A 288,358-nucleotide genomic window follows, 5' to 3' on the forward strand; every position below is an offset into this window, starting at 1 on the left:
TAGCAAAAATATCTGGAGGTAAAAACTCATGAGCCTTATAAAGCATCAATATCTAGTTCATCTTTGGATAAGCCTTATTTGCTGAAGAGTTTAAATCTCTCAAATAACTATGAACACTTATTTCATGCAGCTTCTGTACTCCACGTATTTTCTGATCGTTGCACCATTTAACATTTCTGTAAGTGCAATAACTTTGCAAAGCCAAAAGCCAGAAGAAACACTTGCATGGTAAAACTACATTTCCACTCAGTTACTGATAGCAATAAAATACAGAAAATAGAGCATCTCAGAATGCAGTGTAGTAATTATCTATGTAATCACTTGTATTTTGTACTACATAACATCATACTGCCAGACGAGAATTCAAACAACTTTTTAAAAAGCCACAGGGGACTTGGTACTCTAAAGAGGGCATTAAAGGTATTGTATCCTGAAACAAGGCATTAAAGAAACCAGGATGAAACTAAACATTAAGACGTTAGTCCCATAAAATGGATTTTAAAACCTGAAAATTCTATTCCTGTTCCAATTTAAGCAACAGTTTAAAAAAAGAGCCTTTAAGGATACTGGAACAGTAACTGACCTGTTCAGATTATGGCAAAATGTGACAGCAGTTTATGGTTTTGAAGTGGAAGTGGTCAACGCACACCACGGCTGGTATTCTTGTCATTCATGAATGAATGCAGAACCTGGTGAAATCCCTCCCTCTCTTCATTCCCATGAAAAATAATTAATACTGGTTAAAATCATTACAAAAAACATCATTTTATTTTCATGCATCTAAGGTAAAACACAGAGTATTTGTATAAAGAGGTAGATTAAAAAAAAGAAAACAGATTCTCCATTCTTTGTCACTTTTATTCAGTAGTTTGTTTGTTTTTTTCCTTATTTTCTCTTTTTTGGTGCCAGACATGGCAAGGAGTGATTACAGTCAACTGTTTATTAAAACATTTGTTGCAACACAGACCCCCTTTACCACTGACCCCAAACGGACCCATTTCATGTGCTTTATTTTGTTGGTTTTTTTGTTTGTTTTTTTTTTTTTTTCTATACACCACCACCAAGGCTAGGTGGAGGGGGATGAAAGGGAAAGGGGGAGTCCAGGAGGCCAGGAGGAGGAGGAATGCTACAAGCCACAGCAAGAATGAGCTGTATTTAATAAAAAAAGGGGGCCACGAATGATACAGTAATGAGGTTACACAATTAAATCCCATAGCATGATTGAAGGCTTTCCCTGTGTTTGACGTCATCACAATGGAAGGCATAAAAAGTGGAGTAAACCGATGTTGATACAGTCCAATCTAGTCCATTAGGCAAGATGGTGCAAGTAGTCATTTAAATTAAAAAGTGCCCTATCCTCACCTAAATGGCTAGCAGACATGGAGAAGAACGCAGTGACGGATCAACAGAGCTTTCTCCATGTAGCTATAAAAGTGTGTTGTCATATGGCACATTTTTAAACACTGGAAAGGGGTGCCATAATGGACCTCTCATTCTCTTTCGTTTACAGGTACAAATGCTAGATTCAACTATTTCAACTATGCAGGAAGTGGACTCTTCAGTTAGGAATGCCAACCCTAATTCATTTTGTCTTGAAATATATACAAGTTGTTTGTAGTAGCTACGGCAATGATGTTCTCCTTAGGATGCCAGGCTGTGTGTAGAATCTTCTTGTTGAAGTCTAGGCTGTCAACACTGATTTCATCCTTCTTTCGCTTACCACTTGCACATACTTTACGTGGCTTCAAAACGGTGCGGGGTTTATTGTTTTCCCGGGATGCCTCTAAGGTGATGTCTCGCTTTGTGTTTCTGTCAAACATTCTGAAGAAGTTATTGTAAGATCCCGTCATGACAATGCTGCAGAGAGGGGGAAGGAAGAAGTAACGGTTCAGTTGAAAATAACTTCTCCTTTTATGAAACCTCAGGGTCCCGACTAAGATCATGCCTTAGGATATAAGCGGAAAGCAGGCATCCTTGCCCATACCTTCTACAATCTAAAGTGAAACTAAGGCATTTGAACATTTTCTAGGTTTTTTTTAAAAAGGTATCTTTTTCCTTAACTGGACCTTTTACAGGTACACACTTTGTTATCTAAGCACTTCAAGTGTCATCATTCAATTTGCTTCTCATGGACACATGGGGAAGTGATCTCAGGGACATGGTTTGGTGGTGGACTTGGCAGTGCTAGGTTAACGGTTGGACTCGATGATCTTAAAGGTCTTTTCCAACCTTAAACAATTCTAGGATCTAATGAAAGCCAAATACATTGGATTTTTAGCCACGTAATTTTAGTTACACACAAGTCGCATGAATTTAGGTACTAACAGATCTCGTTTGTGATACCTTACAGAAGATCCTTCTTCTGTATCAGCTTTTCAGCAAGACAAATACACTTGCAAGTTTCCCTGTCCTTCCTTTGCCTCAAAAAAATATTTGAACAGACAGATACTGAGTTAAAAACAAAACTATATCTGACAATACCGATAGGGATACAATTAGCTGATTTAGATCTAGCAAATAAGAAGTTAATGACAGGATTAACACAAAAGCAATAGCTGTCTTAAATGGTATTATTGGCTAGTCAACCATGCCCGAGCGAGGCAAACTTGACAACTCATTGTGAGAAACAAAATTCCTAGAAGGTTTTTCCCAAGTGTTCTACCTTTTGACAAGGCAGCTTAAATAAAAAACACACAGACGCAGGTTCCCCAGCAGCCCTGATGTGGATTCTTACAGTTACAGCATCAGTCACACATCAGGGTTTGAGTACATAGGCCTTATTCCCATACAAATCTTTCCAAAGTTGGGATCATAACAGATGACACAGAAAAAAATCAAAACGAAACAAAACACCCAAAAGATAAACACTAGCGATAATAAACCTAGCGGATTAAGGTATTCATAGTGTTTCACCAGCTCAGGTTTGCAGCAAACCATCTCTAACCTTACTGCTCTGCCCATCTCTCCGGTTTAAAGCGGCTGGAACATTTGATTAATATTTCATTCTGGCGAAGTGACAAAACTCAATTTCTGGTCAAATTCTACATCTCTTTAGTACACTAAGGCAATTCTCTATAATCCTATGCTACAACATCAAGGGTTAAGAGCTAGTAGACATATGTTAAAGTCTACTGAAGTACAAAAATATTATCCAAGCCAGTCCATGAATAAAACCAGACATAACTGAGGCCATCCTTCAAGTTGCCCATTTTAAGAATAACTTGGAAGGGTATTAAGTGCATATAGAGGATTAAACTTGCCTGTCTGATCCATTCCAACAGCATTCAAATTTGTCAAAAATGCAATCGTTCTCATACAGTGAACAAAGTTTACTTCTGAGGTATTCATGCACCTGGAAAAAAATTAGTGAGATAAATTGAATGAAAACTGAACTTGCGTGCCTGTAAAATAACCTTCATAAATTCTGTTCCAAAGGTAATGAAGTATCTGACAGTGCTTACACCCTATTCACGGGAGCACACACCGCTCCCTCCTCGGACTTTATGGATAAAGAGCAAAATGAAGAGATACGTGACTTAACATATTCTGCTCTACAGAGATTTCAAATGAACTCAAATAGTAGCAAGTCACTCGGGGTGGGGAAAGAGACATCTCCCAAAACTTGGCAGTTCTTCAGAATGCTTTCCCTATCTGAGCAGTTGTCATATGCTCACTACCCTTTTAGATATCTGCAAGGATTTAGACTTCGCTTCTTTCTAAAATTCTTGCTTTGGTGACTGATCTTCCTCCTATGTATGATGAAGATCCCTTCACAAATTTTCTTATAAAGACCACCCCACGGCAATCCTCAGTGTCAGCTAAAAACTTTTTCTGCAAAGGAAATACGTTTTACCTCCTATTTTCTCCAGGAAAGAACAGGAGAATGTAAAGTCAACTGAAGACTCTAAGAGAGATGTGCTATCTCATGGCTGAAGATTACCTTTCCACATTTCCATTGTGTAAGAGGGAGGCTTTTTCATACCCAAACATGGTTTTGGGTTCTGCAATCAGCCTGCAAATAGCAAGATCCTTTAGCACGTGTGTGGAACCCACAAATCTCATTGATGCTTTGCCTGGACATAGTGATCTACAGACAAAAATTTAACTGCCACATCAAGACTATTAGTAAGACTCAGCATCCTTCAAGGTTTTAATTTCTAGCCTACGTCATCTTCACTGAATACCTGGTATGTTTCCACAGGTCTATTTTCCATATTTAAATCCCAGATCTTCACTGACAGGTAATCTCTAGTCATCATATATCGACCACTATGGCTAAATTTGACATCAGATATGGAAGAGATGATTTCAGAGAAAAATGATCTGTTGCTAGGATCTTCTGGTTCTTCAAACACTGTATAAAAATAAGATAGGCATTTCAAGAGGTAAGTTTATGTCTCTTCCACTACAAGACACACCCAAATTAGGTTAACATTTTCTCAATAAGCTTGCCACATTGGGCTAGTCTGCCTGCATTATATAGAATAACTTTCAATGAGAAAGCCTTATAAATACAATTGCCATACTCTGAAATATTTCATTTTCGTAGCAAGTCAAGGTCAGCTTCTAAGTAAGTGAACTACTCGCTAATATTCAGAGTCTTCATTCACATGTAAGATATCAAGCACCAATTACAGGCTAAACTCAACTGGTGTTTGACTTCCTGAAGTCTGCAGAAAGCCATTCCTAGTTCTATTGTCTAGGCAGACTCCCCAGCTTAAGCTGCTAATAATTTTATTCGCTACTTTTACTCTGGCAAAATATGAATCTGATTTTAAGATTTTTTTTCAGATTTTAGGTTTTAAATCTATTCAATATACTACAGAAATCCAGTACAAATATACACACACACACACACTTCAGTGTTTAATAGATTCTTATTGAGTGCTTACTTTCATCTAACAGCAAGATATCATATTCCACAAAAAGACAATAAAGAATGCAGGACAAAACTTACACTTTGAGTGTCTGTCACAGAGTGCTGATGCTCTCATATCACAGAGACGAATCGTTCCTTTACTGCTGCTGTATACAAATGTATTACAGCTGTTGGGGTGGAACTCTGCAGCTGTTATCACCTCTGTGAGCTCTTCCATGTTGGCAGGCTTAATATCTACAATATCTACAGCATTTTGTTAAGAGATTTTCTCCAGTTTTCGTAACATTTTTTGGCTTTAAATGTATTCAGCAATGCTTCTTCAGTTCACTACAGTACACAGAAATAGCCAAACAGAATTAAAACAAGCCAATAAAAGCAAAATAACGCTTGAAATTTGGAAGCGGGACAAGACTTCCGTGCCAAAGACTGTGGGTCCCAGTCACAAACTGGCTAAGAGTTAAAATCAAGTCCCACAATTTGTCTAGAAAGCAAGACCGTTAACATTGCATTCTATATCAGTTTGAAGTTAATTCTTATAACAGTTAATTGAACGAATGAAGTTAATTCTGCTTAATTTTTTGCTCCACTTCAGCAGTAATTAATTCTATACTACAGGTATGTCACCCAAGTTTTTTCACATAGAACTTTATTTTGCTTAAATTCTAATTACACTACTACATTATAAAGAAGGCATGTGTGATTTCTGCAGAGGATCCTGCTGATTTGTCCACAAATCTCTGCTCCAGCAACGGGACTGAATATACACTCCTGTGATCTTACTGCCTGCAACATTTGTAGGTGCACATGTGGCTGATGGTTAGGTTAGAGGGTAAAAAAGAATAAACATTGTTGAGATAAGGATGGTACTCCTCTGACTTGCTTCCTACTGCAAGTCAAGAAAATTTTCACAAGAGAGTTTACTGTAATGCTGCCTTCCAGAACTGCCCATCTAACTTGAAACCTTAAGCTTTTTCCTCCTTTAAAGGAGTCTGGTTTTCACCATGCAAATGACTAGTTCTCCTTACACTGCTCATGCTGAGCTACCTCTCCAGAAGTAACAGTCCTTACAACTACTAGGGAGAAATAACCAGGAAATGGAGAAACAGACTATATAAACAGCTTTTCATGAAAGGAAATAAAATCCAACAGTTTTTTTGTAGCCGAGCTGTTGCCATCATACAAAACAATGCAAAAAGGATACTAAAACTTCTGTCTGTAATTTCTAGGTGCCACAGGTTAATCCGCAAGTCATCTGCGGATAAGTACGTTTCATAATCGCTATTAATGGAGATGGAATTGATGTGATACGTGTGAGCGTTGGCAAATATTCTTCGTGGACTAGCTTCAACCATGAGGTCCATGGGCCTGAATACTGGCACCTGCAAAATACAAAGCAATTCAAGTTTGAAACGCAAATGTACTACAAACACACTGGCACTCATAATCACAGTCCTTCAGTACACCAAGCCGATTAAAATATCTCAAAATCATCTCAGAAGTAAATGTGTCTGCCAGCTGCCATCACAGAAAATGTAAAGGTAATGATGGGGCAGTTACTCAGTGAGCCACAGGTTAATCTGTGTGCCGGGGGGGAGGGAAAGGAGAAATCACTTGAATGTGGCTAATTCACAGAAAGAGAACTACTCACCCGTAGTGTTGTAACTGTAGTAGGATCCCTATACCGTCCATCTTCTTCCTTTAAATTATAACCCTCTGGTCTTTTGTCCCTTTCACTGATTTTCCATAACTTTATTGTTTTATCTGAAATGAAACAGCCACAGTTTCAAACCAAAGCTCTAGCAAAGACACTAGTCTTCACAGTTGATGCACTTTAACATGAAGCCTTCAAACAAGACATGACCACCTACATGTACTAAAAAAGACAAAAATACTCCTTGGAGAAAATAAGACAAGATAAAAAGCATTAAAAAGACCTCCTCCACAGTTTGTTCTTTTTATAAAAGTTACAGCAAGTTTCAGTTAGAATCAGGATTGTTATGAATGACTAATATAAGCTCTCACACAGTTATACACATACAAAGCTTCTGAATGACAGCTTAGCTAAGCTCCTTTGCTACAAAGCAACCAAATCAGAAATGACTAATAACAAAAACTAATAATAAAAAACTAATAACACCCCATGCTGTGGTGACTCTGTATCCCGTTAAGCCAGAACAGCACTATAGTTACACAGCGGAACTCTCGTGTAGCCACATCCTTAGATACTTGCATTTAAAACCAACTTGCTTCCAGCCTTTTGAAAGTGGAGAGGATTAGACAAAATCCTAATAGTGAACCTATGTAGCAACAGGTTACCATGCAAAATTAACTATTAAGTCGTAACTTACCATTTGTAGACAATAAAAACTGAGCAGCATTTTTCTGGGGTAACCACCTAATTTTGTTGATCTTCTCTTCAATTTCTAAACTTTTCAAGTAGTCAAACTCTGGTTCATGGCTTTGAAAGGTACTGTAAACATTGTATTCTCCCCTACTGTGAGACGGGGTTTTGTTCTAAAAAGAGAATTAAATGATCAAGATATGTATGCAATACACAGGATGCTTTTCAAGGCTGCAGGCAGAAGCCAGAGCTAGGTATTTATGCAGCAAGATATATAGGCAGACTGCTAATTAGCATAAGAATAGGTAAAGACGTCTACACTCTGTTGTTGCCTATGCCAGATTTGCTGCGAGTATCCTTTGGTGTACAACTTCCCTTATTTTAATAAGCCTGTAGAACAGACGAAATGTAATCTTTTGCAAGAATTTGATTAGAGTTTCTACTGTTTTGGCTAAGAAAGCATTAGAGAAGAGACAGATATTCCAGCAGCTTTTGATTCCTAAGGTTTCCAGAAACTTCCCTCAGTCACGTGAATAGTATCTCCAGCAAGTTGTTACATTAATTCTGAGCAGCTGAACTTACAAACTAACATTTCACCTAAACATTCTAGGCGTGATAAGTTGGGTTTTTTTTAAAAAACTCAAAAATCTTCATCATTCTCATCTTTAATTTTTTCACCTTTGTTTTTTAAGGAGAATATTCTCCAAGAGTACTACACAACTACACATATGGCAAATCTACTCTGTGGGTAAGTTCAGCTTGCTAGGCACACTATGGAAATCCCACGTCACCTCTAAATTTATACAAGCAGCTCCACTAGTCTGGTTTGTAATCTCCATACTCCCTGAGACCTTCTAAACTGCTTAAGAAGCTTTTTCTTCCTCATTCTGGAGATGAGCAGAAAAAAGGCTTAGCACCTCTGCTGAATACTTCTTTGACATTAAAAGTCACACCTGTAGTTAGCCTGTTCAGGATGGAAATGTTTGGAAAACTGAAAAACCTCCAAACTTGCATAATTCCTCTTTCAAAAAGCTACATTTTAGGCAGTGGCTTCCTAGCAGTAATATTGCACTGCATGGACCGAACCTTAAATTCCCTCCAATGGGTAAGGTGACAGAAAACTGGAACCATTTCTGAAATAGTGCTCACTAGATGTACCTGGAATTAATTCAAGCTTAATTTTGTGATTCCTGTTCCACCCATTTCAAGAGGTTGCACCATCAGATGCCTTTCCTGTGATATATTTTTGACTAGGGACTTTGCTCCTTCCTTCTCTTGTGTGTCTCATGTCCATCCATTCATCTCATCCCTTAATACCTCACTAAAACATACTTCTTGATATGATCCTTGCTAACCCACATTTGTCACATTCCTTTCATCGTTTTCTCTTGCTTCATAGGCTTACATTAATAGCTGGCAGGAATTCTTACATTTTACAATAAACTGTGGGGGAAGGAAAAGTGGACAAAATGCTTAGAAATAAAATTTGGCACTAGAATACTGCACCACACCTATCAATTACACTGGCTTTCCCACCCTAGAGAACGGAAGGAACTTTGTTCTAAGTTTCAGTTAGACCTAACAAGTTAAGCAGGGTCACTGCATAGAACAGGCGACTTCAAAAGTAAATCTATTCTGCTTTAGGAAATGCTGGCCATGAATCAGGGAACTTTCCTTCAATTCCATATTTACCATAACGACTGAGTCTTAAATCTACTTCTTGTGTACTCTAGTAAAACTCTACAGGACTAGAACAATATATAAAACTGATAATATATGAAATCCCTCCTTGGGATAAAAGCAAAACTTAAACCATCTGACTGTCTCATGGCACTCAAAAAAAAAAAAAAATCGAAACAAGAAGAGGTGTTAGCCCAGGTGCCTTATGTTAAATCCCAATTTAGGTAATTACAGGCTGCCTATGCAAATTCCTCCTTCAGTTTCAATTAGATACAGTATTCACTTCCTGCCTGATACTTAGGTAAGGTCACTTGCTTCCCATTGCAGAAGGGCTGCCACGTTCCAACCCAGAGGTGGCAGCATTTTGGCAGTGGGTAAAGTTACACAAGCTTGTAGAACTCTATAGAGTGCTTGTGTCTTAGTGTTTTTCCTCCTGTATGCATGGTCTGTAAAGCACTCTGGAATTCAGTGTGATAGAAGGTGGTTCATAAATCCAACCAAAATAGTCAAACGATTGTCTTTTAGATACTCTTACACATAAAACTTGCTCTAGACAGTTGTGCATATGGCGTAACTAACTACTACCGCATTCGGGAATCCAGTCCCCACTCTTCATTCCCTTAACACCGAGGAGCCAAATTATGCCAAAACCAGTTCTGTGCAACTTAATCTGATAACCCAGGTGGTTCTTACTACACCTAGATTCACAGATCATAAGGATATGAGCCATGGGTTATGCATCAAAAACAAAAGCAGTCATTTGAAGACAACTCGCTTGAGAATAGGCAATTAGCTATTTAAGCTTTAAGCTACATTAAAGGATGCAAGCTAAACCTCAGTGTTTAAAAAAGAAAGAAAAAAACCTAAACAAACAAACAAAAAAACCCCACAAAAGTCTGTGCCCAAAACTACAGGAAGATTACAGTAAGGATACTCTACATACTATGTTCATCTCAGACTCTGGCCAAAGAAACTCAGGAAGAGTCCAGTCAGTCAGGAATATCCCACTAGATGGCACCAACTGACCGAAGTGATTTATTTGTAAAGAGAAGGTACTGCACTCCAATTGCCTGTGTACCAGCAGAAAGCAACTTGTTCTGGTGAACTGTGGAATTCTTACGATTTAGGACTTTTAGAATTGAAATTGCATGAAATGCTAAGGAAAGAAGTACCCTCTCTACAACTACCTGAAAGGAGGTTGTAGCAAGGTGAGCGTGGGTCTCTTTTCCCAAGTAACAAGCAATAGGACAAGAGGAAATGGCCTCAAGTTGTGCCAGAGGAGGTTTAGGTTCGATATTAGGAATTGAAAGCGTTATTAAGCACTGGAACAGGCTGCCCAGGGCAGTGGTTGAGCCTCCATCCCTGGAGGTATTTAAAAGATGGGTAGACGTGGTGCTTAGGGACATGGTTGAGTGGTGGACTTGGCAAGGCTAGGTTAGCGGTTGGACTCAGTGATCTTAAAGGTCTTTTCCAACCTAAATGATTCTATGATTCTATTCTAAGTAACAGCATGACTTTTCTAGGCAGTGAGATGACAGAAGTGCCTTTTTATCCTCTCCCTGAAATAAATTCTAACCACGTCAACTTCTAACTTTGGCCTTAGTTAAAAATCAAGCACTCCACCTCAGCTTTCCCACCTTTAACATGGGAGTAGAGGCCCTTTCCTGGCATTAGAAGATTTGTCTGTAGAATTCTGTGAAGACCAAAACAACAAGTATAAAATGAAAAGATACCTTTACTACTATAATCTAATAGGTATTGGGGAAGGGAGTTTCATTGTGATGATAGTTTGGGGTGGTGGTTTTTTTCTGGGTTTTTGTTGTTGGTGGTTTTAAAATCCTTTGGTGGCTTAATTTATATCAGTTTTCATAACAGGAGGCTATCCTCCTAATTCACTTCAGCACTGCAGTTATCCCGTTATGTTCTGAGCCCAATATGAAACTTTGAACAGCCTTCACAAGACCAAACCCTTAATTCTCCTTGAATTTGTGTCTTTTGTTCACACGCAAGATAACTAAGTGGATTCAGTTCTTATCTCTGATTTTAGTATTAGCTAAGGTACTCACTGCATACAACAGCTTACAAAACTAGAAAATCTAACTTAAAGCTTCCATTGCGAAGTGTCACACCAAAACAAAAGTAATAGGAAATATTTAGTTATCTCTATTGATAAAAACAGATTGCTTTGGTTGTCAGGTAGATTAATAACAAGCCGTGCTATTGCTCATATGCAAATGCTAATATTGACTGCTTATTTTTATATAGATACACTAACTTCCAGTATTAGAAGTATCTAAAGAGACCAGCATAGACAGTGACCTGTTTCATCCTCTGAAGACCAAACAAGAGATAATAAAGCAATAGATTTTGTATCATTTTGCTAAGAAATAGAAATAAACCTATTGTACTGGACACCCTTTTCGAACTCAGGTTTTAGGCAAATACAGTGCTTGCGTAAATGGGTAAACGTCTGAAAGCTAGCTAAGCACACGTGTAAAGAAACAAGCTTACACTCTAAAAGAAGAGATGGAGGAATTCTGTACCTGATGCAGAGATGGGATGCATCAGAGAAAGCAGATCTCATGGGGGACAAAAAGCTGTAATCAGTATATTTACAGCATAAAATTAAAAGTAAATACATTGAGAGCAGCAATTCAAACTTTCTTTATATTCAGAAACAGTGATGCAGACCCACGCACAAACATACTCTCTGTGGGGAAAAACAATTTGTCAAGGCATTGATGTTTACACACTTTGCCTTCACTACACTGGAATTTACTTTCCTTCAATGTTTTCCACTCCCATACTTTAAATTATATATTAAATACTACTACCAGCAAATACTGTTCTGTATAAAAGACACAGCAGCTAGTCAGTCTGAACACTAACTCCAAATGCAAGCAAAATTACTGCAGACATGAAGAAAAACCACAGCTCCAGTTCAAAAGCAGCATGGGGGATATAGTCCTATAGTTTGAAAAGGAGAATTCCCTCTAGCACTGAGACTTTCACGTGATACATTTTAACCAGCAGAAAACCCTGGATCCTTGTAAGGAATTAATGTTGACAGAACCTTAAACTATTTTACCTGATTGATATCAAAATGGAAAAGGACATCTTAGGTCACAGTTACATACTCACTCAAAGGCAACTTTTATTTCCCCAGCTACAGTGAAATCTGAAATAATCATCACAGCCAAAGAGCATTTGTAAAATGACCAACTTCAGCTTCCCCAAGGCCTTTTTGTGTCCTACCCCCCCTTTTTTGTTTTCACTTTAAACACTCTTTAGACCACAGCTGAAGCCCAGAATGGTTTAAATTAATTTCTAACAGTGTCGCAAAGTTCTCAATAATTTCTTCACTCTAAAATTTCATTATTTTAATCACTTATTACACAGGCATGCACTTTGTGTAAAGTTTCTTATAAAAGTATGCTCCTTTTCTGTAAAAAGAAAATGAATGGGAACAGAGGAGAATACTAAATATACTTTAAGTAGTCAGCACTCACCTCCTGCTCCTGTTGGAAGATGACAACTCTACCTCCTTTGTCTCCTGTTGCTAACAACTCTCCAGAATGGTTAAATTCTACTGTAGAAATGATATCCGCTGCATAGGAACAAAAATAAACCCCACAAGTTAGTAATTCTTCTAAATACTAAGTGGCCAAGAAAGCTACAATTATAAGCAAGAAAGAAAATGCATACTTCAATTCAGTTTAAGTATACTTATGTTATAAAATACAAGTAGGGATTTCTTCAAAAATATAGAAGTAATTTTTTAAAGCTCTACATTTGAAAACCCATTACTAGTTCACTATGCCAGAGTTACAAGTTCAGTGTTGTGCACTAAATTGTTTTTAAAGGTTTTATATCGTCACTTCTTAGAACAGTTTTTCTGTTACGACTGCTACCCTAGTACGGTATAGAAATGGATTTTCAGTATGTGCTGTAACAGCAGAGAGACTGTATATACACATTCACACCTTTATTTTCTCCATTCTTTCTGATAGAAGAATTGGATACAATCATTATCCCTATGATCTCAAAGCTTTTTGCCCCCCCCCTTTTTTTTTTTAAGGACTCTGCACACATTTGACAACTTAAGGGCAAAACGTATTAGGGTGGAGATGTTCAGACATCAGTGCCTAAGGAATGCAAGGATGTGGAACAAAAACAGCTACAGAAAATTAAGAAATAAATTCAACAGACTGTCTCTAAGAAACATGAGCACCTTTCCTGGGTGAGGAAGGTCTACATTACCACAAGTTTTTTTATATGGAGTACTAAAATTAAATTGTGAATGTAGATAGACAAAAAACCTGTCATGCCTAGTATCAAATTGATCTGTTTATATAGGGGGAAAAAAAAAAAAAAAAGGACAAATTACAACTGAAGCTTAAGCATACCAATTCACGTTTTCAAACGCACACATGCCCCTTATACCTTCAAACAGTAGAATCAGAAGCCAAACCATTCCTTGAACGCAAACTCCAAATTGCAATACAACTATATAAATCTATTTTTCTGCAGAAGAAAGTACCTAAGATTTTTACATATGCAAGTCTTCAGGCTATTTTGCTTTCACATCAGTCTAACACAGGTAAACAATGTATTCTATTGGACAGTTTCTTCGTTCTCTGTTTTAGAGTTAAAAAAGGTCTGGTACCTGCTCTACAGACTGAAAGCTACTGCTAAACAAAAGATACAGCCTGGATTTAAACAGACACTATTGTGCAGCCTATCACGGAAGCTATCTTATCGTAGACAGCAACAGAGTTCTTTCATTTTGAAGAAGTGAAACATGCAGGATTTTCCTCTTATTCATTTTATACTAAAATGAAACTTACATCATTCTCGGGTTGTCCCAAACGCATGGGCGGTGGCCTCTGAGGACATTAGCAAGCTGTTCTTTAATAACTGCATTACACAGCAGCTACAAGCATGCAGCGTATCTGTCTGAAAACTGCACAATGCAAAGACAGCCTAGACAAGCAGGCCAAACTCAGCTGCAAAATCCTCAAACAGAGGCAAAAGATGCCGAGTCAGATTCTTGGCACGAACAGGTATATACAGCTCAGTTGTGTCTTCAATATACAGCATAAACTGCCGTATAACAAAAGGATAAACACAAGATTATCCTATCTCCATCGACCTCCCTTGCTATGATTATCTGGCACTGCTGAAACACAAACAGACTGCAATTTCTCAAGAACACTGTGTTAAGGACATATATATGATGTAAGCTTGTATGTAGATAAACCAGGATCCAGATCACACACAGGAAAACCTTGATTTGAGTGCACATAATTTTTTTTTCCCCCTGAAGAAGATATGGCATTCAATATGTACCTTTCACAGGTGAACAGGGCATAGAGATAATATACAATTAATTAAATCCAGTATGCAGAAAGAGTGAAGTGCAAACCAAGCAATCTGATTTTGACTATTCCATACAAAGCAAACCACATTGTTGTAATCCTCTGATAGGAGAAGAAGAGCTTAAGAAGTTACCAGTTAGTTGAAGAAAACCAAAGTAACTCAGCTCTCAATAATGAGAAGTATACAGAATGATTACTATTTTGAAAAACAGAGATTTAACACTGCAAGCTAAGCCAGTCTTAAAACAGAGAAGATGATACAGCACATTATCAATCTAAATGTGTGCGTGCATATGGAAGTAGAACAGCAAAGAAAAATTTGCCTTAAAAATCTTATACATGCATCTAAGAATAGATGGATAAATTCATCATAGTACTTACTCGGTGCAAGTCACTGAAAAGTTTTACAAGGTCAAAAGCCTTAGGCTTGAAGCTTTATCGTTAGAATAGGCAGCAACAACAGCCAGAAAAGCCTTAAATTAAGGGATAAAACCTCCATTTTCTTAGGTCTGCTGATGTAATACATATTGTATTTAATTATACAGGTCTCATATATAGCAGAAAGCTAACCGCTTTTCTGTAACAATTCTAGACATTCTCACTTTTTGCATTTATTTTAACTTCCAATATCATCCAAGCTTGGTATCAGTCATCTTCAAGCCGATACAAGTCCTGCTTTGTCTACAGGCTCAACGGCATGAACCAACTTTCAGTGCTAACATCCCCACACCTCCAAGAAGTCCAGCAGGCTCAGTCAGTGGTGACAAGGTACTCCAAACTCTCCAGTGCCTCATCGACACTATGCAAAAGATATTTTCAAGTACTTGGATCAATTTTAAATTAGAAACAAAATACATTCCGTAGCAGCAATCACAACAGAAAATTATTAATTAGTTTCTAAACTCAAGCTACATCTATAGAATCTGACGTGCCTTCTACACTGTAATCTTGGACTGTTCCCTTCCCAAGGACAAAACAAACATGCTAAAAAAGTAGGCAGAAAAATGATTTCTGCTTAACTAGTCCCAAAACAGGGCTGAGATGCATATTTTATACAAAAATCAGTACTGAAGAGCAAAGCAACCAATCAGACATTTTAAATCCGATAACTCACCATTAAGAATATTGTATTCCCATACCTTGGTCAAAGAAAGAGACAGACATCAAGGCACTGGTGTTGAACTGGGCGGATTTAATAGTGTTTGAGAATTGACAGGGGAAGCATTTCATCTTCCGCAGTGCACTGATTCGCTTGTGTATTTTCATCTGTATTAACACCCTCGTTGCCAAATAAAATCAATGTTATCCTTTCTTTTCAAATGGTAACTGTAATTCCTGTGATAGTTACATGTAGGGTTATTTTAGTCCTCCAGCGCTGCAACGGGGAAAAGAGCATCTATAGAACACGCTGCCTTCTCTCTGCCTCCTCCCTTTTGTGCATGCTATTTTTGCTACAGTCTCTAGGTGGGAGTCTTGCAAACACAGAGGGCTGCTCTCACTGTCCAGAAGGTTGTAAATGATCCCTTCTGCACGCCAAGAGGGCTAGGGAGGAATATCTGAGGGGGGAGCAGATGCATAGGTGCTCCATTGTCACCAACACCAATGGCTTTTGGAAATAGGATGCGTTCTATTGTTTACTGCCGAATTCATTTCAATGCCCTCCTCTGCAAGCACCAGTGTCAGAGATAAATAACCACCAAAACCTTATCTGATAACCATACCCCACACAGGATACAGTTAAGATAGCATTATCTGTTAATAGACTTCCACAGTTACCCATGCCTTGAGAGATCAGATTTGTCTCTCTCCTCCCCCCAAGCATCTTGAGACATCTTTGACACCAAGATGAAGCGTGACATTTAAAATACTCCAGGGCAACATCAAACACGAGATGAAGGCAACATTGTGACAAAAGCAAAAAAACAGGACAGAAACGTATATCTACATTCCTGTAGCATACCTGCAGTACCTGCACTAGGTTTCTCCCTCTTGCATAATTTGGGATGGACAGCTCAGGGGTCACTATAGTGTTTAAAAGTACTTCTTGGCACGGATGTATACGGTTGTCCTTTAGTTCCACTTAAATATCCCTTCATAGACACTTGTTAATACCATAGAAACACTTCCGAGACTACTAAATATTTCCAAACAATGGTTTTCAGTGATCTACAAGCAAAGGGCAGGGGGAATCACCTACACAACCCGAAGCCCATTTACTGCTGTTGCGCGTGTACATCACCATGGGAAAGCGTTTTGCAGCAGGTTGAGTGAAACTCTATAATCAAACATGGAACTACTGTACAGTTGTATCCCTGTATCAAAGAAACAAAACACGCTCAGCCAAACCAAGCCAGAGATATTAAAAATCCCACTGAACTGTAAAGAGAGGCTTCTGGCCCCTGACCTACCAGCACGCGCCAACAGGGCGGTCTGCTTTCCCAGGAGTCCTCAACACCTCCGAACAGCGCTCCCAGATGTAGCAGCTACCATCTAGTTTCTTGCAACTGCTGTCAAGGTTGCTTTTTCTTCTGCACATGATCTTTATTTTCACAACCTGCTCTAAGCTTTTTATGTATTGCTTCAATGATACATCTTCACTTTAAGTGCTCCAACAGAAATCAAAACCACCGCAAGGCCTGGACACTTATCTTCCCTAGATTCAAGTAAGACTAGCTTTTCCCATGGTAGACATGGAGACAGGAACCTGAAGAACCAAAGGAATCAAAACAAGGTGTCTAGCTTTGACAGAGAATGGGACGGGGCAGGGAAAGACATTTATCTCGAAGTTTTAGTAATGCTTCAAGTAACATGTTCACCATTCACCATGTGAAAGGGAGACATACCAGAAGCTCCCAAGCAATTCTTAACCAGTGGGAGACACACACTTCTGCTAATTAATCATCTCACAAGAGAACAGCCACTCAAAACAAACCTAACTTGTTTCCTAGTGGGCTTCTGAAGATAACAATCACCATTTCAGAATGTTTAGTCAATATTTATTACACCAACTTTTGCTATTTTGAGTAATTCACCTGTCATGTCAGGCAGGATACAGATGGTTTGAAAAACTGAGGCGCTGGGCCAGTGCACTTATGAAAGATGACCAGTTCAAATAAAAATAGGCAGATTACACTGTTCAAAGATAGAAGAATAAAGGAATCCGACAGATCTCAAATGCCTTTTCCCCCTTTAAAGGAAAGCAATGTTTGCAATAAGAAAAACTGAGTGATAGACATTAAAAAACATTTTTACACTTTGGGGGCCTGCCACGCTTGTCAGTGAATGCTGAACAAGAACCACACGTGCACTATCACGAGCAAGTTTTCTGAAATATTAGAGAAAGGGCAGTGCTGAAGTTTTACCACTGTTAACAAGTCTACGGAATAAGGGAATAGAACAGCTTTATCAATCCAAACAAGCAAAACCATACTGTAATCCAATGACTTAGTTCCAGAAGGCCCATTGTGAACCTGAAAAGCAATTCTCTATTAAATTTGTTTCCAATAATAGAATAAAAGGTATTTTATTAGTACAGAAGAGGCTATCTGTTTTAATGTACCATGAACTTTATATAAACTCTGCTTATAAAACATGCTTGGTAGGCAAAACATGTCACCTACTCTACAGCAGCGAGTCAATCATGGCAGTGAACAAAGAGCGTCTTTATTTCACCAGACCTAAAAGGTTTCTGTGCAAGTTTTTGGAATCACGTTGATCTGCTGCCTAGGCCGAGAGCAAGTAAATCAGTATGTTTACACAAGTGGAGCAATCTCCTGATGTTTCCAAGGACTGAACAAAGAATTGTAGTATTTAAAAAGCATTTTGGTACTTCTTCATTGTTTATACACCTTCCCAGTGGCTCAAAATACCATTTCTGGAATTTTCCAAAGGAGCAACTCAAACCTTGTGCATAATGTAGAGCAGATTACTTATAGGTTGGTAATTCTGTCCTAAAGAGTAAAAAGACAATTCACTGACCAAACGTGGAGCCCACTTCCTCAGTTTGCCAGCCTTAAGTATGGAAGAAGCTATTTTGATCAAACTAAACATCAATTGATCATTCCAAGGATACTTCAGAAACTGTCTGGAATGGGAAACGTTAAGAAATCAACTTGTAGGATTATTATTAAAATCCAAGGAAGCTCAAAAATCCTCAAATTGAGGAAGCAGCACAGGAATGGATAAACATCATGGGGGATAAAGACAGTGAAATATCTGAATTCAACGCACAATTACTGAGCATACCTGAGCCATTCTTCCTAGATTATCTCTAAAGATAGTCAACACGCTCAAAACTGAGCAAGAGTATCTATCTGTCCAGGAGAACCTGAAGACCTTAAGAGTCTGGAAATCACTTGTGAATTGTTCGGTCCTTTCTAATCCAGGGTAAAGCAAAACTTTCTTGCTTCAGGTTACTAAACAGATGCAACTTCCAAAAACTCAAGCTCAAGTCACAGCTAATGACAGAAAATTGTGAGGTTTTATTGGACTTTCTTGTTTCCAGTAATGATTCTAGTTTGGAGTTATGTACTCCATTGTTGGGGGGAAAAAACAACACCAGAGAGAAGACGAAAGCTCCTCCAAAGCTTCAAATATTTTAAGAAGCTACACAATACAATCTGAATGTCTGAGTCATCCCAACATCACCCCATTGTTTGCAAGATTTTGATTTACCACACTTATCAAGAGTCCTAATATATTGTGTATTAAGTCCCTGAAGCTAGATAGTAAAGTGTTAATCTCAAAGTGAACAGGAAGGCTGTTTAAATAAGATTAAGAAAGAGTGACTATACATGTGTGTTTGCAGAGAAGAGAGCTCCCAACACAGGATACCACAACTATACGCACCAGGGAAAGAATAAGAAAGCAAAATGGCAAGCACTATTTAGACTGATGGTATAAAAGGAAACACCCTTTGCATTCCAGCCTCATCCCTAATTTATATATGTAGAGAGGGGGAAGGGAACACAAGGATTGCATACTTTAAAGTTACCATGACCGGTTTTACTATTGACTTCATTTCCCTTTTCTTCATTCACTTTCAAGAGTGATTCTCTGCATTCATTCCGTCTCTCAGAAGTGACTAGGCAACAAAACCAAAGGCAGCTGGGAGAAGGCATTCCTACTGTTCAATTTATTTCTCAAGAGTCATTCCAGAAGTCCTTTAAATAGACCTCTTCTTTACTAGGAGAGGGCATTAAAAACATATTAATTCCTCAGAAATATGAGGATGGGATGAAATACATGCAACACAGAAGTAAAGAAAGGGGTTACCCTTGTGGCAAAAATTTTCACGTCTGTGCCATGAAGCATTGCAAGAGCCAGCTGGTTACTTGTTCTCTCCTAAGTACCAGTCCTGCAATACCGCTGCACACAAAGAGCACACAAAGCACCTTAACAGCTGAGGGGAGTGGAATCTGTATGATAGCCAGCTAGCTTCACACTGCTGCTGGCCCTAGCAGTATTAGAACACAAACACGCCGGAGCCGAAGATGCAGTTCAAGCAGCAGACAGTAATTAAGCTGGTTTTGTTGGCTTGTGCAAACCTGGGAAATCTACACACAGGGAGAAAGATTTACAGAGTGTTCTCTAGCATTCACGTTCATTCCAAGTGCTCCAGGCCCTGTGATGCTGAAAATAAAAAACATGCCATCATCATGAACTCATCATTTTCCTCATTGATTCTGAAAGCATTCTAGTCCTGTTTGGTAAAGATGTATTTAAATGTTGAGACACTCCCAGTCCTATTTACATATGTATCTATGCATAATATATATGCACAAGATACCGGTCTCCAAATAGTGAATACATGTAGTACTTCACATCTGAAGTTCACTGCATAAACTACTCACCCTAAGTAAAATAACCAAATATAAACGTTGTCAAGCAGTCCTAAAAACCATACTTTCCCTCCATTTCTTGGACTTTCCTTTATTCCCATTTCTTTTACCCACTCTTTCTTCTCCCCTTCTTTGCCAGTCTTTGAGGAAAAGTATCTGGAACAGGCAAGTCCTAGTTCAACTAGGAGTTCAACTTTGGATTCGAAAGCCTGGGTGATTTACTCATTATTATTATTACACACCCTATTTTTAACTTTCTATTCAGTTTCCTAAAATAAAGGTTGGACCCCTCCTGATAAAGCTTTTTCCTGCAGCTTCCTAAGTTACATTAACATGACCAATACCTACCTTGCAACTCTGATTCAGTTCACAGTGGGCCAATACATAAGCAGGGCTCTACTCTCCAATGGCAAAGCATGGCTCACATAGTATCCTTAAGTACGCCGCATCCTTCTGAGATTACTCTTTATGCTGCCAAATCTACATACTAGCAACGACAGTAAGAACTCTTATCACCAGCCTTCAGAAGTAGGAGCTTGAATTCAGTCACTTTTTTTAATGGAAGCAGGAACAGTACCTCCTAAGGGAAGGAACCAGTACTGTAAGACAACTATTTCAGAGGATACACGTGTATTAGGACGGCTTTGAATTGACAGATGCATTTATAACATGTTCTTAGATAGTCTAGAGATAATGCAACTTAAGTACTAAGCTCAAAACAATGTTATTGTGTGGTTTTGTAACTTTATGCAAACAACTACTTTTGTTAAGCCTTCTTAGAAAACACAACAGTTACTGAGCCGCAAACTTCCATTCCCTCCCACCGAAATAATACAGTGATACCAGCCTTAATCTTGTTGCCATTGGTTTTATGTAAGGCTAGTAATTCTCCTAAATAGCTTTACTAGGCTCAATGCTTAGAGAAGAATACAGCTCCAAACCCATCTGTCCTACGCAACAGAAGCTGCTCCTGTCTGCAATGCAACAGTGAGAAGATGGCATTAGAACTGCAGAGAACAGAACTGGAATAGAAGTGACTCTCAAAAACCTTTACAAGTCAGAATAATAATGAACATGCAGATGAAGTATTTTATCAAGATAATAGTAAAGTAGGGAACAGAATCACCATCTACCAAAATACAGTACCTCTCATCTGGAAAAGCAGCTCCTTACACATTCGGAAATCTTTAAGTGATCTTAAGTTAACCGTGATATCAAAGCAACTTCCTCACTTAAACACAATTCATGGAAAGCACACTATGTTCAATATTTCAGTCTAAGTTGTATAAGGAGCACCATACTAAATATTTTAATTCTTGTGTTTGGTAAACAATTGCTGTGCCTCACTGGGCAACTGCTGTTTGTGGGCCAACATGAGTAAGCTTCAACATCTCCATTCAGCTCAAGTTTCCACCATCATATTTATCACCGGTTTCCCCTGCGGTCCATATTCAGACCAAGGCAAGAGGCCAACGAATGAGCGTGCTAAAACAGCAGCAACTTTCAGAAGTAGCAGAAATCACTGCAGGGAACACTATAATCACCACCTCTGACAGACACTACCACCACCTCAAACTTTTGTGAATGATCCCTAACAGATTTCAGTTACATTAAGCAGTTTGGTTTTTTTGCTAAGCTAACAGAGTTCATTAAGACTGAACTGAAGGCATTAGATGAACAAATTTGCTGGGGGGGGCAGGCAAGGAACACGCTCAGGAGCAACCACATCTCCAGACGGCACCGCTGTATTTGCAAAAGGCCATCGAGCCCACAACCAAAATGCCAATTAAGTGCATTTCTGTCTATATGTACAGTCTCCACGAGCTTACACTTACAACAGCTTCCTAAACAAGGTTAGAATTTGGCATTGCTAGAAGAGAAAGGAAATTGATTTAAACCTCAGACCACAGGCTTCCTGTCTCCATCTATAGTAGGAAATTCAAAGTCTCCAGTATACATGACTCCAAGACACCTGTGGTGGCATTAGAGAAAACAGAGATGACAAACAGTAGCAACTCAAAGCACTCTGAAAACAGATGTGTCACACAGTAATGTGAACTGATTGGTCCATGCTTCCTACCACTTACGATGACCTAAAACCACTTTAAAGTTTCATTTTTGTGAAAGGAGTTAAAGCATTCACATGAAAAATTAGTATGAGCTGTGGGAAAGAACTTTTACACTTTAAATTGATTTAAAACTGTGATCCACCATGGAACTGGTGAAGGAACACCTCTACCACAACTGCTGTAACCACTGGGCTATACACTTGACTGTAGAGGTTTTATTTCTGCTCACCACATCTGGCACTGCATTCTATAATTCCTTTTATGCAAACTTCATTGTAAACCTAAAGAATAAAAAAAAAAACCCTATAGGTCTAGTGTATGTTAGCTGAAAACAATTTTGAACTGGTTCCTTGAAACCATTTCATCTGAGGAGAACTAAATAGTTTTGGTTTTGGTTTTTTTAACCCTAAATTAGTTATTAATAAAGCGCTTCAAAAATTACTACAAAAAATCCTGTCATATTACACTCATAACAACAGCAGATAGAAGAATGTTCTCTCTATATAAACAAATGCAAAGCTGTTTGGTTTCTGGATAGAAATCATTAACCCTCATCACCTTGATTAATTACTTTCTATTTTTAAACCTTAAGACATTACTGCAGTTCCTTTCAGAACACATGAATAAGAAACCAATAGGCACATCCCCTTCTTCCACGAGGTGAAAGAGAGTAAGTTGACCACAGCAGTATCTCTAGTTCACAAGAAGCTGCAAACCATCAGAGTTCCCAGCATGTTGTCTTGCCCCTAAGCTAGACGTCATCTACCTGGGAGAACAGAGTAAGGAGCACTCAGTCTACTCGCATTCAGAGAAGGGGGAAACTAAATACATTTACAACAGATCACTTCAGATGCAAACACCACAAAAAACTACTGCTGACTTGGCTGCCAACACTTAGGCACTGCTTGTTTAACTAAGAAGGTTAACCTAGCTCCAACACTAGTTCATGTAAAAAATGTCCACACCGTGGAACTAGTGAAACATTAGTGGTAGCTGTATCGGTACAGTTTCCGAGGCCTCCGGGAGCTACCTTCACCCACGTATTACTAGGACCTCTGAGGGTGTATTTTATGCATACACCTAAGCGGATCTATCCTATGATCCTTCCCATCCTGGAACTGAATCATAGAATCACAGAATCGTTAAGGTTGGAAAAGACCCTTAAGATCATCAAGTCCAACCATTAACCTAGCACTGCCAAGTCCACCACTAAACCATGTCCTCAAGCACTGTGTGTACCCTTCTTTTAAATACCTCCAGGGATGGAGACTCGACCACTGCCCTGGGCAGCCTGTGCCAGGGCCTGACTACCCTTTCGGTGAAGAATTTTTTCCTAATATCCAACCTAAACTTCCCCTGGCGCAGCTTGAGGCAGTTTCCTCTCATCCTATCACTTGTTACTTGGGAGAAGAGACCGACCCCCACCTCGCTACAGCCTCCTTTCAGGGAGTTGTAGAGAGCAATAAGGTCTCCCCTCAGCCTCCTCTTCTCCAGACTAAACAACCCCAGCTCCCTCAGCCACTCCTCACCAGACTTGTGCTCCACACCCTTCACCAGCTTTGTTGCCCTTCTCTGGACATGCTCCAGCACCTTGATGTCCTTCTTGTAGTGAGGGGCCCAAAACTGAACACAGTACTCAAGGTGCGGCCTCACCAGTGCCGAGTACAGGGGCACTGTCACCTCCCTGGTCCTGCTGGCCACACTATTCCTGATGCAAGCCAGGATGCCACTGGCCTTCTTTGCCACCTGGGCACACTGCTGGCTCACGTTCAGGCAGCTGTCAACCAACACCCCCAGGTCCTCTTCAGCCAGGCAGCTCTCCAGCCACTCCTCCCCAAGCCTGTAGCGTTGCCTGGGGTTGTTGTGACCCAAGTGCAGGACCCAGCACTCAGCCTTGTTGAATCCCGGCCCAATGATCCAGCCTGTCCAGGGCCTTCCTACTCTCCAGCAGATCGACACTTCCACCCAGCTTGGTGTCATCTGCAAACTTAGTGAGGGTGCACTCAATCCCCTCATCCAGATCATCAATGAAGATACTGAACAGGACCAGCCCCAACACTGAGCCCTGGGGAACACCACTCGTGACCAGCCGCCAACTGGATTTGACTCCATTCACCACCACTCTCTGGGCTCAGCCGTCCAGCCAGTTCTTAACCCGGCACAGAGCGCACTTATCCAAGCCGTGAGCAGCCAGCTTCTCCAGGAGAATGCTGTGGGAGGGAGGGTGTGTCTGCGCATGAAGCTTCTTACAATCGTCTGCAACTCTGGAAGACTACCACTAGCCAAAAAATTCAATCTGCAAGTTACTGCAAAGTGGAGACATTACCAGTCAAGACAGAGCCACTTTTCAATTCAACACAAGATAGATCAGCCGGAAAATACCTCAAACTCAATAATAAGGGGTTATTTAATACCTGACAAGAATTCCCTTGAGTCTCTAAAGGCATCCTCTGCCTTGAAACCACAAATAGCATTGTTCTGGACTTTTACAATACCCTATGAAAGGCAACTGAACCTCAAGGTGGTCTGAAGCACCACCCAGATATTTTTAATTCAAATAGTTTTTAGTCTTTGCAAGAGGCCTCCATATTTTATCTGGAGGAACAAACCTGGTTAGGAAAGCAACAACTAGGACAATTTTCCGTCTTTAGATGTTCAATATATAGGTTTAGAGTTTTTCTCCTGAAAAATACCCTAAAGAATCTATTCAAACAAATGGGATTATACCTTACTTTATTAGTACTGCAAGCGTATTTAGAAAGACTAATAGATGTGCATACATACACAGGGAACGTTTTACTAGGGGGAAAAAAAGCAGATGATGAGCATTTAGTTTAAATCTCTTAATACACATGCTTCCCCAAACTCAAGTATTCCTTAAAATATGACAGGAAGTGCCTATTTGCTTTTCCTATTCACACTAATTCAGGTCTATTGTTGGCTGAAACAAAGCTCTTTCAACCTGCATCACCCGTTCCCAGGACATTTGACACCAGTTTATTAATATCATAAACATAAGAGGCATAAGTGGCAGAAATCCAGAGCCACTCCTGGTACCCGTCTTAAATAACCTTAGAAAGGCGGGTGAATAATCTCACAGGTTGTGGAACTACAACATTTATTCACAACTAGGAACAAGCAGTTAAAGGTCACAGCTTCTCCTTGAGCCTGTTCTTTGCAGCCACTGCAATACTATACAATAAAAAAAAAAAAAGCTCAAGTCTGTCCACAAGCTTTCCTCTCTCCAACCAGCAGAACTGTTCTGCTTTTAAACAAAAAGGTAACCAACAGCAAATCCAACATTTCAGCATTTTTAAATACCAGCCAGCTGTTAAATGTGAAAGCTATCATGGGGTTCAGTTTTCTGAACATCACAAAATTCAACTGCTGAGAGCTTCCAACCTGTGAAGCTTAAATCTATTTTCAGGTGGGGAAAAGGGAAGAGTGGCCCACCTACTGAGGATGTGTCACACCTAGTTTTGCTCAATCCCCTTTCGATTGCAATGAAAACTCTATCACTCTGTCCGAAAGGATGTTTTTGATGTGAAATATAAACAAAAACAACAGAAACATGAAGTAGAGAAAAGGCACTACCTAAGCAACATCTGTGTTTAAAAATCTAAATGCATTATAATTCTTAACTTACTCCTTTTGAAAACATCATCTAACTAAATAAAAAGTCATCTGACATTTTAGATACCTGGCCTAGGCGTGTTTGTGCCCCACTCTTGACACGGCATGCATCAGTTATACTTAACCTGGAAAATTTAAGTGTCCCTGTTTAGATGCAAATAGAGAAGCCCAAATCTTAGGCTTCAATCAAGTGCCACAGAATTCTGGCAATCAACAAAGTTTGTAACAGCCCAGAACAGTCATACAACCTAGCCTTTATAGGAGTGGTTTAAATACACTAAAAAAAAATGAAAACAAACAAGTGTTCTTTGGTGCTGCAGCAATAAAACTATCTAAAAGCAACTTTTTTTAACCCCCAGGTGAAATCTTAGCTAAAATGTAAGCCCAGTAGAATATGAAGTCTATGGTTTGCTTGAAGAGGGAAACTGGCAGTGTCAGGGTTCTCTGCTTCTACATTTGATACTATAGAAGAAGAGTTTTAAGCACTAATGCAGGCATAGTGATAATTGACTAAATGACACAAAAAAAGAAAGAGAGCTTCCTTCCCTTTGAATTTTCCTGTTTCAAACATCTACTGCTACAGGGATTGTGCCTTTCAACCATACATTATCCCTTTAAACAAAGTAATTGTACTAAGCAGTAGAATATACAATCCACATTAGTTATATTTCCATTACAGAAACACTGTTCAGCCAGAAAAACCTACGCTGATTTATGAGAGGTCTTCCTGGACAAAGATGACAGAAGGGTTAAGTTGTATTTGTATTGTGTAGAATTTAGTTGGGGAGCTACACATAATTTTTGTCCTTTGAACACTCAGATCACACATACCTAATTATAGGGGAACAAAATTAACTCTAGAAGGAACTAACTTCATGCCCACAATTACTTCATATAAGATCCCCTTAGGTGCCTGAATGTACTGTCCCTATCACTCACAAAACTGAGAGACTTACTGAGCAATATAAGGAGAATTGAGACATAAAGGCTTACAAATAACAGATTTGATTATTTCTACTCTAATACAGCATTCGTCTAGCCTTAGTCCTCTGGTACATGACCTGTTCCAACATATTTTCTGCCTGCAGAGCTTTGCTTTACAACGTATCATTAATAAAGCTACAGCAAAACTGTTCCTGCATACCTAATTTCCAAGAAAGTAACATCTCGATTTTAGCGCTGCCGAGGACAAAAATTCAGGTTTAGCAATTTTCCAGAATAAATGTTATGCTGGAACAGAGAAATTAAATAGCCTCTATTCAGAGGAGAACAGTGCTGCCATTTCTGACCTCTCTGAAAATGTACCTGCTGACCTGCAGATAAAGATGATCCTATTAACAATATGCAGAGCAAAGACTCAGGAGACCAGAACTCCATCTCAAGTTACTGCTCTCTGGAAAACCTATATTCTTAGAGCTTAAGTCGCAGTACTACATACTTACTAAGCTCCTTCAGGATTTACACATAGTGCTTACAGAAGTGCTCCATAATTCTCATAAGACAGGCTATGAAATGCAAGCTGTACAGAGTATGAGGATTCCCCAAAATGCATTAAAAGAATTGGACTAAGTTTTATTCAAACTTTCATTCTTCTCACTGTGATAAACATGTTAGCAATGTATCTATTCTCCAAAAACAGGGTAATTACCCCTTGTAGCATAAGTGCTTTGCTGTATTGCCTGTTTTATTTATACTTCCATTTTCTTAGGAAACTGTTCAAAAAAGAAGTGTCAACAGTTAAGCTGCTCTTGCCACGAAGTTATATCCAGTTAATAGCACAAAGTCACTGCCTTGGCATGGGTATCAGGCCTAGTTTCCATTCGAGACCAGCATGCAATCCCCCCACAGACATTTGAGGTGTTCCTTCACCACAAGTGATTTTAGACATTACGAAAAAAGTCAATCAAGACTGTAGGTAGCTAAGTTCTCAAATATATGCTTCTGAGACCATAGAATCTCCACAGATTAAGGTTTTTTAATAAATGACCAACAGGAGTAATAGCTATAGTTGAAAGACTTGCATTTAGAGAACATACGAACAAGCTCCTAAGGTCCTGTCAGCCCTATTCTCTGTGATACCATCCTCGTTCTGTTGTGACAGCTGATAAACACATTTGTTTGATAACCAGCGGCCGAGAAGGACACTGAAGAGCCTACCACTCAGAGCATGGATTTCACAAATGTCAAAGTTATTTTCATGCTCTTTGATTCCCTTTAAAAGGGGATTTCTGCTTTGTTAAAAAAAATATTTAGTAGCAACAGGACTAGCAGAAAATCAGCCCTGTGAACTACGCAACTCACAGAAGTATTTAATCACCTCTTCTTCTAATTCACAGAATGTTTACAAGCTTCTCCTCAAGACTACAAATTACCTTACTCAAGATAGCTTACACCAATTATAACTGAACATATCTACACGAAAGTCACCCCTGTATTACTTATTCAAGATGATGTTCACCTACATAGCGCTGAAAAACCTGCACTACAAAATTAGCTGTGCATTACTTCACATAACCAAGCATCCAATCAGTAAAGATTTTACAAGGATGCTTTAATTTGGATGTCTGTTCGTTGAAAGAATAAATCATTTCTATTTCAAGTTGTATTTACTTGAACCATTACCTAATACCTAAAGTCATTAACTAATGGCTTTTATTTAAAAAAAAAAAACACAAACCAACTTCAATACTAAAAGGAAAACATACCTGCTTCTGCTTACATTTGTTCATTTTTATTATCCTTTTTTCCTTATGCTCAAGTCAGGTGATTCATGAGTCCCTGACACTAATTTGAATCAGTAACTATTTACTTCTCAATTCCTGCTGACAGCCCCCCCACCTCAACCTATAGAAACATTCCTCGCATCCACTATGTACCTACGCCGAAGTACACACTAATAACACAGGCTAAATAGTTCCTTCAGAAGACCTTACTTTAGATCTTTTCAGGGGCTTGTTTGTGTTCCGAAGTAGTACAGAGCTATTTATGGAAAAATCTCTGCTGGAATCACAGCCAGAATTTCAATAGGCTGCACAGCGTAGAGAAGCCAATGGTTAGTCTTCTGTTTGCAAATAACAATATATTTGGAAATAACATACTGTGCTATTGTTTTGCATGTACATAACAGAAGCCTTCAGGCAATGCCTTTCTTGATTTGTCACCGAGAATGCTACAGACTAAGAGCACTGGAAGATCTTGATTTTCTCTTTTTGCTGAAGCCATTCCAAAACATTAACTGCAAGTTAAATATTAGTAGCAGTATTTTAGAAAAATACCATAGTTTGGCAATGCCTTTCAAAATCAGCTACTCAAATTCTGTGAGTTGGTGTGCATTCCTGTTGTAGATATAAAAACAACTCTTAGAAACTATCATGCTGTTTCAGACTTTTCTCATACACTCTTTGACCAAAGCTTTTATTTCAGGTGCAGAAGCTAAGGCCAAAAATTTCTAAGGCTTTTAATCTTCACATGTAGAATGCAAGAGATCATTGAACCTCAGACAACGTGTAAAGTGCCTCCTTCTAAAGGAGGAAAATGAAAGCAAAAAAATCACTCTTACCTACCATAACGGAAGGGAGGGAGGGAAGGAGGGAGGGAGGCACACTCACTAGATGAATTTCAGGCAGCTTGCCGGAAAGCACAGCGCCTGTGAAGGTCACAAGTACAACTGAAGTTTCCAGCAGAGATGAATACACAGTTCTGACTATTAAGTGACTGTGGAATAAAAATTTCTGATTACTTCACTCGCTATGGGCAGTCACTCCTTTATCAGTTCATTTTAATACTTAATGCATTTTTTAGTGGCACTTGGAACCTGAAAAAATAGTCTTCCCTTTACCAGTTGCCTCTTCTTTTTTTTTTTTTTTTTTTTGCCCCACTTGGCAAGTATTTTCCTGTGTTTCTATTCTGGCCCAAGCATACATGCCTCAGCTTCTTAAAAATTTTTTTTTTAAACAGAGGCCATTGCTAGTTTCTGGCGTGGACTGTCAGAGATTCTTAACACTCACTTCTCTAAATGATGCAAAATGGAATCCACAAGTCTTGACAACTCTGTAAGGCAGACGCTTATATTTATAAGACATCTTAAAAATATATATAGTCACTAATCTGAGCAAAATACTGACCTTTACTTTTAAGTTAATTATTTTACATCTCTCACCTTCTCTATCTACAGATTAGGACCTTTTTTTTTTTGGATTTTGGAAGAGTTCTGTAACAGCTGAAAACAAGACAGAGAGTATGTAGTAGTATTACTGTCCTGCAAGGATCTCAAAGTTCATTGCAGTAACTTTTAAAAGTTTTGGAACTTTATTTTGGGGAACAGGCACACTAGTTTTACAGATAAGGAAAACAAAGCATGGAGGGGTTGAAATGATTTAATGACCTTCCAGATGAAACAGCTCTGGATGATTACTTTCAGTTATCTCCATTTCCAGTCTTCCTTTCTGTCAATCCTGCCCCCCGCCCCCAATTAAATTTAAATCTAAACTTTAAACCTGGTAAAAAGTAAAAGAATAATAACAGCTCTGTAAAGAAACTTGAGCCTCAGTCAAAAGACACTGGTTAGAGAGAAGATGAACTGGAAGGTGCCGAACAACTTGCAGTTGAATGTTACATAATTGTAAAACTTCTGGAAAAAGAATTGCAACATATACATAAACAAGCTTACAAGACCAAAGAAGGCTGCGTACAAGATCTTCTCTTGATGACTTCTTCAAAATGAGAGCAATCAGCAAGAGGGAAAGGTTAAGCCAGAAGTGCTCCTACATAGGATGCAATCACTCGGTCATGCCATTTTTTCTAACAACATGCATGCTTAACAACCCTTGTGCAGGAACACGGAGCAACAGAACAGAGAGATGACCTAGTAGCACAGATGTAGATGGCAATTTAGAACAGACTTCCCTGCTTTTCAGAAACAGCAGAAAGACGAGAATGCTACAGAAACAAGTAGATGTCCGTTATTCCCAGGTTTGATATGAGCTTCTTCAGGTCAAATCAAGGAAAAGAATCCACAAGCTCCAGTGAGCCAACCACCTGATGTGCAGAATCTCCAAGTGGTTTGTTTTGTTTCGTTTTAAGTGCTGTCTTCCCACTGCACTTTCCTCCGAGGCATCTAAATATTGTCAGAGACAAAATTGCTGGGTTAAGCACAGCATGTGTTCTGCTGCAGTAACAGAACTGGTATGTTACCAGCCCCCACCACTTTCAAGAGTGGGTTATGACTTCAAAAAGGGTCTGGAGTAAAATGAAAGATCCTGGATATTTCTTGAAAATAAGAAAGAGGAAGGAAAAAAAAGTAAGATTCAGCTAAAAAAAAAAACAACAACCCCAAAAAAAACCAAAACAAAAACATTAAGTTATGATAAGAACAGACTGAGAAAAGGCAGAAGGACTATATAGAAAGTTTTACAATTTTGGTCAAAAAGCCATTCCTACCAGTTCCACATTCCACTAAAATATCTCATGAATGCTTCGCTACTACCTCTATAAAGCAGTGCCATTTTCTCACTGCTAGACTATATAATGAAAAGGTTTGCAGACTTCAACTTCAATTGCTGTTTGTTCACATTGATCTTTTAGAAGAGGTGTCCTCAAACATGAATCTCAATTCACTGAAAGCAGAGTTTTTCCATATGAAAGGCAGTCTATGAACAAGCACATATCAACTGTAATCACGAAAAGGCTGAGGAAGAGGCTGAGCAAGTTGTTCACAATGCCATAGTTTCACATGTTGCCTTAAAACCTATCTCCAAGAGAAGCAATCCATCCATTCACCTCTCGCATCTCTTGCCCCATTCCTGTAGCACCACTACCTGTTCCAACACAAACATTTGTTACAGTTTGACAAATCCATCCGCGGAAGCCAACGCAGGACAAAATTAATCTGATAGCAAGTAATCCAAGACATGCAATTTTCATTCAGGTCCCTTTCCCAAAGTGATCACACTGCAGCTAAGCGACCATCTGTGTCAGCTCAAAGGAGTAACTGGTAAAGCTACAAGGAAGGACCACCTCTTTCCTGAAAAGCAGCAGCTACTTGAAGTGACGATGAACCTACAGGCAAGTCAGGATGCAATTTGAATTCTAATTCCTCTTTCCATACCAAGGCCACACTTCACTCCAAAACAAGATGAACACTGCAATCATTAAAAGATAATCCAAGATTTTTTTTTTTTTTAATTATCCCCAATATTTCTATAAGTGAATCCTTACACAATGCATCATGAACAGTACCCGAGGAGTAAGGGTTTTGTTATGTAATTCCATTGGAAAAAAGTCCAGGAACTTTCAAACAAGTGTCTTTGAGAATCATTATATATTTACGAGGGTTGAAGCTAAAGATTTATGTCTGTATGTAGCTCTTGTCTGCTGGACCAATTTACTTCAAAATTTTAAGTTACTTGAAAAAAATATGTCCTTCAGACTATGTTTATCAGCACTATACACAAACACACATAGGTCATAATTTCCACAAATCATCTTCTAACCTTCTACTACGAGGAGAAAAGCCAGCTGACATCACTACTTTTAAGAATCAAAGAATGATCCCTGAATACTTTTTATATTCATCAAGGAAAAAGGAAAATAGAGCCAATAGCATTTAAGAGACAAGAATATATTAGAAATTATTCCAAATTTTAAATAAGCAGCTATAGTCTGAAGTCTCAATTACCTTAACCGTTCCTGAATATATGCAATTATCTTTTCTCAACTTCTCAAAAACATAGAGCGCCAACTGTGTGTGTTTGGAGATCACATTATTCCCAGAGCATTAATTTAAGAACTGCAATTGAAAATGCAAAGAGAAACATTTCCACACAAAATGCGTTCTACGTACCTGGGAAATCACTCTTTCTTACAATGCAACTCTTTTAAACCCTCTTTTCCTGACCCTAAAATTTTCTTCCAAAATTAGATGCAAGCATAACTGCCTAAAGGGTTTAACATGTGACCTAAATACACTGGTTTTTCTTAATGGTGCTATCACTTGTGGATTGCTAAGAGGAAAATACATTTCTATAAAAGAATGGCTGACCAAATTAATAATTTCTCCTCCAGTGCTTAAAAGAAGCATGGTAAGTTAGAAGAGAGAAGCTCGCAGCCACTTCTGTTTCTGTAACCAAATTGCAGTCATGCACAGAAGCCTCAACTAATTATTTTCAGTAATATTATCAACTGACGGTAGCAACACCCTACCTGATGTCTTGTTAGCCAGCATCTTCATTTTAAAAGCAAATGTAACAAACCAAAACCTTCCTGTCACAGAAAAGAACAAGGCAAGACCACCATCGTGCAACACTACCTGCCGCCCAGAGCAATGTCCTAAAGCAGTCCCATTTGGGGAGCCAGAAAATGAGCAACAGTATATTCAATAAAGGGAAGTCCTGCTATACAAAATCATTAACAAGTGCACACACACACAAAGTATCAGTACTTTACCTCTTAAGAGAAGACACCTTTTTAGGCTTTCCCTATTTTCAGCAAAGCTCACGTAACAGCATACAAGAATGACAATGTCCTTTCTATTTCCAGCTTACTTGCATACTAACCCTACAAAAGTAGCATTTAGCTAGTGCATGCTTTAAGAGCATAACTGAGCTATAAAGCAATGTAACAAAGCTATAATTACATATATTCCACTCAAGTTTAAAATCTAGAAAACTGTCCAAATGTAGGTATTTTGACCATAAGACCCACCGCTGCTTCTTGAAAGCAATTATCCTAAACGGGTTTGGATCAAGTATCATACTTCCCGTATTTCTCTCCTTTTATTTGCACAGAAACATGGTAACTGTTGTCTCTATTCACATTCACAACACAAGTGCCTACCTATGCCAGGAGTTTTCATTCATTTCAATCATTTTCATTTCAATCATTTTTTTTAAGAAGGGTAAACCTCAGTTTCACACAATTACTGAACACCGACATTCTGCAAAACTTTTCACTCCATACTAAAAATACTGTAGACGTAGTTATTGTACTGCATATCAGAGAGCACTGAAAATATGAAAAAAAGGTCTGGAAAATACCCTTAAGGCAGTTATAAAAGCATCTTATACTAATGAAATTGCCTTGGGAGCACAGTGTTTCCCGAAGAGGAAAGAACAAACAGTAGCCTTAATTTGGTACCATCGGTAATTGATGGTTTTACTACAGGAGGTACAGTACATAGCAGATTTAATTGTATGCACACTTAAACAGCATCTAAAACAACGAAGGCCTAGTTCTACAGCATCTCAATGCGAGACAATACATTAGTTTACGTGAAGTCAAAACCTCAAACAAGGGATCAATTTTTCAAATCATATTAAGAGTGATAAGACATGATAAAAGAAGATTATAATTTGTCAGATTATCTTTTTAAAGTGCTTTACAGTAAAGCAATCAGTAAGTAATCCATCTTCCAATTAAGTGGTATTCTTTTCTAGAACAACTTGGAAGAAAATAAACTGTACTGATATTAACACAGCTCTTTTTACTAACATTGCTGGTAACAATGCTAAACAAACGTCATTTCCACATACTGCTTGTGTGGACACTGAAGGAAGAAAATCTATTCCACATGTACTAGTTTTGCTGCAAAAATTGTCAAAAATATTATTTACAACACAGTGATTAATGACTCTGTGTGTGTGTGTCCCTGTGTGTGTGTTTGCACAACATGTACATGATGTCTAATTTCAAAAAAATCCACAACTTCCACGCTGCCCAGCAGTTTGACAACTGGCTTATACCTACCTAGACCCGTGCTGCTGCCAAATGAGGCAGTTCTGCATTCTCCACCTGCCCTCAGGCACATGTTTTCATCACCCCTTCTTTACACCTCTAGTGTTTGCACATCCACACAAGCCTTAAATTCAGGGATCTGATTCAACTGCAATGTAACCCAGTAAAAATCTACAGGTCCATTTGTTTTCAACAGCAGCGCAGACTTGGACCAACTTCAGTCTTTACATCTAAAGGATGACGATCACAAGTGATGCAGGGTCTCTGTCAAGCATTAGTGCACCATAGCAAAGCTTCAACTATTTTATTTGGCCAGTATTTTAGTTCAGTCCCTTAAGATTACTGTTACAGTATTGGTGGTAGATATATTCTATTGCTGACCTTCGGATAGCACATGTTCAAAGTATGTATCTTGAACAGCAAAGGTTTAAAGTCCCTTTTATCAGTTGATTTTACCATTTGTAGTAGCATAGCACTTAAGAGACCAGGGTCTTGTGTTGACTGTACATAAAGTCCTATAAAGAGACCAACCCTCTTCCAGAGTTCCTTGTGCTCCTTTGAGCCACTTGATCACTCTCTACGCTATGCTGGCACCAGGACACACAGAGCACTGAGAACCAGATCAGAGTTCAATTCAGCTGAAAAAAAAATCCAGTCAAACCACAATTTTAAGTATTTTTCAGCTGGATCAGCTTCCCAAACAAGTTCATTGTGCAGTTACACGAACACTTGTGCCAGCAAAGTGGGAAGGAGTGCCTCTTTAAGCAGAAATGCTGCCAAACATGTAGCCATGGCCTAAATAGGCAAGTCAGAAGAGAACAGAAAGAAGAAAGGAGGGGAAGGAAAAAAAAAAAAAGAGGCAGACAGTACAGCTAGGAACACCCAGCTCTTAACTCTTACTTCAACACTGCACCCACTAGGAGTTTTATTCTTCATTTTAGTTCTCCCAAAACACATTCTATGAAGCTACAGCTACCACAGAAACCCATTTCTAGGGTAGAAATACCCAAACCAGGACCATTTATGTACCACCTTTAAAATTAAAAGCTATGAAGTTTCACAGGGTTGATCAAGAGTTGTAATCCACCAGGATTGCCACCGATAGCCAAGCTGCATTCATTTGTACTGCTGGAGTCTCACGGCTTGATCACTATAACCACCATATTTACGACAGATAAACACCACTCCTTTTTCCAACTAATTTTTAATTTAAGGAAAAAAGTCCAAGAAGAGCAAAGCATCGCAGAAGTAACAGAAGAATACTGGTCAGCATGACTGACAAGCTGAAGTGCCCTAGCTACCAAACCCATGTCAAGAGAGCGTACTGAATAACTTCTAGGGAGCTAAACAGCCACTTACTATTTAGCTGTTTGCTAAATGCTCTTTGTTTTGTGGGACTTCACACTTTAAATGCACACTTTAGTCAATCTAGACCAGCAGCTCCTAGAACACAGCAGCCTATTTCTCTCTCTCGATACAGACAGTCATTCTACAAATGGCTGAAGATAAAAGAGCTAAAATACAGAAGCGGACTTAGGAATACAGAATAGGACTATAACCATGGGTCTCTTTATTTACCCACAGCATATTTCAAACTACCCTTTAAAAACGAACCCATTACTAGTCGTTGCTCCTTCTAACTGATGTTACCTTATAAGCATACAGAACACAACCACAGCTCTCAAAAACCCAAATTAAGCTCCCTCCCACAACTATACCCCAATCTTTCTTCAGCATCTTTACTGCAACCTCTCACGCCTTTGCTACTTTTCTCTAAGAATTTTTCCTCCTCTCCTATTCCACCAATTCCCATTAAAAAAGCCCATCACTGACTTCTATAATAATGCCATTGTTTCTCTTCTGTGACTCCTGCCCACAAATACAGATTGGCAGAAGCCCTTCTTCCCAACTGATCCCAGCAACGTCCCTCCATCTCCAAGGTATAGGCCCCTATTAGTTAATTGTTGGTAAGCCTACAGAACCAGATGTGCCACCAGGAGTAACAGTCTGGTAGGACAGAGCTAACCAACTTAGGCTCAGCAGCTCTAACCCACTATTACAGATACGTGTTACTTGACAAAGAGAAAGCTTTCTGGTAAGGCAAGAGAAGACAGTGAACTCCAGATGGTGGTAAACTGCTTTTTACAGCAGTCCTCATTCCTGGCTTCAATTTTGCTTACTCGGAGATAACTATTTTTGTGCATTGAAGACAAACTACCATTACTGAAGCAACAACAGTTCTCATAACTGCTCTGCAATTTTGAAGTCTGCCAAAAATAAACATGAAACTACTCTTGAAAGATATAACATACCTAGACTCAAATATAGAAAGCATTCCTGAACAAGAGAGAAGTCAAATCTCATTTATATCTCTGACCACACACACATGAGCTGGCTAGGGATAGAAACGTAAGAGACTTCATCTGTTCATCATCTGAACAAACTGAAATACACTACAGCAATGTTATGGCTATAGAAGAGGAAACATGAAACAAGTCATAGATTATTAACAAAGCAGCACAGAATGGTTAAGCATCAGACTTCAAAATTAAGTCAGTAATCAGCACCCACAGCAGATATTCCAGTACTTCTTTCAGAGACAATTCGGGCATGAAATAGTTAAACAGCTTGTCAAAGATGAGTGGTAATTACTCAGGGTTAAAGCTTAGGACTTAAGTTCCTGGCTCCTAGCCTTGGACCCAGACTATCAGACTTTTACATATCTTTGGATTACACTTGAAAGAACATTTAGATACAGCAGCTTGACTCTTTTCCTTCTGCCAAGTAATTAAACAAATTTGACTTAATTTGTTCTGAAGTACGAACTCATTCCATTAAGCAAGTGTCTAGTTTTCAGAGACAGTTTAAACTCACAATTCTCAGTTGTTTCCAACTGGAGCTGCCATTATGCCACATCTTGGAGAACATAACAGCAGAAGAGTAAAAACAAGCCCCAGATCAGTGAAACTGCTGCAGAAAATCTTTGTAATCCTTTTCTATAATCATGCCTATAAAGGAAACTTCCACTAAGAAAACATGGTAATGTCTGCTCTCAAGTATTTCTGGACAGTTAAGTCTTACTTGCACTGAAACGGTGACGGCACAAAAGAAAAAAAAAATTATGCATTACAGATGCTTTTGATAACCCAATCACCGAACCTATCAAGGACTCGGTGTTCTCCACTGGAGAAGTCCTGTCTAATCTAATCTCCTGGCTCTGGATTCTCCAGAGCACACAGAACAAGTTGAGCACAGATATGTTGTAGGATTGGGCACAAGCAAGACAAACATAAAATTAAGACGGGAGGAAAACTTCCATTGAGCAAAGAATCAGCTAGTTGAGAAACAGAGGCAGCACAACTTACAACACCCTTGCCCTTATGCAACGGACTGCTAAAATCACAAAAAGGCAAAATTTTGCCATCAGTTAAAATTAAGGACCCCAATTATAATGAAGCTGACACGCAGATTTCAATCCATAACCTAATTTCTATGCTTAACTTTGAGATCTGATAGGGCCAGGCCACAGCTTACAACCATACATACCAAGAGGAGAGAGGCTAGTTCTCTGCTCCTCACACATCCATATTCCCCAAGTTAAAAGCTTTGCCACTACAGGATGATACAGGCAGGCCTAGATACAAACTCATCACTATCTTCTTTCCTCAAGCTTTAGTAATAGCTTTCCCCCTTCTTTCCCTTCCACCCTCATTAGCTCCAAAAGAAACACTGTCACATCCATCTATCACGCAATGCACAGAAAGCCAGAAAATTAAAAACTGTATGCATCAGAGTTCATGTTTCAGCCATCAAAGCCACCAAATACCGACTTTGTAACAGACAGCTATTCTTGCCGAAGTATCTAAGTGAAGGTTACGAGGTCAGATCTGACCTCAAATCTACTGGAAGCTACATACTAGCATCCTTAGCAAGCTTTTCAAAGCTGCTGCCACTATTACTGTATTCAAAGGGTTACTCTCCATTGGCCTGTTTTACAGGCAACATTGTAGAGAGACCACTGGGTTTGCATTCTACTGATTAATGCAATGAAATGGATGCAGTTTTCTTGGTTAACACTTCTATTCGTTTAGTTTAAGCTAGCTTTCCAACATAAGAGTTGCAGTATTGTATTACGAAAAGGAAGAAAACAGAAAGTGAAACCTCCCATTTCTTTCAGGTTTGTTTTCTTCACTTTCTTTTTAGTGAAGTTTCAACATTCCACAACAGAAGATAGTTTTTAAAATTTGAGCTCTAAAGGCATTCAAAAAACCAAAAATCCACACCCTAGGTACTACTATACACAATTTGGCACTGTCCTCGGTCACAGACATGACTAGAATCCACATTTGTTAGCTTGCAGACCACAGTGGTTAAACAATGATTTAAGTTTCAGACAGCAGGATTTTCTTCAGCTTTCACCATGGTGCCTGCCACAAGAAAGCAGACAGAAAGGCAGGGAGGGAAAAAAGGTCCTCAGACTAGACTCAGAGCCACCCTCAGCTTGTCCTTGGGTATTCTGGAGGACCAGAAGCATGCAAAGCTGCTGTTCCAAGAACCACACAAGGCTCCGTTTCATTAAAGTGAACCTTAAAGCCAGAAATATAGCTAATAAAAGGAAAAATGTGACCAGCTTGATACCTTATTAACCCTTCCAACAGCATCACGGGGAGACATTACAAAGCATAACAAGAACTCAAAGGATCTCATAGAAGCTAAACTTGCACTTGGATTAGACAGCTGGCTTTCACAAATTTCCAACATGAATGGTGGGAGACGAATATGCAGGAAGAGGAGAGAACTTCAGCTCAACAAATTCATTACAACCAAGTATAATACCAACCTTGGGACCTCAGTCGGGGCATTTCAATTTCAGGATGTCCTGCAGTATATCGAGGCTCTGGGGTCTGTACCTTAAGACTAATCCTAAGTCAGTTATAGCTAAAAATGAAACCAAACTTCTCTTTGCTCTTTGGGTCACAAAATCAGAAGGCTACATCTTCCATAAAATCAAAAATGGACTTTCTCACAATTTTTTGGAAACCATCCTGACTGGCTTGCTGAAACTGAAGCTAGTTAATTCACTTACAGTGAAGGCTTCCCTGAACTCCACCCACTATGACTCCAGCAATACACAGTACAGCCGCGAACCTGTCAGGAAGCATAAGGCTAGCAAGTTATCTTTCGTAACATGAATACTTCAGAACAGCGAAGGAAGTTAAGGACAGACTATTTCCCGATTTCTGCATTTCCAGATCCCTGTAAAAGCCTATAAGATATATATATATTTATATATATATATAACTCATTACTATTATATACATGTCAACATGTCTATTTTAATGAAGAATTATTTCAAGCTCTTACCACACAACCACAACTTCTTCAATATTTGTACTTAATTAAGGATTTAGTTTGGTATGTAATTAAAATAAATGCTACAAAATGTAAAGTCTGCCAAGAAAAAAAAATTATACTACATCTAACAGTAGTTTTGAGTTCAAGCTTTAAAAACTTATTTCCTGAAGAATTTAAAATTCAACTTTAAAAAAATTGTTACAGCTTTCTTGTTTCCAAAAGACATCTTTCAGCTTGTAAATGACAGGAGTCTTTGAAAGTGCATCATTTGCCACATGCTACAGCTAATAAATAAAAACAAGTCACTTACATTGATAATGATTTTTTTTTTGGCCTTTGGAAGTTAATTTGAACCACACGTCAAATGGGAAAATTATGGAAACTGTAGTTACCGCTTTTCTAAATACAACATTAATCTTACTTGTAAGCCAGAGTATTCAAGGTATGTAAAAAAAGAAAAAACCCTAAGAATTACCTAAGTGACAAGGCCAACTACTTGCAAAAGAAGAATTTTAACTCATGATCTTACAGGCTGTGTTGTGCAAACAGGACTTTATGGCCAAAGAAATGTAGAAGTCAGTGGGACTTTCTCCAAAAAAGATGGCAGATGAAATTTTGCTCTCTGGCACAGCGACTGAGCAGCACAGAGAAAGCGTGATTCCTCTAAAGATCCCCAATCCAAGTAAAAGAAAATAACAAGTACATTTTTTGCAGTCACAATCAGAGGCAGCCATCTTAGTATAAGATGACATTTGTCACTGCCAGCTTAGAAAAGTTTTAGGCAATTTCCAGTATTATTTCAAACACAAAACTCCTCTTTACTTAATAAGTAAGCATGCACAAATATTCAGGTTTCTTCTTCTTCTGGTTAATAGAAGCTGGAAAGATTGGGAAAATTACTTGATCTTTATCTAGTACTTAGATCTTCAAAGAGTACAAACATTAATTAATTCTCACAACACCTCCCTGTGGAACGCAAGTATCACATTCCCCATTTTGCAGATTAGGAAAAAACACAAATCAAAAGCTGAGTGACAGGAAAAATCTATGAATCTTGGAAAACAATTCCAGTAAAATATTTAAGAAGCCTGAATCCAACCCTTCTTAAAAGCGTGCAGAAGAGTACTCTCAAACCATAGTTTACTCCTGAATCTGGGTATCTGAATGCACATTAAATGTCTATTTGCTTTGCTCAAGTTGCATAAAGGAACACTGAGATATTTTAGTAAGAATGCATTCATATCTCCCTACCTAAGGAGTAGTTAAAAAGTCAGAAAACATTCAGTAAAAAATATTGCTCTTACCTTCTGCTACATCATCATCTACAGCGCCTTTCACCTGAGAAAAACACCACTGAATGTCATTTCCTCCTCCAGCTCCTAAAAAACACAATCAAAAAAATGAGACCCCCCACAGCAACAGAAAGAGCACACAATAGTTACCAACTGAAAATTTCAGACAACATTGTACACGCCTACTTCCTCAGCAATGCTGTCGGCACAATTACAAATTGCCCCTCCCCACCTTTTTCCTTTACAGATATTGTTTTTGTCATTAGTGGTTTGCCAGCGTTCAATGCAACGTTTGTCAAAAACAGTGCGAGCATAAGCAGCAACAGTGATAAAAGCCTCTATCACCGAAAGCTCGCTGGACTAAGTAACATTGCTAGTGCTAACTTTAACTGCGCATTTAAAATGAGAGTGCATGAAGGTCTTACTTCACACAGAGCTTCTTCCTACTTTAGAAATCAGAACCCTCTACAAACATACATACACAAACAACTTCAACAGTAACTGTCAGAAAAAGCTGCACATTTTTGGAAAATTTCCATCTTTCGTTCAATATAAACCAAGCATGCAATTCATTTCCTTCTTTTACAAAAACATTGAACTGAACCTACATACTAAAGGCTTAAGAAAAAAAATTTTACCACAATTTTAGAGTCTCTTCGCAGAAGTAACGAAAGCAATTATCAGCCTTAAAAAAGCAGCAAATCCGAGCAGAAAAGCAAACAAGCAATCTGATGTTAACAAGTTCTACTACCATAGAAAACGGATCGAAGAGAAAACTTCAGGAACATTACTGCCTCGGCGGAAGGCAGTGATTCATTTGAACCCTGCCACCAAAACACACCAAAAAATCACCACCCATTTCTTTTGCATTTCATTCTGAGCAAATCACTGCAGGGCTGAGTACATACAGGAAGAGACTGAAATGGGCTTGCCTCTTTTTTTTTTTTTTTGAAAGCCACTGTCAAAATGGAACTTTTCCTCAGCACAATTCAAACAGGCTGAGCAACAGATGGCATTTACACATTAATCCAGAGGTCTGTTATAGCTTTTGGAATAACAAAGAATACAGAAGGGACTTCTTCCCTCTTCTACACTAAGTTAAGGGGAGGAAAAAAGTCAAAGACGTGGAAATCAGAAGGCCCAAAATAATCCTTCCAAAGAAGACCAAGCGTCTCAGAATGTTAAGAGAAGTGCTGGAATACAATCAGAGTCCAGTTTGCATTTTTTGCTTGCCTTAATTTCTTTTCTGAAGTATTACAGACATGCAAGCTACATAACCTGACAAGGTGAAGGCAAACACAAGCATCCATCTATGCAAGAGGTGTCAAAATGCTTTTTGCAGATACATTGGAAAGGTTTGCCACATACATCTCTCTCCCATTCCCCAAAACCCATACAACCCATTTTCTTTCCTCTCTCCAACCTCTTCATTTGTCATTTAGCAGCTGGCACCACAGAATCCTTTAAAGGGGACAGCTTGTAAGAAAAATCACTGCTCTTTCTACTTAAGGCTAAAATTGTATTTTTCGTACAATTTACTTGAACCAAGTTGGCATATTCCCCCCCCCCCACTACAACAAAAAGAGGAGGGTGGAGCATGGGCGTACGGTGTAGGGGAAAAAAGCAAAGCACAAACCTAATACAGCCTCTCATGCTTGCTCCTCCAAATGCAAAGCGCTGAAAAGACAATTCGTTTGCGGAGGAGGGGGATGAATGTATTCCCAAATTAAGAAATCACAAGGAAAAGTAAGAAGGAAGAGATACCTTATGCATACACACTTCTAGCCTACCAAGAGCACTTTAGGATGCAAAATGGGGAGCAAGAACAGGAAGGAATGAAAAAGAAAACACAGAAAGACCTGTATTATTTAATTACATCCTGTACCCAATTTTACTCTCATTTGCAGATGCTTAAGAGCTGCACCCTACAGAAGGGTGCAATTGTACTCTTGACACAAGCACGTCTGCACCCTAAAACACCTCTCCGTGCACAGCAGCACTTCTCTGCATAGTCCTCACTAACTCCACCTGAGAAATAAATGCAACATACAAGCACATTTAGAAATCCAAAAAGCCTGTAGGGGGAAAAAAAGAAAAAAGGCAAAAGACCCACCCTGTCTGCAAGCCTCCTGCACACTGAACTTCAAAATACACCACTTCCCCCACCGAAGCCCCTCCACCTTGCTTCTTCCATGCCTTTTTTTTTTTTTTTTTTTTTTTTTGCGATAAGGGAGAGAAAGGAATAAGGGGTGGGTGGGAGGAAAGCACCATTTCCCGGGGGGGGGGGTGGGGGGGGGGAATCAGGAACGCGCAGGCGAGGCGGAATGGGAAAGCAGGGACGGGGGAGCGAGGCAGGGGCAGCCGGCACGCCGGCAGCCGCGGCTGGGGAAAGGCAGAGGCAGGCTGCGAGGCATTCCGCAAGCGGGGGAGAAAACCCCAGCCAGCCAGGGCGGGCGGGGGACGGAGGCGGCGCTGTCCGCTCCCCCGGCCGGCAGCCCCGCCGCCCGGCCGCAGGCCGCTGCCGCAGCCTCACCTGCGCCCCCCGCCCGGCGGCGGCGGCAGGGGCCGGTGCCCCGCGGGGGCAGCCTGCCCTTACCTGCCATGTTGGGCTCGCGATAGCGGCCGCGGCGGGTCGGGCGGTCTCGGCGCTGCGCGGCGGGGCCGCCGGTGCCGGGCGGGGGGCGGCGGCGGGGGGCGGATGGCGGCGGATGGCGGCGGGGGTGCGGCCGGCTCCGCTCCTGGGGCTGCCCCCGCTCCGCGCCTCGCTCCGGCCCCCCCCCAAACGCTCCACTTTCAAAATGGCGCCGGTCGAGCTGGGGGTGACGTCACCCGGCGGGGGGGCGGGCGGGGCGGGGCTCCGGGGAGGGCGGGGCGGCGCGGCGGGTCCCTCGCCGCCCTCCCGTAGGGCCGGGCCGGGCCGACCGGGCGGCGGCGCGGGCTGCCGGCGGCCCGGGGCCCAACGCCGGGCCTCGCCCGGCGGCCGGGGCGCGGCGGCCGTCCTCTGCGCGCTGGGGCTGGCGGCAGCCGCAGCGCCGGGCCTTTTCCGGGGCCTCGTCCCCTGCAGGGCCCCCATGACCTCCGTCCCTGCCTGCTCGGCCGGATGCTTCGCAGGCTCACCCTTCATTGTACTCCTTCACTGAATCTCCCCCTTGCTCGTCCTCCGCGTTTGGGTTTGGTGTTTTTTCTTTCCTCCACTCCCTCGCTTCCTTCTGCCATTTCCTCACCGGAGCCACATAACCTGTTCGATGCGCATTTTCCACCCTCTTGGATGCTTTCCACAGCGTCTGCAGACTCGGTCTCTTCTTTCACTGGGGAACCCGAGCGCGCCGTTGCCATTCTCATTGCTATTCCCTGCATACACCCAGCCATGCTTCTGAGCCATTTTTAGCCTTCCTCCACCTTTCACGCTGACAGCCAGCGAGATGTACAAAGACAGACTTCCAGCCGAGCCCAGCTTGGCATAACTCCTGCTGGCTCAGAAAGGATGAAGGCTCCTTTTTCGCTCACTAGGTCCCAGTTAAAGTCTCAGCTGTAGTTAATGTACAGGACTTGGAGAATTGATTCGGTACAATCTATTTAAGATCTTGTGAAAGTCATCAGTTTCCCTTCACAGATGTTTGTGCAAACGTTTTCTTTCAGGCTGGGTAGAGCTCGCTAATCCAGATTTCACTTTGAGATTCATGAGCTCAGCCTGCAAACCCAGCACTACCATCACCTCACAACGTGCCTTGAAACAAGTCTCCTAAGTCATCACGTACGCTAATTTTGCATTTCCAGCTCAAAACACCTAAGCGGCTGCTGTTCTTAAACAGAAGACCATTCAGCTCCTAGTCAACTACAGCACAAAACACCGAACTGTGGGAACTGAACACCTCCAAACAAACACACAAACGCAGTCAGGCTCCCAGTGTTTGAGAGTAACCACCAGAAACCCACAACTGGCCCGGGTTAGAGGCTACTTTGGACAAATGCAGCTTTATCTCTGTGTCTCTGATAAAGACTGCACATGCAAATAAAATTATTCTTGGAAACAACAATAAAGTAATGTTTGAAAGAGCACTCAACACAGACAGGGCATTCTAAAGAACTGCAACTCACCTAAGTTTGGGAATATCTGGAACGCAGTATTTTGCTTAGTCTGTTTTGAGAGCAATCCAAAAATCTAAAAAACAAACACACTGCAAGTTTGAAAACATCCACAATCAAGGCAGGCTCTTTTTGGATCGCTACAGCATTAACGCCCTTCTCTTAACATCCAGGTCCACGTTTCCCAGAGCTCAAGAACAAATTCACTGAATTCTACAAATTTGTGGCCATGTTTAATCGATACCAAATTCAGAATGAAAGCTGGCATTCTTCTTTTTCCAAGATTCCTTAAAAACATCCTTTTCAACCTTAAACAGAATCGTCCTGCAACCATTTATCAGGAAAATTTGCAAATAAAGTCCAATTCATCCATTGCCTTCTGTAGAATTACTGCAGAATTTGGCCTTCATAGTAGAATGAGCACTGTTTCAAGACCTTCTGTTGCTTAAAAAAAAAAAAAAAAAAGCAGAGACCTGCAAATAGCTCTGTAATATAAATTAATGAAGCTTTAGTACATACCTTATAATTAAAACAAAATGCCTGTTAGAAAAGATTTAATATCATGGTGCCAGAAAGATGGATCATAATTCCAAAATTTAAGGTTTTGTTTTGAACTGAGCTACAGAATATAATGAAGTATAATAAATAATTAACATTAAATCACAGCCAGGGTAATTAGTAAGACATCTTGGGAATCACAATCTTTGCTTGGGTGTTCACTTGCTTGTTAATTCAGACAACACAAGCGTTCACGCTACTATTAATGGTTCGTGCAAATTAGCCAGCGTGCATTTTGCAGCTCCGATTCAAAGTTTGTAAGCACATACTTGTGCCCCTTTGATTTCACTGGAGTTTAAGCATTTGTTCAGCTGCTCTGGGGAGATAGTAACTGTATTATGTTAAATTTATACACAACCACCAACAGCACAAAGCTTTAATGAACATTTACCTATTCCAATCATGCTTTAGATACTAATTCTTACTCTACAGACAAACCCCTTCAGCTCAGGCTAAAGAACATCTCCAGGAAATGGGAGGGACGTACAGGGACAAGGATCCACAGAAAAGCATTTCTAGTTGTATTTGTTAAAGGCCAGTGAACTACACACAGAGTGGTCGGTTCACAGCAGCAGAAATAAGCTGTAGAAGTTAGAGCAACGGAAAATTCAAAATGTAAAATGCAGCTGGCAACCAATAAAAAAAAAAATATATATATTAATGTCAAATCACTGATCAAATAACTAAGGCCCCAAAGAGCAACTCTACCCGCAACCCATTTTGTATCTGCTTTAGTTTCCCAGTAATTTGACCCGTTAGACAAGACTGTAATGAATTACAACAGTTCAGTTTAGAAATAAACGGAGTAATTATCACCAAAATTATCACTGGAATTTAGTAATAGCTGAGCCATGTGAGGTCACATGCAGGTTAACATCAGGGCAATGTAATTCCCTACAGCGTACTCTTCTGTGCTTCATTCTGTCTAGCTTGAAGTGGCTCAGCAAGAGGTTTCCATTGCTTTTTGGGAGAGCGTTTCGCAACCTAACACCATTTGCTCCTAGAAAATGTTTGCTAATATTCACCCCATGTTTCCCCATTCTTAATTTCACATAATTGTATCTACGCATGTAGCCACTTAATTAACAGCCATTATCAAAACAGTGCTGAGTCACATCTTACTACTGCCACATGGAAGTTCACGCTTAACAAAAGGTCAGGCAGACCCTGGTTCTGCAAGGAGTTTCAGGCAAACTCACAGGGTAAGCTGCATGCGGTGCAAGTCCCAACCCATCTAACGTCTTCGCATTACATCAACACCAACCTCGCTCAAGCAGGTAGGCCCTTAATGCTATTTGCAGCGTGCCAGCTGCCGTACCAGGAAGCCTTCTGTGGGCATGCAGAACTTTCATTTGCTTTTTCTGACAGTCAGGCTTTACTCAGCCCAAGTTCAGTTTAACCAGGTCCCAGCTGTAAAGCCCCAACTGCCAGCGGCCAGAGATTTTCAGCTAAAACCAAGGTTTAAACAAAGGTTTAAGCATTTCCAGTTCCTGCCTCACTGTCCTAAACTCGAACACTACAAAGACATATACTGAGCCCTACTTCACTCGAGCAGTTCCACCAAAGTCACTGGGTTTTATTTTTGGAAAGGGAAACAATGAAATTAAAGTTTTTAGCAGTTCTGAGCATCTGTACTGCTGGTGAAATACTCAGAAGTGGCATAAAATGTCATCCTCCCCGGTCAGTCATTGGGCAGTTTAGCTTAAGTATTAACAATGATAAAAAGCAGAAGGGGATGGTACATAACTTTCAGTTCACTTCGCAACTGCCAGTAATTTTCTAGAGAGCCATTTCCCAAACAAAACAATGTAACACTACTGTCTGCTGGGTCTGTAACTGAGTGCCCCAAACTACTCATCACTGAGCAAACTTATGCAATGAAAGCTCGCTAACTCTGGTAAACAAGCAGCTTGTGTCATCTCAAAGGTGTAGAGTTCATCAGACTAAAGCTCTGCTATTACAAGGGGAAGCCTCAGCATTTTCTTTCAGAAATTACCAAGGCTTTTTTTCTTAACTTTAGCTTGGTACAAGTAAACAGAAAAGCTAATTAGGCTTGGAAAGAATTTCATATATTCATTACAGTAGTAGTTTGCAAGACAGGTTTGAAACCAGCTCCAAAGTTGATCTGTTTAGAGCAGGTCTAAATTACAATGATTGAAACCACAATTTGCAAAACATTAGTTTAATGAATTATTTAAGCACAGTTTGTACAGGATTCATGCACCTGAATTTTGGCTGGAGTTTTGTTTTAAAGCAAGTGCAAAAATACATGCAAGGATACAGGGAAAACAAGGCTTCTGGAAAAGAAGAAAAAAAGTCTTAGAGGTAGACAGGAAACACCTGTTTGGAGGGAGAAAAACAAGTATTTTTCAACTAGGAGGGCTTGTTTGTGAGGGTAGGAGGTATCCCAGTATTTTGGGGTTAAAAATTAGAGAAAAGAGGGATAACTTGAGATGCATACAAAAATGATGTTATTATTTTTATGTCTCTTACTACTTTTTTTTTTTTTTTTTTTTTTTTTTTTTACAAACTGTAGTTAGTTCTACGGGAGGATGATTCCCCCCAAAAAATAAGAGAACTGTTATGGGAAGCTAACAATCCTATTGAGACTAAAAGTGCAGCCATGGGAGAAGATAGGAGATTCACAAGACTTAGATTTAGCCCTTCCTGTAAGTTAGTAGCTGCAATTAACAAAGCATATAGTTCAGGATAACCTGGCACTTTGAATCTTCCACCTCAGAATTATTTGGACATAACTTGGAACTTCGAAACCTACTACCAGTAGGAAAAATGAAACAAAATGAGAACAGTCATCCAAAACTAAACACCATGAACACAAGGCAAGGCGCTCAGAAAGTGTTTTTATTCTAACAAGAATGATTAAACACTGAACTACATTGCTAAAGAAATCTGCAGCACATCCACTACCACGCACTTTTAAAAGCAGATTAGGTAACCACCTACTGGGAATAGCCTAAGTAGAGCTGCTCCCTGCCTAAGGGTAAGAGATGCTTTAGTCCTTTCCAGCCCCAGATTTCACCATTCTACAAAGAAACCACATTCTTCAGCTTGAAAACACAGGTTCCTTGTACCAGTGACAAAATCAAGACACACCAAAACCAATAAAACCATACTCAGAGAATACTTTAAAAAGTATTAAGACTTCCTTCTCCTATTAGTCTTTAGAAAGGGGATAATTAACATTCCTCAGTGTCTTTGAATATATTGAGATCAATGAAAGGAACATAACAGCAGTACCAACAATTATAACAGGATATTATCTTGGGGGGGGGGGGGGAACAACGCCTCATGCATAGACTTAACTGATAACATGCTGCATCTCTAAGAAGCACAGAGTAACTCACAGGTGAAAAGAGCCTTAGTCTTCACCACCTTTATGAGGCACATTGCAGGAAAGGGAGGAGCTAAGGCAGAACTGCAGAGGGCCTTGAATAGTTTTCCTTTGGGTTTGGTGGTTTTTTGCTTTTTTTTTTCAACCTCCAAATTCTCATGGCCTATACACAGAACTGTTTCTTTTTAGAAAAGGGTTGCAGTGTTATTGAGGGAAGAGAAGTGTTCATTTTTCCTTTCTAATAAACCTACATAGGTGATCTAAATAAGTGAAAGAGAAGCCTCAGAGACTTTTAGGAAATGATTTTGCTTAACAAAAGCAGGAAGTTGAAAGCAAGTGTGTTAAAAACAGTGCCGTCTATAGGATTTCCCTGTTATTTTTAATAGTGGATTTAGCATCTTCTGTTTTAGATACTTACCAAGGCAAAGTACTTTTATGCATTAATTAACAAGCTATTACCCTTCATTATGAACTGGAAGAATTACACCTGTGCAGGTTTATTTCAAAAGGGATACATAAATATAAGTCTTAGCTCAAGCCCTGTAGTTATCTTGTGTGCATCGCTGAAGCCATTGTTACTACGTACATAAAAAGCCAACTGATCTAAAACGAGCACGATCAGCTCTTTGGAATCATGTTTTTGTACTTTGAAGAAGCCTGTAATTTTAATAGCATTTTGCAGTAAGAAGTTAATTGCTAGCTCTGTGTGGTGCTAGCAGGGTGTATGAACTTATCACATCAATGATCCGACTTTGCCAGGAGAAACGTTCCTTAAAAACCATGGATTGTGGGAAGCGATGATTAAATATATAATTTGGAATAAAATGCCACTGTAGTCTTTGAACTCAAGCATTCTTGCTCTCGATCCTAGGCTCTAGTCAAGTCTTGTACTTTCAATCAGCTTGGTGTTGCTAACTTTTCATGGTATTTAAAGGATGTGCACAGATTGATGTCCTAAGCCCTGGAATCATAGAAAGACATAAGAAATTCAGCTGATATGTTTCAAGGAGTATTTAGCTTTTGTGATTTCAGAGGGAAATGTGAAAATGTGACTTCTAAAACAAACAAAAAAGGAAAACACATGCAAAGACCCTAAAGATATTACCTCTTTAAAACTCTCCTGATTCTTAAGCCATACCATAAATGGAAATATTAGTAGTAACTTATGCTGAGTAGTAACACTATCGCTCTAGTATTTCTCAAGTCATGCGTGCAAAAAATGACATGTGCAGTTAACTAGCATGATTGGCTTTAGTCATTCATTAACTTACTCTTCAATGTATGAGTTCATTTACCTTTCGGTTTCATTTTTCAGTAACAAGAGCACAATATTTCGAGGGTATTTTTTAAGTGTTTCAAACTTTAATTTAGCAAACATTATTCAAGTATTTGCAGCTGAAACTGTTCTGAAACATTCCTTGTTTGCTTTGCCACACAGTTCTTCTGGTAACAGGTTTGTAAAGATCTGAAGGTAATGCCAGGAATGAACTGAGAAGGGAAGGAAGGGAGGCCAAAGCAGCAGAATGAATTGTTCCATTCACATGGCTTTTCTGCTAGGGAATAAGTTAACATTGTAAACAAGAGAGAGGTGTGGTTTGCAGATCGGACAGGAAATCCTTAGTTGTTCTAATCCTTGCTGTGTTGTTGATTCCCTTGGAGACCTCGAGCAAATGCTTTCTGCTCCTATTTTTTAATTGGAAATAAACTGGGGATGATAGCACTCAACTAGCTCATAGGAGCAGGCTTTCAGTTAAAACATTTATAACATGCTTTAAAAGCAGCTCATGGCACACAGGCTTGAAATCAACTTGGCTGCTTGTCTGAGGTTATTTCCTTACCCTGCTCTGAGGACCAGGGACCTTTGGGGGCCCAAGTCACCAGTGCGCACGTATAGCCTTTGTTTTTCTCATTTGTAACAATGCAAAGCAGATGCTTTACCAGGGACATAAGGAAATGTAGCCTCACAACCAATAGCCGTTGTCTGGTGTGATTTGTGGTCAGGCAGTCTGCTCTGCCATCCTTAGTACACACTGTGGCTGCATTTAGCCCTGTTGTAAACAGGTTTCTTAACCTTTTTCCCTTGGGTTGCAGGGAGCACACCTGGGAGTGAAGATGCGTAAGAAGAGGTTAGGGCTGAGGAGAGTATGTTCTTTAGGAGGACTCTTCTGTGTGTCAGGCCCTGATTAGAAGCCACACGCTCTGGTTTTTGAGCAGTGTGGCAGTCTCTTGTGCCCTGAAACCCCACGTACCAGATGCAGCTGTCTGGCAAGCCGTTCAGCTGTGTCTGATGTGAAGGGTCCTAGAACCAGCAAATGATGGTGTTGGGCTGGGAAGAAGCACAAAGACTTGAGGTGTGACAGCCCTGTGTGGAGTCAGGGCAGAGATTCTGATTTTTTTAGTGCGGATTCTCTGTATTGATGTACATGACCGTGTAAGTGATGAATCAGACTTACAATCTTATCATCCTACTTTAATCCGGGAGAACCTGCAGTAACATGGTCTGCTAACAGCAGCATAGAAAGGCGAAAGTCCAGACTCCTAAAAAGCATGCCTTCACCTCAGGTTTCTCACTTTTTCTGTAACTAGTGCTTACAGCTAGAGTTTCAGAGTTACTGACCACACACAACTCATGCTAGTCCAGAGGAGCCCATGGAAATGTTTCTAGAATTGAGAGACAATTTTCTTCTGTCTCATAATCAGAGAAGGAAAAGTCATTCAACGGTTGTCTGTTACCAAACCTTGTTGGCTTTTTCACTTAGCTGCAAGCATTTTGAGTTGTCAAAACTGCTGATGACTGTTGCTGAAATTTACAGAAGAACTTTCTCAGGATTCTTATTTGTAACTACTTTTATTTAAAAACCCATTTAATCCTTGCCCTGAAAAGCTTTGTAAACTAGGCTTAGTTTGAAAGACATCTCGCTTTGAGAACCTAAAGAAACTTGGTCCTGGTTTGCATATCATTTGTCCTGAGCTTGATAAGCTATCCTGAATTTAGCCATGAAGTTTTACGTGTGTAGAACTCTATTCTTTTCTGTTGCTTAGTTATAAGAATCCACTTGACCAGTGGGAATCTCCCTAGTTAGTCCAAAGACATCTTCCAATGTTTGCAGGATCTGTTTTTCCCATGCTTCTCCGTTCCTTTTTATGTATTTTCCACATATTCCCTGACTTCACTTCTTCCCCTTCCTCCCACTTTTTCCTTCATCTCTTCCCTTCCCCTTCAAAATCCAAATCTTCTCTTTGATCCTCAGAGAAGTAAAACCAGAAAAAAAGTTGCAGCAGGTCCAGCCATTTTCATTTATCTCCACTGTTCAAGCTACTCTGCATGGAAGTGCCAGTGTATGCAGATGACCGAGTAACTCTCATGTGGTTTTTAAGATCAGAACTCTGATCACTAAATTACACGCTCATGCTTTAGAGAAAGACATTCTCAGCTTGGCAAATGGGAAGCTAATTACAAGATACCAATGAAAGAGACAGTTTATTTGGAATTAAGCCTGCCAATATGTCTCAGTATTACTGCCACAGACAACTGCTGCCATCCAGGAGGAAAATGTATCACTTTCTTCAAAGACCCCAGAACTGCAATGCATTCAAGGTCTGCAGTAGAAGATATGGCTTAAAGTAGCTGCGTAGATAGAACCCCTGAGAAATAGGAAAAGGGCAAGTTGTTTAACAGTGATACTTAATTGGCCTACCCTAGAGACTATTTAAAAATCCTAGACAACAGTAAGCCCTGAATCACTCTGCTTATTGACCTTCCTCCCTTTCCCTTTCAGTGCCTTTATCTTCTTTGCACTTACTTCACCACCTGGAATAGAACAAATTTTCCTTTGAGGTTCCCTGTACATACTGTTTTTGACATGACCCTGTTTCTTACTTTCTCTGCCAGTAAACAGAGAGATCTGGGTACTTCTATCCCAGGAAAAAAAAAAAAAAAAGCATTTATTTTTTAAACCAGTAGCTACTCTGTAAAAGCCTCCAAGAGGGATGGAGAAATAGAAAAGTAAACAATTCCTTTACTGATACTTGATTATCAATTCATTTAAACTACATGAATCCTGTTCTTGGGCAAACACAAGTATGCAGAAGAATACTAGAACTTCCTGTTTCTAAATCATTAGATTAAATTGTCCATTTTTATTATTGTTATTCTATTTCTGTTCTCTGTTGTTTGATTAAAACCAATATACTCTCAAAAGGGTATAATAAACATGATGTAGAAATGCTCATAGTTTTGGCTAGTAGCTAACTCTTGCAAAAAACACATCAGTTCTAACACTCGGGTTAAACTTAAAGCTGATCTTCCCTGGCATGCAAGCAGCTTAAAGAGTAAGCAGGAGAAAAAAGTGGAAATGTAGATTTCTACCCCCCTCCCATAAGGCACTGGTATTTTCTCTAGTTCCATCAAAATCTCTTTGCTTGTGTTTCACTACTCCTTGTTCAGCTGTTTGTTACCCCAGCTGCACAAACACGAGAGACGTGCTCCATTCCCTCCTGGAGGTCAAGTCGCAGAGACTGAACATGCACAATCCCAAGACCTTTTGGCACTGGAGCACCTCAGCCATTTATGATCTATAAATAGACTCCCACCTTCTCATCAGTCTATCTTCAAACACTGATTTCAGAGTCCTTGGAGGGTGGAGTTGGTGCCTTCTCTGACACAAGCAAAGACTGGGTGCACAAACCTGAAATTTTCTTGATATAATCACTGCTGCAGTGTTCATTTAAATGTGAATATGCAATAAATTTAATTTCAGAACTAGAAATGTTATCACTAACCTAGCACAAAAAGTAATAACGATTTGAGTATGTTTTGCCTTTTGCCCACTCTCACAGAAGTCAATATAGACAGATCTTCATTAATTTCAGTGACATTTAGATTAAGCTTTAGGTACAGACCCTGCAGACAACTTTAAAATCAGGTGTTGACAGGTGAGCAGGATGTTTTGCTGAAGTACAAAGAGGGAAATCTTGGTCATGATTCATATATATTTATCTATATATAGGTGTAGGTATTGCCATTTGTTTCAAGTAAGAACTATAGAGGTTTTAATACTTGCATGGCATATCTATGTAACAATGAGAAGCATAGTAAACAGGGACAGACAGATCCAAAAGGCGTCCAGGTATCTTTGAAGAGAGCCATCTGTATAAACTGTGTGGAATTTAGAGCATGGTCACACGAGGACACAAGATCCAGCTGATACGTCTAACAAGTCACTGCACTGAGGCGCAATAATTAGTCACATAACATTTGCCTGGTGTGTTGCATGCAAAGTGAAATGAGTTCATCTGAGCCACTAGTGCAAGGTTTAATTATTAAAAAGTGGTTCGAGTTGACTCCTTTTACTTTGCTTAACAGTAGATTGAGAGGTTGCATGGAGCTAGAAGTATTATTCTTAGCATTAAGCCAGGCTACGGGGTAAAGCTACATTTCTGCAATTTCATTGTTTTTCCTTTATGGTAACTGAAGTAGAAAGTAATCTTCTCCCATCCCCATTCCCTTAACCAAAATGAAGCTTACATATTCATGCTCTATGTCTGTCCACTTCCCCACAGTAGCTTTTGACTTAATGACCAATTCCAATTAGGTTTTGAAGTAACAGATGCTTCAAGGATATTCAACTGCTTACAACTTCAAGAAAATGTGATAGAGCTTGAATTTTTACCTGCTCTGACAGAGGCTGCACAGTGAGTTTGGGCCTTATTAAACTCCAGAGAATCCACACTGGAAAAGTAGTGTTAAAATGTTTCATCTATGGGAAACGCCTTAAAGTTTGCATCCTACTAGACAGCGGAGAACCCAACTATGAGGCATATATGCCTTGGAGACCAGACTTTCCAGGTTCTCCTGCTTACAAAGCTGCTTGTTTCTGCTTTTGCTGTGTGTAGAGCCTCCTCTGTGAGGCAAGAAGAGGAGGTGACATTGAATCAGAGGTGATATTGTATCCAAGGCTGAATAGCCCTGAGGCAGAGAACCACAAAGTTAGAGTAAGTCTGTCACATTCCATGTTTTATCATAATTGCAGAAAGTGTTAAGAAAGTGGAAGGCAAATGAGAGAGAACTCTTTGAAAATACAGAGCTGTTCTCCAGGCAAATCTGAGCTACAAGAGTGCACATAAATAATCAGTGCTAGAAAATTACCCTCCAACCAAAAAGAAAAGAGTTTTCTGGTTTGAGAGAAACTTCATCTTTCCAAAACTTGGTTACAGTTCAAATTGGACAGCAACTAGAAATATTTCCCACAAACTGGAAGCTCCATGGGCTCTGCAGGGGCTCTGCAAAATCAACAAGCTTATCAGTCATGTTTCCAATAGCAGGCAGGAAATTACCAAGAACATCAATTCACTGAGCAACTACAGGGGGTTCCCGTTATATTTGACTTCCCGCAAAACTGCCAGGATAACTATCTTGCTGTTAAACACCATAAGCCTTTTTGATCCCTGTCTCTAAATCAAACTAAGCACGGTACTGGCTTCCATTCCAAAGGGTTCGAGACACTTCTTCCTCCACAGACCCTGCAGAAACACAACTCTGGTTCTTCTGACCAGTCCTGGGCAGTCCAGATTCAGCAGAAGTGAGGCTGTGATGGCACGGATGTTTCTGACAGTAGCGAAGTTCAGTGCTCTGGTTCACAAAACAGTTCTGTAGTTACATGGGCACACAAGAAGGAAGGGTGCAGGAGCAATAAATCAGTTACAGGCAAAGCGTGAAAGTTTATGGAGCTGCAGCCTGCAATGCTTCAAATGGAATATTTGAGTCTCAGCAAAATAGTGTTTGGTTTCTCAGAGTATGTTTGAGCTGTTCTTATGAATATTGTGAACACAAGAGTGAGTTTATTCAAACTCATTGATGGCAATTGTATTGTACCATACCTAGAGACAAAGCTAATTATAACATTTTATTTTAAAAAAGGATGTAATCTCCATGAAATTATCTAAGACAAGAAGATAAAGTACAATGTTTTGATTTTTTTCCCCAGTAAATGTTTCCTACAAGAGAGTCAATTTAAGTTCTTGTTCTGCTTGATTCTGTCCAAGATCTTGAACTTGGTCTGTCACACTGCAAACCAGTACCCTAATTAAACTCGTTACTGGCCATCATCAGCAAAGGCTGAGTCTCTCTCCTTTTTTTCCTCTGTGCTTTGCCAGACAACAACAAAAAGGTTTTGAAAGGCCTTAGTTTTTCACTACACTGTAAAAAAGTACATTTCGAAGCCTGGAAAACTTTTCTTTCCCCACAGCGTAAGAATAAAATGTAAAACTCAATTCTTCCCTGCCTACTGTCACCCAGCACTATGGAGACAGACAGATTCTTCAGGGATCCTCAGCAGAATGATGACACAACAAAATTATTGTTACCATCAAAGTTTGTTTTACCTGGGCCCTCTACAGATCAGGTTATTTTAAAAAGCTAGCATCCAAGACTATCTACATACCAGGGTATTTTAACATACTAACTATAACTCCAGTTCAAAGTACACATAGAAACTCACTCTAGCCTCAGAGGAAGCAGCCAACAGTGAATGATCACAGCCCTACCACCCACTTACAACTCCAAACACAGCCTCACCTGGAATTTGCAGTTTTTATAGGCAGTGTGCACGTGATGTTACGCTTCCCTGTTCTGCCACATCATTCATTCTGATTGACCCGGGTGCCCAGAACCCCTTGAAAGGAGGAGTGGGAAGGTGACTCGCTCCCCTACAGTTAATGGTTGCCTGCCCCACAAGATAGCGCACCCCGGGGTCAGTAACAGGACTACAGCCACAGGCCATCCATGAGGCTGAAGCAGAAACACCGCTCATGGCTCGGCAACGGTCATTTAGCAGATCAGTGACAGTGCTAGAAAGTGAAGTCTTCTGAGCTCCCCGTCTGGTGGTCCTACCTACAGAGCAGGAGATGGAGTTTTGCAGATATTCCGGGTGGGTTAATAGCCAGGAGATCAGACTGAGGTCAGCTGAGCTACAAGGTGCTGTGTATTTTGTGAAATCTATCTTTGATCTGACTTCAGCTGCAGGTTTTGAGCACTTGAAAATCTGTCTGTGGTCACTCAAATCCCTTTGGTAATTTATGGAAGAGGCAAGAAGAGATCACAAATTGTGTATTGCTTTCCCCTTTCCTTTGTGCCCTTGTCTCTCTGCTCTCTTGCTCAGAAAGATCCTTTTATTTCTTAAGTCATCTATTTACTCACTTTAATTTTCCTTTTTTTCTCATTTTGTGGCCACGTTTTTGCTCAGTATTCCTCTCCTTGTATTAGATGGAACATTGCATAAGGAGGCAATTGTTTGCTTAAAGCACTATCTCTCTATTGTTCTTTTAGAACAGTAATGAGTATGAGACAACTGGACTTTGGCTCTACCACAAAAAATTAGAACAGCCATCACAGAAAATGAAGCTGCAGTGTTAATTTGCAGAGGTGTTTTCTGCAGCAGCTTGGAATAGACTCTGTCTCTGCTTGCTGTTTCTTCTTCTGACTTCTCTGTGTAGTGCCAGCATCAGCATAACTGTTGCAAGCAGCCTGGGCGTAGTACTAGTTTCATCTGATGTAGCCAAATTTGCAGTTCCGTGGAGCCTGGCCGCTCCTTCCCTCCCAAGTTGCAGGAAGCCACTGATTTCAGTGTCACGTTTGCCATCCCCACAGCATGGATTACGTGATGCAGAGTACTCTCAATAAAATGGGACCCCTGTGGAATATGTACCTTGCTTTTGTTGTGACTGCGATGGGTGTTTTTATTTACCAGAAAAGCCCTGTCACCATGAGTGAGTTCTGAAATGTATTAATTCCGGATGCATCACCAAATTCCTCTGTAACTGGTGCAATGTTGCTCTTGAGGGGGAGGCTGGGGAAGCAATAAACAGTGGATTGGAAAATACCATCCACAGGGCCTACCTGACAGCCATAAGTTTGCATGAACTAGAATGGTGTTTATCCAGTGTTACTCCCTGCATTTAGAAATGTGGTTTTGGCCATGAGACAACTCAAACCAAGATCTCCATGAGGAGCATTCCAGCCTGCCTAGGACTTCTGTTGACAGCAGTAATAAACCATCAAACCTTTGTTTTCCCAGCATCTGATGTTTCTAGGACTCCTAAAGAGGGTACAGCTACAGGCACTGTTAAATATTGTTGTTGTCCCTCACTTTGTTCTGATACATATCAACAGAACAAAATAATCCAGGCTAATGTTTCCACTTGCATCTTCTCAAAAATCATTCCAGAGTCGAATGTGAAGGTAAAAAAAGTTAACTGATCTTGGAAACAAGCTTTATGCCCTGGTGATCTGCAATCCCAATGATCATATAACGGTTTTTAAGCTGAAACTGCCTTTTTTGCTTTACAAGTTGTATCGATTGCAGGATCTGCTTCACGTAGCACTGAAAGGCAGCCATTTCTGGGGTAGATTTTGAAATCTGTTTAGTGAAAAAGATTACAGCACAGATGGAAAAGGGACTGATCGTATAGTTTTTCTTCATAAAAATCAAGGGTAAGTTCGTAATTAGAAGACTGACAAGGAACTTAAGAGATCTGGAGTTTGTTCTCTGTTCTGTTTCACATTTGCGTGAGCTAAGCAAATAATCTAATTTCTTCCTTCCTTTTTTCTAAAAGCAGGAACAATAATGGCTCCTTTAGCTAGGTTCATGCATTTGGGTTATCTTACTGCACCTAACATTAAGTCAGCGTTAACCTGACTTCTTTTTGCTACATTAATGACTCTATAATTGCTATTTACTAAGTAAGACCTGAAATTTTTTTGGATCTATGTGTAAAATGTATTCTGGATAAGATTTTATGTGATATCAGAGAAATTGTAAAAGAAAACAAAATGGAAACATCAGATAAAACTGTCTGGGAAATTCAAGGTAGGGGGTAATTACCCTTGGTGGAGTTTGGCCAAGAACAAAGAAAATAACTCTCTGAACAATTGTTGCTAAGATATGCAGGTATCATAAGCTCTTTAGAAATACTTAACAGTGAAGGAAAACAAAGTCATTGTCCCTTTAAATGTATACAAGTAGCCAGGATCTTGTTTTTTAGTTCCTATCTGAGAAGGTGTAGAATTTCGAGGGATGTGCCAAGCGGGAGGACATAATGCTACATGGCTCCAAACAGAATGGACACTTGCTTGGTTATTTTTGGACATGAGTACTTTAGTCAATGCCGCTAGTGTTGCAGCTGTAACAAAGAGAGGCTTCTGTTTTGTTGTGGAGATAAAACTTGAGTGGATACATGGAGGAGGGGAGGAAAAGAAGAGGAAGACTGGATGGCATGACCCATATCATGTTTTGCTAACAGCGTTAATTCATTGTTTAATTAAATAGTTAATTAAGTTCAGTGTGTGGACTAGGTAGAACAATTAATTGTGGGCTCATTGCATTTCTCAATTTGTTTTAAGAAAACAAAAATCAATTCATCGTCATTCCCTGAATTTTGCTTACCTCACAGAGCACTGATCTAATCAATGTGACAGATACTAGCTGCCCTTTATAGTATTAATGGGTCACGGTAGAAGAGATTCCTGTGCTTTAGGGGAGAGTATTAGAAAAGACTGGGAAAATGTACTAAAACAGGAATGGCAATTTGTTTCAGGTCAGCTTTTAAAAGAGGGAATTTCAGTGTAATAGTTGAAGTGGGGAGGAGACTAGGGAGAAGTGCTTGATTGGAAGGAAGATGTTGGAGAATCATGAAAACAAAACAAAAAAAATTCAATATTTAGTTTTTAGGAATATCTAAAGGAAAAATGCAAATGTCTCCTTATTTTTAGTGGGAATGTGGGCTGTTTGTTACAATGCTGCGAAACAGGAGGGAAGCCTAGAGAAGTTATAACTAACTTTCAGACCTGTATAGTAAAAATATAAAATATTCATTGTCAAAATGAGAATTTATGTGAGGTTTCCAGTTAATGCTAAATTTTTGTTAAGTTGTGATTTTTTTGAGATAGGGGTTTGACAAAATTCTCAAAACGTTCCAAATGAAAACTTCAGTGCAAAAAAAACACCACTCTTTCCCCTTTGTTGAAATTTGTTTTGGGTCCCCCCAAAAATAAATCCTAGACAGGCTTGGTCAGGTCTCTCCCATTTATATGTTCGCAAAGGTATGTGGCATTTCAGTTAATACTATCATCCAGGAATACTTCCAAGTTCTTCAGAGCAACTCAGGGTATTTGTCCTTGATGTACCTAAGGTTAACATTTGGTGTGTGGACAGAGTGTTAGCTGTATCAGGATGGCAAGGAAGTTTGAGATGGGAGTTTACAAGTTCTGGATAATTTCTATTCTAAGTCTCAGTTGTCAAATGATGTGCCAACATGGCTTGTAGAACACGGAATGTCTTCTCTTTAGCTTTTTCTAAAAGTATTGGTTTCTGCTTCACAATTTTCTCCTTATTTTTTTAGGATGAAATCAGCCAGGAGAGGGAAGCAAAAGCATAACCAGATGAGGCAGATGTGAAACAGCAGCGGTGAGATAATAGGCAGTTTCCTTTGGGACATTTTTTACCAGTATCCTAAAAACAAGATGTGAAAGGGTAAGCAGGAATTCTGAATCACATGCACATATGAAGCTGATTAAGCAGAGGCCTGGGTAGCTGAGGAAAATCAGCTTGTAGAGTCTTCTGTTACTGCTGTGTGGATTGCAGTGGGACACTGGCTTTGTCTACAGTTAAAAGTTATGTTGTAAGTGTGCCTCTGTTGGGGGGTAACCCCCTTAGTTCTCCTCTCAATCTATAGTCAGCCATAGCACTGAAGATGCGTGAGTGCCAGTACAACCCATTCAAGTCTCACAATGAAAGCTAAATTTTACCAGCTTAAAGTGTGTTTTGTGATACTTTAATTGCATTGGTATTGGAGCTTTTGCTCACCTAATGAGTGGTGAAAGAGAAAACACCATGCCAAAAAGCAGAAAAGTTTGATTAAGGGTGCCTGGTGAGAGCAGCTATACAGGTAATACAGTAAAAAGACAGCCCTACCCTTGGGGGGGGGCAGAATTCATTATTGGCAGGATGTTTTCTGAGTCAGCTTTATAACCCCAGAACCTCTCCCTAATTTACTCACTAACTTGAAAAAGGTACATATTTGCAAGATTTTCAAAGAAGACAGAGTATGCATTTCCAAAGCTGCTACTCAGTTTTTAAATATAGGTGACTCCTGTTTAATGCTTACCAGTGAAACTGTGCAGCGATGATAAAATTCAGAGCAATATAATGCCTATTCTGTGGATGTTAAGGGCATGTAGCAGCTGCTTGGAATGCTGAAACTTAAAATTACTATTTAACTGGTTTAAAAATACGGCAAATAGTGGTCTTGATTCCAGTGAGGTTTGCACCTTTCAGTACTCTTCTCCAGTGCTGTGAAAAGATTGACTTCAGAAATTCTTATATTTCAGGTAGGTTTCTGTGTTATCATATATAATGGGAAGTGAATTTGGCTGGAAAAGGTGAGCTGAAGAGTAGAAAAAGCGTTTTCTAATTTTTGCTCGTCTTTACAGAAGTCTTCAACAAAATTGTTGGTTTAACTTCTAAATCAAAGCTAGATTCATGAATCATTGCTGTTTTATTACTACCCCTTCAATTTTGGGTGGGAAATGTTGTATATAACTGTGCTGTGTCACGTTTTCAACTGAGAAAAGACACATTACTCTGCTTCCCCATTGTCCCGAGAGATCCTCTGACCCATAAAAATGATAATGTTACATTATACTCTCGTATTAAACATGCAGTGAAATATATCCACTGATTGTTTATCTTCCAAGCAGCTGAAAGATGATGATTGAAATTATATGCTCCTTCCCTTCCTCATCACCTCTATCTGTCCCATATATATCCCTTTATTCATGGGGACATCAGAAAAGCTAAAGAATGAGCCCTGGAAATCTTTTCTGGGTGATGACCCCCAAAAAGGGCTGCTCATAAGTCAAATCCAACCCATTATACAGGGTTTTTTGGCTCTAAGAATACCTACTCGTTGTTGGACCAATATTTTGAGAGTATTGGTGTACTGTTGTGAAATGTTGATCTTTTTGGTTCAGGCAAGGCTTATTTACATGTGAAACAGGTCTGTAAAAAAAAAAAAAAGTGGCTGTGTTGATCTCTTCCTTTCCCGCAACATCTGCGAATAAGTGATTCCCAAGTATACGGAAGATACTATCTTTTCTTTAGAGCATGGTGTGGGATATGCTAGCAGTGCAATCTGAGGAAGCTTGCTCTCTTGTTACATGCACCGTAGATATAAGCATGGAGCTTCAGGCTGTGGTTAAGCCAGTGCTTTACATGAACCCTAATTTGGTGGTGGTTGCTAATAGCTTCTCACAGGGATTACACCAGTTGTTAAACAGCCCATAGAATACAATACAGGCATATAATGAAGGGATGTGAGAATTACCAAATTCTTTCCAACCTGTGAGCCATTTCATACAACACATTTCATATAACATAGCTATCCTTTAAAAGAATTTAATTCTTCCAAAGGCAAAGATGACGCTTATGGCAAAAATATGCCTTTCACTCTCATAATAACTCTTAATCTTAACAAATCTCTTAAAGTAAAGGCTGGCTTTATTGGTAATAACAGGCCTGTTAAAAGCCATAAATTAGCAATACACATATCCAGTTCATTATTAAGCCTCGTTCGGACACAATTACAGCCTTTCTACTGGATTTTTTTTTTAATTCATCCTCTAGGTTTGTATGGCTGCCTGTACTGGGTGACAGCAATGTAGAAAAGTAATTAATTCCTAGAAGGTTTTTCCCATAAGGGAGGTTTCTATTGATGCTGAAGCGACCATACTGCTCATCTGTATTTCTCACTGAAACTCTGCAGTAATGCTGCCACCTATGGAAAATTTCACAGACCTGACCTTTGCAATCTGGCTAATACATTTGCAGCTGTGAAAACAGGATTTGAACATGCACCTCTGATCTGCTGATAAAACGCCGTATTTTTTACTGCATCTTTGTTAATCTAGACATGAGGTGGCTCAAATTCTCTTCCTTCCAAATAAATTAGTTTTGAAATTGAAATTGGTTCCGGAAATTGGTCCTTAAGACAATATTTTTGCTTGACCGTAGCACCTCAAGGCCCCAATGTAAAATATCACTGCCCCATTATGCTAAGTGCTGTAAAAACATAAGAAAGAGCTGGGCAGCACTTCCAGCCCCCATCTTTCCTGACACAGCTGAGGAAGGTGTCAGGAAAAATTCCTTCGTCAGGGATATACCAGACTTGCTGCATGTATTTAATGTGTTTGCTTTGCATGTAGGTGATGGGGCAGTTCACATGGCACTGTAGACTGCGATGGGGCCTTGCCCTGTAACTTGGTGCCATTTTGCATGGCAAAGTAGAAACCTGACAGGGATGTTGCTTATTAGGTACGGGAAGAGGCCACATTTTAGGAGTGAGGAGTAAGGGTGATGTGCTAGGCCGTCGCTGTAGGCTCTGCAGTCAAAAAGCACGTTTTGACATTACTGCCTGTTTCCCACCCTGGGACCTGCAACGCACAAGACAAGATGCTGAAAATATGCAAGAAACGTGCTGAAAATGTGCCTTTCTGTGTTGAGGGGAGTGCAGTGGGAACCAACCCCAAAGACCTGAGGTAGGGCTATGCCTGCAAGTGCCTTTTCCTCAGAGGAAAGAACAGCTTGCCCCCCCAACCCCCCGCACCCCCCCCCCCCCCCCCAGCAGTGTATATGGCCTTGGAACCGAGAATTTTGAGGAAAAAGTAAGTGATATATTCACGTTACTCTTTTTGTGTTGTGTAGGGGGAAAAAAGTAGCTTTAAAGGCTGTGAGAGGAGGAAGGGAAAAGTTACCTCAGGTGTGAGTTGCTTCAGGTGCCTCCAGTGAGCTGCAGATGGCTGAGGGGAGCCCTGAGGGGCTGTGGAACCTTCCAGAACTGGGCAGAGCAGCCCCTGGCTGCCAAGGTTAAGTGGCCTCCTGGCCTGGACTGCAGCCCTGTTTTGTCAAAAGAACAACCATATGCGGACATTTTCCAGGTAGGAGACTATTAAGTTTGCTGTGGCAGGGTAGTGGGATGGTGTTCTCCTTTTATGGTGCTTGAATTTTTTTTTGTTTTTTTTTCCTCTGGCTGTGGCTGACCCTTGCTGGTTTGCAGTCTGTGATGCTGCCTAAACGGTGGTGTTTTCTGTTGGCTTTTGTGATGGTTCAGGAAGGGCTGTGCTAGGGGCTGGGCTGCCACTTCTTTTTTGTAATAATAGCTCTTTTGCCCTTTTTGTGGTATTCTGCATAGTAGGATTGCCAATTCAGTTGGGTTTGCTGTAATCGGTATAATGGTGAAATAATCAGTAGAGAAAGCTTCTTCAGAGTGTTGGTATAGATATCTTGAGGTAAGGCACCAAAGGCCTGCAGAAAAAGAGGAGTTTATTCATAAATATTCACAAGTCTTCTGGTTCTCTGGTTTAGCTTGACATTTTCTTAGTAAATATGACAAATATAAGCTGCTTTTATTACAGAAAAAGTGTCTACATGTAGGGCTGTAGCCACTGTACTTTGTATTCTTATCTATCTGAAGACAAACTAATATTACATTGTGCATAAACCATCACTTCTACAAATTTTTCTTGTTTTTTTCCCCCCGTTGTTTCTAGCTAACGGGATAGTGCTAGAAAGGATGTTGTGCTACAGTAGTTTTGAGACTTAGACTAGCATGGGTGGGTCACGTCTCTTGCTCTGTCCATGCCAAACAGAAAGAAGGGTGTTATTAAACAGAGAGTTAAAGCATAAAGGCAGCACAGTTGTAGTATGGTTTTCTCTGACAGTAGGTACAGGAGTTCAGCTGCTCTGTGGAGATGTAGTAGACACATGGACTCCAGAGTGTGAAGTTCTGTGTTTTGTTTTAACCCAATTCTCACTTTTTCAAAGCAAATCCGGTCTACCTGTGTTTCCTCAGGGAGGGATTTCTAGGTTTGTGGTTTTTTGGTTTTTGTTGTTTTTTTTTTTTCTGTGAGCAATAATATTCCAGTTCTTGCCTTCCCATCTGAGCATGCGTAGGTGATGGGGAGGAAAAAGAAAATGGAGGTATAAAATGATTACTTTGCATATGTAATGATACCTCTTTTGGAGACCCTCTTGTAGGAGGAATATTTATTTGGGGCCTTAATCCTGCAAACTGTTTCATGTTTCCTGAATGAGATACTCAACAGCTTGTGCTTTGGCAGCTGTTTGGCTCATCTGTGAGTGCTGTTACTTTAAGCACAGGAGGCAATGTGAAGAGGAACACAGAAAAGTCCAATCTGGCGTAAATGAGGGCATTGCATTTGCACTGTCTAGTAGCAAGGAGCAAAGGTTCAAATACTCAGGTGGTGCTTGTAAGAAAAGGTTCGGCAATCACCATCATGGACTTTTGTGTCAGCTTAAAATCTGGCACTCAGTTGCTTCAGATAAGTTTGGGCTTGCAACACTTGGTTTGTATTCTTGCTCTTATTAGATGACTTGCACAAATCTTTTCGAACTTCTTTCCTTTCCTCTCTCTATCCCTTAGGGTGGGGCAAGAGACTGAGGTACTTCCAATCTTTGTAGACACTTAAAAAATGCTGGATGAAAACTATAGAGACTGAACTGAATATGCTGTAGTATGGCTGTGACCTAATTATGTCCGATTCTTAAGTGTATTTCAAGGAGGGTATTTGTCCCATATATTTCACTTCTGCACATTGAAGTATTTTAAGCAAGTTGTTTATTGAAGCAAATATCTAAAACTCCAATATGTTATACAGAAATGTTACAATAATTGATGTATCCTCCTTATAATAAGGCATAGCAAGTTGGTTTGCAAAGAGATTACTCTTTTTCTTAGCCTTTCATTGGAAGGCATTAAAGGCTTATGCAGACTGAGTAGTTTCTGGTTAACAACATAATGATCTAAGCTACCCTATATTAATGCATGATCTGAGACTCTCAAACAAGATTCGGGGCCCTGCTGAGCCGTTTTCAGTGTAGCATCAAGCTGAATGCAAGAAGTGTCCAAATAAAAAGTAATAAAGTGGTAATAGTTGTTTGTTGCTGGCAATGTTTCCCTGTGTTATGTGTGTACAGCACCAGGCACGAGAGGTTTCCAGTTCTGGCGCTATGGTGTAACGATTCTAGATTTGAAAAAATCAGAATGAGCTGTTATACTGATGTAATTTGGGGCTGCTGTGAATTACAGACACTTTCTTCTGCATTAAGCTCTTAAGTTCTGACTAGCATACTTGAAGATGAATGCAGGTGTCAGCCCTTCTCTGAAGCCCCCTAAAAGCAAGGGTGCAATGAGCATTGGTGTCTTCCTACCTTGATGAGTCTTAGCCTTATTGTTGAGGTAAGAAAATGTTTATTTCATGCTTGCTGCAAGGACTGCATGAGGGATGAGTGTGATATTTCCAAGCGTTGTCAGGTAGCCTGTCTAGTCTCGGGGGAGGTCTGTGCTGTGCAGGCGTTGGAGGCTGGCTAAGGGTCTTTTGGCTTTGAATGGGATGTATATCTTTCTCTTTGGAATGGAGCAAGGTGTATTTCTGGAGAGGAGGCATTATGGGTCTGAAAGTTTTGAACACTGAGTGATGCCCTCTGATTACAGGGTCTGTTTTTTTAACCTCAGTAAGAAGCAGTGGCATGTGCCACCCTACATTGAACATAAGTGATAGACTTGGACCATGGGCTGAGCGCATCTCATTGACCATAAATTGCATACAGCTGCATGCTGAGGCCTGGACTTGATTCTGTAGTGTCCAAAATTTATGATCCTACTGCTTGTCACAGAATTCTGCGCTGATCCCCAGAGCATCTGCTTCTGACCTGATATCTGGGGTGTTGGCAAGGCTTAAAACCAACATATTCTCTCGAGTGTCTTCACTTTTAACTCTGGTTCAGGTGCAGGTCCAAGGCAAGCAAGTCATATGCCGTGGATCTCTAGGGAGACCACTGCTTCTCTCCCCAACAAAATAGAAGCACCAGTCTGAAAGGCTTGGTGGGGTACTTCATGATCTTCCTCTGGGACAAATGATGTGTCTGTAATGGTCCACAATAACACTGGGAATGAAGTCTGGCTGATTGCAACAAGAATTATTTCACCAAAAAGACTTGATCCATCTCATGGATTATCATGTAGCAAGTCAAGTAGTTAGTGAATGTGAAGACACACTAGCAAGTCAATGTCTTTTCAGCCCAAGGACTGTACACTTTGTTTAGCTGCAGTGTGTGGTAAAGTAGTAGAGCAGGACTTTTCAGAGGCTGTCATCTGAATTCACGCACGGGTTTTGCATCTAATGGGGTCTGAGGCCAGTGCTTCTGTTCTCTTAATTTTGCATGAATTGGACACCTCTTTGGTGAATTCCAGACTACTAGAGATGTGGGCTTTTTTATTATTATTACCACCAAGTCCTCAAACACATAATCCAAGATGTGGTCTTTTTTTTTTTTTTTTTTTTTTCCCCCTGAGAGTTTTGAATACATCTAGAAATATTAAAAATGTAAGCATATAGCAAAAGTCAGACATACTGTTATCTGTGTTGCGTTTGATAAAACATTTCCTTCTGTCTACTTGTTCTGTCAGATATTTACAATGTTTGCAAATGAAATTCAAGCCCTATACCTTAAGGTTAATTTTTTTCCCCGTAAATGTTTTTTATGCTAATAACTGCACAAATGCATGTTGGGGATGAGGATCCTATTGTGTTAAGTGTACTATGAATGCTATAAAGAAGCTGTAGTGTTTGTAATTTAGATTGAGATTTAAATATAGTGTGTTAATGTAGCAAACACTACTGGGCTTTGGGGGAAAGACTTTATGGGCTAAAACTTTCAAAAGGAACTCAAGGGAATAGGGTGCTCAAATGCCTATAGAAATTGGACCCTAGAGCTTATTTGAGTGAGAAAAGTGACAGGAATGACTCCATAACTGTTCTTAATCACTCCCAAGGCAGAAATTTCCAGTCCAGAAATCCTGGTTTGTCTCGATCTGCTTTGGAGCAAATGAGAACAGTTGTTGTAAAATGGCCGATGCTGTAATAAAACATTACAGTCATCCTTCCCCATAGAGTGTAGCCTCTGTTATTTCACTAGTGGAGTTCTGAAGCTGCTGCACATAGACCTGAAAGAAGCGGCAAGGTAAAAGAAGAGGAAAGGTAGTAGCTTTTGATATTTTTTGAATGAATTTGACCACGATGTAAAATTCTGAGGTCCATGACTATTTGGCAACTGTAAGCTAGACTGAGTAGTGCAAAATTAACTGGTAAAACAAGTATAAAACCAGCAAGGTGGCATGTGTTGCATCAAAGAGTTGTAGTCCAAATGGAGAATATAATTCTGCCTCTGAGAAGGATACTGCAGGCTGTCAATGTCCATTTCTTGGAAGCTGTGTTCTTGGCTCTGATGTTACCTTGAACCAGTTCTGTGTTGGTCACTGCAGGAAAAATTGCTGTAAATGCTTGTGTGCGCTAGTATCCTGGAAAGCAGCCTAGGTTTACATCATGCAGGATGTCTTGATTATATCAGTAGCAGATATCCAAAGTATTTTTATGTCTTTATGGCAGTTTCAGATATGCTTTTTCTAGTTAGAGTAGAACTGAATTTTGCAATAAATAGTTGTGTGGCCAAACATGATAACTTTGATATGTACTTTTTTTTTTTTGTCTGTCACCTGGGGATCTTTAGTCACACTGCAAAGGCATGATACACTGATTTAAAAGGCAGGGGAAAGGAAATGGACATAGACTCATAGAATCGTTAAGGTTGGAAAAGACCCGTAAGATCATGCTTCAGGTTGTGGAATGCCTCATTAGCAAAGCCTGGGATTGTTGATCCTTCATTTTTTGCTTCAACTTGTTATTGATGTGGTCTGTATAGGCACTGAAAGCTGGGTCTAATCCAGAAGGTAATTCCACTTTATGCAGAACCGCTCTGGGGTGGCGGAAGATAGTACTTTCTCTTGCTTCTGTACATAGCATAACTTCAAGTCTACACTGCCATTTGTGCTTGGAGGGGCAAAGAGCCTTGTTGTGGAGGAAGGCTTCTTATGCACCAGACTCAATGGAACTTGGTTTTGATTGAGGTCATTATGTCTCAAACAAATTTTCCTGAGTAGAGCTGTAAAATTGGCCTCCTGCTCTAGTGCCTGGCAGAGTTGCCCCCACTGACCTACAGCACTGTTGCTGTGATAAAAGCAGTCCATCCAACCTGCTGAATTTACATGCATGTTATACAGAGCATGGTACTGTCTTAGAAAGACTGCTTCTTGTAGATAATCTCATACTTGAAACAGGTAGCATGTCCATAATCTTACAGCCAAAAGAGTGCCTTAAATTCATCAGAGAAGTTGCCACTAGAACTCCCAAGACGGACAGTAATTTGTGTGTGGTTTTTGTTGGTTTGTGGTGTTTTGTTTTGTTTTTTTCCCCAAGGCCAGCAGCTAACGAAGTGCTTCCTATCCGCAGGTAGTGACTGACTAACAGGTGGTGGCACCAGTGTTCTGTGACAGGTAGGAAACAGGCTGGAAGCTGCAATATCGTTTGTGGACGATTAACTTTTCTGGTGCTATTTATTGGACTGTGCCACTAGTGCTAAAGTAATTCCACAGTCTACGTGCGTGGAGATGCTCTCCTGTGTGTGTCCACGCTATATGGCAAGAAATGTTCTGCCCTTTTGGGTAGCAGACAGCACTGTTCATCAGTAATGTCAGGCAAGAAAATACTGGCAGAATACCGAGTCTCTGCTCTGAACATAAAGACTGAGCAAACATTTCTATGAAGTGTTACTTGGGAAGCAAAGTGTGTATTTACCTACTAAAAAGTGGGGAGTGGCAAGACTTTATAGGAATCAGTTTGACCTTAAGATGCTTTAAGGAAAAAGAAAAGTTTAGACGGGAAAGCCTGTTGGAGTACAGTATGGTTCAGAAGACAGAAAAGACATCTATGCCAGAATAACAGTACTAGGAAGGCCTTTTTTCAGGGTTACATGAGTAGCAGGTGTTATGCTCATTCAGCGAGTGTAACTTTCTCTGTGTTGAGAACGGGTATCAACTTTGTAATAACAATGACTAAATAATTGTACGTCATTGAATTCCATCAGTGCATACGAGACAGCTATTAAGGTGGTTCATGAGTGAAGTCTAAACAAAGTTCTCTCAAAAGAGAACAGCAAGACAGCATTAGGTTTATTTACTGTTGAAGACATCAAGATTCTAGTGGTGGTGTGGCTGTACAGACCACAAGGTGGTGGCATTGCCCAGGTAAACGGTATGCGCAATACTGCGATTTTAAGTTTTGGGTTTTTTTTTTTTCATTTGAGCTGCAGGTTTGTCTTTTGTGCTAGCTTTGTTTGGGGAAAGGAAATAACATGTTTAATATTTTAATCTGTTGCATAATTAATCAGGAATGTAAAATACACTTCTTGATGGAAGGGACTTTTATTTCCTCTTTTAGAACACGTTTCCTCTCCTGCTTCCCTCAGCCCTGGTTATTAAGCAATTTGAATAACATTTACCTGTCCTACAAAAGGACTGGAATCAGTTGTGCTCTGGAAAACAGCTCTGGGAACTGGGAGAGTAAGGTTGAGTTCCTGGCTTCCTGTGTGATTTCAGGCAAGTGGCTTAACTTCCGTGGACCTCTGTTTCTGATGCATAAATTGGGATTATACCATTCCGCCTTCTGTTCTCCTCTTATTTACTGTGCAGCCTCTTCAGGCATGGCATGTGCATATAGTGCCTAACTCAGTAGCATCCTGTCTCTTCTTGAATATTTAAAGTACTCTTGCAGTCTTTGCAAAATTAAGAGGTACAGCACCAAAACATCTTTCATTTAATTGTTGTTAATAAACTTGTACAAATGAGTTGAGTGACAGGGGCTCAGTGGAGATGTGCACCAGTGGGCAGTCCATATTGAGATGGTGCTGAGCACTACTCCTTGACCTGTGGACTTGAACCATGAATGAGCCTCCGTACTCCCACCTTAATAGTATTTTAAAGATCTGGTTGTCTTTCTACCTGAACTATCAAGGCTTCTGCTCTAGGACTGGGATCTCCTGCCTCTGTGGGCATGCTGACAGCTGCTGTCCTCCCCAGGCTTCCTCCCAGCTTGTTGAAAGTGCTAATAGTGGGATCAATTTAGGTCATCGGTTCAACTACACTGCCTCCTTCTTCTGTTCCTTCATTGGTCGTCCTTTTCCAAGATCTTTCCGTGGTCTCTTTAAGGGCCTTTCTCTAGTGCTATCAGAACTGCTGTCTTATCAGCCTGTTAACTATCACCTTTACCCCGACAGTGGTGTAGGCTTAGTTCAACTCTCCCCCTCCCTGCACATACCCTTCCTTCTAGATCATCTATCAGTGTCTGAGGAGAAAGTTGCCTGCCAAACTCTTCAGACTTTGGAAAGTTTAAAACAAGTTTGGTAATCTTTTCCCTTTCCTTTTCTAGGAATTCTCTTGATCAGAAGTTGAGCTTCATAGGAGGTGGGGGGCAGGGGGCGGAATGCCGGTCAGAATTCATCTGCTTTGTTTTGAAGAGCTTTAAACCGTGTTATATGGATTAAATAATGGAATCGTGATTTGAAATCTTTTGTTTGGCATCTGTCAACTGAATGGTCAATAAAGACTTCTGCTTTTCTACTAGCTGCTGCTTTTACATTTAACCTACAGGTATATGCCTTTGTATTTCCTCTAACCTGTATTTCTTGACTTGCACACAGATTCTGAACTATGGGATACATGGACTTTCTTTCTGGACCTGACTGCACAGCACAAGAGAAATTTGGTCTTATGCTTGGGGTTCTAGTATGACAAAGTACAAGGCTGGTGTGTGTTGCGAAGTCAGCGATCAGATGTCCAAGTGCGGCTTCGCTATTGCTGAAACTGATGGCAAAACTTTCACAGCTCGTCCAGTTCCCTAATTCTCTATCTGTTGTACTTATGAGCAACAAATGTACCTAAGATACTGGGGGACAGGAAATCAGTGCAGGTGTTAACACATGTCAGATGATCAAATATTCAGTTCCTATCTTACAAAATAATAAGGCCAGCTGTAAAACAGCAGTTCTGTTAACTATTAAGACTTGTAAACTATATTTCCCATTTTACAAAAAGTGTGGAAGTGGAAGTTTTCCAACTGTTGAGTAGAGCTCTAATATTCTATCAATATCTGAAATTTTACCTCTAGTGGCAAGCTAAATGCATATAATTTCATGTGTTATAAATGTACATATGTTCATGCATACTGTATACATGTATACAAGTTTTTAGATAATGCTGTAAATACAAGTGAATGTACTTGGCTCATTTAACCAATACTTGGTGGAAAGGCAAAGGTTGTCTTGTTCCCAGCCCACAGCATGTTGCTTAAAACAGATGTTTGTGTCTTGGCTTACTACTTAAGTGTTATTATTTTGCAGGGTATGTGGCAAATGTGCCAATAAATGAACCTTAGGGAAATATTTTCACATATTCATGGATAGCATTGTCCCAGAATCCAGGAGCTCCTGAGATCCAACCCCATCTCTGCAGCTGACCTGCTGCAACTTTGACTTCCATGTGCTCCCATTCCCCTCTTACTGAATAGGAACGATACAACAGCATTTACCTAATGCAGGTGCTGAGAAACTTGCCTTGGTGCTTGTATTAAAAAGGGGAAAAGAAACAATGAAAAGCACATCAAACAACCCACTTTGTAAGGCTGCTTGATGCTTTCTGAGTGAAGGCATTCAATGCAGTCATGCTCACCTGACTCTAAGAAAAACTTGTGGGGTTGTTGGATAAGCGCGCGTTATGCTTGGGTATTCACTGAAATGGGTTTTGTCAACTTGTGTATGAATAATGAAGAGACAACCCATTTGACTATTACTGAATTGTACTTTTATGGAAACTAGCTCACAGTAGTCAACAAAAAGAGGAAAAAAAATAAAAAAATGAAAACTTAAGGGAAAACATGAAGAAATTAACTGGGTCAGTTCTTCAAAAAGCACACTTCCAAACTGGACTAATCGCTGAAGAAAATATGATTCTTGCTTTTAGGATTTGGAGATGTGAAATGAGAAGTGTTTATTAAGATGACTTATTAGTTTATACATAGTATTTTGCCTAATTGGTGGTGTCGTATGCTGATTACCCTGCCTGATAAAAAAAAAAAAACCACCATATGAAGAGCAGTGGAAACAGTGCAATGTGTTTTTTTTGCTTTGAATGTAGGTCCTTACCACTTGGCCAAATCTGCTTAAGCTGCATGCTATGCAAGTCTAATAATGCAAAAAAAAATGCTTGTTTCTTTCTTATTTCATCTTGTAGTCTTGTTTCTTGCCACACTCAAGCTCTCCTTGGAACTCCTTTACAAATTGCTATGAACAGCATAGCACAGGGGAGCCCTGGACTCTTGGTTTGAGCCTTCACATACTGTTTGAACAAGGGATGATAATAAAAGTAGAGATTTTTCATTGTCTGGCTTCCCAACCTGTGTTCTTGTTTTGAGCCTCGGCAGCTGAATATGAGAATAATAGGAATTTCCTTATCCATTAGAAATACATATTTAGAACAGTGGCAGGTGTGCATGAAACGCAAATTTCTTCCTTTCTGGTTTTCACATGATTTTTAAAAATCAAAATATAACAGGTTTTCTATGTGTTTTCTCACTGGAAACCAGTAAGGCAGTGTAATTACTTAATGGATGCTGGTCCTAGCCTTAAGTAGGAAGTGCTGGCTGACTGTAGCAGCTGGCAGAGAGCCAAAGCAAAGTTTGAAGCTGTTTGATACCTGCAAAGGCCTTTTATTGCCTGTAGGCTCTGTCACCATTAACATTATTCATATTCTACGTGGGGAAAAATAAGATGCCATAAACCATCTTGTAAAATGGGTTTCCCCTCTGGAGGCTGTACACGCTGTGCTGCTTTGCAGTTTGGTCTTCCACACAGTGCGTGTTCTAGTTACCCGGCCCCCTGCCCAGCACCCTCGGTGCAGTCAAGTTAAGGTCAGCATAGCAAATCCTGGGTGTAAGGGTGCCTGCACAGAGCTCAGAGCAAAAGCTAGTGTTAGGTCCCCACTGGAAGATTTTATCTTAAGTGACAACCCGGACCACCATATGTCAGAGATTCAAGAGAGTCTCAAATCTTGTAGCTGTTGGGGCACAAGCCTGTAGGGCATCAGGTGCTTTCTACGTTCTTGGCTAAGTGTAAGGCAGGGTCCATGTTCAAGGACGTTGTCGCTCCTGTAGGTTGATGCTCTTCTCTTTCCCTCTGTCCTATGGGTACTTGGAGAATGCTTTGACCAAATAGGGACTGTAGTGAAGGGGAAAGTAAATAGCAAGTCTCTGAAAGCAAGTGGCTGTCCTTCAGTTATTTAATAGTTACACTGTGTGGTCTTAGGTGTTCTGAGCTGAAATTACGTTTTCTCCTCCCGCCTTCCCTATCTGTGCCTCTGCTTTACCCTCTTTCCCCTCGTTGTTTCTTCTAATGTTTGGATCGTGAGCAGTGGTAGCTTTATTTCATCTGGATTAGACCCTAGTTACTAGGATGGTATACAAGCACAAAGTAAGTTGATAGCACCATCATATGGTGTTTGTACTTCCAACGTGAGATATCAGTGGAGGTAGCAAGCAGATGGAAAGTCTTAAAGATATATGGCATGTACTTGCTGTAAGCAAATTGCTTAGCCCATCCATAGCAATGGTAACTGACTACTTTTCTGATACTCACTTGCTTCAAGATGATCCCAGAATAGGCTTGCTAGAAGTACGTGGCTATGGAAATATTTTCAAAAGAAAGCTGGAGCTTGTTCTTACTGGAACTCATCTTGCTGCAGATTATGAATGGAAGAAAGGAAATCATGTGCCATATGCTTCAACATATTCTGGTCTTCAGATGCTCTGAACACATGCTCTTGAAAACAACAGAGGGTGTTTTCCTTCCCTAAAGCCAAAGACTGCATGTGGACCACAAAGCTGTGTCTGCTCAGAGTGGTGTTCTGAAACCCTCTGAACCTGCTCATCTGTTTTGTTGTCATTGATGTCCTGTGGACTCAGAATCAGCAAAGGCTTATTTTTTGTCTTTAGGGAGTAGCTAAATGGGAGGGTGAACATGGGAAACTGTTTTTCTTCCACTCCCCTTCACTCCCCACCCCATATTAGACAACTGGTACACAATGAACCTGTAAAGCTAGTGCTGCCTGTCATGAAAGGACCATCCTGAATAGAGGCATCTTCTGATGAATCACAGCTAATGTGGCAATTCTTCCATCTACAGGGGAAACACAAAGTAAAGAGAAATATATCTGAGCTGATGTAATGGTTTACTGTTGCTCTTGCTATGATTTAAAATATCTCATGGTTTTTAATGAAGTTTACATTGGGCATATCTACCCACTGCACAGCCTGGCTCTGGCTGGGCATCATAAAGGTGCCTTTTTGTGTTGTGTTAAACAGTTCTTCACCCGGGTAAGTCTAACCTGACTTCTGTATGTGTCTGTTATCAGCTAATTCTAATTTGATGTCCCAGCTTGATTTCTTATATTAAACTGACTTGAATCCTAAGCTTGTAGAAAGAGATCTACTTCTCGTGCTGCATATTAATGGAGTTTGGATTTTTCTCCTGAACTCTATTAGAAGAGACTTAACTGCTTGCCCAGGCATAATACCGCCAGTCAGTCTTGGGCCCATCGTCTTCTACAGGTGTGTACAGGTCTCTTTCTCCATCCTCAGGTTCCAGCTTTGCTGCTCCTTATCTCTGGTTATGGAAAACGTGCTTGAGAAGCCACATCTAAGATTTTTATATACATATCTACTGTAAAACCTACTAAATATACAAATTTACGCTATGTCTATCAGAGGCACACAGCTAGCAAACTGGTTTTTTTCTTTATCTTTCTGTTGTAGTAGCTTAGCTGGATTGGGGGGCACATGGTACAACTTTTTTATTAAAAAAAATAGTAGCAATGCTCTTGAAATACTTTAATAGTATCAGGTTATTTAGTAAAATGTATTACTTTTCCCTACCTAACTGATACTGCTGATGGAAATGTGATGCCATACAACCAAAGTGATCAAATCCTTTTAAGTAGCAGAACCATTTAGGTGTGTGTAAATTTCAAAGCATTGATGTTTAGCCTGCCTATGAATACTTAAAATCAGTGATGAAAGAAACAGTTCAAATGGTAAGCTATAATTATATAGCACCGAAGGCATAAAACTCTGGGTAGATTTCTCACCTCCTAGAAGATAATGTTTAGACTAAACTAGATCCTAATGACTTAAACTCTCAAAAGCAAAAGCTCAGAATTTTACTAGTTATGGAACCCTAACCTTGGAAAGATCTGTTGAGAGCAGTTGGTGTTACATACCATCAGCTTCACTGCTTGTAATACAAGTGCAAATGTTTGCAGGATCAGAATCTGGTTGTGTAATTTGGCAGCTTTTGAAATGCCATTTACAGAGGTAGAAGTCCAGTTGGCTTTATGAAATTAGGTGTGTTAATTTGTTCTGTTCCACCAAATAAAAAAAAAAACACACAAAAAAACCCACAAAACAAAAAAACCCCAAAACAACAACAAAAAAACACAACAAAAAAAACCCCTTCCTCAGGTTATTTAATATACTTTAGAGAAGACCAGAACTATCTCTTCAAGGTCGTAAAGCTCTAATTATGATATACTGAGCTTTTAACTACCTCTTTCTTGGCTTTGGAAAGAACATAGGAATAGTTAGATTAGATTAGGCTTCTTGTGTGTTATATCTTAGCTTACAATACCAGATGCTTTAAAAGAAGGCACAGGAAACTTTGCAGGAGGCAGATGTTTTGGTTATTGACCATCCCCAAGAGATGTTTTCCTAATCCTAATAATTTGTATTATGGTGGCACCAATAAACTCCAGTCAGGGATTCAGAATCTTGATAAGTGAGCTATGTTACACAAAATGGTTAAAGCTAGTTCCTCCTTGAAGAAGCCTGCAATTGCAGCCCCTAATAATATAACCTGTTTTTATTTTTGAACGACAGAGCTCAATGCCACTTTCAGAATTGGTTTGCACTAATTTGTGTAACTCTAGGTTGAAAATAGCCTGCATCAGCAATATATCCACGTCCTTGAGCAGCATAAAGTAGGCTGCCTCCATAGTCTTCCCTGAGCCCACACTAACCAAGGTTCTTAGTGCATGTGTGTTACATGACCCGGGTTCTCTTCTAGTTGTTATGGACTCCTGTGTATTGGAAAAATGGTCCCGTAAGAGAAAGATGGTCTTGTAGGTGATGAGCGTTTTGGACCCTTATTCTTGTGTACTGTGACTTTTTTGATGCCTCAGCTTCTCAGCCTATCAAACAATAATACTGCATGGATTAGGTGAGTTTGTCTCTGCAAGTACCTTGAAAGCTTTATGAACACTGAAATTTAGCTAGAAAAAAAAGTCTTAAAATAAGAAAATCAAATGCTGTAATCAAGCTTAGAATGATCCCACAGTAACATAAAATTGGTCTGATCCAAACCCTGCTGAAGTCACAATGTTTCCAACAACGTACTAGGCTTTGAACCAAACCCTGTAACTTTCTGTATTTTTCTATGTGGTGAAGTTCTGGATTTATCCTGATAGTGAAAGGTTAGTGGAAAGCCTGAGGTGGGTCTAACTCACTCACCTGAGTTATGTGAGGATGAAAATCAGTATACTTTCTTTATTGAAAACAAATATTTCTTTGAGAAGACTCTGGTGTGTGTGTGTATATATGCATATATATGTACGTATATGCCTGGAAAATGACAGAACTTTGGAAGCTGAAGCTTTTTTAGGTAGCTAGCCCTAGCTGGAGGCTGTTCTTTCAGCCAATCAAAACAGTGCAACAAGATACACATTGGATATGTGCCCCCCCCCCCTTCTATTAATCAGAGGCAAAACTGGCAAATTTGGAATTAAATGCAATTTGCATATTCCTGCTACAATAATGGTTTGCGTCAGTTTTGTATTACTGTAACTCGAGAGGGTCCATATTTAAATGTTAGGCTGTGCTGCACGAAAGAACTAAAGAAACTTACAGATATTCACAATTCTTCTATTTTTAAACACTTTAAAAATCCATTTTTTATCTAGCAAGATGCTTAAGGTTTGCTGACTTTTAAGCAGACAAAGTGTCCCTGGGGCATCACTTCAGAGTGACTATTCATGTAATTAAAGTTAGACACCTGTTTAAGACAGAGCTGCATTGAGTTGAGTCAAGAAATAAAAATTAGGCCCTCACTGTACAGATGTTTAAGCATGAGGTTAAGCATGTGTATATTGTCAAGTAATTCTTGTAAGATCACTTGAGTGGCTAATATAGGTTAAATGCCAGTATAAGAATGTTTGTAATACTGGGGACCACTTTTTATTTGGTTCATATGTTAATGAATGAATTTAATTCTGCTCTCTAGTATGTCTGCATTTATCCAGTTGCTTGTGGAGACTCTGTTTGACAGCTCGAGTTGGGTCCTAAGTATGTACCTGGAACTAGAAAGGCTGTGATAACCTAAACTTCTCTTCTTCCTGGTGAATATTTTAGATAGTTTATATACAAAGACATATTGAAAAGCTGACCTTGATTGCTTTCCATAAACTGCAAAATGAGAGAGAGGATCCCAGCACAAATATACACCCACTTAAAGTATTTTTCCTGAATGTGCTTGTTGCTTCAAACCTCCATGTGGTTAGAAAAACAAACTTCAGCACTAAGACTTCTCAAATCTGCATTATAAAATAAAATGGAACATACACTCCCGATGGTAAAATATTATTTGCTAACGTGTTCCAAAAACCATGCTAGGCAAAAGGCAGTAAAAGTATCTTTAAAAAAAAAAAAAAAAAGAAGTTGGATATAAAACCTAGCAGATGTGTTTTTCTGTTCTAGTGAAAAAAAAGCACCTACTTACTGGAATGAACGGGAGACTCAAAAGAGGATCTGATGGATACAGTATTTTCTCTCATTTGGGAAAGATGAGGTGGAGAAGAAGTTATTAAATGTTTACTTATGCATTTGTAAGTTTGAAAGCATTCCTTTGTTCACTGCTTATAAATGTGATCAGTGGAATCTCTGAAACTTGCACATTTTGTAAGCACTGATCAGTGTGGAGAGTTGCCTCCAGTAAATAGTGCCTTTATGATGCAGGAGGGAAGGGGGAGAGAAAGAGGGAGAGACCAGGTATAGCTCATGATTTTACAGCCATAAATCCCTGCTTCTGGTTATTTGCTAATGGCATGGGAGAGGCGGGGGGTGTGCGTGGAGAGGATCAATTATTTTATACTTGGGGGTTAAACTTTTTCCAGCAGTCAAATGGTGGGGGAGTTCTCTTCTGAGAGAACCTGTATGTCGATTATAGAAAACCGGACTTACAATAAATATAACCAAAAGCACTTCAGTGCTTAAGTCCTTGGTTTGCATTTTCTATTCACAGTTAAGAGCTTGATTTGCTTTCATGATTTAGTTGCATGCACCTGAACTGCTTTAAACCTCTCGTATTAAAAACGTTTTAAGAAGCTTTTTTTCCTTAAGCCAGGTACGCTCTTATTTCAGTTAAATCGAGGGTCTTGTAAATCAAGAGTAGTCTTGCGTCAGTCGGAGTAGACTTCTAGTCCAGCTCAGTGCGTAGTGCTCTGACTACCCTCCATACCCTGCTCATGACAGGAGTTCAGGACACAGCCTGTTCCTGCTTCTTGTAGCCACGTTTCTGTTGCAGGGTATCCCGTGCGAGTAAATATTTTGTTTATGCTTATGTTAGGCTCTTGAGAGTTATTTTCGGGGACATCTTTGTTTGTCAAATACCGTTATATTGCCAAAAAATGTGATTGATGTGGTTGAACGCGAGTCACTTGCCTTGCGAATGACTTAAAACTTTAAGCTGTTAACAGCTTAAAGGAACACTTACAACAGGCACGTTTATTTTTCTGGTACACCTGTACCAGAAAAACGAACCTCCCGGTGAGGTTGTTGGCTAAAGAGGGAAAGATTGGTTATCCTTCTCCATTCTGACATTGATAATTTTAACCTGCGATTCGTTCCCTTGAGAAACCCGAAGGATGGTGAATTTTCACAAATTAATAGGAACAAGAATGAAATGCTTCCTTCTAAATGTCGTCTTTAGGCGTAGTTTAACTTTCTCATTGACATTTTCTCCTTAAACGTGAGAGGAAACAATAGTAGTTTTAAGGTTAGGCTTTTAAAGGACTTAAGTATTATCTTCAAGAGATGTGGTTCTTCCTGCTGGGAGTTACTAAGACGTGTCGAGTCGTGAAAGTTGACTCTGGTGTATAAAACGACGTTGTTAAAAACCTTCTAACAAAGACGAGCATCTCTCCTTACCACGTCAAAACTGCCTCACCTGTCATTTTGACCCCGGCATGTGGAAACGAGCGTGGCAGTCTTGAGGGGAATAGCTCTTCCTCCAGAAGGAAATGATCAGCGCTCACCGAACCAGTTGCTTTTTTTTTTCTTCTTTTTAGTACGAGGAAGAAAATCGCTTCAGGCGATTCAGGAGAATGAAAGCCGCGCATCGCGGCGCCTGTGAAAGTTGCGGGGGCGCAGAGCGGCGCTGGTGCGGGCGGGCGCCCCGAGCCTCGGTCTCGGCCCCGGCCCGGCGGGTGCGGGGGGTGCGGGGCCCGGCGCCCTTCCCCGCCCCGGGGCGGCTCCGCGCCGCGCTCGGCTCCTGCGCGGCAGCCGCCCCGCCACCGTTCCCCGCTGCTGGTTGAGAGTCGTTTTCACTCTCAGCGCCGCTCGGCTCCGAGAAACCTTTTCCCCGAGCCTTTGGCGTGCTCTTAGTTATGCCTCTAAATGGGAATTAGAACTGGGAGCGAGTACGGTGTGGAAGATGCGCTGCTGGAGGCTTCCTTCTCTTCGCCGAGGTGTCCTCGTCAGGTCTTGCAGGGCTCCTTCCCAGGGCAACGCGCTCCTCTCTCCCGGAGTTGCGTGGTGCCATTTACCTGCCGGTGGAACCGGCTCTCTGAGCCGAACCGCAGAAACCTCTAAAGTGCAAATCCAAATTACGCAGCGGTCGCGCTAGTATAAATGCTGATTTACTCAGTGAATTTACATCAGCAGAGTCTGAGAGATGGGCTTTTCCCAAACCAAGTGCTTGAAATGGGGGATCTAGATCAGGAGTTTATGATTTCAGAAGTCTTTAAGAACTCCTTTTAAGACACACTGCAAAGGAGAGAAACTTCGTTGGGGGGAGAAAATTCTCCTCCGGCAGCGCTTCCCCTCCCCGGGGCCGCGGAGCGGAGCAGGCGCGGGCTGTGCCGCGGCGTGGGGAGGGCGCCCCGCGGCGAGCAGCCCCCGCCGGGGCGAGGCGGGAAGGCTCCCTTCATTTGTCCCCGAAGTGCCAAATTCTGGTGGCAGCTGTTCGGGGCGAAGAGAGTGCATCTCCTCTGACCTGCGCCGCTGCCCTCTGACCCGCTATGAATCCCTAAAAGCGAGGCTCCCCGGGGGCCACGGCACACGAGTCCCCATTGTTCCTAACGCCGGCACGGTCCCGCCGGGCGCGCCCGGCCCGGCACCGGCGTTTCTTAAGCCCTTGACTGGGCTGGAACTGAATAAGCATCTGGGTTGGATCCGACCGGGCTCCCTTGAACGCGTTACGGGGACAGACCCGGCTTTATCACTAGGAGCGAGGGACTTCGGTTATTAGGAAACGTTTTCTCCTTACGAATGCATCGGCCAAGGTTAGACCAAGTGGGAATTCCGCCCCCTCCCCTTCCGTCCCTGCCCCAGGTTTAAGAATAAATGCAGAAAAGGTCAGACTGGCATTGCCAAAAATGATCTTAGTGCAAAGAGAGGGCTTTTATTCGAGGAAATGTACCCACGCCTCTTGCGAAATGGTCCAAAAAAAAAAAAAAACACCATAATATGCCTTACCATCGCCTGTACCTTTACATCGTATGTTCTTGTTTTCTCACTTTTTTTTTTCTTTTTAATTTGAATATTTTACCCTGTTTGGTTGGATCGGGCTTTTTTTAGATTGAGAAATTGCATCTCAAAGATGCGAAGATCTTATCTTGAAAGGCTGGCCTCCACTCTGTAACGCCATCAAACTGCTGTTGCTTTTCTTTAACGTTAAAATAACGCTAGCCTCGCCTTTCGCGAACCTGACAAAATCACTTACTGCATATTTATCAATTTGGGGAGGTGGGCTAGCATGATAAATTTCCTTGAACAAAGATTGTGTGAGATGTATTAGTTCATCTAATACCATGTCTGTCACTTATGTAGACAGAATAATTCGGAGTCCCGGCTTTGCCCTCGATCGTGCCTGAATTAAGGATACATTTTTATGAAAGTTTTATGTGAAGATTTTAATTTGCGATTTTTTTTGAGAGAGGACTGTGTGAAACTCCATGAAAATAATCTAGCGTTTAATAGAAAGGTGGCTTTGTGAAATGTATCCGAACGTGGACGGAAGGAGTTAGGATTTATTCTGAAATGGAAACTATATTTCTATCCCGTTAAAAAAAAAAAAATAAAGCAGGTTAAAGAGAGGAGCTGCACATAATGAGTCAAGGAAATCCTTGCGCTGTCCCTTTAACTACCGAACATCTGATTCCCTCATCTGGCAGATGGTCTCTGAGCACAGATTTGCATTCATTGTCTTGAAATCTGTTTTCGCGTTGGTGTTATATAGATTTCAGAGGCAGATCTATACACAGATCAGAATACAAAAGGGCCAGGAGGAAAATATCACCAAGGCAGAGTGGCTTTAAAAAATTTAAAATAAACGCAGAGGCAGGTATCGTCCTGGCTCCCAGCGGGCTGGGGAGAGCTCCAGCTCCCTTTAATGGCAAATTTTGCCTGCACAGAGTGTTACAAAAAGTTTTAAGGCTAGACCTGACAGCTCGCCCGCAGCGAGAACTTCAGGGTCTTCTGGGTGCCCTGCAGCCCCCCTCGCTCGCCCCTGCTCCCGCAGGCGGCCTCTGCACCCACCGCATTGCGACCGCCACCCAGTTCGTTCCCTCCGAGCACTTTTTTTGTTTTTCTTTTAAATAACCGCGCCTGCAAGCCCACCAGCCAACTACCTGTGCGATGGCTTTATTACCGCAGCGCGGAACGCGTTTCGAGAGACCGCCGCTCTCAGCGCAGTTTAATTGTTACGGGGCAGGACCGTTGGGCGTGGGGCTGGCAGGCTGTGGCGCTACATTAGAAGTTAGCCCGCCCGGGCTCCTGCCGCCGCGGGGCGAGCGGCCGGCCCCTACCTGCTCGCCGCCAGCAGCGGGCCACCGCCGGCCCGGCCGCCCCCGCCCCGGGCTGAGCGCGCGGAGCCGGCAGCCCAGGCGAGGGCACGGCGGCGCGGGGTTGCCCGCAGCCCTCCAATCGGGTGAGGCTATGCAAATGTACGCCCTTATTTGGGCACAGGCTCCTCCCCCTCGCCGCTATGTTCGCTGCCGTTGCTGTAACCCATTCATGGTGACCGGCTCGGGAAGGATCGCCTCTTCCCGGCGTAGCGTGTCCTCAGGCTCTCCTTAGCCCCACTTCTTCCCTGCTTTTACAATTTATCCCGCTTCTTCTTTTTTTTTTTTTTTTTTTTTTTCCTCTGGATTAGGCAGCAATCAATCCTTCTCCCTGTCTCTGTTGAGAAACAGGTGATCCTTGTTACCAGCGACCAGTTTCTGGATGCAGTTTCCTCTCCTGCGGTTGAAGGATGATGATACCAGGCAAGACTGAATCAGCGTAACTTTTGCTTTGCAAGAGGAAAAACTTTTCTTCCCTGTTTGAAGGCACTAAAAACACGTAGCATTTAAAAGCAGAAGAAGTTGGTTTTAAAGCTGAACTTCTCCACTTTCCTGGGATTTGTGTGTGTCCATTTCAAAGGCTGCGTCTTTTTTTTTTTTTTCCTTTTTTTTTTCTTTTCTCCTCCCTTATCCCCCAAAAGGAAACTGTTGCTAGTTGGAATAGACTTTTTAAATGTTTGGGATTCAAGATACTTTAGGAAGAGGACCAATTCTGAAAGATAAATCTCTAGGTTCTGAAATGGATTCCGTCAGGTCCTGGGTCAGAAACGTTGGGGTTGTGGATGCAAACGTAGCAGCACAAAGGTAACCGTGACTATTTCTCCCCCGCTCTTCCCCCGCTTTTTTTTTTTCCTTTTTTTTTTTTTTTAGGCAAGCCTTTTCTTTACTCCCTGTTGTTTTTTGCATTTGATATTAAATTTATTTTCTCCCTTTCTGTCCCCCTCCCACCTCCCGGTCTCCTCTAGTCAGTGAAAATTCAAGGTAGTACAGCTAGGGCTAGGCAGAAGCACTCCAAAATCGGAGAGCATCAAGAGTCCTAAAATCTAGTGCGGGGATCAGATGACAGCGAGCGCGGATCATTCTCTTCCTGCACACGGGAGAGGTGTGGGGGTGGATCGGTTGTACCTAGCGATACAGCCTACTCCTTCCCGCTCTCTGGGCCAGGCAGCCGAATAGGAGTGGACCAAGTCAGAATTAACTTCAATGTAGATCTCCCCCACCGCCCCCCCCCCCCCCCGGCCCATCTTGTTTTACTTAATTCAAGTGGCTCTGTAGCTACCGTAGGCATTGGCGAAATCTTAACCCGTGGATTCAAGGCTGCGAGCAGGGAAGCGGCGAGCAAAGCACGGTTTCGAGGCGGCGGGGGAGGCTGCGGCCAGGGCCGGCGGCGGGCCCCCCCCCCCCCGCCCGGCCCTGCCTGGCCTCTGGCACCTGCCCGCCGGGGCGGGAGGTCCCTGCTGCTCTGAACCGCCAGCAAACCCACCGAGCCGGGGGCTTGGCTGTTCGGTTTGTACTTGTTTGGGCGGGTTAGCTCCCCCCACACCCCCCTTTTATTTCTCTTCCCCGCCAAGTCGGCGCAGGACCGTTATTCCAGTCTCTTCCCGTTCGGGGTAAGACGATGAAAACCCCTTTTAAGTAAAATACTTTTTTTTTTCCCTCCTCGCTCTCTGGATAGCTCTAAAAAAAACCCAACAACAAAAAAGTAGTAGCGTCAGGGAAGGGGAATGCTAGATTGGTCCCAGGAATAAGTCGGGTTTTATTTAATACAGCGACAAGGTGAAGGGCATGTACCAGCAGATGGGACTTCAAATGAAACAGGGACGTTGTAGAAATAAGTACATCCGTGCCCCCACCCACGGCCTGATCCGTGAGCAAGGTTTTCCAAGCACTATGGGAGGAGTTATCAGAGTTTTATGAATGTCGATAGACGGTTTAATAAATACGGGGGGGGGGGGGGGGGGGGAGAAGAGATTTATTCCTGGGGAAACCGAAAGTAAAAGGAAACTTCTCCTAAGAAGCCTCTAATTCGCGGGAGCGGTGGAGATGCAGTCGCGTTGTGCTAGGGGCTGGCATCGCCAGTTTTTTTTCAGAGGTCCGTAACAAACCGAGGAACCCGAGGTCTTGCAGGCAGAGTGAGAGGAAGCCCCAGACTAGGTGCAGTTGTGGCGGATGCGGTGAGTTCACGCGGTACCTATTTGGCAATGGAAAACGCAGGGAAACATCTGTAGTTCTCCGAAAGAGTCAAATACTTTGGCCAACGCAGCGGAGCTATTTTGGGGACTGAAAACCGAAGCTGTTCCGACTCCTAACTTGTCTGGCAGATAGTCTTAATCTGCCTACTAACTAATATGGAGGTGCTCATGTGCACCTATTTTCTCTGCAGTAGGTAGAAATCGGCATTAGGGAGAGGGAGCTACCACTAATTTCCCTAAGAAATGTAGCTGCCGTTCTGTGGATACGCAAAAGCGCTCGAATGATTCCAAGCCGGGAAATGTGTGGGAAAAGTCACTGCATTTTCTGCAGCTAGAGACAAGATTTGGGCAAGAGCTAATTAACCTGAGTCTAAATTCTTTCAATTTAAATGAGAAATGGAAGATGCAGGCAGCGGTTCAAATAGGTCAGTGACTAAAGACTGCGTGACAAACTTCGCAGCTTAGGAAGGTGGGTGCTCTGCTTGAAACTAGTCGTCTTTTACCTAAAACGTAGGTGCCCTCAAGTTGACAGCCCGCTTGTAGGAAATGCTTTAAGGTCACTTGTCTTCTCCTACCGGAAAAGTGAGCGGTGCTGGGATGTACAGATAGCACTTCCATACGTTACATCTACTTCCCACCCTGCGTGTTGCATTCCAGAAACGAGCCCGACAGGCACGAAGGAACTAGGTGGAGGAGGAGGTAAAACGCTTGCTGCATTTAGCAATAACCCACCTCTCCACATTCGGGGTCTGTAAATTACTCTTGTCCTCAGAGCACAACTATAAAGATGCCGGGGCCAAGCTGAAAGGAGCGTTACGATGACAGCTTCAAACTTGGGCATCGCCCCTTCGGCCGCCGCCGGCCCTCCCGGCCGTCCCGCCGCCGGAGCGGAGCCGCCGAGCGCGCCCGGGCGGCGGGGAAGCGCCAGGCTCGGCGGCGGGGATGGCAAGCGGCTGTTCCTAACCTCGTGTGGCACTCGCACGAGGTGGACGACTCCCCGGCTTTTCTCTGAACGTGTTCTGCCTTTTCTGTTGTTGTTTTGCTGTGTTACTGCCGCACAACCTGGTAATGTCTTTGTCTCTCCCCCCCACACCCTATCCCGTATGTTTCCTCCACAGCGGCGTAGCTTTGTCCAGAGCTCACTTTGAAAAGCAGCCACCCTCCAACTTGAGGAAATCCAATTTCTTTCACTTTGTTCTGGCTCTCTACGACAGACAGGGGCAGCCCGTGGAAATAGAAAGGACAGCTTTTGTGGACTTTGTAGAAAATGATAAAGTAAGGCTTGTTATCTTTCTTCTTCTTCTTTTCCTCTCCAAATTTGATCTTTTCTTCTCCCCCGTTGAGCTGCTAACTTTAATACCTGTTGTCCCTAACAAAATACAACCAGCTCTTGGTCAAGGGTTCAGGTGCTTTGGTAGAGCTGTTGCCCTCTGTGTGCTGCTGTAGTTAAGAAGGCTTGCAAGCCTCTGCTGTATCGGGAATATAATGGGAATTTGATACACCCACTAAAAATAGAATAAAAAATTTCATGGGGGACAAATGCGTTTGTTTTGTTTTGTTTTGGGGGGGTACCTACCAGATCTGCCAAGTTTTATTAGTACCCTAGCAGACGTGGAATCCGACCTGTAATATGTCATATTATCTGTTGAGTTTGATTATATGTATTTCTTTCCAAAGTCAATGGCAGGACCTGAAAAGCATTTGCTTTTCGATTTTAAATCCATGTGTTGACCACTTGACTTTGTTTTTACAATTATTTTCTTAGTCATGGGCAAGATTTTTTTAATTATGAAGGATGCTCATAAATAATTATCTTCTAGGAAATTACAGTAAAAAACCACGCAAGAAACATCCCTGTAACACAACCTTCAGGAAATAAATATCAATAATGACTCAAAATAACACTAGTGCAAAGTAATGAACACATTAAAACCAAAACCCACTGAGCTTTCCCACTATCAATCTGCTTTATATTAACTGACTTGAAATGTGCAAATTCGTCTCAGTGACAAACTTGAAAAAGTTAAGAGCATAATAGCAAATAAGAGAGGAAAAGAAGTTCTTGAACTCCTTCAGGAAAAGATGTCAGCAGTATTTTGTAGTTTGTCCTGGGTCACTCGGAAGGTTAATATATCCCAATCAGTGGATTCACCTCTCAGAATTTTAATGAACTTTGTTGTCACTTCCATCATGATTATCAGCTTTTGCATTTTAAATGTGCCAAGTGTAAGTTCTGGAAGAAATTTTTTTTAATTCTCTCTTTCAGGAGCAAGGCAATGAAAAGACGAACAATGGCACGCATTACAAACTCCAACTCCTTTATAGCAATGGTGAGTCCCCTTTCCGGTCACCTTCTGTAGGTTGTACAGTGAGGCAAGGTTTGGAGGTGCTGTCACTATGATTTCTAAAATACACAGAAATTCCCTTGCATGATGCCCCTTCAGTGTAGGGATAAGCTCTGAAGTTTACCTGGTGTGGATGGGCTTGGGAAAACACACTAGAGGAAATAAAACTAAGTGGTCTTTCTGAGGATGTTTAATAAGGCACTAGATGAAACGAAATGGTTTTGTTCTGATGTTTAGGGAAAGATGCATATAACAGCATTATTTATCACTCTTCTCTCTCGCTCTAGGTGTCAGGACTGAACAGGATCTGTATGTTAGACTCATCGATTCAGTCACTAAGCAGGTGAGCATAGCTAATATGTGCCGTGCTATCCTGTCCCACCTCAACCTTCCTTTTTTCTTAACGTTGCCCTGCATGTTTTTTCTTCTCTGGTTTATTTTTGTCTCTTGTTCATCTGTATTGCAGACCTTATTTTTGAGGGCAATTGAAAAGTAATGCTCTTAAGTCTCTTTTTTTTTTTCCTCTACGGATTGTAGGTTCTTGTCCACTTTTTATCAGTATTTATGAGCAGGGAAAGCAGCTTATACATAAAGGCTTTGGGGGAAGGTATTTATTTGCAAGTGATGGTGAGCAACGGTAAAAAGCCTTCACCTCAGATCTGAATATTATGACAAATAAGTAACCCCCTGACGTTACTGGCTTACCCCTTTTCTTAATTTTTGCAGCCCATAACTTATGAAGGCCAGAACAAGAATCCCGAAATGTGCAGAGTTTTGCTTACCCATGAAGTCATGTGCAGGTAAGATGACTTTATTAATGGCATATCATTTGTTAAGTTTGTTTCCATAGATGCCAAAATGGCCTTTCTGATGAAGTTGTAGGTAGGAAGAGTTTGATTTTTTTGTTTGTTTGTTTGTTTTTGAGTCAGAAAGATTCTTTGTGTAGGAAGACTTTCTTTTTACATGTGGATAATATTTGATTTGGGTTCAATACAGATATTTGGGTGTGGGGTTTTTTGGGGGGTTGTTTTTTTGTTTGGTTGGTTTTTTTACTGCAAGAGGTTTAGCAACTCCAGGTCCACAGTCTGAGCTGCACTATTTTTGTTTAAACTAGGCCTTTGTATGTGTTGTTTAAATCGAGGCGTTTCATATGCTTATTTCTTACAAAATTCCTGCTCACCTTCTGAGAATGAGCAGTTTAACTTATAGATTTTTACCTGGAAACTAAACACCATTCTCCATGTAATTTTCTCCGGTGAAATATTTTCATTTTCTTAATTAAATTATCATCATTAATGTTCTTTAATTTTGGTTAGTTCTACCCCAACCAAAAAAGAAACCCCTCAAACCAAACCACAAATCCTTCTTTTCTATACCATGTAAGCAATATTTAGGGGACTTCCACCTTTTAATTAAAAAAGACACTATTTTTAGCATGTAAAGTTATAAATTAGAGGGTAAAATGAGTTGAGAATGCTTTTAATAACATTTGTATAAGTCTGAAGTTACATGTACCTTAGGTATGTACATCGTGCTTCCATGGTAACTTATTACTTTTCCTGTTCTCATGTAATTAAATTTTTTTCAATACATATAACAATGCAAACAGTCAATGTTCTTATATTAAAATGTGTTAAATTGTGCATAGAATGTCCTTTCGTAAAATGAAAGGCAAAACCAATCTTTTGGTTATTAAACACAGTTTGTGATTTATTGTATTAGTAGGAGGGGATTAAGCTGTTGGACTGAACGTTGCTTCTTTTAATGTTGCAGTTTGCCACTTGATTTTTTGTTTTTAAAGTAGCCTTTTAAGTTAATATAGTAGTAAGAGCAGCTTATTTGGACAGACTTCTTGTCAAGGGGAGGTCTCAGTTTCGGTGCTTAACAATTATGTCAACTGTTCCATTACTTTTAAAATATAATAGGAATCAAATGTATAGCGTTTATCTATTGTGCTTTTCTCTCATTAATTAAGAAAATGAGCGTTGTTGCTTTTGACCAACATTCACATATGTATGCACAAACACAGCGTATATCGTGTATGAGAGACGCATACGGTGCGCTTTATGAGGACCTGTAGATGTAGTAGCAAAGATGAAAGGTATATATGTTACTTTCTGGCACATCTAGAACTTGTGTACATATTTAAATATATATGCTATCCGTACTGTTGAAAGTCTTCACTATAACTAGGTGAACGTTAGAGAAGGGAAATCTTTGAATTGCTATGCAGTTGGGTTCTGGTTTGTGGTAACAAAACAACAGTTAGCATACTTCATCTTCCTCCACTCTTCCTGTATAGAGTGCAGTTCTATTTTAGAAGTTAAAATATTTCAGCAGCAAACACCAGCACCTTCCCATCCAAAGGTACTTCTTTAAAATAAAATTAATTTGGCTTTTTCCCTTGCTTCCTCTCCATGCCTTTATAGTATCAAACGCTCTGCTCAGCTTTTAGATACCTCGCCTCCACTGATGCCTATAAACATATTCCGTGCTTGATTTAAGGTAGTGTTCTACAAATGTAAACCATTATTCTGATTATACTGAACTCTCCTGCTTGACAGATTAGCCAAGGAAGAATTAAAACTCGGGGACGTCCTTTCCATGTAAAACACAGATTAGTGAATGAAGTCAAAAGCGCTCTGTAACCTAATCAAGACATTTGATTTTTAAATGTCGTGTTTTTCTAAAGTATCTCTGAACAGGATGCTGTGTATTCTGAAGAGGCATTACACTTATCACTTTGAATAATGCCAAGGGAATGGATCCAACTCTAGTTAAACTTGACATTTTATTTTATTTCTTTTAAGTACAATAATCAAATCTTCCTCATTGTGTGCTGCTTAAGTGGCAGCATCAATTTTTAAAGCCCCTAGTTTAGTTTGCATTAGTAACAGTATATAAAAATTTAATGCACTGTACCCACTCTGCTGTCCAAATTGATGCCTACTGTTTTTAAAAAGAAGGGTCTGCCTGTCTTTCTGCTCCTCTTCTTCCAATCCCTGCTAGCTGAATGTAGGCTTTTTTTTTTTTGTACTTTTTTTGTATGCAATCACACTCGCAGATATTCTTGCTGTATAGAGACAAGTGCATCCGAAACTCCCCATCTTCCACTCAGACAGTGACAGATGCATGCTTAGCAGGAAAGTTGTCTAAATATTGATACGGCTACAACAATCTGTCATACCAATTGAAAGTTAAACTCTCAACTCTCAATAATTAGTGCTTTCAGTGAGAGGCTCTATTTATTTATTTGCAGATTTGAAATTTTTCATTTGGGTTATTACGGCCTAATGGGAACTGTTCCTGTTAGGTGGGTCTGTCATAAATACACAGTCTTTTCCCCCCGACGGCTGGAAATCAAGGTAAACAGTCTCCTCTCCTGGAATAACTTTTTTCTCTTCTTCTTTTTCTTCCAATTATCGACTAAGAGGAAACTAGTTGTTATGCTGCTGCCAGCAACCCCCTATGCCCTCAATGCTCAGAGGGTTAAAAGGTGGTATAATTTGAACAGAAGTAGTCTCAGGGCCTACAGCTGGCTAATAACAGAGTTGTATTGAGTGCAAGCAAACCCCACAGCTGTGACTTTCGCCACAAGGCTCAGACTAGACAGGAGCTCTAATCAGCTGGGCCAGGCGGCCACTGGGGCCTGTGTCTTTATCGGCCAGATGGTGTGAATTTAGACACTTTTGTTATGCAATTGCAGGGAGGAGTTGGGGAGAAGAAAACAAAACAAAGGCCACCATGCTGTGAGCTTATTTGAGTTTGAAATTAGAGACAGATTTTTTTTTTTTTTTTTTTTTTTGGAGGGGGAGTGAGGGGGAGGGAAGTTGAGGGCTGAATTTTAAAACCATTTTAGTCAAGTGTGAGGAGGGAAAGGATGCAAGTTTGCCTTTGACGTGAGCCTTCTGGAGTATTCAGTTTGTAGATCTGGTGTTGTCTGTGGTAGCTTTTTGGTTGCTGTGTGTGTTATTAGTTTTTTTCAGGACTGTTCGTAATTTAAACCATTATTTTTCCCATGTAGATCTAATTAGAGGGGAAAGTATAATAAGAAAAGGTGTAGAAAATAGAAGTACTAGGGGCCTTGATATTCTTGTTTTCAGCAAATGAGCATCTCTAAAGGGATGTTCCTAGCAAGACGTTGTAGCAGAAATGTAAATATTGGTGAAGTCATGCCAGTAATTTGCTTAAAGAGAACATTGTAGGCTTGATCCTGGACGACCAGAGTTTGGGATTTTTGCTATTGACTTAAATTGGAACAAGTCAATTCTGTTACAGACAGCATTTGTAAAACAAACTAATTGGAAATGTTACTGCTTGGATACTTGGCAATACTTGGAAACAGGGATTTAAAGATTTGAGAGGTACTTGTGCTAAAATGCTGGGCCTCAGTCTTTAAAAGCACTCTGATTTACGTGTGAACTAGTCATTCACTGGAAGTGAGTGACTGTTTTCCCTGATCAAGGTATTTTTTCATATATGTTTGGGCTCAAAAAGTATTACGGTCAAAGGGAAAAAACTCTAGCACTCTAACAAAAAAATTTGTTGGCCGAGTGTGATAAGAATGTAGACATTTGTAAAACATTTCGAGAACTCTAGCTGTAAGCCACAGTTTTAGAAGGAAAATTTTTACGTATTACAAACAAAGTTCCTAACTGCGACAATTGTGAAAACTAAAATAAAACAAGACGCACTTATTTCAGAACCCAGCCATGTTGTACTCCAATCTCGCATAATTCATTCTAAAACACTTACTATGCCAAGAAATGGCAACCTCTCTGGGAAGAGTATATGAGCTGATGTGATGTGGCGGAGGTACTGCTAGTGTATTCTGCTTGAACCTTACTGTGGTGTAGTGCAAGCAGAAATATTTTTTTATGACCATCTGCATAAGTTACCTGACTAAAGGAGATCTCATTCAGTATTATTGCAAAGCGAGGAAATGACTGCTGTTTCAGCTAGATGTAAAAAAACCTCAATGCTAACACTACAAAACTATTTTAAGAATTGGGTTCCTTTTGTTTTTTTATTATAGTGGCATGTAAACCAGCAAGGCATTTATTCCCGGTGTTATTTCCAGTACATCATTGTATTGGACATGTCAGAAGTACATGCCAAATTTATATTCTTCTGAGCGAGGGTTTTCTGCTTTTTTGGAGTTATTTTTTTTTTCTTCAGAAAATATCTCACATCTTGGCTTTTAGTACAAAAATATGCAATTCTTTATAAACAATCATTAGTCAGTGAAATGCATAAAAGATGCACTTAAAACAAAGTTGGGAGAAGGAGGGAGTGGGGATATTCTTAGCTAGTGTGAATTACCATAGCTTCACTGCAGTCGATGGAGCTATGACAATTTACAGCAGCTAGAGGGTCTGCCCCAGGGATTTTTAAATATTTAGTGTATCCTTTTATTTTAAAAGGACTAGCATCGATGAATAAGTGCAGGTTTGAGGCAAAGGGAATGTAGAAATGTTGAAACAGTTAGAGCTGCTATTCAAATAGATCTGCTAGTTGTATCTCATCTTGCAGGGCAATTTCAACTTGCAAACGGGAAGTTCTTGGCAGACACTGTAACTTCAGGAGAAAGTGTATGCATTTGAAATTTTTCATATCTGAAAGAGTTTTTTTGTGTAAATGCTTATTTTAGGTATTTATAATTGAATATTAGGCATTTCAAGAAAAAAAGCTACTCTCATATTTTGTACAGCCTTCAGTGAATTCAAGCATTTTATTTATTTATTTATTTATTTATTTATTTTTAATTCTTCTGCTTGGAATTGCTCCTCAGTTGGAAAACTGTGGGATTCAGACTGACTTGAGAATTTTGCAAATGTGTTCAGCACCTATTATACCACTGTACAAAAACCTAAACAGTTTTTTGATTCCATGCGTGTAAATTTGAAGAACCTCAGCAGAATGTGAAAAACATAATTTAGAAAGGTATTTGTGTAACTTAAGGCAGAATCTGATCTGGTGACTTCTGAGGCCCATGGGACTTCTGATATAGTCTACTTAAAGTTTTGGATGCCTGCATCCTCCCTCTCCCGTTAGCTTTGGTTGGAACAAACTATCTGAGCATCAAGACAGCTTAAATCTTCTAACAGACTTCTGTGTTGCTACAAATTTTTAAGATTGAGAATTTCAGAGCAAGGACTGGTTTTAAAGTCTATTAAACTTTTGGTACTCAGCTGTTGTATATGCAAGGAGCATCAACCATGTCAATGAATATATCAGGGAAAATCAGACAACGACCTGCCTCTTTTTTTTTCCTTTTTTAAAATTTTTTATTATTATTAAAAATGGGAAAAGGAAATGCAGTGGTTCTGTTCTTTCCTGAAGAAAGTTTAATTCACTGGGAGTGAAGAACATCAAATAGTTCCTAAGCGGAGGTTGTATTCTTCCATACCCTCTCCTGATATATCTGTGTATGTATGTACACATCCGTGCATGTGCATGCACACACACACATATACACACACACACACACACAGTTCTCTTTGCCTATGTGTGCATGCACACACGCATAGATGTGGGCATAACACAGCTGTCATTCTGCAATACGAACCTTACAGCAGGGCAACAGCATTATCTTGCGTTTTCTTACCAAGTCAGATAAATATATTTATTTTATGTTGTGAGCTCATCAGAGAGAGTTCTAATTTCTGTACAATCATGTTGGTGGCTACACAGTATAAAATGTGTATAAATACATGCTTAATCTTAAGGGCTTAGCATCACTGAAACAATTGCAAAGGGATTTACAGATGAAATGCCAGCCTGAAAAAATCTCTCTTCAGATCCTTAGTAGGATCTAAGTGTGTTCAGTTTCTGTTTTTTCATTGGTGCTACTATAGTGTTGAAGGTTTCTGTGGGTGTATGAAACTTAGGGGTCACTAGATATTTAATAATCAACAATCAGTTATTAGAATATAACAAATCAGTAGGTTGCTTATAGTCAGTTCTAACACCTTCTTTTGATGGACTTCTAACCATACATAACACATGATACTCATGCCTGTAATGTCGTTATGACATATGTTCATCATTTCTTAAGCCCTTACAAATAGTGCCTTAGTCTAAAGTGTGACCATATTGCTGTTCATTTTTGGCTGGGAATTTAAAAAAAAGACTACAGGGAGCCAAGTGCCAAACTCCAGCTGGAATGAACCAGGATTTGGGCACCCAACTCCCTTAGTTCTTCTCCCTTCCGGAAACCCTAGCCAGAATTTTCTCAGTCACTCTTCCAGGCATATATTGAGTCTTGAAGGTTTGCAGACAAGGTTTTTAGCTGGTTGCTTTGCTATCAACTATCCCAGTAATTCTTTAATTTTGGTTTTCTTTCTTTAGTCGGTGCTGTGAGAAGAAAAGTTGTGGCAACAGAAATGAGACTCCGTCTGACCCCGTGATCATTGACAGGTAGGAAACGAATCCTCATTTTCCCACAAAAGCAACGCCAAATTGTGTGTGCTTTGAGGTGGCTGAGGATGTTTCTTGATGGTTATCTGTCAGTGTCTGTATTCGACGATGTCTGTGCTTTGTGATTGTTCAGAAAAATGCCAGCCTAAGAGTTGGTTAGCTTAGTCCATCTGGGCTTACCTGGACAAAATTGTTGATGCTTATTTTTTAAATTAAGTTCTCTGTGTATCATTTTCATTGTGACCAAATATTCCATGTATGTATCTGGAATATTTTCTGTTCACCAGGGATGTGACCCAGCTGGATTACTGGGACGGATAAAGCTGGCAGCTTCAATAATATTCTTGAACAAAATAACAATATTTTTGTAGAAATGTGGGGAGGAAGGAAGAGGTAAAGGCAGAAGTGCAACATATTAGGCGGGATTAAAACTGATGGTTTGGGGATTGTGAGCAATTTTATGTAGAACAGCAGCTTCATATATTAGTCAGTTCCATATCCAGGTCTAGGTTCTGCTTGCCAGTTTCTGGGTAAATAACATAAATGGGGAGAGCAGCAGTTTGTTAAATCATGAAGTGGCACATTTAAAATTGTATTTTTGGAGGCTTAGAAAACTAGCCTGTGGAACTCACTGACTCAAAGTGGTGTTTGAGGTCTGGAGTTCAGCAAGATTCAAAAAGGAAAAATAAGACGACAGAGCTGTTTCAAAAAGAAGTAGGCAACCAAGATCTCCAGAAGGAGAACAGCAAATAAGGAAAAGTCAGGAACAAACCTTTGCCCCCCAGATTACTCTCTTGTAACTCTTTAAAAGAGTTTCTTTCCCTGAAGCAGCTGGTACAAGGGGCTGGTGGAGAGTTGATGCTGAAGTGGATTGATTGTGGGTTCAGTTTTTATGTCTGTGTGTGTCTGGCACATTCCGTTTACATTCTAATAAGCGTTATTTGACCTTGTATTTCTTGTGAATTTTGTTTTGGAATTCAGAATGGTCAAGCTGGTTTGAATAACAATCTACAATTATTTCCTTCCTTTTTTTCATCACAGAGTCAATCTAAATAATTTTGGAACTTTGATGATGTGGTGGGGTTCTTCCACTCCCTTTACCCCATGATTTTTCCTTTTAACTTTGTACTGACAGGTTGTGATTGGGACCAAAGTTGGAAATTCCAGCAAACTGGGCTGTTTGTGTGGGTGTGAGGGACAGTTTCCTGACTAGAAGCAGAAGTCCTAGATATGCCATCTTGACCTTTTCTATGAAATTTCTAGCTTATTTTTTGCTGTGTTGATGTTTGGTATGAATCTGCATTTGGGGACTTTCCAATCTGAAGTCTGAATTTTCTGAAACTTGTCTGGCTGCTGGAGAGGCAGCATGACGTAAGGCTATGAGTTAAGACCGTGAAGGGGGTAGTTCTTACCACTAACTGTATTTGCCATCTTGAGCAAGCTGTCCATTTTTATGCAAAATGAAGATTCTGATGCTTTCTGTGGGGATTTGAGATCTGTTGATGTAAAATGCAATGGAAGTGAAACTATTAGAAAGAACAGGACTATTCTTTTTAACAACTTTGTGTAAAATGTGCATCACAAGTCATCTGTGTGGTCGATGAGTCCTAAGCTTTCCTAACTTGCTCTAAGCCTGGAACTGTTATTCATAACTCCCCTGCTAATAGCAATAGGCATTCTGCCTATAGGCATCCTGTTCGCATGGAAGCATCCTCGAGGTTCAGTCTGGCAGTTTTTTGTTGAGTGTCAGTTCTTCCCTTTCATCTCTGCGTGTGCGTGTCTCAAAATTGCAAGTGAAATCTGGAGTTCGATAGGGATAATAATAAGGTACGTGAGGGAAATAAGGGGTACAGCCCGATAAAGCTGTTTTCACTTGTTTTTAAAGGCAGTCACTAAATCAGGTTTAGGCCACAGAGGAAAGAAACGATTACAAATCTGCACTGCTGTCTGGAGGTGGCATGGTTTAGTGAACAGTGTGGTGAATAGAAGCTAAACTTGAAGCTAGATCTTTTTTTCTTGTTCTACCACCAATCAGTAGCGCAGCATCTAGCAGATGACTCCCTCTTCTGTACAGTTATTTCTATTCCACCATTTTACCCAGTTAAACAAGGTTTGAGGAGTGAGGGATAATCCTGTGTAGTACATCTTAATCAACACATGTAATGCACATATAATAACAAAGTTATGCTGCATGTATCTGTGCACAGAGGAATTCATCATCTAGTCTGTCATCCTCAGACATTTCCACAGCAGTAAGTACAACTACTTAGGAGTTTAACTAAACAGTCTGCTCTCCCAAGCTACATTCGATGGGGTTAATCTTTCTGTCTTTCAAACAAGCAGAAAACCCTGCTGGAGAGTCATGTGTGTTCTGAACTAGCTTGAGAATCTGGGCGGCGGTGTTCTTATTTATTTAGGGGGTCTTTATACGGCTTCTTTAGAAGAAAACATCTATGCTTAAGAACTTGGTAGCAAGTGGAATGTAATTTCTGAAATGCAGCTTGCAACTGTCTGCAATCATGCAGGCTAATAAAGATATTCTGTTCGGTGTTGGCTTCATGGTGGGTTTTTTCTTAGTTTAAAATGAACTACAGGATTTCTTTAAAAATAAAAAATAATTGGAATGAAGCTGTTTTGTCATTGTTTGAAATGATAAGTAAATGTAAAAATTTGCATGTAACAATGCGGCTGTTACATTCTAGCATGTCTCTAGAGAAGTAGGGGGGAAAAAAAAGTAAAACTGAGAGAAGGGATTACAAAAATACATTTGTGTTATGCAGACTCATGTCTAAACAGTGCGTGCGAAGTGAAACAGGACTAGAGCTTTCCATTTAGAATAGAAGGAAAATGCAGGCCAGAGAACTTTGTCTGAAGGTGCTAGGTTCTCCCTTTGAGCCTAGGTTAATTCATATGCATTGCTCCTGCTGCAAGAGCGTGTGAGAGAATTGTGGCTGGCACTCGGGAGTCGCCATCTGCATTGTAAGTCCAGCTGTGAGTGGGGACCTACATGGTGAAAATGTGGTTTGATTGTACAGCATAGAAGAGACCAACATCTTCAAAGCTGTAGTAGGTGACTATCGCAAGGTGCGAGAGCAGAGATGGAACCCAGTTTTAGGTTGAGCTGTGTGTAGCTTAGATCTAGCAAGTTCTGTGTTTGATTTGCAACTCCCTCAAAGGCAGTGGCCTACTCAAATATAAAGGATTTGGGAGGGCACCACATTACTAATCTCTAAGCTGCCTTACTGTACAAGCAGCCCGTGCGTGGCAAGCAGGTTCCCTCAACAGCAAAGGAGCTGCAAGGTAGAGGGGTTTAGAGTCCAAGATGAAGCGAGCTCTGTATGGTACTCAGAGGTATACTCCTATCATGAGTGGGCACAAGTTAAAATAGCTGCTTTGGGTACCTCTGAGGGTGGTGAAGAAGCAAGGAGAGGCATTTCTACTGGGTAGAGATATACACCGATGTCTGTGCTGCTGCAACTCTATTGTTTTTCTTTTTTGCCTGAGCCAGCTAAGTGGCTGCATCTGGTGTGCCTGTCTGTGCTATGATTGCACACTTCTGACCACGCTATAGATGCATCCTACAAACCTCACGAGACTAATGAAGCATTCAAATCTGTTGAGGTCATAATCTGCCATCCAGTGTTGCACTGAACTAAGTGTACACCAAATTTAGCTGAGTTTAGGGACTACGTTATAAGTTGCTGCAAAAGAACATAACTCCATTAGCAGTACAGTGTTTTCCCCTTTATTTGTTTCTCTCCACGGTTCCTTGCTCTTTATGCTTCCAGAGACTGATGCTTAGACTGTTGTGTTGGTTTACCTGTTTATTGCTGTAGGGAGGCACAATTCACTGGTGTTTGCCAAATCATGGAAACTTGTATCCCTGTTTAAAAAGGAAGAAATAGTTCAGTGGGAAAAAAATGCCAGCCATGTTGTTGTTGTTGGTTTTTTTTTTCTTCTCCTTGAATGAATTCCAAAAGTTCTTACGCTGAATAAAACATTTCTGCTGTGACCTTTGCTCTGGGGACTAGATTTAGATCCTAAGGACCTTGCAGTTATTTTTCCGTTCCCTCTTGGAAACCAGCACTTTTTTATATGAAAGGGAGCTGCTTCACTGAAATTTACTGTGTGCCCTCTCCCACTGATAAAGATCTGTAGGATACATTAGAATATTTAGGTTCCTGCAACGTTCTGAGTCAGAATTCCAGTGTAACTTGGATCAGAATCTGACTTCAGAATGCTGCCTCTGTTTTAACAGCAATGATACAGCTCAAATCCTGCAATGCTGCTATTCCAGGCATCAAAAAGCAGAAACAGACATAACTCCACTGGCGCACAGGACTGAAAGGACCACCTGAACATATGGGAGATTACATGGTAAATGTTTAGTCCAGAAGCATTTGCAAAATATGCACTCCAAGTTTTTTAGACAACACAGGCCATGGTCACTTCTCAAAATGTTAGAGCAAGCTTTAACTTTGCCTACAGGATCAAAATCCATCAGAGCTAAATTGGTTCTAGTGTGTTCCTGTGGTGGATCAGAGCACTGGTGGATTCCCAGTGGTCTTCATTTCTATTTATCCTGTCTTCCTGCTTAGTTTTTGAAGTTAGTACCTGTGGAATTGGTAGGTTTATGAGGCTTCAGAAATGTACATGTAAATGTTTTTGTTTCTTTTTCTCATGGCTGAAGTGGTGGTTCTTAATGTTCCTTGTAGTTCCTGGAAATCAGAGGGTGAACTTTGCATACTAACATTTCCTTCTTGGTTGAAGACAGGGATATGAAGTGGATGGGTTGGGGTGGCTTTCAGGAAGAAGGGTGGAAGTTTTACTCTTTTGAAGATGATACTTCCCAAATGAAAGCTGTATTTTAATGCAATGAAAGCTATATTATAATTACTTAGTCTGCTACCTTTCCCACTCCAGTTACGCAAATAAAAAGAAACGTGGTCTTATGGTTAAGAGGTTGTGGATACCGCAGATTAATTTAATTCCTCATTTTACTGCAGATTTTCTCTCTCTTTTTAGGTGAGTTGTATAGTTTTGGATATAAATTCCCCATTCATCAAGCGTGAATGATATTTTTGATTTGTGTTTCTTGAAGATTTAAGCTCGCTAGAGCAGTTATTTTGTGCGTGTGTTACTCTTAGTGCTTTACCTAGTTTACTAAAGCTGTGATCTAATTGAAGCCTTCAGGGTACTGCAGAGAACCGGGTGACTTTTTTGGTTGAACAGTTTATTTGCTTATTATTATTTCTTCTTCTTCTAATAAGAGATAAATAGTCAAAAGAAATTTCTGTGTAATTCAAATGAAACATCTTAAATCAATTAAAGAATGTGATGCAACTGGGATGGGACAGACTTTTTCGTTACTACAGGGGAAATTTCTTGGAACACCGCTGCAAAATGTGAGCATAAGCTCTGCGTTGTCTGTAGCTGGCTGTCTTTATGGTTTTACTGTGTAGAGGCTCTTGAGTCCTCGGCTGTCTTTGAGCTGATGGAATGAGGTCATTTAGCTCAGATGCTTTCAGAATCTGAGATCCTGGGTTCAAGTCCTCCTACTGTTAACCTAAACTCTTCCTAATTGTCCTGTAAAGAATCTAATGTGTTTTGTTACCACCTTTTATTTATTGCGATTGTTACTGGGGCAGCGGCTGTAGTGATGAATGGGATTTGAGTGAACTGCTGGGTTTTGTGGAATATTACCTTGGGTCGAGACATGCACTAACCAGTGGGTGGAGGCATGGGGCCAGATCTGCAGCTGGGTCAGCAGTGCTACATTGACTTGCACCAGCTGAGCACTTGGCACAGTGGTTTCTGTAGATGGTGAACTATGGTATTGGTTAGCTGAAAACATTTAGGCTTTTATTATTATTATTTTTAAAGAAAAACCCCAAAGCATGAACACAGCTTGCACACTTGTTAGCATCTCTATAAAGAAGCAGAAGAGACTGGATTACATTCTTGTGCCATAGGGGTCCATCCCTTCAATGTGGAAATGGGGCGGCATGGATAGAGATTTTCTTCCCTGCTGATACTCATGCCCTACCTGCTGTATAGATAAACAGGACTGAACTCTCCCAGGCTGGCTGGCTGGCACATTTCGCAAGCACTAAAACTCGCTTTAGGAAAGAGCTGTTGCCAGGCTTAAACATTCTGACTATGCCCCTATAGTGTCCATGCTGTTGTCTTAAAGTGCTCTGTGTGAGATGTCCACATTAATAGGACTGGGCTTTATGTCTTCTTGTGTTCTGCCCCCCCCCCCCCCCGCCCCCTTCCCTCTCCCTAAAAAAGGCAAAAGGGCATATAGATTATCTTTCATTTTGAAGCATCTGGCTTGAAATAAGTGCAGACTTCTGGGTATCCTGTGTGGGGTTTTTGGGTTTTTTTTTGTTTGGTTGGTTTGGTTTTTTTTTTCCCCTCTTCTTTTAATCTCAGCCATCTAAAACTGACTTTATCCCTCCCATCTCCCTTTCAGGCTGATCCCAAAACCCATTGGGTAACACAAGGATATTTCCTAATGCTTAGAGGCAGAACAGAATGAATGCAGAGGCCTGGATCAAATTCCTACTGACACTGAGTTACCCTGTCACTTTAAACAAGTCACATAACACCATGCCTCAGTTTCTCCCTTAACGCAAAGTGTTAGCAATTACCTAGCTGTGGAAAGAGGTTTCAGATCTTTGAAGAGTTTTTGGTTTTATTTTTCATGTTTCTACTGCAAGGAGGATTTCATCTACATGGCACAGTTGGATTGTTCTTCTACTCTATTCTCCGTGCTCCTTGTAAGCCGGCCAAGGTAGAATAAATGTCTCAAATCTATTGCTTCTGTGGGGTGAAACTAGGAGCCACAGATCGACGCAGCCCTCCTCTGCTCCCCTCGTGCTCCAATCCCCCCTTCCAAGCCTCCAAAACCCACAATGATCTCTTCTCTTGTCCTAGGGAGTCAAAGTCCTTTGTTCACTGCTAAACCCTGCTCTCCTGCAAAGAGCTGCTGTTGTGCCATCTGTCTCTTTATGAATTTTTTAGTAGACTGGATGTTTGTGGGGAGTCAGTAACTTAAAGTGCACTATCCTCGCCATTTGACAAGTGGCTCTCTTCATGTGTAATTTGTTTGTTTGTTTCTTTTTTTCCCCCCTCTTTTAGGTAAAAAGAAAATTTCTTTACTAGTTTGCTGTCCAAAGCATCTTGAAATCTTTGATTCGTACGATCACTTAAAGCTTGTAAATGGAGTAAACTGGAGACTAATTTGTGTCACTTAATCTTTTTTTTTTTTTTAATGTTGACAGACAACAGATTTTCCAGCAAGCTACTGAGTCAAACGAAGCTTAAAGATCTTTTTGAGTGTGCTAGAAAAATGAAGAATGGACTTGTGGTTAAGGAACTAGTTTGAATTGTGGAAGTCCTGGGTTCTGCTCCTTTCTCTCCATTCCAGACTCCCTGTATTTTTCTAGCCATTCATGTAGTCTCTGTTTAACAGTAAACCAAGTAGAAGTGTGTGCTTTTCTAGCTTTCACTGATAACACAAAGATACATATGCTGAAAATTGATGTGTGGAAATACGATGGCGATGTGGAAAACTGTTGCCATTAAGGTGGAGATTGTTTTGGAGTGATTTTAAAAAGTTATTCTCCCCCCAGACTGTTAGTTGCTGTTGCTGGGGCTGAAGGTGTTACTGCTTCTGAAACTAAGCAAAAAAATAAATGAGTGCAAATCGCTGCTGATTTCAAGCGCAGATTTATTAGGAAGCTGACAGAACTGGAACCTCGTTTCCACTAGCTTTTTGTACATGTGTGCTCCTAGCCATGTGCTGTCACTGTGCAACTGCAGCCATTTTGTCCTGAGCACCTCACCTGAGCCCTCTGAATGGAGCGCTTGCCTTTTTGGATATGTTAGAGGGGGAAAATGTAATGGGCGGGAGTGTTAACCAGTATTGATTACTTTAGTTCCACTAAGCCTGTACCTGGCATAGGTAGCACATAGTTCCGGTTTCAGAACTGCAAGGGGAGCATGGTTAAGTCTGAGCAAGGACATATTATATAATTTAAAGAAATAAAATCGGACTATTGCTACTGTGGCCTGGAAGCCTTAAGAAACTAAGTCCAATGAAGACAAGACCCAAAGGATTTTAGCAATTCTGCATAAATCAGATAAGCTTCCATGATGCTTTAGTGCAGTTTGGACAGCAAGCATGGATGAATTCCGATCTTGTTAGATTAGTTGTGCTTTAGCTGAGATAAAAAACATTGGTGCTGGCTGGCTGAATCCTGACTGAGCAATGCAAAGTTTTGAGCAAAGTTCAAGCATAGTGTGGAAAAATCCGTGTCCCCTTTTAAATTGAAGCTTTGTCCCTGCAATAAGGAGAATTTGATCCAGTTTGTGTTGTGTTCTCGTAAACGGCAAGTGAGGAGGTTAAATGGTTGCACAGCCAGCTGATAACAAGGGGTCTCAGAAGGACAGATGAGATAGCAGTGTAAGGAGCCATTAGAATCAATGAGTTTGGTAGTAGTGGACAGGGGAATGGAATAAAAGTTTCCCATGAACTAAAGCGCCTCTGGGAATAGAAGCTGAGGATAAATTCACTATGCAAACAGCACAAAAGAAACTGTGGGCATGTAGAGCAATAGTGTGTGACATGGGATCTCCACAACTCAACTTGTTGAAAATGGGTCTGCGTTTTCCTGGATCCATCTGCACTCATCATTGAAAATGCCAATATTTCAGAGTATTTGCATCCTAATGAAAGCATCCCCTGTGTATTTATGACCTAAAATACTCTTCCTTACCACGTTTGCACTCCTCTCGGCCTCTGTCTAGACCTGGTTTTATGGACTTGTCACTTCATCTGCCCTAACCTTTTTTGTTATGGCCTCTTGCTTTCCTTTTGAACCTTTTATTTCTGTCCGTCCTTTCCTTGTGTGTTTCTTTCACCATCTGTTTCTGGTGGGATCTCATATATTTTCTACCCTGTAAACATCCCAGGATTTCAGCCTCTCTGAAACGAGTGCTTCGCATCTGAAGAAGGCCTCCCAATTCGTGTGTAGTGTTTCCTGCTTTTCAGATAGGGTATGAAATAATTTGTCCCGCTCAGAACATCACCTGAAGTCCTCGTAAAAGGAAGACAAGGTTGAGATCGAAAGTATATAATGTATATCTGAAACTTAAGTCAGTTGAAGATGGGCTCATAATTTTAAAGATATTAAGAGCTTACATGACTCGCTCAGGATCACGTAGGAGACGTGGTTTGTGACACAGTGAGGAGTGGTATCCAAGTCTTACGTGTCCCAGGCTGGATCATGTAAGCGTGTCCTGGAACAGCATTTCCTTTCTGCAAGTGTAATTCATATTCCCATCTTTCTCTCTGATTTGGATCACTAAAGCGCTGCTGTCATCCAACCTATCTTTTTTTTCCCCCTTCCTTTTTTTCCTTTCCTCTCCGTCTCCTCTTCTCTGCTAATTTCCTTCACAAATAAATGCTTATTTCTCCATGGGCGTTCCATTTATAACTCCATGTTTGGTGGCTTTTCCTTCAAGTGGAGTCCATTGAGCTTGTAAATTGTATTGGATCAGTGAGCCTATAATGAGGCTTCTAAGTCCAAACAGTGCAAGTCTGCTGGGATTTTATTGTTCATAAAGCTTCTTCCCTGGGGAGTGATAGAGCCATTAGGTGTGTGCTGTGTTTAATATTTGGTCATGACAGGAAGCAATAATTTTCTATCTTTTACTGTGGCTCCCGAGTTGTTTTTAAGCAGTCAGCTTATTTGAGTCTTGGTGACTGTGAGCTCATTAGGCAAAACGAGTTGCTCTTTCCTACATGGGTTTGTATCTTTCCTACAAAGGCTATTTCAAGAAAACAAAATAAAATGAAGTGGCAACCGATTGCCCTGTGGTGGCTTTTAATCACCTGCCCCTCTCATGAACTCCCAAGCGCTGTCACACCTGACAGGAGATGGCATAAAGCTGATTTCACCAGATGATGGCATTTCATATGCTGAAGGGATTTTTTTATTTATTCCAGCAGAGAACAACCACCAGGGCTCCTATTTGTATGGTATGTTATGGGTTTGGGGATTTGTCCTGTGCAAATCCACATCAAAACTTCCTTTAATTTCAGTGGAAGCAGGAGCAAGGTTGTATTCAAGTATTCTGGAAGTGGTTATATATATTTCAGCAGAAAAAAACTTAAAAGCAACTAAAAATTTTGAGTGCCTCCACATTTTTTCTGAGGTCCAACTATGAGCTGTTTTCAAAAGGTTCCATTTCCAGATGGCACTACATGTAGTAAAAACATTTTCATTGGGATAATTAAAAAAATGAAAATCAGATTTTTAATCTGCAGTTAAAATGTATTTTCGGAGGGGGACGGGTGGACACGGGACACGACGATGACCAACATACCAGAAAAGAAGGACTGTAAAACAGTCTGCTTTTCCAGAAAAGACTTGCAATTTAGGAAAGAAAACTTTACATTTTTCTACCAGTTTTTTTGCAGCCCTTACCCTTGCTCTCGGAAGATCAAGCTCTATATTATTATTTTAAATTGGGTGTCTAAAGCCACTTGATAATTCTCCAAGTACACATGCACTTTTATTCCTTCAGTATTTAAACCTGAGCTTTGTCCCACATTTAACCAGTGTACTGTTTTTGAACCAAGTGTTGTCCAACAGCGTTGTGTTTTTTCTTGGTACCTTTCAGGAGATGTGTGGGGTAGAAACACCATCTAGGACTGTCAGTCCAGCATCAGCCTGACAGACACCCTGTTTTTCTTATTTTTTCCAGTGGGAAGCTTTCTGTGGGCTGTAGGAAATAGCAGTGCAGTAGTTTACACAGATTCTCCTTCCACTGTTGCACTGCACCCAAGGTACCAACACAGGGTAGCCTGCAGCTGGGAAGAGGAGTAAAGCTGTTGGTGACCATACACATGTGCCCATCAGGTTAGGCTCTGTTACAATCATGTATGAAAGTCGTTCCACTGTCCATGAGCAGCTGTTCTCAGGGAAATTAATGCAGTTTGGAGAGAGTTTTATATAGGGCATAGCGTCTTACCAATCAGTAAGCAGAACTCCAAGGTAAGGTTTTTGGTAAGATGAATATTTCTCCAAGGAGAAGAGAAATAGAATAGGATGAGAAATTTTAACTGACTTTAGAAAATCAGCAGTCCAATGTCCTCTTTTTGACCTGTGTTATTTAAGCTTTTTTTTCCTCTGTTTATTGAAGATCCTTTAGCAAACTCTAGGAATTGCCCCAACCCATTCCTATCCTAGATTTCCCACTGAAGCAAGAGGGAACGAAAAGACTGAGTTAGAGGAAGTCCAGTGAAATCAGAAGATCAGTGAAATCAGCACATACAACTCCTCCATTTCAGCTCTTCCCCTAAGCCTGCATCAATTCAAAAAGAGGTCATGTAGAGGAAAGCGTAAATTTGGGGCAACAGGCTATATAAAATCAGGCTCTGAATGCTACAGCTTTATAAATTCAGTGTTCATGGATCAGACTGGGGAGCTGGCCTTCTGTGGTCCTACCTCAGAGGCATACAGCTGTTATAAACCCAGCACTTTGTGTTAACAAAATATACTCTAGTGGAAGGGATGGAAATTAGGATGTTTGAAGTCCATTTCTAGCCTTCCCCTTCCTGTGGCCTGCAGAGGAACTTGGACAAGTCACTTCTCACTTAACCTACCTTGATGTGCCTCGTTAAATTGCAAGACCTTTGAAATGGGGACTGTTTGGCAAGCAATATGGGATACGGGAGGAGGAGAGTGAGCGCTAGGTGATTCTGTAGTACTAATCATGATGGCCATTTAAGCAATATTGATGGTGTCTGTCAGCAATGGAAGATGTTTTGAGTATGCTGACAGCTAGTTGAGGCGGAGCAGAGTCAGTCCACACAGGCTGACCTCTTTCTGAAAAGAACATTCTTGCTCACATGTTTAGACACTGTGATGTCAGTTTAATACACACAGTTAAGTACCAATTAATTTATTTTTGAAAAAGTAGCCCGGTGATTGAGCTGGAAGAGTCTGGGTTATAGAAGCTTTGCAGCTCAAAGTGTGGTAACTTCATACCCACATGCCCTGGGGCAATTAAGTGAGCAAAGTGGCTCCAGCTCTGCAGCCCGTGGAGTGTTGAGGCCTTTTGCCTCTGCTCAGTTTTTGGCATGAAGGCAGAAAATTCTGCTCCGTGGATTTTTCATCCCTCTAAAGAAAAAAAGAGTAGAGTAACTTCTCACTGGAAATGTGAATCCCAAGCAAACTAAAATGATATCATCAATTACCACAAATCCTTTCAGGATTCAGGCTCTGTAGCCTGATAGGAATTTGTTCCTCTGGTAGTCTTTCCCTTTTATTCTCAGTGCTTCCCTCAAAGAACTAGTCAACTTTCTCCACAGGATGTGCCATCCAGTTCTGCCTGCTTCTTAGGCTTTCCATTGTGGCTGCTGACTGCACCACCAAGCTGTTTTTTTGTTTTTTGTTTTTTTTTTCCTGATTATTGTAGGTGTTCAGTTGCTCTAGTTAGGTCTGTTCCTTTGCTCCAGGGGAAAAGTTTTCCACTACCATATTTTCCCGCTGGGTCCTTGTCTTGATCTTTGCAGCTCTGTGCAAGAGGCTTGTATCAGAAAGGAAAGAAATAATTGCCTCGCTCTTATGGCTCTGTACCCAAGAGCTATGTTGCAAAAGCATGACCGCACAAGGTACGTTTGCATTAGCCAGATACACACGAGTTCTTTTTCAAAATGCCAAAACTTAGAGGGAGATCATTGAGTGTTTGAAAAGAGGTGGCATAGGGAGGGTAATTACAGAGGCGTTTAAAGCAGTTGAAAGCCAGTACGCAGCAAACAGATGAAATTAGCTGATGGCATAAAGAAATTAGACTTGAAGCCGAGAGTGTTGATGCCAATACAAATTGGATTTAATTATTTTTGAAGAGATGCGGTTAGGTTTTCTTATGCAACATTGATAAAAAGCTATTTCAGCAAATGGGTCCCGATTCAGCAAAGCAATTAGCACTTGATATTATTTAGCATCAACATCAAGAAGCATGTACATAAATACCTTGTTGAAACTAGGTCCTAAAAAGAAAAATGAAACGGCTAAGATTCCCGCATGGGCTTCTGATTTGTTTCACATCTGCAAACTTTCCATAAGAAACTACAGTTCTTGAAATTCCCTTTTTTGAAAAGGTGAAACTTAGGATTCTCATGTTCACATGAATCTAAAACAAAAAGTGCTGGTTTGGACGAGAGGTAAAGCTGAAGAGGTCTGCCTCCTTCATACATACTGTTTATCTTGTGGATCTATCTTAAGTTTTTATTCTGGACAGCTTTAAATGATTCTTGAATTTAGAGCTACTAGAAATTTCACTGGGTCTTCAACCCAGATTGTGCTAGATACTAATTTGGAGTACGAGTGAATACTTGAATAATGATGTTTTTCCAAATCTCTACTCTCATTAGGAACATGGGTGCTCAGTACCTTGAAGAAAAATAATGATGACTTTTAAGGTTGAATCTATGCCAGTATAAATCATCTACTTGATGTTGACAAAATATCTGGTCAGTCAAAATTCCTCTGCTAAAGAGGGGAGAAAAAGTATACAGTGTTGTGTCAGTGTCACTTGTTGACATAGAACCTCAAAAAAAATACCCTCTGGGACGTTTTGGTTAAAGGGGTTGGTTTTCTGGTTTTTGTTTTTGTGTTTTTTTTTTTTTTCTTTTCCTTCCCCTTTATCTCAAGCATTTCCCAGCATTCCTTCAGGGACATCTGGTTCTCTCATTTTCTAGCTTTCTTCGGTGCCTTCAAAAAGTATCACTGTCAGTTTCTTTATATTTAGCCAAACAACACAAGCCGGACAGTAGCCCTGCCTGATAACTTGCCTGAAATATAGTTGCCCTTCAGATGTAGTGACCTTAACCGTTTCTGTGATGGGCAATGTGACTGTGTTCCCCTTTATTTTCTTCTGTAGCTTCGGGGGCTTTTTGCAGGCAAAATTTATCATTGTGTTATATATGAAGATACGTGAAGTTCTGTCTTTTTCTGCACTCGTACATTGGATGGCTATTTTGCTCCGCTTGAGAGCAGTGCTTTAGCAAGAGAAAAAGCAGACAACATATAAACGCTCTCTATTTGCACAGATCAAAGCTGATTTTAGAGCAGCATGGATTCTGATTCCTTGGCCTAATGTGAATTGTCATGCAGCTAAGAGAGTTCATGTCAGCTAAGGCTTGCCTGTAACACTTGTGGATATATATTGGGCATAGATTGGGAGCATCCTCTTGATGGTTTACTTGCAATGTGGGGAAATGGTACTTCTGGTCAAGAGAACTAGGCTTTAAGGTTTGGTAAGGAATTCTGTACTGGACTAGGAGTCTTGACGGGAAGATTAGGACCTGATAATAGGTCAGGCTCAGCTGGAGGCTGGGGAAGAGGCAAGAAGCAGCTTGAATGAGCAGGTAAAAATGGGGATGGGGCAAGGTACACGCTGACACGTTGGGGAGGAATTATAATTAAGGATTGTACTATATATGTCAAAAAGGATTTAAAGTAGAGTTATTTCTTTAATCTTAATTCTAGCGTTTTCTAGCTTCTGAATGAGTTTTTATGAGCTCCGTAATATTCCTGTACTTCAGATCTCTGGCATGTGAAAGACTTCCCATTAACATTACTGTAAGCTGCAGGTGTGGGTGAAGTTTTATCTTCCTGCAAGCTTTAATATGAGTGTTTAATAAAAAAAAAAATCCCCTGTATCTTTCATGTATATTATTTTTCTATGTATAAGAAATCTAGAGGTGTTTCATGAGCTGTTCTGGGACAGCGTCAATATTGGCGAAGAGCAGTACAGGATAGTTGTTAACATACTAGTTCTACACAGCTGTACAAAATAGCCTGCAGCACAGCCGTGATCATACCCATGTATAATACCTATAGGATTTTAACAGACTACCAAGATTTTGCTCAGCTTAACCCTACACGAATTGAGGCTCTCTGTTGTCGTCTTCTCCTCCCCCCCCCCCCCGATACATCATCTCAGGTACACCCTGCATATCTGTAGCAGCCCTGAACAGCAAAGTTAAAGCTGAAGTCATTGGAGAGACAACTTGATTTGAGTTGCAGCCCTTCCCCTCTAAGACATAGATCTGAACTTGAAAAATTAACTCAGTCTGTTTCTCCCTGCAGCTGCTTCTAGCCCACACTGCAAGCACTAAATATAAGTCTGCAGAATGGAACATGATTGGCAGCTACCTCTTCTAGCAGTGGAGGCCCCAAGAAGGATGGTGTGCAGATAATGAATTGGTGTCTTTATCCCAGGAGACTGAGCATTGCAATGCAGTACCCACTCTATTCTACTGTCACCCGTGGTGTATCATATCCCCTAGATACAAAGGGAACTTCAGGTCTTAGTGTCATAAATCTAAGTTTTCAGTCTTAAGCATGCTTCTCCCCTTGCCCCCGAAGATCTGTGTAAAATGTTTCATCTTCCTCTGAAATGGTATCGGTTCCTTTCCGACTGCAGTGTGTTAGCAGCACATCCTTTATCTGTGTGCAGACCCACCGTAGAGCACTGTGAGCATTGTCCCTTTCTTGCATTTCTTAGAGCAGAAACATGCCTTTCTTATGACTTGGCACGGCTGCAGATATCTTTATTGAATTTTCTATCATTTGGGTGAGGAAAAGGGAGCTGGCTCTCTTATGCTCAGTGTCTCTTTTTGTCACTGACTTAGGCTGTCGTCTTGTGCAAGTTAGTTTTCCTCTTGAGGAATTTTCAAAAGCACAGGTGGTCATATTCTCACCGCTGCCTTGACACCATCCGTTACCTGGTGCCAGAATGATATTGGAAACAATGTCGTCTTGTCTGTGTGAACTCTGCGCTTAATTCTGTCTTCTGCAAAAAGGGCCCAATGTGTAGAAACTTATTTAATGGAGAATTAGTCTAGAGACAACTGCAGTGCGCTGTGTTGCAGGAACATTTGGGAATGCACTACTTAAAAGGAGAGAGAGCGTAGTTAGTATGTGGCAAAAAAATTAAGATCCAGCTCTTATGTTGCGAGTCCTTTGCAGTTCATTGGCAGTATTAAAAGCCTTAAACTGGGCTCTTGCTTATGTTAATTTTAAGATCTCTTTTAGGCTCCTGATATGTTAAGCCTGTCCAGGACAACTGACCTGTTTTCTTGTGTTTCAGTCATTCCTTCTCTATCCTTTCTGTTTAGATTGGAAGCTCTGCAACGCAGGGGTTTTTGTACTATGACTTTGTACAGTGCCTAATGGATTGGAGTCCTGCTCTAGACTGAGTCTCTAGCCACTCCTAAAACTAATGCGATCATTTCAGCTAGCACCTAATAGAGATTGCTACCATCCATTGCGATGTGTTTGTTTATTAAGTGAACTTAATGGAAAAGGTCTCCTTTCTCTCCGTGCCACAGTTGTTTGAACCAATGTGATATATCATAAAGTAATTCATAAACTAACTGAATAACCATTTAAATCTTCTCAGTAATTCTTTTAAAAATGGGTTTCCAGAATTCTTCATAACTTTTCTCCTAATTGGCAGAACATTTTGGTATGTTCTGTCACTTGTTGAAACTGTCTTTAAAAATGAGAAGGTTTTCTTTATAAAACCTTGTTCTACCCCCAGCACGCTCTTGCAAAATTCTGATTTTTTCACCAAGAAAAAGTAGTCTCAGATTCAAAATTAGGGATAACTGAAGCTGCATTAAATCCTTCATGAAAATTATTCTACTCGTATGCCCCAAATAATAACTGCTAGTGATAGGGTCTCTTATTTCTAGACTGCTGGTTCTAATTGATGTTATTTGATCTAATCTGTTTGCTGGTCATTCAGTGGCAAATGAAACATGAGATGGCTTTCTGAGGGCCTGTGTGAAAAATAATTTACTACCATCACAGTGTCACTGAAGAACTACTGGTTGTGGATGAAAATCCTGTTAAGTTCTATGCAAATACAAAAACTGGCTTTTAGTCAATTTTTGTTTGGACCAAGGTTCGTATCCCACAATATTTGCTGTAAATGGCAGTAAACTTGTTTCCGTGCTCTCAAGGTCAGAAGAGGACCAGGTGGTATACCTGTATGGTCTCCTGCAGTCAGGGACTCCCCTCACGTTAGGACTAGTGGCTCTGTATTACTGCAACGATCCGTATGGAAAACTTTCGACTAGCATATTATCCACCTAGAAGTCCAGCAATTATAAAAAGCTCCTCCCTTATCCCGTTGAAAATTTTGTATGTTGTATAGTCTCATCTCTCTCCTAAGCCATGTTTTCTCCTGGAGTTTACTATTGTTTTGTCAGCCCACCCATCACAAAGCAGAGGTCACCTCAACATGACCTTTTGCTGGTACAAGGAGGCTGCTAAATAATTCACGTGGCCAACTTGATTTCGGGGTCCACATTTGTTTTTTCCACTCTCCTAATCAAGATGCTCATTTAATTCTATTCCAGCACCTGTTCAGCAATTAACACCCTACAATTTGCATCTTACCCTGACATTTGCTATCTTTCCAATTAGTTTTTATATCAGTATAATTAGGTAGGGTTATTACAGTGCATCAAGCAGGGTCGAGGATATTCCCAAGCCTTTAAGCTCTTTCCCAGATTTGTTTAGGGAAGCCACTAAGGGTAAACGGTTGATTAGGATCACTGTTTTTCTTCTTCATTCAGATCAGGCGAAAACTGTTTCCCCATGTGGCTCATGAAAGATCAGGGAAATATGTCAGTCTGTAAGAACCAATATTATGTAGTTCATGACTTTTGGGGTGAATTTACAGGGGATTATAAGTAAGGGTCAGGCTATGTAGCCACTTGCAGTAGCATTCATGAGGGGACATTATGCTCTTGCTTTATATTAAGCTAAGCAAATTGCAACAATGATTTTAATTCCTAAAATAAATTTTTGGAGTTAACGTGGGTGGAGGACAAATCAAAATTAGAGGGCAACCTGACCATATTGAACACTTAGCTTAATTGGTAAAGACTATGGGAGTGAAATGACTATTCTTAACACCTTTTAATTTAAATTTCACAGAAGGAAGGTCTTGCTGTTCAGCTGTGATTGGTTTGGATTGTAGGGTCTCTGAGTCAAAAATTGTCTTGCAGCCAATGTATATAGAGTGTCTAGCACAGTGGACCTTCCTAATCCTACTGTACTGCCAATAGTAAAAGAGATGGTCCCTTGCTGATACTGTTGATTTTTATTTTTTTATATATATATATATTTTTTTCCCCCCATCAATATACAGTGCTGACATAAGGGAGGCTTATGTGTATGCAGGGGAAGTGGGACACTAGGAGGTGCGATCTATAGTATGGATTGGAGGGGAGAAGATTTTTCTGATCTCGCACCACTTGGCTCTGCATGGTACCTCTTTCTTGCCTTTGGTTTGAAATTATCTCCCTCCAACCCCCCAGTTCCCCTGCATCTCTCCTAATTCTGTAGGTGCATACAAAGACTGTATTGTCAAGAGGCGATATTGCCCTCGGCGAGACTGCAGTAAGGACAAGTACACGATTGTAGGAAGATCACATCTTGCTGGGTAAAGTGAAGAGGTGGATGAAAAAAACCAAAAACAAACACCAAAACCCAACCCCCTACACTTCATGTCTGGTGTATTGCTCCTGAATCTGGTTGTTATTCTGAGCCTTTCTGCAATACATCTTAATGATACTCTCTAGACCTTGGCGGGGACGGATACTGGGAGCCCAAAGGAGGAATCAGCCCACTCAAATTCCCCAGCCTGGAAAAGCTGGGGAGAAGCACAGATCTCATGTGCTGTATTGGTACAGGCAGAGCTACAAGCAGTTCTAATGTTTTCAAGTACACAATAGATTTACCCTTGCTCAGTTTAATATTATATATTGTAATGAGCTTCATCTCTCCCCACTGTGTCTTTTTTTTTTTTTTTTTTAATCTCCAATTGCTTTATGTGGGGATAGCTGAACAGGCTTAGAAAAATATAGGGTGGATATGTCTTGGGAAATTGAGGCAACAAGGAAGAAGTGGAATGGGAAAGGAGGCTGGGGATGGAAAAGAAACCTGGGGAGATGAGGTTGATTAATGGGAATGATCAGATCCAGAATAAGAAAACAAGACCAGTGATCAGACAAGCAAGAGTTTTGAATGTAAAATCTCTTTTGTGTGTGTGGGATCTCAGTCTTAGCTGTTTTCTCCAACTAATCTTTAAAGTTATATTTCTGGCGGCTTTTCATGATATCAAATCCTTAGGAATGAGTTTCCATGACCGATCGGTAAGAAATTAAATTCCGAAGTCTCTAAGAGGGTTTCCATAGGGCTGCAAAAACCCCGCAAAATTCTGTGGAAGTGCTATTTTTTTTAACCCCCCTCCTCCCCAAAGAATTAAGAGTGTCTGCTTTCCTTGGATGTTGTGCACATGTGTGTGTGCAAAATACACAATTAAATCAAACCCCCATACTAGAAATTTTAAAATCTGGTAATATTTGATTTGGGCTGAAAAACCAAGACTTTCAGCCTTTGGTTTTTACTGTGGTGGCTTCCTGGTGTTTCTAAAACAGAAAAGTGGAAAAATGAGGCTGAAGAAGTCAATAAGGAGTTGGAATAATTGCACTAAGGATTTCCCTTTTGAAATTCTTTCTTAAACCATAGATAAGAAGGAAAGGCCTGAAGTACAGGTGGAATGAGTAAATATACCAATCAAATAAAGGCTCTCAGATTGGAGTATCCTGACTCTGGGGAAAGGACTGGGTAGAGATCTAAACCATGCAGGAGTCAAAAAGCAGTGGTGCTTTTTTGTCATTTTGGTGACACGAGACAACACGAAGGGGGAAAGCTGAACCGCTGGCTTGTGAACCTTTCCCCTTTTCTGAAGCCTGTGTGGGGCTTCAGTTACATTTCCAGGTTTGTCTGTGTTAGGATTTGCTGCGGGGTGGAGGGAAGGGGGGAAATCTCGAGAGGTTGTGTGATGGAGTGGGAGGAAAGGGTTAGGTTTAAAGAAGGCAAAGCAGAACACCGAGATACTGTAATTCACTCCCTCTGCTGGTGCAACGGAACCAGCCTCTGCTAATTGCCTCAGTTCATTGCTCTTCTCGGTCTATATCTGAGAGCAGAACCTGATCTAAAAATCAAGGTCGCAAAGCATTCCCTTTTATTTCTGTGAACATGGTACGAGGCTGTACTCGTAGAATTTACCTCCTAAAAATACTAGAGCTACAAAGGAGGAGAGCAGAAAAGAGAAGGAACAGAGTTTTGTGAGGGTCAAAACTCAACTTGGGGAGAAGAACAGAATCCACAGAAGCTGCCTTGGTGAAGTGCTCTGCCCAGCAGACTTGACTGCCTTCTGCTGTGAGCAGGCAAAGCAAATGCTTACCTGTGGTGGCAGGAACTATGGTGTGTCTTATTTTCAAGCTTTTGTCTTGGCCAGTAACCTGGTTCTTCAACTGAGCTCCCTCAATGCGAATAAGCCTCTTCCTAAATTAAGTGCTATACCTAATGGCTGTTAATGTGCTTAGAGAAATGTGAAAGGACAATTCGTATAAGCCCGATTAAAAAGGGGGAAGAGTCTATATCAAGGAGATTTCCTGTCCGATTTTTCAAACTCACAGGCTTCAGCTGGATGCTTATCTAAGCTAAACCCTGAGCAGTGTGAAGCTTTACCCCTGATGCTCACCTCTGTATCTCGTGTTAAAATCTGGAGTCTCATGTACTTGGTAGGTGGGTGGGGGAGAGAGTAAACAAATAGTTCAGTTCAAAATGGTAACCATATCCTGTATTGTGTAGGATAATGTCATTATCTGATCACCTTGTCTGCACTGAAATATCACACTTCATCTTTTCCGCTTAATAGATTTCACCTTGGAATGCAAATACACTTTGTCAATCTGGTTAATATAGTGCCTGGTTACTCTGGGCCGGGAAGAGAGTTTCTTAACATGCATCAGAAATCACTTAGAGTGCTAAAAGGCTAGCAGCTTCTAATTGAATGGCAAGGAGATCATCTCAAGCTGTTTATAGTGGCATCAGGAAAGGTTTTGATTTGTATGCGTTTGACAGCATTGCGAAGGGCTGAATCTTACTGTTGCGGGTTGCACGCTGTTTCTTAACCAGCACATGAAAACTTTCTCTGCTTATGGATCAAGGTCTTGAACGTTAAAAAGTTAAGCTTTAGCTCCCTATCACTGTTGAGACTGAGATCTTCTGTGTTGCCTAAGAGTTTATAATGGAAATTATAATCCAAATCTAATAGTGGTCTTGGAAAAATTTGCCTAAGGACAGCAGTTGATCTTACGGAAATTGCTGACTCTTAAGAACTTTTGAAAATGAAGCCATTTCTAGCCTGTTGCTTTTGAATTTTGAGAAATCTGCTCTAAATTATCATCCTTTATCTAATGGTACATAACACTAGTGACCTCTTTTCAGGGGAGAGAATGAAGTCAGTCTGAAGAATCTTTTGTCAGTGTCCAAAGAGAAAATTTAACCTATAGTGTTTAGAATGTGCTTACGGTGTATTTCTCTTTGAATCCTCAGTTTTGGGGCTGCTTTGTCAATGGAATCAGACTGACAAAGGTTAGGTCTTTTCCATCTCGATTAGGTCATCCAGTCCTCTCCCTAGTGTGGCCCTGCTAAGGAATCTCTTGCTGTATTTTATTAATATATTCCCCTGCTGTAACTTGGTGCGTTGCTTCCCCGAAGGCAGGTGTCCAACATTAATGGGAGTTACATTCACTAGCAGAGGGACGTATTAGAACCTGGGTGTGCTGTCTGTAGGAATGGAAGAAGAAGATAGAAATGAATTAAGTAAATGAATAATAATATTAATGATGTTTGCTAAATCTCTCATCTAGTGCACTAGCCAGTGTAATTGCTTTAGTGCTTTGTGTGAAAGCCAGCAGGCTGATTGAGAAATAGAAACAAAATTATTCCCCTCCCTTTTTCCCAAACAAGAAGATAGCCATTAATAAGGGCTCTTTGTTTCCTAAAAATCTAAAAATAGGAGCATGATGTGTGAGCAGGCAAGATTTGTATATCTAATCAGTACTAGCAACACTGCCAACTGTATCAAATTTCCTCTAGTTTTGAGGGATCTCTCTGAGCTTTTGCAGTTGTGCTAACAGAAAGGAAGTTTCTCTGTATATATGTATAAATATTTGTGTGTGTGAGAACCTGCAGTGATCAGTTTGACCTGTTTTTTCAACCCCCAATTTATCAACACGTTATTAAATTGAAATGATGTGAAACTCTGCAAATCCTTTTTTAATCTTTAAAAGCAAATTTGGGGGGGGGGGAATAAAGGCTTACATTTTAAAAGCTGAAACCAAAGTTTAAAAAAAACAAGACCGAAATCCTTCAGGTTAGGTAATGTCAGCAGGGTTCTCAATTTATCAGGGTTCTCAATCAAGGGTTCTCAGCAGAGTTCTCAATTTCTCCTCCTTTATATCTTTTTGGATGAGTTCAGTGATTGCAAGCTGTCACGTAAAAAGGAGTTGGCTGCTGTTTGGAACTAAATTAATTTGTAAGATGAAAGGTCATGCAAAATATTTGGGAATTTTGGAGGCACTGAAGCTGAACTTGGTTGGCACTGGGAGCAGCTGTTTGGCTTGTTGGATTTCCTCCACTCGGTGGCTGCTGTGTAATTTTTTGGGGTGGGGGGGACTGGGATGGAAAAGGAGGAACCTGGTGAGTGTTTTGCTGCCTGGAGCAGGTGACCAAATTGATTAGTTGCTACTGTGTTCTGTTCAAGGAGGGGTCAGGGAAGAAAATGTGTGTGGGGAGGGGGGCCAGGCTCTGCCTGGTTGCATTTTAACACCTTCTCTGCTAAGCAGGAGGCCAGCTTGGGGTGCTAAATTCCTGTCTGTGGCTGTCTGTGAAATAAATCTGTGTGTTGTGTAGTCCCAAGCTGTCAGCAATGGTTTGCACTGATGGACTCTGAAAGAGGTTTCCTCTCCGTTCGTGGAGTAGTCAGCAGCCGCTAGGGAGCTGTCTTTAGCTCATATTTCAGAGTTAGCTCATTAGACCAATAACAGCAGACACTCACTTTTTTTTCCTTCAAGAATTCGTCAAGTCGGACTATATTTATAGAGCTATGGCTAGACAATAATAATATTACATCTCCTTTTACCTGTTGTAATGGCCTGGTGAGCTGGATGGTACGTGGTTTTTTCACAGAGACTAGCTTTCCCATTTGGTTATTATTCCTGCATGCTGTGCCCCCCCTTTTCCCCATGGTGCTCTCTCTGTCTTACAGGGAGTTTGTGCAGGATTGCCAGATTCTTTGTGTCTTCTCAGGGTCTGGGCTTGGCCTTCTATTTTGAACACTCGCTCATAAGGGGGTCCTGTCTGACTTTTTTTCTTCTTCCCCTTTGCACTGATAACTGACTATGTTGAACGGGTTGTCTCATTTGTATTTCTCCTTCTGAACCTTTCTCTACGCCCCACTCCCACCTAGTTGTGTAGTGCCAGTAACATACCGTGTTGGTTCCCAGCAGCCTTCTTGTGATTCATGAAACAGTGCCAGTAAGAACTGCTGAGCTGAGCTCTTTTTTAGTTCCCCCTGTGAAGCTGCTGTTTGGCCTCTTTTTGCACAAGTTTTCTTGACCAGTTGTTCTGCTTTAAAATGCTTCTAGTGTCAGCTTCTGTCTTTTGCTCTCAGCGCTAAGGTGGCTGCAAGCACAGAGGTACTTTATAGGAATCATTATGCAGAAACATTAAACTATCACTCTGGCCATTAGTAAAATCCATTCTGTGGGATGTGGCCATGTTCTCTGAAGAGATGAGACAGTCCTGGTAACTTCAGTGCAGAAGACAGAATAACTGAAGGAGTATAAGCCAGAAACTCTGGAGTTGTAATCTTAATATCCGATACAATTTCCCTTTCTGGCCACAACCAAGTCATTTAATGTCTTTGCTTCAATTTCAGTAGTCAGTTTTGACTATTTTCAGTTGGAAGCCTTCAGTTAGCTTCCATAACTAACTAAGAGGAAGAAAATTGTGGAAGAAAACTGTGAAAGAAAAATAATGCCAAAGTTCATCTTTTTCAATTACAACTTTAATTTATGGAAAATGACTTGCAGCTTTTCAGCCTGATTTAGGTATTAATAAATAGACCCTTCTTAGCCTGTCTTGTTATCATATGATATTTCAGATTGTTAAACCAGAACAGTAATATCAGGCCTTAAAGTTGGAGCGAGCAGTAAAGAAAGTCTGTGGAAATGTGTTGTTTGATGGTATTTTGGACTTGCAAGCTACTTTGGTGAGCAGGTAGGATTGCTGTAGCCCATCTGTTGTGACAGGGAAGGCAGGATATGATTTTAGAAGGAAGGATGTGAATGCACTGTGACCTCCCACTGTAAAATGTCATCACCCAATACAAGGCTGTGGCTGGGAAGCAGGGGGATGTATATCAGGGCTGGTTCAGACCACGTACTTCAGCAGTGTCTGCTGTCAGACCTTGGTGCTCTGTAGTTCCATTCCAAAGGACAAATGACTCAATCTGCCCATTGTTCCCAGATAGTGACATCTGATGTGTTTAGGCCTGGAATAGAGAGAGGAAAGTTGGAAATAACAGGGTCCCGTAGGAAGGAGTGTCCTGCGGGTGAGTCACAAGTCTGGAGCTTGGGAGACCTCATTCAGGTCCCTGTCACTACGGTGGTATTCAAAAAGGCTGACTCCTGGTAGGTAAGAATCTTTCAGCGGGTGAGTCAATGCAGCTATTTTAGTTAGCTCCGGGCTGCTGCATCACCTCTCCCAGAAGCCTGTCTGTCTCTGCTGCCTGCAGCACAGGATGCCTGTACCCTTTCTTTCTGTTTTAGGTGGTTTATGTCTCATTGGTGAAATGGAGGACAGTTATACTCACCTAGCTTACTAACTATACGTATTCTTGACTGGAAGATGTTTAGATACAGAAGTATTAAATAGATCTGGGGGCGGGGGGAACTAGAGGTAAATATCTGTTTAGATAGAAGGCTATAGTGTTGGAAATTCTGTGGTGCCTTTGTCCCTTTTGAGCATGGAGGAAAATCCTGCATGGAGAAAACCCCTGAACTGAGCTAATAAGAGTTTTAATTTTTCTTGATCAAAGTACTCTCCCAGCTTTGGATCTCAGCCTAAAATTTGTATTTCCTCTATACAGGAAGTATTCCCAATAGGACTTAAGGACAACTGATGTCTAAATTTCTTTTACGAGAGTAACGTAACTGTAAATAAGCTTAAAAAAATTTTAATGCAATGTCAAGTCGGTCAGGAGAATAAGGTAGTGGTGGCTATTCCTTACCAAACAGAAGATATGGCTTCCCTTGCTGTCCCTGTGTCTCCTTACTTGCTCTTGCTTAGGTCCTAAAGGGAAGTGGGTTTGTATCCGATGCTGTAGCTGTGACTCCTGGAACACTGTAAAACTGACACCAGAACTCATTCACATCATTCACCTATCACGATAGCTCCTCAGTTTTGTGTCCTCCTTTGCTCTTCCATGAGGGGCATCTTGGCTACTGGCAAAAATGTGAGTTAGTGTGTACTTCAGTGGAGGCACCAGTGGTGAGTTGGCATTTTGAGCTCATTCCCTGTAGCAGCAGTTGAATGAACAAGTCCAACACAGTGATATCTGGCAAAAAGCACTGGCAAACTGAGTATTAATTAAACAGCTGATAAAGTTTCATTTGGTTAATTTTCCCTGCAATAAAACACTAATTATATCAAAATGAGAACATTTCTGAGCGTTGCAGCAGAATGGGATTGAAATGACCGTGATTGCACTTAGTGCAAAACCACCCAGTCCTGCCACATGCTGCCACACCGAACAGAACAGAGGGACGATGTTTTCAGAGCCAAAGTATGAAGGCCAATTCAACAGAAAGACGAAGTGGTGTTTCTTGATGGTTAAATCTTTCATTGAATCTTTTTGTTTTCAGTAAACAGCTTAGCATCTCTATACTTAGGCTGAGATAAGGAAACTTCCACTCAAATGCGTGATAATGGGGGTAATTAGAAATGGTTGGAAGTTGGTTGGTACTTTGCGTTTGTAACTATTAATTTTCAGACTTTTTGTGCAGTTTGCCTCTCTTAGCAAGAAGCTCTTGAAATTTGGAAGTGTATTTTCAATTATTGGAAGGAAAAAACCCAACATTTTTTCCTGCCAATAAATGCCTAGAAGAAGATGAGCAATTGCACTGCAATACTTCTTGAGGTCAAAATACTCCCTGGAAGGAGCATAACTAATAATGGAGATAACTGTATTATGATTGTTTCAGATTTTTTTTTTTTTTTTGGTAGAAAATTTGAAAAGGGTTTGGGGATCCGGAGACAAAAGCAAAGATAAATTTGCAGGACATGAAGAAGTAGGATTGATTAGCAGTATTTCTCCAATGAATTTAATTAGTATCTTTTGTAGTATTAAAAATACTTTTCAGTTAATTTTTTCATTACCAGCTTACCATTTTGATGGTTGTGTGCTAATTTCAGGACATCTTTCTTAATTAAGAACCACTTTTTTTTACAACTTTTGAATTGGGTTAATGGATTTTGCTTTTGAAAGTGTAAAATGGCCAGCTTCACAGTGTCAAAATTAATCTGTGATTAGGACTTTGATCTGTGTGTTTGGAATGTATGTCTGTAGAATATGAGACCATATGCTAAAGCTGACATTCAAGGAAAGGTCACTAATCTAATCTTGAAGGGTTACATAATTCTTTATGATAGGAAGTTTGGGTTTAACCCTGGTTCTTCACGGCTGTGTTACAGTTTGCGTTGCTTTTCTAGACTGACCATCTCTTCATCTTGACAGAAAATGTGTGTAGCCCAGGGACTGAAACAGGTCAACAAAGCAAATGCCTGCACGTTCACTCAGAGAAAAATCTACATTTCTTATAACAATTAGACTGCTTATTTGCTCGCTCCATTTGTCTGTTCTGCATTGTCAGCAGAAAGCTGTAGTTCTTGCTCTAGATTTTGTTTTACACAGATGCTAGCCAGCCTATGAGTTTGGTATCTTGCTCCCTTTGCTGTTGCTTCGGTTCTGTATGGACTAGTACATCTTCTCAAATGTTATCATTCTCTGAGCATGGGCCTGAAGGCAGGAGAATGAACTGATGTCATTTCAAGGTCTCTTTCAGTGTTATTTTTTTAATGACCAAGTGCAGCGTAGCCTAATTTCCTTCAAATAACAACAATGGCGATGCAGCGTTGAGTGTTACTGCCCTAGTAGGGGCATTCCTGGAAATGAAGCTTTCTGGGATCCATCTGGCAGTCTCTGTTACAGGCAAGGTCTTCCCAGATGCTACCAGGGTGCTCGTTTCATGCATGATTTTCTTTAAAGGAAACCATGTTTTTTGGTTGTCTGTCTCATCCTTTCTCCTCCCCCATCTCCCCCAGCCTGGTGTGGTGGTGGTTTCTCCTCTGAGGTTAAGCTACAGTTAGAGAGAATAAAATAATGAATGCAATAAGGAAAGGAAACTGGAGTTTCTTTTTAGCATTTCAATTTTATTTCTGTCAAATGACACTTCAGGAGCTGGAGCCTGTTAATGCTCTCTCCAAGGAGTAAGGTTTCTTTTGAGAGAAGAACTACAGGGAAATGCAGCAGCAACAACAAAAGTGCACCAGAATCTTTCAGACCTGGGCATTCTCTAAAGAGCTCTGGCTGTCATAATTTACACACCTTGCCTAATTCAGAGCACATGTCTCAGCTACAACAGGCATTCAGTAGACACGCTGCTGTCTTCCTCTCAGTGGGCCTGCTGTGAATTTGTCAGCAATGCTGTTAACAATGACAAAGTAGTTCATCAATATATATATATATTTTTTTTTTTAACACCAATATCCTAGAAGCAGCAAAAATCTTGTGCGCTATTCCTATGCACTCGAGATCTCTCCTGTAGCCTTAGGGAGAAAGGCAGTCGGTAATAGAGCTTCTGCTGCTGGATACTGAAACCCCGTTCTCCTTTAATCAAGAAATTGGCAGTTTGTCTTTTAACATAGCACTGTCTGTAGTTCGTTCTTCTATGTGTGAGTGAGATTATCTGGATTGCTAGTAAGCTATTCCATTAGCACAGAGCTCAGAAGTCCTGCTGGGCCAAGGACTGCGCTGATCTGGAAGCAGTATTAAATACACTGCATATATGTCTACACGGGTTCCAGGCAGAGCCACTTGTACTTGTGCATCATACTTTCCAGCACTTCTAGATTTGGAAGGACATACTGCCTTGGACGCAGGGCTGCGTGGACATGACAGTCCAGCTTTCAGGCCTAAGCCTGTTCTGTGTCTTCTGTGCAGTAAGCGACTAGGTTAGTAAGTCCTCCCAGATCCAGAAGCACTTGCAAATATGATGCAGAGATATTTGAGCTGGCTCTGCAGGAAATCCATCTGGATGGTTTCTATTTCCTGTGGATTTTCCTACCACTGCAATACCTAATGCCAACTGAATTGCGCTTTATAATCCAAAAATCATCACTTGCATTTATCCATGGACCTTTAAGCTGCCCATTTGCCTCAGTGGGACTGATGGGAATGGGTTAGAAATTTGTTTAAATTGAAGACTGATGACTTAGAAACAGCAACAACAAAAATCAAATGTAACTGAAAAATGTTTTTGGAAGCTGGAACAGTTTGAGATAGGGAGAAATAGAAAAGTGTGGGATAAAAATTGTGTCTAGCCCGAAACTTCTGATGAGACTCTTACGGCACAATGAGCTGCACGTTTCATCCTAGAGGAACGCTGTGAAAGTGGAAATGGATAGAAAGGTAACGTGAAGGAATATAAAATAGTATGCGGCAGAGAACAGGGACATAGTTTATTGCACGTTAAGCAAAGAGACTATTGAATGAAATGGAAAGACCACAGACAAAGAAAGAAATAGTATTATTTTCAGGTATAGTTGGCCTCTGGCATTTGTTCCCAGTCAATATTACAGAATTCAATATTCAAAATTCAGTCAATATTCTGTATGGATGTGATATTGAGAATAGAGAATTTTATTTTAGGAAGGATGTAGCTAACTGTTTGGTGAGTTCTGATACTAATCAATAACTCTGTAATCATGCATTGCGGGATTTTGTAGAAGGGCTCATCATATGATTTGAAGGGCCACATGTTGTGTCCGATGTGGCAACATCCATGATCAAAGCCTGTGTGTTTGGCAGAGCTGCTGAAAAAGTCCTCTTAGCAACAGACTGCAAGACGAAGTTGAGCAAATAAAACATGAATGCAATGGGAGAGAATAGATAAGCCAATCCATAGCTGTGAGCCGTAGATTTCACCTTGTTTCAATATGGAAGTGTGATGTAGTTAATAAGGTTTATTTCATCGTCAGTCTCCATTTATGGCACTGATCTGAGAGCAGCCAGGAACCTGTGCACCTAACCCTGTCAGCTGATTGTCATTTGGGACATGCTGGCCCACTGGAAATTTACTGGCCAATAAAAGAATGAATTCCACAATTTTCATTCTGCTTTTATGAATTTCTCGTTGGTCTTCAATTTTCAGCCTCTCAGCAGGACTGTTTTTAACGGGTGTATCTGTGTTGCTGCCAGCCTCTGGTGCTGTGCGAGGTAGCACTGGAGTGCGGAATGGGCGGTCTGGGAAATAGCCCCTCTCTTAGCTGATAAAGGAACCCTCCGCTCTGCTTACCTCCTCCCTCCCCCTCCCTACTGCTTATGGAGCTTGGTCTGACTCATGTCTGGCCTTTACAACATGTGGTAAGAGTTAGGAGGAGGGGAAAAAAAGCAAGAAAAGGTGGGGGAAGGGTAGGATGGGAAGGTTCCACAGAATTTAATAAGACTGCTTAGAATTTATGCTAAAATCCTACAGGGAAAGTATACTCCCCTCCACTCCCCGCCCCTGATGTTTTTGCAAGTTTAGAGCCAAGAAATGTAAAATTTGGGTGGAGGTGTCAGGAAAGATATGGAGGTAGGGCTTGCAGGTAGAAAAAAAATGAAGAAAGGAGTGTTAAAAAGAATACAGAGTTAGACCCTGGGCTTGGTGGAAATAGTCTTAAAGCTGTTGAAGTCACATTCCATTTTATACCAGCTGGAGGTCTCTCCCAAACAGCGGTTGGGGTGACTGATTGAACTAGCACTTGGCTGCAAGGTAGGTAAGTGTTTAAGGAAATAAAATGGATGTTGTTCGAGCCAAAGTTGCGGAATCCATGTTTTTTCAATCCCATCCATATTTTTCAGCCCCATGGAAGATTGTTTGGAATTGTTTCTAAATACAAGGATTTGTTCAAAAATATAGCTCAGGTTTCAGGCCTGCCGAGGTTTCAGGCCTGGGTTTACTTTGTACCCAGCCTTTCCACTGCCTTGATCCAAAGTCTATGTGAATTGGTCTCGAGTGCCTTGCTAAGTAGGGTCTTAGTGGTATGCTTGCTAGTGTAGATCCTACAGGGAGAGTTTGTGTTTTCCCTTGAATGTCTTAAGGACACATTTGCTTGTGTTACCTCTGTGTGGGCTTTTTGGCTGCTCATGTACTAATTTGTTGACATAAGAATATAACCATCTTTTCAAGCAGCATCTGCTTGTCTTTCTTCCATGAATTCTGCATATTTTCTACTCTGTTTTTCCAAAAGCCATTGGGCCTACATCCAATAACCTCTCCCCAACTCTTCCAAAAAGTGTTTCCGGCAATTGCCCAACAGCCTGAATAAGGATGAGAAAAAAGGGACTTATCTGCATGAGAACGATTGTAACAGTGCAACGAATTTGAATAAAATAAGCTCCCCTGCCTGCCCCCAATCCCCACCCCCAGCAAAACCTGTGATTAGTGGAGTCCACAGCAATGAAGTTTAAAAGCAAGGCCTTGGGGTACGGTTGCAGCAGTACTATAAAATCGGTTTGAAATCTTCTCACTTAGGGCTTTGATTTGTGTTTATTTACAGTACATTAGTTTCAGATGGTGCCTCTTTTTCACTGCAGAGCTGGTGGAGCGAAGTGTGCCTGCATCTTATTCAAGTTATGGACAAAGATATAGCTCAATGTGCCACTGAAGGTGTGTTTAAGCTAAGCTTAGCTGGCTTTTACAGGCAGGCAGCCCCAGGTAAATGCTGCTTATTGCATTCTGCCAACTCTGCTCTGAGGGAGGTAACCCCCAGAAAAGGAGCAGCATGAACTGCTAAGGGCAGAAACTTCTTTCAAACCTCACAGGTAGATTTGTGAGAGGTTGTCTGTCAGCATGTTACTCATGCAAGTTTCTTGATGAAAACCAGCTCAACAAAGTATGTAAAGGATGAACTTGCAAGCTACCCCTGCGCTTCGTGGGTTGTGAATGCGGATCATCAAGCTCCTTTTGAAATGAGATCAATCTTTTCGTGCGGTGCCAGATATAGCTCTTAATTGCCCTGTTGTAATGCGTTATTCCTTTGCTAATAGTTTGAGTTATTTCTTTGTTAACCTTTACACAGCCAATAACAAATTAAACATCATTATCTGAGTTTAAAATAGGCTGTAAATCTTGAAGCCCTGGTTAATACTCAGGTACTTAGAACGAGGGAGCAATAAAAGGGCATTTAATGACACTCTGAAATGCAATGTGGGAAGTGTTATAAGCAAAAGAGAAGAAAACAGGGCAGTTACGAATTGTCCATGGAAAGATGAGTTTACATAAATGATAGTGTTCTTAAAATGCGTCTCTGATCAAAGTGGAGAGCTTTTCTTGTTAAATTGTGGGCAAATAACATGGTTCCAATGCTCTAAATTGCCTTCAATTTTGTCAAGTCAAAGCATGTAGTAAAATTTTCAACAAAATCACTCGGTGTTCCGCAAATAACATTGGCGTGAGAGAAACAGCATTGACATGAGAGACTTGAAATTTTGGTCTATTCTCTATTAGGAATATTTATTTCTCTCTGCTACCTGCACCTTTGGTTCGATACAGCCAGCTTCTGTTTTCCAAGGATGATGCTTTGGTTCCGAAGCTGCCTGTTACACACAGCATTTTGGCAACCCCTGCTTTTAGCATTGTGGGGGGAGAAAATTAAGAATTATAGATGAAAGGATATCAGAAAAATTATTTCTATTGCAAGTAGAAATACCCACACAGTTTGAGGTATTTGTTATACAGCCTTTGCTTACTTGATCAGAGTATGATACAGCATTCATATGAGGAGAGACTAAATAAAGACTCTAACTTGGAAATTACAAAGCTGTTGAAGGATTGAGTAGAGGTATATGAAATTATGAATGACCCAGAGAAAGCGAGCGGGGAATTGTTGTTAATTGCTTCTAATTTCCCCACTGGGTCACCCTAGCGAATTCTCATGTATGGCCTTCAAACAAATGAAAGGGAGGACTTTGGGGTCTTGAATGTGGTCTCCCATACTAATCCTAACTAGCAGACAAGCTTCTTCAGTTCTCTAACTATAGATCTTCGGAGGTTCATATCTAACTTTGTGTACCTCCCTTTGCTCATGTGTATAATGAGGCCTATATTTGGTAAACCTGTTCTATTGTTGAGAATGTTAAATGAATTATCTGTGAGCTGATTTATTGGTGAATGCAGGAGACTGCAAATATTTATGATTAATCAACTGATTTGTAAAGGATCCTTTCTGTGTACTTCATTTCTATCCAGGCGTGAACCGTTTGGGGCTATAATTAAAAGGAGGGCTTAAGCCCTCAGGTTGGGCTATAATGTTCTTCTTTGTTCTAGATACTCAGACTCAGAATTCTGGTTGATATCTGTCTCATTGCTCCACTTCTGCTTCTCTCTATGGTAGATGTCTTGTGAGAAGTGCTAATTTAGGTGGCACCTTTCCATTACGTATGGGAAGAACTCAGAAGCTGAGAAGACTGTTTAGAGGCCCAAATCGCATCTTGTCACAATTAGAAGATATAAAGATAGGAAACACTTATTTGGGGGACTGATTTTGTTTAGCTCGGTTCTGTAAAGCAAGATTTGCTAAATTTTTCCTGAGAATGGCTGACTAGATTTATTCCTGATACCTTTCATAAATAGCTTGTGTCCTGTCAACCTGCTTTCCTTTTTCTTCTGAGAACTGATAAATCTTTGTTAATACATCTTTGTTAATTATATATGGTATTCTTTGTTTTCCAGCTCACTGTACATGTATAACCAAACCAGCATGCAGTCAAATAATTTGCCACAGGCCTTGAATTTCTTAGACAAAACTCACATTGTGTGTTTCTTGTTGTTTTTAATAAAAATGTGATGTGCTTGTGTATCCTTAACCTAGCAATGTGTGACCTAAGTGCACGTTACCTGTGAGAGAGAAGAAGGTTCGAAGCAGACAGGGGTATAGCCAAGAACTGCGGTTCTGACCGGACACAGGGGCTATGGATTTGTGGTGGCTGGAAGTCACAGAGGAGAAGGGAGGAAGCTGGGGCTTTGTGCCAAAGTATCTCATTAGAGTTCTGATCTGGGATGTTAAAACATTTCTTTAAATATAATCTTTAGACAACTGTTACCTAGATAAACATGAAAAAGACCTTATCTGCAGATAAATTTTCTCCTGCGTATGGCACACATCACATCATAATCTTGTAAGGATTAGAAGGTGTAGAGGCAGGAGACCTTGCTGTATCCACAACTACTCTGCATTGTTGACAACTGGTGAGTCTACTTCCCTTTTTCTGTTCGTGTTCTTTCACCAACATACGGGCAGAAAATTATCTCCTTTTTAGGTGACTGTGAAATCTTTATACATTTTAAAGCATGGCTGTCTACTCTCCTGCATCTAGCAGTAACTATACCAGTTTTCTGCATTTCTGCAAAGATGTCTAGAAGTTTGGAATAAGCAGGCATGGGGTGCGTGGTTTCATGTTGCAAGCAGAGTGAGTCAAGGCATCCAAAATGCACCTTCCTCCCTGCGTATGCGATGTGCAGGCTGATGCATGTGGGACACATCTGATTTGGATCACATCTGCATGCGTAGCCGCTCCAATGCAGGTGAACGCAAGGGGGCTGCTTTTGACCTGTGAACGTTGACAGGTGCGATAAAGTGCTCTTCTCTGTTTGGGTGGAAGGTTGTGTGCACAGGTGTAGTGTTACATGGGACTTGGATGTCAATGTTGGATGTGGGCTAAAAATTTCAGTGCTTTTAGATTGCAAGATGGCAGGAGAAATGATGGTGATGAGTTTGGAGGGCATTTCCCCTCTGGTGTTGAGAGAACAATTCCTTCTCAGGTGTGCTAATAATTTGGTGCTTGCAGCTGCACACATTCCCCTTCTTCTCTCCCCTGCTACCCTGCAAAGAAGAACTGCAAGAGACCACAGAAATTACATCTAAAACATTAATTGGTATGCGTAAATGCAGTAACGGTTGCATTAGAACTAAGTAACATATTGCTGGTAGTCTCAGCATGACAAGAGGTCAACAGAGGTAGCCTTGATGTGAGACAATGTATTTGTCTGGCTGCGGCCTCTCTTGTACCCGACTTGGGAATAAACAAGAACCAATGATCATCCGATTTTCTTCAGCATTAAATTTGCTTCACTAAGGTTGGGAGCAAGAGGGTTAACAGACATTTAGCTCTATATCCATGGGATTGCAGAGTGAGTGTGTGTATATGTACACGCACTAAATTTTTTGCTTGTTTGGAGCATGATCCCTTAAAAATCTGGCCAGTCAGCAAAGTCTTTTGGTCTTCTCTTCGTTGTGCCTCAGGGGTGGGGACCTGGACCATGGCCTTTTCTGTGCTGGGAGGCTCACAGTTCCCATCATCTCTAACCCTGATTATCCAAAGGAACCTGGTTTCCCCTGAGATGGTGGATAAGTGGGATTTATACTTTTATATGAGCTGGCCTGGCAGGGAGTTTTCAATGGAATATAATGAGCGAGTCAGTCCAAGTTGGGGATGGAGGGCCGTGTGAGGAAGAAACCCTTTCTAGCTCAGTATATTTCTTAAAAAAAATGATTTTTACCTTTACAATTGTAATTTGTCTTTCCTGGGGAGTCAAGTCTGTCCTCCTGGAATGCAGCATAACCCCAATCTAAAGGCGAGTTTCCTTCCTGCAGCACAGAAGTACTTTGGTCGGGGGCTCAGAAATTTTCTTGCATAAGGAACAAACCGATTCATATGAGGAGATCTGGACTGCCGAAGATGTTAAAGAAAAGCAAGCACAGACTTTCATTCATTTTTAAAAAATACATATGCATATATTTATATATTACAACAACAACATGTTGTTGCTTGTTGATCTTGATTACTTGTGTTACATTAGCATTGAGAAAGCCAGCTGTGATTAGGATTAGGCTTCTGAGGATCTGAAGCAGAGTTATGGGTTTGATTCGCTTGGCCGTGCTAGGACTCTGTAGCAGAGCTGCAAATGGAACCCAGCGTTTCTGAGTTGTAATATTTTTGTCTTAACCATCTCACTGTGGCATCTTTTCCCTTGTAATTCATCCTAATGATAGCAGCTGTAAATTAAAATGATGTTGTGTAAGCCTATTTCCTACAGTAGAACTGTGTTTCTGGTGAACTGTGAGCCAAATTATTAGCGGTGTCTGTACACAGCCCTAGAAGCTGAATCTTACATCTTTTCTGCAGTAAATTCCAGGATCAGAGATCAGAAGCAATTATGCCCGAGACATTTCCAGGGTTTGCATGCATCACTTGCCTGTTGAATTTGTGCTGCGGAAGGAAAAAACCAAAGCACCAGCTCACATCCCAGTGTCTAATGGGGTGGTGGTGTCTGGCTTGGTGGAAGACAGGTTTCAAGTAGATTGGTTTTTTTCATATGTTTCCAGGGAACCACAGTGTGTTAAGCCCTATTTTATTTTTATTTTATGCTGAAAATTTATTGCGGTATTACAATACCGTGATGGTTTGTTTTGGAAGAGAAATTGTTGGCCCTGATGTCCTAGCCAGATCCCAGTTTAGGAAGTGGGTCATTGCATTTTCCTACCTATGATTCCTTATGAGGTTATTGAATAACATCTGTCCTCTGTGCTATGACCTAACTGGGTTTGAATACATTCCACCCCAAATGCATTTCTATAGGAGGCAAGTAACTCCTCCTTCTGCTTGCACCTACTTGAAGATATTTCTTCACCCATATTTTCTTTGAAGATGAAATATACTGCAAGCTATTAGGCACAGAGGTTGGCTTGTGTAGAGGAGTATGTTTTTTTTTCTTTCTGTTTTCTGCTGTTGGAGATGGGTGGCTTCTGCTACCACCAGCCTAAGCCAGAGATGAGAAAAATGTGGGGAGAGGCCAGATCCTGGAGATGCATATTGCTGAGCTGTAGGCAACTCTTCTGACCTCCTGCATCTCAATAGTAAACATTTGCTGGCTTGTGCCTACAGACAGCATTTTTATTGATTTTTTTTTTTTTTTTTAAGGTGCTTGTTTAGCTTTTTAACTGTTTAACACCTGATATCTTTTATTGCAACTTGAATTGGAAATAGTTTTAAAAGAAAGAAAGATGAGCTGCTTGTTTTTGAGTCTTGTACAGTCTGATAATGTGGAGTTTACATTTTACCTAGAACAAAACCTACACAGAGGACTTGACAATAAAAGCATGGTTGCTCTTAATTCCACTGTATTGCAACGGTATAGAGTTAAGCGAAGGCGGCCTGAAAATCTGAGCACTATACTTACCTTAATGGGCCAGAAATGCCTGTGAAGTAGCCCTTAGCAGAGCTGCTCAATGCTGCTTGGCTCAGTTATTTATTTCTTACTTGAAGAGACTTTGGAAAGTTTGTGGTGCGCAGGGGGCAGCAGGCCGTCAAGGAGGTGGACTCCGGGCATCATTACAGGTGTCAAAGGTCGGCGATCTCAAAATTGACACACTTGACCCATTTCCTTGCCATGCTGGACCTTCAGTCTGCAGTGAGTTCCCCTGGGGATGGTGCAGTGGGTTTGAAGCTGAATCTTCAACCCTTTCTTCCCATGAGGTGTATAATTCGATATTTATAGCCTTTCTCTCCAACAAGGTCTATGGCACCTCAGGGACCCATTCGGTAAAGAATGCTGATTCCCTTTATGAATTTTTGATGGGGGAGGAGGAGCAAGGGATGCCACAAGGGGAACTTGTGAAATGTTAATATTTTTTTCTTTTTAGCAATGTTATGAAGAGCCACGCTGATTGCATTTGCTAGGATAAAGTTGTCTGAATTTTCCTTCTCCTCCCTTGCCCCATTCTTGCCTGCAAAGCAAGAAAACAGAAACAAACATCTCCCGCTCCACAACTTCTCAGTAATACACAGATTTTTCAGCTGCTGTCCTCCAAAAATCAAGATGATCAGTAAACAAGATATTTTCCTTGAATATGGTCTGAATGAGCCTCCTTTGTTCTGCGTTATTTTGGTGGTCCATGGGGGTGGCACTCCTGGGACTGGGAGTGTCTGACTGTCTTTCAGTGCAGAGGAGGAAATGAGGGGGTTGCTTTTATTTAGCGTGTATGAGCGCACATTACTCATAGTTGTAATTTTTCTTCTTCCCATTGTACACACAAACAGCTGTACACCCCTGCCTGCCTTTTGCAGGTGAAATGTTCACCAGTGTGACTTTAACCACAGTTTTCATCACAGAGGGTGTTTTGAGGTTTTTTTTGTGGTTCTTTTTGGTGTGTTTCTTTTTTTTTTTTTTAAAGTAATTTAAACAAAGCTTTGCATAAGTAAATCTGATTTTGTGCCCTTTGCTGGTGGTTTTGGTTTCGGATTTAATTATAGTTTTCCTTTGCTTTGGGTGATAGATGGTCCATCTTGTAATAAAGAGGAACCAGTGATATTTAATTTTTGTAAGAGAACATCACTCAAGGGTCAAACAGGGCAAATGTACCCAAGCTTTCATCAGTAAGAAAAGCCAGGGTTAGATCTGGTGCAAGAAGGGAAATGGTAATACAGGTGCTCAGGTGGTGATTTTGGGGGGGAAGAATATCTTTGATTTTTAGAAGAGAAGACATGATGAAAAGCATGTGTATCGGAGAGATGGTTGGATATGATTTTTCATAGGTGGCACATTCTTGTTGAGGCGGGGAGGTGATGAAATAAATGTTGTATTCCTGACTTTGTGACCAGCCTGCTAGACTGACTGGCCAGGGCACCTTTCACCCTTTCATCTCTCTCTCTCACCTATTGAGATTTTCAGAGTGTCTGTGGTTAAGTGCCCAGTCCAGTAAGCTTCCTGGCTTTGACTGGGACCTCCTGCTGCTTATGCATTACAAACAGTAATAATATAGCCACAGGGTGTCCTGTGGTTAGGTGAAGTCAGTGGGCTTTGGACTATAACCTTCAGGCCAAATATTGATGCACTCCTTTTACTACTGTGAAAATAAGTACCCATGATATATGGCAACGCGAGATACAGGGCCAGGCCCAAGTTTTAGTAACCTCCTGCAGACACACCAGCATCTCCTTTGCTCTCCGTGTGAGGCTGCGTGAACACCAGACACGCTATGCCTCTGTCACATCCTCCCTCAGTCATTTGAGCTTGGGCTATAAGGCCTGGGTTTGCTCCGCATTCGGAAGTCAGTTTTTTCCAGCTCTGAGGGCAGTTTGTGCTCTGTAAGTAATGTTTTCCCCTGCTCCCCGCATGTTCTGAGGAGAGGGTGTCAGGGCAGTCTGTATGATGCTTTTTGGATGCAGCACGTTGGTAGGTAGACCTGTTCGCTTAGCTGAACAACACAGTTAACCTGTGAAGCTCATTGCTATGTGATTTTACTGGGGCTAAGCACTTTGTATTACACAGAACAAAATTCTTCTCTTCATGGCAGAATTCAAACGTTAGATCAAATAAAAAGAAAAAATAAACCCTCACCTACCTCTTTGTACAGGTCTACTGATATAGCTGGCTGGTCATTTGGATTTAGTGTTCTGCTTTCACTCATGTTCTGCCTCTTCCTACCTTTAGGTAGGGTTTTGTGCTTGCTTTAAAGTCCTATTTGAATGTTCTCATCTGGATCTGTCCCCAGAAACCTTATCCGCTTGCTTCCTCCTTTAATGAGAATAAGACTTGCTCTCTCTGAGCCGTGAAGCCTCTAAGATGATGTAAAATGATGTTGCAAAGCCCTCTGTCAAAAGCTTTGCGTAGTATGAGTTGAGCTTCCTTTTCAGAGCAAGGTGATGCAGCCATTGCTATGATTAGTCAGATAACTCCAAATGCCAGTAGGGGATTGGGATTTTGAGACTATTAAGGGCTTTTTACTTTGGATGGAAGAAGTAATAAATCTAACATCTGTATTGCATTGTGCTTTTCCTATTGATTGACTTGTAAAACAATATTTGTGAAAACAGAGGCAATTACTAACTTAGCCTTGATCGTGGAGATGCTTAACTTTGCTTTCATGAGTAGTCCTGGGAAGTAAGCCAGTGCCTGTAGTTTTGACGTCTTACTGCTGAACTGGTAGATCAGGACACTGGAAGCCAGGACTCTTGGTATTCTGCATTGCTCTGAGGGGTGTGTATTGTCTAGTAGTGAGAAGAAGAAAAGGACATCAGGGAATAGATGAGGTATGCTCTGTTTGTGACTTGGGGCGGGGGGGGGGGGGCGGTGGGAAGAGGTCTGGATCTTTGTCTTACATTTTCCCATCTGTTCAGTGGATTAAGATACTTTCTCTGCCTCCCATCGGGGTGTAAAACCTAATGGATTAGATTAGATGCTTTTGGATTCCACCTGTTAGGCGCTCTATTATCAAGCTTGTTAGATGCTATGTTCTCCAACAACTCCTTTCTGTATAATCTTTATCCTCATTGCTTTTTGCAAAGTCAATCAAACTTTTTTTTTTTTTAGTTTGCTTTCTCAGACTGGTTTTCCAGAATTTGACTTTGTTCCAACATTTGCCTTCTCTTACCCAGTCCTCAAATATTCCTCCTTTGTCCTCTCTCTTACATATGCTCATGGTTTCCCTGCATGGTCAACACTTACTGTCGTAGCTTTGTACGCCTAGAGCAATAGCCTTGCAAGGTAAATTTGACTGTCTGACTTTTATTCTGATGACGATGTCAGATTCTTTTCCAAGAAGTTTTAGTGCTCCATTACCTTAAAGAATCACAGGCTCAAGTTCAGTCTTAATTTCTTGTTTCTTGATAACTCTGGGCAGCATCCTTCACCTGGTAATTTGTGTCCATGCCCTTGATAGCAGCTTCAGCTTTCCTCCTTTCATTTCTCTTTTTTTTTTGTTCGGCCTTTTCCTGCTACTGTCTCACTGTCTTTATAGATCCCTCTTTAAAGCAGACCTCCTTCTTCTCCAGTTTGAGACTTTGGTCATTTCGTACATGGGTTACTACAACTTCCTGCCCTCCCCAATCAAGTGAAAACCATTCCCATCATTAGAACTTTACTCTGCATCCCTCTGGGTTTGAAAACTGTTCCTGGTTTTGTGTGACCCTTGTGCAGTTCCTTTTCCATTCCATCATGCCCTTTTGCTGCACCAAGACCTATTTCTTACCTCTTCACTGTTGTCCATTCCAGCAGTCTTCATGAGTTTTTTCCTTGTTTCCCGTTCCCAGCTTGTTAAACACCTTTGGGAACTTAGAAAAGATTTCTCAGTCTTTTCTATCAAAATAACCTTTAACACAGTAACTTTTGCTATGCGCCACCTTGCCATCTTGATAGTGTATTGGTTGACTTCGTCTTCCTTCTTTCTTCTTTAGTATGTTAGCTTATAAGTTTGCATAGTAAACCCTACGGACGACTGGTGTTTGTGCAGTTTATTGCCAAGCATGCTTAAATTTCTACCAGTGCTTTGCAAATATTTGCCAAGGGTTGCTTTACATTGAAATCTTGTTGGGACAGTCTATGGATGTAGAAAGCTTTTAGTATTAGCAAAGATAGGGACAACAACTTTCCTACCTAATAGAAACAGCTGAATGTAAAAGCCTTCACACAAATGTGTTAAAAGGAGGCTGTTAGGACCTCTTAAATAAAGCATCCAATATAATTAAAGTAAAGTAGGCTATTAAAAACATACATTCCTGTCATGATGAAAGTAGGCTAATATAAACATTGATAAAAGCCACACCATGACAAAAGTAGACACGGTTCCACAAACACCTATATAAACCTCCCCATCATAATAAACATGAAGTAGACAGCAAACATTTAACAGAAGCCTTGTTCACCATAATAAAAGCAAATTAGCCAGGCAAATACCACAGACATCTGTCAGTAGAATCCCTGATCTATTTTGAGTAACCTGGAGCATCTTGGTTCCCACCAGCCATCTTGACATGCGGCCGCACTGTAAATTGCTTAGGGAAAAAGTCAGGCATTTAGCAGTCGTAAAAGGAAAGGCTGCCTGCTGCTGCTGCTTGAAAGGATTGCTGCTTTGTACGTTTTATTTCAATGCTCCTGCAGCAGGCCTGCAGACCTGACTCTTCTTTAGCTTCAGGCAAACGTGTCTCAGTTTCTTTCTGGCACGTCTGTCTGTCTCTCTGTCGAATGTTCCCTTCATAGAGAGAGAGAGAGAGAAGATTTGTGCACGTGTAACCATTCACTCTGGTTTCCACGGTGTGACAAGAGTTCAGTGGCAGACACTTCGGATGACTCTGGGGCTGAGGCTGACCTGCCCGCTAGCCTGTGACGACTGACTTTTCTGCTGGATGGGGTTTGTGGTGCTTTACCTGCTACTTCAAAGTGACGATGGATCAAAGTCATTTTTCCAAAGTGACTAGGAAAAGAACAAGTAAATGGGGATGAGAGGAGAGAGGCAGATTAACTCCTGGTTCTTCTCTTCCGGTCATTATATCAGTATTGCTTTCTCCTTAACCGATTCATGGAGCTCGTGGGGGTAAAGTGTCGCAAGTGTTTCTCAGGCAGAGATGCTCGCAGAGGCTAGGTCCTTGACAGGTCCCAACTGGATGTGACGTTCCGTTTCCAAAGCAAGATGTGAACTAAAATTTCCCACTCCTATCCTGGCACTTAGGAGACCCTTCGTATTCTTAACAAAGCCGATAGCAAAGTACTCATCAAATTCAGCAGCAAGACAGCTAATCTTTACGGTTTTGATGCCAAGCTCTGCTCCTTGCTACCCAGCTATAGCTGCCATTTGATTTAGTGGCAAGGAGGCACGATGTGTGTGTTACTGCAGCAAAGCCAGACACCTGCCCCTGATTCCCTAGCCGTTGACACAGGATTTGTGTAGCATCTACAGCCTTTTGTTCTATATGAATAATAACCTACTCTATCTGCTTAAGTTAATAAGCTCTTTGTTGTTAAAACTGCTGGTGGGAAGACAGGAAAGCACCCCCTGCATACTGTTATACCAGTGTCTATGTATTGTATTAATTCATCGTAGAAAGGCGTTGGAATCTAGTGTTTGTCAGAGGCCAATGCTTGTTCTAGTGGGACTGACAATTGTATCTGGTATGGAAAACAAGAGTGATCATCTGAAGTTAAAATTTAATGCTTAAGTGGCCTGCTTTCAATTTTGTACTTTGTCATAAGCTTCCTCAGTGACTTGGGGTTACTGAGAGCACTTCCACAAGCCTTAGTTTCCCTGTCTATGAAATGATTACGGTACTTTTCTTATAACTAGTAAATGTCTGGGTTGCTGAGATTCAGTGCTGATAGTGTTTCATGTATGGATTGGCAAGAAAGATCTTAAATGGACTGAAAGTTGATTGTTTAATATGTACAAATATTTTCTATCGTTTGTTTTGAAGATGGTTATGTGGCTGAAATGCTGATCCTGCTCTGTTGGGCAATTATTTCTGAGGAGCTATTACTGGTTTCGATCTAATCTCTTTCCAGTTTACCTTTTTGTTAGTAAACGCAAAGTACCAACTGCTGATGGTGGTTATCAGTGAGTTACTGCTCTGGGTTATTTTGTTCAACTCCAGCTTTGGAAATGCCTCTTTTCTCTATTCCCTAATTGGATATCAGTCAGAAAACAACCCAGTCCTGGGAACATGAGATTTTAATGTGCAATGAATAAGTACCTTGAGACTGAAGCCTGTCACTAGAACTCATCTGGAATTGCTTACCACAGGGTAAATTTACTAGAAGCTCTGGCTTAATACTGGAGTTTAAAAGGTGGCACCCAAAGAAATCCTCTTAATGTTTCAACAAGCTGATGCTGACAAGTTCTTTGCATTAAGGACTTATGGCAAAGTCCAAATCCTTACTCAGTATGTTAGACAAATAATTATAGAGAATTTTTATCTTGATACTTTGCTCTGAGGTATCCATTCATAAAATATTTACAGTAGCTGCGGAGAATGCAACAACCATTTTTGGGTTTTTTGTTCCTTTCTTTTTATTCTCTCTTCTTAGAGCCATGATTCTTATTACTGTAGAATTATACGAATAAAATCAGGCTTTACATTTTTAGCAAAGACACCTCCAAGGTGAATTATTTTTTTTTTTTTCCCCTGTAAACTTGTATCTTTTTTTTCCCGTTTTTTTTTTTTCCCCTCTTTTATTTTTAAATATACAAAGCCTGGAAATTTCAAGCACTGGAAACTATATAAGAATAACTAATAAATGCAAGAAAATGCGGGGAATCATACCCAAATAATAGCCATGTTCAGCTGAAGCAGACTGTATATTTTTGCAGCTAACTCCCACTTTATGTCATTTTCCTAAGTCTCTTGCCCAGAATATTATGAGTGCTTCTAAAGATGTCAAATAGCCATTCAGCATCTATTGGGGCCTACAAACCTTTATGGAAGTCAGAAAGCTTAGCACTTGAATAGTGTTTAATAGCAGTCTATGATGGGAGATTGCCAAATTGGCTAAATTATACTGGTTTTCATTCTGAAGTGGGGAAATAACATGGAAAAACTGCATGTGGTTTTTGAGAACTATATTCAATAATGATTTAACAATTTTTAACCACATCCTATTTAAAAAATTAATTTATTTTTATGAAACACATGCTGCAATGTGATTTATCTTGAGGACTTTATTCATTAGAATCAGAAAGAACAAGTCAGAACTGACTCATAATACCTATTATTTAGATATGTGTGCATGGTTGTCTATTTTTTAATTGGATATTGGCTTAAATATTATTTAAGAATCTTGTAAAGATTTAAGCCAGAAGCATCAATTCATTTTTTGGATTTAAATTTTTACTTTTCATTGGTGGCTACGTAAACTCTGAAAAAAAATTTATGCGAAACCATTATTATTTAAATACAAATCCACGGCTTGCTGGTATTTTAAAAATACACATATCTTTTTGTATTGCGCCTAATTTTTTATTTTGAAAAATAACATTGATGTAAGGTAGTTAGCAAATGCTTGGGGTTCTTTTTAATTCTTTTGGAAATTATTTTGGAACAAAACTAGCAACATATTCTGAAAATTACTATTTAGGTAAATATAAAAACATGCACGTGCATTGGGTGCCTCTTCTCAGTTATTTTGCATAAAAGGTTTAAAGTTCTTTCAGACAGAGATGGGTTGGATGGAATATTTAAAATGCACTGTTTAATTAGTCAGAACATATTGAAGGAACACACAAATACATGTGTTAGAGAATGGAAACAGTGATTCTAATATGGATTCTTAGTTAAGGTATGCAAACAATTCCTTGTGGAAAAAAAGGAGGAAAGATTGCTCTTCTACCTGTTTGCTTAAATCTTTATTTCTTTGGAGCAAATAATTTTCCTGCCTAATTTATCAAGCAAACACTGTTAGTTTTTAGCTGGAAATAAGAGACTCAACACGAATAATAATGTTGGTTTTGGTGGTATGTATTTTTCATAGAATCATAGACTAATTTAGCTATTGCTGACTTTTCAAAACATTAGCTTCTTTGTTCTAGGTGCTTTCTGAATGGTCCAGAAAAAAGGGCAGTTCCTGTCCCAAAGTACTTACAAGAGTTTCTAATTTTACATGATATAAGGCTATAAGAAATTTAGAAATTCTTCCCATACTCAGCTTTCATAGGTGCTAAGGAGAGGTTTGGGATGGAGTTACTTTCAGCTGGAGACTGGTAGAAACTTTTATTTGTATTTTTTTGGGTAGATGTGGGCTATGACTTAAAAGAATTAAACCACTAAAATCTAAAAGAAGCACACTATCTCAAATTAATCTTTTGCCTCTGGATTCCTCGTTCCTAGTGGCAGTGGTAGTGGCTATTTCTCTACCCCAGTGTCAGCTTGGTAACGAGGGGGGAGGCACAGCCAGTAGCTTGATTGTTCTGGATGAACTATCAGCGATCCACTGGGAATACTGGTACCTTGACCTCTCTGACCCTCAAAGTGCTGAGTGTGGAAAATGTGAAGTCTCCATGGACCTCAATATGTGCAAGATGTCAGAAAAATGCAGTTCTTGGAAAACTGTACCTTTTTTTTTTAAGGTTGCATCATTGTGCTAACATTACAAGTTTTCCTTCTTTTTGCTTTGTTTTGTCCCCAAATGCATGTTTTCCTCTTTTTCCCCCCTTCAGTAATGTTCACATTCTTATTGTGTTTAGGGTGTTTGCCATTGTCCCAAGAGAAGAAAAATGTAATAGAGAATTTTAAACACAGTTACATTGCAAAATTGTATTCTGTTTCTTCTTCTGCCTCCACCACGGAGCTGGGATCTCTTTTAATAATGTCTTCCCCACATTTAGCCAAAATCTCTGCTGAACTTGAGTAAACTTCCTACAGCTCCTTTTGGACTCATTAAGGGCCAAGCTATATTTCAATTTTGATACTTGGGTGTTTCCTTGGCAACAGTTTTTTCATTTGGACACATATAAGGTTATGGATCATACACTTGCTTCTCTGAATTCCCAAGTATTGTTCAGTGTAGTAGAGCACAGCCTGAGACTGTATAATAACAAATCTGATTGCAGACTAGCTGTTTGTGACTGATGTTGCAATTTAGGATTTATAAGCATTTCCAGATTTTTTGCCAATATCCAGAAATGTGTATGATGAGCATACAACTTGCAGAAAGTTTAGTCAACAGTTTAAGATTTCAGTTAGTGAGCCAAGATTTATTTTTTTTTCCTCCTCTTTTGAGGACAGAAGGGTGTATTCGATTTAAAGTTTATACAGTGTGCCTCTTCAGTGTTTTTGGTTTTGTTTTTTGTTTTTTTTTTTCTCCTCTCTAATAGCCATTCATACTCTCAACACACCTGCACTTTCTCTTAGTGCACTGCACATGTATCCTCTCCTGTTTTCAAACATGATGTGTAATTCTGTGTACGGACTTAGGAGAATAAAAGTTCATCTTAGGCTGGCTTGAATAAATTATTTTTTTGTTGCATATGCTTTGGTTGCTGTATCTTGAAGGAAAAAAACCAGACTTTTAAGAGGAACTGAGGCTGGATTTTTAAGGAGCCCAACTGATTTGCTGTTGCAAAGAACGACTTTTATCTTAGCATAGATGCTGAGATAGCAGCACAGTCTACTCATTGTACTGTATTTGCTGAACTATTATTAACATTCCCTAGTTCTCGATGCGATTTCATTAGTGGATCTCAGGGCATCTTATAGAGGAGGTACAGTAGTTTTTTAGTTGGAATGATTTTGAAGTGGATGATAGCTTTTTTTGTTTTTTCTAAGATGCTATTCTTAATGAGGTGTAATCATTGAGACATGACAAAAAAAATCTTAATTAACTGAAGAAACTGACAGACATAATTAATATAGTAAAAAAATATATATGTACTGTATACACAAGATCCTGTTCTTTTACTCTTGAAACAGGAACAATTCTTACTATGTAAAGTCTGCTACTTGAAAAGAAAAATAGTAGAAGGATGCCAAAGGAGTAACACCTTTAAGGTACACGGGAAAGGCGAAAAGCTTCTCTCTCTGCTGTAGTCACTTTAGACCATTCTGAAAGTTTAAATTAGAAGTCCTTCCATTTTTCAGCCACTTCAGTATCATCAAAAGAGTGTAATGAGGCCCTAACATAAAGAAAAAATTGGGCTTACCATGCTCCATTATAAAAATAACATCATATATATTCAGTATTTTATCGAAGGAGTCTTAAAAAAGGTATGTGAATTCTTCATTCCTGCAGACTAAATCCTTATTTACCTGAGAGACCAAACATCTCCATCGGTGGTTTTCTGGTCTTCTAGGTAAATAATGAACCCTTTACAGAACTGCTTAGTTAACATGCTTACCCTAGATACAGCGTTGGTCCCTGGCGTAAATTATGTGTTTTATGAAGCTGGTAAGAATTAAGTACACAAACCAACATTTAAATAATGTAAGTAGGGTTATGTGTGTGTACTTGCACTTCCATCTGTGTACAAGTGGGCTTGATCCTAAAGATGAAAAGTTCTGGCAGGCATTATTTATAGCTCATACCGTTTTGTCTTTGCCTTTTATTTTTCATAAGAGCCAGAATTTGTTAGTATCAGCCTTAACTTTCAATTTCCTGGGTTTTGTCAGCTTAAGTCAGACGCTTAACCTTATTCAAAAACGTTTTTCTTTATTTAACTTTTTTTCAGGTTTTGTTGAGGCATAAATGTTATGAAAAATTGAAAAAAAAAAAAGACTTGGCTCAAACAATATTGAAGACCAAAGTTATTTTTCAGTTTCTTGAAACAAAGGGAAGTTGAAAAATGCTGAATTTTTACCACTACTCCCCAAGAGAAAAAGGGGAGGTTAGGGAAGGAAAATTACTTGTCTCTGTTTATGACTTTGCAAATAGAATTCTAAAATCCAGGTGTATAATTAAAGTCAGTGACTCAGAAAACTGTAAATATTACAGCAGACTTCACCAGCATGAAGCGTGTGTATCTGTTGGCTTAGAGGTAGTAACAAATAGAAGATGAGGGGTTTTTTGGTTCATGAACCTTCTGCAAGTGTGACGTACATTAACTTATCAATTTTAGTGAGTGATTTAAAATGCCAACTACCATTTGCCTGCAATAATTTTTCTTGTAAACTACTCCTTCTGGACTTTCCTACAATATCATTCAGGGTTCATAAATCAATACCCAGAACCACTAGTGTGTTGCTTGCATCTTACCCCTGGATGTTCCTAGACTTTTTCTGTTGGGAACCCATTCATTGTGTGTACGTGAGTGAGGTTTTTTTTTTTTTCCCCCCCCCCATTCCCTTCCTGCCTTACAAACACCCCAAGTGGATGCAACCGATAAGTCACTGGTTCTAAACCTTTATAGATCAACATTACGAGTACTGTTTAGCTGAAGTATTTGAGGAGAGCTTCCTATGAGCTTTCAACAAATATTGTTAAAGCTGCAGAGATCGTTAGCCCTCAGAGATGCTGTAAGTTGAATCAGTTTTGGGCATGGAGCAGCTTTTTTTATACCACTAGAGCTTGCTCTTGCTGCTGAGGGCCAGTATGTGTTGGTGAAGCAGAATGCCTAATTATATGGCTAGTGCAACCGTTAGCAGCTCTCTGAATTAAGAAAGGGAAGGCCAGCCATTAGGACAACGTGAGATAAGGAAACAGTTGGGGGTTCAATTGCGTTTTGTCATAGGCTTTTTTTGTAACCATGGATATCTGTGATATCTGAGAATGCATGGAGAGTCTAGAAAGTTTTTTAAAAACAACCAAATAAGCTGAGTTAGAAAAGCCAAGCCTTTGCCTTTCTGCACCTCAGTTTCCCACATAGGGGTAAGAGTAATAGCACTTCTGTACTTACAGTGGAGAAACTCAAAGTTTGCTGCAGTTAAATACTGAAGAGTATAATTATATAATAATAAGTATAATAACAAGAGTAAGTACTGAATTTGTCCATTGACAAATTATTTTTGTTTTTGAAAGGATTAATGGTATTCTTTCCACTGCAGCACTAACAATGCTCCATTCTGGTTGGAAGGGTTGTGTCAGCGGGGACCGTTTTCTCCTGAGTTTGCAGGATGCATGGCACATTGGGATCCTGGCCTGTGATGAGGGGTCTTGGGAATTTTCATGCTACAAACTCTGATGGGCCAAAAACATTCCCCCCACAAGCTTTACCAAGAATAGAAGTGCTTCAAAAGCACTCCTTATTTAAGCACTGCGTCCTTTCTACCAGAGGTGTGAAACTGTGGGAGAACTGGCCCATGAGCAGCTCTGTTTGTTGTGGGCTATTCTATTAAGGAAAGAAAAGCAACTCTCCCAGTTTGCAAGCCTGAGGAGAGCTTAATTAAACTGATTTTCTGTTACTTAAAATACGCCTACACCTGCTTCTGTGGTGCTTTGAGAGGCTCCTGTTCCCAGAAGGCCAGGGCAGATGGGGGGGAAATGAGAGGAGAGTCAAATTGCAATTTGTGTTTTTTTTTTTTTTTTTTTCATCCAGGCTTGTGAGTCTTGGGCTTGTATGTTTGGACTCAAATGTACGCATGGTGGAAAGAAAAATGGAATTTAGGTGACTTTCACGGGGGAAAATTCCCAAATAGCAGCAAATTCTGCATATGCTTAAAAAAAATAATTTTTTCTTCAAAAAAACTTTAGAGATTTTCAAAATATAGTGTTTATAATTTGGTTATTTACAGCTTTTTAAAATAGTCCTTAATTCTTTTTGCTTCCTATTTTTCCTATTCTGGAATTTTTATTTAGAAAATTGAGGTTAGGGAAGAAGACAGGACAAGGAATAAAAAAAGAACAAAATACTGTCTTTCTCACTCTTGCCCAAACATGGGAAAAATTTGGGAGAGAAAGCACTCTTAATGAAAAGTTTCATCACAAGTATTCTTTATCTAAGCAAGCAGTTTAAAAAAAATTTTTCATCAGCTCTGATTTTACAAGAAGTTATTCCTTTTACAGCCCAATCTTCTGGCCGAATTTCACTGTCGTGTTGCAACATACTAAGCATTGAATAACAAGTAAATGGTGTACTACGTATGATTATATGTTATGTTTACATTTCACCTGTAATAAAATTAATATAATGACCAATGAATGAAATTAAATGAGAAAACCGGAATGTTGAAATAGTGCCCTTAAAATTAATCGTTGTCTGTGAAACACTGCAGTTTTGATTAAACAGGGTTTTCTGTAGAATTCTTGTTCCTGTTCAACTTTACGTACAAGCCAGCTGAAGAGGCAGAGGGTTTAGCACTCAGCTTCCCCTTGCTGTACGTGTCTTGCAAGCGCTCCAGGTAGCGAGAACCAGTACTCTCCTGCTTTATGAGCATTTGCACACTCTTCAGATAGAAGCTAAAACTGAAAGAAGGCACGAAACAGCGTTTGATCGGGTCTAGTGAGTATGTGGAGCAGATTATTGAAGCCACCTGGTGCGATGCTGAGGTATTGCACTGATGTGATCCTACTTGTTAGCATCCAGGTGACCATCAGGAAAACGTGCTTTTTCAGCTGAAGTGCTATGTGAGGGCTCGAGGAAAGGACTGCTGTTGGTCTGCTCTTCCCATTCCTCGTTTGTGTAGTTAGTCAGGTGGGATGAGGAATAAAGTTTTGGTTTCACTCCCCAGGGTCTTGGTTGACACCAGGAAGGAAAAAGGTTGTGTCAGGAAAAGGATTAGAACCGCCTGGTTTCCCAGAGGACCTGCAGGTGAGGAGAAACTCGTTTGGGACCTATTTGGAGGCATGGTTCAATCACGCTGGGCACAGACCCTTAAGCAAGGGGGTTGGTCGTCTGCCATACCAGTGCCCAGGGAGCAGCTGCACTGACTTTGATGAAGTCCCCTTATCTGTAGCAAGTGGTTGCATTAGCATGCCCTACAATAAACATTTAATTACTATAAAAGCTTATTAACATGAGTAGTTCCATTTAAAATTGGTGGGGACATACCAAATGCTGGCTTTGTGCAAAATATTTGCGAGACAGTGTCCTAATATTAAATTGTATAGCTGATTCCTGTACTGTCTCTTTAAGGCAAATGTTGCTATTTCTTGGGGGTGGGTGAAAATTTGGGGGGATCTCTTTCTTTTTCTTTTTTTTTAAATGACTTTCCTGTAGCACATACACTGTGGTCTCTCTTTTGTCTTCTCACCAGCTGAGCCTCAGCTGCAGTTTCCCAGGCTCCTCTTTTCCCCTCTGTTCTCAGCAGTGATTTAATAAATATATTTAAAAATCACTTTTTCCTTTCTCCTCCGCCCAGCTGCCAACTCCCGCCCCCATAATGTGCGTGTGCACATGCATGCATGTGAACTGAATTCACATCCGCAGTCAATGATAGGTCTGATTTCACCAGAACTTAATACAATCATGACTTTTTTTTTTTAACCAGTTCCTTTTTTTTTTTTTTTTTTTTTTTCTTCTTCCCCTTCTCCCACTGCCTATGTCCTTTTTGATCCTGGGGTAAAAGTCCATCTCGCAGTGAGAATGTGAACTAAATATATACTGTAGAGACAGTCCATCAGCTGAGAAAGGCAAGATCAGAATGCCCAGGTCACAGTTACCACCAGATAGTGTGCTGAAGCTTTTGACAAAGCCCGTCGGTACCAAATAGAATTCCCTAACCACATTTGCTCAGTACTACAGTAAATATTTTAGTTCTTGTTGCTTAACATTCAAAAGCATCATGTTTGAATGTGGTGTGTAATGGGATTGCCTAATGTGTATGTGTAGCTCTGCTTTCCACTGCTTGGATATTTATGGGAATTTTCTGCTTCCGAGATCTCAAATTCAGTTTTCATTGGCACTGATCTATCACGATTCTCATGGACTTCAGTGGCACTTATAACACACAATCTCTGACTGCTTAACTTGGGCATTAGAGGGCAGGGATTTATGCTCTGCATTAGGCCATGCTCGTGTGCTATTAGCCACAATGCTGGCTCTTCCATCTAGCAATGCCTGTGCTTCTTGGTGCTGGTGGTAGCACCATCAGCTCCGTGGTAAAACTCGTGCTGAGGCCATCCACACATGCACAGTGCAAGAGCCGCACACGGAGATGCTTTAGTACAAATGGGCCAAATGGATAAAAGGGGAGAATAGGGAAAGAGATGCTCGGAGGAGTGAACTGACTTGCCACACCATTAGGCTACAATCCTCAACCCTTCCAAGTGCTGTCCTTGGACTATTTTGTCTGGCGTTGTCTTGTCTTTAAACTTCCTGTAGCTTCTCAGATGCAATCAATTTAGATCAAATTAACGTGTAACAAGGAATTAAATAGCAAAGTTCTTGTCTTCTGTTCATTCATCCCGATGGCTATAATGACTGTAATAAAAATTCATGCAAAGTAAGGAGCAGTTGGCTATGAATAAACTTGAGACAGAATACGGCCCCAAGATTCTTGCATTTCATGTACTTTTGAAACATGCATATCTAAGCTAGTCCTGATGCCTTATTGGTGCAATGGTGTATAGCAAAAGGATCTGAACGTAAGTGAAGTAATGTAAGACAAGATCTGTCAGCACAGGCTTTAATGTTGCTTAACAAAATATGTTACAGTAAATCTTTATAGACTGTATAAGTACGTTGAGTTCCAACAAAGTAAACCAAAGTAAACATTTCTCTTATGGGAAATTAAATTCCATGTGGTTAGGGCAGAGCTATGATTAATTCAATGGCAATGAGAATATAGCAAAGTTATTGACTGTGTCTGAGAAACAATTTAATGTCAGAAAAAAAGAAAAAAAGTTTAAACACCAGATAGCAGGAGTGGAAAAATAGAACTGGAGTTTCTGATCTTTAATTATAAATTAAAGCATTGGTGCTGTAGGTATTAAAGTCGCATCAATTATTGATAACGAGCTCGCTACAGTATTAGTAAGGAACCTTCATCAGCACTGAAACATTGCAGCTACGAAGGGGTGGGTGTGTGCGTGCACGCGCGTATGTGTGTGTGTGCGATATCGTTTGCTCCCTTAACCAATATCAACAGGAACAGTGAGCGCTCGGAGGGCTGTTGGACCAAAGCCTCAACTGGAGTGCATGGTTTCATAATGTTCGTTTTAACTTTAAATGATTTTTAATATTCTGCATATGGTTTCATGGTTTTAAGCCTCCTCACTGGGAATGAACAAGGCTGTGGTATTATGATGAATAGTGGATCAAGTCCAGGAACACCCACTTGCTTCCCTACATATCAAACATGTGGCGCTCCCATTAAATATGGGAATCTCTCTGGGGATTAGAGTTGTCCTATCTAATCCAGTCCTATTTTGTTCCCCCGACCCGGATTGAGTAGGATGCATTGTTCCCATACATTCTTCTTTTAATTAAATACAGTAGATATGTCATGTCAATGAAATATTCCAGGTCTGTTTTTACATCTGTAGCCATTTTCTCCTCCTTTACTTCCATTTGCCTTCTTGGAAAGAAATTCTACATTAAATACAGTCTTGGATTAGTTGATTGGCTGCGTGTATGCTGCCAAAACAGTTCAAATAAAAATCTTAATGTTGTTTTCTATCTTTTTGCCTATGTAAAACTAGACTATAATGTCATAGAGACACCGTTCCTCTGAGAAGTTTCAGACCCACCAGAAAACTCAGTCTCCAAATTACCTGCCTTCTTTTGTTTGTTTTGTTAAGTGGATGGCTTTTGCAGCAATCAGACCAAACATTTTTCTCCTTGTTACTTCTGTAATCCCTACAGGTATTAGCATGATGGGCACTGGACTGGGTTGTTTTTTACATTTGCTGGAATAATTTGGTAACTGATCCAATTGATACAAAGCTTCAACGTTATTTAAAATAAAAATTCTCTCTGAATATATGCCAGGCAGCTTATCCAGGTTCAAAAACTGATCTCCTTTTAAAAATGCCGTGTTCAATTATTATTTTTAAAATGCTGGATTACAGCTATGAATTCTCTAGAGGTTAAACTGGAGCCTTATTATAAGGGGAACTACAAGTAAACATTATTAATTATAAAAAAAAAATTGCTTAAATTAGGTTTTTTTCACACCTGCTTCTTTCTTAATTAGCTAGTAGTCCACATATTTCAGTCAGTTGAACTCTTTAGTATTTATTCAAGCATACTTGACATTAACATACTGTTTGATGTTTGATATCCTGAGTTTTTAATTTAACCACATGACAACAAATGGTATTTATGAAATATCAGTGAGCTGGAAAAATATCCTGTGTTGCAGTTGTGTGCTGTAGTGAGCTGAAAGCTGTTTCCTTTCGGAGGTTTAAGAAGGGCTTAAAGGCACAGGGGGGAATACGTGCCTCGTACTGATACCCCTATTTTTTATCCTTAGCAAGATTTACGGGCCACCAGGGGTGCAAAGCTACCAAGAGAGTAGCAGGCCTGCCGTAGGATCTGGGAGGGAAAGAAACACAAAAATACTTTTTAAATGATGTCATAAGTTAGAGGGTTCTTACAAAATGGAATTTGTACTGACACACAAGTCATCAGCAAAATATGTGACATCTATTTGTCTGGGTTTATTACTGTTATTACACTTAGTATTTGGATGGTACCTTCTCCTCCCCCCCCTTATGATCCACAGTAATTTACAAATTTTCCATCACCGTTGACAAACCTTCTGTTGTTTCTGTTACAACAGTGCTGAGAGGCTAAGCGGGGATCAGGTCTGTCTGTGTTAGGTACTGCTCACCAGCATCAGAAGACAGTTCCTGCCAAAGAGAACTTGCATTCAAAACAGATTGTATAAACACAGGGTGTTGAGCACAGAAACCACATAGGCATGTGAAACAACTTCCTTAGGATTTCACAGCGGGGTAGTGGCAGAGCTAGGATTAGACCATATTCCCTAAATCCCAGTCTCGGTTATGATAGCATTACTCCATGGATTTTTTTATTTTTTTTATTTTTTTTTTAGTGAGGAAACTGAGGTATGAAGTAGTCAGCTGGCTTTTTCGAAGCAGCTCTGTGTTGAGGACAAAAACCAGTCCCTCAGCTTGTATTTGGGTTCAGTGTTAACTTCAGGATGTATCAGCTATCTGTCTCCAAGTGAATAATCTTACATTTGTAATTGCAAAGCTTCGTAGCCAACAATGACGGTTTCTAGAACTGGCTAGCATTAAACTTGCAGAATCTTTGCCAGAATCTTGATACCTGCTGTTTTGGTCTTCATATGTCATCCTGTACAAGGTTTACAGGGAATGGCTGGTTTTGTGGGTAAAGGTTCTCAACTAAAGGGTGTGGAAGATCTGAGTCATTTGTTAAATCTGCTACAGATTCTCTTGTGCAAGTCTCGTCCTTCTCACTCTGTTTCCTATCTGACAGCAGTGTCTTCTGATTTTGGTGTACGGGTGCTACATTAAGCAGAACTTAAGTGTTTTGAATAGAGCTATGTTGTTAATTGACTTTTCAGTTTATTGGTGAAAATATTTGAGAGATCCATAATGAAAAATTTTCAACAGAATGGAATACTAAAAATAGGAAATTTCAAGTTGATTTAGACTAGTTTTGAGTTTCAAAACTGAAATTTGTTTTAAAGTCTAAGCCCTTCTTTTAAAAAGAAGTTACAATAAAATATTTTTGTACTTTTGATACGTCTGCCCAGTAAGAAAAATGTAACAAATTGTAAATACCTGTAGCCTGCCTACATTTTTGCTTTTTCTTTTGTTTTTCACATTAAAGCTTCATATATGTTTCCGTATTTGTTAAAATGCTATTAATCATTATGATGGCTTTTTTTTTCCCTAAGCCATTTGGACCATAACAAAGGTTAGAACTACAAAATATTTGAGAATAAATATGTATCACCTCTGTGATCCCTACTTCTGGGTCAGGTAGAATTCTCTGATGAGGAAGAACTGGTAGAATGCCCTGATTCAGGCTAATAACTTTTTTTTTTTAAGGTTGCTGTTTTTTGTAGTAGACACCAATTTACATATGATCTTGATCACCAGTAGATTGTTTTAGCTTCAGTTATGTGGATGTGTGTACACACTTCTGTTATCACTGTCTTGCTGCTGTTGTAGTTTGACGGCAGTCATTAGCTCTACCTGCTTTCTGTGCTGTTAACATGTTGGCAGTCAGTGAAAGAAGGCAATAAAAGACTATTTGTGTTTGCACCCTGCATCTCCAAAGAGCGTGCATGCTCCGCACCAGCGAAATGAATCTGCTTCTGGGGTGGGGTTCGGTCAGAATCAGGCCATGCTGTGTAACAAATGAAGCATGTGTAAAGAAATATTAAGCATGGATTTAGAGAAAATCCCTCATGTTAGTGGAATGTTCTAAACTGAGAAGAATATCTTCATAAAAATAAATGGGAGACAGATGCATGAATTTCAAGTGGCAGGATAAATTCTGAGTGAAGAGAAAGCTTGTTTTTAATGTTCACACGTGTTAGCAGGTCAGGATAACATTAGAGAAGACAGAGCTCTATTTAGACTTGCTAAAACTCATTCATAGTGAAACCGCATTGTCTTTGCTAGGATCTTTACTTTTGATAGCTATCCGTGTCTTAATTAACATGGGGTAAGAATGCACTTAGCTGGTTTTGTTACTTCTCCCAAAAAGAAAGCTAAACTCCCATTGTGTTCAGGAGAAGGAATGGCTTAATCTGAGCCCATCAAAAGCTGGGACATCAGAGCATGCTCCATTAGTGCCTTGGCATTTTGAGTGGGCAATTTTTCTTTTTCTAATGTGACATTCTTCAGATGGTCAGGGCTGAAAGACGATGAAATCTTGAGGTATCATTTCCACTTTGTTGACTGCTTAGCATTGGTTTATTGTGACCCTGTAGTATTTGATTCCTAAGTATGCCACTTCACAGCTGTTTCGAAAGATGCAGTCCAAAGGCCACTGATGTCAGTGGAAGCCTTTCACTGATCTCGGCTGAGTTTGTCTGGAATGTAGAGTTTGAAGCACAAAGTTGTGGTGTCTTTGACACACTAATAAGGATAAATAATGCCATTTTTTAGGAACTTAGGAGAAGGCAGTACTTCCTATGATGAGCTCCTAGTCCAAATAGAGACAAACACCTATTGACCTGGAAGAGAAAGTGCCAGGATTACAGGATAGATCAACTGAAAACAGTCCTGTAGCGTTACTCTGATTTCATCACACATTGCCCTTGATGTCTTATTTGACTGTCTTGTTCAGAGCTACATCCAGAAAAGAGTTTTCCCAAATTTTAACCTTACCCCTTACCAGGCTGTGTTACTCCCTGTCTAGAAGTTGAAACTTCACTTTGTTTTCCTCATAATTAGATCTTGACTCTGGCAGGTGGGCTTGGACAGACGATTATTGCCTTTGGGTAGAGCATGTGAAAGAGCTGCGAGATGCAGTATGGTAGCCCACCACGCTGCTAGCAAATGTGGAAACAGGACCAAAACTGTGAAGAAGCATGTTGCTTTTAAAACTTACTATTATTACTTTGAATAGAACAAATAAATAAAAAGAGCATGTAGCTCAGCAAAGTGTGCAACACATCTGTGTCGTAAAACCTTACAAGGAGGCAAACTCCCTTTGAAAGTCTGAGATACAACACCAGAGCTACACCAGCCGGGGACAGGAGAATGTGTTGGAGCACATTTCAGCTCCTCTTGCACTCTGTGGGCCTGAAATTTCCGTCTGTGTGTGGATGTGTTTTTAACATAGGTTTTGCTTGAGTTCTGTCTTATTCTCTCGCAGTGAGGTCAAGTGAGAAGCTTAAGGGAGATGGTGGGACCTAGTTTTGCCAGCTGCAAAACACAGTCAGCTCCCACCAAAGTGCAATACGTGGTATTCCCCCTGAGCGTCCTCAGAATTAGGTCCTCTAGCGTCTGAAATGAAGCAGAGGTATTTGAGTAATAAGGGTTAGCTGACCCCAAATTTCAGATCTACAGTCCTTAAGTTAAAGGATAAAGGCCCAAATCTAAGAAGGGTGAAGGTGCCGAAAGCTGTAAGAAGAGAGAAGTTGAAGCTGTGTATTACACCAGAGGGGAAAGAGAGGAAGGCCTTAGTGCTACTGTTACTTATTGTTTGCAGGACTTACTTTGGAGAAGGGAAGAGGGCACGGGTGCTACAAACAGTGATGCCGGGAATATTTATTTAAGTTTAAAAAGTCCTTGAATAAAAATGGAGTGGTCAGCTCCTACAAGAGTGGAGAAGAATGCTTAGGGAGAGCTGGAGAAGTTCGTGAGCTCTTTCCAGCAGATGAGACAGGCTACTTTGAAGTGGGAGAAGTTGATCGAGAAAAAGAGCCAATGGGCATGGAAGAAAGGCACCAAACCCAGCAGTCATGAAGGAGAGATGCAGCCCTTTCAGTTTGCAACTTGAGGGAAACACCATTTCACATGTAACCCTAGTGTTTGTTTAGGGCTACTTTTGCCTTAGTATCTTAGTCCTTTACCTGATCCTCTGATCATCTATTGGTAGATGACATCTGCTTAGGGTGAATGACAGCACTGAGACTCTGGTTCCCGTTTATTAAAAGTATTTCCTTTATGTGTGAAAAGGGGAGAGACATTTTGCAAACCCACCAGAATAGTTCTGTGTAATTTAAAACTTGGAAAGTTCCTGCACTTTTGACAGTTACAGCGAGGACTTAAGTTCTACTGCAGCTCAGCTTTTGGGTTTCACCTGCGTGAAACATAGCTTTTATTGAACCACTAAGAGGATGATTTTTCTTTAAAGACCACAATCCTAATACCAGTTTGTTCCACAGGTAGGAACAGAGCCAGATAAACAGACCTGTGTAAACAAGACACCACAGACTTTCTTCTTGATTTTTTTTTTTAAACTTTTTTTATATATATAAAGAGGCTACTTCAGATTCTGCAGAAGTAATAATAAAACCAGACCTAATGGGTCACCATATGTGGAGAGGAGTTCTCTTGGGTCTTAGGATATACACTTAAAGAGTGAAATAAAGAAAAGGAAAAAAGCAGTAATATTGGCAACTGTTGTTAGGTAGTATAAACAATAGCCAGCCATTGGCTTGGAGCAGAGGATCAAGTTCCAATAGCACTCAATAGGGAGCCTTCCTTAAAAAATTAGAAGAAGCTGGGTTGGAGCTGGTCCATGCTGGGAATGGCAGAAGAAGCAAAAACAAGAGTAAATGAATGGAAATTAAGCAGCAGGAAATGGGGATTTGGCACAAGGTTGGAATTTGAAACTGCAGAGAGGTGTCAGTGATAAAGGTTGGATAGAGTTTCTGGCCAAAAACAGAAAGAAAGAATGCAGATGTGTTCATTGAATAAAGTACAGATGTAGAAAGTGGAAGGGGGGGGCTGACAGGGGGAGAGAGGAATAAAGAAAAGAAAAAAAATTGAGGGGAAATAATGCTGAAAGTAGGTGCATTCATGTTTAATGCTTTTTTTCAAACAATTTTTCTCTGTGAGTCTGTAGAGAATGACAGGTCTAGGCTTAGTTCAGATTGTTGCATTCTACGGGGAACATATTTTTTACATATAACTTGTTCTTGCCCCTCGTGTTTCGGCCCGATGCTCTTTTGGATCGTGCAGTATTCAACATCTATGTGTGAGGTGGGGTTAGGGATTTGCTCATTTATCATCTGACGGTATCGCTTCAGGAAGAGGAGGTGATGTCATGTCAGGGACTACAGGGTTTATGCTTCTGGACTCCTTATAAAGAGACTAGGACGTAAAAGTCTTGTTTACAGGTTTTTCTTGTTGTTATCATTTTCTCAATTGTTTTTGTTCCTTTCTACCTCTCTACAGTGGAGTATTTATGCCTAAGTCTAGGCATATGGTTGCACAATCAAAATTTATCATGTATTATTTAAATAAGCCCACATTGTGGCAACTGACAGTGGGTATGTTCTTCCTAATTACAAAGTAGGCTTATTGGCTTAAACTGTTGTGAATATGAACCCATTTTTCCCTGCAGTTGGGCAGGCTAATTACAGTTTTGTTTCCGTTTCTGCAGTTCATCTGATGAGTAATGTTGTTGTATTCTTTCCCTAAAGTCCTTTTATGGCCCACATTACAGTTGTTTCTGAGTACTTCTTCATATATCTGGCTTCAGATTGCCCCAGTGACAGAGGGAAGTCCTGTCACTCCTGTTATACTGCTGGACACTTGGTAAACCCAAACGCTGTGAGCTTTCAAGGCATTTAGCCATTTGTCTCCTATTGATTTGAGCACATAAAACAAGAAACATGGTCTCAGTGACTTGCCAAATAATCACGTAGCCTGTAGCAGAGCTCAGAGTAGTATCTGGGCCTTCTGAATCTAGGCTAGGACTTCAACTATTGAACCATGCTCCTTCAATATTGTGCTTATAGAGCTGTAGCTTAGGGAATAAACAGGCCAGGGATTAAGTAGTGTCATCCTAGCAGTGTAACTGCATTCACCCTAGAGATCCTACAGACTTAAGTACTTTTTAATTGACATCTTGTGTCATCAACTTACGTATTTAAATACGTATGTTAGAGACATCATGATAGGTTTCTGAAGGGCCCGATTCTCTATTGACCTCTGTCCTGTGTGTCATTTACTAAGTAGGAAAGTAAGCATTTTGTGTCTACTTTTCAGCTGATATTAATAAATGAAGTGCAGTGCTGCGCAAGACCCGCAGTGCTCTGAAAACAGCAGCAAAATTGAATGGCAGTCTTTGAGTTGTGCTTGACCAAATTATACTGTGGTCTATGGATTCATGGTGTTAGGCCCTCATCTTGTAACTTAATCTGTACTGTGCTCTGCTGACATTTTTAAGAGCCTGTCCAGGAAAATTGTTTTGCTAAACTGGGACCTAACCCAAGGCAGTTGCAAAGAAACCATACTCACTGATAGATTAGGTGTTCACGCGTGTAAAGGTAGGTAACCCTTTTTGCCTACAAAGGACTTGTTATTTGACTTTTAAGTTCAGTTTAAAGCTCACAAACAGAACTTCATGTATTATTGCGACACTTGCAACACAGATGAGGAAAACAAGACACGGAGAGGTTGAACAAACGTCTTGACAGAGGTGACAGTCAGTTTAATGATAAAACAGGGATTTAATAAGAGAGCTACTTAAATGGATTTAAACCTATTCCCTCCCCCCAGCTCTTTCACCAACAACCTTCAAGATGCAATTCATCAAAGCTATGCTGATTATTAAAAGAAAAGCTATGAAGAGACATTAAAGCTCCCATTTCAGGGCTAAAGCCAACTTCTCTATGGCTTTACAATGTGCTATCTTGTGCCTAACTGCTGCTGACTTTCTTGCATCTGGCTGTAATGGTGGCTGACGCTGACTCAGGTCAGAGACCAGGTACTAGGTTAAATGGCCCAATGCTACGATAAAAGCTGGCAACTTTCTACTATGGCACTGCGTCACTGATGTGGACGGTGGGACTAGTCAGTGCAAGGTTAGACATACAGTTTTTAAGAGAAAGAAATCCATGTGCTTTAGTGACCGAGCTGCGCCAGGGGAAGTTTAGGTTGGATATTAGGAAATACTTCTTCACCGAAAGGGTAGTCAGGCATTGGCACAGGCTGCCCAGGGAAGTGGTTGAGTCTCCATCACTGGAGGTATTTAAAAAACGGGTAGATGTGGTGTTCGAGGACATGGTTTAGTGGTGGGCTTGGCAGTGCTGGGTTAACGGTTGGACTCGATGATCTTAAGGGTCTTTTCCAACCTTGATGATTCTATGATTCTATGATTCTAAACTGACTGCTAATAAGTCTTCAGAATAGGCAGGAATTCTCTTTGTCAGATTTTGCAATAGTTGTCTGTCTTTATACTTTCTTCTGGAGCCACTTGGAACTGACTGTTTTAGAATATGGACCAACGTAAGATTTGATTTGGTGTGCCAATCCTTGTACTTTCTGGTTATCTGTGTTTTTACGTAACCCCTAGACAATTTTCTGATTCAAAAAAAAAATGGGTATATCTGGTATTTTGTTGGTATTCAGCGAAATCAATCCAGCCTTCCTAGATTTTTTTGGACAGTTGAATATCTGTGGCTAGATTGTACCAATGATCCTAATGAAAACTGTGGCAGCTGCTGTTAGCCTCAAAAGCTTGGATCAAGTGAACTGAAGCCAAAGTATGGACAATTTGATTGCCTCTGAGCTCTTTACTAGACCTTTATGCTTCGTGATACCAGTTTGTGCAAACTATTCTAATAGATATTTTTAGCTGAGACCTCAAGAGAGCCTAGATCTCATATAATCATGGCAATTAAGCAGGCTGTTTTTAAAGGAAGTAAGACCTTAAGCGATCTAAAGCAACAATAATAAATCAAACCTTCGTACTACTTACAAGAAATGAAATATTAGCTGTTAACTAAATCATTGTAGGTTTGTTTGCTATTTTATTTCTAATTGCTGCAGTTTAGGACTTGGCTATCTGACTCTGGATTTTTTTCCATTAAGACAGAAAAAAGGGATATTTTGGTGTCTAAGCATCATTTAATATTTTGCTCAGGTATAAAACGTCTTGATTCCAGAAAGTCTTTATTGTCCTTTGAGCTGTAGAAGGAATTTGTAGTGCTTTTCTACGGCTGTTGTTTTGCTCTTAACTATGAGTGGTTGTTGCACAACATTTCCTTTATATTTCATGGTATTGTTAAAAAAATTAATCAAAATATTTGTCTTATATTATTATCTATTATGAATTTTGCCACTCTGCTCTGCCAGAACCATCCTTCTCAAACCCCAGAGAGCTCTCAAACTAAGAACTGGCAGGTGGGAAAGGCTTCTCCATCCTGCCGTAACCACCCCGTCTCAACCCTTAACACTTAGATAGATAGCCTTGATACTCAGTTAATGGGTGCTATGGAATTCACCACGGAAGTACCCAGCAACTGTTGTATGCCTAACTCGTGTGCAAATTTGAAGGCCCTTGGCACATCTCCAGGATCTAGATGTACAGATCTATTACTTTAACCATTATTCCAACTGCCCTCCTTGGAAGCGCTGCCTAAATTAAGTTTGTAGGATCAGTCTCTGATCATCTAAAACAAACTTCTTAGTGCTAGCAGATCAAAAAAATCTCTTCTACAGGTTCTTGTATGTAATAATTTTAACTAAAGGCTGTATCCTGCAAAATATTACACTCTGAATTCCCTGAATTTAGAATAAGAAGTTACATTAATTAGATCCATTTGCATACAGCCAGTCCTGTGAAATACTGTGTATTCTCTGCCCTTACTCTCAAATTTTAAAGGATTTCCTAAAAGGCTGAGACACACAGGTCGTGCCTGACTCTTGTGGGAGCTGAACACCCATCACTGGTACTTGAGCAGCTCTGAAGAGCTAGTCAGCAAACCTGGCCAACTGAGAAAGGTGCTGCAGAAATACAAGCAAAAGTGGATGTCAGTGCTAAGGATTTCACAGCTGAACTCTGTTAAAACTCCTTTGTGAAATCATTGTTAAGTGGCCTAAATATTAGCTGAGAATGCTTGCCTTTTTCCTATGTCAGTTCCTAGATTATAAGGAGATAACCCGCAAAATCAAATGCGTTTTTAAGGGACACAAATCCTGGTCATTAAAAGGCTTGTTATCCCTGCTTTTAAAGCAGCATCTGGCCACCTTCCTTTTTCTGTTTCTCCATTTCTGCTTCGTATCTCTTCCCTTCGCCCCCCACCCTTCCCTTTATGGAGTCTTTTAAGTATAGATGCTACTTACATGCCTAAACAGCTGTAAAACTACCAGTGCAAACCCCCTGTAAATGCCGAACAGATGCACAGTGGTGAGATATGCATATGGACAGTGCTATCACCACACTGGAGGCCTGGACTCTTCATCATCTTCTCTTACCGAGATGGCAGTATACAGGAGACCTCTGCACCAATGTTTAGCTCCTTTTGCTACAGCAGGAAAGGTAATGCTGAAGCCTTTGACTAGGTAGTCTGGGAAGGGAGTAGAGTCGTCTTTATTTTGAGTTTGGATTTGTTTTCTTTTCTTTTCTTTAAAGAGAATAACAGGGAAACTTACAAGTACTGTGGTGGTGCAAGATGGCAAACTGGGTCACATTCTGACATTCCTTCCAACTCATCCTTCATCCTACACTGAGGATGCAGACTTGGTTTGACAAACACGGGGCTTTCACAGTCCTTTCACCAAATCCTTTAACTTGCCTTTCTCCATTATTTGTTGCCTTACACAGGTGTCCCATCGCCACTGGGGGAAGTGGTAGTGGTGTAAATCTCGTCTCCCTTCTTTAAAAAGGTGTAACATACATCTCAAGCCAGGGGTCCTCAATGAGCAGCCCGTTATAGTGGGAGTTCTGCTGGCATCGTGCGTCTTGGAGGTTGTCAGCCTGCATGGCAGGACTGGGAATGCCTCACTGCAGCACAGCGCCTTTATGAAACCAATGGGATGTGCAGCAACAAAATATTGCAAAAAAGCAAGCAGTATGCTAGATATTTTTGGAGATCATCCTATTGTGTCTTATCCATGAACTGTTTACATGTAGACAAATAAGATGTGCTTCTCTAGCAAAGGGGTTTTGTGAAACTTTGCTGCCCTGTCCGCACTGGGAGCAGAGTATTGCAGCAGGAGGTGGGAGTGGGGAATTTCTGACAGTTAGATCAGAGGTTTGGATGTGAAATCTTCTGTCACAGGCTGGGAAGTACAACCTGTTGATATTTAACAGTAAGCATCTTTTATGTACCTAGGAATTGCAGACGGCTGGCCGTAACTGTGGGTAATGTTAGTTCCTTACCGCTTACTGCATGCCCAGACGTCTGGCTTATCGTACTCTGGATTTCAGCTTTCTGTAATGCCTGCATCTGTGGATTCTTTGTAATGCATTTGGCATAGGACTTTTAATTTTGAAGCTAGCCTCTTATTGCTCTTTTCTCATTTGAACTCTCAAGTTTCTCTTCTTTACACCTCCCCTCCCCCCCCCCCCCCCCCTTCCCCACAACCTCCTTAGTATAGCTAAGGAATGTTTATACAATTATTTGACTTTTTTTTTTTTTTTTAAACTGAAGTAAATAAACAAAGAAACAGATTGAGATTCTGATCTGAACTCTCCTAAATATCTGGGGGCATTGACATCAAAGAGATTGATTGCTGGCTTGTGTGAAGTTGGAAGTGAGATCAAAAAGGGAGAAGTTCTTGTTACAGCACTTCAACAGGACTAACTCGGTCAGTGCCTTTCTAAACATCATTTTCTGCACTAATAACATGGGAATCAGGATCTTCTCCCACTACCTTATGTTCAGTCTTTGGGTGTCCAAAATGGTCCTGTCTCAGGAGTTGGAAATGCCATCGTGGCCGACTAGTATTTATCAATCACCCAGGCCTGGGGGTTTAAGGTGTTGCTAGAGCATGGGTCTGGTCCGATGTCCTGGATTAAAGCTTTGGACCAGACAAAAGTAGCATAGGAGAAAGCAGTCGTAGAGGATTCTGAATTACAAACCCTGTGTAAATGCAAGGCAGAGATGTCAGAAGACATAAAATAAATGCTTAAACCCCCTCAAACCCTGAGGCTGGGGTTGATGAGATGGTCTTGCAGTATAGAAACATCATTTAAAAAAAAAAAGGCCCAACAAAGCAGAACATAAACAGGTGGAAAATAGGACTAGATTTTTTGATTTGCAGAGTTAAAAAAAAAAAGACAAGTTAGCTGATGAGAAGTCTGTAAACAATGGTTGCTGATCTGCTCTTGACTAGGGCAGGATTTAGTGGGCAAACTGAAGCTTTGAATAGAATAGCTGACTGACTGCATCACCAGCGAGAGCACATTCTCATCAAGGTTTTGCAGGTAGATACATTCAAATATCACTTCACGGTTATTGGGGGGAAAAAATAAAAGTAAAATAATGCTACAGGGCCTGAAACCAAAAGCAGAGTATGTTACAGCACAATGAAGAGAATTTTTTGTGACCCAAAGTCAATTGTTTTCTCATTGTTCTTACTCCTTCCTTCCTCAAGTAAATATCTGTTTCTAATGATGCTTCTGTCAGTAATTTGGTGACGGTCAATCACCTTGTGTTTGCTTGCCTCAGCTTATGCCTGAACTTATAACACTGATATTTTGTTTTTCTTTTTTCTGCTTGCTCAGTGCAGCAGTGAACAGTGACCTTGACTTCAGAAGTCAAGGAGCTCCTGAAGGAGCTTTGAGCTCTCACTGCTTCACAGGACCTTTTCCTTACTACAGAGGTGGTGACAGTCAGAGAGAAGGACTTGAGAGACCTGGTTTTCTATAAGGTCACCAACAAAATGGAGAAGAAAATCGGTGCCTCAATTCTACTTTGCACTAACAACCACAACAGGGTCTGGAAGGGAATGTTGTTGTTTACCTTGCAGAGGTGTAGAGGATTGATATTTAGTGGCTATTTATCAAATGCTTTGAAAGTCTGCATCTGAAGACACATTCCTGTTCCTAATAATATGTAACCACATCTAATAATAATGTATAGCTTATAGTATTTGGCACATGTCATCCCAAAAGTGTTTTGCAAGAGAGACACAAGCCTGTTGAAATGCAGCCAGCTCTAGGGTGGAGGACAGCAATCAGGCAGGCAAGAGCTGTCACATGGTGTTAACGTGAGGGCAAAAAAGTCCTCAGGAGAGCACCAAACCCTTCCCACCTCCACCAAAAAATCACCTGATGAATACCAATGTTAATGCTGGGCAGACAGAAAACTGCCTTTCAATCTCTGCTTGCAAGGTCCACACCCTGTATAGAGCACATGAATAGAGGTCAAAGAAAGGGGACTGAGAATAAAGAGAAGCAGCAATTTATTTAAAAATAAAATTCAAAGGAAATAGAAATAGTCTTTGAAAATGGAATAGGCTTGGAAAAAATTTACCTTCTGATTCGCGCTGCAGCGTGCGAAGGGATAACTTCAGAGGGCGGGCAGCAGTTGAGGAGGCTGTGGGAACTGAGCTGTGATGATGGAGAAAGGTGAGAGGAGCCACTGGTGCGAGAGTAGGACTGGGCTGTTCCTTGGTCCTTGTTGGTGCTGGCCGTCTTTTGCTGTTTGGACGGTTCTGACTGTCTTGCAGTTGCCCATGGGAGTAGGAAGGCAATGACTAGCCTGGGGCTAAGCTCAGCCACATGCCTGGGAGAGAGAGAGGCTCAGCAAGGGTGTAGCCACTGCCCTGTGGCTGTGACCAGTGATGGAATCAGGGCCCAGGTCTGTGCAGCTGCATACCTTGTGCTCTTGAGGGACTGGATGCAGAAGATTTGTACTTGTTTGGACGTGTTGCTTTGGAATTTACATAATGCGAGGATGAGAATTAACGGTTTCGGTTTTTTGTCTGTTCTCCTTCTGTCTGTTAGTAGCTCTGTCCAGATTCTTTCACTGGTCCTTAAAGCCTAAGACCTGAAAGTTCAGCGTAGGTGTTGTCGCTGAAAAAGATAATAGGGATTTTTCTTTTTCTTCCATGCAAATAAATTATTTTGGTACCTTTTCCTGAGGAGGGTTGATTTAAACTTCAAATCATTGAAGTTTAAAAACAATTTGGGATCCTTCAAGGGAAGAGATGTACATTAATGATGTTTGTTGCTACATATAACGCCTCTTAATTGCAAAGTCATCTTTCAATTCCTGTACGTATAGCAGTACTGAAATGCAGCCATCTCTGTGATGAAGCACAGCAATTTGATACGCTGTCCTTTGCACCCACAGAAAGAACTCAAAATGGCAGCATAACAGAACTGAGTCCCTTCCCCTAAAATAAGAGATGATATGTGCCTACTGTCCGTGAAAACTTGTGCAACTGTGAGGGTTTTACCTTGGAGCCCTGCGGACACTGATTGTGCTCTGCTTAATTTGCCTTTGCTGTGCAGAGTTATTGCTGTGATTCACAAGATGAGAGGTTTAACTACATACAGACTCCATGAAACTGTCTATGTCTATGTGACTTACCCAGCTGTTTAAGCTGAAATCTGAACAAAGTGCTGACTTGGTTGCTGATCCTTATGTGATCAGATGGCCTATTTAGGGGAAGATTCTTTGCTGTGCCTCTTCTGGGAATCCCCTCCTCAGCCATCTCCCAGTGCTTGACGATTCTGTTCTGCCTCATTATGCCCACTGCACCAGGGGTGGTGAAGGTTTGGTTATGTTACCTGTCTAATAGCCATGCTCTAGGGGAATAATTCTTGATTCATTCTCTTTTTCGCAGACTGTATCCCTTGCCGAAGATGGGCCAGACACCTTTTCTTAATCACACATTTTATGATTAAAAAATCCTTTGCTGACAAAGAAGCAGTGGTTTGTCAAGAAGCAGTCTCTTAATTTAGGATGATCTGTTAATACTGAATGGTATCTAGATCAGCGACTGAAAGGTTATATCATTGACCGGATTCAGAAATGTTTCCACAGCTGAGATCCTTGCTCTGTTATCCAAGACATGTGCAATTCTGCTTGTGACAAAATTGGTCTCAGTTTTAAAATTGCAGATCTTTGCATGCATGCTTAAAATGAACTGATTTTGACATTTCCTACAAGTATTTTGGGCAGTTATCAATCTGAGATGTCTCTTGTTGAAAGGCAGTATGCGATTGATTCCCATTTAACTACGGATCATTCATTGGTTTGGTGGGTATCTTGTTTCTGGGGATATCCCAGTTTACTGATCTAAATATATCTGTGAGATTGTTGCCCACAGGATAAGTGTTTTAACACAGTGGGACTCTTCTCTAGTTAAGGTTCTTGGTAATCGTATTCTATTAACAATGGAGGAAGGTCATAATTCACCACCTTTGCATTAAGGTACATGCAAATATCTTTAAATCTTAATCTTTAAGTTTATATAAATCGGGGAGATTGATAGGGTGATGAGTGGAGGAGGAAGATGGTACATTTCCAGACTCAAAAATAGGACCAGATTTGCTAATAAGGTTGAGAGGACTTCCTGACCTGCGTGGGTGGCTAATGTTGCTGTTTTTGTGTCGAAACTATGTGAAAATTGCAGCTGTGAATAAGGATGTGTCTCAGCCACAAGGTTTGGATTCATTTCCAGATTCACAGTCATGGGCGTTGGGATGTGATATTACAGTCTGAGCTGCTCCTTGGTTCAGATCCAGTTTAGATTGTTGTGTTTTCTCCTCCAGCTTGTTTTGTTCCCTTAAACTCCAATTCGCAGTGTAAGTTCATGAAGGTTTGCAAAACTCTTGGATTCAGAATCTGTTTTCAGTAAGGGCAGAATCATATTGGAGTGAAACAGCAAGTAAATGTTACTGTTCTGACGAGGAGGGGTCTCACTCTAGCAAAAAATACGAAGATATTGTGTCCACGATGAAACAACCATAGGTCATATGTGCAAGAATGCTTTAACTAGGCATGGTGCTTACATTGAATTTGAATAATTGTTTCTTGCATCATCTATGCATGATCCTTGCACATTTCCCAAATTTTAGATTGTAATGTGCAAATTGCAATTCCGGGTACAGGGAACCTCTGCTGAAGCTGAAGTTCTGTGCAAACAATTACTTCTGTTCAAATAGTGCTTCAAACAGATCTCTGGAAATGAGTGTGGCTGCAGCACTAAAGTGGTATTTTGTTCTTCCCCCAAACTACAGTTCCATCACGTACCCCTGATTTTAGCAGTTTGGCCAAATGTTTGTTTACTGCAATTACAAAAGGGCATCATACTGCGCATCAATCATCTTACATTGCAAATGTTTGCAAATAACCAAGATTGAGAAGAAAACAAATATACAAGATGTGCATATGTTCTAATTTCAATGTGAAATAATAATCTTCAAGCTTGTTAATATGCAGCTAGATTGGAGCAACACTGTTACCAGAGAATACCTCTGAAATTGCTCACTGAGATTGCAAAGCTAGAACGAGCGTCCTTTTCTTAGGAACATTTAAGATTACTCCAGTGAGTTTTCTGGAGAAGGAGATCCTTTCTACAAGTATTTTGACACTTCTGTATACATATCTTTTAATTTTGTAGCTATGTGATTTAATTCACTAGAGTAGCTGGAAAAAATATTTATTGCTTCCCTCTTGGAATTCTACTGAGTAAATATCCATAGGATCCTACATGCTAAATTATGATAGAACCATATGGTTTATTCCCAACTGAATATAGGACTTTTGAAAAGGAGGATGGTGGCATAAATTTTTTCAGTATAACCATCATAGTCTATTTAAATCAGTTTCACAAGTATTTATTAGGGAAATGAAGCTGTTATAAGATTTTTTTTTTTTTTTGAAGGGCCACTGTGGGATGTTGGGAGTCGATTTTGATTTTCAGAGAGATGTTCTGACAGTCAAGCTTGTGAACAAATATGGAAGAAAAATCTAGATATGTGTGACTTTTTTGTTGGCTGATATTTGATTCTCTCTCATATCAAATTGTTTTAATCAAGAGACCTCTCGGCGCGACTGCTGAAAAATCTTCTCTGGAAGGCGACATACAGTTGCACTCCCACTTCTGTGGCTTTTTCCTCTCTTAAAAAATAGATGATGTCATTAGGACTTCCTTCCTGATTGCTCCTTTCTTTCAGGTATTTATTTGGTTCTCTTTCTTTTCAGGTAAAACTCACTAAGTATACCGGATTCATCTGTATCGTTAAAATATTGTACAAGGTTAAGATATTACTCTTCTATGTGTATTTTAACCCAGGCAGACTTTTTAACAGCTGTGTAGCTATACTGATTTATTTTTTTTTCTTTCTCCTTGATTTCTTTTGACTCTTGGAGGGGCAGGGGAATAAGCAGGGAGGAAAGAGAAAAAAATAACATTAACACAAAGGAGCACTTCTTATTAAGAGTAGGTGGGTAAAGGCATTGGAAAAATAATACCTCAAGATGCATTGAAACATTTTAGGGAATTAGGGAATTCTGATCTCCTGCAAAAGAAAAAAAAAAAGAGGAGGGGGGGAGAAAATTAATATTAAAGACAAGCTGTGAGTTTCCATCTGGCCTTGCCGCTTTCGACTAACGCTTCCATGACGGAATTCATCTGTCCATCAACTGTCAAAAATTCTCCTGTCAGTAAATCCCTGGGTACTCTTTCTAGCCCACCCCACTCAAAAATATTCTGAGCCACAAAGTACTCCGAATTCTGAATCGCCCCCTCTCCCCCCTCCCTTCCCGGCTCTGCTCTCGGTGGTACCAAAGTTGCAGGTCCCAGCTCTTTATTTCTTTACAGCCGCCTCCTTCAAAATTGGGGTTCCAGGAGGAGGGGAGCTCTAGTGGAAAGAGACTGGGGAGCATTCAATCATCTGGAGATTAAATTCCCACCAAGATCCTCCTAAGTCTTTCTATTACAGTCTGACAGCAGACAGCCCACATCTGTTTTAAAACACTGAGTGGTTGTGAAGTGTGAACTCCCCACTGTTTAATGTAACTACATGACTATTTAATGTACACAGTGGTAGAGCAACTCAGAATGCCAAACTGTTGTGACATGCCTGAAGGACATATATAAACATAATATACAGTGGTTTATTGTGACAAAGTGCATCTCTACCACAAATAGAGAAAGATCAGTTTGCTCTTGAGTGGAGTCAAATGGGAGTGTAATACTATTTACCACATTTTTTTTTCATTGCAGACGTAAGACAAATATACATGAAACTTATGTTCCTTAAAATTGCATAGAGTCTATTTAAATTCCCCAAAGAAAGATTTTTTTTTTTTTTTTTTTTTTTAAGCTGAGGATTCATCCCAATGTATGTATTCTATGTTGTTATTGATGAGAGAAATAGAAGTGAAGGAGGCAGGTAGAGAATTTAGGAAGGGTGCACTGCAGACTTGATTGGTCCGACCCCCAGCTCATGTAAGCCTGCGTTGCTTGACTCTTTTGTGCCAGCCAGAGACCTCGCCCCAAGAATTTCTCATTTCACGTTCTCAGAGATTAAAGGGGTTACACCCGACAAAAAATTTTTGTGGGTTCTCTCTCTAAGCTTAGTTGATTTGGAGTCATGATTTTTTTATTTTATTTTTTTCTGCCCATGCTGAAAACTAAAACTGCCTTTGAAACAGCTGCCTTTTCTATGGTGGGAAGAGGAGTGGGAGAAACATTAAATCTTTAAAAGTACATTTTCTTGCAGTGTTTTTCCTTCAAAAAAGTGTTGGTTACTTGTGGCTTCTGACACCTCATTAATCAAGTGATCAGAATTGAGTATTTTACAGCAGCAAGACCAATTAACCTTTGCTAGCTACATAGCAGCCAAAAATAATTTCTAATTGTCAAATGGGGAAAAAAAACCCACCCCAAACACTGAACCTCTGAAACATATAAAGAAAAAAAAGTGGGATTTCTTTTTCGTTTTGCAAGCATTTAATCAGAGAGAAATTCTAAACTCTGCACGTGTGCATTTCTTTTTCGGACTTCTGAAAGTAATGAAGAAATTTGGAGAGAAGAAAGTTCAAACGTTTGCCTCTGCACAGTTGCAGAGTGCCAGCCTGTAACGTATCTCTAAATCCCTTCGGATGAAAGATCAGGCTTTCCTTCCCTGTAACTCGAGATTCTGTTTTCTAAAAAAAAAAAAAAAAAAAAGTCTCTCTTTCACAGTAGGCTATTAGTAGGAGACAAAAGATGATGTGAAAATCTCAGCTCAAACCGTTTCATTTTAGCGGAAAACTTTGACTCTCCGACGTTCACTATTGTGCTATACCTTACTGCAACTAGTTTGGCGGCCCGCAGAGTTCCCGTTTGGACCAGAAGTGGCAGATCTTCATAGCAGTAATGGAGCGGATTCTGTCAGCTGAGAAGCTGTTTGCAGCTCTTAACCTGACAATTTAAAATTAAAACCGAGTATTACTACTTAGAGGTTACTTTTCAATGAAGACTTACTGCACTTTTTAAAACTAGTCATTTTTTACTTATGAATTAGATTTTATTATTTTGAGGAAAATTGCAGTTTTAAAGGCAATCAAAGCAGTAAACACTGGTTTGGGCAGCTTTTAATTTTTAGTAGAGGTTATTGTAAAATAAGTCTTTTAAATATTAATTGGGGGGAAGGACAGTACAATAACAAGAAGTTCTTCATAATGGGGAAAAGTTCACCAAATTGTCCTTATTTTCTTTTTATTATTTCTGAAGAGTATGTACATAGACTTTGTCAGAAGTCCATTATGGATCTTCAAATATACACAATTAACCAGTTTTGGGGGAAGGGACCCCAGTATGCAAACTGCTTGTCTACCGTACAACAATCTCCTGTTTTCTTATTTAGCACTAGTGTGAGCTCTCCTGATTTACCTGACATTTTTTGCTTTTACACTACTGTTTAATTCTCTAATTTTTTTTATCATCTAAGCCATCAGAAGATCTGAGTACAAAGTCGTACTGAGGTTCAAATCCTGTATAAGCTTTGGCATGGACTTCCAAAAGTCTGTATTATTGCAAGCCTTCAGTGAAGGGTGTGATGAAATTTGCAGTCAAACTGGAGCTCAAGTCCTTCAGCTGAATATTGTCACTTGCTCCTGAAGCTTAGCTTGATTTTTTTTTTTTTTTTCCTTTACAGGCTGATAACTTTCATTTTTTATGCATTCATTATAAAACAAAATTTGATTCAAGTATCTGTGTGGACTTCTCTTTAAGAAGTATTTCAAGTCCTGGGTTTTCCTGTTAGTTAAGTTTCATCAATCATGCTTTTAATTAAAAGAAGGGTATCTCCATCCGTAATGAAATGGTGTATCAGGGAGGACCTGTGAGGTTGGGTTTTTTGTTGGGTTTTCTGCCCCCCCCCGCCCCCCCGGTTCCCCCACCTCCCCCTTCCAAGGTTGTTCAATGTATTCCAAGCAGAGGAGGTTAAAAACACTGGTGCATATGCAAGAGCCAAACAAATAGCCTTTCTGATAGGGTTGGGTGACATGTGTCAACCCCTGTCATCCAGGAACAAGAGAGGCAATGTGCCCAGACAAAGGAGAGGGTGGAATCTCAACACACTGGCAAAACCTGACCCACACGCAAGGGCTTTGTGCAGCAGATGCCGCCTCTTATTGTTTCCTGACTCTCTCCCCACCACCCCTGACAACAGCCACTGCCGCTGGCATTCCACCCTGACATCTGTTCAGCTTTATTGATGCTCTCCTGGAGGAATTCCCAGTGTAAACAGGGAATTCTCTACGGGAACCCCATGTTGTAAAAGGGATGAGCTGCATAATGCAAAGATTTAACCACTATTTAAAGGTGTGACACTTGATTGAAAGTGACTTGATTTTTTTTTTTTTTTTTTTCCTCCCTCCCCCTCTCCCCAACCACCCTTAACTGTATTTGGCACAAACTGTCTGGGTTGGACTTTTTTTTTTTTTTTAAATATTTTGGGTAGGATTTCTCCTCCTCCCCTTCCTTTCTCCCCCTCCTCCCTTCTTTTGTTTTCATGACGAGGAATTGTCAGGATGAATGAAAACTAGGAAATGGAGCACACCAAAAATGGAAAATGAAGCAAAAACTTGAAAGAACACAGAAAAGGTGGGAGAGAAAAACCTGGTTTGCGTGTAGTGGAGTCTAGTTACTCCTAGAAAAGCTGTTAAAGCCCACTTACTCTTAGGACTGACAGCAAATGTCTTGAAGATCTTTGTATCTCTTGAACCTAGGGGAGAATTCCTTCTTGAGGGGGCTGAAAACTGGGACAGCACATTCAGCATCTACAGCAATAGGAAGGAAAATAACATACTGAACCATAATGCCTTTTTATTCATGTCCTTTCTCTCTTAGTATTTCTTAAAAAGGAATGCTGTCTGCTTCCATTCTGCATGCTGCTCCATGTGGGTTTTCAAGCTACCTCCGTGAGCACCCAGATCTGCTCCTGTAGAAAATATTTAGCTGAATTTTGGCACCAAAAGACCTGATCCGAAATCCATAGCAGCTGATGAGAATCAGTCCATTGATTTGAATTGGCTTTGGGGCAGGATATTAGATGCTGAAGTGGCCAAAATAGCATGAGGACTGGGAATTGCTGTGTATTCTTGTCATCTAGGGACCACTATGAAGAGACTAGATCTGGCATTATTTTGACTCCCTGATTTGTTTAAATAAATATGTGAAAATAAACGTGGATACTTGAAATGCAAACAGTAGGCTGTCTGCTAATCAGATCAACCAAAATATACAGAAAAAAATCATGCTACAAAAGTCCTGTAGAATTTTAACAGGATATAAGCTAATATTATTCTGTTGAAATTGCTCTATAAAGCCATCGTATCTGAGGCTGGAAGTACAGCTGAGGTTATTCCATGCCCACAAACACGTGCTTATTTAGATTAACTAAGGATCTGGCCTATAAGCCCTCATTCTTTGTTAAAGCTGTCTGTGTTCTTTATTCTTTTAAGTAAAATTCTATGTTAGGTATAAATAATTCTGTTATTGGATAAGATATAGGTCTAAGAGCAGCCCCCAAATAGTGAAGTACAATAAAAGAGACACCAAGCCTACAATAAAAATTACAGAGAAGGAAATAAAATGTTATAAATGTATAAGTAAGAGGAACAAGTGCTACATTACAGAGAAATCTCTTAAGTCTGAAAATGTTATACTTAAAATCAATTCGGAGTTAGACTGTGTTAGGCATGGAGAATACTGTGTAGTTATTTTGGTTCTTAGTGTGATATAAGCATCCAGGCTAGAGTTTTTATTAGGATTATGGTATCACTAGGATGAATAAAGTAATCTCAAATTCATAGCAAGTATGTGTAGTCTGCATTGGTTTAGACGTAATAAAAATTTCTGTGGTAGCTGTTACGAGGAAAGGTCTTATTGAAGCGATAACTTGAAGTTTTATTGGACTGTCTATAGGATTTCATAGTCAATTGTGTATTTATTCTGTAATTCCATTGGATTGTTTAAAAAAATATCACTAATCTACTGTTAGCATCTCATTTTTTAATAAATTTTACAGGATTTTGGAGGAATTTCTTTTAGGAATCTGTGGCTAAATTATATTAGCGTCTTCTGGACTTCTCTCTGAGAAAGGGAGTAAATATCCAAGCTTGTTTAAAAGAAAAAAAAAAATAAAAATGAAGCAACATTCCCCAGCCCCTCGGCCAACTGAGCATCTTTTTGTACCAGTGAAGCTGATAGGAAATGAGAGGCCTCAGCAACCAGCGCGGGATCATTCTGTGTCAAAACAAGTTGTTAGTGTTACAAGAGTTAGAGCTCCCAATAAAGTCAATGCGGTAGGATCAGGCCCTCGGAGATTATTTTGAGGCTAAACAGAGAATAGTAGGAAAAGAAATGAGAGACTCCTAATGAAGTTACCGAGAGGTGGATTTGATGGTATTTGTAGGAGTGTCTCTAATTAGAATATCTTATTTTTCCCCTCACGTCTGCTTTTTCCTCGCTCCTAGTAGCTGAAAAACAACGAATACAAATACCGAAGTGTTGATGGATGGCCAAAGTCGCGGCCAAATCCCACTTTGTGCTTCCTGTACACTTTAAACTAAAACATAAAGAGAAGTTGCTACTAGAATTCTCAACAGCAGTCAATCAAGAACAAATTTACAATAGAAATCCAGCTTCCCCTAGGAACAAATCACTTAAAGATTTAAGGAGGTAAACGAATATCTTGCAAAATTTGTTTGAAGCATAAAGTGAGTACAATTTCATTAGAACATGCCTCTTGACGGTGTTCTTAAATGCAGCTCTTCTCCCCTAGTGTGTGTATGTTTTGGGAAAATATGTATTTTCTAAAAAGTTAGCAAACATTCTGTGTATTTGTCTTAATGTGAGAAGAGTGACAGGAATAATATGCGTATGGATGTGTTTATGCACTTAATACATTTATACACCTGTGTGTGGGAACATGTATATAGTATCTGTGTGTGTATGTATGCATATATGCACAAATATATTTGCATCCAGGTCAAATAACAGCTGTTATTATTAAGTTCAGCTTTTATTATCAATTTGTTGGTAGATTCAGGGACTATTTAAAAAAAAAAAAAAAAAAAGTCCACATCTGAGCTTTTTCCTAATCAGTTCCCTCATTTTGCTAATATTCTAAAGACTGTCAATTTACTTCAGTGGTGCCATTTGCAGAATTTTCCAATTAGCAGGAAACCTGTTCCACCTTCTCCCATAATTACAGGGGACTCGCTTCAGATCAGCTGTGGCCAGACAGCATATGATGTACTTGCCAAAATCTGTGCACTGTGGGTTTGTGTGTGTGTGTGTGGAATTTTTTTTAACCTTTGCATGAGCTGGCACAGACTTTACATCTCTGTTGTAGGCAGGGAGCTCCCTCAGTAGTAGCATGTGTCAAAATATCCAAATAATTTCTAATAAACACACCACAGTGAAAACACAAATACGAGCCTATCTGTGTTTTGATGGGTCTGGTGTGTGATGGATGTTCAGTGCCTTGTACTTCTATGAATCTCTGTGTATGGCTGTGAAAATCAGGTAAATACTCAGTAACTGCTGTGTTCCAGTCACACTAGATGATTTTATTCAAGAAGCATCCATTTGGTCACTTTTTATCACCTTTATCCTTCGGCATCTGTGTCAAGCAGTACAGCAAGGACAATGTTGTTCTGATACTCTCTGATATTACACCGGCTGATCAAAAAGCAATCAGCCCCCTTTTTTAAGAGCTGCTTAACCAGCTGATATTACAGCTATAACAATGGAGCAGCAATAACTATTATTGTTACATGAAAAGAAAATATATTTAATAATAAGCTCATTGATTTTTAACAGCATCTCTGTGTTGCTTAATTGATGGGAAGTTGTATGTTTGTGTAGCCAACGGGGGTTATGAATTAAATATGGTCGTCATTCCTTGAGGGATGCATGTCAATGCAAGAAAGATGGAGGATCTACATTTCCCCCAAGCTAAACAATCCCCTTGTAACAGACATAGGAAAGCCTGGAATAGGAGGAAGAGGGGAAAGGGAATAAAAAGCATCCATCACTGTTTATTAAGTGCTGCTACTTGAAGGTAAAAGGGGTATTGAACTGTTTTTAAATTGGAAGGAATGTAGCTAGACAAAACGTTGATGGTAATATTAGGTTGGTGACAAATTTTATTCTTTTGTCCACATTTATTACAGTAGCAATTTGAAGTGATTTATGCCTCTTACCCCTCTAAGCCTATCTCTTTGCATACACGCACACGTGCAGGCACACACACACAGAAATTCAGTGTCTTTGAATAATAAAATGAGCTCTTCTGGTAACAGCCACAAAAATATGGGGTAAAAGCGTCTGGAAATGTTGGATCTTAAATTTAAGAGACTTAAGAGGCTGGTGATCAGCGCTTGGAAAAAATTAGGCGCATCTGAAGATGTCTCACACTGGGCACTCGATACAGAACAACTGGGCACTTCTGCAAACCTTGGCTAGCCAGAGCTTAACTCTGAGGTACACGTGAAATGTTGATGGATGCCAAGTACTACAGCAGCTTTTTTTTTCTTTTTTTTTTTTTTTTTTCCTGGGGGGGGTGTGTGTATGTTAATGGCAGTGGGAGTACTTTTTGGAAGAAGTTCTTACCATTACTTAGTTTTGAGATTTCAGGTACGCTGAGCTCTCCTGGAAGCCTGACTTCCTCAGGTCTTGAGCTTGAACTGTAAGTTAAAGAGAAGTTATAAGCTCATTACACTCATGATAAACAGTTACAAGTGGAGCGTCGTTCAGTGCTTGAATGAGCAATTACTTTCTCGCTCGCATATGTATATAGTCTTCCGTCATACGACCTAAAAAAAAATACACTCTCACATGCATGTATTGGTGTTTATATAATCCAGAGTATTCTGCAGACTGGAACATTTCACCCTTTAGATAGCAATTCCTGGTCTCTAGTGAATGCGATTGTTGTTACTTGTCTCTTTTCAGGTACCCTTTGCCTGAGTTTTGTCTCAGCCTTCCCCCATTGTATGATCATTTTCTGTCTGTCGAGAAGTTTAACAAGGCCAAAGAGGGCAAGGCTTGGTGCACATTAGTGGGCAGTAGCTGTTTGACCATAAGAATGCATATGAAAGGATAAATGCCTGGACGTACTCGTGACTGTCCCCAAGGAAGTACTGAGGATTGCTGGACCGTCTAAGTCTGGGGAGCGCACAGAGTGTTGAACTGTGCTGTGATGATTTTTAGGATGTTTACAAATCCTTGATCTCCAGCTTTATCAGAAAAATTCCTCTTACAAAATCTCTGAATCGTAAACGCCGTTCTATTTTCTTCTGAGTGCTACTGTGTTATGGTCAGATCTGTTATTTTCCTGTGATTAATAGGGGATAACTTAATGCAGAGCAACGTTTGGGGTGGTTGTTAGGTTTGCAGGGCGTATGGACTGGAGCTCACAGATGTAAGAACTCACGCAACCCTAGCTACAGTAGAATATTAAGTCTTTAATCATCAAAGAATTCCTACCAACTTTAAGTCTGCTTGAAATTAAGCTGGAGTGGTAGTGTTTGTCAGAGTTGGATTTGTTCTTGTAAACAGCTATTACAAAAACAATATTAACTGCCACTGGGGATGCTAATTAAATGGGTAGATTCACATTAAGGCTGTGACAGGCAGAGTTTGCAACGTTTAGCCCAAAGTTTAGATGAAACAGGGAGTTCCCTACAGGATGCTGTAGGAAAACGAAAACCACCCTCCCACCCCAAAAAGGAACAAAATGCTTACGGTGAGAGGATTGGTTCTACGAAACCACGAGAATTTATTAAACAGGAGAGTTATGGTTTTGAATAACGACTTATAGTCAGCTTCACTTTCTACTTCTGATTTCAGCTGAAGGCTGTAATGACTGAACTGCAAACACTCCGAGATGGAAACATTTATTTGTAAAACAAAAACTTTTGTTGGATCTAAGCAAGGTATTGGAACCAGTTTCCCCACATTGTTAGATCCTTAGAGGCTCAGGAAAGGGACTGTTCTGTCTCCTGCTCTTTTATAACTGCTGGGACAGTGAGGCCCTGATCTCTCTTTAAAGGTTTTGGATAGTCTCTTAGTAAAAATAATTTCTGTCGTTATGAGGGAAAGATGTTCACAAGTCCCCAACTGTTAGCCAGCTCAGCTTGCCAGTCTAGCCTCTCACAATGGTATTCATAGTCACGGTGAGCCAAACCAAACCATGGCAGTGAATGGTAGAGGAAAAGCCCTTTAGAAAAACAATTTCACTTTTTTCAAAGTTTTGTCATTTTCTAAGCTAAAGTAAAAACATTGCCAAACATAATAGCTGCACTATTATTTTTGCTCAGGTGCTCAGGAATATGAGCTTACTCAACAAGTAAAAAAAAATGAGAGAGCTTTTTTCATTAAAGAAACCCTCTGTTGTGTGTAAAAGACACTTTCCCCCTAATATTTTACTTGCTAATAGATAAGTACAAACTAATTACATGGGGCAGATTAAATGGTTTCTAATGCCTCACTTCGAGAATTATAGCAAATGTTTTCCTAAGCTGTCCTCCAAATTGGTAGTCTAATTAAGCAACAAAAAATTCATTTGGCATTCACTGAAATATTGCAAAACCAGAATTTAGACTGAAACTGTTGACTAATATTTTTTTTTCAATTTTTTTTTTTTTTTGGAAGGTGGAGAGGGAAAGGGGGAATAGAGAAGGGAGGGATCTGTTATCAGAGCAACTGATTACTCTTCTGAAAATCTCTAAGTGTCCTGGCAGAGATCAGAGTTTCTGCCTTGGTATTCATTGGTTTGATGATTCCTTATGAGTGTGATTAGTAGATTTAAACCCCAAGAGCTTCAAAGCTATGGCACATCTTTTTAGCATGTATATTAAGATGTGCAAGTCTTCTAGCTGATCTCTGTAGTAAATGCTGATCTTCTAGAAAGAGGTGCAACATTTTTCTTCTGCGTCCCCAGGAAAACACATTTTGCTGAAATTAGTGTCTGTGAACTATGTAAAGCCACTTAACCTTAAACTTCTGTATGAAACTTAATTTTTGGCTGTAAGAATTCACACAGCAAATGTTACTGTAATTGTCTTATTGACACGATGAGCAGTTTCATATAGAGGCCCTTTAAGAAGCATACACTGGCAGTCACAGTGGAAACGCAAGTCCGATAAACCATTCTGATGCTATTCAACTTCACAGTATTCATCAGAGATGTAATTATACATTTATGCATGAAGAAACTTTGCAGAGTTAATTTTCTTGGTAGAGAAAAATATCTCTGGAAATCTTCTTGTCTTTTATGGAGCACTTTCTTCTCTCCTGCTGGCTTCTTATAAAAGATGGATTTTGGGCCCAGTGGACCATAACTCCTGTAAAATAGCTGTTCCATAGATATTTCAGTAGATAGTTCTTAACAGCTCCAAAGGAGCATTTACAAGGGATTACATCATGATGTGGAGCCATTAAGATCTTTTTGCATATTGGGGGGAAAACAGTTGTGCCATGGAGCGGGGGGAAGGAATATACAGTAGCTGACTTCCATGGAGCAAGTCTTTACCTGGTTCAGATCATTAACAACTTCTGGGTCAATTTACATAGCTAAGATACGGCTGCAAGTATTTAAAAAATGTCAGGGAAAATAACTGTAAGAAATCCTAGAAAGTTTAGCAATCACAAGGCTGGTCACCATCCTTAGTTACAGCAGGGTAACTTAAGAACTGATTTTTAAAAACCAAGTTAACAAGCTACTGCAAACCTGCATATAATCTTACTTCTATTTAAGCTGACGACTTCAGTGAGGTTAAGGTTGATTTTTAGGAGGTTCAAATTAGAATGGAACAAGAGTTTAACAATAGAGATAAAAATGAAGAGTCAAGCTGCAAATTCACAGTGCTTTGAGTAGAGCCCAGGTACCCTCAGACCGAAAATTGCACTGTCAGTCTCAAAATCTTAGATCAAAACAACCCTAACTTAACTTTGAGAAACCACCCTTGCTGTTAAATGAGCTCAGTGAATGGGCCTAGAAAGTGGAGAAATTGAAATAATCCCTTTTTAATTTTTTTTTTTTTTAAATTTTTGTCTGCAACTGAATCAAAGCATATGAAGAAACATAAGCTTTTCTAATGGAAAAGCTGACAATATACTTTTCATTATGAGGTCTGTGCAATTTGTGTTAAAACTTGCTCAGCAGTCTCTTTTAAGTGTCATGGATGGTTTTGCATCGATGTGTAATCTTTTTCAACAAGCGTTGTGCCTTCATTCCTATAACCTGTCCTGACATTGTAGGGACTGACTCCTTAGTCTAATGTCTCATCATACACGTTCTTTCTAATGACAGTGCTACTCCCATTAGCCTCCCTTGATGTCTATTTACCATAGCAGCTTTTCAATTATTTAAAATGCAAACATCTGGATTAAATAAATGAAGAAAATATTCAGCAAATGCTGCATACGCTCTAAAACTTTTCTCCAGAAATTATGACTGCAGTAGAACTTGAGAAGGAAAAAATTCAAAATTCACTGCACGCCTCAGCCTCGGCGCACCAGGGACAGGGGCAGGGAGTCCTGAAACTGGGAACTGCCAAGAGACCTTTTTCAGTAGAGAGCACGTGATGATGATGCATCTGGAACGATACCTTGTTATTTAAAGCATCAAAACATGAATATTTTCCAATCAAGAAGCCAACTGTCGGCTTAAAATCGATGCTCTGCATGAATGTGTGTTTGGCTGCAGTTGGAGTATATAAAACATGTAATATGTATGCATAAAAATGTCGTACATCTCCAAGAGATAAAGTGGATTGGTCTTTCTCCCTGAGAAGTCTTTCAAAGTCGGTTAAGTATGGGGTTTGTATGCAGCTTTAAGACTGTCAGACTCTGGAAGGAACCTCATCTCTGTCTTTTGCAATACCTACTTAAGCATCAAGTTGAATCTGTCCCTACGATCTCCACAAATCAGGGAAGAATATTAGAATTTGAAGTGAAGGAAGAATACAGATCATAGTTGCTGCATTTGGAAACATCTGGAGCCCTCACAGAGGCTCATTAGTCTAGTCATAAAGCAGAGCATTGCAGAAGTCTTACCTTAATGAGATTAAAAGCAAGTACAAACAAACCAGTGTGTGAATGACCACTCCAGTCGGCCATAGGAAGCTATTGGTCGCACAGGGTATTAGTCATTGGCTTCAGTTGTGTGATCAGAAGCTGGGGTGCAGGGGATAGAAAATTTAGTCAATCAGGACCTGTTCCCAGACTGTCCACATTCTGCAGCCTTCTGCAATTCCCCTCAAGGGCATGTAGTCCAAAGCCAGGTCTGTACCTGCCATGTAAAGAGGCCCAGTAATCGGATATTTGCTTTTTGCGTTTGGTACATTTTGCAGGCCTTGTTCGCTTTCCGTAGGTGGAAGGTCAGGAGCTGAAATTGCAAGGTGTTAACTTAGGATCTCTCACAGAAGCCCCAGGGATGTGTTTTGCTCTAGCCAGAGGGTAAGGCTCTGTAGCTGAACACAAAGCTTTATAACAACTTTATGAATATACACGTAGATATGCTGTAGTGATCAAGGGGGAAATCAAAACTATGGCCTTCGCCACAAAAGCATGGGCACCGATCGCTGTGCTAAAGGAGTAGCTGGCTTACCAGATAGCTGTCTTGAAGGAGGCCACTGTTAAAAACAGATCTGAACATGTGCACCCATTCAAGTGAATGGCAAATTTTGCATTGTCTAAAGCGATGTGGGAATAGGTATTACGTATACACACTCAAATGAAACCAATCTCATGCTTCAGGGTGTAAATTGATCACTGGAAAGGTCAGGAAGCAATTTTCCTCTCCTGTTAACATCACTGCACAGTCAACTTGGGGTGCATGTGTGTGTGCGCGTGTGTGGGAGAGGGAGGGATGGAGTGAAGAGAAGCAATTTCTCCCGTAGCATAAAGTATTTGCCAGAGGCAAAATAACTTGCTGCAGCCATGAGTTTATAGCAAACTGATTGCCCAAGTGTTTGAATTTTACCTCGTCTTGATTTCTGGGTGCCCAATCTAAGATACTTTAAAGGAGCATGGCTTTCTTGATATATTTCGTGAAAATCTAGGCTACTTTTGAACACTGAGGTTTGATGCTGTGTGTAGTTGCGCTAAGGGGCTCTTCTTGCATGAAACCTGTGCTTTGAGCTTGCAGGGTGTGGATGTATAGTCACGGTTTTGACTCGTGAGCCCGGAGAAATTGCATGCAGGTGTTTGGACCCATTGAATTCTGGAGATGTGCATCTTCTGGGAATGTGACTTAGTACAGTGTTATTTCCAAAGGGCCTCGTACTGAGCCCACTGAAAACATGGCTTATCTTGCCGTGTATCTTCAGAACTTCTTCGGGTAAGACAGTTGCCCTGAAGTAACTGAGGAGTCAAAACAGGCAAAGTCAAGTCCCCTTGAGTGTCAACCCCAGCACAGATACTCAAGTGAAGGGAAGTAGATTTGCCCTTGTTCTGCCCACTGCCCACCCCTGCCCTTTCACTGCAGCCCCATATTAAGGTCTTGAAAAGGCCTATCAACTGTGGGGTGTTTCTTCAGATTAAACTTCTGTCTTGTTCGAGGCTCACCATTGCCAATTAACAGAGTTCCCACTGATATTCTCTCATCTGGTGAGTTCCTACCCCAAAATGCTGCTTCTTTTTTGGCCTCTGGCATATAAGTGCTACATCAAAGGGTACTGAAAAGGTTAATTAAATTTGGAGGCTAGTAAGCAGAGATGAATGAAATGTTTGCAGTGAAAGGTGGAATCACTTTAAATGTTTTAATTTATTTACTGCACACTAGAAATTTTCATATTCTCATAAATACAAGACAGTGCATATATGTCTAAAATATTAACTCTTTTCCTCTGGAAAAAGAGTTGATTTCTGAGGATATATGCTAAAACATAGAAAAAGGTGGGTTTCAGAGTTCAGAATTTTTCTCTTTAAAGCAAAATTATCTCTTGCTATATAGGCATATGTGCACACACACACACAGAGTCTTTTTTCAGGAGTTGAAAAAATAACAAACTGCAAAAGCGTATCAGCTGTGGCAAATTCCATGGTCAAAGAATTGGGAAATGGTAGGAAGCCCTGGACATCAGAAATCTTCTGAAAGATGTGGATGCTGACATTTGGGTTTGCCATATGCTGTAGCTGCAAAATATCTTATTCTGACACAACAAGAATAGCTTCAAAGAATTTCAGTGACTTGCTCGTATACTCGGCACTGTGGCTCTGGAGATATGGATTCTATTTCTGCCTCAGCCATGTGACCTATATATCTTTGGGCCAATTCATCCATGGTTTAAAATGAGGTGCAGGCAGAAATGAGGAGTGAAAAATACAGCCCCAGTCCTGTGTTTTGTTTTTTTTTTTTTAAACTCATTACATCTTTTCTGTCTGCTGAGCTGGGGTGTGGGAAGATAAGAAATGGAGATGTACGAGACAGAAAGATGTTTCCTGTTTATGTTACTTATTTCGTTCCTCTTTAGCTTCCCTTGTCATCTAGTGGTGTGTTCAGTGACTATTAGGGAAACAACGTATATTGGGGCTGTCTGTAAATATATAACACAGAATTGTTAGAGAAACTATTCCATGTTTGGAGTCCTTTAGTCCCATGGTTGTCTGCCACAATGAATAGCTCTCATGGTATTGCTATGCTTCGTGAGTGGTTGGGATTCCACGTGTGCAATTCTTCTGTATTTTTAATTTCAGGATGTTTTTTCTTCTCCTGAAGAGAGGTCTTTGTTAATCGCATGCCGTTCACAAGCACCTATCTTTTCTGAGGAGGTCTACAATGAGTTAAAGCACAGCAGGATAATTTCTAATCTTCCTTGGGCAAAAAAGTTGTTGGTTTTGCTTTTAAAAAAAAATATTTCCCATTGACTGTCCAGTAGGAGATAGCAGAAAGTAGCTTGGTTGGTACACAGTGCGAAGAACTTGTCCTGTGTAAGCTGGGTTCCTTTTACATTTTCTGTTTATGCATGGATATGTAGAACCCAAGTCAATTTAAAAGATATATTTATCTGAAGCAGGGCACTTGTCCAAATTAATAGAAAACCAACAGAGATTTCAGGCATAAGTGTCTGATAAGTATTTTATGTATATCGTTTGTAGTAGACAAGCCACACTTGAAGGCTTTAAGTGGTTCTGCAATCTCCTAGTATAGGAATTCATTTCATTCTTCTCGCTTCCTTTGTTTGGGTTGAATCCTGATGTCTCGTTTCAGATTTTGCTTGCTCACAATTGGAGCAAACACCCGGTGATCTTGGTGAGTGCTGCGTTTGAGAAAGATTGAAGTGAAGACTAAACAAGGATGTTAGCAATAGAGCTGAAATACACATCAAAAAGTATATAAATACAGTAATTAGCAAATGAGATTACAGACAATATGTGTATATGTTTATAAACATAATACACTCATATTATTGTTTGGCTTCTTGTTTGCAAAATATCCTGTGATATTTTGGATGCTCTTTCCTTCTTTCTCCACACGATTAAATTGCTGGATGAGATCTTAGGACATGGCTGTTTTTATGCACAAGGGCTGCTTTGTGCATCAGGAGTAGACTCCCTAGTATATGGCCTGCAACACTGCACAATTTAAAAAGCGTATTGGCATGCATATTCCTCCGATTCCAAGCTCTTCAACATTAAAGCAAGACCCTTCATTTTAATCATTAGAGAATGAATCCAGTGCTAATAGCACTTAATTGTTTCACTAGAATGATCTCCGTTGATTTTGGCAGCTGAAATGAAAACAATTCCAAATACCATCAAAGGAGCTTATCCACACTCAGCATGTACAGGGAGAGTGTTTTGATATACAACGGTGTGTTAATATCATAACATCTCCTAATACTACATACGGTTCTGTAATCCTTTTCTGTCTCGGTCTATGATCTTGGAAGGTCCGATGGGTAAAAGCAAAAGGAATAAAATAGACACAGAAAATCTTGGTCCTTGCCCCTGAAAATAAGGCGCCGACGGTCTCTTTGCTTCAACCATATACCTATATTAATCTTGACTTTCTTGAAGCTTGCCCGCTAGTTTAAATTTGTATGCGACATCAAACATACCTTTTCACATATGTTCTTTCCAGATTTTTTTTAACAGTTACTTAGCAGTTTATAGAAGGAAGTGAATGATCTCATCAAGCTGCTTAGAAATTAAAAAAAAAATCTGTGCTTATTAATTATGCAGGATTAGTCTAATTATAATTCAGCAAATTAATTAGCGACAGAAGGTGTTCTGAAACATTGGAGTACATTTGCATGTTAAATGGAGAGGCTAGTCTGTAATATATGTAAATTTATGCATGGCTTCATAGTTTAATTTAAAAATTTGCAGCTGCATATGGTATGGGAGCAGGTGAAAAGTCAGTTTTAGTTTAATGATGCTAACAAACATTGGATGCTGTCCTGTCTTAGGGAAGGAATGCACTGAATGCACCCCTATCTGCCAATCTATAAATCTGTCATAGGAATATAACGTTACACCAATGTTCAGATTCAAGGTCATCTGCGACTAGACCCAGAAGTACAATAGGTGCAAATCTACCAACTGAATAGACCTCAGAAAAGGGAGGAGGCAAAATGTGTATGGACCCAAGTTGCTGGGATGTAAATTTGCCTCTTTAGCAAATTAAGGCATGTTTATTCTATACAAAAACAGTTTAGGAACAGGCAATACTCTTCCCTTCATAAAGGAGTGGGAGCTTTCAGCTGAGTGATATCCACTCTGGCAGGTGTAAAATAGGTGCCTAACCTTGGTTCCGTCTCTGACATTTGCATCAACGCAACTTTCTGAACTCTTGGAGTCACCGGAAAGTTATTACCAAGTTCTGGATTAACTGCAGGGTAGAGAGTTTTTATGTGCTGGCCTCTGCCATCTGGCAGAAATAGTAAAAACCAGCAGACCCAGCAGCAGCAAAAAGGCTATCGGTGTAATTGGTGATCACTGTTCAGCCTAGCATGGCTCAATAGACAGACGTTTGTTGAGAGCAATGGGGTAAGAGGATAGAAGAGTCAAAAGATAAAGGAATCATAGGTTTCTCTGGGTATGGAAAAAAATGAGCGGGGATCAGATTCTGTGCTCATTTACCACTTGTGTAAGCCTTTTCTGGGGTCCACAGGGTTTGTAAAGTACAACTTGAGTTAAATTTGCACCTGGGTAGAGCTGTAAGGACAAAGTGATACCAAAGAACGAATAGATATAACCAGTATTGCAGAGCATCATCAGGCCTCCGTTTGTGTGATATACTCCAGCACCAAACCACGTGTGTACTGCTGAGGCTGACATAAGTGTAATGAAGAATTTGGCCGTGTTTTCAAAATCCTGACGGGTGTCTGTTCTGAGGCAATGAGCTTTATGAAATTTTGGTCACTATTAAAAACAACCAGTAAAATCGGAAACATGGACTTGCAGGAACGGTATGTGGTTCTTGGCTGGAAGAGCAACTTGATCTATGCTATGGGGAAAGTCACTTAATTTCTAGGTGCCTTGACTTCCCCATCAGTGAAATGAGTATAAAAGCCTTTCTATCCTCCTCTCCTTTGTGTATCTTTTCTCCAATAACAATTTCACAACGTGACTGTGCAACGCTTTGCACAGTTGGAGCCCATAGATACTGTAATAAACCAGGGAATATTATCTGAACGTCCCTTTCAACAGCCCGTCAGCCCAATCCTCTACTCTATTACCTCCCTGCCTATTCACTTTTGATTATGCTATGGCATTTGGTCGTGTGCCAAATGGCGTGAATAATATGGATCTTACAGTATAAATAAGCTTTTAGCCATTGTCTTGTAAGTTACTGGAAAGTTTTGGTGTGGGAGGAAGGAGGAAAACCCAAAGGAAAAGGGAAACTGCTCAGATTGCAAAGAGTCCTCCAAAGACTTTTTGGAGAACAATTGCAATTACAAACACGCTGTTAGTGTTGTGTTTCATTTTCAATTCAAACCCATAGAGTTCAATTATTATTTTCATTAATGGTGTCAGGTTTTCATCAGAGTGCACAAACAAGGAGGTTTTCCTTGGAGATTTTTTTTCCTAGCAAATGTGGCCATGCCAAATAACTACATTCAGCACCGAGAAATGACTGTCTGTATAACCGGCAGTGCACTCTCCCCCAACCCTTGTTTCTTGAAAATGGGATCACTTTGCAAGACAGAATAAGCATTTACCAAATGAGTGTGAATTGCAGTTGTGGATGTGTGTGCCTGCTGCCACTCCGAAAGAGTGGAACAGAATCTACTTTAGAGATGAAAATTGTGCAGAAGGTAGAAAATTTACAGAATATAAATATCAAGTTTACTGATATGTTTTGGGTTTGGATGACATATTGCAGGTTTACATTCAGTTACTATTAGTTTAGAAACTAAGCTCTTAAAAAAAAAAAAGCCACTAGATATAGGGCAGAGAGAAATACAATGTTCTAGGTTGCAGAGAGACAGGATCTTTGAGAAGGAGTTTTTCTTTGGTTAAGGCATGAGACTGGGAGTCGGACATGAATTCAAGTCCAGCCGTTGCTGTGGACTCAAGGTGCACTGTTCTTTCTTGATCCATCTGAAATACAGGATACCAGCACTTTCATCCTGTATCTTCTTTAATACATTGCATAGAGTGTTACTTACCCAAGTGTGATTAGGACCTCTTGGCATGACAAACAAAGCATAATTAGAAGCAGTTTTAAGATGGGTATGGCCATCCCGTAATTTTAAGGTTGACTTTTATGGTAGTCTGATCTGTTGGCCTGCCTTAGCTGAATCGCTAACTTGGTTTTATCTCATTTTTGCGTCCATCTCTAGTGTTAGCTTTTCTGAGCTCAGTGTTGCAAGGGGCCAGAGACTGTACAAATCAGATACTTGCTGGTAATAGTCTTCTGCCTTCCCATGATGTTTCCAGGTGGCTTTTCAGGTCTGAATACTAGGCGCAGAAAAAAGAGACCCTAAATAATGGTCAAAAACGTGAAAACCTAAACTTTAAACTTAAAATCTAAATTGGAGTGATTGACTAAGCGTGGGAGAAAGCAAGCAGGATGTTAAACAGTAGACGTTGGTCAATTACTTTGGACTGTTAGCCTTGGAAAACTGAATTGTTTTGATACTTGAAATTATCTGATGTTTCCAATTTATTTGAGGGATACAATGCCTTGTGGCATTTTGAAGTCCTTTTTGAGCTTTTCTCCTTTTTTAAAATAAAAGCACTAATTCCACCTGTTCTCTATTACACTTATCTGATCTGCATGTCTTCATATGCTTTGCATTGCGAGCATCTTGGAATGAGCATGCTGTTATTGATTGATTAAATATTAATTTAATAATAAAGATGGCCTAAACAGAAAACTTCTGATCTAGACTTTCCTCAGTGCAAAGGATCTTTGTGTCCTGTAGATTTTGGTCCAAAGCACCTTGATTTAATAAGACAAGTACAAATACACAAAAGCCTCACATCTTGAAGCCAGCTTCGCTTTTGCCACTACAATTCTGCTAACATCAGCGCAGCTACTCCTGAACCATACTCTTTAGACCTCTGCAGAAGCGGACTTTACCTTGGCAAGCATTTATTTCAAAGGTGGAAAAGAATTGTAGAGCACAGGAAAAAGTTTTTGTAGAAAGGGATCAGGATCAGTGCCTAGAAGCTGAGAGACAATCAGAGAGGTGAGGTGAGGAGAAAGATGTAATGGCAATGTAAGGGGCTGTATGTGGCAGAAAGTATAGATGGAAGCGTAAAAATAAGACTCATAGAAATTTATGAGGAAGGGACCTCAAAGGATCACGTACTCCATCTCCCTTAGGTCTGCAGACACCTATCTCATCTCTCACGCAAGGCTGAGGAATTCTCTTGCATAGTCTGGTTGTCCTCTGCACGCACGAGCGTGGAGCTGGAGAACAGTCTAACCAGATTGGTGGCCCCATAACTGAAGACATTACTTTGAATTAAGGCAAGAGGGTAGAGAAGTGTTTCTCATTTTTCCCATCAGGAAAGGAGGACGTCGTTGGGGACGGGAGTAGCAGGTATAACATTCATGTGTGTTTTTTGGTACAACTGGAGTCTTTCTATTAAAAAACAAGTGAAAAATGAACAGCCAGCTCCTCCTGGCCTAGGCTTGGGACCTCGTATCATCTGACTCCTGCTCCCTTCTCTCACAGTAAATCTCTGACAAACTCAGAAAAGTCTTTTGACCTACATATGTTGGTTTTCACATTTGTTAAACTGGGTTCACACTTTATGCACAGGAGTTTTGTGAAGATTAATTAGCTGCTGTTTGTGGAGTATCATATAAATACTCTGGATTATTGTAATAACCTCACTCATTTCTCACACAATATAAAGTGTATGTTCATTTAGAATGCCTTTGTGCAATGCCTGATCCCACATTGACTATAACTGCTGGAAAAGAGTAGGAATTTTTCTCATCAGCTCCCTAATAATACACACTGACATAATAGAACAAAATTACTCCAGAGATAAATACTCAGATTATAAAGAAGCCTTCTACTGTGATACTCATTAAAATCAAGATGATGATATCAAATAAATGCAATTAATTGATTTTAATACTGACCTTCAAATGTATCTCCAAAATCTGACCTAGTCCCTTTGAAAGGAAGAAATTTCAAGTAAAGCCTTCTACTTTGTCGTGTTGTGGCATTGGGTAGGGTTACTTGTCACACTTATCTCAGAGTTTGCAATGCCAAGACACACATGGGTGAGTTGAGGGGAGGATGGGAGACCCTGATCTCAGAATTTCCTAGCTTTGATGGAGCTGGAGTCAGGCCTTTGCTGTAATGATAGTTTTCCAGTTCATAGCATATTTAATTTTAATATTGTTTAACTGGAGCAAAGATATTCATAATGACAGCTTCTAGGGTTTTTTTTGTTCACTTTGTGACTTTTTGGAAGCACTTTATTTAAGCAGAATGCCACCATATCTTTATATTCTCATTAGGTTGTAGCATCACAGGATTTGCTGATAAACATAATCATACTAGATGGTAGGCATGTTCTCATGCCAAAAAATGACTGAGGCTATGAATCCAAATTCTACAGTAACCCAAACAAAACAGGATTATCTCAGTATTTGCTTTACAAGGGATATTTTTGAAGTGTATCCAGAGGCTGCTCACAAGATTTAAAAAAAAAAAAAAGTTATATCTCTTGATGCTGTATCTGTATTTTAAGAAAGCACAAAAGGTGGATAGGAAGGTTAGTTAAGATGTAGAACCAGGAGTCAGGAGATCCGAGTCCTAGTCCCAGCTCTGCGGCAGACGTGCGATGTGATGGGGAGCAATTCCCTCCCAGTTTCTAGGCCCTGGCATCTTTGCCTGTAAAGTGGTGAGTTACACCACCTGCTGCAGAGGGGTTTTGTGAGGCAGAATTAATTGAAGTTTAAGTCCCACAGAATGGCGCTATAAAAGCGCAAAGCATATTATCTATTTCTGTGGTTCCATGTGGTGAGACTAATCAGTCCCAGGTCTTGTGGCAGGGTTTTAAAAAAACATTAATGGATTTTTTTTTTTTTTTTTAAAAAAAAACCTACACCTTCTGTTGCATGTGGGACTGCTCTTTAGGGCTTCTGTCTAGTCCTGTTGAAGTCACAAGAAAGATTTTTTTTTTTTTTTCCCTGACTCCAGCAGGATTTGATTAAGGTTCTTCTCAATCATCTGAGATGGAGGATAAACATTCTCAAAGGTGTGGAACATGCTTTCTAGTTCTAGCCATGTTTTTAAGTTGCCTCAGGTAGGTATGGAACCTAATAATATAGGCATATATAGACAAGGTGGGAGTGTGGATCAGCAATTGCTTTAGAAAGAACTTGAGAGATGCAAGACCTTACCTACTTTGCCCTTACCCTTTCTCACTGTCCATTGACAGCCCTCTGCAGGGGAATTTGTTCTGCTGTCTCTCAACTGTATTATGGATTGTATGAGTGCTCCCAGTCTGCTTTCCCACAAAGTCGGATAGGATTGCTCGTAGTATTGCTGAAAAATAGTTGAGATAACACAGCTGTCTTTGTACTGAAGTGAAAAAGGGGTACTTAAATGATTCATCAGCCTAACTCCTCGGCATGATGGTAATTCCCAGTAGGAGGAGCAGTAACTTTGAAAATAGCTCCCTCTAAATCCTAAAAGAGCGAGTTATATTTAAGGTGGCATTTTGGAGACCTCTGCAAGTGTATCAGTCTGTAGATAGAAAGCTCGACTATATGAGAGAGCCAACAGGAAAAAAAGGATAAGTCTATAGTTATATCTTAATTTTATGTCTCTGCATTAAGTTAGTCAGGTTTTCTATAGCTATGCCAGAATTTTTAGTGGTAGTCATTCAAAAGTATTCAGGTTTTCCCCCAGTGCCCTTAGATGTTGATCTATGAGATGGCTGGGCCGTGCTCTCCCTGCTTGGCTGGAATCAGAGTTATCTGCTAAACTCATAGCTAATGCCATCCTTAGGAAGGAACAAAGGCCAGCTAAGGAACATGAAAATTTTTTAAAATTCTGTTTTTTATTTTTTGATGTATGTATAGGTTAAGACCAAAAACTGGCTAAAGGTTCTCATTTAAAAAAAATTAGTAAAGCCCTTCTGCAATTCTCCTGTTACCCCGAAATCAGCTTCATTTAGTGCTAAACCTTCCCTCCTCTTTGCTCCCCCCAAGTCATTTTTATTCTAATACTGCAATAAATATTAATGCCTTTCCCAGATGCAACCACTATATATATGTGTGTGTATGTAATGACCTACCAAATACTTCATGCAGATGCCCAGTTGCAGCTAAAATTTGACTGGAGAAACTCTGAAAAGAGAAAAAGAGAGATGTGGTTCAACTAGAGGAAAGATAAAAATTCTTGTACATGCATCTAAATGAAACTAAATGTAAATCTGGGGTGACGGGAAGGAAAACTGTCTTAGTGCAGCATATCCACTGAGCTCCAAAGAAATTACAAACATCTTAGCAGAGGCAATATATATGAATACTGCCACAATGCTTAAGTACTAAAACCCAAAGCCAGCACTTTCAAAAATGAGATGAGGCATTACTGATGCCCAATTTGTGGTATCTTAAAGGTGCACAATTTTCAGCAGCTCCGGTGCTCAGCAGTTCCAGAAAGTCAGGCACCTTTAAGTTGTCTCAAGTGGGACTCCCAAAATTGCTGTTAGTTAAATATGCTGGCTTAATACCCTAAAGCTCAGTGCGTTTGCATGCTGAATGCTGTTTATTGCAAAGCAGTCGGTGAGGGATGAGAATGCTCTGTGTCTTGTAGGAGGCAGACGGCTCGGAGAGAAAGGAGAGTTTTGTTTTCTGTGTATTTTTAATGGACAATACATCTGTTGGTATGAATCAGCACAGATCTAATTGAAATCCAAGTTAATTTTCACATATGCTGCTGATTTATGTTTGCTGAGGATTGGAACCCTAATTTTCTGGAGACGTTTAGCAGAAAATATAAATTTAGTTCATTGCTATGCAACGTTGCCGAGTTCAGGCACGGATACCCTTAAACATACGTTTAGAATTTTTACCTTTTTGTATCTGCCTTTTAGGGGTTTGTGTAACATGCATTACCGTAGTGTCTTAGCTCTTCCCAAAGTCAGCTCAGCTGACACAGCGAGTTCTCTTACAGACACCTTTCTTTGCTCTGGTTTTCTTCGTTCTGTAGTTCGTGTTGAGCCTTTTTCTCATCCAGATGAACAGGGATGCAAGCATTTAAAAAAATCAAAAAGGAAACTGGACGTTTTCCTGATAAATATGATCTTTTGTTTTTCCTTAAAAGTAACAACTTCTTGTGGATTTTTGTTTGCAGTTATCTTCCAAAACAATCAGTTAGCCACCGGCTCATTGATTTTCATGTAAAAGTTACTTGCCTTGGTTTCATTGTATGGTTTGGTTACGTTCTGCAGTTTTTCCTTCCATAGATGGATCTCAGTAACATCAGCAGTTTATGTATCTGCAAATATTTTTTTATATCTATAAGAAGAGGGCAGGATAAAAACGAGTGTTTGTGAGTAACATTTCTGACTCAAATTCTCCTGTGAATCTTCGAGTGTGCCGGCATGCGTAGCGTTTTTCCTTCCGAAAACATTCTTACAGATAAAAATCTTGCTTACCGAATCATTCAAATAAAAGAGGTCACAGCTTTTAGCACGAGGAGTCAATAAGACTTATTTGATAGAATATATTCACTCACTGCTACTCCTGAGTTGTGAAGTTCTGCAGGATTTTTAGTTGAGAATAGAAGGAGGTGACCAGGGCTCTGTTCACAGAAGTTGCCCTCTGACAGCCGAGCACCGACCCATCTCTCCCGCTGGACCTGAATGCCAACGTGAAGAGAGACGGCAGCAGGACGCCGTACTTTCACCCTAATCTGTGCCGCAGGAAGGACCGGCAGGTTCTTTAAGTCGTAAATGAGAAGGAACGATGGAGATAAAAATAAGAGTCTGTAAAATGCACACACAGAGAAAATAAATATTTTAGATATTTTTTAAAACGTTTGTGAGAGACTTAAGGAAAAAAGGAGTATTTTCATTTAAAAAGCTCACTGGAAGGATGTATTTTGTGCCAGTCATTTTATATGACATTAGCTGGGTCTTTTTTGTGGGTTCAATTGTCGTGAGGTTTTCGAAGGGTTTTGTTTGTTCAAGCAACACATAAATGGATCAGATCCTTCGATATTTCTTTGTATGTTTGGGGCAGATGGAAGAGAAATACCGCGATGTAAGTGGTGCAAAGAAAGTAGCAATAACAAGGGAGAGTGGATTTCTGCTTTATTGTCTTGTGTTAGGACTATCTTGGTTGTTGTTGTTGGTAAACCCTAGGAAATACACATCTTTCTCCTTTAAAGTTCTAATTCAAGGCATGAATGTGTGAGTTCTGAAGGGACTTAGGGACTGCGGTAAAAAATCGTTGTCATAGTAACAGAAAGGGAAATAGGCCTGGCTCACCTGGGACTTTAACTTACTGCAAAAGCGGATTTTTTTTTTAAGGAAAGCACTCAGCAAGAGAAATAAATAAATAAATTGTTCTTTGTATTCTAAATCAATTCTTCAACTATTTATTTTTTCTTATAGGCAAGTCTTTTTCCTTCTAAATCTATCTTAAAGTCTCTGATTATTTTTTTTATTTTCATTATTGCAGCTAAACCCAATTTGTCCGACAAACAAAAATGAAAAGGATCACAGAAAATATTTTCACTTGTGATAGGGGATGCCAAAAAAATTTCTTGCCTTTTAGGTCTGAATTTTCAATACATGCTTGTTTTCTTTTTATTCCAAGAACTATAATTTTTCATATAGTTTCTTTACCTCTGAAATTCACAAATTGAAACAGATGAATCAAATAAAAAAGGGATGACTCCTCTCCTCCCTGGATTTGACACAAAATTTTGTGGAAAAGCTTATGGAAAAACGTCTGCCTAGTATTTCTAAACTGTAAAATCTATATGCTCCAGTGCATAGTGTTGGGTAAGCCAATCAAGCATGCTGAAGATTCAACTTGTGTACATGACAAGCTAAACTCTACAGAATAATAACACATAAAGATAGGCATATGTGACAGGGCAAAAATAATTGGCACAAGAACTTTGTACAATGTTAATAGGTTTATCTGCTCGGACAGCACGAGCTGTCATGTATTACTTCAGGTTGTGTTTTTGTTATCCTCTCTCAAAATCTATGTAAGATTATAATCTGGACTCTTGGCAGTTCTGCTTCTCTGCCTTAGTTACTGAAATCTTAATAACTAAAACCATCGTTATGATGAAATCTCGTCAGCTTCTTCTGGGAGCTCTATTTGTTTCTATGTTTTTTAATACATTCTAAGTAGTTTCAAGGCTTATCTGCCTCAGAGTTGCCCTGTTGGTTTTTGCAGTTTTTACAATAACATCATCCTTCTGTATTGTTTCACGGAAAATCCCTTCAGACAGTGAAAGAAAGACCTCATATGCAAGGGGGAGATAAAGAAAGAGACTAAAATCGTGTGGTCAAACATGCCATGAGGAAACTGGCATAAATCAGAGTAGATCCGTTGACTTATACCAGCTAGCAGCCCAGCTCTGGGTGGATTACAGTCACATTGGTGGTACTGTACCTGATATTTTTTTTTTTTAACATCTGTTTGTTACAGTTTGGTTTTGTTTGTTTTGTTTCTGTTTTGGTACGTTCTTACAGTCCTGGTCTACTGATACACCATCATGTAAATCACTACGATGTATACTTTAAAACAGAATGTAACAACATGTGTTTTGTAATGGTTAATAGAAGTGACGTGGTTCTTTATCTTTCCAGATTCTTCTTAAAATTTTTTCTCAAGTGCAATCAGAATTGTTTGAAAACAGCAGGAAACCCAAGAGATATGAGACGGTTCCAGGTAAGTCTTACAAGGCTCAGCATTAACCTGTCTGCTTTTTTTCTTCTTTTCCTTTTCTCTCTCCTCTCTTCTCTCTCCTATGTTGTTCATAATAAATATGATAACTGTATATGATAAGCCATATCAGATATTGTTAAAGTTTTTCTCCATTTGCTGTGTTTAAACCTTTTTTTCCCCTTTTTTCCTCTTTTTCCACTCTGAATCCCCAAGGGGAAGTGATGTACTGTACCAACCAGCAGTGGATATTTGATTTGACACCCTCGGGCAAAGCACTCACACATACAGCTGCCCACAGCAGGGATCATGTTTGTGATACTTAGATGCCTCAGAATTTTTCAAAGTAGCTCTGTACATGGTACACAAGCAGTCTCCTCATTTCCCTCCACTCTCTATCTCTTTCCATCTCTTTTGCCTTTTAACTCTCTCATGCCCTCCCTTTCAGCTCTTTAAAAAAGCAGCCAAAATAGTGATGGTCACTTTAAGATCTCACACAGCAAAGCAACAAGACCCATGGGACGATGACCCAGCTGCTTTGCAGTGAAATCTGCCACTGGTTTCATCATAGCTGTCGCTGATGTATTGTGAATACCAGCTAATAAAAACACAGAAGGAGGTGAAGTGTGTCACTGGTGAAAAGGAAGGCAGACGCAGTCCCCCATCTTTCATACCTTAACCTTTCAAGCAACTATGTTTAATAAATAAGTATTTTACCTGTAACTTAGCCCTCACAAAAGCGTAAACGGGCTTTTTACATCCTGGATGCACTGTCACGTCTCTGTGCGGTGTGAAAAGTGGCACGGCAGAGAACACTGTAGAAAAGTGGTGCTAGAACTAACTCTGGTGCGATTGAGAGTGAGGCAGCATGGTCTAGCGAAAGGGATACGAGATGACAAGTCGGATGATTGGACTGTCCCACTAATTTGCTGGGTGACCTCTGGTGAGCCATTTTTCATTTCTCTTAGTATGTATTTCCACCTCTCCAAATGGGGTTGCTCACCTTGGTAAAACTTTGTGGTCTTGACTCAGGAGAGCCTTTGAGAAAGTGCATGCGTGCTTTGCTAGCCAGAGCCTCTGAAATTCACTGATGAAAAGGACTGTACTTGCAAATGCTGTTACTGCTTGTTACCGTTATTATTGTACCTTCACTGTATCACGTCCATGATACAAAGAGGATTTTAGCTTACTGGGGGATGTGTGATTTTCTTGTAGATCCACAAGACTTGTAGTGGGAAGGTGACAGCCTTAGGTTGGGCAATTCATGTTCCATTGCTTGGGCACTTGCATCACTTTCCTCATTTATAAATGAAGTTAAAACTCCACAGGAGTTTACAGAGTTGTTTAAAACTTTCCACCAAAACATGTTTTCACAGACAAGTGATTTTTTTTTTTTTTTTACTTTTACTAGCAATGAAAAATTCACAGGAGGTATATTTTTATTAAAAACCAGAAAGTTCAACTTTTAAGAGACATACTGCAAAACAAAAGCTTCTGAAAGCTTGAAAATTTTAAAGAAATGTAGGCAAAAGTACGAGTTATTAATTTTTTGTTTTGAGCAGAAATAAATTTAAAGAAAAATTCAGGACCAACTGAATTTTTTTTTCATTAGTGGTTTAAAGAGACTGCAGTGGCTTCTTCATTCTGTGTTTTTAGAGATGATAAGACGTGAGAAAAAAGAGGGGCTCGTTGTTAGGAAGTTTATACTGATATTTTTTTTTCAAGTGGCAATTTCCATAAAGAAGAAACACCAATTATGTATCATCTGCCAAGAATGCAAAAAAAATCTGAGTAAAGGAAAACTCAATTTATAGCATGTAAACAGATCTTGTTAGCTCTTAGAGCCAGCTAGAATAGCTGATTGTGGAATGTAATAAAACATAAATACAGAGTCTCTTTTTTGTGTTTTGTTATGAGTTTGTAAAAAATCTTGCACAAGGGTATCCTGATTAGCACCCAGGGATTCTAGGCACTGCCATATTACAAATAACATTGGTTGTAACAGCCAAAATATAAACTCTGGATCCAAACACACCTGAACACTGAAGAAATTCAGATCTGATTTCAATCTCTTGCTAGCTGCCCCCTCGCTATGGCGAGTGAAACTAAAATCCTAAATTTCAATCAGGTGCTGAACTGCAGGAGGATTTTGGATTAATTTTTTTTGGCAGAAATCTCTCTCTACTATCAGCCTTATTCTTTGTTTCACCTCTGTATCTCCACACCCAAAATGGTGAAGTTACAGAGCCTAAACAGCTTCAAATTCCCAGTGAAACATTGAACAGGGAAACTGAAATGAGTCTTACAGCACCCACATGGTTACTGATGGAATGCCTTCGTTCCTTCAGCCCATCCACCTGGCATGCCTCTTGGACATGAGAAAGTATGGCCTTGCTATTGATCTCTGTACCAAAATCACCACTTTATTGGAGAAGAAAATGAGCTAGGATAGACTCTTCATCTGGGTTTTCTGCCTTACAACATGCCAAGCCGGAATAATAGAGCCAAGTGAAACTCTCTAGTTTTCTTTTGCAGGGCCTACTTAAACTCCTTGTGCACTTTCGGTCCATGTGAGTTCGTACCCTTTGAGTTTCATTGTGAGATTTAAGTTCAAGATCACTAGGTTTAGCTTACTTTATGTCAAAACCAAAGATGTTGACGAGACTTTGTTTCAGAGTTACAAAAACAAACCCTTTGAGGCAAATCGCAAAATGCTCGAGGTTTTGAGTGAAAGAAGGATCTTCATTCAGGCTTGTTCAAAACTGACGCATCAGTTGATGAGCTTTGTTCTGGGCTACAGAGGTCAGTATGTATGAAAAAAAGGTACAAAAAGTAGTTCAATTGCTAAAATTTTACACACTGGGAGTAAAAAAGCTCTGTGTTCCAAAGGAAATTAGCCATGATGAACTGTAACGACAATAAGCAAAGACAGCTTGCTTTCTGTCTGCCTCGTTGTTTCTAAGGATAGAAGCATGACTTCCCTGAATGTAACGAAAGTTAAGAGTGTTCTTGAATGCTCCGCTGTCTCCGTCTTCTGGATCCTCCTTTTTTTTTGGTTGATTTTTTGGGGTTTGTTGTGTTTTGTTATGGTTTTTGTTTTTAAATTTGGGCAAACACCTCTTTGCCTGCTGCTTGTTGAGCATGATCTGTCAGCTACCCTTAAAGTCAGAAGTGGGGAAAAAAGATAACCTCAAATATTAGTGGTGCGGTTGCACACTGTGAACATCTTCATTTTCATTTTAATTGTTAAGATTTACATCAGGCAAATTAATTAATGTGCAGAATTGGTTTTTAGGTTTGAAGGGACAGTTGTTTGTCCTACCAGTACAGGAACATGTGAGCAGAGTAAAAGCAGGGTCAAAAAGCACGGTGCAGTAGGATACTTTATTCATTTTATGATTTAATTCGTTATGTTTTATTCTTGGGCCACATCTAAAACCTTTATTTTTTTTTTCTAATAAATTATTTGTACAGCTGTTGTTATTAAGGCCCTCCTCTTTCAAACATTTCCATGCGTTTAACTTTCCTTATGCAAACAAACTTCTGCAGCGATGCTCAGTTGACTATCTTTTGATTTGTACTTCTGTTTTTCTGCAGAACCAAATATACTCATTTTCAATGGAGTAGTGCTTGTCAGCATTCCAGGAGACATTGATACTCTTTTTTTATGGTTATAAAAAAAAAAAAAAAAAAAGGCAAACAGAAGAGAGAATGCCTATATCAAAGTTCTCATTTAAATTGCTACTGAAACCTGGCACTGAAAGGGTCTCATCAAAAAACATTTTTGCTTTTTAATGGAAATTGAATGCAAGCCCAAAACTCAGGCTTTGTTGTCGAGACACAAATATAAATAAGAGACATGGAAATAGTGCTGTACAATGCATCTTATTGAGTTCTTCCAGCAGGGAAGAATGGTTACTCATGTCTGGAAAAGTGTCAAGTTAATGCTTCTGATTAGAGATGGGTGTGAAGCTACACAGTTTGGGCTTGGTTTGGCTGATAACCAAAGTTCCAGGGCGTTGGGATCCAGTCTCTGAGCCTGGCCTCAGCCTCACTTCTAGATATAAGATGTAGATATTTTATAGTATAGTTGCGATATATTAAGCTAAATTAAATGTTAGATTTCACTTATATCACTCTCATTTTAAAAAAAGGGGGTGGGGAGAAAAAGGGGTGGAAAGGTTATATTAACACTGCATTGTAAATTCAATACAGCTCCAGATGCCTGAAGAGGGTTTTTTTTTTTTTTGGTATAATTCTTTAGTTTGGAGAGCAACACCAGCTGCTTTGTGATCACATTAACTATTTGAAATTTGCTTTGATATTAAGTAAAGCTTCAAAGATACAATGAAAATCTCTTAACTTCCTTTTTTTTTTAAATCAAATACAAAGGTTTTCTACTGTTTATACCTCAGAAGTTAAAGGATGTGTGATCCTTATTTTAGTGTTTTTTTTTTTCCCCAGTAGTAACATAGTTTTATTGTGAATCACTCACTACTTCAATGTCTGTCAGTGGCTAAAGCAGGGAAAGGGAATCTTTCTAGAACTAATGGATATTTTCATGGTTACTTGATGGCTGCCCAAATACGTATGCAGATTGAGTAATATGTCCTTGTGAATTTAACTGAAGCAAATATTGATTATTTATCAATTAAAATATTTCTGAATAAAGATTTTCAGTGGAAAACTGAAACAAAAGGCATGCTAAAATCACCTATTCAAACCACAGCGCTGGCTGTTTGAGTTCAGCTAATCTGCAAATCTGAGTTTACATAGGTATTGTCATTGCTGTATTCTCAGTGAGTGATTCTCCCAGGAACAGAATTAAAAAAGAAAATCTGATGCCCTCCATTTAACGAGGACTTCTCCTAGAGAACTTGATTGAAGCCCAATGATACTTAATGGTAACGACCGGTGTGTAATGGGGGACAATAATTCTGTGGAATTAAGATGAGGCACTTCAGCTAAAATGCTTCAGCTGAGACCTGGCGCTAATGCATTAGACTCCTGTTGATTGGGAATTCTGCTTCATCCGGTAATACCGATTAAACAGATCCTACAGTGCCACGGTCGAGAAAATGGTACAAGGCAACAGAACATCAGTACTAACAATGGTCATCTTTGAACCAACATGCTTTTTTGGAAACAAAAAGAGAAAGGTCAGCAATTGCCCTCTGTTTTCAGCAGAAATCATGACATGGAATGTTTCCTGGCAGGTATCCCCCTCTAGGTGCTCTAGGGAGAAAGAGAAAGGAAAAATAACAAGGTGTATCCCTGGGGAGATTTCCTTCCTGACCTCGGAGTGGTTGGATCAGTTAATCATCAGGCACGTGAGCAAAGCTGGCTGTGTTTGAGAATTCACCCAGCTAGCTTCTTAATACGAAGCACTGAAGGATCTGTGTCATTCAGGAAAAAGAAAAATGGGTAAGAGTGGTGGGATAATATTGTGAGTTAGGAATGTTGTAGACTGTAAAGAAACAAAAAGGAATAGCAAGAATAAAACATAACTGGGCTAAATCAAAATCCTTTTCAGACTGATGGTGAAAGAATGTGCCAGAGACCCCCACGGTCAGATTTGGATATGGATAGAGATCGCTGAACTGTTGTTAGAGAGATGAATACTACACGGACTAACGTCATTATGGGAGACTAATTTCCCAGGTATAAATTGCGCAACAAATGCAACTAGTATCGTCAGAGTCCAGAGCTATTACTGGGTGGCAGATTTCTTCATCAGATAGTGACTGACCCAACAAAAGGTGATGTTATTTTAGATTCTGTGTGAGTAAGGGAGGGACTGACTGTAACCGCAAAAGAAAAAAACACTCAAGGAGCTTAATGGGCTCAGATCTGAAAACCAAATAGCCGTTGTGACAGTGAGTTGCCAGAGTTGTGTATCGTCTATTAAAAAGAAACCACTGATGAGATTCTACTCTGTCTCAGGTAAGCTTTGCCAGAAAGAAGGATGCGTTTGTACAATTGTACCCTACTGATTTCTTGTTTAGAATACAATATACTGGTTTAACCATCTTCAAAAGAGAGTGAAAATGAAATTGGAGCAGGTGCAGGAATGGGTCATTAAGGTGACTGGGGAGTGGACAAGAGCTTGGCTCAAATACTTCAGTGACATGGACTGAGAAGGGACGTAACTGCTGTCTAAAAATATCCTAAGGTAGATCAGAATGGGAAATAACAATTCTAAAGCTAGTGTTAAGTATAAACTGATCAGGCATAAATTTGGGCTGTAAACCATAAATTCCCTAACCACCAGGACAGGTAGGCTTTAAAACAAGAGGAGTACCAAAGGCAAAAGCTTGAAAAGGTTGAAGACAATTTTACAAAAGTAGCTACATGGTTTGGTTGTCTGTAGTAGCAGGAGACTAGATGTCAGTGACCCAGGCATTATCTCCTACCCCTGTGCCCCTATAATCTTAGGAGGCCCCATTCCTGAAATGAAGGCCATGTGCTTGGTTTTTTTCTGTTAGCCTAGAGTTTGCAGCAGGCTCAGGGTCTCAGGGAGGATTTCCCAAAGAACTGAATGGAAGTTTTGAGCAGAGAGAGGCTGCTGGCATTTTTCACATTGTTTATCTTATTCCTAATCCAACTATGAAGCAAACACATTATATTCTAGCATCTACTCCTGTATTACTCGCTCAACCAAAACGCCTATTGACATCAATGGAAGCCCTGTCCAAGTGAAGACAGCAGGATGAGGCCTGACATCTTTTCTTCCACCCAGCTGGAAAATAGTAATAATGATGATAATTTTTTAAATCCTCATAGTAGTTATTCTTTTGAAAAGTTAAAATAACATGGTGCTGTGACTAGAGAGTTATAAGAGAAAGTGCATCAGGAATGTAATATTGTTTCCAGATGTACAATGTCATAAAGAATTTTTTCCACACTTGGAATGGTAACAGGAATTTTTTGAGAGATCATTTACACAGTGATGAGATATGTTACATGTAAGTAAATGCCTGTATGCCTGGAATGTTTGTACCATATGTCTAAATAGGTGTCTGTGAGTGATACAGCTTTTATGTATAAAATGATGTGTATTTACTTGCATATATGTGATTTGAAGAGGAGCATACTTTAGAATATAGAAATACTAATATAACATATAGACGGAGGAGGAAAGATTGTAGTACCCAGGTAAAGGTTTGTAAAGAAATACAACACTTTGAACTGTGCACAGAAGAGAAAGAGGGGTACTGCAGCTCAGAGGGCCTGAGTTTAACGTGCTAAAGACAGTTTGACTGAATGTCATGGTAGGTGAACCCTCATTGTGATTTTTGAGCAGGGATTACATTACAGAAATCCACCCGGGAAACAAAAATAATGTGAAGATACAGCACATGCATTTCTTCAGCACTGCTGGGGAATCATTGTTTTCTGTCTGTGGCTTCATAGGTAATAACAAGACCCTTGCAGATTTGCAGAGAGAATCTTAAAGATTGCCGAAAACACTGCTTAGAAGCCTGTAACTCCCTCGCTGTTCCTAGAGATGGAACCTGCATTTGGATGGATGAAGGAGTAACACATTGCTGTGTCTATTTCTTGCTTGATCGGTTGTCCTCTGAAACTCCCAACAGAGGTGACTGGTTGATCCAACTGTTGGGCGGCACAAAATCTTTAGTCTTTATGCTGTCTGTGTCAAATTTGGTCCTCAGCTACAATTACGAGAATCCACGGCCTACCTGACATATTTTGATGTTCTCAGATCATTCCCTTAGGATTACATTTTGCGTTAACTACTGATTTTAGGTAAAAGACCATCAACTGAATAGGCATAGAAGCCAAATTATCATACACCAGTAGTGCCATCAGACCAGGAAAAGAAAAACGCACCAAAACCATTTGCCAGTAATTTGCCAGTGCTATGGACAAATCTGAGAATTTAAATCTCCAGGGAAGTTTGCACATCACCTTTCATCGGCACTAAGTACAGGTTTTAAAAAAAAAAAAAAAAGGCCTGGAATGTTTTACGATGTAGGAGAACAAGTGTTATTGATAAATATGTGTTCAGAAGGGCCAAAATGCATAGAAATGGTTAACAAGGTAATGGTAAGAAACGTTGACCTTGATTTGTTTAGCTAAGATGTAAAGATTTTTGAAGGTCAAAGGTGTTCTTGTGTAGTGTTTTGGAGTCTAACTGTGTCTGACCCTCTAACATTAAGCTGCTGTGGCCTGCAGTTTTGAAGAGTGAAGCAAACCAGGGGGAAAGAGAGAAGGGGGAGAGAACAGGAAATGGAGTGAGGTGTTTCAGGAAGTTGTCAGGAGTTGACTGATTGATTCCAGATGGAAAGGGTCACCCTTCATGACCCAGGAAATACTCACTGGGGGAAAGCAGTTGGCTTGTGAAAGGGAAGGCCCTGGGAGTTAGAGACCATAGTGGAATGCACATTCCTCTTCCTTTTATCCATAAACCACTGGTTTTTAATCTTCGGTATAAAACAATTGGATTGTCATCTTCATCAGGCAAGAGGGAATGACTGGAGAAAAGTGAAGAAGTTCAGTAATTTTTATGTCCATAATCTCACGTGTTCTTACTCCACACCATTGGTCATGAGTTGGCTAGCAGTGTTGTAGCAAAGACAACAAAGGTCTCTGCTGAATTTCAGCAGTACCCTAGAGATTACTGCAAATAAGGTCCAAAACATTGAGAGGGTACTGGTCCAGATCTGAACTTTGCATTTTGTCCTGTCCCTGAGAATGCTGTATTTATTTACCCTAGGTCCCAGCCTGTGAAATGCCAAGTGGCTTTGACCCTCCTGTGATGAATGGGAGAGGTGACTAAAAATGGAACCGCTCATGGAGAGAGGTCTAAAAGTGCATCTTCCCTTCCTGCTGGCTCAGGGGAGAGAAGATGCTCAGCACTTATCTTCTAAACAGAGGACTGTTTCTTGCTGTTGCTCATGCTACAGGGATCTCTACAGCTCTTACTGAAATGCGGCTCGTGTCGCACACAACATTTACACCCAAATCGTTATTCAAACGGGGAATGTGTGTATACTTGAAGTCTGCATATATTATAAAGATCTCATACTGAGAGCATGTGGGTGTGTGTTTATCACATAGGTACCTTGTGTATGTGAGGTCAGATATGTATATATTATATAGTGTAACTGTATATATATGATATACTTTTTATTTACATTTGGTTACAATTTAAACACTTGTCGTAAATATTTCAGACACTGGAATAATTCAGGTCTATTCCCCTGTTACCATAGTGTGCTCTGTGCTGGCCAGTGAGAGATTAAAATTTATTTCCATTGTTTAACGGAAAATAATGAAGTGCATCTGAGTGGGTTCAGCTATGTCATGCGGGAAACGTTCACTTTGGATAGGAGTCCCACTCCACCCAAATGTGCAATGATGAAATCAGTTGGCACACAAAAGCAACACATTTTGTGACAAGAATTCTTGAGGAATATAAGAGTACAGTATGACAAGAGCCTTTTGGAATGAATTAAACTTGTCTCAAGAAAGAAAGTATTCTTTAAACTAGCATAATCCTGTAGGAGGGCAAGGTTACTCCTGCTATAGGTTGAATATAGTTTTATCAATAATTAGAGCTTGATGTTCTCTTACGTAGACTATGGGAGCTGTATCTGTGAAAATCATGAACACATCCAGGGGCAGATTCTCAGTAGCTGTGAATTACTGTAGCTGTGAATTACTGTAGCTGTGTGGCAGCTGGATGGAGTTAAGCTGATTTACACGAACTGATGCTCAAAACCTGAAAGTTTCAATAAGATGCATCTTCTTTCACTAGTTAAAACACAGTTTGTTCATTTTTTCCTAAAAGTTTGTGGTTTAAAGGCACATATATTTCTGGATTTATAGGACTTACAGCTTTGGATATTGTATTGCAAAGGGAAAACTAAGTGGGATTAATTAACATCTACAGTTACTTCCTCGAAGAATTCATATGCTGTTGGAGCGCAGCAACATAAGTCATGGAGGCTAAGGTTTAAAAACTGCTGCTTGATTCAAGGTCGTCAGGCTCAGATGTTTTTCAAGAAGCACTAAGCAAGCGTAGGTCAAAAAGCAGACGTGACATTAGGTACTGTTTTCACGTAGTAGGAGTTTCCATTTTGCTCAGTCAATGGAGACCTGTATTTTCGGAGCAGATGCAGATACATTTGCATGTGTGCGCAGTACAGCAGATGGCTCTGAATCTGCATGTGTGTATCGGAGGGCAAATTGCTGTGGTGCTCTGCAGTTTGCCCTCCTGGTTGGTATATATAGACCTCTTTGCCATCAGCTATGCTACAGTGCATCATAGGAAACTAGATTTAGGGCCATCTGCAGTATCTGGTTCATTATACAGTAAGGACTTTATACGGCCCTTAGGATGCTATGTTAAATGGAATTAATGCATAGAATGAAGGCTGAAAATATTTTCTTCCCTTCTTGTTGGGGAGTAAACCCTGCAGGAGATGATGCCATTTTGCAAACAGAACAGGGTTTTAACTAAACTGAATAATTAATACTTAACAAGTTGAATTTCAAAGTAAATTGTTTACCTGCCTCCTTTTTCTTCCCTTTCTAAATATCTAGGTTGTGCTATCAACAACAGTGAATGTTGATGGGCACGTGCTGGCAGTGTCTGACAACATGTTTGTTCACAACAACTCCAAGCATGGACGGAGAGCAAGGAGACTTGACCCCTCAGAAGGTAGGGTATTTGTATGAAGAACAGTATGCAAATGAATGCAAAAGCATATTACCCATTCTTCAATTTCTGTTTGTTTTCAGGAAGGAGAGCTAAGGGGGAACTACAGAACCTCAGGGGGTTTAGAGAAGGAAGAGGCAGGAAAACATGTCTACTGCATGCAAAATATGATCCTCTTTACATCTAAGAGACTGGCTCCCCCCTCCGCCAATTTATTAATTAGTTTGTACTGCAAAGATGAAAACATAGAAAAACTAAGTATTATCTAAATTTCAGCCTTCTCGTTCAGCTGGGATAGATTTGATTTCAGGCAAATTAGGCAGAATGACATCTTAGTTAAACAGAACTGTTACAGCACAAGATGTGTATGAAAAAGTGTCACTAGTTCCCTTAAACAAACTGTGCGCAAAGCATAACAATGCACAGAAGGAACCTGACACTAATTGATTTTAGTTTGTTTGGCTAAGCAAGACTCATGGCCATCTACAGGATGGGTTTTGGACTATATTAAAGCAATTACAAATACTTGTATCTGTTAAGCCTCAAAATGTTGGCCCCTCCTCTCCCTCTTCCCATACATTCATTACCAATGCATTCCGCCTCTCTCACGCAGACAGTACTCAGAATTACTAGAAAATGCTATCTGTGTCTACTTTTCCCTTCCCTGCAGCTAGTGAAAGTGAGAAGAGCTGGTGATGTTAGTAGAAAAGACAAGCAAGGATATTATTTCATTATAATGTTTTGCTGCCCCACTTCTTAACTGTGCCCTATATCAACCTAAAAGAAGAATTAATGAACTGGAAGAAAATGATTGAATCAGTAAAGAATTCAGAGTGGTGTTAATTCTCCCCCAGCGGGCAGTGAAATGGTAGAAGGAAAATCCCAGGATTCCTAGCCTAGGAAGCCATCCAGTTTTTCCTTGACTGATTGGATGTGATTGACTGGCTGTTCAAAGGAGTCTCATGTTTTTGGAGCACTGCCAAAGTTCCCCTCCACCTCTGACCCTGTCAACATTGGGAATGGAGTGATGGATTGACTTTGGTTATGGCCTGGAAACCATATTGGGTTCCTGATGGGATGTATAGTCCAGAGGCCTTGAACATATGGAAGAGAGGAGAAAAAAAATTTACTCTATAAAATCAAGAAAATTATTAGAAATTGTCTCCTGATAGGAGTTGGAGGAAACATTTGATATTCCCGTATCTTTTTTGCCCATTGATAAACTTAATAAATCTTGATCTACCTCTCTTTCCACAGGGTTCAGCTTTTGTGTGATCATATGTTAATGAGCAGGGTTTTTTTTTTTAAACAGCCTCTGCACAATCATTTAAGCGTTTCATTTTTACACCCACTACAGTTGGCCTATTAGGCTTTAATGACACGATGTTAAGTGCCAGTAATGAATAGGCAAGTAATTAACACTAGCAAGGCAGAAAACATGCATTTATTTATTTATTTATTTATTTATTTATTTATTTATTTATTTACTGGGCTTTGTGCAATGGTAAAGCAGCCTTCATGGGTGAATGGCTGGAGGGGACTTGTCCTAGGCCTTTGTCAGCGCTAGGGAATTCATGCCAGTTGTGAAGCTGCAGAAACTCCCAGGAGCGGACAGGGGAAGCTGCTCTAAGCTACAGTTTGCATCGATAGAACTTAGTACTGCTTTATGTGCACAGAAGTTGCTCGCACCCATCTGCTGCAAGGGTTTACACCCCGTGTTGCAAATAGTCTCAAAGCTGTGTGTGTGGGGAAAAAAAAAAAAACCATAACCTGATGCTCTGATGTCCTTTTTGCTCTGTTTAGCCACACCATGCATCAAAGCAATCAGCCCAAGTGAAGGCTGGACTACAGGGGGAGCAATGGTGATCATTATTGGAGACAACTTCTTTGATGGGCTGCAAGTTGTATTTGGCACCATGCTTGTATGGAGTGAGGTAGGTAGAGGTGCCTCCCTATTGCTAAATGGAAGAAACAGTCCTGAGGAAAGTAGAAGGGGAACAGTGTTAATTCCTGTTCCATTAATGGTACAAAAATGGTGGTGTGTGAGGCGGGCCATATAAACCTGTGTGAAGGAAATTCACGGAGCATGTTTTCTCTGTGGAACTCCTTGCTATGTGATATTATTGAGGCCAACTGCTCAGTAATATCCAGAATGGAATGGAACAATTCTAGGTGTCTGGAGACAGGTGAAGGTAAAGAAAGAAAGAAAGGGTCAGCGTTTGGGAAAGAGAAGGAATTCTCTCTGGGTCCAGAAGTAAGCCAGCAATTAACCAATGGGCATAAGCAGTACAATTTTCCTGATGACAGTTTATCCTAAAATGTGTCTTCCTCTCCTGGAGCCAAGAAACTAGACTGGACATACCACTTGCCTGATCTATAGTGCCTCCTATATAGGAATAAGCAATGCATTTACTCATAAAGCATGTTTGGAGGGTGAAAAGTGAAAGCGGGGGGAATAACACAGCCGTGTCATAATCATGCTTCTCCTTTTGTTATTTCCTAGCTTATCACGCCTCATGCCATTCGAGTTCAGACACCCCCACGTCACATTCCTGGAGTGGTTGAAGTGACATTATCATACAAATCCAAACAGTTTTGCAAAGGCGCACCAGGCAGGTTTATTTACACAGGTAGGTGATTGCGATTTACGCTAGAAGAGCTCAAGCTCAGAGCCTCTTTGTTTTGGTAATCGGTATTGACAACTCTCTGCTTGTGTGCTTGCTTTATTTATTTAGCCTCTTGCTGTTTGAAGGCCACTCTGCTAGTTGTGACATTTGGACATGTAAGGAGATAGCTTCATTGTTGTGCAGAGATGTTAAGGCACTGTTACTACACGTGTTAATATTTTTTCCAGATTAGAGCTCATGCTGTTGTTATGTGGGTCTGCCTATAGGTATATTGAGTGTACAGGAACACGATAGCGTTGTTCTACATACTGGAAGATGTTTTATTTATAACAGTATTTATTTTACATTTCCCTCTTGCTGGGGGTAACCTTTCATTTTCAAGATAATCCCAGAGGACAAGGAGAGAATCTTGTATCGAGAGAAGCCAATGAGCTGAGTGGAAAATAATCTGTTGGGGTTTTCTTTATTCTTAAATGGATCATCAACTTATTTAGTGTTCTGTATTCACCTCTGCTAGCAGGAGAACATTATAGATCTGAAAGAAAAAAAAATCAGATGGGACCAGATGACCATCTCATTGAACTGTCAGTACCGGTAGTAACAATGACGGCATACGATGTATACGCTAGAGTTTCTGAAACCTATTAAGCATGGCTGGAGAATAATGGTGTGCTGAGTTCTAACGGGTGGATTTCTATTTAACTTGAATGACTTGCTCCCACCAAATCATACTCAGATTTCTCAAAATGGAAGGATTTAATTAATTTTTAAAGCCTCTTACTACCAACAATCCTCTGGAAATAATCTTTGTATATTATAATTGTCAAATTTTAAATTATAATTTAACTCAAAAGTAATAATGAAGGTCCAGGAAATTTTTTATTAAAAATTTTAAGGTAAAAATGTAACCACCTGTTGAGTGAATTAGTTTTTCCAAAAGTGGAAAAATTTCAATGAAAATCTGACACTTCAGAACTTTAGAAAGAACCAGTGATTTGTGAAGGTCCTGTTACTGTCTTATGCTGTTTTATATACCCTTTATTAGTACACATGCTAAATTAGTGTTTAGTTATGTACGTGGAAAGATACTTATTCATACAACTGCCAAACCTAGAAACCTGCAGCAAGAATTAAGTCTTCAATTATACTAGGTACTCTAATGAAATATAAGCTTAACTGACAAAGGATTATTTTTGTTATGATAGAGGTCTGATCCACAGTTAATTGGAGATACTGAAATGATATCCATTGACTGAAACTGACTTTGAATCAAGCTCAAAGAGATTAGGACTTTCTTCTAATTTTGCACCAACATAACCCCAGTGCAGTGCAAAGTCATTCTGGAATTATTCCTGGGCTTGTGAGATCAGGATCTGGCCAAAAGCTTTTGGAATACATTTTCTTCTAAGGCAGCGCATTGATTCACTGGTCTCCGGGAAAAGACAAATCTGATGTCTGAGCAGCTTAAACCGATCTCCTATTGCTGAGAGATAACTGGCAAAGCCATCAAACAAGTTAACCATTCAAATCTGCATGCAAATACAATCATGTTTCTAAAGAGATGTGACAGGTTAACTTACTAGAGTCTGGCACTCCTTAAGCAAAGGAACAGTGTCATTGATCCGTGTGCGGTACAGGGCTTGTAGGGGCTGCACTGGGCCTGATGCGTTTACCTTCAGAGAAAGAGAGACTGTTAATTCTTTAGTAGTTATTACAGATTTAAATGTAGAGTTCTTCTATGCCATTTTGTGCGTCTGGAGGCCTTGCTCTCATAGAGTCTTCAACACAAGCATTACTGAGGGCCACCATCTGCGTGCTCTTGGTACCTGTGCTGAAAGAGGTTTAGGAATGGAGTGATACAGAGATGTGTAATAGAAACGTGCATTCCTCTATGAAAAAAAAAGTCTTATTATTATTGTAAAGCTGTTTTAAGTGCAAGACTTACTTGTACCATCTAGGGGGGACTTGAGTCAGACTGCAGTGCAGTTCTTTGACATGTTAATTAGAGTGCTTCCACAAAAAAGGACATGAAGATGTATGTAGGAGCCAGTAGAAGAGAGGAAAGTTAAATATACTATCCCTGGTTTACTGCTGTTATTGGCATAGGGATATCTGTTAGCATTCTCCGAGGAGTGAGTGGGTGCTTACTGCCATATGTTACAAAACAGCATTTCACAGAAGATGCGGAGCTGTTAGAGCGAGGGTAGAACAGACAACTTTTCAATCTGTCTATTCAAGAACCCGCAGTTCTCCCACCATGGCAGGCAAAATGATAAACACAGCTATTAGGTAGAGGCTCACCTGTGTAATCAATTCCCCCAGGTTGTTGCTGCTAATAGCAGTAAAAACAACTTCTAAGCTATGAAAATAACATGGTGGCATTTTTTTTTCTTTCCACGGCTGTGATATCAGAAAACTGCTGTGATCCTGCTGTGAACAAATGCATTGATTTTTAACCTAGGCAAGCCATATTCAGGCAGTCAAGGTCCTTCTTCAGACTGAAAGTCTCCTTCAGAACTTCCACGACGACTTTTGAACCTCTTGACCAATTTCTATCAGATTTTATCAGAAAGATAGGAGCATCAAAGATGCACAGCTCCAGCACGTTTTTGTGAAAATGGAAAATGGTAAAAGAGATCTGAATTAATCCTCCACTGAAAGAAAGGGTGAAGAGCTCAACCACATTATTAGACAGCAGAGAAGCTACCAGAAAACAGCCTCAGGAAACCAGGTTGTTTAAATGCCACTGCCCACAGAACGCGTGTGTGTATCCATAGCACTCTGTCAAACAGACTCAGTAGACGCACAGAAGTGTAGCTATTTGTTGGGTAGAGTGTAGCAGACAAACACCATATAAAATACTGAAGAGGGAAGTTCAATAGATTTTATAATTCTTGGTAAGGTAGTCCTCTGCAACATAACGAAAATCTGGGGTTTTTTTCATGATCATTGACGTTTATTATTTTCTTGATACTTTTAGTACTTTATATTGCAATATATTCCTCCGAGCTGTCACAAAGTTTGTAGATAACATATCAGAGAATGCAGTAGGTTCGGAGACAGAAATAAGACCACTTCCCCCCTGAATTGTAGTTGCCTCTATAAATGAGAATTTCTCCTCTAAATACCTTCCCTCTACATTCAGCTTGCGCTTGGCAAAAACCTAAGAAATGCAGAGACATTAACATCAAGCCCATGAGACTGAAAAGTGTGAAATCCTGCAAACTAAAGGCATGGGAAGATGTAGTTCTGTCAGAACTAGTAACAGCAGCAACAACTAGCAGCCCCGGTACTATCAAGGTCATGTTGTATTAAGTCCTTCATAATTATTAAGTGCTGAGATATAACCTCAGATGAAAAGCACGAAGGGTCAAGTCATATGAAAAATACTGAGTAGCTGGCTATAGGTACTTCACAGGTATAACAAGAATAATTATTCATATAAAACGAGACCTCAGAGGGTTCATCAGGGCCTCACTGCATCAGGCATGGGCAACCAGTCACAGAGACATGTGCTTCCATTTTATACATGAGACGTTGCTACGGAAGGATGAAGAAAGATTAACCACTTGCCTCTGGTTATACAGGAAAGCTGAAGATAGGCAGGGAAATAGTTCTCTCGGGCTCTAGTCATATCCTTTAGTCACCAGAACACCAATACTCTTCTAAAACATGGAAACAGAAAAACAATGATCTTGGTTAGTATTGCGTCTATCAGCCTATGCCCTCGGTATTTAATATACAATCAAATATTAATGTTTGACCTGATTATACTTGAGATTTTTTCTTTTTTTTTAAAGAGTCACAATAAGACAGGTTGTTTGAAGAAGAAAATGATAAACTGTTGAAAAGATGAATATAAAAATTAGATATAAATTTCAAGGGTAAATCTAAATGCCACAGTGGAGCTGTTATGGGAGCTCATATGCGTCCTGTAATGTGTATTTATAATAGGCTCCTTGCAAAGTGTGCTGTGCTAGCATTGCTGTAGTTATGGTTCTGTCAGCATTTCCACTCTTAAGTGCTATCATTCAGAGTGCTGCAACTCAGCCCTCAAATTCCTCTCATCACCGAAATGTGATGTGTGGACTTTTCCATAAGGTTCCCAGATGGAAAACTTTTATAAGAGCGAAGCCAACAGGATTCTATGGACATCTAACGATGTACTACAGAGTGTAGCAAAAATCTAGAGAAATGTCTTGTTATATGTTAATGGCAGTTGCTGAACCAACTTACATACTTCAGTAGTTAAGTATATACTTAAAGCGAGAGATAAAAAGTCTGTTTTTAAATCACCGCAACTAAACATTGAGTCTCCATGTGTGCCTTAATCTGGTGAGAATACAGGTTACACATACATCTCCATGTTCTGAATTACCTTTCTTTCATCAGCTTTTCCTAGAATAATAAGACATTTGTTCTCTGCTGCTAATCTAGCAGTAGCCTCATATTCTGCTTTTAATACTACACAAATTCAAATTCTCTGCCTCTGTAAGTAGTTCCATTAGAGTTCCCTTGGCTTTAATAACGCTTACATCAGTTTACGCCAGCTGAGGATATGTCTTGTAGGCTTTCATATCTTAAGTTTGATCACAGCTCGGCATTTACTTTGTCATAGAGATGCTAACCTGGAAATGTGTATATCAGGGAGATTTTGAACATAATTTTCCTTGCTGAGAAGAAATCCTCTAGGGGTTAACTTGTCAGAGCAATGCAATATAAAATAATCTGTAGGATATGTTGGACTCCCAGGTTGTACTGTATCAGTCTCTATGCCAGGTACCAAGGATAGGAGGGTACTGGTTTGCTAAAGCTTGTAAGTAGATTTGAGAACGGCTTGTTATCTGCTTCTGGGAAACAACACTTACAAGGATGCAGTGAGCTCTACAAATTGGAAGAGCGAGTTCGCTTGGCCAGAACACAACTGATGTGACAGAAAGCATTTGCAGAGAACAGCTCCTACCACTGCTTTAGCCTATGAAAGACACATGCAATAGGAGGCAACGCTGTGTTGGGAGCAGGGTGTTTGGAACAGCTGTTACCAACACAGCAAATACAAAACAGGAGCACTGGCAGTACACTTCTAGCAGCATCCTCCCAACTCCAGACCACGGTGCGCCCCTCAGAGTAGGCTGACCAGTACATATGTACCTCCCAAGCCCAGGATTAGCATGTTTATAGCAAGCGAGCTTCTGTGGCCAGCAACATGGAAATGTTTTGTTCTGTAGGGTGAATACCAAGCCTCTCTTTACTGTCGGCTTGAGTGAAGGTAGTCAGTAGTGCAAAGTTGGAACTCGAGCCTTTAGGGCCCCTGGTGCCTTTTTCTCTATGTTAACATCTTTAAGAAGGTGAGGCACCACACTGCAAATACTACAGTCCCTCTGGCTGTTTTCTGGGTTCAGGATATTTCTAGAGGTATGCATACTTCGTTTCTTCTCATTCATACTTTGCAAACAGATGACTTGCTGCCCTTTGGTCTGCTTCATGGAGTAAAGCAAAGATGAGCGGCAAAACTTTGCTAAGGTCCTTGAATGTAGCCCTTGTGTGATTGGCGGAGAGGAAGAGTGCGCATCTCCCAGGGCGTACGCTGGCAATATCAGAATGAGCTGTCACTCATGGTAAATTGTGCAGATCTTCATAACATCATCTTCCTTCAACAGTCTTATGTGCTTTGATGTGTGGTGAAATAATTAATACTTTAAATGTCAGCACTGTTATCATTTGGTTATCTGAGTTAGTCCCCATTGAGGTGAATTGGACCGAGCTGTTGTTTCAGGTTTTGCAAATGCAGACAGATGTCGTGGCATCAGTTGCTCAAGGGTGAGCATTTTTTTTTCTTCTATTCCAGTGAGTTGTAATAGCTGGAGACTTGTATTTAAAATGAAAGCATGGATTTTGGAGGGTAAGGAACAATATATAAAAGAAGCAGCACTGCACCATACTCTATTTGAGCCTTGTCATAAATAAAGTCAGGCAGGCTGTGGGGCATTTAGACCTCTCCCTACTGCTGACTGTAACAATTCTGTTGTTAAAACAGTTATGCTAGAGTGAAGTTTATAGACTAACTGACAATTCAGTTTATTCACTAGATGGTTGCTCTTTTTTTGGATATGTTATGCCATGCATGATTTTTTTAAACTATGCTCTGGGAAATTCGAGAGGCACCTTGTGCCTCAAACACTGGATTTGAGAGTTGCCGAAGGGATTTTGCTGTACCTGAATCAGTTTTCTTGGGGGTTTCATTTCAGAGATCTGATTTGTAGGGAATAATGAGCAGCCTGCTTCTGTGTCAGACCCCTTTTTGGTCTCTGAACCCATGAACCCAAAAGCATTCGGATAGAATTTTGGCATATTTCTATGTAACACATAGATAAATCACTACTGATCCAGTAGCTCTTTTCTCAGTGGAAGTGGTGTTGTGGTGAAGCTGTTTAAACTTGCTGGTGGATTCTACATCTTGCCCTTCAGTGGAAAAGGTACCATTTACTTCTACAAATGTTGGATGTTGGTTTTTAACAGGATTTCGCGACAGAGATATTTTTGTTTCACTAATGAGTAAAACTAGTAGTAGGCAATTTTGTTGCCAGCTGTACAGAAAACCTTTTGTGCTGAAAGACATAATGTATACATTGATTCAAAATGGCTGAGTTCTTCTTAGAACAATTCAACATTGTTGAGAAATTATTTGCTGCTATTTATCTATCAGAATGAAAATGTCCATGTCAATCCATTGGAAAAATGTTTGTTGAATAATAGCCAGTTTCTTCTTCCTGAACTAGCATTTTCTATATTCCCATTAGCTATTTTTAGTGGACTATGTATACATACATGTTTAAATTCCTATATATTTTACATTGCTTTTGCTTAGCTTAGTATATATAACGTAACTGATTAGACTTGTAATCAAGAAGAGAAATGGCACATAATGATGTACAGGCTCTTGAGAGAACTGGCCTATAATTCTCAGGATTATTGGCAAAAAACCCCACCCCCCCAAAAAAAACCCTCTTCCCAAATGGGATGTAGATTCTGTGGCAGTTGAAATGTGTATTATTAAACTCCTTAAGCAAACCAGAATGGCTCCCAGTGGAGAGCAAAGACATTCTAAGTATAGCCAAGACTAAATTCTCAGGTCTGGGTTTCCTCTACTCAATTCCCACTTGATTATCTCCTGCAATATTTAAACTTCATGCCATGCCATAATTATTTAATAAAAAGTAAATATAAAATGTATCTCAGTGGGGAATATGACCTTTTACCTTCATGTTGTTATACCAAAGATGGACACAGATAAACAGAGAATCTGGATCAGTATAATAGTCTGTCTCACTTGATAGTTTCATTCTTCTGGTGTCTGAGACGGTTATCCTGTAAGGTGCTGAGTATATTTTGGAAGATTCAGCGCGTGCCATCAGCATCTCTTGCAATCAGGGGTTTTCAGCTGTGCTGATGTCACCAGTTATTTAAAAAATTTTTTATTTTAAAAAGAACCACAAACGGTACAAGAGGATAGAAGAAGCTAGCACTGAATGAGGATAGTGCTAAAGGACTTCTTACATATGTTACTTATTAAATGCATCATGGAATTCTTAGCAAGGTTCTCAGCATGAATGTGTCGATTGAATGATAATGCACATTCTGAAGTATAAGGAAATTCTAAAAAACCATACCTGTAGCTGCGTTAGTAAACACTAGTAATCCTAACGTATTAGAGGCAGTCAAAGCCTACAAGTGTGCAGAATGCTACAGAACTGACTTTTGTTTTCTGTATTAATTTGGAGTTTAATTTTGAATAATCAGAAATGAGATTATTATTGCCACGATTTCATAGTAGAGAGTATTAAAGTGTCTGAAGTTTTATGAATTCATCAGCGTTGCCAGTAGGACTCTACCAGTTATTACTAACTGAGGATCTGGGTCAAAATATCTTAGTTTATCCACTAGAGATTAACATCATTACAGTGAAGTGGCTATGTATGCATAATAGCCATACGCAACTGAAGAAGTTAACGTGTCTAATGAATAGCTGTGCCCTAGTTTGTGATGGCAAATGTTGGGGGGAGCATGTAATGTGTTTATTAGATGAGCAAATACGGTACTCTTGATTTCTGACTGTATAACGAACATAGTAGCAGACCTGTTCTAATTCGCGTTTGTACCATAATTTGCTATATTGCTGCCATTGTCAGTTTTGTCCAGAGTAAATACGTTCATCCTTAAAGGAGTATTTTGTGACAGTGCTCCCCTGCTGTATCTTTCAAATTATTCACTCAGCCTTTGATAGATGGTGAGAAGTCAGCATTGGAAACCGGAGCAGTTTTAAGTGCAGAAGTCACGGGATTTTTGTTCCCTTATTGAGTAAGCCAAACTCACTAGTGTAACCCTTTGGAATACTTTAAGTCAGAAGTTTTGCAAATAGCATGCAGCATTCCCATAAATTTTGTCGTTCGCTTCAACATAGCTGCCTCTGAATGCATTTTGTGGAATACTGGCGTAAAATGAGCATGTCCATTCAGTTCAGCTGTGCCCACCAGGATGAGCAGGCGTAGGGTGTGTGCGCACGCGTGAACGCACAGAATTCTTTCAAGGTTTAGCTGTAAGCAGAAAGATATCACTAATTCTTTATTTAACAAATTACAGACACGCTGAGGCATTGTCCAGGAGCACCGCGCAGTTCATTATACAGATAATGGCAGAAACATCTGTACAATTAAATGGGTGGAGTTGGGGTACCGGGAGTCAGGGGACCTGGTCTGTATAACACGGTCCAACATTAATAGCTCACGTGTCCCAGCTTTCTTAGCAGTGGAGTAAGTGTTACCTTTGAAAAGAGACTAGGGATCCCCATGCAGAAGATCTCGTAAAGCTTAGCTTACTATTCAGCCCGTCCTACACACAGTGATCAGGGCTCGCCTGAGCAGAAGGCAATGTGCACCTTCTAGGAACCCAGGCAAAGAGAGGTTTTCTATGGCAAAGCTGTGAAATCCATCTTTTTTAGATAATGAAACTTAAAAAAAGAAAGAGTCATACAAAGATACATACTCATATAATATGAGGGGTTTTTTTCTGTTTTCTTTTCAGCTTTAAATGAACCTACCATAGATTATGGTTTCCAAAGACTGCAAAAGGTCATCCCAAGACATCCCGGTGACCCTGAAAGACTAGCCAAGGTAAAATATTTTTAAGCATTCACTGAGCCCGCTAAATATGTTCTTTCAATTCTAACTCACAAAAGAGACAAAAGTTGTATCTTAAATAACAATTACATCTGAACGTAAGTTCACCTATTAGTTGTAGGTCCAAATAAGAATTTGGTCATGTAGAACCCACAGATACTACTAATTTTTATCTGTTAGAGCTCAAACACTGTGAATGTCTTTTGCTGCTAAAATGAGAGTCCAGTGCAGATATCTTCCCAGTTCATATTCATGGTCCTTTGCATTTATCCATATTGGCAAATCTCTGAACCTAAATGATACGTGATAGGGAATCTTTTAGTAAACAACACTTGAAGCTCAACTTTTTCTGTAGCAACAGCTGCAGTATGCATGTGTTGAAACAACTCAGGATTTTATGTATCTGTAATACTGCAAACTGTGTTGACGCGGCACCTGGCACAATGAGAGTGGCATTAATGACTATATTCCTAGATTTTAGTGCAGTACCAAAAGGACCTATTCTCATGTTTGCATGGTGAAAGACTATTGTATTCGGACAGTATACTGTGTGATTTTTTTGCTATAACTAGAGGTAGCATAAGATAGCTAAAGTGTTTTATTTGTTTTGTTACCATTATTGAGAAAAAATAAATGGGCATGGAGATTAATCAGATTTTTATGTGTCTATGCAAAAGAATATATTGAAATGCAGTAGGGAACGGAGTTCCTGGGTAAACTGGGTGTGTCTGAAAATTGCCTGGATTTGGGAAGCCGGTGTGCCTGAAGCAGCTTCAGGACTATGGAGAGCTCCAAGATAAAGATGGAGCACTGGGCACCCAACGCAGCCCGTGCCGGCTGACGTTTCTATCGCACGCACGCCAACGCTTTCCAAAGTGACCGATGATTTTGCACGTCTATTTTGAGCTTCTGTAAGTGGTGCATTTTTTCAGATAAGTGGCAAATAACAGCTCTTTAAGGGACCCCGTTTTCAGAATGACCACACACAAACACTAGTCACTTCAGAAAATACTAGGCCCATGGTTTTATTTGCACCCAAATCCTTTTCTGTTAAAAAGTCAATTTTATGCATCTGCTCATCCTCCAGGAAATGCTGTTGAAACGAGCTGCTGACCTAGTTGAAGCACTGTATGGAACGCCACATAACAACCAGGTCAGAATGACTGCTCTCAACAGGGGAGTGGTATACGTTCAGGTTTAGTAATAAACACCAGAAAATGTCTCCACGCACATTTCTGAACTTGCCCCTTTCATTCTGCAGGACATCATTCTGAAACGAGCTGCAGACATCGCAGAAGCTCTCTACAGTGTACCAAGGAATCCCGCACAGATCCCTGCACTGTCTAGCTCTCCTGCTCACAGCAGTATGATGGGAATTAACTCCTATGGTAGCCAGTTAGGAGTCAGCATTTCAGAGTCAACACAGGGGAACAACCAAGGTAAGCAGTGCAAGTAGTATAGTGTTAATTTAAACAACGAAAAATTGAATCACGGTTGCTTCTGCAGTAGTTTCTCAACTTCTCTACCTGCTCAGCTTATGAATAGAAAAATGGCTTCAAACTGTCAGCATTAGAAATGGATGTGTGGTGCTATTTTGGATGATACTATGTCTGCACCAGGTTCCAGTCACCAGATTAGCTATGGCTGAAATAATTTTTGAGTGTTTTTTGATACCAACTTAACTCTGAATTCTCTCCCTGCTCCCCTCAATCTCTTTTCTTTTTTTGGTTATATTTCTGTTTTCATAAAAGACAAGGATAGCAACTGAAAAAAACCTCTCACAGTTAAAGAGGTGGGGCATTTTCTTCTTTTTTTTTTTTTTTTTTTAAGGCTTCTTCAGTGTTAATTTTACCAACTTGCATATGTTGTATGCATTACATTTACTCCAGATATATTATTGATTCTTACAAAAACGTGCCATAAAATGACTTATTAACAGTAATACATCATGGGAGCAACATCAACTTTGGGCACTTTCTGACTCTTGAATATTTTGATTATTAGCACTCCATTCCAGTAACATACAGTCTGTGGTTGACTGCATGAATAGCTGTGTTTAACACTCTAAGGCAGTAAAACCATGTCATATGAAGTTAATATTACATATGCCATGTCAAAAGTCATCATGTAGGTAATTTTTCCTACTTTTTTTTAATAAGGTCTTACCAGCCCTGAATTAGCACTTCATAATATAAATGGGCAGAAATAACCTGACTTGATAGCTAAATGGTAACCACTTCTAAAGTAGCTATTGGATCATCTCTCTCTAATGAAAGCTTTTCCGTGGAAACTCCTTTTGCAGCTGTAATAGTAGCCTTGTACTTTAATGCTGATAGCTATAGTGTTCTTCAGGTCTCTTTTTGGAGAAAAGAGACTAAATTTTGGTTCTCAAACATTTGTGATTTTTTTTTTAAGACAAAATATGATTTTTACTTATCCAGTTTATTCTTCGCCCCGAGTAGAGTATCTTCAAAGTCAAGCTGCAAACTATATATGGGTTATAATTTCCCCTTAGTAATGCACTTGCTTTATTTGTAATTCATCAATAATTTGAAAAGTATAATCCCCCCCTAAAAACATAGAAAATCCCACATATATTATAAATTCTACCTCAGAAAAAGATGAGCACACACCTTTGTTCCAGGTCTTAGAACAAATTTCAACTTTTATCAAATCAAATCTGATTAGAAAAATATACATCAGTTCACTTCAAAAGTTTCCCACATTGTTTTAAAATTTAATATTCCTTAACTTGAAAGCACGTGCATAAACCCCACTGAATTTAATGGTACTTGTTTAAATGTTTTAATTAATCTGGATTTAAATAAGTGATTTATTTAAGCAGGGAATATACAGGAGAAAGTTTTAAGCCAAAACCATTGACATGCTTTGAAATGTGGGTTTTTTTAGGTTACATTCGTAATACAAGCAGCATCTCACCCCGAGGTTACTCATCCAGTTCCACCCCTCAACAGTCCAATTACAGCACTTCCAGCAATAGTATGAATGGCTACAGCAACGTCCCCATGTCAAACCTGGGCGTTCCAGGCTCACCTGGATTCATCAACGGCTCTCCAACAGGATCCCCCTATGGATGTATGTGCTTTGCTTCTTTTATATTTCATTCTTGCTCCTGCTTAATTTAATTTACCACATCAAAAAAAATGCAACCAGTGATGTCTTTCAAGAGAAGTTCTCAAGATTTAGTAGAGATTTTTGTAAAAGGTTCTGATTTGTGTTCCGGTATTTTTTAGTATGAACTAGAAAATGTTCCCATTTTTCAGGAAGAACAGAGGAATATTGAATCCTACTTGTGCTTCCTTCATTTTTTAGCCTTGTACAGATTCCTAAGTGGCAAAGGCCACAATGAGAAATTAGGTACAATTTACAACTTTAGATGATTAAGCAAGTAGCCATTGCTTTTAGCATAGAGACTACTCCGAATCCTACCTAAAAGGCACTGTAAAATAATTTTTATGTGTATGACCTGCATTAATAATTACTATGAGCAAGTCACTCTTCCTTTCGTGCCTTGATTTCCCTCTGGCAAGAGTATGCATGTAATATATATATATATATCTGAGAGGATGAAGAGTTAAACAGCTATTTACTTATTGACTTATTATTTAATTATTTACCTACACCATAGTTTATGGAGGGTATAGCTCCCAGTAGTGTCAGAATCGTGCCTTTCCAGAAAACACCTGGTATCCTGCAAAATATTATTTGATTTTATTTACATTCACATCACCTGCACAAGGACTGACCCACTTTGCTGGTCTGAAACCTGCTAAACAATATCCTCACAGTTTGAGCTGTAATTTAGGGCTAAGGTGCAACTCAAAGGATGTTTGGGTACTTGTGATACTTCCCCTATTCTGGAGCTTTGCCATTGACTCCAATAAGGAAAGGACTGGGTCTGCAGCATATTGCTATTCTGATTTCAAACTAATACTTCCATGAGACTTGGGGGTTCCCTTGAACCCCCATGAAATATGGTTATTTGTTCCTTGTTTTGCTGAGAAATAGCTGATATTTTTCTGGAAAGTAAGCAAACAGTTGCTTAACAAGCTATTGGACATATAACGGGACTTTTTCTTGCAAGAGACTTCTTTAAAAAGAAGCCAGTTTAGATTCAAATCTAAGCAACAGCTTAAAACATCCCCTCTCAACTCCAGCCAAGGAAATCTTCATTTTTAAAAAGCTGAGGAGGGCACCGGAATTACCGGCCTTCCCACTTTCCAAAGCACAGACTGTAAGTGGACATGCCATTACGGTCCACTGTTTGTTCATACTGACTCTCTCCTCCCCCTTGATGACTCACCATTTTCTGATATCCTCACCCTTCATTTTAAAAGAATTAAGCACTCTCTTTTCTGAACTCTTCAATATAACTACCTCTCTACTTTAGACTTACTGTAAGCAGCCAAGTCAATGTGAGAATGAGATCTTTAAGAAGATGAGTAATCAGAAGGCAGACATTTTAAACAGTTTTACCAAACTTCTATAATTGCATTTCTGATGAGGATTCACTTTTGTCTTTTGCAGTAATGTCTTCGAGTCCAACAGTTGGCTCCTCCAGCACTTCTTCCATCCTTCCATTCTCCTCTTCCGTCTTTCCTGCTGTCAAACAGAAGAGTGCCTTTGCTCCTGTCATCAGACCCCAAGGGTCTCCTTCTCCTGCCTGCTCTAGTGGCAATGGCAATGGGTTTAGAGGTAAGAAATGTACAATTAATATTCAGCCTGCACATGTAAAGCACGCTGTGTTAGTCTAGGTGAATACAGTAATCATCTGAATACCGTTACGCTGATATTACAGGACTCAGCAGTGAAAATCTGGCCCAATCCAACTGGATTAAAGCAGTGCTCCAAGCTTTGTCTATTTGGTTTTAAAACAACAGGGGACAGACACTCATTTATACCGAGAAGGATTTGACCCACACTGCATTTCAATACCAGCTCTTTTGTGAGGAATGACTTCTCCTTAGGCTTCAGGGACTTGTAAAACAAACGTCTGCCCTGCAGAGTTAATACACAGCTCTGTACGTAACAGCCCATGTCTTGAAACCTGCTGCAGGGTTTAGGCTTATACCGGGAATTGAGCCCTATAGTACATTTACAGCCTTTTTAAAGGTGATCTGCAAAACAAATGTGAGTATTAAGATAAGAATGGAAACCTGTACTAAATTCTTTCTTTTAATAGGCTGTGGGGGGGCATGCGGCACATAAATACGCTCCAAGTCTCCATAAAAAAAGCCTTTATAGGGCTTGAGAAGTCATCTGGCTCCTTCAAACTTCACTTAGAGATACCATAGAAAACACAACTCTGGGAATTCAGCCATGCCAAGAGCCAGTGGTAATTCTAAAATGAGCCCTACAAACTGCACCTGTTGATTTGGGTGCACTGTAAATCCTTAGCTAGGCCACAGGGACTTACATACACTGCGATTATTTTATATAATAAGGAAATTCTAAGTGTGTTGAACAAAAACAATTACATTTTTAAAAGCTAACTTGCAGAATTCTGCTATATATCTGAAACAGCTTCTTCCCCTGCCCCAATTACATGAAACTCCATACTTCTCTAAGATCATCTTCTCCCCATTAACGACAGACATTGATCTACCCATGTCACTGCACAGGTATCATGTTGACAGGGAATATTTCTTTTCTCTCTCTTTAAAGACTATGAAAAGAAGGATTTGAAGCAGTTTTTTAAACTACAGGTATAGGAAGTTCTGTTGGCCCAGAAGTTGTAGCTATTTATCTAAACTGTTTAGAAATGGGGTTATCTTTGTTTATGTTTTGTGTGGTCATGGTGTCTGAAGAGTCATCCTCACTACCTGGTCTGCAGTTAACTTTTTCCCTTCTATTTTTTTTGGGGGGGGAGCGGGGAAGGTGTGTTCTTTGTATCAGCTAATGAAGGGATGTATTGATTTCACTACATTTTTATAAAAAATGAGAGGGTTTAGCTGTTCTAAGGAACTGTTCCAAGGTAATGTAATTTTAAACTGATTCAGTTAAACATTTAACTAGGAAGGCCTATCAACTTCAGAACAGTTTGCTTGTTTAGCTTAAGCCAGTTGGACAGTGCTGTAATCTAAAGACAAATCAGTGCGTTCAGAATAGATTTTAGTCTGCTCTAAAGTTAAACTTGTCTAACTGCTATGTTGAGAAGGCCTAATTGTTAAGAAGTTACCTAAGGTAGTGCTAACCACAAATCAGTTCAGCGAGAAAATCACTCAGATTGTTTCTGGGAGACAGAAAAAGGACAGAGTAAAAACCACTGACTTTTTATTTAAGTTAATAATTTTCCTTAACCTACCATGTCTGCCCTGTCTGCTCAAGACTCCGCTTAGCAAGAGTTTCTCTCTTTTTTAACCCTTTTGTAAACACGTAAAGTACTAGAGACCATTTGCTGCCATTCATGCCATTTAGTGTTTACAACATATTTTATCCGATCTGTAAGTTAGTAATCAATAAGAGATTCTAAAAATGGAACTTTAATATTAAGTATAACATAAAATCTCGAAGCTAAAAAAACCCCCAGTCCTCACATCCATGCATTTCTACTGACAAAAGTCCACTCCTGAGGTGTTCAGGATTAATCTGTCCATTAAGGTTATCATTACTTACAGAAATAGCTTCTGCATATAGAGATGCAGAGACTTGCGCATGGATAAACCGATACAAAAGTTATTAACCATATCCCTTTCTTTGTGGGATAGCTCCTTGTACATCAACACCCCGGTACATAACTTCAGTAATATGCTACAACTGTTATTTAAATAAGTTTTCAGCAGATACAGTACTAGTACAATGGCACTTGTCAGTCAGACTGCAACAACAAGCAACAACAGATGTGACTCACAGCAAAGGCAGTAGTTGCTTTGCAGAGTCAAACACGTCTGCCCAAGGTTTGTTATGCCAGGTCTTTGTAACTATTTAACTATTTCAGCCATAGATGCAAATTCTTCTTTCCAACTGAAATATTTAAATTGATGCAAGCTGGGGAGCACATGCTTTGGAAAGGATCCAGATCCACACAGCCTGATATCCAAATTAACGTTCCCACAGTGCTGACAGACAGATGTGGCCAGAAAGGCAACAGGAGGGTCCCAAGGAGGCTGCTTGAATGGACTTACCGTGCTGCAGCAATGGGAGATGGTTAATCTCCTCTGTTATGCCATCGCCCTGTACTATAAACTAAGAATAGACGTGCTGGTAGTGCACTTTTTTATTTATTTACTTATTTATCAGACTTGGGCATCAGTAAATACTGGTGGAGATGATTGAATAGCAAAAGCACAGAGCAAGCAGTAAGTATATGCAGGCTCCTTCCCACAGCACATCAGGCAAGTGTTTTGACATTACCTCGCAATTTCCCCACCCATAATATGGGGAAAACATCTGCCCCGTGGGGATTTTTTGAGCTTTAATATAATGTTTGCAATGTATTTTGGCTACATCTTTTGTTCAAAGGCAAAAGTTTCCTGGCGATACAGTCTCCATCCTACTTACTGCATCCTGTTGCAATGAGAATATTAGAAACACTACCGGCACCTCAGGGCATGCCACTCTGCTTAGAAACATAGCTTCCACGTATGTTAACCACAGCAGTGTTTAAGCCTGGATTAAAACTAGTCTAAACAGAAGGAGCTGTACAAGCTTTGTCATCAGATTAGCATTCCCGTTGTTCCGGGCAGTTTACAGTACCACTGGAAATTTTTTTCCAAAAATTTATTTTGGGAGGAAAGTCTCGGTGATGCTTAAAAGCTGCTGGAGACAGCTGGTAGAAAATATATTGTAACTCAAAAGTATTAGCTAAGCATGAAACTTGCATATCTACTGGCTTTCAGCTTTGGGCTGCACAACGCAGCCAAGACATGTGGAATACCCTCAGATAACCCCCTGTGCCATGTGTTCTTGCTTACCTCTTTCACCTGCCATCTGCTATACATTCTTACATTGTTACAGGACATGATAGGTAGAGAACGAGCAGCAATCCATACTGGACACCACTCACTTCTATATGCTCTCCAAATTGAGAGCAGGTGATCCTGATCAGAACAATTGTGTGCTCCATTCATGTCATATGTCAAGGCAGTTTAAAAAAGGCACTGGAAAGATATAATGTGACGTGACGCAACACGGCATGATAAGTACACAAATGCCTAATCAACTCATCTCAGATGGAAGGCAGCTAATGGGAAAAGCAAGCAAATTGGAAACTGCTGGAACAGCATGGACCGCTGACTGCCCAGATTACCTTTGGCCAGCTCAGCACATCTCAACATAAAAATGCAAGCTCAGTTACAAGGAATAGCAGGCAAGCCCCAGAAGGTCAGATGTTCCATTAACCATCAGGATCCTAGCCAATCTAAAAGGTATTGAAGTCTGATACCCTTAGGAACAGCCTCAATTTAGCAAAGGGGACATCTGCACTATTCCCTAAAGAAATACAGGTACTTGAGTTGAAGACCCTAATTATTAGTATCTTGTCTTGACAAAGTTAGGGATGTCAACAGCACTGGGGATTCCAGTCCCCTTGCATTAAAAGGCTGTGCAAACAGGTAATGAGAAAAACAGTTGCTCTGGAAAGTTTGTAAGGGGTGGGATTCAGATGAAATGGCTGGCTCCCAGTTACAAAGCCATGGTTTCTGATTGTTACCTGTCCAGTGCCTGACCTGCTCTTCCATGTCGAAGCCTAACTCCAGTCAACACTTAAGACACAGCATTTTAAAATAACTCTTAACATAGATTCTAACCAGGTAAAAATAACTGGGCCATTTCCATGTGAGGAATGTTCAGCAATATGCTTCTGCCTGAATCAGAATGATTCCAGAGTCTAGACAGTGATTTAAGTATGCCAAAGGCTGCAAATGATATATACATGATGTCAATACATATGAAAAATATGTATCTGTCATCTGATTAAATTTGATACCTTGGAAGGATCAAGTACATTTTTCTCCCCAGTTTATTGGCAGAGATGTAAGTGGCACAGACTGCTTCAAAGTAAAGAAAACCTTAAGAGAGATTTAAAACTTCTTGCTAACACTTAACTAAACAAAAATATCTCCTGTTACTATTAATTACTTATCTTTCATTTGATGGGATGTTAATTTTAGTAGCTCATCATATGTCACAGACTTAGGCTCAACAAGAGCTCCATTTTTAATGGGAGAAGACAAAAATCTGCTTTTCTAATGGAAGAAAATATTCAAGACTGTTAGGTGTCACACACACACAAAAAGATATTTGGCAAGATTCAATATTGACTTCTCCTTTGCAGGTGAAAACTTAGCCACTTTCTAGTAGAATTGGAAGAATATGTAACTGCAGAGCGGCTATGCATTCCTGTGCTCTTTAATAATTAAACTAATGCATATATGACTCTGAAAACACATATTTTGACTTTAAGGGTGTTCCTCATTAACTTGAACTAAATCAAAGTAACTGTTCTGGCAGCCTTTTGTGCCTATACAGCTTAGCGCCATGGCGAGAGAGTAACTACGTCAACACAACTCAATAGATGAGGTCAAATTAACTTCTCCGTCTCTTAGCTATCAATGGTTTTGCCTAGATTTTTTAAAAACATGTTACATAAAATAAGGTTTAACCTGCTTATCATCTAAAAGAGACAAACGCACTGCTTATTTACAAAGATCTCACCTGTCTGTGGTTAGACGATCATGAAGGGATGAATTAAAATCTTCCATCCAAGTACAGAAGGATATCTGCAAAGAAAAAGTGTTAATTTCCTATGGAGGAAAAAATAAAAAGAAATTCTTTAGGAAAAACACGAAGCTTTTGGCTGCTTTTTAGTGTCTTAGTTGGAACCATCCTTCACAGAAGCTGTAACTTAGTTCACTTACCTACATTCTAGTGTAAAGGATGATGGTGCCCTTCATCCAAGCCACTGATGGTTCCTGCTAAATGAAAGCCAGCTGTGTTTTCCTCTGAAAAATCTTTCCTTTTCTCTACCATTTTCAGTTGATTAGTTACATAATAATAAAAGACAGATAATAAATGGGCGCATTGTTTTACAATGTCTCTGTGGTCTTAATATTGAAGGTAAACCTGCACATTTTCTAGTGGTAGCCATGATGGGAGTCAGAGATGTCAATAAGGTGAAGCCTGCAGGTATAAGTTGCACCTTTTATTAGACCAAATGACACAGAAGCTGGCTCTGCTACCAACAGCTGGGTGGCTTGCAATGTGGAGACCTACCTTTATGTACAGGACAGCTCATGCCTAGAGATGTTTCTGGCATTGCCGGGTAGGAACCTTCATTGAAGATGCTCAGAGTAGCACCACTGGAGCACTTTGTCTGCCTCTTCCAAGAGCTGTAGAACCATAAGATTGGAGTCTGCTGGAAACTTAGTGGCAAAAGAAGAAAATGAAATGAGAGAGCAAGACATTTTACAGTACAACGATTGAAATTGCTCAACACCCATCTTGTCTAGAAAGCATAGTTTTTAAACCAGGTCATCGTTTAGACACCAACAAAGCACCTGTGAGATCTGAAGAACTAGATCAGTGCATGAGCACGCATGTGTACATTTTATACAGCGCTAAGCCCCTTTCCAGTTCTTACCAAATGGCTCTTTGAACTGCCGAGAGTTCTTTTCCACTACAAAGCAAGACAGCGTTTTCAGGGGCCACTTGTATATACTAGGCTTATGATCATTATTAATTACACCCATTAAAGGTGCCTATCACTATAGCATCTGGGTACTATCCATGTTTGATTATTTATTTATAAAAAAATTCTCCAACCTTGTGACAATTTTAATCAAGTGTTTCAGTTGATAATTGCAAGCTGTCAAGGTTAATACAATAAGGCTCATCTCTAATTCTTTTTCCATTTCCCTCCAAGAAAAAAAAAAGACCCTCTGGAATAATGACTGTGGTTTCTATATTCCCAACTCATCAGGGAGTGTCCTGCATTGAACCACCTTTATTGAAAAGTTACATCGATTCAATATATAGTAATACAGGCAAAAATAATTACAGCTTTGCTAGCAGTGTAAGACCTTAATCCAAACCTCACAAACATTCAATAAAAAGCGATACAGGCTGGGAATAGGCTTTTGACAGTGCAGCCCCAAAGGGGAGTGGAGGTGGGGTGGAAATGGACAGATGAGGGTATGTAAAAAGAGAGAGAACCACAGAGCAAAGCCATTTAGATGAGCTGTGGAAAAACAGGTGAGAATGCCAGCCAATATTCCTCAACCTACTTGTTCTTTGTTGCAGAAGGAGGTGAAGTTGCAACATTAGGATGAAAAGCCAGTGAAACAATTAGGCTTTGCTTCTCCTCTCTGTGTTATATTATACTCTTACCTGAATTTGTCCACTGGCAGGTTCCATCCTCACAACTTCCGAGGAGTATCTCTGCTCTGGAGAACGCACTTACAACCTGGAATGACAAAACAGACGGAGGGGGGGCGGGGGGGGGGGGGGGGAAGTAAGGAGAGGAAAGTAGGGACTTGCTCCTTGCTCAGAAGGAAAGGAAAGGAGGCAAAAGAGGGATCACCAGAACCCCAGGGGTACCGACATACTCCTCCTTGTTGCAGATGGCAGCTTTGCTGTTCCCACCACTAGTTTGAGTCCAGGGCTGCTGGATAACATATCTTTAATTATATAGTAAAAACTTACTTTCCCTGCAATTTAAGGAACTTTCCAAAATGCTGCATCTACAAGTATTCGTAAAATATTTTTGAAGAGACATGGCAGAAACTCAGGCTTGGTCTTTGCTTTGATCTGCTGGAAGAAGTTTTCCTTGATTAAAAAAATGAAAATAACGTTGATAGCAATAGTATCAGAAAAAAGCATTTATGGCAATATGGCCTGTCCCCCTTGGGAGCAGAGTTTAAACTACACTGGTGACAGACCCTGCATGTCTCAAATTAAACCACTCTAGCTATACCAGGGTCTGCTGCCTCCGCACAGGCAATCTAAAGAGCCACAGCGAGAGTCTGACTCTGGCTATGCCAGGAGAAAAGATTACCACCGATACGGACTGGCCAGGCACCGTCTGCGTAAGTGCTCCCTTACTTGCTTCAGGCCAGGTTACCTTAGACAAACAGTTTAAATTCTTTGAGCTAACCTGGATGATTTTGCCTGAAGCAGGTTAGGAAGTGCTGGCACAGCCTGCTCCGTTGGGATACCTGTGGGGCGGAGGTGAGCAGCTGAGGGCACGCGCTCACCTCTTCTGCCAGCCCAGCAGAATGTAGAGAAGGGCATCAATCCAAGACTTAAGTTTTCTTCTCTAGAGGACAGAAAGGCAGGCGTGTGGTTAATACACAGGGAGAAGGCTCTCCAGTGTCAGGCTGGGACACTACCGTTAGGATCGTTTTTTCGGTTTTGGGGGTGAGGAGAAGGAAAGGAGCAGCCTCAGCAGTGTTATCAGAAAATCCCTCTTCTTCTAATGTGCCCTGCCCCCTCCTCAAAACAGGCATGCAAATATTTACCTACTTTATTTAGGGTTATGTACATTGCATGTTTGAAAATCTGTTTGGAAAATAATAGCCATTAAAAAAAAAGTAGATATTTGACTTAAGACTGTCCAGTTTCGCTTTCTCTTTCAGCTCTCTGCCAAAATTGGCAGGGATTTCTAGCCCTAGTCAGTTACAAAATACGAAAATATTTATTTTCCAATTGTATTAAATCATAGGCCATATCCACAGTTCTTTAAAATCAACACAGCTCCAATAAAAGAGTCATGTTAGCTGAGGATCTTGCCCTAAGCATTTTTTTAAACACTATGAACATAAGGGTGAAATTAATTCTCAGAGGACAGGGCTTTAAACACATGAATAATCCCACAAATTTCAGTGAACGTAAATCTTTGCAGGATTAGGACCTTGCACTGCACTGAGGCCCCTTTGAAAATATGACTCACTCATTTGTTATATAAATACGTATAAACTTAACTTACCCCTCAAAACCTTTGGGAACAGCACCGGTTCCAGGCAGCTTCAAATGTTGCTGTTGTCAGTTATGAAGAATATAGCTGCAATTAAAGGCAGTGAGAGTGACTAATAAATAATTTACATAAGCCCAGTGTTCTGGGAATGTGCCAGGTAAGACTACAGTGATTCAGACATATGGGGTAAACCAAGCGAGAAAGAGAGGCTGGTCCATTATTTCCACTGAAACTAAATTAGCAAACCCTAGCTCTGGTCATTGTCCAGTGAATCGGGACTGGTAATTCTCTGGCTAGGTCCCGTAAGCAGTGCGCGGGCGAATTCCCATTTGCTTTCCCATCTTTCCTCCCTCACAACATAACCCTTTCTGCAAGCAGGCTGAGCGGGAAGGGGAAGACCCTGCTCGATTCTGCTTTTCAGGAATGATTTTGAGTGTTCAACTTGAGAAAGCATGAGAAGTCTGAATTTCTGGGGACAGTTCTGAGCAATCGACATCTCCCAGGACATCTCTTGGGAGACAAGCACCCAAAAATGGTTAGGCGTTTCTGAGAATTCAGGTACTGAGACTTGAAGTAATCCTCTGTCTCTTTTACCCGTTTAAAAACCACAATGGGCCTTGGCTTTTGGTGAATTTACTATGAAATGGCAGATTGTCCCTTGGCTGTGGTCATTGTCAGTGTCACAATGTTAGTTCTCACTGGAGCATAAAAACATTAAAAGAAAACGAAGGTGTAGTTTAACCTGCCAATAAGGCCATTGCTGCAATACATGACTACACACAGAAGGGTGAAGGGCTCAAATATATTTTGTTCCATAAAAATCTGCCAGAATTTCATCTTTGTCAATTTTCTTTTTCAGCCATGACTGGTCTTGTCGTTCCCCCGATGTAAGGAAGAGGCAGCTTTGCTCCTCTCCCTCTTCCCTTTTTTCCTCTTTTTTTCATTTTTCTTTTACAGCACAAAACTACTTATTGTGATGGACCACTAAAAAGAAAAAAATAGCACTACAAGCTCTTTTTTGGGGGAAAGCCAGGCCCAGGAAAAAAAGCGAACATTTTTTATGGATTGGACAAGATAGAAGTCTGCATCTTTTACCTGTTTCATATTTCTGACACAACCACGTCAACTCCTAAAACATTGTGAATGAAGAATCAGCCAGGAGCCAGGATGAACAACAGCTGGCAGAACGGAATCAGAAATGCAAAGTCTTTCTTGAAAGACGTGAAACCTTCCTAAGATTTGTAAAATATTAAAAGGAGAAAGAAATTGGCAAAATGATTCAAGCTTGATATTTTGGATACAATTTGTTTTACTTTGTAGGGGAAAAAAGTTGAAGTTTCTATTTTCTATGGAGCCTTTCAGATATCGATTTAGTTTATGCAGAAAAAAAATTCAACAAAACAGGGTACCAGCATGAAAGAATTTCTAGGACAAACTGACATGAATGATGGAACTTTGGTGTATGTGTGTATTTGCTTATAGTTTAACCTCTTTAAAAAATGTAAGATGTTTTACAATTATTTAAATAAACTTGTAACTTATTGTATGTAGAGGTAGAAATTAAACCCTTTTTTGGATTTTTTCCTCCAGTTGTACAATGAAGAAAAATGATGCAAAAATGTAGTGATAAGTTTGAGATATATTATTACTGCTGCAATTGCTCCTCACTTCTTCCCTCTTACTGAATTCATGTGCAAGGATGTATAGGATTCTTTCTGATTAACAAAATCATCAGAAACTTCTACATGCATTGTGGTATACAGGTCACTAATTCATGTACGGATTTTCATCCTCCTCATCTTTCCCCCTTCATTTTTTGTTTCAATTAAAATATTCAGGTACTAAGATTAACTGCTAAGTTTCAAAGACCCTACTCGCGAATGAGTGGCACTTAGGGATTTGAACGAATCAGATTTTTCCTGAGGTACTGAGTTTATTTTATAGATTCAATGTATGAATTAGGAGTGAAAGGGTTCTCTAACATACTGTTTTTCCATGTAGTTAGAACACCTTAAGTTCAGTTATACTTCATATTAAGGGTGCATTTATAAAGGGTAAATATGTATTGGAATAATTTATGCACTTTTATCCTGAGTCATTAAAAATGGTAAGTATTTTCCATTTATATATTGAAGTTCATAGAAGTAATCAATTGCTTTGAATTTTTCTGCATTTTATCATAAAAAAAGTTTAGTTCACCTTTGCATCTCTTCTCCTGAAATTGGAAGGTGAGAACAAGTCTGATTAAAAAAATCACTAGTTATCTGACTAAACCAGAGATCACTCAAAAGAATGTGACTGTTGGAAAGCCATTTTTAGAGGGGGGAAAAAAAAAAAATCAGCTGCACAACTTACACCCCAGTAAAATACACACGATTCATACCTGCATGAATAGTTGTTCCTATGGTAACACCTTTATGTTAAATAAATAAACGCTTAATATATGGCCCCTGAAACTGTACTTGTCCATTTGCCCAGTAGTTTTATCGATGGGTAAGTAAAATAGTGTTCTTGGTGATCCTTATATATGGTAGAAGATGTTCAGTTCAGTACTGGACTCGGGATGGTGAACAACTGTGGAAACTTGCATGGCTGCGGTCATTTGGAGCTCCTTTGGAGCTCATTTGGATGAGTAATAGCCTAGAAAGCCTCTATCTAGATCCGTGGTTCAAATCCAGCTGCAATGATGAGTGACCAAGAGGCGCAGTGGTTGTGTGTGGTATATGACTTGATAGACCCTCACCTAACGGACAGGCTTTTGGCACAGGACTGCATTTTGCCAACATGGAAAATCGTTCCTTTAAATAGCCCAGTGCAGGGAAGCCGACTGCCTGTGAGTCCACTTCTGGTGCGGACCGCATGAGAGTAGGTCCTCCCTGAAGCTCCATTTTCGTAGTGTAGTGTACAGTTCAGCTTATGAGAGAAATGTATTTAATATACATGAAGATTTACAGGATGTGTTTGTTAACCAGAACGCAGCACAGCAGAGAAACCAAGGGACTGGAAAGACAAAAAACTGGGCTACTCCTATCAATCCTACAGGTGATACGCTTGGTGGGAAGCAGCTTCGTACTGCTCCTGACTATGCTGTGAGGTTTCGGTAGGGGCTTCATTAGGTGCCTTTTCAATGGTAGCGAATTCAGTTTTTAAAAGGTGGAAGGTTTACTGTCTTCTAAAACTCAAGGCCCAATTTATCCTATCAGCAAACAATGACAATTAGAAGCAGCTTTAAAGAGAGATTTTGTGGGAATAATGGGTTTTTAAGAAGCTTGAAGGTAGTTAGTCAGGGTCTTACAGTCAGGCTACTGCAAGTGTCTACATTCCAGAAAAGATGAAATAAAATAACTCACCATGAATTATGGTTGCAAGTTCATTGACACTGCAGGTGCTTTGCATGCCCTTCATGCCATCAAGGAAGGAGCAATCACTGGAGGTCGGCGAGGCAGCCAACCTTGAAGCCAAGTGATCCCTGAAATAGGAAAGAATCACAGGTATTACGGAGTCCGGAGTTGTAACTGTGCGCTGCTGTACGGTCACCTTTGATAACACTACAGGGCGCACTGTCTAACCTGATAATTGTTATTCAGAACAAAAAAACCAACAAAAAAGTATGTCCTACGTTCATAGGTGCCGATCTCCCAGCAAGGCTACGAGTGCGAGGTACAAATTCACGTTTGGAATTCTGCATGCATACAGGAAAAAAACCAGACTGAGGATTATCAGAGTTGGGATTAAGACTTCCATAAATTTCAGTGAATACTACATTGAGTCCTAGATTTAAAAAAAAAATCTTGATGGACCAGGCTCATTTCTGATATATTATCTCCCTTCCCCCATTTTGAACTACTAAAAAAAAGCCAAACAGCTCTAAACGCATAAAGATGGTGGATTTTCCCCCCCTGCCCTTCTCTGTACAGGCCGCTTTTTAAATTTTATCATCTCTGCTCAGCCTCAAAATTCTACGCCCAGCAAATACTCCAGATAGATAGGAGCTTCTAGACCGCATGCTGAAGAGCAGCAGCTTGCTACCTTCATGCCTCTCACATTTTTCAACAAGTAAGATTTTCATTACAAAATCTCAGTCAGAAAGGTTTCCAGTTCAAAAACGTGAGACATTTTGTGAAAAAAAGCTATTCTGTTCATTGCCCGCCCTTTTTTTATTATTGCTTAGTCAGCACAGGCACATAAGAAAGATCACTGAAGTCTCGGGAAGATTCAGGAAAAAAAAATATGACTGGCTACAAAAAGAAAAGGTTCTGAAATGCTTGGCATTCCTTTCACACTTCAGGTATTTTTATTAGCTCCGTCCAGTTGCTGAAGTGGGAGAGCCATGAGTCCAAATGAAAAAGAAAACCTCCCTAGCAAGCTACTCCAAGTACTTATAGGAAGAGAAACAAATGTAGCTGCCTATGTTGATGTAAACAGGGAAAATTATTCTTTCTGGTTTGCTTTGAGCCAAACAGATGAAACAAATTACACATAGGAATGATTTGGAACGCGGATTTTGCTCATGCATGGAAAACATCGTACTCAAGAGGAGCGTAGAACTTACTGGTAGCTTTACAAAGAAAAATGTGTGTAAATAAATATAATCAGAAATCCTTGAACATGAAAGAAGGACTTTGGCAGTGGCAAAACACCCAGCAAAAAGGAAAAGTCATGTAAAAATTTATGTGTAAGGATTTTTCAGTGTAATAAGCAAATCTGTCCTCTTTTAGTTATCGCTGTTTAATATTCCCTAACAGCTTTCCTTTTTGCCACTAGAAAGATGAAAGTGTTGCGATAGGTAACGACAAATTTTATCATAACTTTGAAAGAGTATGTTTTATTTCATTATTTATCTTGGTATAGCATCTTACTCTCCCTATTTCTTTGCACACTTCCAATATGCATGGTTTTTAAAGACCGTTTTCTCCCTTCTGTAAATTAAGGCCTCATTTCTCCCTACTGTATAGTTTTGGGGTTTGTTTGGGGTTGGCTGGTCGTTTTTTTGGTTTTTTGCTTTGTCAGTTATATACAGTATGAAGTTGCTATGCACAGAGCTTTTGTAAAGATAGCTTTTTTTGTTTACTGTTTTTAATGGTCCTACTTATGGAAGAATATCTTGTTTGTAAAATGAATATGTCTACTTCAGTTTTAAACTTTAAATTATCCTAACAAAAAAATAAAATTTTTGTACTGTAAACAAGGGGGGGAATTATCTTAATTTCAGAGTATTCAATATGCTTTATTCTTTATCATCTTTATGGGTCACTCAAGGTACTGTTACAGCAATAGCACTTTAAAAAAAGGGTAATCCTGTGCTACGTGAGAGTTTTTCAAATCAAGCCTTCGTGCTTGTTTGTAGGACACCCATCCACAATTTGGTAGAGCCAGATTGAGATTGTGCCGGTCACAGAAGACAGTAACGGTCTCTTCTGACCATGCCTTTACCACAGCTGATTAACAAAGTGGACAACACCTTTGTGAGAATGTTGTCCTTTTGGGGGAGGAAAAAAGGTAGGATGCTGGCCTTTCCTTGGACTCTGCTGAACTAAATTTGGGGTCGTTCCTTAGTCCTGGCTTGGGCACTGCCTTTGAGCACAACCCTGAGCTAACGCCGATGCCTGTGCTGCAGAGCTGAGTCCCCTTGGCTCCTAAGGAAACAAGTCTGAAGTATATCTACTCCTTCTTGCAGCAGAGCGCACGTTTTACTCACTGGGATGCATAAATATGCTGCTTTGTGGCTCCAGTGCTCTGACCAGTAAAGGAGTCCAAGCGGGAGAGGCCTTGCTCCACTTGCACTCCATTCTAGCTGTTCTTCAGAAGGAGTAAGCTACCCTGGCTGCCAGGCCCCGGGTCAGGCACTTGTAACATGGGGAATTTCTGTTCTCTCTGTAAGAGCATTGACCGAAAAGGTAAATTAGCTTTATTTTATCAAAAAAAAAAAAAAACCAACAAAAAACCAGCATGCTGAGACGTGTCTTGGAAAATGGTAATTGACTATCTAAACCAGGAATATTCCATTTTCTTGTGTGAAAATCACTGGAAACGTTCAAACAAATGAAAATTTTCTTTGATGATGCAAGCCACTTCGACTGACATTCTTTGACAAACAGAAGACCGAATATGAGTCAGTGTTTAAACTACTGCCAGATGTCAGTGAAAGCATCCGAAAACATTAGGCACCATCAACCAAAAGCTGGGAAGAAAACAGGGGGTTTTGGTAATCTGCTTCAATTACTCGTTCAGGGATAACGTGCAATTAGTAGATGACCTTCTTCCCAACAGTGAAACCTAAGTTGTCCACTGTCCTAGTGAAATATCCTTCGTCTCGTCTTGAACAGAGGCCCATTCTACTTAAAATCCGATTCAGCTTCCCCCCCCCCCCCCCAAGAAATCCCAGCAGCGTATTAAGTGATGATTTTAGTGATAAAACTAACCGTTACTTTGAAAGAGATCCTTAGTCTTTAACAGTGACCTACTGTTATATTCGGGTGAGGGATTTTATTATGCAGATGAAAGCCTGGAGATCTACATGCTCCGCAACTCATTTGTTACCTCTTTTAAGGACTTGATGATGTACAAACACGGCATGTGCCTGCGATACCTTACTGCTCTCACCTTCAGAGCTGTCCTGCAGGCTGAGCAAATTCCAAAGAAAATGGTGAGTGAGGGAAGGAGATGCATGAAGTACCCCAGCCAGAGAGTTTCAGAAAAAATATTAGCTCCTAAATTCAAAAAAGCGTACAAACAACTCCCTCCAGCCCCAAGCAGTCAACGACTATCTGTACCGAAAGGGAATCTCTATTAAAATACAAAAAAATCTCTAGGATCAGTTCCGTTGTCACGCTGAACCAATTTCATTATCAGTCTTGCCCAATTCTTAAAAGCCAGCCTGAAAAGACTTTTCTTGGCCCGTGTTAAGACCAATAAAGGCTAGAGATCTGCAACCTTCTTAAATCCTTAATTCGACAAGTTTTACACGAAGACGAAATTGTTCAGCCTTCCTTTGTAAGATGGCTGCCACGCTCTGCAAAGAATTTAATGGCATTTGTCACGTCAAACATAGAAAGAGGTCCTTCTCCAAAGGCAAGGTATTTGGACAGCCGTTAACTTGTACAGCACCAGGAACGCCGAAGGAACATTTCTCTTAATAGTAGTCACAAAGGGAACCTCCCTGATAAGCGGTCAGCGAAAGCCCTGTTGTCTTCGCCTGGGGAGCGGACGATTACAGTTGGGCACGGCCCCGTTGCCATCCGCACGCTGCCCTGGTTCGGAAAGGCCGCCTAGAAAAGCAGATTCTCTCCCACCCTCCTTTTTTCCTGGACAGGTCTTTTCTAGGTGGCTGTTTTGCAAGAACTTGAATTTCACTTTAATAAACGGTGAAACAATAGCCACTCATTCAACCACTTACACAGGGCAGCTAGGGAATTGCCAGACCAGTTAAAATATTTATCTCCGTGACAACACACAGCTGTTGAGGTGCAAAGATCTGAAGCTTTAATCGCACCAGGTTATTTAAGTAGGAATGTCTCATTAACTCCGCTTGCAGGACTGGATTAAACAGACAGCTGGCGGCCATAGCAGAGGGTGCAGACGGAGCAGCCGTGACAGAGACAGCATGGAGCAAACATCGGTGTAGATAAGGGGAAGGAGGAAACCCAACGCTTCCCCCTCCCGAAGTGGAAGGCACCAACATAGCGTCCCGTGGAGGCAATACAGGACGGCTGGGGGAAGCACCGCGACGGGGAGCGGGGCGGGGGAAATCAGATCTGCTGTCCTGCCTGCTCTCTGTTTGTTTGTGCGGTTGCAACGATAACAGAAAAAGACACGGGAATGACAAAAACCAAGCCTGTCCATTGCCAGTTCCTTTTCGGGCGGGGGAGCACGCTATTTTCTTGTTGGTCTTCTGCAAGATTTACAGCATGTGTACTTGGGGAAACTCATCCTGGTTCGTTTTTGTCTGTATTCTCAAACTCAATCCAGTGTGGACATAGAGGCCGTCGCTACCCGGTTTTGAATACAAGTTAGTAACTGTCTCTGCAGTGAGAAGGTGTTAGCTGCAATCTTGCCACCATTAAAATCAGCTTCAAACCTCCCTTAATACTGGATCGAGGTTTTAACGAACGTGATTCTGGGTAGAACTGGTCAGAAATTGCATATAGCAATAGCACTTGAGGAAGAGTGAGAAGGGAGGGGAGAGTGGAACGGGGGAATAAATAGCTAGCACAAGCCAGAGAGATCGTCTGTTGGTAATAATACCATCTCTCCCTGTTTACAAGCTCTAAACTTGAAAAGACATGGGCCGGATCCTCAGCTATCGTACACCTGAGTCAGTGGAGCTGGACCAATTTATGCCATCTATAGATCTGCCCATATAATTACTTTCCCCTCTGGCCTGCAAACCAGAAGCACAGCTACAAAATAAGTGAAAAAAATAAAAGCACTGGGTTTCTTTTGTGTTCACGTTCATCCTAGCACAGCACCCGAGCGTGCGCAGATCGCTTTACTTACTTCCACCACAATGGCCTGTGAGGGCTTCAAAATCCATACCCACCGTGGCGGGCAACGTACAGCCAAGTAATGGAAACGCCTCCTGACCCAAACAAGTTACAATCATTTTCCAAGTTGTGTTACAAGTATTAGGTGTATTTCCATTGTTGCTCTAGTTGTATCAGAAGACAGAAAGCACGGGGAGGTGGGGAAGAAAAAGGCAACGGCAGCAGTAACTGAAGTATGTCCTTCTGTACATTATTTGCATACCATAAGGGTGCTCCTGATTTAAATTACGGGGGTTTACAGCTCTTGGTCAGGATAAAGGAGCCTCTATACATTATGTCATATTTCAAAACAACCGGGACTTTACAAATACGCTGTACCGCCAGTTCTCATGCTTACGATTACTCTGATTTTGAAGGTCTTTTGCAAATCTCCAACTTCTGGAGGCCCAGGAATTTTAGCTTCTTAAGTAACTTTCTGGCCTATTAATTTGCAAGGGAAGATCCTTAAAAACACAATGCAGCTTTTCAGAAAGGCGTTGACGAGTATGTTCACAATTGTGATTATTTTTAATCTAAGTCATGATTTTCTAAGATACGACTCTCAATTACCTCTAGCATTAATAGAGCTGACAGCATAAAGAAATATTTCCAATAGCAAGTAGGCTTTCGAGAACACTTCAAATCAATTTTGAGAATGTAACTAACCTCGATGAGAAATTCAAGCAGCTCGACTTTTCTCCAGACTGTTTCGTTTGAGCGGCCGCAGCAAGGTACCGTAGCAGGCTGGTACTTCGGGAGGATTCGGATGGAGAAGGACTCATCTCAACACCTCACCGAGGCTGCAGGAACTTGATTGAAATTTGCCAGCGGGGTCCCTATGACACTGCAATTGCTGTAGTCATTTCTTTGTCTTTAAAATGCCATATAATTGCTAATGTAATTAGTGATGTATACAGAGGGGGCCTGTGCAATTACCAAGTCCTAAGATCAAGTAATTAATGTTCTGTCAACAAAACAGCAACTGTTTCATTAACAACTGTCTGGGTCTGAAAACAGATCAACTCAGAACGTTACCCACTTGGCTGAGTTTCGCGAGAGCAGCGAATTCAAACCCCAGACGCAGCGGCCTAGATCGGTTGCGTGCAGGCGCTGGGATTGTGGCATCCTCCGCCTCCAGCGACCAGTCGCTGCCCCTTCCAGTACGCGGGGGCGTCATTTGCACCGCTCAAAGGGACAGGGGTCACGTCTGTGTAGCCTGCTTCCGTGCCGGCGATTGATGTTCCCAGTTTGATGAATAATCTCAAGGATTAAACAGTTGCAGAGGGTTTCGAGGACCTGGAAAGTTTTATTAAACATTGTGGGGATTTTATTTTTGGTCAGGCCTATGATTTTGTTGTCCTTCAGATTTGCTTCGTATTTCCAAGCTTTTCTCTACCACCACGACCCCAAACACCTATCTCATAATGTCAAAGGAGGAGCTGGGTGTCCACCCTGATTTTATTTTTCATTCTCCTTCCTTTACAAAATTTATAGTTTTACAAAGAGGTTTTTAACAATGATTTACCTTGTCTTTTTCCTGACGGCTATTTTGTTTTGACAGCTCACATCCCTTAAAGTGTTAACCAAACCCACTTTTGTGTCTCTTGCTCATCTCCTCGTTTCAATGCTTACATCAAGAGGCCATTTTCAAGGGTGAGACCCAGACATGTGAAGACTGGAAGGAGCTGTATTGGTCCTACCTACTCCGGCCTATGCTGTGTAATCTTGAGCACCATCTACTGGTTCTCTCTCTCCCAGTTTGCTATTTAGAGAGGGATTCAAGGTCCTCTTCTCCCAGGACACAGCATGGACTCAACGTTCTGATGCACCAAGGCGCACATCAAACTTACAAAACGGGAATGGTCCCTGTAGCCTAAATACAATGCTGGCTGCGCCAAGGGTTCAGCACCACCACTGCCTTCAACCCCCAAATAAGCTCTGCGCTCCATAGCCGCCTCATCCTCTCGGAAGATGAGGTTGCCATTGCTATTATAGCCTCCAGAAACCAGCTTAGACACTAGGCCTGTTCTCCCTACACGCTTTTGCCCTGCCTCAGAATTGCACCATGTACGGTGAACTTAGCGAAACGCTCAGCAATAGCTGTGGTAGAACAGAATTAAGCAGCAGAAGCGAGCGGGATCGACGAGGATTTCCGGGGAGATTTGAAACACAAACAAGCATGAGGAACTCTAAAAGTATACAATTTTTCCTCCCGCTCTGCGCGTGTCATTTTATTACAGGGTAATTAAAGAACACTTTAAAATCGTGATTAATAGGCTTTTTAGCTTCAGAGAAATCAAATCTTTGATGTCAGTTGCTTAAACATTCAGTTTACTTTGCCATTGAGGAATGCAAATAAATAAAGAATAACACGTATGGGTTTTTTCCCTCCTTTCATTTTACTTACTACAGGAAAGCTTTATAAAAGTAACAGGGGTAAAAATGAGATTCGTGCAACAAAACGATGCCCTCCCAGACCAACTAAACGAAAGCTTGCGTCACGTGTGCCAGCTCTCGGGCATCTCGGGGACGCCAGCATGCCCGCGTGCGCGCAGCGTCGCTGAGTATGGTTCAAACAGCAGCTGGTATTTACGTGCACCTAGCGCACAAGGCGCTGGACAATTTGTAACCGTACGCCAAGTTTTGCAGTCGTTGCCTCCAAGATATTTGACCACAGAGTTTAGCGGTTCCCTTTTCTAGTAAGCTCCATTCAGCAGCAACATTTCTGATTATTTTTTTAATTATTAGTATTTTTTAAAGGGGGTGAGGAAAGCAAATGCTGATAATATAGATCCTAAACCAACACCAGGTAGCTTCACAGCTTATTCCCCGGGGACATGCAGCTTGCATGGACTGAGGGAATGAGCTGCTCCCTTTCTCTTTAGCAATACTAGCAAAGCTCAGATGCACAAAGCCTGGTTTTCTGCTTAGTTTGAGCCCTGACTGAAGTAATGCCTCTCAAGGGCAGTTGTTTTTATTTCATATAACTATTTTTAACCATGGGTGAATTTACACATGATGGAGAGTTGAGAGTGAAACCAGTTCTAATTGCCTTTATTTTCCCTCTCGTTTAAGATCCGGACTCCATAACCACACAGCACAAACCCTTGATAGCCCACATTACGTGGCTTTTGTCGTAAAGATTATGGAGGTGTCTATTCCCACAATAATATTTTCAGCCCACTGGCAGCTGATATGGCCAATATTTTTTCTTAAAGAAAAATTGTTACCTTTTCTTTTCTCCATTTCTCCTTTCTCCACTCAGCCTTTCCCTTTACATCCATAATCACGGATCTGTCTGAAGACCTTACGCGACCAGAGCCACCGAATCTCTCACAGCTGTTGAATCCCCACAAGCGCCCAGGTTCAGCAGGGCAGGGCAGCGCTGTGGTATTTGCTTGCTGTGGTCTTACAGAAATGGCTCTGATGCACTAAGACACATACGAAAATCGATGACACTTGACCACCTGAATGCCTGGAAGTATCGTGCCCCTGAGAGATTTGCCCAAAGCCCAGTAGAAGTCTGTGGGATCAGCAGAGACTTGAACGTATGCCCTAGAAGTGACAAAGGTACCGTAGGAAAAGCGTAACATGGCAGTTCTTAGAGTTCAAGTGAATATATTAATCTATTAGCCTATATATATGCATCAGTTTCTTAAAATATTTTTGAAGCATTATTGGCAGTGCTGTTCTTCATGGTTCCCTTCTACTCTTTGCATGAATCCTGCCTGACACGCTCTCTGCCTTCCAAATACTTGTAACGTGTCACACCTATATGCAGATTAAAATTATGGATGCTTTTCATTCAATCGCTCTTGGAAGAAAAAGGGAGGGGAGGAAGGGGGGGAAGAGCCAAGTTTAATACTCTACAGTAGCACAAACCTCTTGGGCATAAAACATCGTTCAGGTAGACACATCTGGTGAAATGCATCACATCAAATTAGTATCAAGGGTATTGAGATTCTAAGACGACTGGCAGACAATTCCCCTTCTAATGTACTGCTTTTTAGATTGTTGAAGAAACTTGAATCCCAAATCTCCTGTGAAATGAGTGATACTAAACATGCCTGCTCAAATACTGAAAGTGAAGATCAAAGACGCAGTGTCCAAATTGGCTTTGCAAACAAAGCAAGCCCGGAGATCCCCAAGAGAATGTGGTGCTAATTTTATCAGATCTCCTTGACTTCTTCCTCCCAACAGTTTGTCATTTAAGAAAAATAATAACAACGAGAATGCATTTCTCTCTGTCAGAAGCCTTGTTGTAAGACAAACAAATTTGTTCTCTTTTAAGTATATGCTTTGCAAGTCACCTAATGGTCTTAATCTAGTTTAAATGAAAAATGAGAATGCTGCACTTTCTGAAGGCTACCTACATCTTAGTCCCTGAACCACACATCTACAAACACACACACATACTGCCATGAATATTTCAATACAACTCAGCCTTTCAGATCAATACAGGCAACTCTCAAGTCCTATTGATTTTTCAGAGGTTTGGCTCACAAGGGTGATAAAATATTTCTCAAGTTATGAAACCTGAGTTAAGGAGCTTTTGCTGACACTTCAGCATTTACTCGACACATCTCTCTCCCTCTCTGTCTCGATTTATGACTAAGCAATAAGTCTTGGTAAGGTGGGCAATATCATCCCATAGGGCCCACTTAAGGTCAAAAAGAGAAGTCAGGATAATAGGACAGCCCTTCAGGTCCCTAAACTTCTGTTTTCTGAGGTAATCACTTATTCTTTTCCACATGCCCTCAAAGTCCTTATTCCAACATTCATTAGCCAGTGAGTGAAATTCCCTTTCAGTGTACCTCTGTAGGCTGTCAAAAAGAAAGGGACACCAAAGCAGACACCAAATAAAGCAACTCCCTGCTGAGGCAGGGAAGCTAATCCACTCCATATGGGAAGGAAATATACTTAATTATGTATTTATGCATGTCATTGCAGGCTTATATCTTGTTTCACTTTCATCCGCAATGATCCAAACCTATTTAAATATAATGAGTAAACATTTCTGGTTTTACAATAACATAAGCACACGGTCACTCAACATTTCCCAACCATTTCCTTGCAGGACACGGCAATTTAGTGTAGTTATTATTATTTGTACTGAAGCAGCACCTAGGGAAGCCAGTCATGGACCGTGACTCCATTGTGTTAAGATGTTTATAATCGCAAAAACCAGAAGGCAATCACCAGCCCCAAAGAGTTTACAACTGAGCTGAAGAAGCACCTTGAGTTAGAAGACGCCATCTGTGGATTCCGGTTCCACCGTTCCAATTATTCCCTCCCCAAATGGGTAGCTCTGCATAACAGAGAATTACATTTTTGATCCAAAGGCTGTTTGCAGGCCCCCGCCAAGAGACCTGTTCCATACGATAGGTTAATAACGCTCCCTGCTCTAAGTACCTCCGTTTCCCTTTGTCCCCTTGCCACTGTCCCCTCTGTTATATTACACATTCCTTGGTGTAGGGATTGGCTAAATCGTGTCCAGGCAAAGACCTTACCTTAAGGAGAGTGGAATATAGATACGCAAGCAACAAATCTTACATTGGAATCTACCATGGCAACGTTAACATATTTTTAAAATAATAAGCACATTTCAAATATTAGAATTCAATTTTTGAAATCAAAAGCACCACCTACCATTGGAGGTAATTAAGGGCAGGCTGATTAACTGTGGAGGCAAAAATCAGTTTGCGTGCACAGACACAGAGCAGAGAGCCAAGGCTTAATTCAGTTTCCCTATTTGTTCTGAACCTCATTAATAGTTCTACACCTAACGTGGCATCTATTGCTGAAGCACCACAAGGCATTTTTGTAAAAAGATGACTACTTATTATTCCTTGTGAACAGATAGCAGCATAAAGAAAAAAAATGAGGTTAACTGACTTGACCCACAGAAGCGATCAAGTCCATAGCAGTTGTATTGATTCCCCATTGCCTTCTCCAGCTTTCCCTCCATTTTGTGTTAGCTCTTTTGTTTTCCGGAATTAGGATTCATCTTTCATCACTTGAAATTTAAAGACCTTTATCTTGGAATAACCTCATTAAGTGGGACAAGTCCTACAGACTCTCATTACACCCCGGTGCCAGCCCTTTCCTAGGACGCCCATCAGGTGTGTGCCACACACAACAGGCAGGGCGCTGCCTGGTGTTGCAGGCACTACGTTCATTACATTTCAGTGGGAAATCTGAAATTGCAGAATTGCGTGTTAAGAGATATAACAGTATGTTAATTACTGCCTAGTAGACACAGGAGCCGTGTTACTTCGCCCATAACCCATCCCACAGCCGTTGCAAGTCTCCGCACACCAAGGTGTCGCTGCGGTACGGGGGCTGAGAGCAGAGGACCAAAGGCCATTTCTGACTGTCGGGTTCGGATCCCGGCTCTCGGTCAGTGGCACCGTGCCAGCTGACTCCAGCTGAGGCCCGACCCTCAAGCGTTCAATTCCACTTTTCTTATTACTTCCACCATTTCAGGCCCTTTAGTAATTCTGAACACTTCCATTTGTCTACAGAAGGCCTCTGGCCTCTGTTTCCTGAGGGGAAATAATTTCACCTGCACCAGACTGTCCTCGGTTACAAACACCAGGAAAAGCCAAGGAATCAGCACTCTGCTATGTGTCTGAGTCCCCCAAATCAAGCAAATGCTTTGCTCCCTAGGAGGAAGCAAGCGTGTTTTTGAAGCCTCACCAAAGAAATGGAACAATGAAATGATCATCCATTTAATTTGTTTTTTCCCCTTCCTACTGATGCTTTACCCTATGCTACTTCTTTTTCATCTGCAGCAATATGATGGCATGACGGCTTGAAGGACTGTTCTGCCGCGGCCCCTAAATCCCCTCCCTGATCAGTATGCTGCATGGCTCTTCCATTTAATGTGTACTCTCACATTTGGTGCATTGCCCCCAAGACTTATCATTTTGTATTTGTCGGCATTAAAAGTATATTTTCCATTTACTGGCCTCAAAGAGACTCAAGCCCTTCTAAAGGGGGTGGCACTGCTACCTCCTTGCTCAGTACATCCTCTGCTTTCAGAAAAAATAAGCTAAAATATATACAATTCCCATACATACACAATACAATACTGGAAAGAGAAATTCTCAAGAGCATCTACATAACTAAAAGTCCTAAAGCACGCAAGTACTTTTGAAGCATCATGCCTAAAAAGCCTGAATTCAGAAGTGCTAAACAAATAGTAGTTATGATGCTTGATACTTTAGGAAAAGAAAAAAAAAAATCCCAGTTAATTATTTAGCCTAAAACACAGTTTAGTAACTTAACTCCTGCCCTTGTCCCTGAAATTATCAGCAAATCTCTCCCGAAATATATTAAAAAAAAAAAAAAAAAAAAGGCAAATAAATCTTGTACCAGATCCTAATTTGCTTTTTGGTAGTTGAGGAGTATAATCCTATCGCTGTTTCTTTGTTTAAAGCTATTTTACTATTATTAATATCAAGGGTTTTATCCAGTAGCATCAAGCCTTGGGGACTTTGAGACCAGGGACACCTTGTGCTAGCTCCCGTACGTCGTGCGGCAGGAGGCTGTTCCAACCCCCGCGTTATTGCAGAGAAGGTTTGAGAGGGAACAAGAGGGCAGAGGAAGGAGAGCTGGCCAGATTCACAGGCTCAGTGGCCAAGGCAAGAGTGGAATCCACAAGAGACATTCCCTGAGCTGCAGCCTGCAATTTAAAAAGGCAACACAAAGAACATCAGCATTTTATTTTCAGACGGATTCACACCAGCAGAGGATTTGTGTGCCTAGGCAAAGCCCCACTGATACAGTTATACTGCTCTGATCTATGTATGACCTCAAGAAAGCATCCCAATTGCAGTCAGACCTAGAAAAGCCCATCTGAGAGAACCTTTCCCGGAGTTGCTTCCCCGAGGTGACAGGGCTTGGCGTGGGAATCCCGCTGGTCCAATTTCCATTTCCCCCCCGCCGTGTGATGGTCTTTCAGACTTTCAGGAAGCAGAAGGCAAAAAGTAATGCACTGCATTTCACTTCTTCAAACAAAATCTGGCTTTCACCCCCTTGCCTGGCTAAAAGGATTCATCATTCCCCTCATTTAAACACATTTCAAATAGGTTCAGCAGCACAGCTCAATGAAACTAAGAGGAGCTCGGTAGTTGCATCCCAGTTTGCCACTTCAAAAACGTAACGCAAGTACACGCCATCCAATCAAGATCCATTACCTCCCATGGCAGCAATACCTTTGAAGAATCCTAAGTTAGTTAAAACCCACATCAAAAACCCACGTTGGCCATCTCTAATCAAATTACACTTTTCAAGCTGTTCACTCCCCAAACCCCATAAAATGGTTTCTAATATTTTTCCCACAACTGGTGTTAAAGCGTAATTGCTTGCTGTATCTTTTTGCCCCTCTTGAATAATTGGTGTTAGATTTGCCACTTTATAGTCCTTGGGAATGTGACCTGTCATTATAAAGCTTCTAAAAATATCAGTTAACACTTTACAATTTTCTCTCCCTTTATTTCCTTCTGCAGCAATGGATGTGCCCTCCCCGGACCAGATACCTGATCTGCCTTTGAGCCTAAAACCTTTCAGCAATAATTTTTGCAGTCATTTGCGCAGTAACACCTTTAACATGCCTGGGAATAGAAAGTCAGGTCTTTAACTGATGTAAACTGGCATAGCTCCACTGATTTTAATAGTCACCTCTGTTTACACTAGTTGGAGAGGTCACTAAGAATTTCTATACATTTACTTCATTCAAAAGCCCAAACTCACTTCTCATTATTTAAAAGAAAAGACTTGAGTACTTCATAGCAAAATCAAGCTCATGAGATAAGATTAGCTGTTATTAAACAAGAGATTTTCAGTCTAGCTTGAGAAGGTAATGTGAGGTCTAGTTGAAATTATCAATATGCTTAATTATCTCCCTGAACTGGGCCCTCAGTTCATAAGCTCAGGGCCTCATCTTCCAACGTGCCAAGAAACCGCATTTCCAATGGAAGCTACGTGGACGAGGGTGTGCAGAATAGCCATAGCCACGAGGATTCTCATATAGGATAGGTTACACACAGGGTCCCTTTTGGAGACAGGGGATTTGAATACAGAAAATTTTCAGAAAGCTCAGATATTTCCTAGTGCAATCGCAAACTTTTTTAGCCTTTTCCCTCACCATCCCCTCGGCAGCTTTGTACAGATTTTCAGCAGCGGCCGGCACTCGGATTCCTGTCTCCTAAATCCCTGAACCGCAGCCATTGTTGTTATTTACAGTGCTGTAACACATACAACCCCGTTGCTCTAGCTAGCGGTCTCTTTGCAGACTTATTCTCTGACATCCCGAGCCACAGTGTCCAACTAGAATATTTAGAAGCACGTTTCTTGACCAAGGGTTGCCCAAGCTCTTTATAAAAAGCAGGATGGTATGCCTCAGCAGTCTTCGACTTTGTACATTCTTCCTTCCCAGCACAGCCCCCAGTGGTTCTAGCACAGCCTCATCTCTTAGTTTAAGCACAGGAATCATACGCACACTCTCATACAATAAGCCCAGGTCTCAAGAGGCAGGGAGGAAGGAGAGAGAGCCAGCTATATTCAGCATTGTTGCTAAAACTCCACAGTAGGTTGACCCCATGGCCTTTTCCAGCAATCTTTAATACCCAGTGTTACACGATTCCTAACGGCACTTTTTTGGCGCTGGACAGGGCAGAGGTCAAGGTCTGGAATGTCACCAGGGCTGCTACTTACTGAGTGAAGACAATTAGACAATTGTCTAGACAACCGAGCTTTGTGCTGTGTGCGATAAGCATGCAATCAGCTCTCTGAGGCGATATAAACAAGCTGCCTAGCCACCGCGTTTTCCTTTTCAGCCTCCTCCTTCCTTTTCGGGGGATCTCTTGTATTCTTCCTCTGTGTGTGCTCTTCTCTGCAACTCTCCTTCCCTGCGTCTGGTGGCTCCGGTGTTAGAAACAAGCCAGCTGTGGCCACTACAATTGCAGAACAGAGAAAATACTTTAGCCACTGAGACAAAGAGCTAGACTAGTGTAATTCTCTAAGCTTAGGGCTTGGCCATTTACAGACATTATTGATATTATAACATTATTCATACAAAATACGGAATCAGTACCAGGATAGATTGAGAACTCCTAATCCTAAACTAACGGCAATTCTCTGACAGACACACATACCCAAGAACTGTGGATTCCACCACTTAGAGAAAGGAACTGAAACTGCATTCCCAAAGTCCAGAAAAGCACATTAGGCCACCAAGTTATTGCATTTAAAAAACCCAAACAAACCAAAAACGGGCAGCCAAACCATTATTCCCTAGCGCCTCAGGCTATTTGTCAAATCTAAAATATATGTTTAAGATGACTCAAACCCCATCTACTACTTGTTGGAAGTAAGGAAAAAATACCACCATGGTTAATTTTATCGCAAAATACTGATAATGACGTCTTAACAGTTCTGTAACACCTCTAATTCCAATGACCTCAAAGTATTTTATTGTGGCCCTAGTTCACCAAACAATGTAATCACAGAATTAAAATCCCATTTACTCCCACAGAAGGTGCTCAAGTGCTTTGCTGAACTGGGGACTAGACTATTAAAATTTACATGCCTGTAAGGCAGAAATTATCTATCCTGTTTCACAGATGAGAAGAAAATAAGGCTTGCAGAGAAACTCACTTAGACTTATATTTTGTGATTCTAGGTATGTCCAAATCAAACAGAAGGATGCACAAGAATCCAAAAACAACAGACCAGAGGCAGACCCGGTTTTAAAGACTTTTATATTTTCATCCCCATGCTACAGAGACCAGACTTGCATGCATGAGAAGAAACGAGAGCACATGGGAGAGACGAGTGCATGAGCACTGAATATATGAAGTCTAGAAAAATTATCTTAATTGTTCTTTTCCCTCAAAACGGGCACCCAGTTCTAGTTTTAGACCTGGCAAATTGGCACGAACTCAACATGTTAAATCCAAATCTTGCCTCTGGGTTCACAAAAGGATTTATGGAAATATGAGCCTTTTCAAGCTCTAGGGCCTGCAGGAAAACCCTTGTGGATGTCTGTGTTACCCAGAGCTGTTTTATAGGACCTTCTCAAGCAGAACCTGCAACACACAATGTCCTGGGAATCCTTCCCCCACATTTCTAAGTGGGACTCTGGAAGAAACGTGTCTCGGGAGAATCCTCCTTGTGTTTTACGCTGAACCCACCCACATGTAAAGGGAGGTATTTTTCAGCCCCATGCTGCGTAGATACAATCACTAAAGCTCACAGTTCACTTTCTCACTATCCATTCTCACTGCCTGGATTTAAAGAGCTCCCAATAACTTGGGACATAACAGCAAACTTCACACAGAGTGAACATTAAGTGAGGGCAAATTCCCTCTTACATCACCCAAAGGCTGACTATATCCCAGTTAAGAGAATATGTAGGACGTGTTTTATTTACATTCCTCAAATAAGACACTTGGGCTTTTGGGTTTTTGTGTGTTTTTTTTTTTAAACCAGCTTTTTTCAGATGAGTTTGTCTGAAAATTTCTTATAAAGCCCTGAACAAGTTCTGCTGAGCAAAGCCAGGTCTGCATTTACTATTCTCCAAGCTTCCAAGGCACCTTCTTGCACTATAATCACACCGTGATAGAGCAATGATATAAAACTGAGGGAAATGAATCAAGGCTGTTAGTATCCAAACTATTAAATGTAAAACTTCTGTTTGTGAGCCTCAGAGGCTTCTTAAAGTGTAAGGAACGTCATCAGTCTAAGCATGCTAGGAACTGTGAGTTGTTTAAAGCTTGATTTAGCACAGTTTCTTTTAGGTTCAGAGCCACTTAAGATAAAGTCCTGCCTCGCGTGAAGTTAGACGTTCTATTAAAATCGGGAAAGAATGGCTCACTTGAAAAACATCTGTTCAAATATTCTTTGTCGTCTAGACCATCGACAAATTCAGATCCAGAGGAGTCCAACAAATATTAATTAAAGGCTTGCTAAAGACAGAGAGGAATGTAGATGCAGGAGAAGTTAATTTATCCACCTGTCTGAAAAAAGGTAAATAAGTCCATTCCAAGTTCTGGGTTGCCATTGGTACAGTGCTTCCAGTGCCACACTCCCTAGCAGTGACTTTCAAGATTTCAATGAAGTAGTAAGATGAAAGAGATACATAAACTCCACCATCTCCAGTAGAGTTTCAAGATGTGGTGCTCAGCATGACTAAAATATTTTGTAGCTTCTTCTAGGTGCCTGTCCACCTATTTCTGTGCCCAACTAAGCTTTCTTCTTCTGGTTCTGGTTAATAGGAACTATAAATAAAAGTATTGCTACTGTGGGGATTGTGAAATTTTCTTTCTTAAAAAATTAAGGAATGGAAAATTTACACATGCTCAATTTGATTCTTTTTAGTTTGCAGGAAGTATTTTACCTACAGAAACCACTGTCAGAAGGTAAAAAAGAGGAGAAAAAGAACATTTAAATAGAAGAAAATAAATATCTGCACTTACGTAAAGTAATACCAGATATCAAGCTCTGAAAGTGCACTACCCTACGCTCTTCCAGATTTTACAGGTGTGAGCCAGTCTGTGGATGCGGAGAGAACACAAACTCTGGTTACCAGTTGGTTTAGATTGCCTACAAAATCTGTTTTATAAGCATGTCTCAAGCTGTACATTGCTACCGATTAAGGGAAGCATCTTTTAGCACAATGGTCCTCACCCCTGTCTGTAGATCCAGCTGAACAGGGAAGAATACTTGCAGATCATACCTGGAGAGAGACTACAGCTCTATCCCGTCCTCAAGGTGGGAGGTGAGTAATCCAGGGGTTCAGGAAAGAGCCTCTCCTTAGCTGTTTGCAAGAGCATGCCGGAGGCAGATTATCCACACAGCCCTACAACAGGCCTTGCTTTGATGAGATCAGGGGAGAACTTAACGATAGGATACTCTCTTTGCTGGAGCTGGGACAGCTACAGTTCTATCTGGCCCAAATGATCCTGGGAGTCAAAAGACCTAGTTAGAGACTGTCTTTTTTTTTTTTTTTTTTCCTAAAATGCCTGATGCAATAGGAATCTACTCCATGAGTAATTTCTATTGCATTATAAACAAACAATAAAAGCTGAATGTTTGTATAGCCTGTGCAGACTTTATAACAACGAGCTACAGTAAGTGAAAACCTTAGCTTATATTGCTCCTTCTGTAATGTGTGTTAAATCAACTTCCATTGGTAGCAATTCTCGTGCAGAAAGAGGGCCCTTCCTCCTTCCTTCATATAATTTGACCCCCAGGGCATAAGAGCTTTCTCCTCTGCAGCTCTTGCCCATCAGTGCATCTTCTTTGCATCTCTTTTCCCCTTCAACTCATTCGCACTCCCTTCTAAACTCAGCTGGAAGCATCTCTTTTCCCCCTTGCCCATGACTCTTAATTTCTCTCTCCCTTGGCAGTTATTTAACTCATTAACTGAATTAATTTTAACCCTAAAGCACTTCGGGTGAATAGATTTTATGAAAGATCTGATACAAAATAAAGTCTTGGGGGCCTTATGCTACTGTAGGTGCACAAAGGAGCCTTAGTGCAACTGAGAATCAGACCCTTATTTCACAGATTCTACATGGAGTTTAATCTCACTGCGACTCACAGATTCCATTTAATGACAAAGTGGCTCTTTGATTGATAAAGGTCCCATGCCTCTGGTGCAGACTAAATAGCCAAGCATCTTGAACAGTGGAAAAATTATTCTTGGATCTGTATGAAACAAGACTCTCCATCATTTTCCGACACACACTTCTTAGAAAAATTCCTTTTCATTTTAGAATGCTGTTTTATGAGGAAATATTAAAAGAAGCGTAGACTCCAACACGGTGGTTTTGCCTTTTGCTCTAAGAGGTGGCTGTCAGGCAGGGAAAAAAAAGAGATAGTCAACATAGAAATAACATGGAAGTTGCCCTACAGAATGCTTCTTTTGCTAGGTGCACTGATGACTTTGAAAACCAGTTAAGTTTCTCTTTCAGGTCAATTAAACTTTTGTTCAGCAAAATTGCGCTGGAGACAAGAGTCTAAGAACACGAGGTATTGACTGTAACCTGCTAGCACCCAAAAAGGGGCATTTTCAGCTGGCTGTGCCTAAGTGGTTTCTGAGCCTACAATTTTCCACATAAACGCTTGGAAAGGGAGGAGGGGAGCCTGCAGAGGCTCCAGAAGTATGCTCAGAACAAACAAAGGGAGTTATGGCCCTTCAGCACAGTTATGCTCCATAGACTATCACATAGTTCCTGGCTCACATCTTCATGGGATTCATATTATCTAAACTCAGATATATATACACACACACATATATATTAAAAAAATTGCTTATAATTCTAAGATGATGATTAGTGTCCGCCACTACTCTTTAGCACTGTGAAACTCATTACGACGAGATCATCCTTTATAGAAGCAGGCAACTTTCAATGCAGCACTGATTCCTGCAGCATACTCTCTAGGTCTATCACAAATCTCAACTTCAAAGAGCAGTTCTTCACCAATAAAACTCCATCAAACAGCACGTGTTAGAGAACAGTAGAACAAAAAGTGGCCCATGGAATCATGTTCTGTTTCCCATCGCTGGCACTGACTTGCTAAATAACCTTGAGCAAGTCACTTCCCAAGTCCGCTTTTCTTCCCAACACTTCCTTGCTCAGACCATCAGCTACTTGGGACAGGGACACTGCGTGCGAGAGGTACACAGGCTTCACATTCTGGTGTCTCCGCAGCTAAATAATACATCGTTACTGTAAACATACATACAAGCACACAGAGATTGGAATGGGCTTTCAGACATAAATAACAGGGAAAGAAGTCCTGGTTGGCTACTAATCCTGTTCACTGAAAGGAAAAGCAGCGTCTGTTTGAAAAGCCAATCTAGCACACGAATGCCTCAGCCCATTTTTATTACAATATACTTATTTCAGTGTACTTGAAAGTTTCATCAACTCCAGTAGCAGGACCACTCTGCTGATGGGCTGAGGAAAAGGGGGAAAAAAAAGAGGAGAAAGAGGCAGAGAGAAAAAAAGGGAACCTGTCTGCAACTGCTGCTTGTTTGTCCATTACAGATACTCACACACTATAATCACAGGCACTAAAGAACTTGCTCTGATCTTCTCAGAACAGATGACCTCGCAGCTCTTTCCTCATCTGTAATTTCTAGATTTCAGCCGACTTAAAAGACGGCTAGGAAACAAAACAGTGTTCATAGATCAGTGCCAAAGAGAAGCCCTTGTATCAGGAACACGTCTGTCTGTTTCTGATACGTGGAGTAAATTGACCCCAAATACAGCCCTGGACTTGTTGGTCGTTTTCCCTCGAAGCAGTAAATAAGGAGCAGGGCTGAGAAGCTAAGCCAAACTAATTTGGCCAGTTATTATTTGACTGAAAGGTGATACTGAACGTTTAAATGGTTTATCCCCTTCTCGTTAGTGGCATCATTCAATCAGGACTACTAAGCCTCCAAGTGAACGGATTGCAACTACCGAGGGAATTACTCACTCCAACCAGGAAATGTGGGGTTTGTTAGTTCAAACAGCATCTGTAGGAAGCTGGTAAACAACAGCTGAGATGATGAAAGATCACATCAACTCCTTGCTTTGAAGTAAAAGATATTAAAACCACAAGCGTACGAGTTCTTATTATAGCTTAGCCCCCCCTGCATGCTGATCCCCCAGAACCTGGCATGGTTGTTCTTGCTGCATAACAAGCTGTATAATAAAAATCCATAAAAATATCAACGAGGCACTTGAAAGTGACATGAAAAAACGATGGAGGCCTATTTCTGGTGATGCTGCCATTAAAGGCAATTTGTTACTTTATGCCTGGAATGAAATCAAACAGTCTTCCAGGCCCGGAGTGACATTTTTAGTCTCAGAAACTTAAGATATGTTGTCACTTGGATGGGCATATTATGAATACTCAGAAGCAGAACCATTAGCATCGTTTGTACACGGGGTGTATGTCAGGCGATTTGCAAATGAGCACAAGGACAAGGGGTCATAGTTTAACAGCAGACTCATAAGGCATTGAGGTGTGATTTCTCCCATTTGCAAAGTTAGTTAGGTGTTTGTTGTTAATTACAAAAGTACAAAAGCAGGTTAGGTGCCTCTGCTCCTTGGCATATTAAAGGGCTGCAGGTTAAATGCCTACAATGTTTTTGAAAAAGCAATGGACACAGTTGCTTCTGGAAGTTCTGTCTAGCTCCCTGAACGCTACCTGACAGTTCTGAGAGTCAGAGCACATATATCTCATATTCCTGTTACTGTCAGCTTCTATCATTTTAGGCCACTCCAACCACAGAGAAAAATATCCTCACTTACTCCTTACCCAACATCTGCTTTCTGCATCTCTTCTAAATCCCCTCAAAGTTTGGTACTGTGTTTCTCTTTTCTTTCCTTGCCAGTAACCTCTCCACCTTGCTTTTTCCTCCGAGCTAATTAATCCTATCATGTTTTTCACCCTTAACAAAAATGGCATCTACAGAATCCCGTCGATAAAGCACTGGACTGGGACAGTAGGGACCCAGGCTTTAGTTCCAGGTCTCTAGTGGTCCTACAGTGCAGTCAGTTCTCCTTCTAAGCCATTGCTATATAAAATAAGGATAACAATTTACATCTTCATTTGCAAAATGCTTTGAGATCTCTATATGAAAAGAGCCAAACAGCAAGCATGAATAATATATGAGAGCTACAGGACAAGAGATGGGTTTTATTCCTGGTCCTAACATGCAGAGTGAGATGTCTTTATCTATGTAAATATTTTTCCACAAGAAATTATTGTTAATAACAGCCTGTTCCCTTATTTTTTTAAAGCTTTGAGCTGTAAAAATTAAAAATGGCTTGGTCAAGAAGATCTCTAAAAACCGTAACCCTGAAAACGCGGACTCTCTTTCGAGAGCTACTGCACAGCCTTACGCTTCCCCGCCATTGCCTCCTCCTGCTTCCTCTTCCCCCAGAAAGGCACCCTAGGTTATTTACTTTTGTAACAATGCCTTTACATGTATTAGAGTGAAATAAGCATATACAGTCAAATTTGAACTAGTCATGTCCATATATCAGAAGGTGCCTGAAAAGTTGGAATACTCAGAGGTATTTTGCCATCTAATTTGTTTGATTAGGTGTCTTTCAGCACATTTAAATACATTTATTTAGGGTACCGTACAGCTTACAGAGACTAACAAAGTGCTTTAGGGTACAGCACATTCAGCTTCTGCACAAAATAAACAAATACCTTAGGCCTTGACCCTACAATAAGCTCCTCACCAGTAGCTTTATGCCTTCAGTACAGCAGCATTTATGACTTTAAAATGTCAAAAATAACTGCTGTCCCCAAATGAAAGAATGCTAAAGGATGTGGATCCAGCTATGAAACTACGTCTCATAGATACCATGTCAAACCATTATCTTTCAGAAAATGAACTCTTCATAGAGTCCTCCTAGCCCTTAAAAATGATGGTCAAACAACGGCAACCCATCCTCAGTCCCATCCAAGCCCTGAAAATCTTTGGGCAGCCACCCTTACAGAAACAGAGTTCAGATCCAATAAAAGCAGATGCTCCAGAGACTCCATACAGCCATCTAGGATTCTCATTCCTCCTGTTTTTTTTCATGCAAAACTGCGATGACAGGCTGTAGAACCCCAAGTATAAAGCCCAAAGATAGATGGGAGATGGAGTCAGACATCACTGCTCACCTTCATCTCTGTCCCCTCCCTTTATGGAGGCTATAAACTATCACATTCATTTGCCAAATGCCTGTGCACAAATATGAGCCACAGACCAGCATCGGGTAGTGGATTATTAATTACTGGTGACAGAGGTACTCAGTGGCTTTCCCTCAGTTTCCACTTCTGGGTGGAAAACTGCACGCTTTCCTTGAGCAAACCACGTGGCTGTAGCACGGCCTGCCTTTTGCTGCAGACAAAGCTGAGCACAAATGGATCCAGATTTTGCTTGTCAAGTACTGCCTACCTATGCTGACAGTATAGAGCACGTTGCAGGGGCTGGGTAGAAAAGCGAGGCACGAGGAGGGCTTGGCTCTGTATAGTTCTGACCTAAGCACCGTTGTGAGTCTACAAGGACATCTCTTTCCAGCACAGAGCTGCTGGGTCCCATTCAATCAGCTTTGAAATGCAGAATGTGAAAACAAATCTGTTCTTTCCCTCTGATTACAAGACTTGGCGCCTTTGCAGAATGAGCACGGAGAGAAGCACACACTCTGCAAATGAATTAATTAGACTCCATGAAAGAACATGTAGGCTTGGAGGAGTGTCTTACTGAGCAGTTTCCAAAGTAACAATTGGTGAAAAAAATTAAATTGCATTCCCCCATGCCCTAAATATGACAGATTAGAACCCAGGGTAGAGAGAAACATACGTGTGTTAGGACTGATACACTGATCATCATGAATGCACGTCTATTTGAAATGATTGTACAGTCAGCTGTCAGAACGTGCTGTTCTTTCACTTTCCCCCTTCCCTACTCTAAAGGTATCTGCCTGCATTATGGGGCTACAAGTAACGCAATAAAAAAAAAAATCCAAGTTTCATTTGACTCTTGTTGCACCGTACACCAGAGCTGCATGCTTTACAAGTCTACCAGAGTGAAATAAAAAGTAAGACTTCCTGCATGTCTGCTCCACTTCTCAGGTTATGAGGCAGAGGAAAAAAAATAATCAGTAATTGCTTTACATATAAATGTGAAAACAATTTTAGAACTCCCTGGTCCTGTATCAACATGCATATGTCTTTTAGCAGCTCTGAACTACACATTATCCTAACACATAAGAGGAATGATAAAGGAAAGGGTTATACTCCACAGTTCTATGTTAACCTGTTTATATCCAAGCATTTGCAAAATTACTCTTTTTCCCTTGAGGTGTATATGGGGATGCTGAGGGCTCTACAGCTTGTTTTATTTTGCAAGGCGTAGCAATGTAAAAATCTAGGACCGTCTCCCCTAGCCTTGCCCTCCTTCCAAAGTCACAGAGCGCAACAGGAGGAGGAATCTAACATGTAAACTACAGTAGCCACAAACGTAGACACCGTATCGGTTCACGGATACTGATAGCTTTGTTATAGTGCTGTGGTGTTATATTAATGCAGAAAGTATGATAGAGAAAGAGGAAAATGCTCAATTATGTGTATTTCATTGAATCAATCAAAAGGAAAGCCAAATGCTAGGTGGCTGACGTACAGACAGACTCGCACCAAAATAACTGAATGGGTTTAAAACCCATTCAATTGTATTGTTATTGCAGTGCTAATCTATCCACGTAAACCAGCCCCGTATTCTGCTACATCCATCAACAACAGAACATACACTCCACCAAGAAAAAAGAAAATCAATACTATGCAATTAAAAATATTTCTTTTAAGTAGCAGTAACCTGTCTTTTCCTTTGGCAAAGACAGCCAAAAGCTTGTATAGTACATACATAACAAAAATAAACCCGAGTGGACGTTCTCCTCAAGCATTCATAAGGAAACCCTAGGGAGCTGAGTGCCACTTGAGGGAGAAACAAAGCGCTTACCTCAGTGTAATGCATTGCCAGAAACCATTTAAAAAAAAAAACAAAAACAAACCACCAAACAACCAGCAACCCAGAGCACTACAACTATTTGCCCTGCCTGCTGCATATGGCCCTGCACTCCAGTTATATCTATGTAGCAGTAGTTAAAGCTCTTTGAAAACGGATTGAAATTCAACAGTCGTATTAATTAATGGATTGAATAGTGAGTACGTGCACTGCCAACAGACTGGGTTTGAGTCTTATTACTCAAGTCCTTGTAGCCAGACATTGTGCAAGCCCACTGTTATTAGTGGGGACCTGCGAAAGTCCTTGCATGGGCCCAGGAGCCTGTAGAATTATTTCTTGGATTTTAAGGTCAGCAAGTACCATCAGATCATTTAGCCCAATCTCCTGCACAGCACAGGCTAGAGGATTTCACCACCTGCCCTTGCGCTGAGCTCACCTACTCTTGCTTCGTTAAAGTACATCTTCCAAAAAGGCACTCAGTCAAACTACGGAGAAGAGGAAAGATGGAGATTCCATCATACAGTTTGTCCCAGTGGTCAAAGGCTAAGTGTAAACAGCAGACAAAGTAAGCTTCAGCCAAAATGATAACAAAATAATTTTGTAAAAGAAAGAATTTTGTTGCAATCTGCTCTCTATGCCCCTAAAACATTACACAGAAAAGCTTTTCTGAGCCAACTACACTTCTTCAGGTTGAACAAAGTGCAGAATTAGAAAGCAGAACATGGGAGATCACAACAAAAGCATATATATGTAATAAGCTGCAGTTTGATATTCTCCTGTCCTTTTACACTGTGCTTTCATTTCTAAAGTCAATTAATCTCAGATCCTATCACATGAGAACAGCCCTCCATTCAGTTTGTTCTCCTGTCCCTGGATGTGGCTTGTCACAGGTACCGAGAAGGAATTTTCAATGCCATCACTATTATTTGCACACACTCCAGAGTGATTTTCTTCCCCAAATCCTTATCCCTTCTCACCCCCTCTCATTCTTTAACACTTCTACTCATCATGTCACATCTAAACTTAAAAAAATGCGCAGTGACAAATTTAAGGATCTGATCCAAAGACAATGAAAGACTTCCCTGAAGGCGCCATATCTTTAGTTCTGTGAAGTTGCTAGTACTGGATTTAACAAACATTTTTTGTATAAAGATCTCAACAGGCTTATATTAAAAGCCCTGGTCTTGAGGAGCTCAGAAACCATACAAAATGAAGAGAGTATTTTTTTTCTAAGGAGAGAGTAAAAGATCAACAGGCAAACTAAGCTGGACTTGAACTTGAAACATCATAGATTGCTTGGGTGCCAAAGGAGACAGTCTGAACACTGTCCAGAATGCTTAAGGCTCTGATTTAGTGCCCAATGAAATCAATTATTGATTTCAGCAGGAGCTGGAAGATGTCTTATGTGAGTTGCCCAAAGGGACACAGGAAGTTTACGGCAGAGCTGAGAACCAACCCAGATCTCCAGACTTTCCATTTAACCATATGCCCATCTGTCCTTTTAAATTTTTCTGTATTCTTTTTAAAAGCAATTCCCCCCACCTCTGCCCCCCTACTCTGCTAGGAAGAAGTAGATGGCACTTTAACTCTCCTAGCTGCGCTCTGTCAGCTCTCACTGCCACTTGGGATGTGCTGTCGCTTCCATGGAAACAGAATCATGAATCTTTTTCCCAGGAAATGCCTCCAAACTGCCTTCATTTTGTTTTGTTGTTGTTTCTAGGCAAGTCTGTGCGCGCATGTGCATGCTGAGGCTGTAGGACTTTTGCTGCTATTTAATGTAGAAACAACCTTTTGGAAACTAAATTAGGTGCAACATTAATACAAGTGTAAAATTTTCTCTCTTTTTTCAAAGGATTTCCCCTCTTCTGCCTGGGACTTCTTTGCCAACATTGGTCTTGCAGTTGGATGGCATGTGGGTATTAAAATATTCACCGATTTATCTGCCTCTGTCGTGGTCAAGGGAGGACAGTTCTGTTGCAATGAAAGAGAAGGGAAATCTCTACCACAGCAGGTCAAGCTACAGCTATGCAGTTCACTCTAAACTCTCGCATTAACATGGCATGTGCTTTCCACCGCCTTGGTCAATGCTGGCGATTGGACTGGAACAGAAGACTTGACAGTCTACAGCCTGGGCTGCCAAGCCAGATCCTACTGCTTGAAGTTGGGAAAGATCAGCATCACATACTGAATCAAGCCCAGAAGAGGCAATATAACGCACACTGACAGTGATTTACAGCCAGGCAGGTCCTCTTACACCTGAGGAGAAATTTAAGAGGAAAGTAGTCCATAGAAAAGACGGCAGAGCATATCAAGTCACACTGTTGGAGAGATAACGATCAGCTTTACCCATCCAATACAGGTTTCTCTCCATCAATACCACTATGCAAAGCTGCCAGCTCTGAGCCATGATTTACATACCAGGTTTACAGGATAGCAAGCTAAAATAGAGTACGGGACTACAGAAATCTTCAACTCTGCTCCGCAGGAGTTCATTGCAGAATAAGCAGAAGACCACATAGCACTAGTGCTCGTATATGGTCACCTTAAATTCTGCCTCATCTATTCTCTGCTGGTTCTCTCATGATTTACTCTGTACGAGGGAGAAATATATGCATATTGTACTGCATACCCAGAGTTATTACTATACCTGACAATTTTTTGTACGTGAAAAAGGCAGGTTCGACTAAAACTTGTCATAAAGTTCTTAAAATTTTGTTTCAGACAAAATATTTTAAGATATTTCTTAGAAGTTAATACATTTTCAGTTTTCATATTGAAATTATATTTTGTTACCATATTTACTTCAGTTTAAATTCTAAAACATGTAAAATGCAAACCGAAAACTATTTCATTTTAGCCAAATAGCTTAAAATAGAAATTGCCACTTTTTTTGCCTTTTCAGAAAACGAAGCCTCCACTCAAAGTCAAGAGGTTTTTTTTCTTTAGTTTTGCATTTTAGCCAGTCGATTGGCATCCTTCGCTTTTTCCCTAAAAGATCATTTATTCAAAAACTTTCAGCCAGGACCAGGTCATAACAAACAACTATAATTCAAGTGCTTTGGCTCAGTTTTCCTCTGCTATTCAACATGAGAGAGAAAACAAGAATAAAACCTTTTCATTTACCACTGAGGTGCAGGAAAATAAACTGGTTTGAAGGGGCTGCAGTATTAAAGTTGGAGACACAGAGCCCTTAACCTCTAGGTCACAGATCTGAATGCAGCCCAGTAGGTAAAAGAAAAAGCTGCCACCAGGTGATGACTGCTTACAGGGTCGCTTCAGGCAGGCCAGGGTGCTTTTATCCCACTGGGTGCACAGAAAACACAACGTACACTCGATAGCCACAGTGGTGATTTTCAGAGAGTTTACGTATCGATTCAGGGGACCGAACCCACTACACAGGCTTCTTTTGCCAGTACTTCAGTCTCTAGTAAATGACAACCACAAGAAGCCTTTAAAAAGGTGATATTTAACAGGGACCGTTGCAGAGAAAGGCAGTATTCTGGTGGTCATTACACCAAACTGGCTCAAGGCATTGGTATAATCTGCAAGTGACTCTTAGTGAAGGTTGGGACACTCATCCTCCATATACCTCATGTATGACATGAGTAATAAACCTCTCCTGTCTTCTACTGCTCACCTTTCCACCTATTTAAAGTTAACTCTGTGGGGTACGCACTCAATGTAATTTTCCAAGAACATGTGGCACCTGAATGTAAGAAGTGCTCCTATTACAGGCATCACCCAGAAATTCCAAGTTAACTCTAAAAACGGGCCTTAGCACATGAATTTAGCAGAATTTCAAAATTCAGTGTGATACAAGTGCTCATGATAGCAGACTCCTGATCTTAAACAATTACGCAGCATTTTCAGCCAGTCTTCAGAGAAAATAAAAACCAGCATAACAATAGTAGTGACCAAGGTAACACACGTTCCTGATAAGAAGTCAACTCAAATACGACAAGGATTAAGCTATTCAACATAGTAAAGCTGTACGTAACAGGGGCAGAGAAACTTTGCTCTGTCATGTCCTTGTACCAACTTGCAATGTACAACAAATTATTTTGGCTGCAAAGGAGAATTCTCCCACTGTTATATCTGCAATGCTAGCGCGAGCCACAGAAACTGTGTTGGTTTCACGTATCATAACAGCCTGAGGGAAACTTTACTCTTTTTTTATTTCATTCCTACCTCTTCCTTTTTTTCCTCCATCCTGCAAACAATTAATTATAAAGCTACACCTAAATTATAAATTACCAACTTTAGGGGGAAAAGAATTTACTTAAAATTCTGGAAGGTTGATAAGTCAAGATCGGAGAGAAGCAGCTGTTTTGGAAATGTTGCCTTTTTCTTTGTTCCGAATGCTATTTAAACATTGGCAGGGGGCCTCATTAAAGATGAATCGATGAATTAGTAAGTAGTGTTGTAGCCAGAAGAGACAGCATGTGTTCCTGTGGTGAAAACAGATTTACACAAAAGAAAGGAAGGGGGGGAGGAGAAAATACCCCATCTCAATGTGTAACAAAGTCAATGTTTTACAATATTCTATCAGAGCTGCACCAATCCCAGGCAGGATCCATCAGAATTTCCAATATAAATTCATATTTGGGGATAGAAGTTGCAACTGGCTGCAAAGTTTCCTCTGGGCTAAAATGTAATAGACAAGTTTTGAACCCTAGAGCATTTTAGTTACCAAAATGTTATGAAGTGTGAAATAATAATAATTAGGAATATAACATGGGAATCACAAAACACAAAGATATAATCCAGCTGAAAAAGCAAAGAGAGATATCAGATCAACTATCACAATTGATGTATGCATGCATTAATATGTTAATAGCACCTTACTTTTGGCACCAGACTTCAATGGAAGACTCAGAAAAAAGGATCAGCTTTAGCCATGGAACTGCAGGGGGTTTCACATAGTCCAAGATGACGAGGGTATAAATATCAAGGGACAGACCAAAAGTGGAACTGCTTATCTGACTCTGAAATGCAAAGAAGTCAGTGAAGACAAAAGACCTGTCACAGCTCCTGCCCTCAGCACGATACTTACCCTTTTGGCCTTTATCTCTTGCTCCGGCACCAGGAGATGGAAAATAGGAGCAAGGTAGCAGTTCCACACCATCGTAATGAGAATGGTGCTTCCCATCACATGACTGAACATACCTTTCACGTACCCTATTCACAGGCACGGGCCCACAACCTGATCCTGAGCATACCGTCAAACAATTGGACATCAGCCTTCTCTTATGCCACCAGATGCCTTATTATCAGCTGAACAGAAAGTTGAGAGCAGGACTGCGCTCTAATCTTCATAACAGAAACCAGATCCAAGTGTCTCTTGAATTTTTTGCAAAACTCCCAAGATGACTTCTGAGGAACATTTTAAAGAAAAATACTTGCTACTCTTTCCCATGCAAACCTCCTCCTGGGAAGGTTCTCAAGTATTTTGCCAATCAAAACCAAACCTCAACAATTCAAGAGTTACTAGAAGTTGCATTTGTATTTTAAGCAAATGGAAAAGGCGGCACTTGCACAGACCTACAAACTGCATAACCCAATCCCATGTTATTCCATGATACTTCATTTCCCTAATAATAATTCTGCCTCTGCCTAACAAATAGAAGCATGAACATTTAGCTGGTGTTTCTAGAAGACTATAGAAGGATGAGGGAGAAATAATCCATTATTATCACCTGTGAGCTGCTACTAATTATTCTCCCTTTGTGCTAGGCACTACACACGCATAGGTTAAATTAAACATGTACACAGCCCAGAGAATATTTTAAATAACTTAAATAAAAAAATGAGAGCAAATATCATTTCTAAGTTCTGAAAATGGAGAACTGAGGCACAAAGAGGTTTTGTGATTTACTCAAGGTCACTCTGGGAATCTCTAGCAAAACCACAAGCTGAATCCAGACCGCTCATCTTGAATACCTTTTCATCTATGACCTATCCTGCAAATCACAAAAAGAAGGAACAGAAGCAACTACCAAGTAAACATAAGATTTCTGAGTGACTCCAGTGGGTTTTTAACTCATATATAAAATATATATATTGCTCCAACTTCCAAAACTTTGATTCATTTCAGATCTATCACTATTAATAAACCTCAAGAAGAGTCCTAAAAACTTGCAAGACATTAGTTGCTCTTTTACCAGAGGACCACTTATCCTACTTTGTTAAGCGTAAAGACTCAAAATTTTCAACTACTTTATCGAATTTTCAACTACTTTCTGTCCACATCAAGGATTTGGAGCAAATAAAAAATTAGCGTCATTTGTCTCTTGATTGCTACAAGGCTGGGCTTCCTCTGTTGTTTTGCTCTTTTAAATCATTTACTACTTCAGATCTGGTTCAAGACACGTTGCATCGGATATCTTCTGCTTTTCTTAAAAGAAAAAACCTAACCCTTCCTGCTGAACAGCGTGTAAACTACTGACCTTCACACAGGAGAAACTGAGACACAGAGCAGTTAAGTGACTTTGCATTGGCACATGAGCATCCTGAGCTGGAACTAGGCCTCCAGCTGAGAATGCCTGAACGCCAGCAATTGAGACCTTTCCACTACCTCCTTCTGCTGCTCACTCAGAATCCCAAAGCAGAGGTCACAGCTGGAACAGAAACAACACTGTACCAGGGTGGCGTGCATGGTTTTTCACCTGAATTCTATCCCCTCCTTATACAGAGACACTATAAGAGAAATACCTAGGATAATAGAAAGTTCCTTACAAAAAATCAGCCCTGCTCTCACACACTCAGGTGATAATAGCTACGCTATTATCTAGTCTACGCTGAAGGTGGAGAGTGAACAGTTTGATTTCCTTTTTAAACCAACTTCTGAGATCTTTATGTCAATTTAAGTTTGTTATTAGGGATATTAAGAACAGATTTTTTTTTAATTAACTTTATGTCCCCTGACTCCTCCCCAACTGCTTCTTGTACATTATTATTCACGTTGACTCCCTGTGACCGTGACCCAGATTCTCACCAACACAGCGATTTGATCAGGCAGAACTGAGACCATCAAGAAGCAAGATAAGACTCCCTGATTCACATCAGGCAGCCACACCAGACCTAACTTGATGGCTTAAGTTAGAGCAGCCCAGAGGATACTCTTAACACGCACAAGACGACAGTCTGATTGGACCCAACAGCACATGAAAATTAGGTGCCACCAGATTTTCTGTCTATCTTCTAATGTACACCTGTATAAGAACACATTCATTTCAAACCTTCCTCCATGAACAATTGCCATTGACAGGTAAAGTCCCATCACTTTGCGCCATCTGGGCAAAGTAAAATGGTAAAACATGGGAAAGTTTTGCTCTGTTTGCTTCCATAGTAAATAGCATTTTATTCCTTAAAAAACAAATTCATTACATGCAAAATAAAATACCACTTAGCATAAATAAAGGGAACGATGTTTGGCTCATAAATCACACTCTGATTTAAATGAGCTACTAAAAAAATTAGGGATGGGGAAAATTCTTCATCAGATTGTTTTCTAGCTCAGACGAAGACTCACCAAGAGAAATGCCAAAGGTAAGATGAACTCTGAATTATTGTAATTATTTAAATCAAGGGGACAAGAATGCTAAAAAAAGGCTGAGAGAGAACAGCTAGAGAGAGCAGTATAAACAAAAAAACAGGCAGAGAAACAATTGGGTATTTAATGCCAAAGAAATTTTAAGGTTACAGCCCAGAAATGGTTAACACATTCTTGCAGCAGAACGTCTTAAAAATAAATAAAAAATGAATAAATCTTAGCTCACTATTCTTCTAAACCGACATGGCTTCCATTCAAAATGTTTGTTTCATACCATTGCTGTTCCTCTGGCTTTGCTGTACTTTCTCTAGGTAGGGTCATAAAAAAAATATTGTACCTTAAGAAAAAATGTACTTGAATCTATTGATTTCTGCTGTACTAAAGCCCCTGACATTCTGGCGCGATGAAGATATTGCTCTGGACCCTGTGTGCCTCCTCATACTTCTCCTCTGCTTATGAGGGTCTCTAAGGATGGTATTAAAGATATTGTAGTTCCCACTTTCCGACTCTGGGATATCAGCGAGATTCTCCTGTGTAAAGAATAATTATCAGCACTGCTGTTACCTCTAGTAAGTGTGTAATTACATGCTCTGTTTTGTGGGCTGTAGGCTGTGCAATTTTAAATTATACAGTAATGACAAATACTCTCTGTTTTTCACCACCTTCTTCCAAATAATAATAATCGTCATCATCATCAACATCATAATGAAAGAAGGAAAACCTTCTTTTCATGTTAGGATTAGCAGTTTGCATTTGGTTGTGGAATTATTTTTTTCTTTAAGACTGAAAGGAGCTTTGAAATCTAAAATTTCTGCTGAAAAATAGAAGAAGAAAGCTAACAGAGGGAGAAAGGGAATGAATAAAAGCACAGAGAGAGTGAATACAGAAGAAGCCTTAACACAGAGAGAGCGAGCGCAGGCATGGAATAATATTTGATTCCATTCATCCAACAGAATTTGCCCTGCTTTTATTGGGAAGTCTGGTCAATAACAGGAGCCCAATGCACACTGGAATCCTTTCCCAAAAATGGAAAGTATCTCTCTTCACAAGCCCCAGATTGAGATTTCTCCACAGAATGAAATCAGCACTCAGTGAAGGAAATTAGCCTGACCATGATAAACAACATGTAGTGCAAAGTGCGTGTAATCAGTTCAAGAGATCAGATGTCAGAGTGCTCCCTCATCTGTCCCTTGATCATCACACCAATTAGCGATTAAATATTAAAACAAGACCACTATCTATGTGCAGAGATTGCTAGAAGCTATCATGAGTATGCTTCTATGCCCACACAAAGGCAGAAGCACGTTCACTGGCACACCGAGCCTGTTCAGAAAACAAGGAATAAAACCAAAATTCATTTGCAGCAATGCAAAAGCAACATTTATCCGTGCAAGAGGGAGAACCCTTTTTTCATGAACTGAGAAGCAGATCTTCAGCTGGTTTATTTGTCTTCAAGACAGTTAAAACAGTTTATATTTGCTGAAAATTCGGTTCATAACTCTATTTTTATTTTTCTGCTCCTACTAAGGTTTACATATATTCATGTCCCCTTTAGGGAAAGTTTTATAGTGATTACTGGGGAGAAACCCAAAAGGGACCTATATAAATACACCTCTAAAACCTACAAGATTTGAATTAGATCATTTCCATGGGTTATTTCAAGTACGGGGCTTGGAGGCTATCCTATGGAATTCAATGATTTGGATACAATCTTCAATGAAATTCTATAGGAATGTCACAAAATGGAAAATTCATTATGGTATTATTTATTATTTGGGCTTCTTTTTGTTTATTTCCAACAGCAGGATACTGGTTTAATTCCCAGTATCACAAGATGTAATGACATATAACCACATGAACTGTTGCTATTTACGGTACCATTTCCGAGTAAATATTCACATGAGGAAAACACGTAGGGTCAGGTCCTAACAGCATACAGGTGCTTCAGTAGCATTCTATCAAGCTAGTCTTTGCTACAATGGAAAACGATGGGTTAATAATTCGAAATTTGGGCTTGCAAGCTACTGAACACTCTTTGGAAATGGAGACTGGTAGTATTCTTTTTGCAAAACAATTACAGGAGACTATCTGGAGCCCCAGGTCTGTGTTTTACTACTCAAGCGGTAAACAACACTAGAGGGATGAAAACAACTTGGGCTTTACTTCAACTCTATCCCTAACGTCCTACTAGGAATGAATTCTTCCACTGTAGTAGTATTCTGAGGCTCTGATTAGGTAGCATCATGTCAGGCCACGTGAAATAAAGAAATGGCAAGAAAGATGAATGAAATACAGAGGGGGAAAATAACTTTCCCAGACTCGTGAGGAAATTGGTTATAGAACCAAACCTGGAATTCAAGATTCCCAGCTCTCAGCCAAGTGGTCTACTGACTGGATTAACTAAGCTATCTCAGGATTTCCAGCTCCCAACGGGAGGACAATCCTGCCTGGAAACCAGTACAGCCAAAGGCATTTGGTTGTTAGAAGATATATGTAGCTTTTATGGCTGTTCCATGTCACCTCTGAGGTAAAAAGAGTGAGTTTAACAGAAGTGGCCCCTTCATTGTCTTTTGGATCAATTTGTGACTAGATCCTACTTCTCCAAGTTCTAAATTAAGCATATGAAGCATATTATCAATATAAAACTTACCAGCCATACTCTAGGGGAAGAGCTGAATCTTATTGCCGTAAGGCATTGATGAGGCATGCTCAACTGTTACTAAAATGCATATCAAGAACTAGACATTGCAGGTCACATATCTACTGGTTTGTACAAGGGAAGATCTGAATGCCAGTTGTGGCATAACTAACTTCCTTCACAACTTATTCTCCCCAGAAGGGAAGTTTCTGCCTAATAAACCAGCTTATTAAAAGATTTTCTTTCAAAGACAGATTGCAACTCATGAAAAATCATTCTTCGCATGTGCTATAGTATTTTTTAAGACAAAGACAACATCTCACAGACAAAAGGAAAAATAATTCTGCTGCTAAAATATATGGCTGTGCTCACCTTATTCTAATTCAGCGCTGGAAGTGATACCATCTCTATATGGGAGGTTTTCCCATAAGTACAGACATACTCACGCTACAAATGTTTTGTTATGTATGATAATGGATAGATAGGAGATAGACTGAGCTGGCACACCTCTTCAAAACAGTTGAAACCCCTTTGGCAATCAGATCGCACTTGACAGTGAGGTCTTGAAAGATGCCGAGCATGGTGGCCCCATTCCAGAACAGCAACCTGCATTTAAGCATCAGTAACCTCAGTGAGGTAGGACTGTTTTCAGTGAGGAGGTGAAAAAAATATTCTCTTTTCATTATATTTTTTCTGTACAGAAAGTAGTGGAAAATTATTTCCTTTTACACTATTTCATATCCATCCTGTAGGATTTAATACAGGACTCCAGAAGGTTTCAACTAGCACTAAGAGATCTCTTTCTTGTCCTCAGTTTTATAGCTCTTTTAGTCATTGTGTCAGAGTACTACTGACATGGAAGGCAAAGAGGGCAGCTTGGAATCAGCTCCCACTGGAAGTCAGTAAGATTTGGGGACTAACTTGCCTTGGAAAAATCCTCTCTGTTAACATCTGTGGGAATAGTTAGATGCTTATGTGTGTTATTGGATCAGACTCAAAAGACAAGAATCAAGCCCTAAAAGAACAAGGTGAGGGATAGGCACGACTGGGACACGAAAAATAGGAATTAAGTCAAGCATGCAAAATTGTCATTAAAATTTACCAGGCCAGGGACTAAATATATGTCTCTCCCTTACAAAGCCTCATGGAGAAAGTCTTGTAAAAATTAATAGGCACTGAGTCAGTAGCAGTCTATAGGAATAAAACAGGGTGCCATAGAAATTACTCCAAAATCTACAAGGAAAGGTCACATTTTAAATATGTTTTCCTTTTTTTAAAAGCTCATATTTTAAATTCTGCAACAGAAATAAAAGCCTAAGAGAAGTCCAGAAGAGGAAATAATTTACAATTAAATGTCATGAAGATACAGGGGAAAAACCGCTATTGTCCTTGCCTTGAAAAAAAAATTACTTGCCCATAGCTAGTACAGTTTTACTCCTGAGTTACATTTCAGATGCATCTGAATGGTATTCTACTGTTCTTGAGAAATCCTAGAGGAAATTCACTGAAATGGCACCTTTATTAGAATTATCTTGTTTATTTTGTTCTGTGATACAGGAGAGGTTCTGCACACATTTAACAATAGGTACCTCAGACCCAAGAAAAAGCTAATGCTTCATAAGTTCGGGATGAGACCGTGAGGCAAACGGCTAAGATGATTACTGAGATGATAGGAAGCCTTAGCTTAAGGCCACACCCTGCCACGATTCCTATCACTATATTACAGAGGTGGTGTGAAGGTAAACACAGCGAAGACTCAGTCATTTGGTTTACAGACGACCATAGACAGAGATTAAATTCTGCAAGAAAACAGAATCAGCTGAATAAATTAAACTGATTCATAAACAAGCAATACTTACATCTCTTCAAGCTAAAATAAAGTTAAACCTTGAATTTCAGGGCGTAATCTGATTACCACTGGACAGTTGATATTTAGAACTCGGTCTGAAAACCAGTATTGCGTCTATCCGCAGTCCCACTGAAACAAGGCCCAAGCTATTTGAAGACAGAAACACTGCTATGCTATCTTCTATATCCTGTACAGCACTATGTGCATTTATGCTGCTTTGTCAATAACGTTACCTGTTGTATATCGATACATGAAAAGCTCCAAACGCCAAGTCCGGCCTCGTGTAACAGCACACAGTATTACGCAGCCCTCCAGGTGAACTCCGGGTATTTCAGCTTCCTCTGGAAGATTTGGTATTGAACATTGCCAGAGGCAGCAGGCCTCCTGGATCAGCTGGACAGCCTGTCCACTACGGCAAATCAGCTGCTTACCACAATTTTGCAAACAGCAAAGAGATTTAGGTAAACAGACACCCCCAGTCCGTCACCATGAGGTAGGATAGATCAATGCGCTGCAAAGCTATGCAGCCTGTCTCATATGAACCCGCTTTGTAACCTAAAGCAGACAAGGTGTGACGATTGCCCAAAAGGACAGTGAATATTAGAACAGATGTAGATCAAATATATGCCTGGGTACCATACGACACTACCTATTGATAACTCCTGCTTTGTTTTCATTGAAGGTATTCTGTTCCCATAAGGGTAACACAGATATTGACAATAAAATAAAACTAATGCACTGCAACAGATACCCACATCCTTTTCTACTAAGAGTTTTAAAAAAAACCCAACCAACCATGGTGTATTGTGAGAAAGCTGCCCTGCCACGCGAATGGACAGCAGTGTTATATGGAATACACCCCCCATGACAGCTAGTTGTCTATCACTAAAGTAATTTAAAAACTTGCTGGATGATGCACTGGAAAAGTAATCTGCTGGGAGTAATGCTGCATCAGAGGGAGGGATGGACCTGATTAGCTCATAGGTATTTTCTATCTCTAATCATTAGGCTCTGGCAGGGGATAGGAGGGGATGAGAGGAACACAGCAACAAACCAAAACCATTTCGGAAGATACCATCAAAGCATTTTCCTATACTATTACACAAGACTTTGCATGATCTTTACAAAGCAGGTTTCTGTCTAGACCAGCATTAAATTCTGTGCTTTCCGCCTGCCCATGATTCCAAGAGGTTCTGTGGTCCAGGAAAGGGGACCCTGACCGAACCCCCACGCCTGCTATCAGTCACTTGGAAATTTTAGGCTAGTCACATTTCCCTCACTGCATGGTTTTACCTTCACAGCCTCTGCCAATATAACCTTGGGCTTTCAAAGGCAAAAATAACTGGATATTTCCTTTCTACACACTAGAAAATTCCATCCTCTGACTGAAAGTCATTTGGGTCTTCTTTTGCATACAGGGGCTAACATAACAAAATCTTGATTTTAGAAATAATTTAAGCCGTAGTCATGATGTCAAATAAGCTCTTTCAAAACATCTGCCAGTAGATTTTTGTTCACAGTTATTTTTAATAGATGGGGTGAAATTAATGTGACTGACATGTTCTTCAAACTGAGGGGAAAGGAGGGGGAGAATAAACAGTGCAAAAGGCAGCATTGTCAGGCAAAGTGCCCTCTCCCCGCATCCCTCCCCCCAGATACAGCTAACTGTGCTTTTCCTCTTGCTGGTCCTCTCTGACAATTTGCTACTTAGTGATTCCTACGGTGTTTGCATTAAGGACATTTTGAAAGATAATATATTTGAGCTTTAAGAGAACAAGTGTTTGGAGAATCATAAGCAAACAGAAGTGGAAACTGAAGCTACAAAAAAAACCCCAAGCCCCACGACCCAAAAACCAAACCAACCCCCCAAAAAACCCAAACAAAAAAACAAACACTTTGCCTGGTGCCTCAATTCCTCCTTTCTCAAAATAAGCGATATTCCTGACCTCCTTTGTGAAGTGCTTTGCAGCCGACAAGATTAAAAGTACCAGGTGGAAGATATGATTTATTATTACAATGAACAAATGCCAAACAATTCGTACTTCTGGACTAGTCCTGCAAGTCCTTGGATTAAGTCATAAACAGCATCTATTCAAGGCAACCTGGGGGCTCAGCAACTTTCAGGATCAAAAAAACCCACCCCACCACATAGTCTTTCTATGCCTTAGTTAGACCACCACAACGAGCACAAGCGGTGATTTGTTTCACCACTACATCATCAAGAGGCTTCATTAATGTATGTATCACAGTTCAACATCCTCTGTTGGAAGATGCCTCATAACTGCTAAACGTTATTCATCAATAAATACCTTATATATACACATGAGAATTTTTTAACCCTTCAAAAATAACAGGAGGTTGTTTTCCTGCCTCTTCCGCCACACAACCATACAGATATCAGGTGCAGAGTTTTTTCCCTAGTACCTCTTCAAAATTTGTTCAGACAGATTTGGTTCCTCTGTTTCAACTCAGTTAGGAAAAAAGCTGTAGAAGTTCAGCTATGGATGAAATTTTTGCTCTCAGAGACAGAACGTAATCTAATTTCTTTGTTACTTAAAAGACAGTTTTGAAAACTATCATCAGGCTCCCCATCCTTTTCTTGGGGTTCACATTTCGGATTTTGAATGGATCTCTCTTTCTGGATTTTAATTGACAGTGAAAACCCGATTTCTGAAGCCAAGGTAAGGTACTGAAGGTAAGTGATCAAAACACTGCCCCTGTAATAAATCACTGTAGTCCAGGTCACGGTTTGGAGTGTGAATGCAGCGTTCAATAAAGAAACACACTCCACCTTTCAGCTTCAAGCCGACCCCAGCTAATTGACCTCATTGTGGTCCCACCATTAATCATTCTGGCACAAGGGGCAAGAGGCAGCTCCACTGCATAGGCTTTCAGGAGGTGGGGGTGGAAATAAAAGGTAAGATGAAATCACAGACAATTCTTCCTTAATTAGCTCATTGGATTTCCTGTTTTGTTAGATGTCACTATTTTACCAATGGAATATCAAGAACAATATGCATGGTTTGTCCAGTTTGTATTCACTTAGCCCACGGATGCCCAACACAGCAAATAAAAGTAGATGTGAACAATCCCCTGGTACCAAGTGGTACAAAGACACCGGAGAGTACAGTAAAGCTACAGCGATGTCTGAGTGCCCAGTGCAAATCACACCACCCATTCATAAAAACTTCGCTTCCGATATTCTGAGCTCAATTCCATGCTGTCATTTACACAAGACCAGAGTAAATGAAATTACTGCTAGATCTGCATAGGGTTTCTTATACACATTTTGTCAAGAGGCTTTTGTGCAAGAACATATTGGAAAACTACGAAGCTAGCTCTGGACTTGCCACGTCCTTTCTTACCAATTCAAGATTTAAAACCACTGTTTTACACCTAAAACTAAAATCACCTGCAAGTTTATCTATTTATCTAATAATTTCGAGCAATCATCTAGAGACTTGTGGCCATGCTCGTGTGAAGAATTTCAACAATTTAACTTAAGGAAATGAACTCATTAACATAGAGCTAAAGTCTGTGCGTAGGCTGTGAGCATGTGCTCCATTTCCCAAAGAAAACGAAGATTTGGATTCCAAAATGGTCACATTAACAATGTTATTTAGATGTCTAGACACCTTTAAAAATCAGGGTAAAAAAAAGACATTGAGAGCCAATAGAATGAAATCTCTATTGAAAAAGGAACACTCGAATTTTCATCCTGTGCTTTATTTAGGATTGTGCCTGCTTTATTTTCGTTTGGTATAAAACTGTTTATAGGCTGTGAACAATATGATCTAACTTTAAAGTGGTGCTTCTTCAAGTGGGGGATTGGAGCAGATGGCCTTCAGACATCCTTTCCAACCTAAATTATCCTATAACTCTATTAGAAAAGGTTTACGATAGACAGAAATAAGCCTTTTAAACACCGAGATTGGAGTGATTTCAACATGAACATACAATTGTTTGTTAAATCACTAGGAATTTTGGGGGAACAACCACCACAAAGCTCAGATTTTCAAAACTACCTAAAGGATTTCCTGAAAACTGAGGATTTAAAGTGAATAAGGAGCTCAAAACTCATGTACGTATCCACAAGTATCAGCCACAAAGAATATTCACCATATTCACAAATGACTGAAAATTCAGGAAGAGGATAAAATATTTAGGAGCTCTACAGTCCTGTCTTCATACAATACGTCCTACTGAACTTGCTCACCTCAGCAAGCACTATTACATTGCAGGGATTTCACAGAGTCCCATGAATACACGGATTTGGAATCGTCTTCTAGCTCAAGAAATTGCTACAGTACTGGGGTATTAGGAAATTACAGAATTTACAGATGATCAGTGCTTGATTTTCAAAGACCCCGAGTACTTGAACCAAGTTACCGGAAACAAGAGCATCAGAATTTCTGCAAAGTCAGGTCCCTAGTCTTACATTTTTGAAGACATGCTCCAATCTTTCCCAACACATTCTTCTTTCCTTCTCCATTTTTCTCCATTTACAGTGACTGAATGCTTGAACGCTTTCCCTCTAGCAATTCAAAAGAAAGGACAATCCCCTTGGAGCATGAGACGCAGAACCTATTAATAAGCAAATGGAAAGAGCTGGCATATATTCCTCCTTGTTTAATTCGTCAGCCACCAGAGTCTGAAGCATTTCTCTCCAGGGTCTCAGCCATGTAGAGTCAGTGTGGGAGATGACTTAATGCTATTGTCTCAAGCAAACTATCTCAAACTCTCACACACAGCAAGGACTCACAGGATGAAGGCACTCATTTAAACAGACAGGTCTAGATTTTAGGGGAAGCAAGCCTTTAATCCTATACATGCTGCCCACACCTGTGCAAGATTCAATTTTGTGGGTGAAAAGGAGTGCAGAGCTTTAGGGAAATGACACGCTCTGCAGAACTGATGAACTGTGTGAAGATGGCTGGTGAGAAGATCAAGCCCTTATCCCCAACTGGAAAACTATCACTTCAGCTTGGGCTTCTGGGGCTGTCTTAACCCTCTCCTCTCTCGAATCTGATCCTCCCCTCCTTCTCCTACGATACTGAGCAGCCTGAAGAGATTTCAAGTGAATCCTGTCTGATAGATACCTTCCTATCTACCCTTTTCTGCTTTGGACATAACAGGGGGGACACTTTTGTATTGCATCAGAATTTGCAGAATTATTTCCATTATGAAAAAAAAATAGAAAGGAGTTTCACTTATGGTGGAACTTTTTTTTTCCCCTCACACATCACAGATTTTGAATAACTACACCTAGGGCCTGATCAACAGAAACATCATTCACTGGGGAAGGAATGCTGGGTTGTAAGTCAGGCTCAAGGGGAGAGATGCGGTGCTGATTGTACTCACCGAGTTCTGTATTTCTCCATCTTACAAGCATTTTCACCTCCACTGCCCCTGCACTGCTCCGCCAAGCAACAGGAAATATCGACACTGATACAATGAAACCAAAGTACAGGAACACACTTTCCTTTGAATTGAGCACACACAACTGTTGGGCCCAACAACACGTTGTATTATCTGAGGTTCGCCTTCTCTTCAACAGGTTGAATACTTCAGCTTCAGTTCCTTACAGTCTCTCTGTAAGTCTGTTGCATTCCTGCATCTAACACACCTAATCTGTTTATGGACACACCAGAAACTTTCTGTGGGGAGAAAAAAAAAAAAAAAAAAGAAAAAAACCCAAACAACTACGCCCCACCCCCAAAAAACCCAAACCCAACAACCAACCAGTTGGATAATTTCCCTGGCAAAACATTTCTCCCATATCCTTGCTACGTCTCCCTAAAGCTTCTATCCTGGCTCTTCCTATCGTGTGAATTGTTGTGTATTTAAATTTCAGTCTGTGTGACAATACTACTGGGTATATCCTGTACTTAAATCATTTACTTGTCTTTCATACTGACACTTTCTCAAATGCAATCCCATCACACAAGTGTTTCAGTGACATGTTGAATATATAACAGACTCCCTAGCGGACACTGGTCATTTTAATGTTGTGAACAGCTCGTCACACCTTTCATCCTCCTTCCACCTTGCTGCATTTGCTATTTCTACTGTATAAATTGGGGTGACCATAGAATGACAATAATCTCACATTGATGCACCACTTTTCATCCCACTGGATTCCTAAGTGATTTACAGATTTCACATATGATTCACTGCATCATTTCTGTGACAGAACATAGGCTGAACCAATGCTCATATTAGGTGAAGCTATCACCATTTGAAATTGCAGGATAGGTTTCAGAAAGAAAGAATGTGAATAACCCCCTTAAAAAAATATGCCAGTCAAAACACTCCTGAAGAAAATGCATTGGATTTTTTAAAATCCCAACTGCTAAGGACAATTTATAATTCATGCTCAAGCAAATCATGCTCTGGGCATCAGACAAGGAGGACAAAGCATTTAAGCTGTCAAGAGGTAGAGGAAGATAATGAAATGTATATACAAACAGCCAAAATATTTTGTGTGTGTCTGTTTTGTCTGTATGCTCTGCCTATATACACATATTCACAGGCATTCAAACAATAATTTAATCAAAACTTTTATCATTTATCAAAGCTTTATCATTTCAAGGTCAAGACTTCACAGCAGACCCTGCAAAACAAAGCCACCTGTTTCACTACTGTTCTAATTTATTAGAATATCAAAAAAATAAACTCTTCCGCAAGAAACAGGCTCCACCAAAGCCCCCAATTTACTCTGCTTGGATACACTGAAATTCTTACGCTGTGAAGGGTAACCAATATGGACTATTACCAGCCTCAGAGATGACCATTCTGCTGGAAAGCCCCGCTCTCATCTGGGGAAAACGCTTGAAAGCAAAGCTTTGTAAATGCTCTTTAAAATCAAGCTTAATCGAGCACATTGACTTCAGAGCTTCTCAGCAACGGCAGCACTGGAAAAGCAGACCAGAATCATCTTCTAATGTTGGGTTGTTACTGCTATGCTTCACCCAAACGGTGACCTGTATCGATGTATAAAACACATCTTTTAATGTAAACCCATGCACTGCATATCCACAGATGCAGTCACTTGCCCAAACAGTAAGAAATTACAATTAATTTAACATGCTATTTTCCTGAAGGTTTACAAAGAACTACCTGAAACCTAGTCCAGAGTTAAGACAACAAACTCAAATCATATTTGCTTATAATAGAAGAGCTTGTAAACTGCCTTGGGGGAAAGCTAACTTAGACATTACATGCATGTCATCAGCATAGTGGAAGTCAGCAGCCTTTAATGCACTTCAGATTTCCTCAGTGATGTCGATGTGCTGGCTTCATTAATGTTGGAACATGTAGATATTTTTTAAGTCCCTCATTTCAACTTCTATGGTCAGCCAAAACAAGAAGAGTAATGAATGGCGACACTGCCCTTAAGAGGACCAAAGTTATTAGCCTAATGCATCGGGAGGAATGATGCATTAAGACATTAAGAATCAAAACAATCACATTAATGCTTGACAGCATAAGCAGGAAACAAAAGATGAGAGCTGTAATACAAACCATATGGCTTAATAACTAATCTCTCATTTAAGCATCGTTATTAAAACACCTCCTAAATGTTTGGGCCTTAACAGAACATCTCAGCATCATTATTTACATATTTATTCTTTTATTCCCTCCTCCCCCGCTCCTCTCCCTACTCTTTCCCTTTCTAAAAGGGCTTTTTTTTCTGAAAAGATCTTCAAACTGCTTCTGCGTTCACAAAGTCCAGATCCTACGTCAACCCAATTAAGCCTACACAGTCATAATAAATGAGGGTTGTCAGTTAGTCTCACTTGAGACACAAACTGTAGCTAATATTACTCAATATGCAGATGTTTTCTGTCTCTTTCCATTGGAAAAAAAATATTGTTCAAATGGATTAATGATAAATTGCTATTAATATGAAGAGGATATGCTACAGAATGACACAAGGTTGCAGAAAGGTCAAGTGGAGGAGATGTGTATGAACAATGAAGTCCTCTTAACATGTTGATGTGTTTCAATAATTTATATATTGTCGTGTTTCTGGACCACACCAGCTCTCCCTTAACAACAACAACAAAAAGCAAGCAAACAAACAAAAGTAAGTTGCATAAAAACGTTAGGCCCTCATACAGGGGCTCCAGGAGATTCTCAGCTTGTAGATGATGCTCAAATGGATACCAGCTGGGGAATCTGTCAGAGGGAGACTTTCCAGTGAGAATTGTTGGGCTCATTTTCAACCCTTACAGAAGTTGCTGGGAGTTAGGAGTACTTTAAATTCCTGAAAATCAGATTACACCTGATTCTGGAAAGCAAAGCGGCCGGAGTATAAATGCAAATGACTTCAATGCAGTTACCTCTACACCAATTAAAAAATTGTCTCCAATGTGTTTTTAAAGATAATTATCCCCAATATTATCAACTCCAATTTGAAGTATCAAAAGTTACTTAAATGCCTCCAAAAAAATCAGCATTTGTTTTCCTCAGTCCTTGAAATAGTCTTTCTGTGAATTTGTTTGAAAATTATACTTTTATTTTATGCTGCTCTTTCTACAGCTTTCCCTGTTTTTATGTATTTATTTCACAGATTGAAGCAGAGTGCTAATGGCAGAAAATTTGGAGCTGAATTTTAAGCATTTCAAAGCTTGGGAAAGCATTCAAATCCTGAGTCAAAGACTTATCTTCAAAATAGAGAATTTATGTTTGAACAACACATGCAGAAAGAAACCACCAAAACTTAGGTCTGGAAAAGCACTTCAAGAAATCTTTTAATACCTTCAAATTTATTTTTAATTGAAGAAAATAGCTTTTTGGAGGAGCTGGAGGGAGGTAGGAAGAAGACACATATACCATGTTGCATTGCACTATTGGCCAAGATTAGGGCTTCAATGCAAGTAATTGAGAGTCCTGCAAGTTTTCCAGAAAAAGAGAATCAAAAAGTACCTTTAGAGTTTGCTCCCTCCTCAGGTGCCAGCAGCTGCATTTTGTGCTTTAACAAACACAAATTCCTACTGAGCTGCTATATAAATGCTAATGATTATGATCATTCTTTTCTCTGTTTTCCCTCCCCTCTGTTACAGTTAAAGATTTTTGCAGTGTAACTGAATGCACTGATTTATCTACGTTAGAGCCAATGTTAAACTGAAGACAGAATACTGTTTTCATTCAAGAACAGTTTGCTGGAAAGCATCCAGAGTTTGAAATTTTGATGATGGGTGGGTTTTTTTCCTCTGATTTTTTTTCTGCTTTGTTTTCAAAGCAATTTAATAGAGGTTGAAATGCTATAGAAAAACCAAAGTTTCAATAGAAATGGGCATGAAAAAAAATTCTCCTATATTTAACCAGTCTTAGCATGAAAGCAGATGTGCTAAATGTTGAAATTCCAATTGTATCTGCTGTTACACAAAACAATAATATATTTTAACAAAAGCCTACTTCTACCGATCAAGTTGTTTTCAATGAGATTACAGTAACTACCTTGGGCTGATACTCCTATTACCGAATTAGAGTTCTTCAGAATGAAAGCAGGAGTTCTCAGAGCTGCAGCAGATTCTGTCGTCTCTGGATTAGACGTCAGGAGAGGCACGTAAAATCAACCAGCAATTTCTTTTTTTTAATTTCTTCATGCTATTCAGTGTATTTACGATCTGCACATTTGTTACTACAATAAATGACCTGTCTTTCAATATTTTAGGCTTCTTTTGTGGATTTGAATACAGATATTGACCAAATAAGAATACAAAATGTTATTCGAGGTTCTAAAATTGAGATACTGTAAATCTGGTTTTGATCTTAAGTTACAATGGTGTCAACTGTAGCAGTTTCAGTAGTATAAATTCATTTACTTCAGGCACAAGGACAAAGGGGGACAAAGTCCTATAGCAAATGAATTTTAAGGTTATCCACCGGATCGTGGACTTCTGCACTACTTAGTACCACCTGTGCTTTGGTGAAGCTTAACAAAACAAGCTTCCTCACTGCTTTCTGCATTCATATGTGCAGAAAAGAAAGAATGAAAAGAAAAGCACAGAGGAATTATGGTTCCAGACTGTATAAGAAAATCCAGAGAAGTTTGGGTTATTTTATTTAATTTTTTATTCACTCATTTTGCATCCTCTGCTTGGAAAGAGTTGGCTAAGTATGTCAGTTTCCTGCCTTAATTGGAGTCTCTGTCTACTGAGATCTACAGTAAGTAATAAATAGATTCTCACCTACCTACTTTCTGAAGCTATTCAAAGCCCACCTGGGCTACTGATGTTCTTGCTTACAATGGAGAATAGAGAAGGAGCTGAAGGATTTGACACTGCCTGAAACAGACACTTAATAAATAGTGTTCTCTTGAAATGATTAAAACCAGCTGGCCTCAGTGAAACAGTGTAGAATTTAACTTGGGAGAATGAAATAAAGATAAAGTCAGAATAAATTCATCTTCTGCTTCCCAGCCTTGCTTTCCTCATCCCGCTCCCTTCCCCCAAGGCAGCAAACCTGTTTTTCATAACTGCAAAGAGAAAGGGGGGGGGGGTGGAAATCCAGGAATTCCTACTAAAAGAGATCAGCCAAATTTAAACTGTTCCAAAAACCATGAAAACCATTTGAAAATCTTCTGTGTCTCCAAGAGACTAGTAATTCCAACATTTGGCTGCTTAGCTTCAAAAATTGAGAAGGGGGGGGGGGAAAAAAGGAAAAAGGAAAATTTAAAACACAGGAACAAGATTTCCAGTCATGAGTAATGATTTTCAGGGACCCAGACTGAAATACACTGAAAAACACCTGCCTTACTGATAACTGATTCCCTTTAAGGTATGTCAAACTGGACTGCCTGGAACAGATTCACCTACAGTGAAATTTTTCACTTTGAAAAAAATCTTAGCTCCCAGATTTTCCATTAAAAGAACATCAATCTTTTTTATCCCTAATGGAGTCACAAAGTGTTTCAGAACCAGTGCACAAGGGAACCTCTATGCTCAAGTGAGGTCCAGCTGCCACTTGGGTGACACGCAGCAGCTGCTCAGCCCATTTAGCAGATCGGAGTATTTCAGCCAAATGGAAGTGCAGGGGAAAACGAAGAACGTAGAATACTGTTAACTAGCGTAAAGTTTCACCAGCATGACAGGTCAAGTATCCACACCCATGAAAAGGTTTATAAGTTCTTCAATATCCACATGGCTCATGCTTTCCTCGATTGAAGTAACGCCTTTCTAAGCCTCCCACCCATAACCACACTTGTGTAGCCAGCACCAGTTCAACAGATACTCTTTCTAGAGATGGATTGACACGGTACATGATGTAAACCCTGCTGGGACACCAACACTTCAGTGTTCTGCAAAAGCCTCTGACAGTAAGACACGAGCACTGAAATGAACCTCATACGCTCCAACTGCTGCTTAGCTGCCATCTTTTACCCCTGTACCGATCCCTTCAACATACAACACTACTAACAGCGGGCCCACTAATGAAAGGCTGACTACGGCTATATTTGAGGAAATGGGTGCAGGCAGTACAACAAGATCGAACCAAACCTAAGCACTTTTTTTTTCATTCAGGCTTACAGGAATACTCACCTTCTCAATCAGGAGCTAAATACGTATATCGGAGGTGACAAACAACAAAATCTGGAGAACACACCTAAAAGCTACTGCACAGTTAAAGAAATTTACTGAGCTATGGCCTGAAGGATTTTCTGTACATGAGGTTTCTGTCCAAGACTAGGAGGCAGCAAGTTGTTTTTCAGACAGAATAGAGTAAAAAAGAAAAATAATATTCTTAGAAGTTTCAGTGCTCTAGAAGCTCGTTTGTCATGCAACACATGATAACTGACTTGAAGAAATGCAGGCACCGGCTAAAAAAAAAAATAAATCATTAATTTTTGAGCTTATGTTCAGAGGTCATAAGCCTGAGGTTGAAAGGTAGTGGAAGAACATTAACACACACAGACAGGGAGGGAAAGATTCTGATCTTTCTTACAGCAATATAAAGCTAGAATGATTCCTCTGATAATTCAGCAGTAAGTAATATATCGTACATGGATCTCTATGAAAGTTGTTTCAAAAATTTCAGAAGTTGCAGGCCTTCAACTAGGATCTCTGACAACGACACCTTGAATACGCCTCATTCACAGGGCACTGGATTTTTTTTTTATTCCCCAAGACACCAGCGAAAATTATGCATCCAGTTCTACAGCTGAAAGAAGCAGATCTGGAATGGAAATTCCTACTAGTTTGAGACGGGAATATGATTGTTTTCATTATTTTTGAAGGAAGTATTATTTTTAGTAAAGAAAACAGTCTATCTTATTAAGGTTGAAAGACATTAATAAACTAGTACCAAATCCAAAATGAACCTGAGTTTTTGCAATTATTTTTGCACTGAAGTCTTCCTTTAAAAAGTTTTTGGTACCTGACCTGTTTGCAACTGAAGTTTAGACTTTGACAAAATCGCTTCTCCTAAACAGAAAACAATTCCGCCAAAAATGGACCACATCACCTAAGCACAATCAACTTGCAGTGTGATCTGCACCCCCGAGCCTTTTAGGCTACAGCAGTAGCAGCATATGGCACCCCCTCGTATTAGACACACATGTCCCAGTACCGTGAGAGATTACCTTCTACTAAATAACTCGGTTTCCCTTACAAATTTCCCTTTTTTCTTAAAAAGTTCATTTGTTTTGAAAATCTGTGCTTCAAAATTGCAGTCACTTAGGGACCTAAATATCACTGATTTTCAGTAGACTACATTTTTCAAAATGACACCAAAATCGGCACTACTTTAAAAATCTTTATCAGCGTTCCTACCTATTTTACAAGCCTAATCATTAGTAACTTTTTTACATGGAAAGACTATGCTAGCATAAGCCAATGGATGACGCTTAATAATTACACTAATATAAGTCTCCCCATGGAATCTGTTCTTCCAGTATGACTCTTTTATGGATCTTCTAGGAGCGTACATGCAAAGAAATTGCACCTGTCTAGTTGTAGTGGTAAAAACTTTCTAGCAGAAAAGTTTAATTAAGTAAAATCCTCTAAATTCACTCTTGTGTGAAGAGGATAAGTATGAGAAAAGTACACCGATAACATGCTACCACGTCCTCTTTTAAAGGAGATTGTAACGTAAACCTGGAATGTCCACAGAACTGGATTAGACTATGAGGAGTCCAGCAGCTTATTTGGAAATGCCTACAAAAAAGTGGAATCCAGACATCATTTAAGATTTTGCATTTTATCGCAGTCAGCATTTCTACACAGGAATGTAACCTCCCAGTTAGTTCTCCCATCCCCACTTTTCCCACTCACAAAATCCATGGTGAGAATGCTCAGCAACAGCAAGAAAAATCAAATCCCATCAATGCGTTCGCAGAGCAAAGGCAGTAATTCAAGGGAAGACAGATACTTAAGCGAGGTCAATGGCTGGCGATAGCCTGACGTACCCGTACAAAAAAGCTGGACAGCTTTTCCACCGTCTTGAACGGCCAGATGAAGCGTTAAACCTATGGAGTATCATTTTATGTCTGGCATTACACAGTGCCCCACTGATCTTCCTTCCCCTGCCTACGCCAACCCTGCTTTTGCCAGGATAATGCTTTCCCAGGTATTCCAACATTCTTTGCTTGATCCAAAGATAATAGTATATGGAAAAGAAAGAGTAGAGATCATCCTCTCTTTTTTTCATAGTCATAAACAGGAAGTATGTTTTATAATCTGATGTATTGTCCTACTTAGATAACAGAAAGTATGTGCAGCTTTCCCTTTTCTTTCTAGAAGCACAAGTTAACTATCTGCCAGAATGATGCGTTTTATATGAAGTCTAATAAAAAGGGGGTTTTTTTTGGTTTTTTGGTTTTTTTTTTTTTTAATATGAAGGTTATTTTAAGATATTTTTCTGAAGAGAAACTGTCTCTTTAAGCTACCCAGCCTGCTGTTTGTTGGGGAAGTCCTGTGTGTTTTCCAGAATTACATGGTAAGCATGATTTAAAACCAGAAAACTTCTCAGAAAACAGCAAGTTTATTTGGACAAAGGGCCCCGCTTAGCTCCTTTAGCTCTATCTCCCAGTTAAGCAGGGTTGTTATCTAAAAAGAACAAAACACCAATACTAATTTTTACTGCAACCACCAGGATTTAGACTTCCAGTTGCATTCATTTTATTAGGAACTGGGTGATCAAATTCCTTGGGCAACATGGGACATACTGCAAGCAACATTTTCACTGAATTATAACGAGACTAAAAATCCCAGTCGGTGAAAGTAAAATACTTGTAAAGAACATGTCACCTCCTCAGCTGCAGTGGTTGGTTGAAATGGTCTTTAAAAGCTCGCTTCCGCAGCCAGTTAACAAAACGACACCTTCAGCACACGATTCACAGAAGTCTGTGTTGGTGCGGAAGTCTATGGTTCAACTTCTGCCAACCACCTGCTAGAGCGGTTTCTTTCCACAAGAACTCCCTGATTGTTAGCGCTTTGTTAGTCTAGGGGCAAATTTATGACCCAGGGCCTTCATTATGCACCACTGTTCATCAAGTTTCATCTTTTAAGGTTAAAGCTAATAGTCAAAGAATTGAACCACAAGACAGACTAGGATCAGGTCCTAAACATTTATGTTTTCATTTAATTTGAATAAAACAATGCTCAGCTCTGGCAACAATCTCTTTTTTCTGCAGCTTTTAAAGCAGCGTGTAGGACAGAGGTCCTGTCTTTATGTCATAGATAGGGAAATGGAGGCAGCGAGCTGCACAACGACCTGTCCGAAGTCTGACGGGAAGCTTGTAAAAGAAGCAGAAGTAGATTCTGACAGATCCACATTCCAGTTCTCTCCACCAGCTCAGGCAGAATCCAACAGTGTTTAAAGTCTTTGGAATATCATAAATACACAGATGAAATGGCGGTCTCATTGCATTAAGAACTGAACAAGCACTGCGAGAGAGTGTCCATGTCCTGAAAAACAAGGCTCCAAACAAACAGAGAGGAAAGGGCAAAACAGAGGCAGATAAAGGGGTGGGGAGCATTGCTCAACACGAGATATGGAACAGAAATGAACCTCCTCTATCCACTGCTTCATCAAAATGGAAGCAATCCAGTCTGAGGCCCATCTGATTCACTAAAGGTGAGTCAAAAAAGAAAGAAAAAAAAGCAAAAAAGAAAAAACCACAAAACTCTCTGAAACAACAGACAGTTCAAAAAAACCCACCAAAACCCACTCTAAACAAGAGCCATGACAGAGCCCTCACCAGGGATGGTGTGAACAGTGCAGCTGCCCCAGCGACAGGGCAGACCTCCCACACCCGACGTGTTGCAGAGCTTACAAACGCTCCACAAGGCTATCAAGAGACTGCAAATCATGATGCCAGCAATGCTTAGCCCGACAGGAGTAAGCCCCCTGACATGCCATTAACGGTATGAAATTAGAACACAAGCCTTGATTTATGGAGGCTGGATGATTCCATGTCACTCACTCACTGTAAATCGATTAGGAGACAGCGAGGTCCTATTAGAGAGTTGTCATATTCATGCAGTATTTATTGCCTGATCTCACACAAGCACGCAGAGAGACCATTAATTGGGATCAGCCTTCCCAGGGACAAGAAGCCCCCCGTGCAACGGAGCCACCACAACTCCTGAACAGGGGGATGGGAGACATGGAAGAGATGCACACCAAGGTGGGACCTACAGGCAGGAGGACTTGGGTAACACAAGACACTCTAGATCTCATTGGTAATTAGCGACAAGGTTCTAATTGCCTTCGGTAGGCTTTGAATCAGGCTGAGTGGGTAGATAGCTGGCAGTTCCCCAGAGCCAAAAACCTGAAATAGTCACTGCAAGGTGGATTCACAGCATGGGTAGTACATTTCTGCTCACGGGGAGAAGCATTTCAAACCCTCCTGCATTTCCCATGTGTTCTACCTATTTACCGATCTGCGTGAGGACCAAGACGAGCCGCACAGGGCTTTTCATCTTCAAAGAATTTTGCAAACCTGCATGTCTTTGCCACTGCTACAGAAGGATAATTACCGTAAAGCAGACAGCATGGATTTGTTTAAGTGAGAGAAGATTCTCAGTCTAATTTTAGGGATTTGAACAGAAGGCGACACTCCAGCTGGGAGAAGATTTCCACCGAAAAGAATTTTTTGATGAAAACCAGAGGGTGAGGGGGGAGTTTCACAACATTATTTCCCTCCTTTTCCTAACCTGCTCAGTGAAATACACATGGGACGCTCATTGGTAACAGCCATTATCACTGAGGGAACCGTGATGGTCCCTGCAAAGGCTGTCAGCAGAATCTGAACCAAAGACCTTCTGGAACAAATAAAGACCTCTACCAGGGAGTTTAAAAGGAATCTAGCGGGCTAGTTGGTACAGTGAGACAGAAGACACTTTGAGAGTTGTTTACATGAGTGGATCAACATGGTGGCCTCAAAGAAGGGGACTCTTTGGGATACTGAACACAACCTTAGCACCTCAACAATTCCCTTCGTATTTATGAGTAGCCCAGCACAGCGCAGCTGGGAGTTGCTGTTGCCTTAACCTGAGGCGAAAAGAAAAGGTCCTCAACCTGCTGAAACATGTGTCCTTCCCCTCCTCCAGAGGAACAAGACCAAGAGAATCTACCTGAGATTTCTGGTTGGGGTTTTGTTTTGTTTAGTTTGACTTTTTTTAATGGAAGGCAGGTATTTGGCAGAAATTTTCACTTAGTCAAAACTGCAATTTTCTGAGAAAAAGAGTTAAAAAGCAGGGTGGATTTGATCAGCCTTAGTTCTAATTCACCTGCCCCACAAATAATGAGAAATGTTCTCCCTTTAAGGACAACAAAAAGGTAGAAAATTATCTAGCCAAGGCAGGACATTTATTCATTTTACATCACAAAAGTCAGAGCTCTCTGGAATGCACATTTAAACTGGAAAAGAAAAAAAAAAAAAAAAAAAAAAGAAATCACTGAAGGTTTGCAAAATATTTCAAAACTCAGAGTTACTCTTAGAATTGATCTTCTAGGAATAACTAAACTAGCAGGAAATGCACAGAGGAAAGACTGGACAGAATTCTCCCCCTCCCTTTTATACATACTGCAGCAACGCACGCTCCCATGTGCTCTGTTCTCCCTCCGTTTGGAATGCACACTGAGAAGAAACGAGACAACGGACCTGGGGCTAATGTCCCTCGGTGCCCATCCAGCTCTGTTCCAACTCAAAAAAAAAAGAATTTGAGTTGCTCAAGAAACCCAAACGAGTATTTATAACTTCCTGACAGACTGGATTTCATGAAGCTTTAAGATCACTGTAAAGTCTGCCTTCCCTCCTTTCTCTCCTTCTCGACGATAAAACTTGTAACTCTTCAGGGACAGCCATTTCTCCCCCAGATCCAGAATCAAAGCCTGGTATCTGAAGACAACCCTCACTTTTAACACCACCTTGTTGTCAGCGTCTCGAGCTGTCAAATCACTCTCTTCCCCTCCCATGGCCAGCTCAAGGCTCTGTTCCATTAGCGAGTGTTTCTTGAGCAGCCCTGATTTAGAAGATAATGGAAGGCATGAGAGGAAAGCCTTCCAAGTGGTAGGTTTCAGTGATAGAATAAGCATGAATCCTGGCAAAAGCCATGGTGGGACTGCCAAGAAATCCTATATGATGCAGGTGCAAATAGTTTTTTAAATTCAGACTCATTAAAATATGTATTTTGCAAAACGAATTAAATTAAAACATCTGGGAACTAGGGGAAAAGGCTAGGGGCTTGAGAGGAGAACAGGGCTACGCATGTGCATACACACACGCACGCACACAATTACTTTGTTTGCAGTTAAAAAGTGGATTTGAAGGCCCCGGACTTCATCAGGATCCGTAATTGTGGGAAAGTAACCTGAAGATGCCAAACAACAGGAAATTACCAGAAGAATCTGTCAGCACAATCAGCTGCTATTTTCATTGTTCTTTGGCAAATTTATACACAGTCGGGAACACCTGGGCTGGCACGCAGCCCGGGTTTGACTAATTGCCAGGGGAGAGGAGCAGTCATTTGTCTTCAGTGGGGTTTCCTACGCTCGCTCCTCAAAACATGTGGTTTCACTTTTCCCCTCTCTCTGCAGGAAATGGCAGGACAGTGAAACGCAGAATAAATGAGTTCGATTCCAAGAGGTTGCCTCCTCAGAGGCCACTCCAAAAATAACTGTCTTGTGAGAGGCTGTTAATAACCAAGATTCTATATACTGTCTTCAGCAAACAACATTTCAAAGGCACAGTGTTCCTTTTCTCCCCAGACCCTATGTACATTAAAAACATTGTGGGGGGAAGAAAAGGAAGGGAGGGAGAGAAGGAAGAACCTCAGCAGTTAAGAGTCCTGTATATTTTTGTGGGGAATTCACACTCTCTTCAAACTGCCTTGCAAAATCCAACGCACCTCAAGGAAGTTGCTTGCAATTGCCTTCAGGGCTGAGCAAAATACTGCTACATTCTTCCGACATTATTTTAGGATGAGCAAGCATTTGCTAAACAGCTCTGCCAACCTCTGTGGTCATCTCTTGAGGCATTCCCCTTAATTTTATCTTAAGGATGTCTCTCTCTCTCCATCTCCTGCCTCCCATGCCCTTTGAGAGCTTGGCGTACCTGATCTCAATGGGACCACACCAATTTACAACAGACAATCGTTTATTCCCAAGAAATTCAGGCACAATCCCACCAGCAGTTACCAGCATGGAGCTAGTCTTCTGATTACACACAATAACAAGGGACATCCTAAGATTTGTAAAAGCAAGGCCGTAGTTTCTATGCATTGTGTTTCAAGGATCCATTTCTAACTCGCTAACTATTTGAAACAGGTATTTGGTGCATGTGTCTTATATTAAAAAAGCAAGTCCACGTCCAAATGCAAGTTTTGAAACAGATTTTAAAGCTATGTGACAGACAACAGAAGAGTCCCAGCAATCACCTGCATTATAGCTTTATCTCTGCCGAGACGTTGTTTTTGACATTGTAAGACTGCACTTTAAAAGATCACCTCTTTACAAGAACCACCTGTCTAAAGCGACAGCTTTTTCCTTTAACCTCAGAACATATTTTTAAGGTTAACATACCACTAAAAAAAAAAAAAAAATTGCCCCCTCCTCCCATTACCACTGATTCTTAGCAAATCCAGGCTATGATGTCCCCTCCATGTAGTAAAAGCATGTTTTATGTATTTCTCTTTTAAACCTGGGGTACTTTCTAATTTAAATTGCATAGTATTTTACCATTTTGGATGGTGTTATGTCACAGCAGCAGCATGCTTTATACTGAAGTGTATATCTGCGTTTGGTATATTTGCACCTGCATCTTGTCCAAATCCTACAATGATTTAGCATCTTGGCACTCTGACAGCAAAGAATCAACTCAAAAAAAAAAAAAAACCCAAACCCTAAAAAAACATTTAAAACATACAGCAGATGATCATTAGGGTGAGTGAAGGAGCTAAAGGAACATTTGGGTTTCATTTGGTTTCAGTTGCAGACTCCTTAGCAGGGTAGAACTAAACTGTAATTCTAAACTGACCCACCTTTTCTTTTCTTTCCTCAACAAAAGGTGAAAAATGTGATAGAACATTTTACAATATGCAGCACATCGGTTATACTGCAGCACTGATAGAGTTCAGACTTGGCTTATTTTCTCTATGGCTGAGATGTTTTGACGTGTTTATTTGTTTAATTTGTTTATTTTGACTAGCTCTGATTATAATTGGCAGCAATGAGCAGAATTAACATTAGACAGTGTCTTAGACTTGTCGATTACAATAATGCAAAAGGCATGTGAAGACAAATTCTCCAAAGAAGTGACAATAGCTAGAGTTTGGTTCAGCTGCATCGTGGCTTTCCTAATGCACGGAGAACAAGTGGCAGAATAGTACTGGAACTACATGCTTCCCCCTGAATTCAATGACACAGGATCAGACCCTTAAACGGTTGAAAACACATCCTCTTTTAAAATCAGAAAGTTTCTTCCTAGTTATTCAGAAAGCAACAATCTAGCCCATACCGACATAAAAGGAATATCCTCCAAATAAACAGGGTTTGAATCAGAACCTGTACACGGGTATTACAGAATATGCAAAGTGCATTTACCCTTAGATGCAAGGTATGCTTGCAGTCGTGTCAGTGGTACTGACAGTAAAGAAAGGGCTCATCATCTTTCAGAACCAGACCCTCCGTTTGTTCTTCGGAGTTCAGTCGTGCCAGGCAATGAAGACTCTCATCGACTTCGCTTTGCTAAGACCTTCATCGCCATTGTTACTTTCTTGCACTAGAACAACGTTTTTTAGAGTAACAAACTTTTCTGGGTTTGCCTTGGGTTTTTTGTTCTTAATTGTAGTCACTGAAATGTAACAAGAGTTAGGAAGGAGGGAAGAATCTATTCAAGACAGGCACTGTAAAGCGTTTTCTTCAAGCCATAGTAATCCAAATGTTTTGCTTCAAGTCAGTTTTAAACAGCCTGTATTTAAACTGACAAAAACAAGAATATTTTCTGAGCTGCTGCATCCTTCACACAGGCTACTCTGCCATGATATTGCAGCCCATATGTTCCACAATATCACACTTCTCAGCGCTACTTAGGTAAACGATAATGCTAACAAATCCCCTTCTGTGCATGTAGACAATACAGCATGTGGGTGATAAATCTGGACCCAATCGACAGAGTTTACTTTCCATATCTGAAGGTGCTCTGCATAGGTGAAGACACCTTATCCCCTGTAAGTTTCTCTCCTGCTCGCTACCCCAAAACACTGTTTCAGGCCTCAAGCCACGGCCACGTTTTAGCATCAGCAGATATTTAAATGAAAACGCTGTCAGAACACTGCACTGGTACACTACTGAGCAACTAAATCATTCCCTGAACTACTGAACCTTAAAACACCATCCTTAACCTCTACCAGTTAAAGACCAAGACCAAATATTCAATC

General features: G+C 40.3%; 2 protein-coding genes across 6 annotated transcripts; one reads left to right on the top strand and one right to left on the bottom strand.

Moving 5' to 3' along the window:
• Positions 1–837: 837 nt before the first annotated feature.
• On the bottom strand, positions 838–49,182 carry PPP2R2A (protein phosphatase 2 regulatory subunit Balpha). 3 transcript variants are annotated; one of them, XM_087762640.1, is made up of 11 exons: positions 49,166–49,182; positions 45,296–45,359; positions 41,210–41,284; positions 12,410–12,507; positions 7,228–7,393; positions 6,528–6,640; positions 6,081–6,258; positions 4,958–5,122; positions 4,185–4,354; positions 3,261–3,352; positions 838–1,857 (listed from the first exon to the last, which is right to left on the bottom strand). In XM_087762640.1, exons 1-11 carry the CDS (start codon positions 49,172–49,174, stop codon positions 1,578–1,580), a joined length of 1,410 nt encoding a protein of 469 aa, XP_087618766.1. In that variant the 5' UTR covers positions 49,175–49,182; the 3' UTR covers positions 838–1,577. The 3 variants fall into 3 exon arrangements, with proteins under 3 accessions (XP_087618766.1, XP_087618767.1, XP_009471057.1); XM_087762641.1 differs by lacking the exons at positions 45,296–45,359; positions 49,166–49,182 and adding an exon at positions 43,794–43,975; XM_009472782.2 differs by lacking the exons at positions 45,296–45,359; positions 49,166–49,182 and adding an exon at positions 41,949–42,000.
• A 34,866-nt stretch (positions 49,183–84,048) lies between these two features.
• Positions 84,049–230,031, top strand: EBF2 (EBF transcription factor 2). 3 transcript variants are annotated; one of them, XM_009472786.2, is made up of 16 exons: positions 84,049–84,179; positions 86,686–86,842; positions 87,834–87,897; positions 88,200–88,255; positions 88,639–88,712; positions 95,263–95,331; positions 191,882–191,963; positions 202,527–202,644; positions 204,445–204,575; positions 205,145–205,271; positions 214,350–214,438; positions 215,532–215,597; positions 215,706–215,883; positions 217,355–217,540; positions 218,993–219,160; positions 228,235–230,031. In XM_009472786.2, the coding sequence occupies exons 1-16, from the start codon at positions 84,049–84,051 to the stop codon at positions 228,264–228,266; spliced, it is 1,728 nt and encodes a 575-aa protein (XP_009471061.1). In that variant the 3' UTR covers positions 228,267–230,031. The 3 variants fall into 3 exon arrangements, with proteins under 3 accessions (XP_009471061.1, XP_087618866.1, XP_087618865.1); XM_087762740.1 differs by having other exon boundaries at positions 228,333–230,031; XM_087762739.1 differs by lacking the exon at positions 228,235–230,031 and adding an exon at positions 221,403–221,511.
• The last annotated feature ends 58,327 nt before the right edge of the window (positions 230,032–288,358 follow it).

This window comes from Nipponia nippon, unplaced genomic scaffold, assembly GCF_047370975.1.
Source record: "Nipponia nippon isolate SJK-2023a ecotype South Korea unplaced genomic scaffold, ASM4737097v1 scaffold_27, whole genome shotgun sequence".
Classification (NCBI taxonomy): domain Eukaryota; kingdom Metazoa; phylum Chordata; class Aves; order Pelecaniformes; family Threskiornithidae; genus Nipponia; species Nipponia nippon.

Coding starts and splice junctions, on each gene's coding strand:
- PPP2R2A (XM_087762640.1), bottom strand. Junction 5,123..6,080: donor AATTACAGACAGAAGTTTTA/GTATCCTTTTTG, acceptor AAAATGCTGTAG/ATATTGTAGATATTAAGCCT. Junction 1,858..3,260: donor TGTTGGAATGGATCAGACAG/GCAAGTTTAATC, acceptor CCCTCTCTGCAG/CATTGTCATGACGGGATCTT.
- EBF2 (XM_087762739.1), top strand. CDS start 84,049: ATGTTTGGGATTCAAGATACTTTAGGAAGAGGACCAATTCTGAAAGAT. Junction 95,332..191,881: donor GACCCCGTGATCATTGACAG/GTAGGAAACGAA, acceptor TTATCTTTCCAG/ATTCTTCTTAAAATTTTTTC. Junction 215,598..215,705: donor GAACGCCACATAACAACCAG/GTCAGAATGACT, acceptor TTCATTCTGCAG/GACATCATTCTGAAACGAGC.